The sequence below is a fragment of the Paroedura picta genome, chromosome 1 (assembly GCF_049243985.1).
Source record: "Paroedura picta isolate Pp20150507F chromosome 1, Ppicta_v3.0, whole genome shotgun sequence".
Taxonomy (NCBI): Eukaryota; Metazoa; Chordata; class Lepidosauria; order Squamata; family Gekkonidae; genus Paroedura; species Paroedura picta.
Genome location: NC_135369.1, coordinates 88478273 through 88755382, shown reverse-complemented (window position 1 = coordinate 88755382; position 277110 = coordinate 88478273). Strand labels below are relative to the sequence as shown.

The 277110-nt window shown below is 43.1% G+C and overlaps 1 protein-coding gene and 2 long non-coding RNA genes across 3 annotated transcripts; 2 read left to right on the top strand and 1 right to left on the bottom strand.

Moving 5' to 3' along the window:
* Positions 1-84925: 84925 nt before the first annotated feature.
* LOC143842213 (uncharacterized) lies at positions 84926-174373 on the top strand. The gene is made up of 5 exons (XR_013233022.1): positions 84926-85084; positions 113778-113994; positions 124254-128948; positions 172941-173017; positions 173483-174373. It is a non-coding gene; the product is annotated as an uncharacterized LOC143842213 (long non-coding RNA).
* A 15652-nt stretch (positions 174374-190025) lies between these two features.
* THBS2 (thrombospondin 2) lies at positions 190026-246628 on the bottom strand. The gene is made up of 22 exons (XM_077347072.1): positions 246271-246628; positions 243980-244054; positions 241871-242427; positions 234847-234931; positions 224752-224948; positions 222449-222589; positions 221202-221298; positions 220432-220602; positions 218880-219056; positions 217072-217245; positions 215931-216058; positions 214009-214161; positions 212737-212955; positions 210353-210460; positions 208903-209062; positions 206798-206916; positions 203670-203904; positions 197680-197907; positions 196590-196861; positions 196079-196176; positions 194789-194928; positions 190026-193597 (listed from the first exon to the last, which is right to left on the bottom strand). The coding sequence occupies exons 2-22, from the start codon at positions 244050-244052 to the stop codon at positions 193572-193574; spliced, it is 3558 nt and encodes a 1185-aa protein (XP_077203187.1). The 5' UTR covers positions 244053-244054; positions 246271-246628; the 3' UTR covers positions 190026-193571.
* Positions 244433-265649, top strand: LOC143842219 (uncharacterized). The gene is made up of 5 exons (XR_013233026.1): positions 244433-244752; positions 250454-250570; positions 256672-256739; positions 262387-262487; positions 264958-265649. It is a non-coding gene; the product is annotated as an uncharacterized LOC143842219 (long non-coding RNA).
* Positions 265650-277110: the final 11461 nt, after the last annotated feature.

Sequence of the window (277110 nt, the reverse complement as noted above, 5' to 3'; positions counted from 1 at the left end):
CCTACTACAACAAGTACAACAGCTACCAAACTAGGGGCTACTGTGCCCTTCCAGAACAAAACACTGAGATAAAGAACTGTAAAAATAAACTTTTAAAAGAAACACAACCCTAAGAAGAAAAGGCAAACAATGCTGCCCCTCAGATAAAAGAAGAAAGAAACACTAGGAGAAAGAAACAGTAAATTCCAAAGCACCCTCAAAACCCACCCCACTTCACCCACAGAAACCAAAATAATAGTTTGGAAGAAGTGATTAGGAAAAGAAGGGGAAAAATATCAGAAACCACGGTCAAACCATTGATGCCCTACAAGCTGCCAGAGTAAGCTCAGAATTTAAGATCTTTGCAAAAGGCAAAGGTTGGCTGGGAGCAACTAGCATACTTGCAAAAAGTTCACCTTGCAAATGCAATGCTACGATTGGCTGGGAGCAATAAGCTCAAGCTTGCAACAAGGTCAAATTGCAACAAGGTCAGCTAGCAAAAAGCAATGCTACGATTGGATGGCTGGTAATTACCCGCGTATAAGCTGAGGAGGTCTTTTTAGTGCTAGAAACTGTCCTGGAAAACTCAGCTTATATGCGAGTATATACGGTAAGTAGTCTACTCACATGTGTTATCATTCACACAAGCAATTAAAAAGAGATTATTGTGTGATCAATTGCAATTTTTCTAATCTCTAAGAGTTATGATCACATGAAAATCTCCAGCATCTCAGAATCTCTCTGGGTTCTTTTAATTGGGCAGTCTCTAAGGCTGATGGGCATGGACTGGCAGCTGGCTAGAGTCCAGGTGGGACAGTCATGGGGGAGCACCATTAATGAAGTGATGACACTTCCAGGGAAAACTAGAAGATACATCAGTCCTTTCTAGGAATCTCCAGAATATCTATAGTAAAAACCCAGAGCTTTTGGCAATTCCTAGAGAGCACTGACATCACTTCTGGTTTTTTCCAGAAGTGATTTCACACTGTGGACTAATGGCAAGAAGAGAAGGTTGCTGGCATGAAGCCTGGCAACTCTAGCAATTGCCCTAGTTGTCACACATAGAGCAGCTACTTCAATATCTTATTTCTAAATACGTTTAAGGTCATGCCTTTCTGTCAAAAAAGACAACTTATTGTTAGTAAAATAAATTTTTATAATTTTATTATTTATTATTATATAAAGTATTTACAGAAAAGTAAAAGAGAAAAAAAAGCGACCAGCTGATATGGTTTGCCATCCTCTTTTAACATACATATTCAGTTCCCATCACATATTAATACTAATCTAGAAGTTTTTACCATCTTTTTTAGCGAAATGATTGTTTATACATATGAGAGTGCAATCTGTTATAAGAATATATTCTATTATTATCTTAAGTGATATAAAGTCGGTCCCCTTCATATATTGGCCCTGACCTAAGAATTACTACTGCTGTCTTGTTAATACATATGAAGTATAGTTTGCCGTCCTCTTTTAGCATACATATTAGCATACATATTCAGTTCTCATTACATATTGATCCTGATCTAGAAATTATTACCATCTTTCTTAGCAGAGTAATTGTTGATACATATGAGAGTATAATCTATTATAAGAATATATTCTATTATTGTCTTAGGTAATATAAAATCAGTTCCCTTCATATATTGGCCCTGACCTAAAATTTACTGCTGCTGTCTTTCCCACAGGAAACCAGGAGAATGCTCTACTGTTCATCACATCCTTCAGGTGGTCACAGAAAATGAAATTGTATTTTTTTCCATAGTTTCGCCTGATGATTCCTATATAGAGTATTTCTGGTGGCCCTTCTGTCAGGGCCAAAGAAGTCTCTTGCTTGATTCTTGCTTGCAGTCGCCTTTAAGTAGGCTCTGTATACTTTGTCAATCCGGAACTCTTTCTCTGGTCGCACGGAGATATCTCCTGATAGCTTCCTGCGTGCTATTGCCTTTGAATAGACTCTATTTATTTTATTGATCCAAATCACTTCCTGCTCTAAATAGACTTCCAGGTTTTCGGTGCTTTCCTTCCTTAAATCTGTTTTCCCAAGTTCTTCCAAGGTGCTTTTGATTTTTACGTCCCTAGCTCTCTCCCCCTCCTGTTGATTAACTTCCAGACATTGAATTCTCGTTTGAAGTATTGCTGGCTGAGCTGTGTTCTCATCAGCTGCCTTTTCCAAACCGTCGGCTCTGTCCAAAAGCCCTTTCCTGGTCTTTTGGATTTCCTTTTCCACCTTGTTGACTGCTTTCAGTATCTTTGAGTTCCCTTCGCACAACAAATGGACAAGCTGTGCCTTAGTTAATTTTTCCATAGTTCTAGGCAGTCACAAATTATAAACAGAAAGTATCGTGAGGTCTCGCGGGAGCTCGAGGGATCCAAAATTATCAGTTTGTCGATCTCCGTATAAAGTCAGCGTCCCCCACTGAACTCTCTCCAACAAATCTTTAAAGTCTCTCTTTTCTTTAAGCTCTTTCTTTATTTGATTAATGAGAGTATTCAGCTGGGAGTCTCCCACTCAACGAAAGGATTCACTTGTAAATTGGTTAAGGAGGGGGGGAAGAGCTTGTGAGGAAAAAGAGGAAAAACCAGAAGACTCACAGTCTTTACTGTTGCAGACTTTGGCTCCTGTCAGTCTGGTAAAAGATGATCTGGGAAGAATGTAGAGTCAGCTGGTCGTTTCAGGCTTAGAAAGTTATTTACGACAAGGGCGCCATCATGACCTTGAGCACATGCAGCGGCGATCCGGAGAAGTCAGTCTCCACGGATCTGTAGGACCCTCAGGATGCCGTTCCCAGTTCCTGGGGCGACCGGCGAGCAAGATTTGCGTATCTGCTCAGGTCTGCCAGGTGCGGTTGCTCCTGACCCTCAGCATGGCTTAAGAGCCGGGCAGAAGCCCAGCTAGTACAGCACCATCATCAGTCGTTCTCCAGTAAAATAAATTTTATTCGAAAACAAGAAGGAAGGAAGGAAGGAAGGAAGGAAGGAAGGAAGGAAGGAAGGAAGGAAGGAAGGAAGGAAGGAAGGAAGGAAGGAAGGAAGGAAGGATCAGCCAATAAACTGAACTCTGATCCAAAGATCAGCCTACTGAAAATACTCTCCAGAACAACTATTTTTGTGTGTTTGTTTGTTGTTTATTTATTTGTTTGTTTATTTATTTTTGGACATGAATTATCTAATTGAGACACACCATAAAACAAAATGAACGCTCACTGGGAGTTCCTAATTAGACTTCATTTAGAGTCAACTACTCTCACATCTACTCTCACAATAAAAATGCAATTGCTGTTCTCTTTCCCCACTTTGTTTCCCTGGGGGAAATGTGGTGGCCAGACTGATTTATCTGAAAGTCTGAGAAGTCATCTAATAATCGACTTCACCAGTAGCTTTTGATGGCCTCAAATCCTGCTTGGATTCTTAATGGTCCAAGAGTTTATGAGTTTAGCCTATAAACAAGCATAGTTTTCCCAGCTTCCAACCCAATTCCGAAATCCCTTGAAAAATAAACCCACTGACCACTGCTAGAAAAACCACTGCATTTCTGACTGACCACTAGACAAGAATTTATCCCACTTTAACACTATACCATTTAGTCAAAAAAACCACTGAGCTGGCAAAAGAGAATAATCCAGAGTAACTGAAGATAAACTACTGAGTCCTGTGTACGAGTTTGCATCCAGTTTATGAAGCACAGGGCTGGAATTAAGGTGGCAGGGGTAATATGCCTGGTAGTGTGCCAAAGCACAGCAGTGGATTTCCTTACATTGTGAGTACTACCTTTTCTAAGACAGGCAGCCTATTATCCCCACAATGTGTTCACAACACTGCAAAGAAAGACCAAGAAGTTTCAAGAAGAAGCAGTGAAGAAAAGTCCAGAGTGCTGTGAGAATAAAGAGGAGACTGAAGTGAACATGTTGTTTTTAGATTTATCAGAAGCAGAATCACAGCTCATGCAGTTTCATGAAGGTTTATTTATTTATTTATTTATTTATTTATTTATTTATTTATTTATTTATTTATTTATTTATTTATTTATTTATTTATTTATTTATTTATTTATTTATCATACTTATATACCGCCCTCCCCGGAGGCTCAGGGCGGTTTGATCACACAAGCTCGAAATGGGTCATGAGGTTTGTTCGCAGGCTGGTGCTGACGTGCTTGGAGGTAAACATTATGTTTGCAGCCTAGCACATGGCGGGTATACAGAATGAGGTTGTTGTTAGGTGTGAAGTTGTGTCTGACCCATCACGACCCCATGGACAATGATCCTCCAGTCCTTCCTGTCCTCTACCATTTCCTGGAGTCCATTTAAGTTTGCACCTACTGCTTCAGTTATTCCATCCAGCCACCTCATTCTCTGTCATCTCCTTCTTCTGGGCAGAAATGCATAGGAGAAGGTGGTCCTTCAGGTATCCTGGTCCCAAGCCATGACTTGCTTGGTCACACTATTAAGTCACCATGCCCAATATGTACTTCCTGTTTTGTTGGGATCATCAGTGGAATGAGAAAAAAATTCAACAAATAAGCATATCAGAACAATAGCAAACAAAAAAACAAAATAACGAAGACCACAAAGATAAAGAGAAGCAGAGATTTTCATCCTTTAAAAATTATTTTTTTCACAGCAAATATTAAAGTTTATGAAAATGTGATGGAATACTTATTAATTCAGCAGAGATTGTGGTCTTTGGACACTTTGTGGGTATCTTTCGTAGTATTATGGAATGAAAAGAGTACTGTATGTTCCTCTATTTTTAACTTGCAATGCAGGATAATATAATGTAGCCTTGTGTGCCTGTTTCTTTTTCTTCTTTTTTTACAATGACCCACTTTTAAACACATTTATGCTTTCTGGGAACCTAGTTCTGGCACTGTTTCTTTAATGCTTAGTGTAAATCAGTAACAGAATATTAGCTTCTCAGTGTAGTAGCCTAAATGAATGTCCCTTCTTTAAAAAAATGGGTTACCTAACAGCTAAACATCTATACTTTTTGAAACCTGTTGCTATGTTGGCCACCTTGAGTGTAAAGAGATATTATAGGATAGGATATTAATATCCTATGTTGATATTAATATTTAAAATAAACAAGTAGGATAGAAAGGGACAGCAAAATAGGAAGTTGAAAATGGGCCCAATCTATGCCAACCTAATATTTTAGGTTGTTTTCATCATGAAATATTTAAAAGTTTGCCATTATCTTCAGGACTCAAACCTGCTATTTGGCCTGGTTTACACATGTAGAATATTAGGTAGTAGAGTATGACTGCTTAAACTGATTTTTAATTCATGACATGTTCATTTAAATAGCAAGTTTATAATAAGAAAATGTGTAGTTAAAAAGAATTAGTGGCTCCAAACCACACTTATTGAACCCTTCCACTCTGCCCAGTCAATATTTCCCTCAAGGTATTTTTCTTTAGCAACCATGACCTGACATAAATCAAGACCATTTATGCCAACTTGTATCTATATAATATTATTTTGCATTCTGTTGTTGGTAATTTTCTTCTTTAGGAAGCTGTGTGAGACAAGAGATATTGACAGGCAGTTGGGCTTCATTGGCTCCAAAGAATCACTCTTATGCTTTGTTATGTGGGCATAACCTGGCCACAACTTTTATTACACATAGGAATGTTGGTACCAGCATAGGAAAGAGTTCTGATGGAACGGTCAACCGACCACACCCCTCTCCGCTACCTAGATCCTAGTGGCCTGCAAAGGAGTTCCCCCCTGACTCCCAGCTGGAAGCACAGGCTCCTTTGCCACTAGGATCCCCTTTTTAGGAAGTGTCCCACCCAAGGTACCTCTAGTCCACCTTAGGCTACTTAGTGGAATGAGTCCCTGGCATGCCCCAAAGGGCCAGGCCCACTTCCCAATGCCTCATAGAAGGCCCCAGTCCTGGAAGTCCAGGACACAGGCCAGATATCCTCCAAAAAACCTGACTCCCCCTGTGCCATCCTGCCAGCTGTGACAATAGCAAAACAAGCAAGATACAACATACAATGTTTAACTTTCCAACTGAACCAAAAACATTCTAACAATAACCAGAATTATAAGGTGGGTGGGAGGGAAACTGTCCATCGCTGCAGCCTCTGGTGAAAGAGGCCAGGCCAGCACATGTGGCACTATTTACTGGCCTGCCTCTTTGCCCTGCCCTCTCGTTGGATGCCCATGCATACCACTGCCTTGACATGCCACCGGACATCATCCTCCTGTACCTTACTTTTGGCACCAGCTGCTCCACCCGACAATGAGTGGCCCTCATAATTAATAATTCAATTTTTATTAAGAAAAACATACAAGACAAATAATGAACTGGACTAACATACTTACACAAGGAAAAACAAAGAGAAGGAAATGACTAGATATTTGTAAGTAAGGGTCAGCAAGATTTATGATTACCAATCTGGATGTGTGGTGTACTGGAAAGAAGCAGAGCAATGCAAATGAACCTAGTTTCAAGTGGATAGTCATGTTGGTCTGAAGCAGCAGAACAAATGTTGTTGTTGTTGTTGTTAGTATTAGTATTAGTATTAGTATTAGTATTAGTATTAGTATTAGTATTAGTATTAGTATTAGTATTAGTATTAGTATTAGTATTAGTATTAGTATTAGTATTGCCCACTACTCCTGGAACCAGCTTGTGGCGGGTTAAAAATGTCCAGTAAAATCCCATTAAAATGGGCAGCAAAAATTACAATACAAGCAGAACAACATAGCAGTACACTTCCCCAACCTCCTAAATCTCTAGGGGGAAATAAAGAGGCTCATGATGACATTTGTCTGTTGAGTACACCAGGTGCCCCCCGCAGATCTTCCTCACTACCCAGCCTCAACCTGGTGGAACAGCTCCATTTTGCAGGCTCTGTGGAATGCTGAAAGCTCCTGCAGGGCCCACAGTCAATGAGTCCAGTGGCACCTTTAAGACCAACAAAGTTTTATTCAAGGTATGATCTTACATGTGAACCTGTACTTGTGTTGGGAATCTGGCCGGATCCTTACCAGGGAAGCTAAAGAGGCACTTTGGTGACCTCAGAGGGTTTTTATATCCCTTTTGCAGCCATGTACATGGTGAGAAAGCACATAGGCTGGATGGTATTTCCAGGGAGTAAACAAAAGGTTTGATTGCCCTAGGAATGGCAGTCAGTGATCAAGATGATGTGATTAACAAAAGGGGATATATGGAGGTTAGGTAGTTTGGAGAAGAACCAGGAAACAAGCTGCTATCTAATGTCTAGCTGATTAGAGTGATTAAACTCTTGACTAACTGGCTTAATGTTGGGATAGGAAAGTCTTTTTTTTTGGTGTAAACAAAGGATTTTAGCTTCAGGATTAGATTGAGAAAGGTGTATACTGGCCACTATTTAGCAATTAAATGATCAGGAGGGGGAGAATGTCAGGAAAGGCAGATGACAAAGATGTGGGCATGCCACTTGGTTTCTGTGTAGAAAGCCATATTTCAGGAGCTGAGTCAGTTAGTCCAAACATGGCTACCGTGTAGGTATCAGTGGTGCCTTGTTGCAGGGACATGTAGTGGCAATCCAACAATGTAGGTTCTTGCCTATGGTAAGAATTCTGTGTCATGGTCATGATAGGAGCATGCATGAAGGTATGTTGGATCTACAGAATTACAGGCTGGAGAACTCATTCAAACAGAACTCTTTGGAAATGTATACAAGACATTTTTTGCCATTCTATGAATATCATCACACAAAAACATTTTGCTAGAAATTCTGGCAAAAAGTTTTGATGTATAAAAATTGCATGTCAGTGGTGGAAAAGCTGATGATTTCCAACTCTCAACAGAATATTCAGTCATGCTGAAAATGGTGGCGGCATCACATTTTGGCAGGACTGATGAGGTACATTTATCTGAGTACAGCTTGGATATCTGGCTGCATGGAATCAGGGATGGGTTGCTTGGTTGGTTACAAATGGGCAGAAGCCAGGGGTTACCCCTGGCCTCTTGGGACAGTTGGAGCATTGAGACACACCCTTTGGCTAGGGAGGTGGTGCCTGAATGCCTGCATCCTGCTGTTTGGGGATTCCCCCCCCCATAAGGGGGTTGGGGGGGGGAACCAATATATTGGCATGCCCAGCTTGGGGGCTCTCAGTGGAACTCTCAACAGTGAGTGGCGTGAGTGAGGAGAATCACATAACAGTGAGGAGAATCACATAATGGCTGACAACCACAGGGCCCCTATGGGGCGGCTTTTCCACTCCTTGGATGCAACCCAGCAGGTGGGCTGGGGATGTGGGGTTCATCAGGTGGCAGGTGGGTCATCCAAGGCAGGATCAATCAATCAATCCTCATAGGATGCCAAAGCTCCTGCAGTGTAGTCAATAAAACTGTGGCCTATTTTACCCAAATCATTGTGGTCAGATTGTTTATTATCAATCTGACACCCCCCCCCACCTCCCACATAATGTTGGCCTGTCCTCTTGGAAGGGATCCCATTTTTAAAGACACAGTGAAACAAAACAAGACAGCACATACCCTTTATGGAATCTGCTAAATGAAGATGTCATATTGTTTTATGACAGGGCCTGCCTGTTGTGTTGTGGTCCATGTGAAGAGGATTTTTAATTCAGATGACTGAACATGAAGTGGCCATTCCCTCTTATGGAAGAGTAGTACTCTGACTTTTAAAAAGAACTGTGAATGAACTCAGACCTGGAAATAGCTTTCCAACAAAAAAGAACTTGGAAAAATTCATGTCTACATACCTAAATATATGAATAGATTATATTCATTTTTGGAAATGTATTGAGTGATGAGAAGCTATATGTATAGGGGTAACTATTTTGCAGTAAAACCCCTAACTTTTACAGCACCCCATTGAAGTCTCTTCTTTGTCTCATTCAAAACTTGGCTTATACTACAGGAGGATTATGATGCTGTCGTTCTCTTGGAATGAATGTTAAGATATTCCACTGACAAATTTGTTACGGCCATCTGGTCTCCTCAGCAGGTGCAAAGAGTCTTTTAAAAAGAAGTCTATTCATTGCTCAGTTTTATTATTATTTTTTATAAAACAGCAATGATCTTTGAAATAATAAAGAGACTGACAAGTGGATAAAAGTAAATGTTCTGCTAACTTGTTTTGTATTGTGAAGGATTTTATTTCCCTGCTCTTTGTTCAGATAGCAGTTTAAGGCAGAAGCATTGCCAGAAAATGATAGGCATCCAGAACACCTGGGTAAGTACATGAGTCAGGTGGCTGAATGTATTCATCTATAAACTGAATGCAGAGACTGAGATTCTGTGTTTATACCACAGGATCCTGTAGTCATTACAAGGAGAAGAATAAAGAGACAAGTTCAAAATATGATAAAAGATTTGTCTTTCAAATTTAGTTATTGGTTTAAACTTTAAAATAACATATTATTCTCCATACACTATTTTGAACAGTCAAGGCAATCTTACTAGCTGAGTTTTTTGATGATGCAATCCTAAACAGAGTCATACCCTTCAAAGTCTTTCGGAGTCAGTGGTCCTAGAATGGTATAACTTTGCTTAAGACTGCTCTGTGTCTTATTACCTAATGTGTTTGTGTGTATGTGTACAATGTGTAATCCAGTTGTATGGCTGACTTATGGTATACACAGCAAGGATTTCAAGGAAAATGAGAAGCAAAAGTGGTTTGCCGTTGCTTGCTATCCAAGTACTGACCTGGCTTAGCTTCTGATATCTGACAAGATCAAGCTGTACTATACTGCTTACTCTGCTATATATTAGTGGTCCTTAATTCTTCTTGATGGAGCAGGTACCACATGATTAACCAAAAGTCTGTTCTAACACAGCCATTACCTGGATATTGGCATCTTTAGCATTACTGAAATGTTCCAGAGCTTTGTAGTCAAAGCTTGCAAGAAATAAGTATTAGAAATGCTTGCAGTGAAGTCTGTAACACTGGTAATGTCAACTAAGAATCGACCTGTGTTATCAATGTGCACTCCATAAGGACACCATAATATACTTTTTGAGAAGTGGGAATTGTAATGATAAATAGGAAGTCCCATGTATTTTTTTTAATTGTTACAATCATTAATACTATATTATTCTACTTCCTGATGTGCTGGTTTTCTATGGAGGAGGTTTTAGAAGAAGAAGAAGAAGAAGAAGAAGAAGAAGAAGAAGAAGAAGAAGAAGAAGAAGAGTTGGTTCTTATATTCCATAGATGAAAAAGAAAGGTCCAAAACATTTTCCTCTCACCCATTTTGATAAATTTTAGATGTTTGTAAGCATGGGAGGCCCTATGGCTCGGTAGAAAGAGGACAGATTTGGAAGCATGTTTACCCAGCCTGAATGGTGTGTAATTAATGATCTTACACTCCTTCAGGAATTTGTATAACTGAGCAGGGATTTAAACAGCATGGAGCCATTTTAACCCCTGCTTTCTGCTCCTCATTTTTCAGCTGTTTTTTCACAAAGAGCAAAAAGCAGGGAGTTAAATGGTTTGCTAGGTGCAGTCTGTGGAATTATGTGCTCAGAACCTACCTTAACCATGATCCAGGGGCTGAGAGTACATTACTGCTTCTCGGCATCAGTTTCTGTTGCATAAAAGGAATTAATTCATTGTGGTGTATCTAACAGCTTTATGGATGAGCTCAAATATGTGTACATTTGCATATGTGTACATTTATGCTGTATCAGGGGTATACTTGCAATGTTAAGTCTGTGTTCTTTATAACAATATATAAATAATGAATTGTTAATGTACCAGCTAAAAGGGAAAAATACAAGAGCAGCTCATGGAACACAAAGTTCAACATTCACCGGTCATCTTTTCCAACTATATAAGGCCACTGGCATCTCCAAGATTAGTATCACAGCCTGGAAGCTCTTGTTCCAGTGTCACAGGAAATGCTACTACTTTGTCACTCAGCTTGCCTTTGCATCAGCCTTTCATCTGTTTGGCAGTGGTTTTTTGCAAATAAAGCTTGATATCCTTTCATGATTCACAGAAATAGATTATCTTTGCTGGGACGATGTCAGTTTGGATTAATCTGTCAATATAGACATTCGATACCATTAGCTACCACAGAGTTTAAAATAATGAAAAGTCTTGTAGCACCTTAAAGACTAGCATATCTATTGTAGCAAATGCCTTTTGTGAGCAGAACTCACTCCTTCACATCTGATGAAATGAGCTGTGAGCCAGAAAAGCTTCTGCCTCTATAAACACATTCATCTTTAAGGGGCTGCAACATTCTTTGCTGTTTTTGCTGTAGCAACTAATGTAGTTGTCCCTTTGGAATTTAGAGTGATATTGTTTCTGTTGATTTTTTTTATTATTCCAAAGTTTAAATAGAAAATCTGCCACATAAATAAAAATATAAAACAAATGGGATGCAAAATAAAGTTTGACTCCAGCGGCAACTTGAAGACCCTCCAAGGTTTATTCAAGGACCAATCTACCAATCTACCGTGTGCAAGCACATTTCTTCAGATATGTGGCTACCCACTGAATCTGGGTGGCAAAGTTTAATGGTGTGTCCACATAAGGTTTCCTTAAGGTATCCGCATAGTTCACAGATAAAATTCCAGTCCCTGGGCCAAGAGAAGTGTGCTTGGCCTCAAGCAGGACCAGGACCTGGTGGAAGGAGGTGCTAGCAGAGATCCAGGCCCTTATGGAACTTCCAAAGGGCTTGTAAACTCCATCTGCTGTGACGGAGCCAGTTATCAGTTTATAACTTTTAATTAGACTATTTTTTATGATTTTATGAATTTTATTGTGTGGGGTTTTTATAGGTCAGTTTGTTGTAAGCCATCCCAAGACCACATGGAAGAGGGATGGCCTAGAAGACCAGTAAATCCTTAACACTATTTCGCTCCCTTATATATTTGGGAAACAGCCTCATGGGAGGAGACTGTCCAGGGCTCTGTCCATCCAGGTCCACCCTGATTGGCCCTCCCCCTCCAGATCCCACCCTCCCTCCTTGCCTGCTATAAGCCTTGTGGCTGCAGCCTCCATTGTCGCCCACGAGGAGAGAGGCAGCGGCAGGGCTTTGCGGCCCACAGGTATGCTCCTGCTGGAAGGGAGCGGGGGGGGGGGAGTTTGCAGCCTCCCTGTGGGCTGCAAATCCCTGTCTTCGACGGCCGGCGGAGGGGGGGGTTCCACTCCCTTTAGACCACTTTGCAGGCCAAAGGGAACTGCGGCCACCCTCTCACTTCCTCCTGCCTGCCGCCCCTTTCAAAGCCCATTTTTTAAATGGACTTTGATACTAGTAAATAAATAAGATTGTGTCAGTGGGTTACATTTGTTTATACTGTTTCACATATGAACATCATCATGGTAATCACTAGGGTTTGTAGTCATATGTATTGCTGGCCCTAAAAGTCATCTAATTTACAGGGCATTGGATCAGGTAGCCTATATCATGGGCAGTCGAAGCCTTCTTGGAATGACTCCCAGATTTGTCAACATTGTGATTTGCTGAGAAGTTAATAAAGTCTGCCTGCCTTCTGTTCCAAGAAAAACTGTATTTTCCCCAGCTGATCAATTGGAGTCCAGTGGCACCTTTGAGATTTTCCTAGTCAAGATCTGATTGTCTAATGCCTGCCAAACCATCACATCACCGATGAGTCCCCTCCTTCAGGTGATCTGAAGTATATCACCTTTCTAGCTCCTGTCAGTCTTGCAAGTCCAGCATCATGTGATGGCACAGAGTCTTGAGCCTTGCAAATTCTGATTAAAAGGTTAAAACCTGGGGGGAAAAGACTAACAAAATTTAATTCTGGCCTGCACTGCTCCTCATATCCCTACTTGGATGCACAGATCCTGCCTGGACTGTCACTGCCCTGGACTCTTAACTTGGCAGACTGGCTTGATTTATTTTTATTATTGATTTATTACTACCAGCTAGTGTTTCCTTCATTCTGCTTTTTTGGGGGTAGTAAAATAAAACAGAAATTGGATGAGGATTGATTCTTGAAGAAATCTGATTTTGTATTGCAAAAATTCAAGTATAGATTACCAGATTATTATCATGGATCTACAGTAATTTCTTTATTAAACTTGACATCCTTTCTGCAACAATTTGGGTAATCTCAGTAACAATGGTGAGAATCAGGATTGCTAACTCTGGGTTGGGAAACCATCTACCCAGTGCCTTGCTAGGTTAAAGCTACCCAGAGTTTCTTGTTTTGGGGTCTCCCTCGGCTTGGGTTGAGACACTCTGCTTTGTTCTCCAATAGTTTTGAGAGTTGCCCCTGGACCCCTTAGGCCTTGGGACAGACTCAGGGCTGACTTCCTGACTTTCTATTTTGTAACATGTGAACCATTGACTGAATTAAAGGGAGTTGGCAGGACAGGGTGAGGGGTGATCCCCTGCCCTAGTGGTTAGGAGTGCGGACTTCTAATCTGATGATCCGGATTCAATTCTGCACTCCCCCACATGCAACCAGCTGGGTGACCTTGGCCTCGCCACGGCACTGATAAAGCTGTTTTGACTGAGCAGTGATATCAGGGCTCTCTCAGCCTCACCCACCTCACAGGGTGTCTGTTGTGGGGAGAGGAAAGGGAAGGAGACTGTAACCGCTTTGAGACTCCTTTGGGTAGAGAAAAAGCGATATATAAGAAGCAAATATGCTTGCATGAGACAGAGTAATTGAGAGTTGTCAAAGGACAGTATATGATTAGAAATACATACACTGCAGTCCTAACCAGAATTATACCCTTCTAGGGCCATTGATCAATTGATTTAGAAGGGTATAACTCCATTTAGGATTGAGCTGCTAAGAGAAGGCATGGTGGGGTTTAAAAACCAAAACCAAACTATAATCAACCTTGCATTTGGATATGTTAAATATTTCCTTTGAATTGCTCATTAAAATTTAGTTTCAAGAATCTCTGACAGAAAATTTTAAAGCAAAATATGCCTTTTTAAAATCCATACATTCACATTTGAGTAGGAAATGTCCCAGGTTTCAGTTTTGTTTTGTTTTTTGTACAAGTGACATTTTAATTCTATGCTCCTTTAAAATTTCTGCTTTCTTTGTGAAGAGTTCATCATAAAATCAAGATCCCTACAATGCTCAGTGGTTAGCTTTGAATGTATTGTACAGTACTTCAATACCTTTGAAACTCTAAAACAACTACTGAATGCCGGATGAGTCACTCAGATTTCTAGACCACCTTGTAGTTGTTGCAGCCAGTGTGGCCTGTTCCCTACCACAGCTCCGTAATTATTGCTGAATGCTAAGAGAACAAATCCCTATGTTCTCCCCCTCCCCCCAGTAAAAGCAGCTAAATGTAGTCCTGCTTGCCACAACATGGTGAAAATTGCATTTTCTAAGACAGTTTTACCACAGTGCTGTCAAATACTGTGCTTATTTAGTAATCACAGTACTAAACATGACAACTGTGAAGTCCACTGGGTTTTCCTTTAATGAATTTGGGCTCAATCTGCTGGCTTCCCATCTTCATGCAGTTTTTTCACTCATTCTAAATTCACTCTACATATCTTGTATAAGCGTTTCTACCAACATGCATAGCTACCAGTGCCCACAGCCACTAATCTGTAAATTTGTTAGGAGTTTGGCACTTTGAATGCAAATGAATCCAATTTAGATCTCAGATCAGCCATCAACATGGTGGTCTTCAGAGAGCTGCCAACCATTCTCTCTCCCTCAGACCACCCCCCATTACACCATTGCAGAGCTGGAAAAAGTACAGAGGAAGGCAACTAAGATGATTAGGGGGTAGGAGAACCTTTCCTCATAGGCTGAAGAGTTTGGAACTTTTGAGTTTAGAAAAGAGATTTAATTTTATTTATTTGTTTTTCCACTTGAATGCCACCCTTCCCTAATGGGCTTAGGGTGGCTCATATAATCATATAAAGCCAATACATTCAGCAGGCCTAAAATTATTAGCAATTTCCATGTTATTAGCTTATTCAAGTTCCACAGGGCCTGCAAAATAGCACTATTCCATGAGCCATACAGTTGAGACAGAAAAAACAAATAAAATCACATGGGCCTCCCTCCTTCCCTCTCCAGAACAAAATCCCACCACTGAATACACAGAGAAGTAGTGAGACAGTGGAACATGTTTGCATTGTATTTTTAACTGTATATATTGTATTTTACTGTATTTTAAACATGCTGTATATCATCTCGAGCCTTTTCACAGTGAGGGGCAGTCTATAAATTTAATAATTTAATGATAAATAAAAAGCAAGTATCAAAGTTTCAGATAGGCTGCCTCCTTCTCTTTTGAGAGAAGGGCACATAAAGTGCAACCATATCACTGGTGGTAGATTGTAACTTGTATTTTCAGTGCTTTAAGTAGGGAGGTCAGAATTTTGATGTTATTTCTTGGCCTCAGCCATAGTCTTGGTGAAACAGTTCTGCAATACAGGCTCTGTGGAACTGTTTAAGTTCTCACAGGGCCCTTGTCTCATTTGCCACATACAAATCATCAGTATAATAGTATTGTTAGGAGGATGAAATAACAACCCACAGTCGGCTGTGGTGATTCAGACAGAGGCTAACACTCAGTGATCTGCCCAGGTGGTCACAATCCAGCAGAGAGTAGAACCACAGCAGTACTCCCTCACACAGAGGGTGTTCCACAGAAGGCTTTTGATGAGATGCCTTCCCCACCCAACACTCCCAATTAAGAAATAAGTCTACAGTGATCACATTCCAAGTTAGAGTATCGAGACAGGAGAGTGGAGCTGTAGGCCACAATGGGAACTTTGGCCACAAATGTTCATGAATGATGGTTTGTGACCTCCATTACTGGAAATTAAACTTCTGGAGATGCTGCATGGAAGGGTGGTGGAAGCGGTGGGATGGTGTTAGGGTTGAGCCATGGCTTCTCCTTCCCACAGGAGGGAGAGGCTGAAAACATACCAAGCCACACCTCAGTGTCCAGAGATGGTCAGACATCCCCGCCTTTGCTTGGCTACCCAGCTGCCAGTCATGCTCTGTAGTTCATTGCAACAACTCCTGGGTAGAGCAGGGCGACTGTGTCCATGATGGATCTGGAGAGTGTGCTTGTGGAGCGGGGGGTGACCAGGAGACTTCATAAGCTTGGAGGGACAAGGGTGTTCTGTAGCTGCCACCACACTCCCTGGGCCCAGTGCTCATAGGTAGTTGTGCTCAGCAGGTGTTAGATAGGTGGGTAGATGATGGTGTAGGCGGGCAGGTAGATAGGTGGTTAGATAGGTAGATAGGTGGTTAGGTAGGCAGGTAGGTGGTTAGGTAGGCAGGTAGATAGTTGTGTAGGTAGGTAGGTAGGTAGAAAGTTAGTTAGGTTGGTAACTGGGTAGGTGGGAAGTCAGAGCACCTGACCCAGGAGCCAAGGAGCATGTTAGGAGCTACACCCCATCTAGGCCCTTCTAAGCTTGTGGACTCTCATGGTCATATGTGCAGGTACCACTTGGCCCCTGTGGGGGCTCCTGATGCCCATTTCAGTCATCATCCTTTGTCCATAGTCTCCCTAAAACTATGATATGGGAAGGTAGGTGGGTGGATAACCACCTCACAGGGCAAAAGGGGAGAAGGGCAGACACTGGACAACATCCAGAAACTATGTTCACAATGAAGCGATACAGTCAGGGGGCTCCACAGTGAATTTCACATAGATAGCACCCCAGGAACCAGCTAAATAGTTAACAAACTCAAGCAAATCCAAAGGTTCGTGAACAGGAGGGGGTTTAAGGTTCGTGACACCCCCACGACCCCCCACAAACTCCACAGATTTTCCAGGTTCATACCCACCTCTAACCAGAACCTCTGGATATAGCTCTCTCTATATTTTTAAAAGCTGAAATTGAATGTGCTGTGAAAGGGGGCAGCAGAAAAGGCAGTGCTTTCAGAAGCTCCCCTGCTATTTCAAACACTACTCTACAATGATTAAGAAGTGCAAAGAGTACCAGTTTGGGTTTTTAGAAAATATCTCACATTCACTTTGCAAATGAGACACAAGCAGCTTTATATGAAAAGATAAATAAAATCCATTAGGAACCAGCTGCTAAACTGGATTACAAAGGCAGTTTGCAAGGGGCCAAGGTGCTGAGACAAAATCTTTCTCCACATTCTTGGCAGTTTGTGAAATACGTTTGCTAATCCAGGGTGGCAAATTCCAACATAGATAAATTTGCTGCTGTGGTACATCCTTATTCATTGTGCCGGCTGTAGCTTTTTCATAACCATTGTGGTTGGTTGGCTGTCGGTAGTGGAGCAGCCACAGTCTCAGCTGGTCCTAATTTCCATTCTGCCCAATGCAGATGGAAAGTACAAAGCAAAGAAGCAGCCATTAGCACCCACATGACGCCTGACACAGCTCAGGAATGTTACTGTGGGAATAATTTTGTCATAACTGCCACACCAGAAGAGACTACGGACCTTTCTGTCTGGTATCCTTTCTGTGCTGGTAGCCAACACCCCAGACAAAGGGAGAATACTCTCTGTGCAAAAATATATCTCATGACAGAGAAGGGGGAGTCTCCCTGACTGCAAGTCTTTCTTGGCTGTGTCTTGAAAATTGAGTATTAATAACTATCGTAATTATTTTCTGTCCTGGCTTGACTGGGTGCAGATGTTCTTCTTCCAATAAAAGGCTGAGCCTCCTTTGTACTATAAAGCTCATTTAAGCCACTCCTTTGTGTAATATGCCTTGAAGCTCATAAAATTAACCATTGCATATGTTTGGAATAGTTTACCACTTGCTAGCTCTGCAAGGTATTAACAACTTCCAACTTTTAGGGGGATGCTTGAGAACAATCCAATCTGGACTCACAGGTATCCACAGCATTGGCTCTGCTCTCATCTGCTCCGTTCCATATTACACATGTCTGAGCAACTATAAATGCTTTGGAAGGTGATGCCTATACTGAACTATTTTTTACAGTGCCTATAAGAACAAATTATACTTTTCTATATTAACATGAAACTTCATGATCCTATCATACCTACTGAAAGCCTTGTCAGTTATTATAGAGCAACCCAATTAGGTTTCAGGACCAGTTTAGCCAAGCCTGAGTGAGTGAGTGAGTGAGTTTGTGTTTGTTTGTTTGTTTGTTATATGGGCTTAGACCAGAATACAAAAACATAAAGGATAAAAACAAAATGCTTGTGATACTCAAGCATTTGAAACAGTTTATGGATGTACTGAATTATTTATACTAGACTTTTCCTGCTAGTGGGGACCAAAAGCACATCTCCCCTTCTTCATTTTATCTTCATAATAGAAGAAGAAGAAGAAGAAGAAGAAGAAGAAGAAGAAGAAGAAGAAGAAGAAGAGTTGGTTCTTAGATGCCGCTTTTCTCTACCTGAAGAAGGTTCAAAGCAGCTTACAGTCGCCTTCCCTTTCCTCTCCCCACAACAGACACCTTGTGATGTTGGTGAGGCTGAGAAAGCCCTGATATTACTGCTCGGTTAGAACAGCTTTATCAGTGGCATGGCGAGCCCAAGGTCACCCAGCTGGCTGCATGTGGGGAAGCACAGAATCAAACCCAGATCACCAGATTAGAAGTCCGCACTCCTAACCACTACACCAAACTCCCTATCCAGCTGCCTTGTGAGGGAGATTAGGCTGTCCCTCTACTCTAAAGAGGTAGTTCCTAGCTGGGAACACCTTTAAACTGTCCTGCAGGGCCCCAATTCTGGTTAGGACTGCCACAGCTTAAGGGAAGAATGGAATCTTGCCTCCTTCTGCAGTGTTGGAGGGGGCATACTTTTGCAACCTCGAATTGCCATTTCTGGTTGGGAAAGTGGCAATGGGAGGGAAGGCAGGGGCCCCTATTCCCTTCACACCTTGGTGGTACTGACCAGAATTAGATTCCTATGGCTGCCATGTAGGTAAGAACATTCCAATTTTCCCACTCACCTCTCAACTGGTTTCCATGACTTTCTTTCCACATTTGCCATTTCCTCCCCCATCCCAGAGACTGTTACTATGTTCAGCAATTGAATGCTGTCCTCTATGCCAGTGTGTGTACCAGGTTCTCTGAATTCCCAACTTTCATTTTTTTAAGTAAGTCTCTATCCCCTTTCATTGCAGAGATATAAAGGGGAAAAATATATCCAAAAAGAAAGAGGCTAGAGAAGTAATAATGCTTTATAATACTGAATGTTGGTACCATTTCTGCCCGGAGGGGTAAAATGTAAGTGGCTTCCTGCTTGCAAACGCAGGATGGTATATCTTGTGTTTGTATTCTTTCTCATGGAGAGACCCCTCCTGCGTTTTCCCTCTGCCCCATTATGGCTTTTTGCCTAATGATGAAGCTGCAAGGGAAAACAAGCCAAACTGCTCCCTCTGCTCCTTAGCTTGTCAATCACAGTAAGCCACCATTCACAGCACAGCAGCTCTCTTATGGACTGAAACTTTATTTATTTATTTTTATTCATTTATTTATTAGATTTATATCCCACCACTCCCGTAAGGCTCGTGGTGGGTCACAAACCTCCTTAAAACCCCTAAATTGCGGTCGCGGCTCAGCGCGGCTGCTGTTGATGCTGCGGGGGGGCGCCCAGCGGGGACGCGGCTCTTGGCGGCGTCATCGGGCCACGCCGGAGCGCGGCCGAGGAGGGGTGGGGCGGCCGGCTTTAAGAAGGCCGGAGCCAGCGCGCCTGCCCTCTTTCGTGCCAGCCGCTCGCAGGGACAGACACCCGCCCACCCTCCCTGTGTTTTTTGGGGGGAGGGGTTGTAGAAATTTATTGTCGCAGTGTCACAACTATTATATGGCACACAGTTGGGCCCCCCCTCAAACTTGGCCCCTTTAGAGAGGGTTCAATCTAAATTTTTAAGATCTGCTCTTCAAGTGCCAAAGTGTGTCTCCAATGTTACTTTGAGACTTGAGACAGGTTTCATGAAGATGGAGGCTAGAGTATGGCTGACTGCTTTAAATTACTGGCTTAGACTGTCCTTTTTCCCTCGTGGCCTTGCCCCACTAACAACTGAGGATGGCTATCAATCATCTTGGCAACGAAACATCAGAACTAAAATCACACTCTTGGGGTTCTCTCCTGAGCTCCTACTGAGTATGGGATATGATCAGGCCAAAGAAGTTGTTAAGCAGAGATTGACCGACATAGAACGCCAACAGGACCTAGCGAATAACCCATCTTTCATTATTAGTGAACCCCATAGATATTCATCTTACCCTATGACTTATCTGGCCAAGCTTGAAGTACCTAGTCATAGGAGGGCCTTCACTTTGGCACGCTGTGATGCCTTCCCTTCAGCGGTATTAGAAGGAAAATATAAGAAAATACCCTATACTGAAAGGAAATGCACCTGTGGCTCTGGGCATGTAGAAACCATTGAACATGTTATCTTTCAATGTTGATTCTATAATGAGATTCGAACTAGTCTAATTCTTCCATTGCTAGGCAGATTCCCAGGGCGCTCAGGAGAATTTTACATTTCTCTGCTGCTTGCAGATATAGAAAACAACACAACTTATAGAGTTGCTAAGTTCTGCGCAGCAGCGATCAAGATTCGCAATAGAATGGTCTGTTTTAAATGAATCTGGACAGCTGTGTCTATCTACCTTTTGTATTTTCTACCTTTTGTATTCTCTATATTTTAAGATGTTTTAATTCCTGGTTTTAATGGATGTTTCTTATGCTGGTCTATGACCGTAATAAAACTGTATATATTGTCGCAGTCGGGATATGCCAGGTAGGGAGCCTGTTGGCAAGGAGCCCGTCTGCGTGCGGGACTCCCTGAGGTGGGGGTCTCATTAAAGAGACTGGCAGTGTCCCGGGCGTGGCATACCCGGCTGGGAGGCCAGGGGCCTGGGGGGCCAAGTGGCGGAGGGACACGGAGGCGGATGCTCTTTGGGTTCCTTGCGGCCGCTTCCCTGGATTCCGCGGCAAAACGTGTCCCATCCTCCCGGCTAGGAGCGAGGTGTGGAGCCGGGCGCAAGCTCCCTTACCTACAAAGCAAGCTCCCTTACCTACATATGGCCAACCCTACGTTAGGGTGGTTTGTTAATAAACGGCTGCGGCCAAGTTATACGCCAAAAGCTAGAGTCGTGTCTTCGCTGGTTGAGTCGCCACCTGCTAGTCAATACACTAAAACACATCTAAATACAAAACAACCCCAAACAAACCAATCCAAGCGACAGCAGCACTACAACCCAACAGACATCTTGAGGAGGAATAAATCACTGCCTGATTGCCCTGGAGGGGAGATCCAATCTAACATCGAGGTGCCAGCTTAAACCATCTTCAGCCTGGCAGAAGAGCTCAGTTTTGCAGAAAGCTGGTAAATCCCACAGGGCCTTCCCTCTCAGCCCCAAAATTAATTTTATTTTTTTTAAGACTCTTCTGCATTACTATGCAGTAATGCCACAACTACTGTGTCGCTATGGAGAAATGCCAGAATGATACAGCATCTCCCCTTTTTTTGGGGGGGATTCCTGTTCTTTGGGACTTTATTTCTGTCTGGGTAGATTTCCAAGACACTGAATATGGTCCCTGGAGCCCAAAAGACTTTTGTGTTAATGGTTGGCTTAAAAACAAAGCACTCAGACCCTTTTATGATCAGGAGAAGACTGCCCAATCACCTGTCCCACACCAGAAAACAGGAACGAGGCTGTTTTTGGTTGCCTGAGTTTTGAGAAGGCTGCACATGATCCCTGGAGCCCTAAAATACTTTTTGTGTTAATGGCTGGCTTAAAAACAGAGCACTCAGACCCCTGTATGATAGGGAAAAGGCTGCCTGATCACCGGACCCCCCCCCCCCTTTCCCACCTCATACCCCACCTCCAAAAAACAGAAAAGGGGCTCTGTTTTGCTGGCCTGATACCAAAAAGACCACGGTCACTTTAAAGAAGATTGTGTTTTACCTTTGACAATGTAGGTTTACGATTACACTGCAATGCAGACCATACCATTAAAAAAAAAAAAAAACTCAGAGCAGGAAATGGAGAGAGGAGGGCGGGTATGAGGGCAGGACAAATCTACCAAGACTATTGCATGTTTCCCCCTCCATGCTGGCTGCTCACTGGTTGCTCACCAATGGGATGTGCGATTTAGGGATGTAAATCCAGTTTTGGCAATTCCCAAAATCTCAAGTTAAAAATGCCCAAAACTTGACCCAGCTACTGAACAGCCTCAGGATGCAGGTGACATCATGTGTGTGTGTTGGGCGGGGGGGGGGGGGCTCTAAACCTGCCAGCATTCAAAGGCTGTCCAGGAACAGATTCCTTTTTTAAAAATAGATAAAGCACTGGAAGCTCAGAGAGGGGGGTGAGGCTGCCTTTATGGGACCATGCTAGGGAAACGGTGGGGAAACCTGACATGGAGAAGCCCAGTTGTCCATGCACTGCATCAGTGTCTGGTACAGTAACAAGGAAACCATTCAAGCTTATCCACACGTGGAAACCACCTAAGTCATTATAAAGGTTCTGATGTGTCTTCAGAGCTCAACAAATTTGACGTGGAAGAAGAAGAAAAGAGTTGGGTTTTTGTACCCTACTTATCACTACCCAAAGGAGTCTCAAAGCAGCTTAAAATTGCCTTCCATTCTTCTCCTCAGAACAGTCTTCTCTGCACTGACAATGTTGTTAAAAACAGTTCAAAAGTGGGAAAACTCTACTGTATAATACGCAGTATAGTACCTTTGTGTGTTACAATTTTGCTGAATATACATTCTGTTTGTGGAGAACAAAGATCTAATAGTGTTGACAGAAATTTCTTGTTCATTCACATTGTTGGTATGTGATCTCCTGACAGCATGTGGGAGTTCTTCTGGCCACAGCCAATCCCCAGACATTTGAATTTTTTGTTCTGTGTGGTCAGATGCAGAATAAAGGCATTTTCAGTCTCAAAGTTTTATTCATTTCTTTTTATAATAACCCTTCAGTGAGGAATTGCTGAAACACAGCAACAAATGAGCTACCAGTTCTGGCTTCCTATTTTCACACCGGTTGCAATTATCTGCATTTGCTGAATAATGAGTGACCCATATTGAATGTCAGTTGTAAATGGGACAAGTGCGGAATAGCTGGTGTGACATGTAAAAAAAGGACTGAGGAGACCAGGGTTTAATTGACATGAATCTCACCATGGACTAGTCCCTTTCTCACAGCCTAATCTATTTGTTTACTGGGTTGCCCACATTTAAAACAAAAACAAACCCTGTTGCTTAGAGACACATTGACTGAAAAAATCTCATAAAACTCCTTGAAAGATAGCACTGCTTCTGTCCTTCCAGTAAGGCACTCAACCAAGAGCACAGACCATTTGTTTTGTGAACTTGGTCTGCATTGGTTTGGGAGAATTTAAAAAGATAACTGTCAATTAAAGAAACTAAGAATAACACATAGCTGTGTATTCCAAAGTTAAAGGGAAATAAAAATTCCACACCATCATCTGGATTATGTGGCTCTTATAGTATGTCAACATATAGCCTTGCATAATTTGTTCTGTTTCTGTTATTCTTGAAAAATAGCTATGTTGGTCTGCACAACTATACAAACTCCCTATCCAGATGTTTAACTAAGCTAACCCTAATTCTAATGTGACATGTTACGCTAATATGGGGGGGGCGGTCGCAAACCAACTAACAGAGTACCTGGAAGAAGCTTCGGTCCTAGACCCATCCCAGTCAGGCTTCTGGCCTGGCCATGGGGTAGAGACAGCGCTAGTCGCCATGATGGACGACCTCCGTCGCCAGTTGGACCGAGGCGGGTCAGCACTGGTGATATTACTAGACCTTTCAGCAGCGTTCGACACAGTCGACCATGAGCTTCTAGCTCGCCACCTCATCGATGCCGGAATACAAGAGACAGCCCTCCAATGGTTGATCTCCTTCCTCCGGGATCGTGGACAGAGGGTTGCAATTGGAGACAAAACATCAGACCGTCATCAACTTACTTGTGGAGTCCCACAAGGAGCAGTCCTCTCTCCTATCCTATTCAACATCTTTATGCGCCCTCTCGCACAACTGGTACGGAGATTTGGGCTGGGTTGTCATCAACATGCCGATGACACCCAGCTCTTCCTCCTGATGGATGGCTGCCCTGACTCCCCCCCAGAAGCATTAGCCAGCTGCCTGGAAGCAGTGACGAGATGGCTGAAGCAGAGTCGCCTGAAGCTCAATCCTTCAAAGACGGAGGTCCTGTGGCTGGGTAGGAAGGGCCCATGCAAGGAAGCGCGCCTGCCTGCCCTGGGTGGTGTACAGCTCTCTAAGGCTAACTCCGCCAGGAACCTAGGTGTGATTCTGGATGCTTCCCTTACATTGGAAGCCCAGATCACAAAGGTAGCGCGGCTGGCATTTTACCATCTTCGCCAAGCCAAACTACTAGTGCCCTACCTGCCCCCGGAACAGCTAGCCACAGTGATCCATGCGACGGTCACCTCTAGACTGGACTTCTGTAACTCGCTCTACGCAGGCCTGCCCTTAGCCTTGACCCGGAAACTACAGCTGGTCCAAAACGCAGCGGCCAGGATCCTCACAGCAACACCGTGGAGGTCCCACATCCGGCCCATTCTCCACCAACTGCAGTGGTTGCCAGTTGAATTCCGGATCAGTCTAAAGGTTCTGGTAATTACCTTCAAGGCCATTTGTGGTCAGGGCCCAGTGTACCTGAGGGACCACCTCCCTGCCTATGCCCCCAAAAGAGCTCTGCGCTCCATCGCCACCAACCGGCTAATGGTCCCTGGCCCTAAAGAAGTCTGCCTGGTCTCGACTAGGGCCAGAGCATTCTCTGTCCTGGCCCCCACCTGGTGGAACGAGCTCCCAGAAGAGATCAGGACCCTGACGGAGCTTAAACAGTTCCACAGGGCCTGCAAAAAGGAGCTCTTCCACCAGGCATTTGGCTGAGACCAGGCACAACCAACAGCAAATGAAGGGCCCCCACTCTCCCCCCTTTCCCCCCCTTCCTCCCAGAATTCCATCAAAGCACTCTGGACCTGTTGTGCTATTACACTGTTGCATCGTTGTACTATTTTATTATATTGTTATACTGTTATATTATACTGTTACTAGAAATATAGCCCATTGCAGTCCGAAATGCAATGGGCGCTAGCAGCCCCCAGAAGTGAGAGTGGGTATGGGGGGTGGACTACCTGTGCAGCTGCACAGCCTCAGAGGCCGTGGCTTTGGAGGTCAGGTGGGCAACAGGATTGGCAGCACGTCCACAGCGGCCAGCAAGCCTCTAGTCCTGAGGCCGGCCGAGCAGCTCGTTGGTGGGCAGGCTGCTGGAGAGCGGCTGGAGTCCTGGCTGGAGTCCTGGTGTTTCAGCGGCGGTGAGCGGCTGGCGAGTGGCTGGAGTCCTGGCTGGAGTCCTGGTCTTTCGGCGGCGGCGGCCTAACGCAGCGAGAGGCGCTCCGCGCGACTGCCGGGGGTTCCCCTGGGCAGCGGCCTGACACGGCGAGAGGCGCAAAGCGCCTCTCGCCGCATCATCCTGGGAGCAACTGCCATCCGCGCTGGGGCTGGGAATCAGAGGGACCAATCGGCAGGCACTTTGTGCCTGCCGATTGGTCCCTCCGATTGTCTGTCATGAGGAAGGGTCCAATCCGGACCCTTCCTCATTCCGGACACATCCCGCCCTAGAACGCCATACACTTTTATTTAATCCGTGGCGCCCATGGCGCCACGGGTGGTGTACAGATATTGTTACAACCACTGTTATTAATTATTGTATGATTTTAACGAAGACTGTTTATGTATTGTTATTAGTTCAATGTAAACCTCCCTGAGCCTTCGGGGAGGGCGGTATATAAATCTAAATAAATAAATAAATACATAAATAAATAAATAAATCACTATATTTTACATGTAGAATAATGTCAACAATTCCTTATACATTCTATGGCCTTTCCTAACCATATCACAAATTCTTCCCTACCCATAACAATCCCACTAAAACTTCAGTCTCCCAATTTGGACCAATGATTAAGTTAACCCTAGGGTTAGCTTAAGCATAGGTCTGGAAGGGAGGATTATAGTTATAGTGGGGTTGTTAGGGTTGGGGAAGAATTTGTGACATGGTTAGCAAAGGCCATGGGATGTAAAAGTTTTTTTTTTTTACATAATTGTACATGTAAATACATAGGAATTTATACAATCTCCCCATCCAGACACATGATTAAGCTAACACTAATAAATAAGGACAGGACCTTTCCTGCACCTTCAGTACCAGGCATTGAATGTGTTCACCTTGGATGTGGATCATTCGAGAGTGTGGTCATCTGCTTAGTGTCCTGCATGCCCAGTGTACCTCCAGATGCCCTGCCAGCCCTGCTGGAGATGGTGGTGGCCTTGATGCTAAAATTCCCCAGACTATTAGTACTGGGGCACTTTAATGTCCATGTTGAGCTGCCACCCTCTAGAACTGGGCAGGACCTGGTGTCAACCATGGTGAAACTAGGGCTCTCACAGTTGTTGTTGGCCCCACCTATCAAGCAGGCCACACCCTGGATCTCATTTTTGTTGTAGGTCTGAATGTGGATCTGGTCATGGCAACCGCTGTGCCATAGTCAGACCACTACACCCTGAAGGCTCAGCTAAGGCTACCATCCCCTCCTCAGTTAGGGTCATCCAAATTGTAACTCACCCATGGAGATTTATGGATCCAACTGGATTCCTGAATGCTCTATGGGAACCAATGCCTCCTGGCACTTCTCTTAATGGCCTGGTCAGCGACTGGCATGACAAATTGCTGACTGACATTGATGAGATAGCTCCCTGATGCCCTCTCCACTCCCCTCCCCTCTCAAGCAGCCCCCCTGGTACACTGAGGAGCTTCGCAGCAAGAAATGGGAAACTGAGACGGCTAGAGCAATTTTGGAGGAAAACTCATGACCAAGCCTCGAGAACCAAGCCTATAGAATGCAGATAAACGACTATGAGATGGTGGTAAAGTCAGTAAAACACAATTTTTACTCAGCTACCATCGTGTCTGCAGACTCATGCAGACTTAATTGTCTAGGATAGTTTGATCTCTCACTGCTCTGGTAGAAAGGCAACCAAACAGTAGCCAATTGGATATCAGTTATGAGGCATTTGTGAATCATTTTGCAGACAAAATCTCGACACTCCTCTGTGACTTCTCTCTAACCTTAAATACAGAAGGTGAACTGGAGGCCCCTTGGCTGTCTTTGGAGAAAACACTGAGTAACTTCAGCCAACTCACACTGACTGAAGTGGACCAGATGCTAGCAATACCAAGACCAACCACATACCCACTAGACCCCTGCCCATCGTGGCTTCTAAAAAACAGCTGATATAGGGATAAAGCGCCCCCTCCGGAAGATAATCAACCTATCTCTCACAACAGGAGAATTCCCGGATGGATTGAAAGAGGCAGTAGTACGTCTGCTGCTGAAAAAAACATACTTAGACTTGCGATAACTACTGACCTGTCTTGCACCTAGCGTTTCTGGGGAAGATGATATAAAGGGCTGTTGCAAATCAATTCACAGCATTCCTGAAAGAAACTTCAGTCCTAGACCCATCCCAGTCAGGCTTCTGGCCTGGCCATGGGATAGAGACAGCGCTAGTCACCCTGACGTATGACCTCCATCGCCACTTAGACTGAAGCAGGTCAGCGCTGCTGATATTACTAGACCTCTCAGCAGCGTTCGATACAGTCCATCATAAGCTTCCAGCTCGCCACCTCATTGATACCGGAATACGAGGGACAGCCCTTCAATGGCTGATCTCCTTCCTCTAGGGTCATAGACAGAGGGTTGCAATAGGAGAGAAAACATTGATCCACCAACAACTTACTTGTGGAGTCCCACAAGGAGCAGTCCTCTCTCCTATCCTATTCAACGTCTTCATGCACCCTCTTGCACAACTGGACTGGAAGTTTGGACTGGGTTGTCATCAATACTCAAATGACACCCAGCTCTTCCTCCTGATGAAAACACTGACTCTCCCCCAGAAACAATAGCCAGCTGCCTAGAAGCAATGATGAGATGGCTTTAGCAGAGTCATCTGAAGCTTAATCCTTCAAGGACGGAGGTCTTGTGGCTGGGTAGGAAGGGCCCATGTGAGGAAGCACATCTGCCTACCCTGGATGGTGTGCAGATCTCTATGGCTTACTCTGCCAGGAACTTGGATGTGATTCTGGGTGCTTCCCTAACAATGGAAGACCAGGTCGCAAAGGTAGTGCAGCTGGCATTTTACCATCTCTGCCAAGCCAAGCTGCTAATGCCCTACATAGCCCCGGAACACCTAGCCAAAGTGATCCATGCAATGGTCACCTCTAGACTAGATTTCTGTAATTCACTCTATTTTGGGCGGCCCTTAGCCTTGGTCCAAAACGCAGCAGCCAGGGTCCTCACAGCAATACCATGGAGGGCCCACATCTGGCCCATTCTCCACCAACTACAGTGGTTGCCAGTTGAAGTCCAGATCAGGTTAATTACCTTCTGATTCTGGTTCTGGAAATTACCTTCAAGACCAGGTCAGGGCCCAGTGTACTTGAGGGACCGCCTCCCTGCCTATGCCCCCCAAAGAGCTCTATGCTCTGCTACCACCAACCGGCTAATGATCCCTGGCCCTAAAGAAACCCGCTTGGCCTCAACAAGGGCCAAAGCATTCTCTGTCCTGGACCCCACCTAGTAGAATGAGCTCCTAGAGGAGATCAGGCCCATGATAGAGCTAAAATAGTTCTGCAGGGCCTGCAAAAGGGAGCTGTTCCACTAAGCATTTGGTTTAGACCAGGCTTAACCAACACAACTGCAGGGCTCCTGCTCCCTCCCTCCCAGAAATCCATCAATGCGTTTTGCTCCTGGACCTGTTTGTATTGCTACCACATTCCAAAACTGGGAAAAACTGTCCCCCATATGGCAGAGCTGCCTCATCCAGAGGCAGAAATCCAGGGCAGGTGGGTGTGCCACTGAAAACCATCCCCTGTGGTAATGCAGGAAGCGGCAGGGCAAACTGCCCCATTGCAAATCTCTGGCAGCAGCCCAGTGCTGCAGCGCCAGCACAGTAAACATCCCTCAGAATCATGCAGAGCTGTAAGAGGTCACAGAGAGCCATCCTGCAGCCCCCAGTCTTCTCAAGGGAAAAGAATACACTCTTGACAGGTGCTCACCCAATCTCCTCCTAAAAACGTCTGACAAAGGAGACTTCACTACCCTCCGAGAAGCTTATACCCTGAAAATCTTATTTGTCTCTAAACTGTTCCTAGACTCAAATTTAGCTGTGTTGCTGATGAGAAGAAGCCCCCCCCCAAAAAAAAAAACTAATGAAGGGCAAGTTGGGCAGTGTTTCTTTTGTCTCATGAACTTTCAAGTCTGTTGTCACAGATTTAAGGACTAGGAACTTGTTTGGTTTTTTTAAATGAAAACTGGAATTTTCAGAATTGTGTGCGTAATATCACTTTCCACATTGTGAAGTACATTTGCACAGTAATGGAATGCACCCGGCCTTGTTTGAAATGTGAGTATATGTTTGGGGCGAGTTGTTTTCTTTCTGCAGCTTAACATTTTTTTTTTGTAGTGACAAGGATTGTTGCTGTCAGCTTGGTTCACTGCAGTGCTTGTTTTAAATGCATTTAGCATTGGCTGATGTTTAGTCTGAGTAAACAGTCCCAAGTGTTTACCCTGGAGAGTGGCTTTTGAAGCACCAGCAGTAGCATGAAATGCTCTTTAGATTTCAAGCAAAGCCTGCACATCCAATAAAGTATGTTTGCTTTTCTCTAGTCAATGCAAACAATGAAGGAAACAGTCAAGAAAAATGAAACTAATACTGAAGTTTAATCCAGAATTCAAATGAAGCATTTTAAATGTTTTTTAAAAAATAAACCTTGAGTGAATCTTATTCTCCCCTCCCCCCATTATACACATGGCTATCTTTAAACATCACAGAGCACACAGGTTTGGTGTAGGGTCAGATATTACATACACAGTCACGCATGAATTGATAGTTCTCTTCTATTTCTACATACACATTGATTAATTGGGACCAGAACCATAGTACATGAAAATTCTTAGAATAAGAATCATAGAGTTAGAAGGGACCTCATGGGTCATCTAGTCCAACCCCCCTGCACTATGCAGGACAGCCTCTCTGTCAGATGGCTATCTAGCCTCTGTTTAAAAATTTCCAAAGATGGAGAACCCACCACCTCCTGAGGAAGCCTGTTCCACTGAGAAACCGCTTTGTCAGGAACTTCTTCCAGATGTTTAGATGGAATTTCTTTTGAATTAATTTCATCCCATTCATTCTGGTCCGTTCCTCCGGGGCAAGAGAGAACAATTCTGCTCCATCCTCCATATGGCACCCTTTTAAATACTTGAGAATGGTTATCAGATCCCCTCTCAGTCGTCTCCTTTCTAGGCTAAACAGACCAAGCTCTCCCAACCTTTCTTCATATGTCTTGGCCTCCAAACCCCTCACCATCTTTGTTGCCCTCCTCTGGACACTTTCCAGTTTGTCAACATCCTTCTTCAACTGGGGTGCCCAAAACTGTACTCCAAGTGCGGCCGAACCAGAGCAGAGTAAAACGGTACCATCACCTCCTGTGATCTGGACACGATACTCCATTTGATATAGCCCAAAATCCCATTTGCCTTTTTAGCCACTGAGTCACACTACTGACTCATGTTCAATGTATGGTCTACTAAGACTCCTAGATCCTTTTCGCACATGGTACTGCCAAGACAAGTCTCCCCCATCTTATATTGATGTATTTGGTTTTTTCCTACCTAAATGCAGAACATTTGTCCCTATTGAACATCATTTTATTCAGTTTATCTCACTTCTCGAATTCTGTTCACATACAATTTGTGTACAGTGTACAATTGACTTCTCTATATATGTGCATTGAATAATTCTGATGTTACATTCCAGGCATGTCCATCTGAACATATGATTTAAATCCCACATTTATCAAGGCACTGGTTCCTAGTTTCATTTATAAGGTGATCATGTTGTGGCTCTTTCCTACAAAAAGATGTGTTCATATACATGCAAGCTATATGTTAATTTGCTATAACAAGTGAACAGGGCTATGGAGATGACAGTTTAGCCTTCTCCCCTGTGCCATTTTCCCCATCTAAAACCAATCTCAAGCATGTGCTATTGGGCCTACTGAGGAATATCCTGTATATTCCTGGGAGTACATGGGCTCTCTCTTGGACTGGTTCAAGTAAGAGTGCACCTGTAGCTTCAGATCCTCCAATTCCTTGGGGGAAATTGTACCCTTTTTCCTAATAAGGAATATTCCAACTCTTTAGCTCCCCCTAGAGGGCTCAGGGTTACATAAGGATCCCCAACTCAATCACAACACTGTAATGCAGTGGTCCCCAACTTTTTTATCACCGGGGACCGGTCAATGCTTGACAATTTTATGGAGGCCCGGGGGGGGGGTAGTCTTTTGCCAAGGGACATCGCCACCGCCTGAGCCCCTGCTTCACTTGCTTTCCCGCCAGTGCCCCTGACTTCCTGCCACCCACTGGGGGGCACTGCCAGCAGCAGCTGCACAGTGCCATGCCAAGGGGAGCCCCAGCCATGGTGGCCGCCGGAGAGCACCAAAGGTGAGCTGGCGGCAGAGTGGCAGGGCAGCCCCCGAGGCAGCAGCTAGGGAGGAAGACAAGGAGGAGCCTATCTATGTGACCTGAGCTTCTTAATGCCATTTCTGTGCCATTTGCAAGACTGGTTGTGAGGGGGGGGGGTCTCTTTTGTTTAGTGCACAGATTTGTGGTTCTGTTGGGATTAGAGGTATGCACACCCCTCCAATATTTTTTGGGTTTGGGTATACTGAACCCCCCAACTATCAGTATTTCCCTTTGTTCAGGAAAGCTGGATTTTTGACTTGGGGTCTGCTACCCAGTTAGAATCAGAAGCAGGAAACCAGATCAGGGGACAGTGGGGTCTTTGAATGAACAAGGGATTAAAGGATGATGGGGAAATGGCTAAACTTACTTTTTGCCTCAGTCTTCACTGTGGAAGACAAGTAGTGAGAACCACTGATTTCAGGAGAGTCCAAAGACCTGAGTTGGATTGAAGTGACAGGAAAGGAGGTCCTAAGACTGATGGAAAAATCAAAAAGTGACAAATCACCAAGCAACCAGCAAGCCATATGCCAAGGACATGTGTGTTACCAAAATGGGCAAAGTAACATGATCTCCATCTCCAGTGCCAGTTCTCAAGCCTGGCTCCCTCTCCCTTCTACCTAGAATGGGGCTTTATTTGGGGGGGGGAGCAAACTGCCTGGAGCAACCTAGGCTTATCAAACCTAGGCAGATCAACCTAGGCAGATTAAAAAAAAAAAAAAAAGATTCCCCCACCAGTTGATGCACAAAGCATGCCCTCCCAGGCCCCCAAAAAATATTTTGATTTTTTTCCATTGAGCTTCAAGGCTGGGGGGGTGGCATTAAATGAGTACTATGCATAGTACCTATGAATAGATGCATACGCGTCCCAACAGAGAAGTTTCACTTTTTTTAAGTCCCTTTAAAACAGGGAGAAACGTGATTGGCTGCCTGCTATGAGTGACAGGTGGGGGGAGCATCACGTGTGTAGTGTTTCCCTCTCCTCCATTTCAGGCAGCCATGCAGAGTGCCAGGAACGAACAAAAGTCAATGGAAATTTTTGTCTTTTTGTCTAGGGAGTAAGAGCATTGAGGTAGACGCACCAAGTTTGCAGTTTAGCTATGGGAGCCTCTCATCTAAAGAACTCTGAAGTTTCAAAAGGATTGGAATGGGAGGCATCCAATGCTACAGGCACCCAAAGAGGGTCCCCATCCAACTTCAATTGTTTCCCATGGTGGAAAAAATTAATTCTCTGTTCTTGTCTTTTTTCCTCACCATAGGAACAATGGAAGTTGGATGGGAGCACCCTCTTTGGTTGCCCATAAAATTGCCCCTCTGGTCCAATCTTTTTGAAATTTGGTGGTTCATTTGAGGCAAGGCTGCCTCTACATTAACCCTCCTCCCTGATCACAGACTATATGAAAAGACAAAATTTCCCATCTAATGGCCTCACGGAGTATAATGGAGCGGCCAAATTGCATTCAAATCACCAAATCATTATTTGGATAAGGCTGATTTGGACCATTTAAAGTGCAGGGATGGGTGATTCAGCTCAAATATGGCCAACCCCCCCCCCCAAATCAGCATTGATTTGGGTCCTTTTTGGCAAAATTTCCCACCTCCTGATGGCACCTGTGTTAGCAGACAGATCTTTCCTCCTACTGAAGAGCAGTTTAGAGCTGAAAGAGCCAGAAACACCTCTAGTGATATCACCCCAATACCTTAAGTGCAGGACACTGCTTGGGTCAAAATGAACCAAGATGGATGCCACTCAGAAAGAGGCATGAGAAAGACAATTTTCAAGCCATGAGTCAGAGCTGCTGCCTGGCTACTATGACCCTTGCCCTGGAGAGACCCTTGCCCTAAGTAGAATCTCATCAACATCCAAGTCTTTCCTTTCACCTATTACTCTTGATTAAGCAGTGATTAATCACCTTTCATAAAACCCTCTCTCCTTTTCTCACTGCCTTTCTTAGTTAGCTCTTTTGTGTGTTTATGTTGTGCATTTTAATTTTATCTTATCTTATTTTTAATAAAAACTCTACCAGCTGAACAATTGTCCAGTTCTATTCAAGAGTTCTCGTAGGGACAAATCCAGCATGGTGTAGTAGTTAAAGAATGACTAAAGAGCCAAATTAGATTCCCCATTCCTTCGTATGCAAACATCTGGGTGTCCCTGGACTAATCACAGAGCTGTCCTTGAGCTCTCTTAGCCCCAACTACTTAACAGGATACCTGTTGTGGTGAAAGGAAGGGAATGGTGTTTGTGCGCCACTTCGGGACTCCTTCAGAAAGTGAAAAGTAGGGTCTAAAAAAACAGCTCTTTTTCTTCTGTGTACATAGGTGGAGATCTCACTTACCTGCCTCTCACTTCATCTCTGAGCTAAGTGAACATCTGAGTTTTGGTCACTGGGTTTGGACTGGATGGACCATTGACCTGGTCCAACATGGCTTCTCTTATGATTTTATGACATGTCTAAGAAACAGTAGAATCATAGTAATTGATGAAATTCTGATGTTCAAGAACCATTTCCTAATGGTTTTGTAAACCTCAATAAATCAGTAGAATCAAAGATGTTTTTTATAAACATGTTTCTGCTGTAATCTGATTCTAATTACAGCAATATGTATATAATTTCCTTTGTTTTTTATTATGTGCTTATTAACATATGTATGCATGGCAAAGGAAAACAATTGTTGGTATCATGTGCAGAGGTTTTCAGCTATATACTTTGAAACATGCAGAAAAGCCTTGTGTCCCATGGGTACAGCCCACACACTATATTAGTTCATGCTGAGTCATAATTGTTCCACATCTTCTGAATGTAAACCTTTTCACTACATGCAATGACGAATCAGGTACAAATCAAGCAGGTATTGTTATGTGGGCTGTCACCCCTCCCCTGCAGACTGGCACACCCAAGCCAACCCTTCCTGACATTCCTGAGCAGACCCTGGCACCAGAGAGAAAAAGCCAGGTCAAGCCTTGCAACGCATAATGGGAGAGCAACTAAAATCCACTTCTTGTTCTCAAGCAGGACTTGGAGCTAGACTTCCCCAGCCCACTTGCTTGCAAACAAAAGAGGAGTTTGTCAGCACATCTGACAAGTATAGAGAGACAAAGGCACCCCACCCAAAACACCTCTCCTCCCAGCCAAGCACATTGTCTTGTAAAGGGAACTGGCCACCCTCTTTTCAACTCCAAATTTAATCCAGGATTTGTTCTTTGTCTTTTCCCTTTCTACTATCCCCAGGCACAAGCAATCATCCAGGATTTGCCAGAGATGGGCCATCAACCCTTCTAGATAGGAAATATTTCTTCATATTCCCAGCAGCTAGTTTCTTTGTCTCAGCAACCCGTTTCTTTGTTGGGACCCGGCCATGATTGTTACTGGCGATCAAACTCTTTGTCCAAGCCCTGGACAAGGTAGGATCAGCCCCCTATAACCTCAGGTAACAAATAGGATTGTGAGCGGCGGTCTCCGAACCGGCCATTCCAGGCTGATGCAGCCAGGAGGGAAGGGAGGTGTGGGTGCCGGTGTGTAACTCGGCACACACACACAGGCACAGAGCTCCCCCCCCCCCATCCCACGGTGCTGGAATGGCCAATTCAAATGCCTCTACATACAATCCTAGTCACAAATTTCCTTTAAATATCGGGTTTCCACAGCCACAAAGTGCAGTCAGTCTCTAGGCTACAGAAACGCTGTCCGACACTTGTCTTGGTCCCTCGTCTGTCACACCAAATTGCTTCCCCGGACCTCTGGAACTCTGCTCCACCCAGAATACAGGTAGATATCATTTTCAATCAACCCTTAGTATAGGTTCCATCCCCATGAGCCTTTTCCCAGTGTGCTAGTGGCTAGGAACATATGCTTCAGTGTACATGTACTGTCTTTTGTCTAATTAGTGTGTGTTAATAAAATCTTTCCATGTCTAGATCGTTGTCTGCCTCAGTTCTATTTCATTGACATAATTACCCTCAGTGACGTAATTACCTGGTAAACTGTGCAATAAAAGATCTTGCGTTATACCACATTGCCTCTTGGTAGTTCTACCAGCTAATTCCCCACAACTAAATTTAGACAGGTGTCCTTACAGACACGCATTAGGTGTAACAGTATGACAAAACTAAGTATAGTGATCTTCTAAGGCTTAGAAAAATGTATGGGATGTTTATAAGACAAAATTCTTCAAAACTTCCATTCAAATGTGTCTCCCATAATTTTTGGAGTGTTTCAGGTTGTCAGTGAATATGCAAGATTTGAAGTATGTATGACTAGACAGACTATGAAGAGTGTCTTGAAGGGGTTACTGGAGGAGAAGTGTATTAAGCATCATTAGTCTGATATTTTTCAAATAATCTCTTCCACCATCTTGATTGGCTCATTTGGACTCTTCCTGCTCTTTTCAGCATACTTGATCCCCGTCTGCCTTCAGAACAGACAGAATTAACAAAGAACAGTTGTACTCTCTCACTCTCTCTCCTCCATGTTTTCCTTCATAATAAAACTATTTTATTCTTTTAAGCAGCCTGGTGCTTCAAACCTCTTCGCATATTTAAATCCTGCCAACAGGGTTTGGGCCCAGTGTGAGCTTCAGAATGTGAATTAAAGATAAACAAAGAGAAGAAGAAAAAGAAAATGGCAGTTTTCTGCAACAGTCAGCATACCTATATACTAGACACTGGCATGCCATTAGAGACCCACAACCAAGAGGTGACTAGCAGGCAAAATAAAGAACCTGGGTTTCTGAGAATCTGAATGCAAGAAGCGCTCTGATCAAAGGTTAGATAGAGACATTTTGATAATCATGCAAATGATGGCAGCAAAAGCAGTATGGTCCAAGTTAAGAGGCTTTATGTTAATTCCTCTATGAGTCTGAATAGAAAGGGTGAGTAATAAATATAATTAACTAGGGCCAAAGCCTGTTGTATCCAAGAATACAACAGGCGCTAGAGCTTGGCAGTGAGAAGAGGAAGGGGAAGAGTTGTCCAGTCTGTAAGGGCATGGGGTTGAATGTGTGTGTTGTGTGGGAGGTTGTGGTGGCATGGTGGCAAATAAAGGCATGGGTGTGGAGATATGGGTGTCAAGAACCTGTGGTTTCGAATGTTCGTTGAGTGTGGGAGGGGACTGACCTTTGGGAATTGTGGCATAGTGGTTACAGATGAGCTTTCTTGAGCTATGTCTTCAGATATGTGAAGGGAAAATCAGACTGGAGACTCTTCTTAGAGGGAGATTACATGGCAACCAGTTCCTCCCAATCCTGCGTCAGTTCCCTTCTTGTGTGAATTAGGCCACAGACACCGAAATGTCCCCCTGCCCTAATACACATGGGGTAGTCACAGTACACAGGTGTCCACCTTGTTCCTTCTGTCTCCATTTTTTCACTGTTGATAAAATGTTATGTGCCCACATGCTTCTTCATGGTTGCTCCTGTCATGAACCCCGATTCATGCCATCCAGGGCTCCTTCCATTCCTGCATTCTTCACACCTTCCTGGCCGGCACTGGCCAAGGCCATAAAGCAATAAACCTGTCCTCTGGGATCCTTACTCCCTTCCTTTCCCAGCAGGAGAGGCTCCATGCGAATGTATCAATCTTACTGTAAGTGTCCTTGCGGAGACAACTCAAAGTCTCAACAAAGCGCCAAATGCTTGATAAGATTCCGGGCCATCTGGCGGCTTGGGAACCCACTCTCCCCTGCAATCCTTTCTACTCTCCCGCCGAAATACCTTCACCCCCTCCTTTATTTGGTGAGCCCTATAACTACCCCACCTGTCCCCCTTGTACTTTGTTATTATCAAGATCTTTGCTTAGGAAGATCTTGGCATGCTTTAGCTTTCTGTGGACTTTGCCTAATAAAGCTCTTCTTAGAAATTTGCAACTGACTGTTGGATTTCGGATGCGCTTTCACTTGCGACTCCACAGGCTGGGCTCAGCCTGATTCCTGACAGCTCCTTAGAAGAAGAACGGATTTTTGTACCCTGTTGTTTACCACCCAAAGGAGTCTCAAAGCGGTTTACAAACATCTTTTCCCTTCGTCTGCCCACAATAGACAACCTGTGAGGGATGTGGGGCTGTGAGAGGTCTGAGAGAACTGGGAATGGGCCGCAGTGACCCAGCAGGCCTCAGGTGTCTCAAAGCATTTTCCAATCGTCTTCCCTTCCTCTCTGCATAGCAGACTCCCCATGAGGGAGGTGGGGTAGAGAGCCTCACAGGGAAGCTGGCAACCCTAAGAGGAAGTCTCTCTGTGCACAGCAGTCTTGACCTTAGTAAGGTTTTTTATACTGTTTTTTTTAATTTGCCAGACCAAGGTTGAAAAAGTCAAGTCAGTTGGGAGGAATTGGTTGCCATGTAATCTCCCTCTAGGAAGAGTCTCTCCAGCCATTTACTTGTTCAGTTTCAGGCTGTAGATATTTATTTAGATCTTCCTGCACTTTCCAGACTCACAGGACTGATGTGGTCTGTCTGCACCCCAGAAAACAAACAGTTGCTGGTAAGGGCTGGCCAAAGCCCATAGCCCAGGAGGGACACACCTGCACCACTCCCTCCCAACTGCAGGCAAAAATGGCTCCTTTGAAGGCTGGACTCTGAGGCATTGTACAATTTTGAAGTCCGACCTCCAAACCGCCAGGAATATTTCCAACCTAGGGGTAGCCAACCTCCAGGTGGGGCATGGAGAGCTCCTGGAATTACAGCTCATCTGTAGAGTATAAAGATCAACTCCCCAGGCAGAAAGGGCTGCTTTAGACAGGGTTGTGGTAGAGAAGAAACATTTAAGTTGCATTGTGTCACTAGCGGGTTTCCCTGGAAGTGATATAACGTAATTGCATTGTATGTCACTCTACTTTAGAAATCACCAGAAACTCCAGGGTCAAACTGAAAATTCCTAGAGCAGACTGTTGTTACTTCCTTTCCTGCCCCCTCACCAGAAGATGTAATGCTGTCATGCCAGCAGTAATTTTTGTTAAATATATATTTTTCTTCAACCAACCAATGGAATAGAATTCCACATGAAGGCAGAAAACACGCACTGCCTCCTGCTTGTAAAAGCGTGATGGTAAACGTCATGTTTGGCCCCTGCCTGACAGGAGACCCCTCCCACATTCTCCCGCCACCTCATTGCAGCTTTTTCCTTCCCGGCGAGGTGGTGGAGAAGCCAGAAATGCGCACAACCCCTCCCCCCCCACTTCTCGGGTTATCAATCAACAAAAGCCACCAATCCCCTCTTAACGGTGGTTTTGGGGATTCAAATGTCCCTCCTGAATCCAGAATTTTTTAAAAATAGAAATTTCAGTGTTGCTACAGGGACCCTCGATTTCTTTTAGGAATTATTTTTATAGTGGGCAAAGAGACTGGGACAATAGGCTGGCTGCAATCCTGGCATCCTGGCATTCCTTATTGGGGCAAAAAGTCATGCAGCAACATGGCCATGCTGCCGCGCCCCATTGGGCATCTGGGGGAAGACTGGTGGGGTTGGGGTGTTTGGATCCTTTTTACTTAGCAGTCTTATCTGTGTGTTTTTCTATCACAGAACATGGGCAGTTTTGGCCATTTAGGCTTCCCTTACTGCATTGGCACTGTGGACAGTTGTCATATCCCCAGCTGCAGGGGAGATTTAAAGAGACCCCACAACCCCAATCCCAAGCCAGCCACACCTGACTCACCTAAATGAAGAAGTGTGGACCACTGATGGCCCTGAATGTCCTCCGCCCCACTTGGCACCAGGTCCAGAGTGATGAACTCAGCGCTGCATTCCCTCTCCAGAGTGGCAGGTCACTGTGGCAGGTCATAGCAAGTCAGGAGTGCCACCTCCATGTTTGCAGCTAGGGGCAAGGACTTCTGTGACTGGGCAAATTCCTTGTGTGGAATCGGTCCAGAAGTTCCAGGTGAAAGATCCCACCACTGTAGAAAACCTGTCAGCCTTGGGTATATGTATGCCTGTGATCCAGCTCTTAGCTGGATATGCTCCTTTCTCCATAACCAGACCCAGAGGGTTGCTGTGAGGGAAGAGTTGTTTCACTCCTACTGACTTCTATGTGGGGTTCTCTCCCCCATGCTATTTAACATCTTTAAATGCTCTCTGGCCCAACTGGTGTGGAGTTTTGGGCTGGGCTGTCATCAATATGCGGATGACACCCAGCTATATCTCCTCATGGACAGCCACCCAGCTTCCCGCCGCCCCAGATCTTTTTGCCAGATGCTTGGAAGTAGTGACTAAATGGCTTGAGCAGAGTCACCTGAAACTCAACCCTTCCAAGATGGAGGTCCTGTGGCTGGGAGCTAGGGGGTCAGGCCATGAAGTGTACTTACCCATCCTCACAGGGTTGCAACTTACTACCATACCACAGGAACTTGGGTGTGATCATTGATGCCTTGCTAACCATGAAGGCACAGGTCTTTGCCAAGCTCAGCTACTAGCACCGTACATGTCCCCTGAACACCTGGCCACCTCCAGAACAGATGTCTGTAACTCGCTCTATGCGGGCCTACCTTTGTCCTTTACCTGGAGACCTCAGCTGGTACAAAATGCTGGAACACCATGGAGGGCCCATATCCAGCCATGGCTAAGGCAGCTGAACTGATTACCAGTTACTGTTCGGTTCCGGTTCAAGGTTATTATTGTATGGTTATTCATATGTTATATGTTTCAGGTATTGTTCATATGCTCCATGTAAATCACCCTGAATGAATGAATGAATGAATGAATGAATGAATGAATGAATGAATGAATGAATGAATGAATGAGGTTATGGCCTTAACCTTCAAGGCCCTGTGCGGTCTGGGACCCACATACCTGAGGGACTGCCTATTGCCTTATGCACCCCACAGAGCTTTACATTCCATGGGTGACAATTTACTGGTCATTTCTGGCCTCAGGGAAGCATGCCTGGCCTGGCCAGGGCCAGGGCCTTTCTGGTCCTGGCCCCAACCTGGTGAAATGAGCTCCTGGGTGAGCTGCAGGCCCTGCAGGACGTATAGGTGTTCTGCAGGGCCTGCAATACTGAGCTCTTCCACCGGGTCTGTGGTTGAGGCCAGGGGCAGTGAGGAAGATTGACAGGGGCCCCCTGGTGTTAAATATCATTATTGTTATCTTGACCTTTTCCTTCCCTCCAGAGGTAGGGATGGGGGGGATTTTGAGGTATTCCTCCTTGTATCTGTTACTGTGTTTTTGTGGTTCATTTTAATGAGATTTTTATCAGACGTTGTAACCTGCCATGAGCCGGCCTCAGGAGTGGCATGAAATAATAGTAATAGTAATAGTAATAGTAATAGTAATAGTAATAGTAATAGTAATAGTAATAGTAATAGTAATAGTAATAGTAATATATTTTTGTCATTCCTTTCAATTTGCTTTCTACTCTGCCCCAAAGCAGATGAAATGAAAAGGACCTTGAAAAAATGAAAGCACAGAAATCTCTCTGTGTGGACTCAATACCATCCCCTGAGTAGAGGCCTCTTCCCTTCCTGTCTATAAATAAATAAATAATTCCTGATTCAATTACTGGAATTAAGACTCTGACGCATTCAAAGAAGACAATTTGAAGGATTTTGACAGATTCATGTAACTGTAGACCGAGATGCCAAGTCCAAGTCTGTATGGCTTTAAAAAGTAGTTGACCTAAATAAACAATTACCCAACAGAGCTTCATTTATATTGTTTTTTTTTGGGGGGGTACATAACTACACTGGCTAAGTGTTAAACATCTGCATTAATTAATCCCCCCATGCCTCTGACAATTTAATTGATGGCAATCTAATGAAGTAAGATGAGACGCTTCTATGATCTTTCTCAGGTGGTCTTCTCCCTCAACATTTGGTGCTATAGGGCTTCAGTCCCCTTTCAGCAATTTCATTCTTGTGTGGGTCAAATGCCAATTTGGTTGTAAATGTGATTCTCATGGCAGTTAAAGAAAACCTTGTGGATTGCTGGGTATTCATTTTTTTTGGAAGGTGCTGAATCTTAGAGGCTGTTTCAGTGGCGCTCTGAAAACAGCAAATAACAAAGTGAAAGATGGAATGAAGGGAGTCATTTGGGGAAATTAATCTCCCCTCCAACCCCAGTTCATTTTGGAAGCTGTTATGCACCTGCACTGCTGTGGAATTTCAAGATATTAAGCAAAGACCCCCGTATTTATATATTTTAAAATAAATATTTTCTCAGAAAGCACTTTCTATTTGGACGTATGGATGGCTAGACCTCAAAAAATGAGTTAAGTGTTTTTTCTAAAAACAAACCAAATGTTTTGAATGAGGCTGCTTCTTAGTGAGAACATACTGATCTTTTTGTAGAAATTTCATATAGACATTAAGCATTTTCATAGATTTTATAGGAAAATATTTGAACTGTGGTTTCTTAATATAACAGGATTAAGTATGTAAATAATTGTACACAATTTTAATGTGCAGAATTTTTTAACATACTACCCTCCATTTCTGAATTGATTGTAGTTCTTCAATTCTTTACTCTAATCTTTATTGTAATATTTACCTGAACTAAAAATAACAATGAATGCAAGATACACCCTTCAAAAAGGGGCTACATTCAAAAGGCAAATATCCCTGAATCTAAGATAGCTCCCTCTCTCCTCAATATCTCTGTACCTTCTGTTTCTAGCCCCATGAGCCAGCTTAATGGGGAGCTGTTATCTTTTCTCTGACACTGTAACTTCTGGTGGTTGCCAGAAGATGTAGAGTCAAAGAAAGAATGCTTCCACCCCCACAGCATGTTGACCATCTCTGTAGATGATCCCCTTTTTTCATAAAGACGAAAAGGGGTTTGTTTTTTTTTTAACTTAAGGGGTAAATATGGTACCATGCAGGAGCAGATGCTCTGTGGCAAATGTTCAAGTTATGTAGATATTCATAGGCTCTCTTCACAAATAATGTTCATTTTTGAGACTAGGATTCAGATGATATCTCAAATCCTCCTTTTCCTTGACTAATGCTTTTCCTCATCTCATTGATTCTATACCCTGGCCAAGCAATATGGTAGGCATATCAAATGAAACCATATTGAAGACTAAATGCATAACAAGCCAGCTTTGAACAACAATTTCAGATGCTGGTTTGACAGCATGCTGTTAGTAGAGTGGACTAAAGTTTTAAAGGCGAACATCTGTTTATAGTAATTGCACAAGAAGAATATGTACATTCTATAAGGGCTGTTTTTATTTATGTTCTTTCAAAAACATTTATTTTCCCTTAGAATTTCCCCAGTGGGTAATACTAGCATCATTTCTGTTTTTTAGATGGGGAACAGTGATGATCACATACTTCATGGCACAGGTAGAATTTAAAATCTGTTCCAGATGAAATGTCTTACATTCTCTCCTTGTTCCACAACATGCACTTGTTATAGTCCACTTTTAACCAAAACGGTCAGTAATGACGGCATTTCAGTAACTTGCCAATATAATTAGTTCCAAAGTTAACGGAAGACCAGAACTCAGTATGAAAGCAGTTCAAAATGCCCTATGACAAGGTAAAAACTGTATGAAAAGAACAGTAACATTAGTAGCAAGTTGATTTGAATCCAGAAGCATCTAAAACCAAGCAAGATTTGGGAGGAGATAAGCTTTTATGATTCAAAGCTCCTTCATCAGACTCGAGTAGTAATGGAGATCTCTGAGTCATTCTATATCATTGAGAAGGTGGGAAGGTTGTTGTAAAAATGCTTTGAAAGGATGCTGTTTCCTGCAAATCTGAATGACCTTCAACACCAGCTGGACTGAGGCAATTGGTCAGGAACCTGGACGTGATACTTCCTTAACTATGAAAGCTCATGTAATGAAAGGCATTTTCCACCTTTGCCAAGCCAAGCTATTAGTGCCCTATTTGGCCCCAGAACACCTCACCACAGTGATCCATGCAACAGTAACCTCTAGGCTGGATTACTGTCACTTGCTATATAAGGGCCTTCTCTTATCCCTGCTCTGATAAATTATAGTTTATCCAATATAAAATTCCAGAACGTGTGCTTAAGTCCAAACTAGACCCCAATCCAGGCCTGCCTCCCATGGAGATGCTGGAGACTGAAGATCTGGTGGAGGATTGGGGCCTGCCCAATCTACTAGACAATGAACAGGCTGGCCCAGCCAGGCTACTGCCCAGTCCTACATGCCATTCTATGTAATACCCTGGGACAAGATCCCATCCAGCACCAAAGACTTGCCAGAGCAGCAGTGGCAGTGCTGTCAGACCAACTTCACAGTTGTCAGAAGATCAGCATGCTATCAGTCTTGATGGGGTCCAGCTGCAGATCTTTCCTCAGTTGAGGATTAGGCCCAGCTACAAGCCACCTGGGTGAAGGCGACCCCATCTAGTTTTGGTTTACTTTAGGAGAGTCTTGAGGCAAGGTTCTCTGTGGGTGCAACGTGTGCATTCCCTGCCCATCTACCTGGTTTTTGGTTTGCTACGGCAAAGCTGTGCTTAACTGATTCCTTGTTCCTGACTTCAGCTTTGACTCCTTGACTTAATTCCTGGTTCCTGATTTTGGCTTTGGCTTCTGACTTAATTTATGGTTTCCGGTTTAGCTTGTCTTGACTTTGTCCCCAGCCTCTGACTTCAGCTTACTCTTGGACTCCATTCGTGGATTTTCACTCTGGTCCAGCTCTGTTCCCCACTTATTCAACCACTAGTAATCAAGCCCGCTGCAGGGGAATGCAGCGGGCGCTAGGTCCTAACCTCAAACGTCGGCGGGCTGGTCCGCGGCGGGCTGGTCCGTGGCGGCGGCGGGCTGGTCCGCGGCGGCGAGCTTCTATCGTTGGCAGTGGGCTGACGCGGCAAGAGGCGCTTCGCGCCTCTCGCCGCGTCAGCCCACCAGGCAGTAAACCCCCGGCAGCCGCGCTTCGCGTGACTGCCGGGGGCTCCCTGGGTCGGTGGCCTGACGCGGCGAGAGGCGCTTCGCGCCTCTCACCGCGTCAGGCCGGGAGGAACTACGAGCCGCGCTGCGCGCGGCTCGCAGTTCCTGGAGCTGGGAATCGGAGGGACCAATCGGCAGGCGCTTCGCGCCTGCCGATTGGTCCCTCCGATTGTCTGTCGTGAGGAAGGGTCCAATCCGGACCCTTCCTCATCACGGACACATCCCGCCTCGGCAGGCCTTAGCGAATTATTTAGTCCGTGGCGCCCGTGGCGCCACGGGCGGTTTAAAGATGGTGTGGCTAAAGACACCATCTGGTAAATGACCCAGCCCAGCTTTGACTCCGCTTCCTGCCCCACCTTCCTTGGTGAACTGACTCTCATGGCTTTAGACCTGTGGGATTAGACTTTAGACTTGAAACTTGCCCAGCCAGGTGTGGCCTGGTAGGGCAGCATACTACTACTCCTAGCCAACTAGCCCACAGCAGCTCACAGCAAATTAGACAAGAGGGGAAGGGAATAATGTGAGTTTCAAATGGAGGCCTCCAGGATTTGTTATGAGTAGCATATGAGACCTGAATAGCAATGAGACCTGAAAATTGCAAGAATGTAAATAAACAATTCTGGCTCAATGTGAACTAAGTCCACATTAACTCATTTTTAGGTGGTCCCGTTCCAAGTTCAAACAATATTTTAAATGTAACATAGTCATCATAAAGATATTTTAGTACTTTAGGTTTGCTTGTGAAATGTGTTGTTTCATTGCACCTTGACATGGTAAGAACATAAAAACATGACCCATTACAGAAGAAGGGCTGTTTTCATGCACTGAGCAACTGAACAACTTTTTCACATGTTTATGTCAAATTATTGTGCTAAAACTGTCCCAAGGTGACTTCACCATATCAAAAAAACATAATAATAACATACGCCCAGGCCAAAGGACTGACTCATAAAGATATCTCACTGAAAAGAGATTTCCTGCAAAGTGGTGGATCATTCTATCTTACAGATTTGATACAGGTGGAAAATCCCATCAGTCCAATGGAGGAACTCTGTTGAACCCATTTGTCTGGCTAAGATGCATTTTGAGGACCGGAAACTTTGTTGTTCCAGGAATTTAACTTGTTTGGCAAGCCAAGGAGGCAGAAATGAAAGCAAATCATCATCAGAAATGATAGCTCTTCTTAAAGACATGTCAGCACATAAGAGGAGCACAGTTAATCCTTCAGCAGGAGCTTAACCTGCTGCCCTGCTTTTAGCCGTCAGAAATGTTTCAGGTGGGAGTTTCTCAGTCATTATTCAGACTGACAGGAGCTAATGAATTTGCATTCAGTCCTGCCAGAATAGCTAAACCTCTCTTTCTGTGTGTGCATGATATATGCATATATAAATTAAAACAGGAAACCGGTCTGTTTTATATGTGTAATCCTTAACTTGGTTTGGATCTTATGCCTTCATTCCATATGCACCTCCTTTTGTCCACTGAACAGGCAGCCCAGGGCTGTGGAGCACATTCCCTCCTGTGCTAGGCACTTCTGCTTGCAAAAGGCCAAAGATATTCAAGGACCTGAAAATAGGCTTCGTATGAGAAAAAGTATTTAGGGTTGCCAACCTCTGGTTGGTGGCTGGAGATCTCCTGGAATTATAACTGATCTCCAGATGACAGAGAGCGTCTGGAGAAAATGGCTGATTTCGAAAGTGGGCTCTATAGCATAATACCCTGCCGAGGCCCTTGTACTTCATGCATCTACCACCCCTAGGCTCCACCTCCAAAGTCTCCAGATATTTCTCAAGCCAGAGTTGGCAATCCTAAACACACTCCACAACAGAAGACAACATCCACTATGGGCAAAGAGAAATACATGTGGAATGTGGGTAAAGAATCTAAGGCTCTTCACTGTCTTATACATGCCTCCATATACATAAATGCATACACCTTTCTAGTCCCTACTATCCCAAGTAGGGTTGCCAACCTCCAGATGGGGTTGAGTCTAGGGTTGCCAACTGGGTTGAGTCTAGGGTTGCCAACCTCCAGATGGGGCCTGGAGATCTTCTGGGATTACAATTGATCCCCAGACTACAGAAGTCAGTTACCTTAGTAAAATGACTGCTTTGGAGGGTGGATTCTATGGAATTATAGCTTGCTAAGGTTCCTGCCCTCCCCAAATTCCTCCCTCCCCAGGCTCCTCCCTCATCTCCAGGTTTTTTTCAACCTGGAGCTGGCAACTTTAGCTAGGACCGTGTGTATAGTGTTATCATGCCACTTTCAGCCACAGCTGCTTTTTTTCAGATTTGTTGAAGAGAGTCAAAGAAATTCCTGTTGGAATTAACACACTGCTCAGTATATTCAACATAACATTGCAAAAATTGTGTGTTTTAAAAGCATTTCATGCTTACACTTATGCCTCCTAATAATTATAGTGAAGTTATTGACATGCCATCCATCCCTCTTTGCAAACAAGGCCAATTTATAAGAACAGTCACTGAGAACACAGAACCAAGGTTTTAGATTATAAGTGCCCTGCAGGAATATATAAACAAAGAAAAAAATATTTAACTTATAAAAGAAAAAAAATCCAATATTTGGGAGATGTGTTTGATTCTTGTTTTATGCTATTATTATGGTGGTATTATGCTATTATGTACTTACTAGAATTCAAAGCCCGTTCCTAAGAATTGTTGGGCATTCCTATAAAGAATGCTGTTTGTTTTAGTGAACTAGGTAACCGTGCTGTTTCCTCCTTTTAATCTACAGTGTACCATAAATCTTCCAATATATCGACTACCAAAGTTTTCTGACCTGTGCCAAACACAGTCAAATAAATTATTAACTCCTTTGATGCAAAGTCTTACCCAAATGAAAGCAGATGTTAACACAGGTGACCTGATAGAATGGCACTATTTCCCCATGGCCATAAATAAGGTCCACAGCTATCATGTGGCCTCAACAAAGATGCAGCCTTCCAGCAGTCTTAGATGCTTAACTCTTTCTATGCCATCCTAGTGAACAACTGAAAAATCTACTTAAGGCCTGTATATCAGAAATTAGACAGAAACAATAGCATTCTCAAGTTGACCATTTAAATGATATTATTCATGCACATGCATATTGTGTATGGCATTCTCAGTTTCCAGAACATTATACATGTTTTTCTCATTAGCCTTACATCATCATGCAGAGCACAAGACCCTTAAAAGTGAAACAGTTCTTTTAAGAGAAAGCTTTGTCATGGCTCTGTGGTAGAACATCTGCTTTGCATGAAAATGGTCCCAGGTTCAATCTTGGGCATCTCCAATTTAAATAATCACAGGAGGGCATGTGAAAGACCTGTAAGACTCTGGAGCATGTGAAGGGTGGGCGCTACTCAAACAAGAGCTATTGCATGCTCAATCAATGACTATCCCAGAAAGACGAAAACACTGCAGGAGCTTTAAGAAGCCTATTTGAATGAACAGAGAACTTCAAGAGGAACTAAGAAAGAAAAGGAAAATGTTCAGGAAATGGAGGGAAGGACAGAGTTCTAAAGAAGAGTACCTACAGGTTACTAGGCACTGTAGATCAATCATCATAAAGGCCAAAGCTGAGAGTGAGCTAAGATTGGCCAGGGAAGCCCATTGTAACAAGAAAAGATTTTTCAGTTATGTGAGGAGCAAACGTAAAGTAAAGGAGGCAATAGGCCCACTGTTGGGTGTGGATGGACAAACTCTAACGAAAGATGCAGAGAAAGCAGAAAGGCTTAGTGCCTATTTTACATCTGTTTTTTTTCCCACAGGTCAAAGTGTTTAGGCACATCTAGAGATGGCCATAGCCAAAGGATAGTGTCTGGGTGGCAGGTTAACATGGATAGAGAGGTTGTTGAGAAGCATTTAGCTGCACTGGATGAGTTCAAATCCCCTGGTCCGGATGAAATGCACCCGAGAGTACTCAAAGAACTTTCCAGAGAACTTGCACAGCCCTTGTCCATCATCTTCGGAACCTCTTTAAGGACTGGAGATGTCCCGGAGGACTGGAAAAGAGCAAATGTTATTCCGATCTTCAAAAAAGGGAGGAAGGATGACCCAGGAAACTACAGACCAGTGAGTCTGACCTCTGTTGTGGGGAAGATAATGGAGCAGATATTAAAGGGAGCGATCTGCAAACATCTGGAGGACAATTTGGTGATCCAAGGAAGTCAGCATGGATTTGTCTCCAACAGGTCCTGCCAGACCAACCTAGTTTCCTTTTTTGACCAAGTAACAGGTTTGCTGGATCGGGGAAATTCGGTTTATGTCATTTACTTGGATTTTAGTAAAGCTTTAGACAAGGTTCCCCATGATGTTCTGATGGATAAGTTGAAGGACTGCAATCTGGATTTTCAGATAGCTAGGTGGATAGGGAATTGGTTAGAGAACCGCACTCAAAGAGTTGTTGTCAATGGTGTTTCATCAAACTGGAGAGAGGTGAGTAGCGGAGTACCTCAGGGCTCGGTGCTCGGCCCAGTACTTTTTAACATATTTATTAATGATCTAGATGAGAGGGTGGAGGGACTACTCATCAAGTTTGCAGATGACGCCAAATTGGGAGGACTGGCAAATACTCCGGAAGATAGAGACAGAGTTCAACGAGATCTGAACACAATGGAAAAATGGGCAAATGAGAACAAGATGCAATTTAATAAAGATAAGTGTAAAGTTCTGCATCTGGGTCAGAAAAATGAAAAGCATGCCTACTGGTTGGGGGATACGCTTCTAGGCAACACTGTGTGTTAACGAGACCTTGGGGTACTTGTGGATTGTAAACTAAACATGAGCAGGCAGTGTGATGCAGCGGTAAAAAAGGCAAATGCCATTTTGGGCTGTATCAACAGGGGCATCACATCAAAATCACAAGATGTCATAGTCCCATTGTATACAGCACTGGTCAGACCACACCTGGAGTACTGTGTGCAGTTCTGGAGGCCTCACTTCAAGAAGGACGTAGATAAAATTGAAAGGGTACAGAGGAGAGCGACGAAGATGATCTGGGGCCAAGGGACCAAGCCCTATGAAGATAGGTTGAGGGACTTGGGAATGTTCAGCCTGGAGAAAAGGAGGTTGAGAGGGGACATGATAGCCCTCTTTAAGTATTTGAAAGGTTGTCACTTGGAGGAGGGCAGGATGCTGTTTCTGCTGGCTGCAGAGGAGAGGACACACAGTAATGGGTTTAAACTTCAAGTACAACGATATAGGCCAGATATCAGGAATAAGTTTTTCACAGTCAGAGTAGTTCAGCAGTGGAATAGGCTTCCTAAGGAGGTGGTGAGCTCCCCCTCACTGGAAGTCTTCAAGCAAAGGTTGGATACACACTTTTCTTGGATGCTTTAGGATGCTTAGGGCTAATCCTGCGTTGAGCAGGGGGTTGGACTAGATGGCCTGTATGGCCCCTTCCAACTCTATGATTCTATGATTCTATGATTCTAACTGCTAACAGTCAAGAGTAGACCATGTGTATAGTGATAGACCAATGATCTGAGTTAGTATAATGTGTTGATGAAATATCTGCCCTTCATACGTTAATGAAGGATGAAGGATTTGCCCCTAGTGATTTTGTTCAGGTTGTTAGTTAAAATCTTCATCTGAAGCCCAATTTTTTGTTCCCCTGCCTTAGGAGGGGAGGTGGAAGACAACAAAACAGGGCTTTTCCAGTAGGGATACAACACCTTTTGAAAGCCTGCCCTGTGAGGAATGCTTGTTGCTTACCGTGCTTTTTTATTGGAGCCAAGCCAAAGAGTTCCTTTTTACCAAAGCTTTTAACTAAGGAGTTTTACCTTTTAGTTTGCTTCTGAAGAGAGTATCATTTTGACTGCTTATTGTTTATTTTGCAATGTTGTTATGCCCTGGGATTTTTCAGTGGCTTAATAGCTTTGTTGTCATGTTTAATAGTTGTGGTTTAATGGTTATGTATTCTTGTAAGCAGATCTCTGGAGAGTTAGCATGTACATATATTCTAAATAAATAAACGTGAAGGAGATCTTATCTGTTGGGGAGTGGAGAGATGCAGCTTCCATTACAGCATTTTGTATATTCTGTCCCCTCTCCCACCTCCCTTCTTCTCTTTGTCCAATAAGAGTAGATGCTTGTGCAATGATTTGTAATTGTTTAGTTGTGACTGGAAAAATTAAAGACCCACACTTTAAAAGCCAACATGTTTATTGAGGCATAATCTTTTAAAAAAAGAACAAAAGGTTTAGGCCTTTCCATGTCTAAATGTCTGAGCAATAAGATGTATGTGAAAATTATTTCATCCAAAAGTTAATATAGCAGGTTGAATCCCATAAAAAATATGGTTCAGCCATGAGTAGCTGCTTCTCCAATATTTTTAAAATATACATTATCAGCAGCACTAAAAAAACTTACAGGGCTCCTGGTAATTTTCTGAAACCAGTGGGATCTAGTGAATGTGCACTCAATTTGTCTTACTACAATAATGAAGGCTTTTACTTTAGTCACGAAATAGCTGCGTTTGAAACAATCTGGCAACCTGTTGCAAATCTCAAGCAAAAAAAGGTAACCTTTCTGGTCTATGTATAGCTTTATAAACATAATCACTAAGCTACTGATTACTAAGATATATGTGAAAGGTACTGTGGATCCCAAATACCTTTTCCTGGGAAACAAAAGCTCCCTTCCCTATCTCCCTTATGTAACTGAACAAGGAAACGGCATGTCAGCCAAAAATCATATATAAAAACTTGGAAGCTGGATCTTCAGGAAATTACTTGACCCACACCCTCTAATAAATCCACACATTTCCTTTTACTGATTCCTGGATCTTCTCATCTCTCCAGAAGGCAGCTTTGACTCTCAAAAGCTCATATCCCGAAAATCGTGTGGGTCTCTAAGGTGTTACTTTGAATCTAGCTGCTGACTTCTCCAGTCAAAGTGCGTAGAAAGAGCTGGGCTGGAGCTGCTTTGAACTTGATAGATCCTCCCAAATTTCTGAACACCTCTTCTTGGTTCATTAAACTGCCCTTGAGTTATTATCTTTATTCCCAGAGTACTTAAGGAAGCAGACACCAACATCAGAGTATTAGTGCGGCATCAGCTAGTTCATGCCTATCACGGCTGTTTGGCTAGTAGCCAAGTGAGGCTACTAATACCCTATCTGACCCCAGAGCACCTAGCCACAGTGATCCATGCAACGGTCACCTCCGGACTAGACTTCTGTAACTCGCTGTACATGGGCCTGCCATTATCCTTGACCTGAAAACTTCAGCTGGTCCAAAATGTAGCTGCGAGGGTTCTCACAGGAACACCGTGGAGAGCCCACATCCAGCCAGTGTCTGTTCTGATTGCTGAAATCATGTAAAGATGAATGAAGCTCTGATGTTCGCCATAAATCAATCAATAGAGTGCCTTTTCAGGATCACTAAAGCAGACTAAAACCCATTCATTACATTAAAAACCATCACTAGAGAAAAATGTGGACAATTATTTCTGAGCAAAATGATTCAACGTGAAGCTGCAAACTAACGCCAGTCTTTCTGGATGGTTCAGCTGCTCTAGACTCCTTTCATTCTGGCATTAGGCTGGGCCACGGGACGAAGATGGTGCTGGTTGCTTTAGTTGATTATCTCTGAAGGCAGACAAGGGTCATGCTTCTTTGTTATTCTTATGGGATATATGAGCAGCCTTTGATACTGTGGATCATGCCATCTTGTTGAGGCATTAGGAGATAGAAGAGTTATCAATGGATGTGCTATACATTGATTTAGTTCCTTACCAATCAGATTCAATTTGCTGTTTTAGACCAGTAGTCATCAGTGTGGGACTTCTACTGTGAGGTTCTGTATGGTTCAGTCATATCCCCTATGATATTCAATCACTTAGTAAAGCATTCTAGAATTCCTTCAGGATTTAGGAATACTCTCTTATCAACATGCTGATAACACCCAGCTTTGTATTTCTTTAGCCATATCAGCTGATGATGTACAGAAGTCTGAGGCTGAGCAAGCTGAAGCTGAGTTCTCACAAGACAGAGGTGATACTGGTTGGAAAAGCTGAGAGCTTGAAGAACATTGTAACCCAATAATTGAGAGGAGAAGAGTAGGAAAGAAGAGCTGCTTTTTTGGACCTACCTTCCTCTCCCCACAACAGATACCCTGTGAGGTAGGTAGAGCCGAGATAGCACTGAAAGAACTGTGACTGGTCTAAGGTCATCCAGCTGGCTGCATGTGCGGGAGTGGGGACTCAAACCTGGTTCTCCAGATTAGTGATTGCCACTCTTAACCATTGCACCACTCAATTGACCCTCCCTGACTCAATTAAGAGCACAGAACTGGATTATTGTTGAAGAAGCAAGTTAATGCAGAAAGGGAAAAAAATGATTCATTTAGTCTGGAAGATGGTTCCCTACCTTGAATTGGCCTATCTGGCTGGCCTTGAGGATCCAAGCCATAGAAACACTGAAGTTAGGCTATGCAGGTCTTACATTTTTAAAAAATCTGCACTATATTCCAGTTTTGTAATCCTGCTGCATCAATCACTGGGGGTCTTGTGCTATTGGTTTGCATTTAAAAATATTTTGAAATTTTCCTTTTGTCTCAGCAAGAAAGGTAGAGTATAAATGAAATTGCATCAACTTCCTCCAGCCTTAGAATAGAGTATACCTTACGAACTACCAATTTACCACTATTAAGGGCACACGCATTGTAATTTTGACATCATTATAAACATAAAAAAGGATTGCTTGTCTAAAGAGCTAGGAAAATTAAAATGTTAGAAAAAGTACTAAATTAATTAAAATTAATTCTTAGCTAAAATGTATTTATTGATTTCATTTTTATCCCACCCTCCTGGTAGCCCAGCTCAGAAGGTCCGGACAGTTACAGCGATTCTTAACTACTGATCTAGTACCGTAATAATAAAGACTTACTTACAGTGATTCCTCAGTGGAACAGTCTTCCTTGAGAGGTCATGAGTTCTCCTTCATTGGAAGGATTTAAGTAAGGCTAGATAGCCAACTAAGAGCTTCTTGTGGCGCAGGGTGGTAAGGCAGCAGAAATGTTGTCTGAAAGCTTTGCCCATGAGGCGGGGAGTTCGATCCCAGCAGCCGGCTCAAGGTTGACTCAGCCTTCCATCCTTCCGAGGTCGGTAAAATGAGTACCCAGCTTGCTGGGGGGCAAACGTAATGACTGGGGAAGGCACTGGCAAACCACCCCGTATTGAGTCGGCCATGAAAACGCTAGAGGGCGTCACCCAAAGGGTCAGACATGACTCGGTGCTTGCACAGGGGATACCTTTACCTTTAGATAGCCAACTGACAGAAATGCTGATTTTATGAACTTAGGCAGATTGTGAGTAGGTGGGCAGAAGGGATTGTATCAGTGCTTGTGCCCTTTCTTGTATGCCCAGGGAAATGTCGATTGCCACTTTGGGGTTGGGAGGTAAATTTCTTCCAGATCAGACTGGCCAAGGATTCTAGGAGTTTTTTTTTGGAGGGGCGGACTTCATCTGGGCATGGAATTGGAGTCACTGTGGGTGGGCAGGTAGTTGTGAATTTCCTGCATTATGCAGAGGGTTGGAGTATATTACCCTGGAGGTCCCTTCCAACTCTATGATTCTATGGTAAGGTGACCAGATTTTAACATTGGTAAAGTGGGACACCATTGACCGGGGGAGAGGGGTTCATGATTAAAAATGTGGTCTATATGGAGCAACAAAAAGTTTCATAGAATGCATAGAACACAAAAATAGTATTGTAATATATATATATATATATATATATATATATATATATATATATATATATATATATATATATATATATATATATATATATATATATATATATATATATATATATATATATATATATATATATTTTAAACACTCCACAATGTTTTCCTTTAAAAGAAATGTTTCTAAACTGTTGAATGTCTCTATTCTTCCTGTAGCATCAAGTATTTATTTTTATTTCCTATGTATTAACCACACTGAATCATCAACATATCAAAGGAATGATCAGCATCTGTAAATGAAGCATCTGTAAATTGGAACATGTTTGACAACAGCATTTTTGATTGTCATTTTAAAAAAACCTCCATGAACCATCACATTTAAGGTCAATGGGGTGGAGACAAAGGAATCTGCTTACCCCCAATAAAAATACATAGCAAATTGGAAGGACTGGCAAATACTCCGGAAGATAGAGACAGAGTTCAACGAGATCTGAACACAATGGAAAAATGGGCAAATGAGAACAAGATGCAATTTAATAAAGATAAGTGTAAAGTTCTGCATCTGGGTCAGAAAAATGAAAAGCATGCCTACTGGATGGGGGATACGCTTCTAGGTAGCACTGTGTGTGAACGAGACCTTGGGGTACTTGTGGATTGTAAACTAAACATGAGCAGGCAGTGTGATGCAGCAGTAAAAAAGGCAAATGCCATTTTGGGCTGTATCAACAGAGGCATCACATCAAAATCACAAGATGTCATAGTCCCATTGTATACGGCACTGGTCAGACCACACCTGGAGTACTGTGTGCAGTTCTGGAGGCCTCACTTCAAGAAGGACGTAGATAAAATTGAAAGGGTACAGAGGAGAGCGACGAAGATGATCTGGGGCCAAGGGACCAAGCCCTATGAAGATAGGTTGAGGGACTTGGGAATGTTCAGCCTGGAGAAAAGGAGGTTGAGAGGGGACATGATAGCCCTCTTTAAGTATTTGAAAGGTTGTCACTTGGAGGAGGGCAGGATGCTGTTTCTGCTGGCTGCAGAGGAGAGGACACGCAGTAATGGGTTTAAACTTCAAGTACAACGATATAGGCTAGATATCAGGAAAAAGTTTTTCACAGTCAGAGTAGTTCAGCAGTGGAATAGGCTGCCTAAGGAGGTGGTGAGCGCCCCCCTCACTGGAAGTCTTCAAGCAAAGGTTGGATACACACTTTTCTTGTATGCTTTAGGATGCTTAGGGCTAATCCTGTGTTGAGCAGGGGGTTGGACTAGATGGCCTGTATGGCCCCTTCCAACTCTATGATTCTATGATTCTATGATTCTATACATCAATTAGGCATATGCATTCGGTTCACTCAACCCCCCCCCCCCAGTGGTATTTTTTTTTTGTATTTTTAAGCCAAATATAGATTTTTTAAAAATCTGTTTTGGATAACAGTATAGCTAACCTGAATAAAAGCCGAAACTGGATTACATATGATTTGTCTTTAAAATCCTGTCTAGAAATTCAGGAACTGAAGTAATTAGAATCAGCTAAGAATATTTGGATTTCTGTCTTACCAAGTCATAGAAATCAAATACATCCTCTAATTTCTTGAATGGTTTTATGGCTCAGTTGTGCAAGGACTGTCTCTTGTATGTCTGGGGAAAGAGTGGCCCACAGCAAACGTTATTGCAAACTGCAGGAGTGATGAAAAGTTACAAACAATGAAAAATGACAGTTTAAATGTGGAGGAAGTCTTTAGATGTGGAGTTCCACCAATAAACACGTTGGCAAGATCTAGGCTTTTAAATTATATTTCCATAATCTCAGAGGCAACCAATAAAGTTTTCAGATCCCTCTCACATCACGCTTCACAAGTTTAACACAAAGAAACTGGAGAGAGGAACACCTATGAATAGTAAGAACAAAGACAGTTCCATGACTACCAACAGTAATGTTGGACATGTTTCATGTAAATTATTCTCTTAATTTAACAACTCCCCCTGGAGACCTATGACTTCCCAAATACACAGTCTAGAAGCAATTGTAGTACAAAATTTGAGCTGACAAACAGCTTGTTTTCATTAGTTTTTTTCTAAAGAAGGAAAAAATAACCTCCGTTTTCCTAGAATACATGCCAAGGCCAGGAAAATTCCCCTGAAGGGAAATCAAATACAATGTTTCAATTATTTGAAATAAGGGGAAAGCAATAGAATGACAAAATGGAATTCATTTACTAAGAAAAATGTCATTCTCCTTGAGTATACCTCAGCAAATGGGAGAAAGCAAACCACTCAGACCAAAACACTTTTTGAATACCAAATCATAAATGGGAAAATATATGGCAAGTAGGCATAATTTGGTTTAATTATTAATTTGTCATGTTCCATTTTGTAACAAATTCAGGGACTGACCACAAAGAGACACAATGGCTGTAAGCAAAACCACACACATATGACATCCAAGACTAAAATCCAGAGATGTGATTTTAAAAAGTAAGGCCTTTGCTTACTAAGAAGACGCAGGTATATTTTTTCTTGGAATATTACTAAAATCCTTTCGTCTTAGTATGCCTTTCTTTAAACAAACACTTTTTAAAAAAAATTAAAAAGACTCAGGGCAGATTACAATGTCAGTGAAACAATTTTTTTTAAAATATACATAAATAGAATTTAAACTTAAATACAGTTTAAATGTTTTAAAATTACACAGCCTTTAGTAATGTTCTTATATGGGACCAGGGACCATGAGCAGATTAGCACCTGCAGAAAAAAGAGCCCTACAGGGAGTATAAGGACTTTGAATCTGATTCAGTCCTTGACCTGGAGCCAGTGCTGCTAGGAGAGCACAGGTAATATATGGGCTCTGCACTGTGTCCCAGTAAGAACCCATGCAGCTGCATTCTGGACCAGGTGAGCTTCCAGATCAATTTCAAGGGTACACTTGCATAGAGTGAGTTACAATAATCTAGAATTGATGTGACCATTGTGTAGATCAGGGGTAGTCAACCTGTGATCCTCCAGATGTCCATGGACTACAATTCCCATGAGAATTCATGGGAATTGTAGTCCATGAACATCTGGAGGACCACAGGTTGACTACCCCTGGTGTAGATCACTGTGTCTAGGTCAAGTGTTGATAGATAGGACACTAGTTGCCATGCCTAGTGTAGATGAAAGAAAGCCTGGTGGACAATATTTGTGACCTGGGCCTCCATAGATAGCAAGGCATCAGGTATCATACCCAGACTCTTTATGGTTCCCAACATTGTTAATTAAATTCTATCAAGAGCTGAGAGTTGCAGGAGCCCAACTGGAGCAAACAATTCTAGCCAGAGGACCTGTGTCTTTGCTGGATTTATCTTCAGCTGACTCCACTTGAGCCAATCTGTCACAGGCTCCAGACATCTGTTCAAAGAATACATAGATGAAAACTGTACACAGTATTCCAAAAGAGGCCATATGTGTTGGAATATGCAAGATCTGTAGTATGCATGATTCAACAACATATATGAAGAATATCCTACAGGAGGAGGAGGAGGAAGAAGAAGTTCGTTCTTTTATGCCACTTTTCTCTACCTGAAAGTGTTTCAGAGTGGCTTACATTCACCTTCCCTTTCCTCTCCCCACAACAGACACCCTGTGAGGTAGGTGAAGCTGAGAGAGCCCTGATATTACTGCTCGGTCAGAACAGCTTTATCAGTGCTGTGCCCAAGGTCACTCATGTGGAGGAGTGCGGAATCAAACCCGGATCGCAAGATTAGAAGTCCACGCTCCTAACCACTACACCAAGCTACCTCTCAGGCATCAGAGGAGATGTGTAGTTAGGATATTTAGACTAGGAATTTGTGTGGTATATTCAATAATCTCCTCTATTCTTCTCCTTTGAGCACACTTCCTTCCTTCCTATTTGCCTTCAAATGAAGAACAGACAGCTAAGACTCTCTCTCTCTCCTCTATCTTTTAAAAAGGTGTTTAAATTTTCAATAGAGCTATTCATTCTTTATGCAGGTGTTATTCTGCTCCTTTGCAATTTTAACCTCTGACAACAACATCATCAATCTATACAGAATTATTAGAATATTGGCCATTTAATTTTGATCCCTTTCCTAATAATTCCTAGTATGGAGCTTGCCGTTTTCACTGCTGGTGTACCTGGAACCAGCAGAGGTGTAAACACTGTTGAACAAGTGATTTCATGGAGTGTTCCATATTAGTGTTCAGATAGGGCTCAGATAGGTAATTGGTCCCCCTGAAATGAGAGCAAGCTGGGATGGAATGGGCAACCAGAATAGAAAGAAAATACTCTCATATCAACAATATGTGGACTTGGTCAATTAATTAGAAACTATTTCCTGTGGATTTTGTTCAGGCTAATTGAAGATGCTATTGCACTAAAGAGCTGGTGAGAAACGTAGCCAGAAATGCCTACTTAATTAGGCAAGGAGAACAATCTCATAAACTGATAAGAAATAAAATATTCAATTTTTTCTAGCTCTAAGGCATTCTGAAAGGCAAGTGAACTAGCTCCAACAATTGCTTGGAAAATAGACAACTATTAGTGTTTTCTTAACTGATGTTTGTGTTTTCACTGATCTAGAAAGGTACCTTACTCATGAGGTGACTGTGTCGTGAATGACAAGAATGCCTATTGGAAACCATGAGAGATGCTAGAAGACCCGTTGGAAATAAAGGGCAGCAGGAATGCCAAGTGAATTGCAAAGGCTCCATTGAAATGTTTTATAGTAAGAAAACAGTTGCAAAGAAAGCATGGAATGGATTATCCATTACACTCAGAAAACTACTCTGGAATGGCAGGGCACAGAGTGGAATGACAGCCACTGGGTGAACAACGGAATGGTTGCCAGGGGCGAGGGAGGGGTGGGTGCCGATGATGGCAACACTGGGAGATGCACTAAAACAAACGAGAAACCATGGAGACCCTGGAAGACCCATTGGGAGGGGCTAGGAAGATACAACGACTCAGATTTCCTGTGATGCAGAACTGCTTGGGATGTTGTATTTGAAGATTTCCTGCAGAATGCAGAACCACAAACATTTTAAAAACAACGGTGTAAATTTAAAATGTTGCAATTTAAAACGTTGCAATTTAAAACAGTTTTTATTGGGGAATGCAGAATATGCCTTGGTCTCATTGTGTGTTGAAGTTCTCCATTAGTAAATGAAAACTAAGGGGCTTTCCGCACTCCTTCAAAATCGCACAATGGTTGCCAATTGAAAACGCTACTGATTTGCCGTTATGCACAACGTCATTGACAATCTGCCACACACCTGAAACCGATCCGCAAAAAGCGCTTCCTTGTAGCGCTTTCAGGGAAATCCCCAAAAGTGGATTCACCCTCCGGAAAGCGCTACACTCCTGCAACCAATCTGCAACACTAGCGGGAAAGTTCTGTGCGTTACCATTGTTGCGGTTTCTGCAAAGTCCCTCCCCCTGGCTCTCTCCTCTGATCTTCCGGCGAAGCGATCGCCATTTTTTTTTCTCCAAGTGAGCGGAGATCAACGCACCGGCGACCCTCCTTTTAGCTAGTGAGGCTTCCCCGGCTGCAGTCCCTCTCCATAGCTGTTTACAGTCACTAAGCACAAACAACAGAGAAGCCCGTTTGCTGATGTATTTTCCTTTTATTTTTCACACTGTTTTCGGCCGAAAATCGGGCCCGTGGGGGGGGGGATTTTTTTTTTCACTCGGGGGGAGCATGGCAACGATGAAACGGCAGCTCAAACACACCTGCCAGCTGGGTGGGTCTCTCCGTTGCAACGAATCAATGCATATTCGTTGCAACGGGTGTGTTTTTTTAAAACCTTTCTTAAAGGGAAAGGGGCTGTTTGGGAGCATGCTAACAGCCGCCCATTGGCTGCTTGACGGCCAGGGGCGGGACGAGCTTGGCAATAGCACTTCCTTTCTAGCGATTTTTGCCGAGACCGGAAGCCTGTGGGAAACGATAGAAACGCAACTAGATTCCACTACAAAGGCAGGTATGCATAACGACGAATTCCACTATTTTAAATGGCGATTTTTTGTTCAGCAAACAATTTGCTACAAGGATCCTGGTGCGGAAAGCCCTTAAGGATGGGTATGAACTGGCTCATGAACTAAAGTTCACAGACAGGCTCATTGTTTATGAGCTGAAGTCTGTGGCATGTCAAACAGCATAAACTTTCCAGAAAGTTTAATGCAGTTCATGTAGGTTTGTAGAAGTTCATGATTGTTTCCAGACAATCTTCACTTAATTCAAATGTTTACCAAACGTCAAAGCAACAGGGAGTGCAGAATCCTCCAACCTTGGAAACATCAATAGAGGCCCTCCAAACCTTAGCAGGCACTGCTGACTACCAATAAGAGTTCCCATTCTTCTCCGTGAGAGCAGAATACTATCAAAATGCATGGCAAGCAAGACTCCTAGGGTCACAAATTATTGGTAAAGATTCCTTTTTGTGGAACAACTCATAGCATTAGACCTTGTCTGAAGAAGAATTCGAAACAGAGATCCACTCTGAAAACTCTGTCTTTCACAAGGTTTATCAGAATAAAAGAAAGAAGACATTTTACACAAGTTTCTCTGCACGAACTTCATTTCATGCTGATGTTTAGAGCCAACATAGGTTCTTGTTTTGGTTGTCTCATGAACCAGGCATGCCACAAATTGAAACGATGTACATTTTCCCAGTTCATGCCCATCCCTAATGGAAATAATAAAACACTGGACTGGAACCAATGCTGTAATGATAATTCTTGTCTGTGTTGGCTACAGATAAGAATGAAGGGTTGGAAAGAGGGGAGACAAACACTCCCATGTAAACCACACCTTCAGGAATACTAGGCTCTTAAAAGCTCATCATATTTCAGTTCCTCAGAGAGTTCTTTTTCCTCAATGTCATATCAAAAAGTCTTTTAACAACACTTCCAACAATCTATCAAAAAGCAATTACCCTGGCCAAAGTGGTATTGGGGTTGGAGATAACTGTTTCAGTTTTCTGTTTTCAGTGAGTGAAGCCTTAGTGTTGCTTTTCCTAAAAGCAAATAGGAATAATCTGTGTTAATGGCTCTGTGTCTGGATTGCCCAGCTGTTGCCTCCCTTGCCTGATGGGCTCAGTGGTAGTATCTGAAGAAGTGTGTGTGTGCATGAAAGCTTATACTCAGAAGAGAAGAAGAGAAGAAGAAGAGTTGGTTCTTATATGCCGCTTTTCCCTACCCGAAGGAGGCTCAAAGCGGCTTACAGTCGCCTTCCCATTCCTCTCCCCGCAACAGACACCCTGTGGGGTGGGTGAGGCTGAGAGAGCCCTGATATCACTGCCCGGTCTGAACAGTTTTATCAGTGCCATGGCAAGCCCAAGGTCACCCAGCTGGTTGCATGTGGGGGAGTGCAGAATCGAACCTGGCATGCCAGATTAGAAGTCCTCACTCCTAACCACTACACCAAACTGACTCCCAAAATAGAACTTTGCTGGTCTTAAAGGACTCGGAATTTGTTTTGTCTTCATCCTTTATCAGTCACCTTGATTACATGATGTTATCTAGCTTCAAATTAAGCCATTTCAGCTAATTAGTAGGAATGCAAGCCCTCAGGTGGGACCGGGGATCCTCTGGTTTTACAGCTAATTTCTAGATTAGTAGTAGTAGTAGTAGTAGTAGTAGTAGAAGAAGAAGAAGAAGAAGAAGAAGAAGAAGAAGAGTTGGTTCTTATATGCTGCTTTTTCTACCCGGAGTCTCAAAGCAGCTTACAGTTGTCTTCCCTAAAGGGATCAGTTCCCCTGGAGAAAATGGCTATTTTGGAGGGTGGACACCATAGCATTATATGCCACTGAAATCCCTCTCAGTCCGAATCCCACCCACTCCCAGCTCCACCTGCAAAGACTCCAGGTATTTGACTTGCAGAAGGGCATGTTGGGCTAAGTACGACATGCACACATTTTGGCTGCCTTATAACAAGGCCACAGCTTTATTGGCATATCACAGAATCATAGAATCATAGAGTTGGAAGGGGCCATACAGGCCATCTAGTCCAACTCCCTGCTCAATGCAGGATCAGCCCAAAGCATCCAAGAAAAGTGTGTATCAGCGCCACACCTGCCCGCCCAGCTCCTGGAGCAGCACTGGGAGCGTGTCTCCGCAGTGTCAACAGCAGGCTCCAGGTATGTCTGTGCCGCATTTCCCAACCCAGAACTGGCAAACCTATTAGTATAGCATGTATACTGCTTAATTTACAGGACAGCAATGGATGTGCACTGAAATTATCAGTACGAGAAGCTGCTAGGGTTACATGGCCACTGCTCCAGTCTCTATTTTTGATGATGCCCCACTGCCTATGCAGCAGCAGAGGAACACTTCTATGAATAAGAACACTGTCAGTCTTCAGACAGGTCTGGACCCAGATTTGGGGGGTCCAAGCAGAATGCCTTCCAAAAGCCTCCTACTAATTGCACCACTGCATTGTATGCATACAATTGTAGACATATGGTTTTTAATGTATGTGTTGTTTCTTCTATGTAATAATAAAACAAAATATAGCTGACAAAAACCATTATCAGAAGAACCCAAACTAATACAGTGGCATCTCCATCTCCAAGCCTGATACCCATCAGCACATCTCCCTCTGAACAATCCCAGACATGCAAATCAATGTCACAAAGAGCTTAATCAATAGACCTATTAATGTGCAAAGGCCCTCAGAATTCAAATAGCTTTGCATCAATTTCCTGAATCTAGCCAGAAATGCTGCCTTACACAGGCCGTTCCAGAATGGGATGCTACTGAGAACGGTAGGTGGGATTACTACTCATCACCATGTTACAGAGATCAGGTCATCTGGAGAAAATGGCTAATTTGGACTTTATGGCCATTGAAATCTCTCTGCTCTCTAAAACCTTGCACTCCCATCCCCCAAATCTCAGTTGTTTCCAAACTTGAAGCTGGCAACCTTATAGGTCAGAAGTTCACCCTTGAGCAGAAACCAGGCAAACTTCAGTTGCCCTCTTAGCTGATCTTCTCTTCCTGGTTAGAGTAAATGAAGCCAACATGTCTGGTGACAGTGAGTCTTCTACCAGTTTGTGGCCTTTGTGGGATGCTTTACTGTCCTGATCTGTGATAACTGGCCTTGTCTGCAATTGCTCGGAGACAAATGGAGGGTAAAGGCAGTATATCAGTTAATTAACCTCAGCATCCCAGATTTAAGAAGAGTAAATTTTGATATATTTATTTCCTTCACGATGTTTTCCTATGGAATTAAACCCAAAACAGTGGTAACCATCTATAAACTGTGTTCCGCAGGCTAAGGGGTGTGGGTGTGGGCTCAGTCTGGGATGGGGGGGCAATGGCCCCATGGGCCCAGACTGACAAGCGGAGGGGCCAATTGGAAGGTGCGACGCGTCTTCCGATTGGCCCCTCCGCTTGTCAGTCCAGGGCCAAGGGGCCAATCCGGAGGCGCATGCAGCCAGGGGCCAAGGGGCCAATCCCATTGGGCCCTCACCAGGACAGACCAGAGTTCATAGAATCATGGAAGGGGCCATACAGGCCATCTAGTCCAACCCCCTGCTCAACGCAGGATTAGCCCTAAGCATCCTAAAGCATCCAAGAATACTGTGTATCCAACCTTTGCTTGAAGACTTCCATTGAGGGGGCGCTCACCACCTCCTTAGGCAGCCTATTCCACTGCTGAACTACTCTGACTGTGAAAAACTTTTTCCTGATATTTAGCCTATATCGTTGTACTTGAAGTTTAAACCCATTACTGGGTGTCCTCTCCTCTACAGCCAGCAGAAACAGCATCCTGCCCTCCTCCAAGTGACAACCTTTCAAATACTTAAAGAGGGCTATCATGTCCCCTCTCAACCTCCTTTTCTCCAGGCTGAACATTCCCAAGTCCCTCAACCTATCTTCATAGGGCTTGGTCCCTTGGCCCCAGATCATCTTTGTCGCTCTCCTCTGTACCCTTTCAATTTTATCTACGTCCTTCTTGAAGTGAGGCCTCCAGAACTGCACACAGTACTCCAGGTGTGGTCTGACCAGTGCCGTATACAATGGGACTATGACATCTTGTGATTTTGATGTGATGCCTCTGTTGATACAGCCCAAAATGGCATTTGCCTTTTTTACCGCTGCATCACACTGCCTGCTCATGTTTAGTTTACAATCAGCTCAGACAACTGAGAGCACGTGGAGAGAGCTACTGGGGAGAGTTGCTGCTGACCAGGTGAGGCTATTGTTCTGCCTGGGTGAGGTGATTGCTGGGTAATTGTTGGGAGGCTTAAAAAGGGCTGCTCCTCACCAGAGGCAGAGCTCAGACAACTGAGAGCACGTGGAGAGAGCTACTGGGGAGAGTTGCTGCTGACCAGGTGAGGCTATTGTTCTGCCTGGGTGAGGTGATTGCAAGGTAATTCTTGGGAGGATTAAAAAGGGCTACTCCTCACCAGAGGAGTTCTATCCAGTCAGGTGGTGCAAAGCACTTCCCGACCCGCCCAGCCAGGGGAAATCTGGAGACATTGCTGCCAGTCTGCCCCTGACCACTGCAGGGAGAGGAGGTCAGTAGGGCTGCCAAGGGGGATGAGAACAAAGGCTTGGACAGGCTGCGCCAGCCCTTTTCACCCCAAGGCTGCTTTAATTGTCATGTCCAACTGTAACTTTGCCTTAGAACCCTGACAGAGCTGGCAGGAGGCTGCAGAGTGCGCTCCCTCACCCCCCACTTCAAGCTTGCTGCGACAGGCCCTGACTGAGGGGAGGAAGCGTTTGTTAGAGCAACGCAGGGGAGCCTGAGGGCCTTCCTTTTGAGGGGGGGAGCTTTCTCCTTCTGCCAAACAGTTGGCTGACAGGGAGGCCACAGAAAAGCCCCTTCTCACTTAAAATACTGCTGTGGTCAGCCATGCTGCTGAAGGGAAGAAACAGCCGAGCAACTCTCTGCAGATTTGAGACCAACCACACAGGGTTGTTGTGCAGGTGAAATTGGAAGCTGTTGCAGAGGTCCTTTTGCCTCCTGTTTCATCTGCACAACAACCATGTGCAGTAGGCCTCGTGTGATTCAACTCCACAACAACCTGTGTGGGAGACCTTAAATGTTTCTTCTCCTCAACTGTGTCCAAACTCCATAGGAGCCACTTCTGCCTGGGCAGCTGATCTTTATACTCTGCAGATGATCTGTAATTCCAGGAGCTCTCCAAGCACCTCCTGGAGGTTGGCTATTCCTGGGTTGGAGATATTCCTGGAGGTTTGGAGGAGGGCCTTAAAATCATACAATGCCTCAGAGTCCGGCCTCCAAAGTAGCCATTTTTGCCTGCAGAGCTGATCATTATAATCTAGAGATGAGCAACAATCTAGAGAGGATGGTAGAGGCACACAGACTGTGATTGGGGTGGAGTGGTTGTGGGTGTGTCCCTCCTGGGCTATGGGCTTTGGCCAGCCCTTATCAGCAACTGTTTGTATTTTGGGGTGCAGAGAGACAGACAGACAGACCAATATCAATCCTGCAAGTCTGAAAAGTTTGGGAAGATCTAAATAAATAATATTTACAGCCTGAAACTGTAAATAGTGAACAAGTAAATGGCTGGAGAGACATGGGAACTAAAGTGACTTTTTTTCAAGCTTGGCCTGTTAAATAAAAACTCCTATGAACTCAAAGACATAAGTGGCCCAGAATTTCAAGTGTATTTAGTTTTACAGAATAGTAGACAGTGAGACTTTGGGGGAAACTAGGTGATCCACCTTTATTAGGCAAACAACACCAGCCAAGCAATCAAGTGTATTCTGGGGCCATGTGCATTCCTTTTGAAGGGGTGCATGAGAGGGGGGAGAGCTTTCCCTTCAGCTTAACTGCCTAGAGATGACCTGTACTTCCAGGGGATTCTCAGCCCCCACCTGGAGGCTGGCTTCCTTAAACCTCAGGGGGATAGAATGCTACACAGTCACCCCTCCAAAGTAGCCATTTTTGTCTGCAGAGCTGGTCTGTATAGTCTGGAGATGAGCAGCAATTCCAGCCCCACCTGGAGGTTGGCTGTCCCTGGTCTGAACATATTCCTTGAACTCTAAAAGTGGGGCCTCAAAAGTGTGTATTGCCCCCACAGCCACCTAGCACCCCCTGACCTATTTTAGGTCGAGAAAACATTGCAGAGAGGAGGTAAGGTTGCCAGATTGGTGTAGATTCATCTTCTGCAATTCCACACTACCTAGGTGTGCATAAACCTGACTAAGGTCAAGAAAGGGACCTCCTCTTAGGGTTGCCATCTTCCAAGTGAGTCTCTCTACCCCACCACCCTCACGGAGAGTCTGCTATGGGGAGAGAAAGGGAAGGCGATGGGAAACTGCTTTGAAATACCTGAAGCCTGCTGGGAAAACCCATTCCCAGTTTTCTCAGACCTCTCACAGTCCCACATCTCTCACAGGTTGTCTATTATGGGGAGACAAAGGGAAAAGGTGTTTGTAAACCACTTTGAGACTCCTTTGGGTAGTAAACAGCAGGGTACAAAAATCCAGCTCTTCTTCTTCTAAGGAGCAGCCGTGAAAGAAGCATTTGGCCACATAACATTTTATCAACAGTAAAAAAATGGAGACAGAAGAAGCAGGGTAGACACCTGTATACTGTGACTACCCCATGTGTATTTGGGCAGGGGGACAAGAAGGGAAATGATGTTGAATGCAAAACTGGGAGGAACTGGTTGCCATGTAATTTCCCCCTAAGAAGAGTCTCCAGTCTGATTTCCCCTTCACATATCTGAAGACATGGCTCTGGAAAGCTCATCTGTAACCACTATGCCACAATTCCCAAAGGTCGGTCCTCTACCACGAATATTCCACACCACAGGTTCTTGACACCCATATCTCCACACCCATGCTCTCATTTGTCACCACGCCACCACAACCTTCCACACAACACACACATTCAACCCCATGCCCTTACAGACTGGACAACTCCTCCCCTTCCTCTTCCCACTGCCAAGCTCTAGCGCCTGTTGTATTCCTGGATACAATGGGCTTTGCCTCTACTATAAACTAAGCTTGTTATTCCTGTTTGGTCCTGTTTGGTTCTTGAATCTTCATTATGTTAACTGTTCACCCTCTACCTATATTTATGGACTGTTGACTTCCATTTCATCTTCCATCTGGAGAAGTGTGTCTGCACATGAAAGCTTCTATCATTGTATCTGAAGAAGTGGGCATGCAGAATAAAACTTTGTCTTAAAGGTGCTGCTGGACTCAAACTTTGTTCTGCTGCTTCAGACCAACACGGCTACTCCCCAAAATCTATGGATATTCAGAGTTTAAGGTCCCATTTGAACAATCTTTTATTTTCATCCTGCTTGTTGCTAATACTCTTAAAACCACACACAGAGTATGCTAAAAATGTCCATTGGTATTTTAATCATATTAAACTAGAAAAGGCTCCCCCTTTGGCCATGGAAATGACTTTGTAGCTGGGGGTTGAATTAGTCCACTAGCCTTTGGCGTCGATACTGTAATCTGAGCCCTGCCAGTAACAAGAATGTTTGGATTTTATATTAAAAAGATTTAGTCATGGTTAATTTCCAGGACTTGATTATGCCAAATGGCATAATCTGCAGTGTTGCCAAGAAGCAGTGGTCTCCCCTCTGCCAGCACAAAGGAAACTGTATAGACCACTCCTGGCCCACACACATTTGCTCTTTGGCCTTATAAGATTGGCTGAATGGCTACAGATAAATTGACTGCAATCTTAAAACTCCTCTGCTTCAATTCTTCTCTTCTGGAAAGAGAGAGATGTAGGGAGGGGTAAGGGGGAAACAATGGCATAATGACCAATCTCAACTATATAAAGGTCAAATGGAATGAGAGGCAAGTATTTCTTAAAAGAGACAGAAAAGAATGAGAGCCGACCAAGACCTGGTGAACAGCATGCTGTTTTCAACAAACATGGCACCCTGGTGTTGTGCTTACATATAATGCTCCACCACCTCACACACATACATATGACACCTATTCACAATGAAGGGTTATAGACAAAAGCATGCTGTGATAATATCCCAACATCCTTTCCCCATAATTTCATGGCACAGTGAGAGGAAACATGGCAAATAATTGTCATGTTAGGTGATAACTTTGTATTTATCCCCAACCCTCCCTCACCTACCTCTGGGTGACAGTCATTGGCTGTCAGCCCTAAATGAGAGACAAGGACACAACTGTAAAACAATTCTGCTGACAGCCTAGAATAGCAACTAAGCAGTACAATATAAAGATACAACGGTTTAGGATTGTAGCCGAAGCAGGGTCAGCTCTGGCTACTATTGGATGAGGGTCGTGATGCAGAGGCAGGTGATGGCAAACCACCTCTGAAGTCTCTTGCCTTGAAAACCTGATGGGGACACCATAAGTCATCTGTGACTTGACAGCACTTTCTACCACATAGAGTGAGAGTAGTCCTGCTGGCTGCCCTTTTCACCCACCACTGCTTCAAGCAAAGGCAGAAGAAAAAATTTCAAATGCCAGGGGCTTTTTGCACGCCTTCAAAATAGCACAATGGTTGCCAATTGAAAACGCTACTGATTTGCTGTTTTGCACAACGTCGTCGACAATCTGCCACACACCTGAAACCAATCTGCAAAAAGTGCTTCCTTGTAGCGCTTTCAGGGAAATCCCCAAAAGTGGATTCACCCTCCGGAAAGCGATACACTCCTGCAACCAATCTGCAACACTAGCGAAAAAGACCTGTGCGTTAACATTGTTGCGGTTTCTACAAAGTCCCTCCCCCTGGCTCTCCTCTCTGATCTTCTGGCAAAGCGATCACCATTTTTTTTTCTCCGAGCGAGCGGGGATAAACGCACCAGCGAGCCTCTTTCTGTTTAGAGGCTTCCCTGGCTTCAGTCCTTCCCCTTTAGTCACTAAGCACAAACCACAGAAAAGCCCGTTTGCTGATGTATTTTCCCATTAATTTTTACACATTCATTCAGCCGAAAATCGGCCCCGTGAGAGGGGGGGGATTTTTTTTTTTTCACTCGGAGGCAGCGTGGCAACGATCAAACGACAGCTCAAACACATTAGGCAGCTGGATGGGTCTCTCCGTTGCAACGAATCTACACAGATTCGTTACAATGGGTCTGTTTTTTTTTTTTTTAAAAACCTTTCTTAAAGGGAAAGGGGCTGTTTGGGAGCATGCTAACGGCTGCCCATTGGCTGCTTGACGGCCAGGGGCGGGACGAGCTTGGCAATAGCGCTTCCTTTCTAGCGATTTCTGCCGAGACCGGAAGCCTGTGGGAAACGCTACAAAACGCAACTGGATTCCACTACAAAGGCAGGTATGCATAACGACGAATTCCACTATTTTAAATGGCGATTTTTCATTCAGTGACCAATTTGCTACAAAGATCCCGGTGCGTAAAGCCCCCCAGTGTCCTCTGAACCACTATGGACTAGGAGGATTTCCTCACCCTTTAAATGTAGTGTCATGCCAGTCAAATGCAAGCTGAATATTCCGGCCCCTTCACATGACGTCACCCACATCCAGTGTTTGGCCTTCTGACTGCTCACTACATCCTCCATTTTAAAGTGCTTCTCTGGGAATCCCAAAGAGTGGATTCAACACCCTAAAAAGTGCTAGCAACTGGAGAACAACAAGAAATCAACCAGAAGGAGGAAGGTATGGAGGCTTAAGCATGCTAAAGTCATCTGCAGTATCCTGCCCTTGCTCCTGCTTCCGTCTCCCTTGTTTCCGGGGACAGGAATTTCTTTTTTAAATTGGTGAATGTCCAGGAGCAACTAATAGGTGGACACGCATGTGGGTGATTTCAGAAATAAAATAATACTTCATTCAACAAAGTTTGCCTCTTGAGAGCCAGTTTGGTGTAGTGATTAAGAGTGCGGACTTCTAATCTGGCATGCCAGGTTCGATTCTGCACTCCCCCACATGCAGCCAGCTGGGTGACCTTGGGCTCGCCATGGCACTGATAAAACTGTTCTGACCGGGCAGTGATATCAGGGCTCTCTCAGCCTCACCCACCCCACAGGGTGTCTATTGTGGGGAGAGGAATGGGAAGGCGACTGTAAGCCGCTTTGAGCCTCCTTCGGGTAGGGAAAAGCGGCATATAAGAACCAACTCTTCTTCTTCTTCAAAAGTTTTCCTGCCACTCCAAAAAAATCAGAAACAATATTAATTTACTCATTTATCAAAGGATTCAGCCGCTTCGGCACCCACAGAAGTCAAAGGTGACATAGATTATAATGGGAATGTTGGCATTCCTGGGGGCTAGGGGGTTGAGGTACAGCCTCCAAATGTTCAGGGTAGCTCTGGGAGGCTCTTCCCTGACTCCTCTCCAAATTTTAAAATGATTGGTCCAAGGGGTCCACATCTAGGGGGCTCCTGAAGAGGGTGCCCCCATCCCTCCATTATATCCAATGGTGATTGGATACTCTCTTCGGCCACCCCTGGATGTGGACCCCTTGGACCAATCATTTTAAAATTTGGAGGGGAGTCAGGTAAGAGCCTCCCAGAGCTACTCTTAAGGTTTGGAAGCTGTACCTCAAACCCCCACCCCCTAGGAAAGGCAGGAACACTAAAATTCCCATTATAGTCTATGGCACCACTGACTTCCATGTGTGCTGAAGCTGCAGTGGTCGAATTCAGCTCTTCCTGCACAAGCCTACTCGTGATCCCTTAAGTGTTGGCATTCAAAAGCACTATGTATCTATGATTCTATGTGTAGGCATTATAACAGAGAAGTATGATTCACCAGGCCCAGATGGAATCCCTCCAGAAATGTTTATTCATTTTTCTGAGTGGTGGGCATATCCATTGGCAAAACTATTAACTCTAATTAATGCTACTGGTCATATCCCCGAAGCTTGGCTAAGCTCTATTATCTTGCCCATTTTTAAAATGGGTAACATCAATCTGCCATGTAACTACCGCCCTATTAGTCTACTATCTGTTATAAGCAAGCTGTATGCAAAATACCTAGCCAGCATTCTTTCTAATTGGATCCACGACAATAACATACTAGGACAAGAACAAATAGGATTTAAGAAAGGCAGCACCACACTCTTATCCACTCTAATTAAGAAATACTTAAGTCCCAAGAGAGGTAAATTGTTTACAGCATGTATTGACCTTAAGTCAGACTTTGATTCAATCCCGAGAGAAAAACTGTGGCAGAAATTGGCGGATTTAAACATCGAGGACCACCTGTTATTTTTATTAAAACAACTACATTGTAATAATTTCTGCCAAGTAAAGTACTCAAAAGAGGGGAATCTAACTGATAAAATACCTATTAATATCGGAGTGAAGCAGGGATGCATTCTTGCTCCTCATTTATTTAATCTTTTTCTTAGCAATCTCCCTGCTCTTTTTGGGAGAACCAATGGTCACCCCCCCCCCCTCGGTAGGTAATAGATCTACACCTCTTTTACTATACGCGGATGATACAATCATCCTTTCAAGAAACTGAATAGGCCTAACAAGATATCTTAGAACTTTTATAGATTACTGTACCAAAAACCATCTCACGATTAATTTTGAGAAAACTAAGATCTCTTTGCCAAATGCCAGTAGAAGGTGAGAGGCAATCAAATCGAGCAAGTATACCACTTCAAATATCTTGGTATGAATTTTAGCTATAACAATAAGTGGACCTACCATATAGAGAAGGTTGTCAAATCCTCTAAAGGGCAACTGGCTTTACTGGCAAAATCTTTCCACCAGAAGGGTAATAGGAATTTCTCGGCCGCAATGAAAATCTATGCAGCTAAAATAATCCCCCAACTGCTTTTTGGAAGCCCAATTTGGACCAGTGCATTCAGCAACAAAGTTGAAAAATGTCAATTTACCTTTTTTAGACAATTGTTGGATGTACCAAATTGTGTTGCAAACCATACACTCTTAGCGGAGCTTGGTCAACAGAACCTAGAAACCAGAGCCTGGCTTTGTACATTCAAATACTGGTTAAAAATCCACTTCCATTCTTTTCTACTATCTCTACTTTCTAACACTTTAGGAGATCACTATTTTATTAAGGGCTTTAACGAAGTAATTTTTCATAAATTTCATTGCTTAGGATTAGATCTATCTACTCTAGTTAATTATGATGAGAGCACAGTCCTGAAGATGATCACTAAAAGTCTAGATGACCAGGATATTCAGATAATAGGCACATCAACCCACAGGATCTGTTCACCAGGCCATTGGGACATCCCCTGGTTTTATAAATCAATGCCCCTATAGCTGCAAGTGTTAGATGACTATTCCCTTAAAAGGGCCTTTCTCCTTGCATGCCTAAACATCTTCCCTTCAAACCTATCAAGAGGACGCTTCTTTCAAATCCCTTAAAATGAGAGAAGCTGTCTGCATGGGTGCAATGTACCAGATTCCCTTAGCCACCTATTATTCAACTACCCCAAATTTCAGAGGTCCCATCATTATCTGGGGGGGGGGTATGGGAAAACTGAAGTATCTGTGCAGCAATGAGAAACATCTAGTGAAGATGTTGCTGAGTGTAAAGGAGCCTTCTCAGATAGTGGACCTCGCAAAAATCCTGTCAACTATCTCGAGAGCTAATCTATCTCTGCTGCAGATCGGCTATACGGCATAAGGCCTTATTACTGTTGTCCATGTGTCTATGTCCGGAATTTGTTTCTGTTTTAAATTTTGTTTTAAGTATATCAAATCTTATGCCAATAAAGGTATCTGAATCTGAAAAAAATCTGAAAAAGAGAAGTATGATTTTTTAAAAAGTAGCGGGCATTAAATTGTGTCAGAATATGAATGAAGGGGATTGGTTGCCTGAATTGATTGAAAGTCAGAAGCTTGATGTGTATAAGGCACGTTTCTCTCTTCTGCCTCTTCCAGCAGCAGGTGAAGAGGGTAAAACATGCAAAAAGAAGGTAGACAAATGCAAGACAGCAAAAAGTTGTGGAGGGCTGGGGGGGCACAATATAATGTTGCATTTTGCCATTCTACAGGCATGATGCTATTTTTATTAATGTGCGGAAATGCCCTGGGTTTCCCCCAGAAGGGATACATTGCACACACACACACATGTCAGCACCATTGAGCCTTCCACCCTTGTTCTGTTTCCCCAATGGAAAATGATTTGGGGGGGTGGGGTGCAGCACTTCCTTTCCCCACAGCAAGATTCGACTTGGGCTCCCTTTTATTTGAAAGAAGCCATTCCCCACAGCTGCTTTGGGTCTGCAGGGAATTCAATACAAGCTTAAATGTGTCATCTGGCCCTGAGGCTTGCTGGCTCCAGTGCTATTGACTGCACAGAGCCCCAAGAATGTAGCCTATTGTTCTACAAAAAGAAAAACAAAGTAACGGTTGCCCAAAAACTGGCTCCCCACTTTCTACAATGAAAAGCAAAATCATCTTGCATTATCCAAAATAAATAAATACATCATCAGTCTAGGAATGCTGTGGACACTCAAAATGTTTGTCTTATAAGCCACAACAAATCGGTCTACACCACTAAAAGAAAATATTCTCCCCATCACCTGAATGGAAACTTTCCTTTCATTTATCTTCTAAACTTCTGCCTTGGACCGCAGGTAATTACCATGGGAGAGAAGGGAAAACTACTGTAGCTTTATCATAGTCTTTGACATGACACAACCACAGTATCTGTCTTGATTCCTGGGATTCTTAAGCTTGAAGCAGTAGGTGGGGGGGGGGGGTGAATCAAAGACCAAATCTTTCCTGGAAGAATGGCCACAATACTTTTGACTCCAAGGAAGAATTATTGCTTTATACTGTGTGCTAGATCCAGTTGTGGCTAAAGGGGTGGTATTATTATTATTACTGGGAAATATTCACGGCACTGTAAGATTTATTGCATGATAAAACCTTGCACTATCTGGGAACACTTAACACAACTGACCAAGATATCAGGATAAATGCTGTTTGGTGGCCAGAGAGAGCAAGTACAGTCCAAGACAAGCTATCTGACAACATTTCCACTATCAACAAACTACGGGCTGAAGTAACCAACTGCCAGAAATGGGGGGCAGAGTAGCTGAGGGGGTGATTTGGAATGGAGAAATGGTTTGGAACAAAAAGAATAAACACTTCTATATTTTGCAGTACTGTCCCTTTCCAAAATGTTAATACTGAGGGTGAGGGCTCTTGAGAATGGGTTATGTGAAAGTCATGTGATGTCTGTAAGGACCCATGTGTGTGCAAAAAGTCTCCAAATGTTTTCTTTCCTCATTCTCTTCCCTAATGAACTCAGCAGGTGAGCAATTCTGAGGAAAAGGGGGAAAAGCTGCAGGCCACCAGATCAGTACACCAAAAAGATCTAGAAAGGCATTTACTACTTTCTAAAGAAAGACTGGCACTTTGTTTTCATATACCAGTATTTTTAATTTCTACTATTTTTAGGGCCATCAAAAGCTGGAAATGGCTGAAGCTTCTTTGGGCCTCTGATTCTGCAGGCTCACAGTCCCATACATGCTGCCTATCCAAGGGCCCCAAACAACTGTAAAGTAGTCTAGTTTTTAGGCACTGATCTATATGTCGAGAAGGATGTGGAACATGCAGGTGAGTGTAGATATATATATATAAGGTAGAAGTACTACTTCAGTCTATGTGTGCGAGTTAATTTTCTGCTTTAATGGCTTACGAGTGCAAGGGCTGCTGAAGTTGTAATATTAAACCCTAATCCTTAGGAATGTATAAACCAGCATTTCAGCAAAAGGATTTATTCGAGTGGGAGAATGCTGGATTTGTTAGGTGCAGAAAGATGGAGATGACACCTGTAGAGCTTTAATACTCTGATGATGGTAACTGTAAACCCACATGCAATAAGAAAGTATGCAAACCACCACATCACTGATCTTGCAGCAACTTCTGAGCTCAGCAGGCCACAGTGTTGCAGTGATTTAATTGGTCTGTGGAGTACAATTTCCCCTTGTGTCCCCGGGCAGCTTAGTCATGCTTGAGACCCATCACTATACCAGTTGCTGACAACCACGCTGAGCGTGGGTGTAAATCTTATAATACGTGTACAATACCTGTGAAGCTTTGAAGACGAACAACAGAATACATATGGCTCAGCTTCAGCCTGCTCCATTTATGCCACCATACCAATGGCCATGCCTAAAATACTTTCCACATGGTGGCCACTTTCTATTGCTCCCTGCCCTGACCATTATGGGAACTTGCTATTCACATGTTCTAATTCTCTAAGTGGTTTTCAGGGTGGGCTGAGAAGGATAATAATTTATATAGCAAGCAAGTGCACACCAATGGCGTCCCATTAAGTTCCTCTGGGCAATGGAAGGGCAGTGTCACAAGGTCATTTCCAGTGAAAACACAGTAGTGATGACATAGCCACTCTGTAGTGCTCTAGGGAAAAGATTTGGGGAATTCCTAGAGGACTGTGAGGTGACTGTGTCATCACTTCTGGAACTTCAATAGAAGTGGTATTGCCATGTTCTTGAGGGTGTTTTCCCAAGGGACTGACCCAGCTGACACTCCTGCTCTTTGCAGAAACCAGGCTTGCAATGCTAATTGTTTTCTAGATCCAAACTATCTTTGTTCCTCTCTCTGAACTTGGTCCAATTTGTTTTAACCATCTTAAGGTGTGGGGTGCAGTACTAGACCCAGTATTCTGGATAACATACACAGAACAGTGCAAACATGTTACTCTTCATTACCTGGGATATTAGCCCTATCTTCATGCAGCCTAAAATCACATTAGTCCTTTGCAGTCTAATTACACTGCAGGTTCATTTGCGATTTCTGAAAGTCTGAAATCTCAATATCCTTTTCAAGGCCAGATATTCCCTGTGCTGTACCTGTAGACTACATTCTTTCCACCATGGTCTGCAGAATTTCATTTTATTTTCAATCTAGCCTTTCAGCTCATATCAATTCAGCTTTCCACGGTCATTACTGAGTTCATTTTGAATTTCAGTTCTCTCCTCTAAGGTGTTAGCTACCCCTTCCCATTTTATGTCACCTGCAAATCTGATATAGATTGCCTCCACTCCTTCATCATCCGAGTCATTGATACAAAATGTTGAAGAGTACCAGGCTCAGGATAGAGCCCTGTGGCACTCCACTTCAAACCTTTCTCCAGATTAATGAAGTGCTATTGATGAACACTCAGAGTGCAAGTTTCCTCCAAGTCAGGCTGTCTCCATGTCTAAATTTATTTTAAAAGAGAGTAACAGTTTAGTAATCTGCTTCTAGAGATCCACATGGATAGTCTTTTTGAGAAAGGGTGGAATAAAAGTCAAAATATAAATATATAGTTAAAAGCAAATTGAACTTATTTTTCAAATTGTCTTCCTAATAATTCAGTTGGACATTGCTGGCTTGAATGGGCATGCTCCTGTCTATACAGTGTGTGAATTCCACTCTTTTGATTACTATTTGTGATTATTATGGTTCTCATATTTCCTGTTCATGGATTATATTATACTAGTAAAAAAAGCCCATTGTATACCAAATACAATGGGCGCTAGCAGGCGGGGGCAGAGCGAGGGACTGGCTAGGGCAGGGTGAAAAAAGGTGGCTTACCCGTGAGAGGGCTGTAGCGATGGTGGGTGGCTCCTTGGCAGTGTCTTCTGGCCGGTGGCCATGTTTTTTGCCGGCGGTGTCTTCGTCGAGGCTTGCGGGGGCTCGGCAAGGGAGCCCCCGGCAGTGGCGCAGAGCACGGCTGCCGGGGGCTCCCTTGTGCGGTGGCCTGACGCGGCGAGAGGCGCTTCGCACGGCTCGCAGTTGCTTCCTTGTCAGTAGGGTAGGACTCGGCCGGGCCAGAGGAAGGGGCCAATCGGCACCCTTCCTCATCCCAGACAGAGCCCACCCTAACTCCTCCCACACAGCCCTTACGGCTTTATTTAGTCCGCGGCACCTGCAGCGCCGTGGGCTGTGTTAAGATAGGCCTAATAGCATGTGGTATGGCTAATCTAAGAGCATGAATCTTTTATCAGTATAACAGTATAACTGTCCAAATGAATTCAGTAATATCAAAATATTTGAACATAACTTGCAAAAAGTCACACAAGTTTCAATTATTAACTTGCAATTTTGTTCAACATTACTTTTAAACTTTTGATTTGCAGTACATAAATATGAACTTGTTACCCCAACTTCAAAGAAAGTCCTTATTGTTATCATATCTGGAAGTCATTTTTATCTTGAATGTATTCAGAGTCTCCATCAATACCCATGTTGTAATACATTGATCACTGTAACACTCAGAATATTTTCTTTTTTTCCAATACATTTGTTGCAGTTGTGAAAACAAGAAGATGAATAACCAGAAGATGGGATCAGACCCAGTTCTTTGTTTAAATGTATATTATTTGGCTCAGTGAAGAAACTAAGCATGTGATGTAACATTTAAACTAAGCTACAAAGGAATTGGAAACTCAGATGTGGCCACAGAAACCACTTCTTATAGAAAAGCCCCCCTTAGGGCAAAGCTGATCTCTGATCCACCCTGAAGACATAGATCTCAAGTAGATACTTGATTCTTGATTTGGATCAGAAAAAGGATACCACTGCAGATGGTAATACTACCGACATACAGAACAGTGGTTGTTCAAAGGATAATCTTTCTTGCCTTGTAGTGTGCAGGGCAATAAAAGAGTACTGAGAATGATTGATAGCTGAAGTGAACTGGGTGGTATTTAATCAATTTCCCTGATAATTTACCGGAGATAGGCAAGAGAGATTATTTCCTAGGGAGCAAGCCTCAGAGGATGAAAATTATATCTGAGCAGATGGTTAAAAGGGAGGCCTATGTATCACTTACAACACTGTGTTTAAGCAGGGGTCTAAGAGATCCACAAGCCTTAGGCTGGAGAGTTACTGAATTTCATCATAGGTATTGTTTCTTTATGTGAAGGAGTGGGAAGTTATCTAGTGAATGATTAGATAAATAAAATTCTGCATACCTTTAATCTTCCAACTATATTTCACTCCAGCTTGCCAGTAAGTAAAAAAGGTCATTATCTGATTACTTCAGAAAAGCCTGTTTATTGCAATTATTTTTATACAACCTACCCAAGGAAAATGCTCAAGGTGGCTTAAACATAATAAAAACAAAGCATTAAAAGTTATTAATTAAAATCTAGCATTTAACTTAGCCACAACATAAAAACGTAGACCATAGAAGTTTAAAATAACAGTTTCCAGACTAAAAACTCACTGAAATGGTGTTAAAAGATTAACACCCTAATTAAAAGCTTAGCTGAACAGAAATGTTTTAACCTGGCACTTGAAAGAAAGCAACATCGACACAAGGCAGACCTCATAAGTGAAGTGCCACTATTGAAAAAGCCCTGTCCCAGGCTGCCATTTGCTTCCCTTCTGAAGGTGAAAGCACTGAATCTAGAGTTTGTGAGGCAGATCTTCTGGTGGTATATACAATAAGGAAGGAGACTGTGATAAATAGCATCTGAAGAAGGAGATTCTGAGTGCTGTAGCAACAGCTCTGTGTAGTGAGGGGTTAGAAAAGCCTCAAGAGGCAGAATGAGACAGGGCTACAGGCAAGCTGTTCTGAGCCCTGTGACTGGCCAGCCACAGCTGAGTGGGAGTTAATATGCTGGCTGTGGGCTGGAGAAAGTTTAGTTGAGTCTGAGACTGGTTTGAGAGAAGCCTGACAGATCCTTAACTGAAAAACTCCTCTGAGGAGACACTCTGATGCGGCCTTTTTCGACCTTTTGACTGGGGAGTAACCCCAGAAATATTCTTCAGGCTTTAAATAATCTCTAGAAGTGAAGTCAATTGGCCATGCCTCCCTGTCATGCCCCCGGAAGTCACATGTTTACGGTATGCATGGCATCACTGATGAAATAAAATGCTTGTTAAATAAGAAGTAAGTTTCATTTGTGTGTGTGCAGTATGCTAAACAGCAAACTTTGCCTGAGCAAAACAGTCTTTGTAACCCAAGGAGTCTGTTATATGTTGTATTAATTCTGGAGCTAGCCAGTACAAGATCCAGAATTCACACTTGTTTTCATAAGTCCAAAAATTTCTTCAGTGGCTTGCTCCTACATGCATAAATTATTAATATTACAATATGTTCACTATACACCAAAAATGTAATTTCAATGTCAAAAAATGCAATGTCCTCCAATGAATGTCCCAATACCTTCCAGGGATATGTTAATGGAGCCTCCATATTGTAATTTTTAATCCTGGATGAATGTTCCATTATATGTGGTAGATATGGTGTGGTAGATATGCCAATATACAAAAGGTTGCATGGGGGCATTTTATACAATATATTACATTATTAGATATTTTGAATATCAGAAATCTGAAACCCATTTCTAGAATAATGAAATACATTAATTTCTAATAATAATTTACACACTGCAAGATTGTCACAGCAAAAGTTGCCAAGATGCAAGTTCAGTTCTTCCCTCCCAATCCTTTTCCATTGTATATAAATTTTAAAAGGTCACCACAGAAATCCCAAAAGATCAATACCCCAGAATTGGCTACACTGGGAGGGGGTGAGTTGACCTGCCCATATAAAAAGAAAACCACTCTGATAAATTTTAAAAAATAAAAATAAAATTTTAATGGTGGATAGATCTCAGTGGCTACTAGACTGAGGGGAACCTCCACATTCAGAGGCACTAAACTTCTGAATCCCAAAGCCAAGAAGGAACAACAGGGGAGGGCCTCAGCCTCTATGCCCAGCTGTTAACCATCCAGATGACCAAAGTGGCTGCTGAGTGAGGCAGGATGTTCTTATTTGAAGGACTGTCTCTTTCCTTATGGCCCACGTTGTATCAAGCAAAGCCTGAACCTTTTCCATTGTGTCTTGTGCTTTGCAGCAGTGGTCCCCAACCCGTGGGCCGCAGCCCGGTGCCGGGCCGCGAAGGTCTTGGCGCCGGGCCGCGGCTCCTTCTTCCCTCCCCCCCGAAGCGAGAAGCTCGCCAGGCCATGAGCAAGCTTCTCGCTTCGGGGGGGGAGGGAAGAGAAGCTTGCCGAGCCGCAAGCTAATCGGCCGCTTTAGTGGCCGATTTGCTGGCGGTCCTTGAGGGGCCGGGAGGGGGAGCCACGGCCGCCGCCATGGCGGCGGCGCAAACGCGCTTGCACGGACTGACGCACACGCACGTTTGCGCCCCTGCTGGGCGCAAACGCGCGTGCGTGGCAGTCCGTGCAAGCACGCTTGAGCTGGGGCTGCCGCACGTGCGTGGGCCCCCGGGACGCCCTCTCCCCAGACTCTGGAGCAGCGGTCCGCAGCGGGCACAAGCTTGCGGACCGCTGCTTTGCAGAATGGGCTCCCTGAAGAGGTGAGGGAGCCCCCTCCATAAAGGTCTTCAAGAGGTTTCATACTAGCTGCCAGTTGCACTGGCCAATGTTGTGCATCCCTATTCTCTTCCTTGGGTGTACTGATTGGCAGACTCAGATACTCTGAAGCTAGTTGTGCTTCCAAATGAAATACTGAAACTGAAAAGCATGGATGGTGGTTCCTGGGAGGAGGAGCAGCTGCCAGAGGTCAGCTGGCCAATGAGAGCAACAGTTAACCTGATTAACAGACTGAATCAAAACCTCAAAAATTAGTTGACTGTGAACAACATTCCATAAATAACAAAGTGGGAGTAATGAAATGCTACCTAATAAAGTAACTTTTTCTTTGACTTTTTGAAAACATAATGGCCCTAAATAAATACCGGATGCCTCATGTTAGTCAATAGAGTGCAGGCACGTCTTCATTGGAATACCCACCCAACCACCGCACTAATGACTTGATGAACTGTGATTTATTTGTTAAGAAAATCTGTACACTGTCTCTCCAGAGCTGCTCATGGCAGCTCACAACTAAAACAATAAAACAAAACTAAGCAAGCAATACATTAAAACCAAGTCAATAAAAACAAATTACACCAGTAAAAGAATCAATAAACAAATCAAGCCAATTAAATAAATCATCAACACCAATAAATCATCAACACCAATAAAGACAGCTAATAAAACTGAATCAACATATAAAGAAACTTAAAAACAAATAAAGCAGTCTAAATAATGTTGAGAAAACAGTCCTCAGGCAAGGAGCAGCTAAAAAACAAGCCCCCCCTCCCCCCTTAGTTCAAGGCCTGGGTAAAGGGAAATGTATTGACCTGGCACCTAAAGCAAAGGAAAGTAGGTACCAGGTCCCAAAAATGAGGTGCAGTTTTGTGCTGGTGAGCAATTGGCATCCTGATGTATGCATCTATATTTGTATCAGTTGCATGTTTAGAAGCTGGTTTATGTGCATGGATCTCACTGGCTGGATTGGGGCATATCTTCTCAAATCCTTCTGTGTCCAAGTCAATGGAATTAGAAGGGTGTAACTTTTAGGGCTGCACAGTACATGTTTCAAATGTGAGGAACCACTCCTAGATTTTTTGTGATTGCAGATCAGCATATCTAAGGCTGCAGAAGGAGTGGGGCATGCAGACATGCCCTTTGTTTTTCTCGTAGTTTTGATTCATCAGAGTAAGCAACATATTGAAGAATATTCCTAAGAAAAACAGGATATGCACAGAGGGCTGACTTGTTCACGGGATACTGTTTTACCAGGAAACTTGTTTCCTACATTACTGACTTTTCTTGTGGGAAATAATGTTTGCCTTTCATGAGTCCTAATTGACAAAAAGCCTTCTTATGTGTAAACCATTACTCTTCCATTACAACATTTGTTACTTCCTGTTAGAATAAATTGAGCAAAGACTAAACTGTATGGACAAATTACATAGCCAAATAATTTATGACAGATACTGACAGACAAGTGGAACATTATTCTACACTTCCAAAAAAATCCTTGTCTGTCTGTCTGTCTGTCAGTTTGTTTAACTAAGCAATACAAATAGGCGCTTCTCCTTTCTGCACCTTTTCCTTCCTACTGGAACAGTCCTTCTCTCTGCAAGGACTGCATGAAAGTAGGGAATGCAGAATAATAGCTTGAATTCCCTATTGGAAATCTCATTAAACTTCCCATTGGTTTCATGATATTACTACTAACTCAACTACAATCCATATTATATGGAGGACACTTACTAATATCTTTGTCCTCCTCTCCACCCATACATTCACCCAGAACTGTGAATATAGCCTTCATATGGATAAACTGGATGGACAAAGGAGTAATGTGATCAGGAATACTCTAAAATATAAGCTGGGTGGAGCAGTCCTGGAGAGGCAGCATACAGATGAGAGGCAGTGAATTTGAGAGTTGGGTTTGAATCCTTGCTCTGTCTTGAAAGCTCAATTGATCTTTCTCAGTCTAATCAGGGTTGATGGAGCAAGCATGAAATGGACAGGACAAGAACAATTTTGTAAGCCACTTAGGGTTCCATTGGGAAGGAAAGTGATGTGTGGAATGTTCTGACTTTACAGGGCTTTCAAGGCAAGAGATGAGGGGAGATGGTTTGCCATTGCCTGCCTCTATGTAGCCCTGGACTCCCTTGGTGGTCCCATATCCAAGTACCAAGTACAGTATCTTTTAGTATGTCTGCATGGGATACGTTCTGAACAGTTTCTACATATTTAATTTGTTCTCTCTTAGCTTTCTCCAGTGTTTACAGCAGAATGAGAATAAAATGAATTTCTATCACGGCTTGAACTTGGAGAGTAGCCAGCCACTATGAGCAAAAGGAAGGCAAAAATGTTTTGACTAATAAATACCTACAATGTTTTGTGAAAAGCAAATAAAGCTACATTTTCTTGAACAGAAACTCGGGACACATCCTGGTGATATTTCAGATGAAATAATTTACAGTTATTTGGAACTAAAAATGAGTCGAATTTTTATTTATTTATTTGTTCATTTATTACTTTGATTTATTAAACACCACTCCTAAAGGCTCGTGGCGGTTCACAAAATTCCAGCTTATTTTCAAGCAACTGTGCTAAACATGGAGCCAAATCCTCTGCATATTTACTCAGAAGTAAGCATTACTAAATATAATGGGATTTCTTTTGGATGTGCATAGGACTGCAGCAATAGGGCTGCCTACTTTTTAAAATGGTCCCTGAAGCTGTCCTTTTCTTATCAGTTTGATAAACAAGGAATTACCAGGTGATGTTATTTAACTTCATGCCTATTTCTATCCATTAATCTCTATTAAAGAGACAGGACATCCCCTCCTCCCTTTCCGGTTGGCGAATGTAGGTATGGCTGCCAACTGTCTAGAGAGAAAAAATATGTCCTATCCCTTTACGAGAGGCCTAACTGGATGTTATTTACTCCCATACCATGCAAAGTTTCAGTTGCCCATTTCCAGAAATTGAGCCTCTGTTAATAGGGACAGGATATTTTTCTCCAGGCCTGCTGGCCACACTGTTGGTAGGGCTTACTTCTGGGCAAACATGCTTGGAAGTGTGCTGATCATACCATTGGAGAACCCTGAAAAAAATATACAGAATGACTAATTTTGTTCCACTAAAAGCACTCAGTCATAACATAAATTCTAATGCGTTTGGATAGGTTAAACATGAAAAAGGACAAGATTTCAAAATGTACCAAAGTCTTGCAACACTGCAATATTTAAGGAACAAGTTGTTATAGCCTTCAGGAAAAGATCATTCTAAACATATCTAAATTTAAAACTTAATAAAATAAAGTTGCATTCCATTTAATAAAACTAGGACAACATTATGTAACCAAACAGGCTAAATAGGCACACAGTTTAACTTGTTTTAATCTTTTACAGTTTCGTTGGTGCACAGAATTTAGATACTTATCAATTTGAAAACTGGTTTATTGGTCTTTGAAAACCCTATTAAAACTACACAGTGCCCTCTAGTGTTTTCATGGCGGGAAATTGCTAGTGAAATCCTAATGCACTGCACCCTTTTAAACCCAAAGGAAATAATTCTGTTTAGGATAGCATAGATAATATTCCTTCAAACTGGACCCCATGCAAAACATTGTGAGGACAGATTCCACAGCTGAGGTGCCTGAGCAGAAGAGGTTTCATTGCCACCTATCTTCCTTCAATCAAGTACGCAGAACAGAGTCTCCAGTCTTAATTGATGTGAACAACTGCATGTTAATAAGTGATTGTTCAAGTACTCTTCTCCCAACACATTACAGCAAGCAAAAATAACTATGAGGATTAAGAATGGATAATCTTGAGCCCATGCAACCCATTTGATGTAGTGGTTAGGAGTGCGGACTTCTAATCTGGCATGCCAGGTTAGATTCTGCGCTCCCTCACATGCAGCCAGCGGGTTACCTTGGGCTCGCCACGACACTGATAAAGCTGTTCTGACCGAGCAGTGATATCAGCGCTCTCTCAGCCTCACCCACCCCACAGGGTGTCTGTTGTGGGGAAAGGAATGGGAAGGCGACTGTAAGCCACTTTGAGCCTCCTTCGGGTAGGGAAAAGCGGCATATAAGAACCAACTCTTCTTCTTCTTCTTCTTCTTCTTCTTCTACTGTAGAATTTTACTCTTGTTCAGCTCTGTCACAATGAGATTGTGTGGCAGGTTAGAGTTACTTGTTGAACTACCTTGTTCTTCAAGGTCTTTACCAGTAACATATGACTATGTAATATGAAGGCACATAACTAGAATCACTGGCTCTGGACTGGAAAATTCCCGAAGATTTAGGCACAGAACCAGGAACATGAAACCATGGAAGGGCACAGTTTGGAGCAGGGAGGGTGCTCAGCTTCTGTTTCCATCAGGTGAACTGGTCTGTATAGTCTGGAGATCAGTTGGAATTCTTTAAGAACTCCAGGTATCACGTACAATTTGGACCCTAAACATAACAAGCCAACATGTGATAGAGCAACATTTCATAAATCTACTCTTTATATGCAAGATCTTCCTGTTTAAGAACTCTCAGACTGGCGGGGAGTTTTCTGCCTTTTTTGTTTTTCAACAGAATTGTACACAGCAGGCATTCTACTGGTCAAGCTATGTGTGTTTGCAACTGAGGCTGAATAATCATTTGCTTGTTGGATAAAGGTGAAGGACCAAGAAAATAAACAGAGGCAAGTTGTGCATGCCTCACATCATGTGGCCATAGGTCAGAACTCAGCTGTCTCACATCAGAAGGATTTTTGAATCCCCACTTCTATTCTGGTTTTATCACATTCATTCAGCTTTTGATACAACTGACCAGATTTTGATACCACATCAAATATACCTAATGAATACTCTTTACAAAGAAGGTACATGTATGTTGCTAGATGCTTTATTTGGGGCTAAAAAGTTAAGTATAAAATTAATGAATAAATGAAATGTGTGTGCCCTTTAATCTAGTTAGATATCTTGCTTAAGGTGACCAGATTTTAACATTGGTAAAGTGGGACACCATTGACCGGGGGGGGGATGTCTTGATTAAAAATTTGGTCTATATGGAGCAACAAAATGTTTCATAGAATGCATAGAATGCAAAAATAGTAATATATTTAAATATATATTTAAATTTCAACATAAGTATAATTTGCCAGGTGCCCCCAGATGTCCCTTCAAACGTGGGACAATCTGGTCACCTTAATCTTGCTATCCTGATTTTGAACTTTTGTTATATACTTTTTGATGAATATTTGACTTTATACTTCCCCAAAGGTTTATCTTGGAAACTAATAGCAATTCAATATACAGTACTTGCAGTCATTTTGCATTTCCCTCTGAATCTTCCTTGGAAAAGGTCTTTTCATGCAACCTTTGTCTCTGTTTATCCTTATAAACTTGTTCAACGGCACAGTTTTAAAATGGAAGTGTTAGCCCATGTTCTTGGTTTATAGAACCAATTTTGGTTAACAAAAATTGTATTAATGCTGCTGAAAAGGCATTTTTCATCCAGCAGCTCTGAGGCCCAGTTTCTATATATGATTAGTAGCCTTATATTTAGGGCATTTTATTATATTGCAGTACATGACTACGTTTACTTCATCTTGAACTTTGGTTGCTGAGTAACAAATATACCGCTGACTGGAATGGCCAGATTTATCATTTGTGGGGAAATATCGTTGACTTTAAATAGCAAAACACATTCATGGTGACCATTATTTATGCATTGCACAGCAACTGACCTACAGTGTGGCTGTTGAATTTCCAGGAAGTGTTTACTGGATCACATTCACAAAGTGTTTGCTGGCACCTCATCAGTTAGTGGTTAGAACAGGGTAAGCCCATCACTAGTGAATCATATTTGCTGACATTTGCTTGTGGCAACTGCTCAGTTCCTCCATAGTTCATGCTACCTCAGTTAATCCACCTGTTCATGTTTTTGTTTCACTGTGGGGCCATCCCCATCTGTAAACCGCTCCGCAGTTATTAAATAAAAGAGTAAGGGCAAGTTGGGAGGAGTTAGGACGAGCTCTGTCCAGGATAAAAACTTGGAGGGGCGAATCAGGAGCCACAAAGCGGCTCCTGATTCGCCCCTCCGAGTGTCAATCCTGGACCAAGGAGGCAATGCGGAGGCATGCAAAGCGCGCCTCCCCATTGCCTCCTTGGCCGCCATAGACTACACATCGCTGCGGGGAAAGGAGCAGGGATGCCGCATCGAAGACGTGGCCCAGCCCTGCTCCTTTCCAGCCGCACAACATCCCAACTTGCCGCCGAAGGGCCTGGGACACCGCGCCCCTTCGCCACCGCCCCTCGCCGCTGCTGGCCAGAGCTTCCCTGTCGCCAACGCTGCTTCCCGGCTGCTGCCACTCCCAGACGCGGCTCCCCCAGCGTCACCGTCCTTCCCTGACAAACCTGCCTGCCACCGTGGGCCTGTTGATACCCCACTCTGAGCCGCTCCGCTGCCACTGCCCTGTCTGCCCCGCCACTGGCCGTTAGAAGCATGGGCTGCCGTGGCCTGCGCCGCCGCCCTGCCGCCGCCCTCACCGCAGAACACCGCTGCCCTTGCCACCTCTCGAATGCCACCGCAAGCGCTGCCACTTTAACGGCCCCGCCACCGCCGCAGCTGGCCTGCCACCCCCGCAGCGCACCACGTGCCCGCCCGCCTAAGGACTGCCTGCCAAACTGCATCCCCGCAGCTCCCGGCCGCTGAGGAGCCACCAGCGGCGAAGGCAGGTAGGCCGCTTCCAGCCCTGGCCCCGCTGAGGCCTTCTGCGATCCGGGGGGGGGGGATGAGAAAGCCTTCAAAATAAAATGGGCTTTAGATCTAGTACTGTATAAATGGAGCCAGTCCTACCCTCTTCTCTTTTTTGGCAGACTTCACCGCATGGCATTACAGTGGATCCAAAAATAAACGTAATAAATTCTGATTCAAGATTTGTTTTCCATCAGTTAATGGCAGGTTACCTTAGTCACTCTGTCAACATTTCCTTCTTGCTCTTGGGAAATATAAATGCCAGAAATATATGTGTATGCATGCGTGTGTGTGTATCTATATCTTACACATCTACACAAGCCCCTCCCATTTCTTCAAAATAGTTAGGATGGGAGTCTTTATACTGAGTTGCTACAGTTTCAGATGTATATTTTAAATGGTTTAAAATAAAGCCGAATGTGTTAAGTTTATTGAACACTACAACAAATTGTTGCCTATAGTCCTAGCATGTGATGTGTCACCATATAGAGTGGGGGCAGTTCTGAGGCATGTGCTTGCAGACAGTTGGGAAGTGCCAATTGCTTATTATTCCTGGACTAGTAAATAAGCCCACTGCAGTTGTAATGCAGCGGGCGCTAGCGAGTCTTCGGAGTTGGCGGGGGCTGCGGGGCCGGCGCGGCCGTGACTGGGGTCTTAAGTGAAGGCTGGGAATCGACGGGGCTGGCGCGGGCGTGGGGCGGGGCGGCACAGCTCGGGCGGGTCTCGGGAGTGGGGGGGGCTGCGGGGCTGGCGCAGCCATGGCTGGGTTCTTGAGCAGGGACCGGGAGTCGGTGGAGCCGGCGCGGGCGTGGGGCGGGGCGGCACAGGGCGGCTCGGGCGGGTCTCGAGAGTCGGCGGGCAGTATGTGGGCTTGGCTTGTTGCGGCGCGGCATAGCTCATCGAGGGCCCCCGGCCGTGTCAGCGGCTACCTGGGGCCGTGCAGAGTCTCGTTGTGCAGTGGCGAAGCAGCATCCTGGGCTGGTGGAGGTGAGTGAAGTTATGGCGGCACGTGGGCGGCGGCGGGCGAGGAGGAAGGGAGCGCCTCCCGATTAGTCAGTCCGGTGGGAAGGGACCAACTGACAATCGCAGGGCCCAATCGGCAGGCGCTTTGTGCCTGCCAATTGGGCCCCCCGATTGTCATTCCAGAGGAAGGGGCCTATGGGCACCCTTCCTCATCATGGACAGGGCCCACCTTTGGTGCCCTTAACGAAATATATTATCCGCTCCGCTAGGAGCGGTTAAAGATGTTAACATCTCCCAAGCACAATTATGCCCAGGAAGATAGGGAGGTTTTGGTAATCATGGTGGCTATTAAAATTCCACAATTATGTCTACAGCCACCCATTTTTTATTGTGACTGATCATTAGCTGCTTCTGGGCATATTCTCCCCAGAGAAAGAAACCCCCAAAATTTTGTCTCCCAGAGGATTGTGCTAGGCTATTTTCTTGAATAGCTATGATTTTGGTTTGGTGCACCACCCGGGGTCTGACCTTGAACATGCAGATGCCTTGAGTTGCCTGCTGCCGCCCATTCCTGAGGCAGACCCCTCTCTGGCCCATGGCATCATGATTCTGGACTCCCTGCCTGACTCACCGGTCCATGCAAGAGATGTGGTTGCTCAGTCAGTGCTGGACCCTGTAGGTCCAGCAAGGGGGAAGAGTTTGCACCATACACAAACCAAAGGAATGTACTGTTGCTGCAAAGGTGCTGCCTATTGTGGGGGGCTCGGGTAGTAGTGCCTCTCGGGCTGAGGCGGTGCATCTTGAGTGCACTCAAGGAATGCAAATAGAAAACTTCGGAAGCTGAGCAAAGCTTAAAGCCTTGCTCCAGCCTAAGAAGTCATCGTTCAGTTTAATTGGTTCGTCTTCCAATTGTAAGAGCCAAGTAGAAGAAAGAACAACATTTGAGTCCAGTGGTACCTTTAAAACCAGCAGAGTTGGACTTCTGGCAGTCCTTCAAACCAGATTTCACACTCTTGTTCAGAGCTTCAGAAGAGGGGAGAATAACTTTTCTTCAGGCATAGGTCAGAGGACCTTTGCAAACTTTGGAAGCATTTAGAGGTGCTATAAATGGTCTCTTGAAGCCCTAGAAAGCAGCAGTCCAGAAGATAGGGATTAAATTTTGCCCTGTTCTTTCTACCTTTTCTGAGGGTGCTGGAGACTAAAGAAGCCATTTCCTGACTTCTCTTGGTACACTCAGTATTGGGGGAAGGTCTGGAAAGTTGTTTGCCTTATTTACCAGAATTATCAACAACTGTTTCATTTCAAAGCTGTACTTACAAAAAGGAAGAGGAGCCCTTGCAAAGGATCTTTCTTCCTGGGCCACTGATGGGTTTTCACAGGGGCTTTACGCACCGGGATCTTTGTAGCAAATTGGTCACTGAATGAAAAATCGCCATTTAAAATAGTGGAATTCGTCGTTATGCATACCTGCCTTTGTAGTGGAATCCAGTTGCGTTTTGTAGCGTTTCCCACAGGCTTCCGGTCTCGGCAGAAATCGCTAGAAAGGAAGCGCTATTGCCGAGCTCATCCCACCCCTGGCCGTCAAGCAGCCAATGGGCAGCCGTTAGCATGCTCCCAAACAGCCCCTTTCCCTTTAAGAAAGGTTTAAAAAAAAAAAAAACAGACCCATTGTAACGAATCTGTGTAGATTCGTTGCAATGGAGAGACCCATCCAGCTGCCTGGGGTGTTTGAGCTGTCATTTGATCGTTGCCACGCTGCCTCCGAGTGAAACCCCCCCCCTCTCACGGGCCCGATTTTCGGCTGAATGACTGTGTAAAAAATAAAGTGACTGCTTAGTAGTGTGCTTAGTGACTGAAGTGTGCTTAGTGACTGAAGGGGAGGGACTGAAGCCGGGGAAGCCTCTGTTTGAGCTGTCATTTGATCGTTGCCACGCTGCCTCCGAGTGAAAAAAAAAATCCCCCCCTCCCCCCCCCCTCTCACGGGCCCGATTTTCGGCTGAATGAATGTGTAAAATGTGTGTGCTTAGTGACTGAAGGGGAGGGACTGAAGCCAGGGAAGCCTCTAAACTGAAAGAGGCTCGCTGGTGCGTTATCCCCGCTCGCTCAGAGAAAAAAAATGGCGAACAGTTCGCCGGAAGTTTGGAGGACAGGCTCAGGAGGAGGGACTTTGAAGAAACCGCAACAATGTTAACGCACAGGTCTTTTTCGCTAGTGTTGCAGATTGGTTGCAGGAGTGTATCGCTTTCCGGAGGGTGAATCCACTTTTGGGGATTTCCCTGAAAGCGCTACAAGGAAGTGCTTTTTGCAGATTGGTTTCAGGTGTGTGGCAGATTGTCGACGACATTGTGCAAAACAGCAAATCAGTAGCGTTTTCAATTGGCAACCATTGTGCTATTTTGAAGGCGTGCAAAAAGCCCCACAGTCTTCCTCAGGAGGCTGCTTTTCTTCCTCTTAAGAAAGCATGGGCTGAAAGCATGGAGCTGCTGGAGCTGCTGCAGGGTGGTACAGAAAGCCAGCTCAGGAAACGAATCAGAAAGACTACTACTCTGCTGGTGATGGTGTGCTTAGTGTTTATGACAATGACACCTAGGTCCCAGGCTAACATCACTAAATTCACTATAATACGTTGCTTATGTGCTGTACTTACATATATGCCAGGTCACTGATAATGGCGGCCATGCCAGAATGCATTTGATCGGGGGTGTTGAGGCACTAGTATGTTCATGGGATTTGATTTTATCAGAAGCTATTTATTGTGGGAAAGAAGGGTTGCCACTTGCCAGCCAATGGCACTAATTAAGGTTTTTCACAGCCTTCCTGGAATTGATGATTTTGTGCTGCAGCATGGGAGACTGACTCTTTGGTTAAGGTCAATGAGTAGGGCAGTCTCAGGTTGACTTCCTGGATCCTGTTGGCCAGGAATTAGCAAGCTAGTGTCTTCAAGCCCTATCTCAGCTAAACAGTCCAGGAGAATACTGTGCTGCTTTGGAAAAGTGTATTCATTTTATCTGGGCCAATGTTTTAGGCTGTGCTGATCTACTCCAGGTCTTAGTGTGAATATCCCAGAAAGACGAAAACACTGCAGGAGCTCTAAGAAGCCTATTTGGATGAATAGAGAATTTCAAGAGGAACTAAGAAAGAAAAGGAAAATGTTCAGGAAATGGAGGGAAGGACAGAGCTCTAAAGAAGAGTACCTACAGGTTACTAGGCACTGTAGATCAATCATAAGAAAGGCCAAAGCTCAGAGTGAGCTAAGATTGGCCAGGGAAGCCCATTGTAACAAGAAAAGATTTTTCAGTTATGTGAGGAGCAAACGTAAAGTAAAGGAGGCAATAGGCCCACTGTTGGGTGCGGATGGACAAACTCTAACGGAAGATGCAGAGAAAGCAGAAAGGCTTAGTGCCTATTTTACATCTGTTTTTTCCCACAGGTCAAAGGGTTTAGGCACATCTAGAGATGGCAGTAGCCAAAGGACAGTGTCTGGGTGGCAGGTTAACATGGATAGAGAGGTTGTCGAGAGGCATTTAGCTGCACTGGATGAGTTCAAATCCCCTGGTCCGGATGAAATGCACCCGAGAGTACTCAAAGAACTTTCCAGAGAACTTGCACAGCCCTTGTCCATCATTTTCGGAACCTCTTTAAGGACTGGAGATGTCCCGGAGGACTGGAAGAGAGCAAATGTTATTCCAATCTTCAAAAAAGGGAGGAAGGATGACCCGGGAAACTACAGACCAGTGAGTCTGACCTCTGTTGTGGGGAAGATAATGGGAGCGATCTGCAAACATCTGGAGGACAATTTGGTGATCCAAGGAAGTCAGCATGGATTTGTCTCCAACAGGTCCTGCCAGACCAACCTGGTTTCCTTTTTTGACCAAGTAACAGGTATGCTGGATCGGGGAAATTCGGTTGATGTCATTTACTTGGATTTTAGTAAAGCTTTTGACAAGGTTCCCCATGATGTTCTGATGGATAAATTGAAGGACTGCAATCTGGATTTTCAGATAGTCAGGTGGATAGGGAATTGGTTAGAGAACCGCACTCAAGGAGTTGTTGTCAATGGTGTTTCATCAGACTGGAGAGAGGTGAGTAGCGGGGTACCTCAGGGCTCGATGCTTGGCCCGGTACTTTTTAACATATTTATTAATGATCTAGATGAGGGGGTGGAGGGACTACTCATCAAGTTTGCAGATGACACCAAATTGGGAGGACTGGCAAATACTCTGGAAGATAGAGACAGAGTTCAACGAGATCTGAACACAATGGAAAAATGGGCAAAGGAGAACAAGATGCAATTTAATAAAGATAAGTGTAAAGTTCTGCATCTGGGTCAGAAAAATGAAAAGCATGCCTACAGGATGGGGGATACGCTTCTAGGTAACACTGTGTGTGAACGAGACCTTGGGGTACTTGTGGATTGTAAACTAAACATGAGCAGGCAGCGTGATGCAGCGGTAAAAAAGGCAAATGCCAATTTGGGCTGTATCAACAGAGGCATCACATCAAAATCACAAGATGTCATAGTCCCATTGTATACGGCACTGGTCAGACCACACTTGGAGTACTGTGTGCAGTTCTGGAGGCCTCACTTCAAGAAGGACATAGATAAAATTGAAAGGGTACAGAGGAGAGCGACGAGGATGATTTGGGGCCAAGGGACCAAGCCCTATGAAGATAGGTTGAGGGACTTGGGAATGTTCAGCCTGGAGAAAAGGAGGTTGAGAGAGGACATGATAGCCCTCTTTAAGTATTTGAAAGGTTGTCACTTGGAGGAGGGCAGGATGCTGTTTCTGTTGGCTGCAGAGGAGAGGACACACAGTAATGGGTTTAAACTTCAAGTACAGCGATATAGGCTAGATATCAGGAAAAAAATTTTCACACTCAGAGTAGTTCAGCAGTGGAATAGGCTGCCTAAGGAGGTGGTGAGCTCCCCCTCACTGGAAGTCTTCAAGCAAAGGTTGGATACACACTTTTCTTGGATGCTTTAGGATGCTTTGGGCTGATCCTGCGTTGAGCAGCGGTTGGACTAGATGGCCTGTATGGCCCCTTCCAACTCTATGATTCTGTGATTCTATGATTCTATGATTAATAAGAACACAGGAAAAAGCCAGTGGTCATTACTGCAGCTCCATCCAAAGTACCTGATTTACTAAACTGTATTCCAGTTTAAAATTATGCTGTCTCTTTATTCTAATGCCTAACATTAAGGACACAACAAATATAATGGCTGATAGTTTCAAAAGCAATTTAAAGGTTCAATAATAATATCCTGTCTGGAAATTGGATTGAAAATTGACTAGATTATTTGTCTCATTCAGAAATACATGGAAGGGGAAGCCATTACTCTCTCAGACTTCACACCCAAGAATGGCAATGGGGCAAAAAAATCTGAGGACATTTTTTTCCTTTTCTTTTTAACAGAGAACTTAACACCATTTCCTTTACATTTTTATGAATATATACCCATTGGTCTCTCATCTTCTGAATTCAGGTATTACTACTGTAGCTTATATTAGAGTTGAGGCCAGAAGGGTTTATGTTGACTGCTAACATCAAGGGATGAAAGTCTATTTGTAAATTATCCCCAAGTTATCATTATCAGCATTTTACAAACTGGTGTAATCCGGATTTCTCGTTTTGTGGTGAGCTCTGCCATCTACTGGCTGTTTGCTAGTATCAACAGAATTTGGCCCAATTTATGCTCTCCCCTCGTGGTTAATCTCTGTTAGAATAATCTCAGTACTAGGGTAACTGCATCGATAGTGCAGTTTACACCCTCCTCCTTACTGACTTAAATCCTGGCATGCCAGGACCTTGCATTTTATGGTGTGAGAAAAAAAAAGATTGTTTTCCATCTGAAGGAGATGACCGATGGAGTTTTTTCTTCCTTACTTACTTTTTCCTTTCAGGAATTAATATCTTGTGGCAGGGGAGTGTGTTCAGATACTTTTATGTGTGCCAGAGATCTTAAAATTAAGATAACGCTACAAAATGAAGTCCATTTTAATGCCAAAAAATGAGGGAAAAATAGGCAGGAATGGAAGAGTTTAGTTAGTGCAATAACTACAAAGTGTCTTAGGACTAAAGCTTTTTATATGTTCATTTTGCAGCTTTGCAAATGAAGAAATACTTCATTTAAAGATGAAGTAATTGGGAATATCCAGGCCAGAGCCGGACTTCTCAAAGATGTAGCATCCACTGCCATGTTTTAGCTTATATAACAATTCAACATGGTTAAAACAAATAACAGAAGGGTTTAAAGCTACAGGAAAGATTGTCCATTGAATTATGCATCTATTAGATGCTATTTTAAAAGTAAATAATCTCTATGCATAGATAGATAGTAAGAGTAGGTTACAGAGACCCAGAATTCAAAAATGCTGCTCAGTGCTTATTATAAACCTGTCCCAGTGTTGTTAAAGACCAAAAGCTCTTTTTCAGAAGAGCTTTAAAAATGTCAAATAATTAGATTTAGAACTCTTGCTAAGAGCATTTTATTTTTACACATGGCAGGGTAATATAACCATCCTCACATTAAAATCCACTATAAATAAGTTTATTATATAAAGAATGTATTCAATTAGATTTAATCTGTTGGTCCATTTCCAATTACATAAAGAGAAACAATAAACAACCTTTCCATACAAAGCAACTTGGTTTTTCTGGAATTGAACTTACTTTCTCCCATCCACTGTCTTTCCACATCCCATCCTGGTTGGTGATACTATAGAAGGGAAGATTGTGATATGAATGGCAATGGAAAACCTCATGCATTTGCTGTATGTTTTGTGCTCTCTTCCCCTCCCTCACTCCAAGGCGTAAACTGCATGGAGCTTTTATTCCAATCCCAGATCAATTCAGTCCCTGCCGTCTACACAGAATGCGATTTCCGATTGGATTTTGGGCAATTTAAATTTTCCTTCTGCAGCAAGAAGGATTGATCTGGAGTGACCCTACCTTTATTGTTCGATATCTCAGAGTGCTGTTAATCCTCAATATCCAGATTGGAAAAAAAGCTCCATGGTAGAGAACCTCTGATAAACTACACCTGGTCATCTGACACGCTTGCCTTAAAGGAGAAGCCCCTAATTTCTCTCAACTTCTGTCAGTCCTGGATTTTCCCCCTCCCCTCCAAGAAAAGAAAGAGGCTCCCTGCCTGGCTCCTCCCCCCTCCCCCTTCAAGAAAAGAAAGAAAGAGGCTTGGCTCCCCCCCCACCTTCTGAGCCTCCCTAACCACGTGCAGAAGACTTTCCTGTTTCAATGGGGAGGTGGGGGGGAGAGGAAGACCCGAGTTCAAAGCGATCTGAATTCAACAGGATTAACAATGGAATAAACAAAGTAAGTGCAGACTCTACCCTAGTTTCTATAAATGAAACAAAGTCTTCTGGGCCAGATGAACTACATCTGGGGGTTTTAAAAGAACTTGCAGATGTCATCTCTGAACCTCTGTCCATTATTTTTGACACTTCTTGGAGAACAGGTGAGGTGCCAGATGATTGGAGGCGGGCAAATGTTGTCCCCATCTTCAAGAAAGGAAAAAAGGAGGATCCGAGTAATTATCGACCCGCCAGCTTGACATCTGTAGTTGGCAAAATTTTGGAACAAATAATCAAACACTCGGTTCTTGAGCAGCTTAATTGTATCCTCCCTGTTTTCTGTAAACCACCCTGAGCCCTCGGGGAGGGTGGTATGTAAATATAATAAACAAATAAATAAACAAACAAACAAACAAATAAATAAATAAATAATAAACAAAAATCAGATATTCATCCCAGTGTTCTTGAAATTATTCTAATGGCTTATGGTTGACCAAGCTCATTAATTTAGTCATAAAGGGCAGCAAAGACTAACCACAGACGCTGGTTGATGCTGCGGAGGGCTGGCTGGAGGCAGGCATGACTTCCCCAGCAGCCCTGGTGCGCTGCGTTCTTGTAGCGCGCAGAACACAAACGGAGAGGCGGGACCACGGTGCCCATAAAGGCGCCATGTGTGCACATCCCAGCCTCTTCTCCAGGATGCCAAGGAACAGCTTCCTACCCTCCCATCCTATGTCAATGTTTGATGTGGATGTTCTCTATTAATATTTTGTCACAGTTGCGGGTTCGCATGGGATGGAGCCTGTTGGCAGGGAGTCCGGTATGCGATCAGACTCCCTGGGGTTCGGGACCTCCTTAAGAGGTGGCATATAAATGAGTGCGGCTTACCCTGCTGGGAGGCCAGGGGCTCATTTAGCCAGGTGGCCTGGGGACAGCCAAATGAGGTGGACACCCGTTGGCTCCCCTGCATAGGTCGCTTCCCTTAGGGCAGACTTCAGTAGGCAAGGGGATCTGCTCTCTCGGCTGGGAATGGTGTGGGTCCCCAGGGCACCTCTGGACTCCGTGGGTTGTGGTGCAGTCTGCTGACTGCTAGGTCAGGCTCCCTGTCCCATGCTGTGCCAACCCTCCCGTGGGGAAGTAATAAAAGCTGTGGCCTTGTTTATCCCAACATTGGTGTGTCGTGCCTTATTCCAGCCCAAAATGCCCTCCTGCAAGTCAACAGCTAATTCTGTAAATTTTGTAATCCATAAATCTGTGTGTGGAGCTTGCTGCTGCTTGAAGCCTGATGGTAAATCTTGCTGCAGTTATTGCATGGAAGAAAAATTTGTGCCTTGTTTCAGTAGACCTGCAGGTAAAATACTCAACACATATATATTGGTCTAATGGAAATTTACATTTCTACATGGTCTGCAGTTTATCATGTACTTTTATCCAGATTTTTTAGAACACTTTATAGTTCCACCACATATAAAGAAATGAACCTAATAATCTCATAACACCTGCAACAATTTGTTTGATTAGACATTTTAGTAACAACTTCGGGAGTTAGATGTCATCTATAAAACATCTTATATCAATTTACACATAATGTCTGACGCTTTGTCAACTTTACATTCTTAGAATCATAGAATAATAGAGTTGGAAGGGACATCATGGGTCATCTTGTCCAATCCCCTGAGCTATGCAGGACACTCACAACCCTATTGCTCATCCACTCTAACCTGCCAACCCCTTGAGCCTTCACAGAATCAGCCTCTCCATTCTTACACTATAATTGTTTCCATTCATCTATTGGGATGGTCATACCAAAATTCTGCATCCATTTTATCATACAAGCTTTCACTTGTTCAAACTCCGTTTCCAATTTAAGCAGATATTTATATATTCTGCCCAGAATATATAGTTTATTTTGTAAAATTAGTTTTTAAAATTCTGTTTGTTCTCTCACAATTCCTTAAATCACTTGCAATTCTTTTTTTAATTTGGATGTCCACTGAATATGGGTAAACCAGTATATCCTTTTACCTTCATGGGACAATTGCTGCTAGTTTTTTATCTCCCCTTTGGAGATAAATCAAATCCTGGATATGCAAAATCCATATTTTTATTTCTTCCAGTCCCTTAGGAAATAATTTTTAATTGTGAAACTCTGGGATTAATACTTGCACTTTATTTATCCCATATCTCCAGAAAGCTGTTTCTCCATATGTGATGTAATCCAGGATCTGATTTCTTAATTCCAGGTCATAATAGATGTTGCAAATTCTGGGTCAAACTGTTGTTGTTTTTCACAGTTCAAGCTACGTTTTATTAAAACTGTGATCCAGTCCATTATCCAGGTTAAACCTGCTGCATGATAATATAATTTGAGGTTAGGAAAACATAATCTTCCTCTTATCATCTTGTAAAACTTTAAATGCAATTCTCAGTCTCTTATTCTTCTAAACAAACTTGTTGATGTTACTTTGCCATTTTATTAAGATCTTATCTTTGAATTCAATTGGTAATGTTTGGAAAACGAAATTCGGTCTTGTCAAAATATTCATTTTAACTGTTCCCATTCTTTCAGACAAAGAAAAATTTAGCTTCTACCATAGCTTAAAATCTTTAACAATTTTTGCCAGATTACATAGTAGTTATTTTCAACCATATTCTTTAGATATTTGGTATTTAACCTTATTTGGGTTGACGTAACAGTTTATAATGTTCACAATCTCATTCTTCAATTTTTCTGATTTACCTTGTAATAAGAGTTTTTTAAATTCTTTTTGTTTATTTTATAACCCCATACCCCTCCACAATCATTTAAACATAGATTAAAATGAGTAGCCGTGTTGGTCTGAAGTAGCACAACAAAATCAGAGTCCAGTAGCACCTTTAAGACCAACAAAGATTTATTCAAGGCGTGAGCTTTTGAGAGCAAGCACTCTTCATCAGACTAAGAACTGACCATCATAACAATAGGAATATATGAGCAAAAGTTAATTCTGTTACATTAGTAAACTGTGTCACAGCATCCAAACACAGCCACATGATAACTCCCTGCCAAACCAGCCAATCAGACCCCTCAAACCCATTTGTAGTTCACAAAGACATATCAGAAATAAAACTGTCAAATCCATGGCTCACACCCTAATATTTACTGCCGGCCCCATCTGTCTCCATATCAGTGTGAAACAGTCTTACAAGTAGAAGCTCACATTCCTCACAATTTATTTTAATTGGGAATATGTGACTGTTAGTAATATATAATGTAATTTTGAATTCTACTTTCTGGTCCCACTGAAATAAATGGGTTTAGAAGCATGCCACATTATGCTTAGGATGAGACATCAAGACTCAGGATGAGACTACAATTATGAAGGAAAATCATATGAGTCTGTTGCACTAAGAATAAACAATCTTGTGGCAATCTTGAGATTAGATTCTTAATTCTATGACAAGCTTTTGTGAATTCTTGCACACAGAAAGCTACAGTTATCAGGTATCAGTTCATGCTTTAAAAACTAAATTCCTTGCCTTTTAATGGTATAGCTCTTACGTGGACTGTAATATTTTTCTTCTCCCTTAAAATCAGAATAATATGCAGATATAGTGAAAATAAACTGTTGACAACAAATCGTCTTATTCTGCAGGACTCTAATTACTTTCTCAGTCCACCAGAGGGTGATAGTTCTCCATTATTTTTCTTCTGTGATATAATTTTTTCATGTCATTTACAAATTACACACGTGCTTATTCACTTCCCAAACTCCAGAGCAATTTTATACTTTTAAACATGTTTCCATGTTTTAAGAACCGCCAATTAATGGGCTAAATGTATATTTTAAAGATCCCACTCCATGAGGGAGAAGGAGAAAGATAGTTGTCAGAACCATATCTTAGGTATACAAGAAAGAGTTGTTCTTACCTAATGTATGATAAATCAACTTGTCATGCTATTTTTATATTATTTATTAGTAGTAAAGCCCATTGCATTCTGTAATGCAATGGGTACTAGCTCATGGTTTGGTGTATGTTTAATACCTCACTTGGAAGCTGGCAACTCTAAGAGGGGAGCCTCTCTGAGCACAGTAGTCCTGACCCTAATCAGGTTCTAGTGCATCTAGGAAGTATGGAATTCCAAAATATGAAATCTGGCAACTTTACCTCCTCTCTGCAATGTTTTTGTGACCTGAAATAGGCTGGTGGGTGCTATGTGGCTGGTTGGGTAGCTGTGGACACATGATAACCTTTTGAGGCCCCACTTTCAAACTTCAAGGAATATTTCCTCAAGGGATATTTCCAACTTCCTAGTGGGGCCTGGAGAGCTCCTGGAATTACAGCTGATCTCCAGACTATGAAGGTCAGCTCCCCAGGAAGAAACAGATGCTTTGGAGGGTGAGCAGGACTGTTGTGCAGAAGAAACTTTTATGGCCTCCTATGCAGGTTGTTGTGAAGATGACACACTTGAGGCCCACTGCACAGGGTTGTTATACAGATGAAACAGGAGGTAAGAGAACCTCCGCAACAGCATCCAGTTCATAGAGTTATGGCAAAGAAACATGTATGGTTTGGCTGCACTGCCCTAAAATAGCAAGGCTGGCTACAGCAGTATCTTAATTTAGATGGGGCTTTTTTGTGGCCTCCCTGTCAGCCAGTAGTTAGGCAGAAGGAGAAGCTCTCCCCCCTCAAAAGAAAAGCGCACCTATGCCCTCAGACTCCCCTGTGTTGCTTTCAGAAACATATCCCTCCCCTCTAGATTCTTCCTTCAAAGCCCAGTTAATGCCTGGATGAGACAACTCTCAGCTACTGGGTGGATTAACAGGATAGAAAGTTAATAAATGCCTGGAGTCTTTTCTCAAAGGTTGGAGACAGAGGTTGGCGTCAGTGGTGAGCGTGTCCTAGAGTTGGGCCCTCAGCTGCAGAATCCTTCAGGGAGCTATACTCTCCCCAATGTTATTTAACATCTGCATGCACCTCCCTCACCCAACTGATATGGAATTTCAGGCTGGGTTGTCACCAGTACACTGATGACACCTCGCTATTTCTGTTAATGGTTGGCCATCCATTGACACCATCAGATTATCTGGCCAAATCCCTAGAGACATGGTGGACGGGCTAAAGCAGAGCCAGCTGAAGTTAAGTTCAGCCAAGATCATGGTCCTCTAGTTGGGTAAACTCACAGAGAGATGAAGCTTCCAACCCTTGATGGAGACCAACTAGCACTGGTGCTTTCTGTCAAGAGCTTGGGTATAATACTGGATACCAGGTGCTTTAAAAGGACAGTGAATCCTTTAAAATGCCTTCAGAGTTCACTTGTGTCTTGCAAATGGTGTTTAAAGGGACCATCTCCTTTTAAATACCTTTCCCCCCTTCCACTGAAAACAATTACGGCATCTTCTTTGGGGTAAAATCTTTTTGAAACTTGACGGGCTTTTTAGGAGAAGCATCAGTAGCTATACTGCAAGTTTGCTCCCTCCATGTAAAAAAAAACAGTCTCCCACCCATGAGCCACAGATACCTCTGGTTCAATTTTCCATTATATCTTATGGAGACCATTGATAATAATGGTCCTCATAGGTGTAATAGAGCTGAAAATTTGTGATTCCTGAAAATTTACCAAATCTGAATACCATACCAGTACTGAGATTCAGAAATATAGGGAAATGCCAATGTTTTTCAAGTTCAATATACCAAACCCGAAAAATACCGTTTTGTGGTAAGGTGTGGGTTTGGCATACTCCTAGTATAGACAGATTGGTTGACATTCCCATGTAGTTAGACAATGTGACGCCAGGCCATAGTTCACCAGCTCAGAACGTTTGAAATGACTGCAAGAAAATATTCACAAATGACTGAACCAAAATCAAGCAGTGAAGATTAATCATCTGCATATCAGCTTCAGCAAAACACCAAAGTTCTAATGATTTCCTTTAAGAGATATTATACATTTTTAAATATAAATGTTATAGTTACATGGTAGTCTTTATTTGGCTTTAGAAGCAGATTCCGTGTGTAGACAACAGCTGGAAGAAAGAACAGCTTATATGGCCATATCTCAGTACAGTCACCTTTCTACATGTCAGAAAACATCACCTCAGTTAGCAGAATAGTCCTCTGTTATGGGATGGAGAGAGAAATCCAGTGAATTGCCTCAGAAGAACCACAGCTTAGGCTGGTCTGCAGAGTTCCAAGCTCCCTGGCCTAATCCTTTCAGAGCTTAGCACTTTCTCATGTTGGTCATGCCGAGGAAGCAGAGTGGGGAAATGGCTTGAGGTTGTTACAAAATGTTAGACACATTAATCATATGTCTAAAGAGAAAGGCAGACTGTTATTACACCTGTTAAGATGCTAATGTCTTTTCAAGTCCGTCTTATTTTTATTAGGGAAAATTCAGCAGCTCTGCTCATTATATATTTCAGGCAAGGAACCAAAGGAAAGTTAATTTTGTCTTTTCAAGATATGGTTTTGTAATTATACTTTCACCTATTGTAGAGTAACTCTTCCCCATTATTCAGTCATCTGCATACACCTCATAATCCTGATTTTCTTATGAAAAATGCCTGGAGAATAGGGATCATTTCAAAATTCTCTTCCCTGCTGTTCTACTTCAAAAAATTGTCTGGTAGGAATGCCTAAATCTGTAAATTTTCAGTTATTTGATGTATGTCTTTTTTATTATTCAAGGAGTTATCATCATTCTTCTCTTGTTTACCCCCACCCTCAACCTATATTAAATTTTTCCATTAAATTTCAGATACCAGTTTTGGGTTTATTTTATTATTACTTCGCTCCCATTCTACACCTGTTCTAAAGGAATAAAGGATCTGATGGCACCCACGAAGGTCAACACTAACTTATTCGACAACCTTATAGATATGTTGACACAACACTTCATGCTACAGCTGGCCAAGATTGCCCACTCTATATCTGGAGCCAGAACGAGGGCAGATCAGTGTCTGAGTTCATGGCCAACTCCACCAGGCAGATTGCTACTGCCTGTGTGTGTACACCAACTGGTGTGTCAACACCCACGCCTCCCCCCGCCCCCCACAGTGGCACAGCGCTGGCTGCATCATCCTGGAACTGCCGCTTGGGACGACACAGCACACAACCCTACTAGGTAGTGTTCCAGGTTCAGTGGCTCCACTTTGGCATAAGTCTGGTCCCAGACATCTCCCAGTGCCTCATGGAGGATATCCTCAAGGCATCATCCCAGTTTTTGAAGATGTTCTGGTCTTGGGAAGCCCAGCACTTGAACTTTCTATCCACTTCCATGAGGTTCTGCACAAGTTCCACATCATCAGGCTCAAGGTGAAGGAGAAATACCACCTTGATATGCCTTCTGTGGAGCTCCCAGGGTTCCATGTTGACATGGATGCTGCCCACTCCAACACTGCCAGTCAAAGCCATCCAGCCAATGCTGTCACCAAGTCCAAATGGGAGCTTCAGTCCTTTCTTGGGCTCCTCAACTTCTATGAAACCACCCTGCTGAACATGGCTGCCATTGCCCAGGTGCTCCTTTGCCCACTCAACAAAAAGGCACTGTGGAAGTGGATCTGAGAGCACCAAGCTGTGTTCACCACTGTCAAGGGTCTGCTGTCTTATTCCAATGTCCAGACCCAATTTGATGAGAGACTGCCTGCCATCCTTGCCTGCAGTGCCCCCCTGGGCATAGCCTTGGGGCCATCCTCAGCCACACAATGCCAGACACCAAAGAAGTCCCCGTCACTTTCTACTCCCAACCCCTGTTGTCAGTGGAGTGCATCTACACTCAGATTGATAAGGAGGTACTTGCCCTTGTTGCCAGGGTCAAGAAATTTCATGACTATGTCTATGGGGGGAAGTTTATAATCTATGTAGTTCATAAACTGCTCCTTGGACTGTTCACTCCCAATTGCCAAACTCCTCAGATCTTGTCCCCACCCCCACCCACAGATGCTACAGTGGTCTCTCTTCCTCAATAGATAAGATTACCAACACCTGCATCAGCCCAGTCAGAACATCAGGAACACTGACACCCTCAGCTGCCTTCCTCTACCTGCTGTTGATGCAGAACTGTCATTGGCCCATGGTATCCTGCTAATCGAGTTCCTGTCTCAGACACCACTCCATGCCTTGGACACAGCGACATTCTCTGCCAAGGATCACCCCCTCTCCCATGTCCTCAACTGGGTGTAGAGAGGGTGGCCAGAAGGGCATCAGGACTCTGTCTTCACATCATTAATGTCCCAGAAGAATGAACTCTCAGTCCACAAGTGCTATCTGCTGTGGGAAAACCAAGTCATCATCCCCAGAAAGCTCTGACTCCAAATGCTGGTGGTTTTGAATGAGTCCATTGTGCACATGAAGGCTCTCACCCTCAACTGCACCTGGTGGCCACTCATTGCAGTGACACCTGCCAGGTGAGTAGATCAGAGATGCCCCAAAGTCCAGAGTAGCCCTGAGAGATAACACCGAGGTCAAGCCACCACACCAATTTTATAGGACCATTCCAGGGCCAGTCCTTCCTCATCATGGTGGACTCACACTCCAAGTGGCTGGAGGTACCACAATGTCTTCATCAAGGCTTTCAACAGACTCTTTCCAACCCATAGTCTGCCAGACACTATTGTGTCAGACAATGGGCCCAGTTCACCTCATCAGAATTCTGGGAATTTGTGAATGCTCAGCTGATCTGGCACATCATGTCTGCACCCTTCCACCCCTCAACCAATGACCAAGCTGAACACATGGTCTGGAAAACAAAAGAAGTGCTGACCCAGATCATCCAGGGTGATTGGTCTCAGAGACTAGCAGATTTTCTTCTTTGGCAGCACGTCACTCCCAGCTCAGCAACTGGCCAGAGCTCTGCCAAACTGCTGGTGGTCTGTCAGCTAGCCACAACCCTGGATTGGATCTACTCTGATCTCATATCAAACTGGCCACCACGCTGGGTGGAAGTTACAACATCCTGCTTCTTCACTCTGGAAGACACTGTCTACATCCACAACTATCTAAGCTGTCCTGATTGGGTCTCAGCAGTGGTCACCTGGGCCACAGGCCCCATATTCTATCTGGTGCAATCTCTGGACAGCTGCACCTTGTGTTGGCATGTGGACCAGATGTGACAATACATGCTGACTCTAGCCCAGTGACTGAAATGGCCCCAGACTCTGAAGTCCCAAAGCTTTCAACTCCCGAATCACAATTGCCTTCCCTGAGCATGGGCTCAGAACCAGTGGAGCCAGCCAGAATGCACAAGGCTACCACTCTGACCCCAGCAACCCTGACTTCTGCAGAACCACACCATTCTCAATATATCTGGACCTGGCCCTGCTACCTACAGGACTTTATCTGCCATTCGGTGAAAATGTACTTGAGGGGGGAGGGGTGTTGTATATGTGGGTTAGCGGAACCGCATAACAGGAACTGAGATTCAGATATTGGGGACTCTTAAGTTTATTGGCCAGTGCACAGGATCTGTCCTGCTACTGGATTGTTTAAATAGTCCAACCAGTTTGTACTTGAGGACCTCATACAAGGCCAATCACAAGCGTTGACAAAAACCCTACACTGTATATAGGTTTGGGTGGTGGGCTGTTAAGTTAGTTCAGTTGTGTGAGATCTAATAAAGAGCTGATGTTTGGGCATACAAGGAACTCTGAATCAGCTACTTCTGGATAACTTTTATAAATGTCTACCTTATAAGGTAGAGGAAATTGATTCTGCAAGCTACACAAAACAGCAAATCCACTGGACTCTTTGTGGCCTACCTCAGACCACAGAAGGAGTCACCAATGAATAACATTCCCTTCTTTCCTGCTTCAACAGTGAGGGATGAACATCCTTGTTACTATTTTTAAACTTGTGTTACAGATACATTTCCCCAATGTATTTTAAATAGAATGGCAATTGTTGTGTTTCATTGTATATAATAATTTCAGAGTGATTCATCATCAAGGTATTCAGTATTTCATAATCCACATGGAAAAGCCATCAGTGTCCCTCTGAGATCTTCAGGCCTCTGCTGTTCTAATTCATATAAATTATTCTGGCAGTAGGACATAGCCTAATGGAAAATATCTGTTAGTGGTATTGAACTATACACATATTAGAGAACAGTGGCTCAGTAAAAGTCACATTTAATGCAACTATGGCTATCAGTTGACAAAATTCAGTTTATGATAGCCCCAATACTGCTGCCTAGATTTTAAAATATTTTTAATAAAGCCGGATCTGGAAAACACGGAAGTGAAATCTCTATCCCCAGTCCCAGCTCTTGCACCATAAACAGATTATCAGACTATCCTGTCCAAATCTGCAGCCTGAATGGGTTTACCCATACCCTGGATAGTTGTGTAAGTTGCCTGTATGCAAAAGGCATGCTTAAGAATAACATCTTTTTACACCATACTTTTACTACCTGAAGGAGCCTCAAAGCATTTTACAATTGCCTTCCCTTCGTCTCCCAACAATAAACACCCTGTGAGGTAGGTGGGGCTGAGATGGAGATAGGATTCCAGACCATGAGTCATCCAGGTAGCTGCATGTGGAGGAGTAGGGAATCAAACATAGTTGTCCAGCTAAGAGGCCACCACTTTTAACCACTACAACAAACTGGGAGAGTTGCATTTTGATGTAGACCGGCCATTAATAACTTTTTGTTTAACCCATATATTGGTGTCTTGGATCTTTGCTGAGATAAAAGTGACTATATCAGCTCAACCCTAGTGTAAATACATATTTTATAAATTATGTTACCAGTGGTCTAGAACAGCGGTCCACAACCTTTTTCCGGTTGCGGACTGCTGCCAAGGGGTGAGGAGACCTGCCGCAAATGCACCCCCGGCGGGGGTGCAAACGCGCATGTGCAGCCACTGTCCGCATGCAAATGCACATGTGCAGCCGCTCTCTGCGGCCGATTTGCTTGCGGCCTGGTGATGTCAGGATCAGTGCCTGTTCTCTGCCATGTCTTTATTTTAACCTGAGTTTCTCCATGTTTTATTAACTTGGTTTATTGCTGGGCCCCTATGTAACCCTGGGCCATTATATTAGCTGTCTGCCTGAAATCGAAACCTGTCTGCTGTTCACTTGTTATCATGATTTGCTGTGCTCGCTGTGAACTGTTTGTCTTTTGAACCCAGCCAGCTAGGTCTGCTCAATGTAACAATAATAGTTGTCTTGTCAGTGGGCACCAAGCGGTTCAAGGACGCCCCAGAAGTAACACTCCCTGGCTAATTGCCCAGCTGGGCACCTGGAGTTCTCCCCCCCTGGGAACCTTCAAGTTTTGGGCGGGAGAATTGTCTTGAAAAGGGCTTGCTTTTGTATTGTAAGGCAGATTTGACTTCGCTAGTTATAGTGACTGAAGTAAACTTCCAATAAAGCTTTCTTTTTATAGAAGTGTGTTGTGAGTTCTTCTAGCGCTTGACAGGTGAGCTTATAGCTGGGGGGGGCAGGGAGAGGGAGCCGTGGCCCGCTGCTGAGGCTCTCACGGCCCGGACTGGTGGTTGGGGATCACTGGTCTAGAAGGTTTCCAAACTGTTAATCAGCTACTTAACTTTCTAGAAAACCAGCCCAAATAGGATAACCTGAAAACCAACCCAAACAGGATAATCTTAGTATTTCTTGGGAAAGTTCTGAAATATTTCTAGAAGTGCATTCTACAATTGGTCATCAGACATCAAAAACATGCCCCTGTGAGCTTTTAATCTTTGATCATAATGTATGGATACAAGCAAGACTTTATAAAGGAGGCAAGCATGTATTCCCTGACTCAGTTAGATCAAAAGTCACAAAAAGGAACCATGCAGTCTTATTTATTTATATATATTTATCTTTGATTTATATGGCACCGCTCTCAAAGACTCATGGCAGTTCAGAATAAAATGGTAAAAACACAGAGCCCTTAAAATCCCCCACACATTAAAACACATTAAATATGGCTATTGGTTGGAGTTAACCTCCCATCCCCCCCCCCACCCCTGTCCAGCTAGCCGTCCGGAGCTCTTTCCTTAGCAGCAGGGGACCTGATCTCACCAGCTCTAGGGAATCCCCTGATGGTAATTCTGGGACCTCAACCTGGCCTCAACCATACGCCTGGTGGAAGAGCTCTCTCTTACAGGCCCTGTGGAAAACTGATAACTCCAGCAGGGCCCTTAGCTCTTCCAGGAGCTAATTCCACCAGGCTGGGGCCAGGGCCGAAAAAACCCTGGCCCTGGTTGAGGCCGGGCAAATGTCCCAAGGGCCCAGGACCACCAGCAGATTCATACCTGCAGAGCAGAACCCCGTGGGGGGTATATGCAGACAAGCAGTCCCGCAGATATGCTGGGCCCAAGCCACATATGGCCTTGAAGGTTAAAACCAAAACCTTAAACTTGATCCAGAAACAGACTGGTAACCACTACAGATGGCATAGCATCTGCTGGATATGGACCCTCCAACATGTACCAGTAAGGAACCTCGCAGCCATATTCTGTACCAGCTGTAATTTCCAGGTCAAAGCTAAGGGTAGGCCCACATAGAGTGAGTTACAGTAGTCTAACCTGGAAGTGACTGTTGCATGGATCACTGCAGCCAGGTGTTCAGAGGACAGATAGGGTGCTACTAGCCACGTTTGGTGCAGATGAAAAAACACCGTTCAAGCTACCTTTGTGACTTGAGCCTCCATGGAAAGAGAGGAATCAAAGATCACACCCAAATTCCTGGCAGTTGGTGCAGGTGTCAATTGCACCCTCTCCAGGCATGGGAAGCACGCTTCCTGATCCTGCCCTCGTCTCCCCAGCTGCAGGACCTGTTATGGAGGGATTGAGTTTCAGACGGCTGAGCCATCTGAAGCCACAGACTGCCTGAGCCATCCAGCCACTGCTTCCAAACATCTGGCAAATGTTTCTGGGGAGAGTCCAACCGGCCGTCCAGGGCAGGCTTTCAAAAGGTGTTGTGTCCCTACTGGAAAAGCCCTGTTTTGTTGTCTACCACCTCCCCTCCTAAGGCAGGGGAACAAAAAATGGGGCTTCAGATGAAGATTTTAACTAACAACCTGAACAAAATCACTAGGGGCAAATCCTTCATCCTTCATTAACGTATGAAGGGCAGATATTTCATCAACACATTATACTAACTCAGATAATTGGTCTATCACTATACACATGGTCTACTCTTGACTGTTAGCAGTTAGAATCATAGAATCACAGAATCATAGAGTTGGAAGGGGCCATACAGGCCATCTAGTCCAACCCCCTGCTCAACGCAGGATTAGCCCAAAGCATCCTAAAGCATCCAAGAAAAATGTGTATCCAGCCCATTCCACTGCTGAACTACTCTGACTGTGAAAAAATTTTTCCTGATATCTAGCTTATTTCATTGTACTTGAAGTTTAAACCCATTACTGCGTGTCCTCTCCTCTGCAGCCAACAGAAACAGCATCCTGCCCTCCTCCAAGTGACAACCTTTCAAATACTTAAAGAGGGCTATCATGTCCCCTCTCAACCTCCTTTTCTCCAGGCTGAACATTCTCAAGTCCCTCAACCTATCTTCATAGGGCTTGGTCCCTTGGCCCCAGATCATCCTCGTCGCTCTCCTCTGTACCCTTTCAATTTTATCTACGTCCTTCTTGAAGTGAGGCCTCCAGAACTGCACACAGTACTCCAGGTGTGGTCTGACCAGTGCCGTATACAATGGGACTATGACATCTTGTGATTTTGAAGTGATGCCTCTGTTGATACAGCCCAAAATGGCATTTGCCTTTTTTACCGCTGCATCACGCTGCCTGCTCATGTTTAGTTTACAATCCACAAGTACCCCAAGGTCTCGTTCACACACAGTGTTACCTAGAAGCGTATCCCCCATCCAGTAGGCATGCTTTTCATTTTTCTGACCCAGATGCAGAACTTTACACTTATCTTTATTAAATTGCATCTTGTTCTCATTTGCCCATTTTTCCATTGTGTTCAGATCTCGTTGAACTCTGTCTCTATCTTCCGGAGTATTTGCCAGGCCTCCCAATTTGGTGTCATCTGCAAACTTGATGAGTAGTCCCTCCACCCCCTCATCTAGATCATTAATAAATATGTTAAAAAGTACCGGGCCAAGCACCGAGCCCTGAGGTACCCCGCTACTCACCTCTCTCCAGTCTGATGAAACACCATTGACAACAACTCTTTGAGTGCGGTTCTCTAACCAATTCCCTATCCACCTGACTATCTGAAAATCCAGATTGCAGTCCTTCAATTTATCCATCAGAACATCATGGGGAACCTTGTCAAAAGCTTTACTAAAATCCAAGTAAATGACATCAACCGAATTTCCCCGATCCAGCAAACCTGTTATTTGGTCAAAAAAGGAAACCAAGTTGGTCTGGCAGGACCTGTTGGAGACAAATCCATGCTGACTTCCTTGGATCACCAAATTGTCCTCCAGATGTTTGAAGATCGCTCCCTTTAATATCTGCTCCATTATCTTCCCCACAACAGAGGTCAGACTCACTGGTCTGTAGTTTCCCGGGTCATCCTTCCTCCCTTTTTTGAAGATTGGAATAACATTTGCTCTCTTCCAGTCCTCCGGGACATCTCCAGTCCTTAAAGAGGTTCCGAAAATGATGGACAAGGGCTGTGCAAGTTCTCTGGAAAGTTCTTTGAGTACTCTCGGGTGCATTTCATCCGGACCAGGGGATTTGAACTCATCCAGTGCAGCTAAATGCATCTCGTCAACCTCTCTATCCATGTTAACCTGCCACCCAGACACTGTCCTTTGGCTATGGCCATCTCTAGATGTGCCTAAACACTTTGACCTGTGGGAAAAACAGATAAAAAATAGGCACTATGCCTTTCTGCTTTCTCTGCATCTTCCGTTAGAGTTTGTCCATCCGCACCCAACAGTGGGCCTATTGCCTCCTTTACTTTATGTTTGCTCCTCACATAACTGAAAAATATTTTCTTGTTACAATGGGCTTCCCTGGCCAATCTTAGCTCACTCTCAGCTTTGGCCTTTCTTATGATTGATCTACAGTGCCTAGTAACCTGTAGGTACTCTTTTTTAGAGCTCTGTCCTTCCCTCCATTTCCTGAACATTTTCCTTTTCTTTCTTAGTTCCTCTTGAAGTTCTCTGTTCATCCAAATAGGCTTCTTAGAGCTCCTGCAGTGTTTTCGTCTTTCTGGGATAGTCATTGATTGAGCATGCAATAGCTCCTGTTTGAGTAGCACCCACCCTTCACATGCTCCCTTCCCTTCCAGCATTCTCGTCCATGGTATGACACTCATCATGTCTCTGAGTTTATTAAAGTTTGCCCTACGAAAATCCAATAACCGCATCTGGCTACAAGCTTCCTTGGCTCCCCATCTCAAAAGGAATTCTATGAGGACATGGTCACTTCCCCCTAGGGTCCCCACCTCCTTCACCTCATCCACCAACTCTTGCCTGTTGGTCAGTATTAAGTTGGTCAGGCTTGTACCCAGCTATGCTTCCCAACCATATTCTACATGATTATGCTACTTCTGGGTTTTCTAGAAGCCTGAAGAATGTTTCAGAGGTTTCTCAATGGTAAAAAAGTTGAGAAAAGCTGTTTTACTAGATTTGCATTTGTCCAGATATGGTAAAAGATCAGCTGTCTCACTCTTTAGTAAAATTGTACAATGGATCTTTTGCTATTAAACCCCCATCCCATATTTGGCATTAATCATTATGCATTCATTAATACCAATTTTCCATAAATGTCAATAAATGTTTCCTTTCATAGACTCAGAGACTTAGGTTTCCAAGTGCCTTTTCCACATGCATATATTTTATATTGCACAAATGAACTATTAAAATATTCTGAACTGCAGCTATAGTTTTGGCACTACCTAGCCCTGCCACAAGACAGATAATTCATGAGTTTTGATTTGGTTTCCATATACCTTAACTGAATTCCTAAAGTGCTCAGTGACAGTGCTCAGCTATTTAAATGATAGTGTGCTCTGATGTGCTGCATACCAAAACGTCATCACACTCAGAAGTCAGTCAACATGTCATTTTAATTCATACAGGGGAGGATTGTCTTACTTTTGTTCACTAAGCCCTGTCTGGCATTAGTATTCATTGCCCATCTTGCCTCTTTTGTCACATGTGTTACCTTGACGGAAGAGAAATGGGGATTCCCTCCTACATGCATACATCTTTCAAAAGCTGTTGCTCCTGGGACCATAACTTTCCCAGGGTCTGAAAGAGCAACTGGGGAAAAGGGAGAATGTAGGGGAAATTCTTGATCCTCCTGCGAGCAGGCTGCTGGATCAAGCCCAGTAGCAAAAGTACTGGAGTACTGATTTGGAATGGGAAGGTATGTTTCATCAACATTTTTGCATCAAATGCAACATACCACTTCCTATCAGAAATTGGCTGCATTTCTTCATTATATAATCCACTAGATTTTTTTCTTTATACACGTGTTCAGTAGTTTTCATGTTATATCCAACATGTGATCTAAATGCCATATCTACCTAGGTACTGCTTCTCATGGCCCTTTCTTATAGATACATGCACATTCGTGTTGGATGTGCATGTGTTCATTATAACATGCAAATAAAGCTGATATAATTATTTGATTATTCTTAAATAATCATGATTGTATATGCCCTACCTCCAAGCAGTGTCCCACTGAAGAATATTTTTGAAAATAAGCTTTTCAAAAATTTGTAGCATGGTAAAATAAATGAATAAATAAATTTTTAGCATGCTTGACAGACTATACCCAGAAGGTACTTGTTAATGGTTCAGTATCCTCTAGGACAGTGGTCCCCAACCTTTTTATCACCGGGGATCACTCAACGCCGGGGACCACTCACTGGGGACCACTCAACACCTTTTACTGAGGCCTAGTGGGGGGGTAGTTTACTCCTCTACTCTCAACCACTGCCCTAACGCTCTCTGATCGCTATGGTAATGTTTAAACATCCCTTCAAAATAAGATACAGACACGCCACAACAATGAAGTGTGTTGTAAAGGGCTGGGGGGGATGAAGTAAAGGCTCGGGGGGGGGAGAAGGCGTCCTTCGGGGCCCACCTCCAATTAGTTGAAGGACCACATGTGGTCCGCAGCCCACAGGTTGGGGATCGCTACTCTAGGAGAAGAGTGATCTGTCCTGGGGCCTGTGTTGTTCAACATATTTATAAATGATTTGGATGAGGGATTAGAGGAGGTACTTATTTAATATTAATTAATATCAAAAGAATAATTGTAAATCCAGGTATTCAGGGTGAGCTCAGAATCTATGGACTTCCTGAGTCTTATTGAGCTGGGGGGAGCTTCCAAAACGATAACAAAAGGCAGGTAAGAAGGAGACATTCAGGCAAAGTAAGTAAGTAGGGTTGTGCGCTTTGGCTGCCGAAGCGCCTGTTTTAGCCCGAAGCAGCCAATGCCACACATGCAGGTGCAGAACTCTGTGCTGGGTCATATGCCACCACCGGCACTGCTCCTCCCCCCGTGCCTTGACGGTGGCTGCTTCAGGCTTGTGTGAAATAAGAATAAAAGAATTACTGAAACTGAAGAGAGACGACTCTATATAAGTCTAATTCAGATATTTTATTGCCATATTGGTTTCCCAGTGCTTCTGTATTATTCTATAGATGAAATTCCATTGGCAGATCTAGGTGGATACCTGGCTTTGTGAGCTTCTGTGGCAATAGGTGTGCATACAAATGTCCAATCAGTTTTCCAGTCAAATTCTGAGGACAACTTAGACCTCAACTTCTGCAAAACAAGGCACTGTTAACTCCTAACATGTCCACCCAGGCATTTTTAGCCAAAATGGAGACAAGAATGGGAGCAACCATCTAGGGGACCTTGGAAACATCTTCATTCAGACCATTTCCGCATGGAGGTGGACAATGTGCGGTGTCTCCTGCTTGCAAATATGCGATTGTAAACTGTGTGTTTGGCTGCTTCCTGATAGGAGACCCCTCCTTTCTTATCCCGCCATCTCATCATGGCTTTTCCCTTCCTGGCAAGGTGGCGAAGATGTAAGCATGGACACCCCCCCCCCGGTTGTTAATCAACACAAGACATCAATCCCCTCACAGTGGTGGTTTGGGGGACTTAAACTTCCTCCCCCCTCCCCAAGTCCTGAAATTAATTTTAAAAAAAACACCTCCTCATTGCTACAGGATCATGCCACAGCAATAAAACATTTTTCAAGATTTCTTTTTGGGATTCATTGTATAATGGCCTATATTTATATTTGCATATATTTCTGATAGGCATGCCATGGTAATTGGACCCCAATGATTGTGTGATCACAATAAAGATTAAAAATAAGCAACACAGACATCATGCTAATAGGGAGAGGTCTGCTTCATCACCCACCCACCCACCCCTGTTCCCCCATTCATGCCCTACTGCGAGAAAACAAAAAACATTAATTAGTTTTAGATAGGGTTGCTGCCTGTTCCAGATATTACTGTGCACGACAGTACATTTTATTTCCACTGATACATGGGCATGTCACTTTGCACTTTGCAATGTAGTGATCCAGAAATGGAGAGGAGAGGGTGGGTGTGAGGGCAGACAAAATGCTTGCTAGACTGTCATGCGTTTCTTCTTTCTGACAGGCTTGCCCCTGTTTGCACCTCATTGTGAACTGCGACACGGAAGAGGAAGCAGATTCTCCCACATTCCATCATCACGGGGCAACGGGGATGAAAACTCATACCAACCATTGGAGAGGTACAGGTTGCTGCCAACATCATGAGGAAGCAGCAGTAATACCCACGAACAATAAGAGGCAAATTCCTTGTGCAGAAATGGTCTCAGAGTGGATGCTTAAAGGTAACTAAAGGAAGTTCCTTATATGCACATATAAGCTTTTGAACTTACTCCATATATGTATTTTTGACACTTGTTGTTGTTAGGTGCAAAGATGTGTCCAAACCATCGTGACCCAATGGACAATGATCCTCCAGGCCTTCCTGTCCTCTACCTTTCCCCAGAGTCCATTTAAGTTCACACCGACTGCTTCAGTGACTCTATCCAGCTACCACATTCACTGTCATCCCCTTCTTCTTTTGCCCTCAATCGCTCCGAGAATTAGGCTGTTTCTTCTCATGAGGTGGCCAAAGTATTTTAGTTTCATCTTCAGGATCTGGCCTTCTAAGTAGCAGTCAGGGCTGATCTCCACTAGGACTGACCGGTTTGTTCACCTTGCAGTGCAAGAGACTCACAAGACTCTTCTCCAGCACCAGAGTTCAAAAGCCTCAATTCTTTGATGCTCAGCCTTCCTTATGGTCCAACTTTCACAGCCATACATTGCAACTGGGAAGACCATAGTCTTGACCAGACACACTTTCATTGGCAGGGTGATGTCTCTGCTTTCTAGGACGCTGTCTAGATTTGCCATAGCTTTCCTCCTCAGGATCAAGCGTCTTTTAATTTCTTTGCTGCAGTCCCCATCTGCAGTGATCTTGGAAGCCAGGAAAATCTGTCACTAGCTCAATTTCTTCCCCGTCTATTTGCCAGGAATTGAGAGGGCCGGATGCCATGTTCTTCATTTTCTTCATGTTGAGTTTCAAGCCAACTTTTGCACTCTCCTCCTTCACCCACATCAAGACGCTCTTTAGTTCCTCTTCGCTTTCTGTCATTAGAGTGGTATCATTTTCTTGGATGCTTTAGGATGCTTTGGGCTGATCCTGCGTTGAGCACGGGGTGGGACTAGATGGCCTGTATGGCCCCTTCCAACTCTATGATTCTATGATCTGCATATCTGAGGTTGTTGATATTTCTCCCTGCAATCTTGATCCCAATTTGTGGCTCATCTAACCCTGCCTTTCTCATGATGTGCTCCGCATACAAGTTAAATAGGCAAGGTAACAGTATACAGCCTTGCCGAACTCCTTTCTCAATTTTGAACTAATCAGTGATTCCATGCTTGGTTCTCACTGTTGCTTCTTGACCTGCATATAGGATTCTCAAGAGACAGATAACATGCTTTGGTATTCCCATCTCTTTAATAACTTGCCACAATTTGTTGTTCTTCACACAAAGACTTTAGCATAGTCAATGAAACAGAAGTAAATGTTCTTCTGGAACTCCCTAGCTTTCTCCATGAACCAGCGTATGTTGACAATTTGATCTCTCGTTCCTCTGCATCTTCGAAATCCTACCAGTACTTCTGGAAGTTCTCGGTCCACATATCGCTGCAGCCTAGCTTGTAGGATTTTGTGCATAACTTTGCTAGCATGAGAAATGAGTGCAATGGTACGGCAGTTTGAACATTCTTTGGCATTGCCCTTCTTTGGGATTGGAATGTAAACTGACCTTTTCCAATCCTGTGGCTACTGTTGAGTTTTCCAAATTTGCTGGTATATCGAGTGTAGCACTTTTACTGCATCATCTTTTACGATTTTGAATGGTTCAACTGGAATGCTTTCACCTCCACTAGCTTTATTGTTGCTCAGACTTCCTAAGGCCCATTTGACTTCACATTCCAGGGTGTCTGGGTCCAGGTAAGTGACTACCCCACCGTGGTTATCAGGGATGTTAAGCTCGCTTTTGTATAGTTCTTCTGTATAATTTTGCCACCTTTTTTAAAATCTCTTTTTCTTCTGTTGGGTCCCTACCATTTTGATTCTTTATTATACCCATCTTTTCATGAAACGTTCTCTTCATATCTCCAATTTTCTTTAAGAGATTTCTGGTTCTCCCTATTCTATTTTTTTCTTCTATTTGTTTGCACTGTTCATTTAAGAAGGCATTCTTATCTTTTCTAGCTATTCTCTGGAATTCAGCGTTCAGTTGGGTGTATCTTTCTCTTTCTCCCTTGCCTTTCACTTCCCTTCTCTCCTCAGCTATTTGTAAATCTTCCTCAGATAGCCATTTTGCTTTCTTGCATTTCTTTTTCTTTGGGATGATTTTAGTTGCTACCTCTTGTACAATGTTGCGAACCTCCGTCCATAGTTCTTCAGGCACTCTGTCTATCAGATCTAATTCCTTAAATCTATTTGTCACCTCTACTGTATATTCGTCAGGGATATGATTTTGTTCATATCTGAGTGGCCTAGTGCTTTTCCCTACTTTCTTCAATTTAAGCTTAATTTTAGGCTTAAGTTTTTAACACTAGAAATTCATAAATACTAGAATGCACACAGACATTAAGGATATTAGATGTGGTTCCTGAGAATGCTACTGATTTTCCATTCATTTCTTTGAAGTCCAACCTGGAAATATGGCAGTCCCAGCTAGCAAGGAAAGTTGGCTTCAGGCCAGTAAGAATTGAACTATCCCAAATGCATTTTCTCAGTCAACATTAACTCTATTTTCAGCCTTACTCATTCATGGTAAATTTCTCCCAACATTTTATCTTTGCATGCTGGAATAAATTTACACACTTAGCCATTTTTTCCAGATGATCTATTTTGTATGAATCAAATAAATATGTCTGGGATGCTGGTGTTTTCCAAACATAATCTAGTAATTTATTTCTGCTAGATATTAAAGGCAACACACCTGGTATATATTAGTGATGTTTTGAGTCTAAGTAGGAAAAAAGAATTAAATAAATGTCTTGTTTGTTGAAAGCAAAAATGCCTCTTGAGCAGTACAGGGAGAGGAAAAATGGCAGAGTATTAAAGGAGATATTTCACTAGATTTAAAAAAGATAGTTGAAGATTACTTCAGTTGTGGTGATGAGATTGTTTTTCATTAATGTAAGGACAGTCTGCGGCTAGAAAACACATTTAAGAGTTGGTGTGCATGAAATGGCTGTCATGTAGAATAAGGTGAAGTCTAACTAGTGGTAACTGATTCATGTGCAGAATTATTCATCAGTGAATGCTTGCCATGGGGATTAAGGGATTTTCATCTCATCACTCCAGACATTTGTTTATGGATGTCTTCAGCACTGTGGAAGTGCCCAGATTGTGGCAAATCACTGCATAACTTTGGTTTGCCATGTAAAAACAACCATCACAAGGACACCATTCCATGTATTCCCTAGTCTTAAAAGCCATACAGATGAGTCTGCACTGCTGATTGCACTTCAGGTTTCTTATATGGCCTAGAATAAGCTTTCTCAGCTAGAGTTTTGTGAAACCCTGGGGTTTCCTTGATGATCCTGGAAAACTTTCCCAAATAGATAGGAGTTAATTAATTTTTTATATTTTTATTTTAAAAAATTATCAGTGATATGACCATATATGGTCATGTCGAGCCCCCTCCCAAAACAGCCCATGATGGGCATGGAGGAGGTGAGAAGGAGAGGGGCCCCAGGTGTCATATACACAGGTATGCTTCTCAACCATATTCTGCATGATTGCACTACTTCTGGGGGTTCTTGAAGCCTGAAGAATGTTTCAGGGGGTTCTCAATAAAATGTTGATAAAGCCTGGCCTAAAATCACACTACCAGTCAATTACACCTTTGGAATTAGGCCTGTGTGGGTCAGGGATTAATGGCAGCTTTTAGTAAACGCCTGTCATCTACATTTATCCCTACAAGTGACAAGATGTTCCTTGGCATACTAACATTTGCAAAATATACTGGCCACTTTAGGGTAATGGAACTAGAATGGATCAAATATTTTTGTTATTATTTCATGTTAAGACAGAATGTAGGAGAGAAAGTGCTGATCTTGCAGAGGGTAGAAGCTCACAATCCCATACCTATCAGTTTAATCTAAATCACAGGACTGTTATGATGATAAATTGGAATATGCCTGAAGGAAAGGCAGGATACAAATTTGACAGAAACTAACTAAATAAAGAGGACCAACTCAAGTGCTCTCCCAAAATCCTTATCCAATTGATGTTTCAGTTAACTGATTATTTGTCTTTGCCACAGCTTGTTTGAATGGCCCTTTTCTTTGAGCTAAGGATGTAGAATTACTTAGACAGCAAAGGAGGGGAATTGTGGAAAGGGAGCTGCCAGTTGTATATGATGCAGGCTGACATTCTGCTTGCCTTATGTTTAAATCTCACAAACGGAGGGCCTTGATCGTGGATCCTGAATCCCACATAAGAATTGCTGAGAGAGATGTGAACCAGTGCCTGGAGAGGGTGGAGTTTTAGTGAAATGTGACATCACTACACACTAGAATTTTTTCCAATCTCTACTATCTTTACTGTAGAGATTTGGGCGATTCTTAGAGTAGACTCTGATGTGGAGTTCTAGAGTAACATCATATACTGGTGATGCCCTCGGAATCCTTAATCTTTAATGGCTTTTACCATAGAGATTTACCCTCAATGTCATCCTCCCCTTATTTTCTTCTGCTCTTCAAATAGTGAAGGGGGTGGGATATTACATACTGCCTCTGTGAAATGATGAGCCTAATCCTGTCCCAGCTCAGGATATTTAGTGCACCTTGTGTCCTGTTCATTTACATTGTATTTTCTTTATTTAAATTAGGTTGCATTGATATTTTTATGAACCCTGACCTGGATGGGCCAGGATAGCTCAATCCCAACAGATCTCAAAAAATAAGTAGGGTCAGCCCTGTTACCAAAAATGCACATGTAGAGCAGGAAATGGCTTTGGAGAGGTTGGTAACATAGCAAATGGATCATTTGCCAATGTTTATGAGGTACCTGAACCAATTAGAACTCAAGGCAGACAACAGATAGTTATGGTAAAATAACAAGCAGTCTTTATTTGTAAGAAAATAATAAAAAGAAATAGACAAACATATATCAGGCACACTAACAGTCAATCGGACAGGAATTCAAAGAGGGGAAAGGGTTGCAGTAAGTATATTTACCAGTCCTGGAGAGCAGAGAGGCAGGGGTATGACACAGCCAGCAGCATGAAGGGTTACCATCTGGATCCCAGATCAGAAGCACGTTTTGGCTTAGCCAAGCCAGAGTTTTATATCTTTTTGAGAGGAGGGGGTCATGCTTGGCTCACAATGGGAGCATGATCAGAGCATGGTAGAGGCATGATGGAATTTTTCATGGGTGAAAAGTTGGGAAATGGCCTGGCTGGGTGTGGAGATGGATGTTGATGAGCTCAAAGAAAGGGAACTATCATGTCTCAATAGATCTAACTGTGGGGTGCGGGAGTGATTGAGATAGAGGTGAAGGACAAAGGAGATTGCCGAGAAGCCTCTAGGCAAACTTTACTCAATACAATGGGATGCGGGGGAGAGAGAGGAAGGCAAGATGTGTCTCAGGCTGCAGCCATCATGTAGAATCCATGGCTTGGAACAAGCTAGGAGAGAAGATGGAGTCTGGCCCAACTGGGTCTTTGCAGACTAGCAATGTCTGGCTTCGGCATAAGCCTGGACAGTTGAGGGGTGCCACTGGCTATTGGGGACAGTATGCCAGTCCATTGACATAAGGTCCTGCTAGACATAACAGTTCTAGTTAGTACATGCATGGTAGACCACCCAGAAAGCGCAGTGCTGCTAAATAGAAACAAGCTTTTGCAAACCACCTCTAAATAAATAAATAAATCCAGCCATAAATTGGCTGCAACTTAATAGCACTTTCCATCAATGTTTTTGTAAACCCATTTGGTTCCCCACTTGGAGAGGGGAAATAGGATAAGAAGTAATAATAATAATAGTAGTAGTAGTAGTAGTAGTAGTAGTAGTAGTAGTAGTAGTAGTAGTAGTAGTTGTTGTAGTAGTAGTAGTAGTAGTAGTAGTAGTAGTAGTAGTAGTAGTAGTATACTTTTAAGTTTCTTGTGGAGCCTTTTCAGCTGTGGCTTATCAAGCTTCTTCAAGCATGACCTTTCAGGCTGCACTAGAGCCTCCTTGATCTCAACCAAAATGAAATTTTCCAGGATTCAAAAGGCATTGGCAAAAAAATGGCAACCAGACAAATTTTGAGCTTCCCTTGTGCAACAACTAAATCAAAAATGGCCTGAATTCTTTTGGCTTAGCCATCTAACCTGAAGGCAGTGCTATTCCTTCTTCAGCCAAGTAAAGTTTAGCCTGTGTGCTGAGGGGTGGGGAAAGAGCAGATGGCCAGAATGCAGGAAACACTCTCATTACACATTAGCTAGAGCTGGTAGTGACTAAGTCTCAACAAAACTGGCAGAAGTAGTTGTGACTCATTGTTTTTCATGGAAATTAGTCATAGAATACTATGAATTATGTCATTTGTTTTTAGATATGTTGTGACTCATAAGTGTTTTGTTGACTGCACAAAGTATTGATACATTGTTCCCCTTAATTACATGTGGTGTGCTTTTGTGATAATTGTTCCTGGTTGGATGTAGTTTTGTAAACCTACAGTTGAAAACTGGAATTCATCCAGAATTACAACTTATTTCCAGATATAGAGATCATTTCCATGGGATATAATCACAGCTACAGAGGATGCAGTCTATGGTTTTATATCCTACTGAAGTCCTTCCCCTCCCAAATCCCCAGGTTCCACATTAAAATCTTTGGGAATTCCCCAACTTGAAGTTGGCAGCCCTAGGAGTCCTACAAGGCTGCTTCTCATGGATAATTGTTCCAAGGTCTCCTGTGGCCTTCTTTCAAATGTCACCTAAAGATACCCAGTTTAGGATGAAGAAAGGTTCGAGAATCAGTTGTTACTCTTCTCTTGAACACACATCAACAAAAGAACATGAGTTCTCATTAGTCAAGGTCTGTACAAGAGATGATCATACTGCCCATTAAAAGGACACCTACCTGTGTGTGTGTGTGGGGGGGCAAGTCACCATCTCAAAACTAGGGGGCTTTCCGCACTCCTTCAAAATCGCACAATGGTTGCCAATTGAAAACGCTACTGATTTGCCATTATGCACAACGTCGTTGACAATCTGCCACACACCTGAAACCGATCCGCAAAAAGCACTTCCTTGTAGCACTTTCAGGGAAATCCCCAAAAGTGGATTCACCATCCGGAAAGCGCTACACTCCTGCAACCAATCTGCAACACTAGCGGGAAAGTTCTGTGCGTTACCATTGTTGTGGTTTCTACAAAGTCCCTCCCCCTGGCTCTCTCCTCTGATCTTCCGACAAAGCGATCGCCATTTTTTTTTCTCCGAGCGAGCGGAGATCAACGCACCGGCGAGCCTCCGTTTAGCCAGTGAGGCTTCCCCGGCTGCAGTCTCTCCCCAGAGCTGTTTACAGTCACTAAGCACAAACAACAGAGAAGCCCGTTTGCTGATTTATTTCCCCTTTATTTTTCACACTGTTTTCGGCCGAAAATCGCGCCTGTGAGGGGGGGGGTTTCACTCGGGGGGAGGGTGGCAACGATGAAACGGCGCTCAAACACACCTGCCAGCTGGATGGGTCTCTCCGTTGCAACGAAGCAACGCATATTCGTTGCAACAGGTGTGTGTGTTTTTTTTAAACCCTTTCTTAAAGGGAAAGGGGCTGTTTGGGAGCATGCTAACGGCCTCCCATTGGCTGCTTGACGGCCAGGGGCGGGACGAGCTCGGCAATAGCGCTTCCTTTCTAGCGATTTTTGCCGAGACCGGAAGCCTGTGGGAAACTATGGAAACGCAACTGGATTCCACTACAAAGGCAGGTATGCATAACAACGAATTCCACTATTTCAAATGGCGATTTTTCGTTCAGCAAACAATTTGCTACAAGGATCCCGGTGCAGAAAGCCCCTAGGCTTATGACACTTTATATAGCAGACCCCTTATGGTATCTTCATCTCTGAATTATTCTCCAAGTTCCTTTCAAACTCTGTTAATCAGGCATGAACCAACTGAAAGAAGCGGTCATTGACAGAGACTAATGTTTCCTATAGAATTCCTGAGGGTGGGGCATGACTGAACGGATAACATCAATCATCAAATCAGGCTAGGCTCTTCTGCTGTCTCAAGAATTAGCCTTTTGAGTTCAGGGCCTCTTAAAGCATCTTTTCTACTACCATTTACCTCAGATTCCATCACTGCTTCTGTTCTCTCCCAACCCACTGAGAACGATTAATTAAAAAGCATATTGCTGGCCCCCAACTTTCCTACTCAACCTTCTCATAGTCAGCTAGGTCCCCCTGGCCACTGATTGGGAAACTCCTGGAGATTTCGGGGCAGAGATGGGGAGGACAGGAACCTCAGTGTGGTACAATGCCAAAGAGGCCACCCTCTAAAATATCCATTTTCTCCAGAGGAATTATCTCTGTAGTCTGGGGATGAGCTGAAATTCCTGGGGATCCATCTGGTTGGCATCCCTGTCCCTCTCCATGCTGCTATAAGTTTAGGTTATCCTGCCTTTCCTCTGCCTCTGTATTTTTTCTGGCTTGCTTTCAAGGTCCCAAGTTAAAAGGGAGGAGTTGCACAGGCATTTTGTGGTTCAGGGCCACTGGTTCACTTTCCCCTGGGAAGTAGCTCCAAAAACCCTGAGGTTTTCTCAGGGCCATGACTAAATGAATGATCATAACACATTTATTGGATCACTTTGTACTTGGATGTATATAATTAAATGCTGGCATAGCATTCTGCTGTGCAATCACAGGTCTTCACTGGCAGCAACAACTCAATGCATTTTTCATTATTAGCCTGTCATGGGGAAAACTGAAACGCAAAGCCACAGGGATATACGCTGAGTACAAGTACGCCTCTGAATGTATGCATGTGTGTGAAGGGGGTAGTGGGTGTAGTGAGTGGCAGAAGGGTGGAGCATGCAACAGGGTGTATGTTTGTGTGTCTGTGCATTAAAGCAAGCTTGCCTGTAGCGCTGTAAGATCAAAGCAAGTCAGAATCTGCAACTTAACATAATAGTTATTCAAGCATGGCTATGTTTGTTTTTATAATATTGACAAAATCCACATGTACATTTTAAACTAATTTTAGTAGCTATCTTAAATTAGCTATGCTCAGAATCTGTATTTCTGTAAACATTGAACAAGTAACAGGGGAACAGGAATTTATTGAGAAATGTGACTGTCAATCAAGGCCTAAGCTGAGAGTTTTTCCTCACACTGCAAGAGCTGAGAAATATTTCTATGCACCCCTATGAATTATCCTTATTCCCCTTAAAAGGTGTTGAATAAATATTCCACTCATTTCCCTTGATTCTGATCAAGAGCTTCACTAGCATCTGATGAAATTGGTACTATTCTATCCAAACTCATACTCTGCAAAAAATAATGTGCAGTTGGGGTTTATTAACATTATCATTACTAAATGTTGTTTAATAATAATGTTTTCTGTTCCACATAATATATTTCTGGTAGGGGCTTGGAGAAGGAGAGCATCTCATTGCTTAAGTGCCACTCAGTGCTTAACCCACATTCAGGGTGGCTGTCCCATCCCTGAGTTCCTCCTTATCCGATCAGCTTGCCTGTCTGTCCAGTGGCCAGCCAACTTCCTTCTGTCCCTCACCTCCTCCTTCCCCTGCCCTTCAAGGCTCGGAGGCTGCAGATCCCTGCTATGTGAGAGCTCCCCTACTGGTGAGTTTCCTAACAGCTGCCTGCAGCCTTTCCAGGTCCTGGGGGTAGGAGGAGGCCATCTGAAGAGTTCTTCCACACACACACACCAGTCTAGTGCCCGTGGTATTCCTGAATGCAATGGGCTTGGCCCCTAGTCAACAAATAAAAGAAGACATTGAAAAAATGTTTGGCAGATATATTCCACAGTGTTGTGCCAGATATTGGACAAATCAGGTTATTGAGGAAATCCAGAAAATGAGGATGTCATGAATAACCCTGGGGACAGATGCTGAGGTGGCAAAGCAGAGGAAGGGAGGACTACCCTGACTCAAAGAAAAATATACTGTGCCAGTATAGAGTTGGCAGGAATGCACCCTGCAACCTGTGCCCCTATTGTCGTGACAATCCATGCCAAGGATGAAAAGTTAGGGGATCATTGATTAAACTTTGCAGAAAACCCCAGAATTAGTTTATGGGAACTTTTCTAAATAAAGAAGGGAGAGAAATTAGGAAGCCAAATGTCATATGGATTTTGTTTATAGTTTAATAATAATAATTCACATGTACATTTTATAGTCTGTGCATTAAAACCCAAAGTGGCAGTTCTTGAAATTCTGGCACATATTTTCCCTTAGAAGAACAGAACCTAAATATTTGGTTAGTGGTGTAATGCAGTGGTTAAATTTTTGCTTTAAAAAACCCAATGTATTCTGCAAAAATTGTACTTTACTCCCTTCTTGTTATTGTTGGCTCCAGAAAGAAGAACAAAAACCCAAGCGATCTTTGAATGAAAACAAGGAGTGCTGGTGCCAGACGTTGGATGGGACCTGTCAAACTATGAATCTCTGGAGGGAGCTACAGGAATCTCAGCCCACTTGGCAGCTACTGTTTGTGGCTTCGTCCTGTAGTGTTAAAAAGCAAATCAGAGATGTGAGAAGGAGGCAGCGATTCTTTTCATTGGAACTGAAATGAATTGGCTCCATCAAGTAGCCTTTCCAAGCAGCGAGTTTTTAAACCTTTTCCAGGCACCCTCTCCTTTATTTCATCGCACAGCACCATGAAGTCTGGATTGCCATTTAGCTACTTCTATCAACTCCCAAGAATCCCCTTTTTCAGTTAATATAAGCCTGGAGGCTTACCTGCCTTTTCAGACTTAGAAAGTACAATGGCATGATAATGTCATAGCATCAATATAAGAGGGAGCATTGTCTAATTAGTTGGTGATTTCCAAAAAAACCCAAAACTCTTTAGAAAGCATAACTGGGACCGATTATGCATGGGGTGGGAAGGCTGGGTTGGTGGTGGCAGGGCAGCGGGGCTAATCCCCACTTTTGCATGTTGTTGCTGCCATCCTGGCCATCTCCTGGCCCTGGCCCTAATCAGGACCCCGATGGCTCGCAGTAAGGGAACCCGGATTCTTCCACATTCCCTTTTTTGCTGCAGCTGCCATCAGAGGCCCTACCATGAGTGACATAAAATGCACACATAGCATCAGTATGACTTATTCATTGCCCTTCCCACTTCTTCCATCTGAGGAGTTGATCAGCACATCCATACAACAAAACTTTGAAGTGGGCTGTTCTGCTTCCTTGTTAAGAAGATAATGGAAGACTTTAAAATTCTTGATTCTCAAAAAAAGAGACTATAGATTTTATTTTAAGTGCTGTTTTCCCTATGGCTTGGTTCAGACATAAAGCAAAAGCGTGACCTATTTTAACTACTAGTAATCAAGCCCGCTCCCTCGGGCAGCAGCCTGATGCGGCAAGAGGCGCTTCGCGCCTCTCGCTGCGTCAGGCCGCCAGCAAAGGAGCAACTGCGAGCTGCGCTGCGCGCGGCTCACAGTTGCTGGGGCTGGGAATCAAAGGGACCAATCGGCAGGCGCAAAGCGCCTGCCGATTGCTCCCTCCGATTGTCTGTCCGGAGGAAGGGTCCAATCCAGACCCTTCCTCATCCCAGACACATCCCACCCCAGAACCCCTTACCGAATTATTTAGTCCGCGGCACCGCGGGCGGTGTTGTGATGGTTAGTTTGTGAGATTAGAGCTCAGCTCACCAACAGTCAACTCAAATCCTGGTTTATTTCAACAAGTGCTGGTTTCAGTGTCTTCTCTCTGCAGTTTGGGAAGGTGTCACTGGAGAACAAGGCAGGAGTAAACAAGATATCAACATTCAGACTTTACAAAAACCAGAATTAAGATGACCTGTGGTTAACCAACTAACTTGTGGAAAAATCCAGAAAGGATAATATGCAAACCACAACACCTCAAATTCATAAAATTATGCAAATTCAAAAAGTATACATACAAGTTTTAATAACAATATACAAACCTTACAAAACTATTGACTTGCAGGGAGGGAGTTCCGGGCTAAGGAATATGCTACCATGTAATTGGATAAACAAGGCCACAGCTTTATTATAATGTTAATGGGATGTTGTCAAACCAGGGAGAAGGTAGCCTCCACTTAACAGCAGTCAGCTGACTGCTCCCAGTTCTCCTCCCCCATCATACAGCAGCTCAACAGACCAGCTCATGTTCCCAGCCGGGAATGCGGGTCTCCTGAGCTGCTGCAGTTCCTGTTGGGAGGTGTCCACTGGGACATCTGAGGAGGCGCAAACTCCCAATGGACCCTTTCCAGGCCAGCCAACCCTGTGGCCCATATGCCTTCCCCCAGTTAGGTTCGGCACCTGTCCATAGGTCAGCTGCCTCCTTAAGGAGGCCCCTTGCTTAGGGCATTTGCCATGCAGGGCAATTCCCCTTCAAAACTGGCTCCGGCACCTGCCAACCCACAAGCTGTGATGAAAATTGCACACACAAACCCCCACAACAACCCGAAATATTACCAGCCATGGCCTGACACACAAACAAATGCCTAACCTCTAGGGAGGGAGGGAGGGCGGGAAGCTCCTCCAGCGTCACCCGACAAAAGAGGCTGGACAAAGCATGAGGCTCCACAAGGCACCTGCATGTAGTTGCTTGCTGCCCCCCCCCCAACCCAATTAGGAGGTGCCTGGCTGCACGCGGCAGCCATGTGCACCTCCCAACCTCTCCTACCTGTGTTATGCTTTGATAATTTATATAATATATATTGCATTTGAGAATTAACAGCCTGGAATTAGCCAGGGCTGCCACTGACGTGGCTAATTCCAGGCTACTAATTCTCAAATGCAATATATTATATAAATTATCAAAGCATCATATGATGTGATGAAAATCCAGAAAACAATATACAGTATATCATGATATCACCTACACACAATATCTCAAAAAGTCACAAGTGTACAATGTTACAGAATGTCTCCTCACAATCAGTCACAATGTATGTATATACCTCCCAACTCCCAACAGGACCCAGGAGCTCAGCCTGTTTCGCATCATCTTCTGCAGGGGAATCTATATAGAGGAGCAAACAAAAAAAATGATAATAAAAACTAGTTATAATCAAAGACAACATGGGCCACCAAAGTATTAGAAATATAGTGTAATGGAAATTTATAATTTGATGTTAATTTACAAATACCTGAATTAGGCCTTTATTTAAATGTAAAGTTGATTGCAATTATGGAGAAGAACAAACAAAGGCTTTGCTGGCTGGCTGTGCTGCAAGCAGGAACTTGGACTAAGTCGATAAGGCAGAAAAAAACAAAGATTGGAATGCAAAGTAAAGCTGTAAATCAATTAGACTGCATAATGGAGGGAGATAGCTATATTTACTACTATCCAACCTTATACAAAGGGAATCCTTCACAGGCTATCAATAAAGATGACAAATGTTGTGTGTCTCTAGCTACAAAGATTACAAAAGAGACATATTGGGTATATTTTTTGTAAAAGTAGCAGAATTAATATACAAGTGATGAGACCAAACAAGGCAGTGTTATAAAGCAGTGGTCCCCAACCTTTTTATCACCGGGGACTGGTCAATGCTTGACAGTTTTACTGAGGCCCAGGGGGTAGTCTTTTGCCGAGGGAGGTCGCCGTCACCGCCGCCTGAGCCCCTGCTCCACGTGCTTTCCCACCGGCGCCCCTGACTTCCCACTGCCTGCTGGGGGATGCTGCCAGCAGCAGCTGCGCAATGCCACACCGAGTGGGAGCCTCAGCCATGGCAGCCACTGAAGAGCACCAAAGGTGAGCCGGCGGCAGAGTGGCAGGGCAGCCCCCAAGGCAGCAGCCGGGGAGGAGGATGAGGAGGAGCCGTGGCCCGGTACCGACTGATCCACGGACTGGGGGTTGGGGACCACTGTAGTATAAAAAAGACTCTTTTAATAGAAATATCAGGGTAGGGAATACTGGAAGGTAAAACAAACAAACAAAAAATGCACAGCTTCCTATGAGCACAATCAAGAGCTCTGCACCTAAGCTGTTACATGGTGAAAGTTCAAAATTGGATCTTCCTCTGCCTAAAGCAGACCTCTTCTGAAACAAAGGGAGGTAGGACAAATCTTCTCTTCCGGTCACTGTTGCTTGCCTGTAAACAGACATGCCCTCAATGGAGAAGCAACATTGACATACCAATAAACAAAATTGCATGACCTACTCTGCCTGTCTCTGTTAGCAACAAGTGTCAACAAATAGTCAACCCTTTCTCTGACCGTCAATGGCTGACTCTTGCTAAAAGACAAAGTAACAAACTTAAAGCACTCTCCACCACCACCACCGCATGAGATTTTCTCACTTGGGCAAAGGGTATCCTGACATTCCTCAAGGAGGAAAAAGCATAAGCAAGCAGAAAACAGCTCCAGATAAATCACAGTCTACAAACATAGAAAAATTGGTCTGCTTGCAACTAATAGCCAGGCTAGTGTCACATGGATCTCCAAAACCAGTTTCAAAACATACAGAACAAGAAAATGGAAAATAAAATGGGAGGCAACTATTTAAAATGCTTTCTGGGAAGAGGAACTTCCTTCTGCTTAATTAATAGGAATGTGCAAATCATTATTTTTTTCATTTATTTTAATTGCTATTCATCACTAGGAAGACAAGATTAATCCTGCCTATTTTCTTTGGCAAATGATCGATTTTTGTTTCCTTTGTGACACTTTATGTTGTATGCTATTTTAAAGTCTTGCTAATGCTATTTTATGTCATTTATACATAACTAGGGAATAAAGCCCATTTATAAAAATGGGCAGAGGTTGGGCATAGTGAGAATAGGCTTCGGAGTACGTTGGAAGGAGGCGGCATAGCATCGGGCGGCAGGCGTTTGTGCAAATGGAGTCATCGGGAGGCGAAGGACGTATGCTCGGGTATCCGGGCATGCGTGCAGGAGCGTGGGGGCGTGGTGCTTGGGAGGCGGAAGTGCGTTGGGCTCTGCAACCAGGCATGCGCGTGAGTCCGCGCATGCCCGGGTCATTCTAGGGCCGGTGGAGCAGGCGGGCAGAGCAGGGCGGCTGGGGCCAGCGTCGGCGAAATGGGAAGGAAGGGGCCGGGCTGCGGAGGACCAGGAAAGGTGAGCGTGGTGGCGGCGAGGGTGGATCGGCATAGGAAAGGGGTGGTGGGGAAGGCCGTGGACAGGAGCTGGGAGTTATGTCGCAACTGGTTGTTTGGACTCGTGTCGGGGTGGGAAGGGGTCTGGGTAGTGTGGTGGGGTGATCGGTCGGCGGCAGGGTGGGTAATTGTGCGGTTGGGGGGGGTTCTGGAAATGTCGGAAGCGTTAGCGGGACGGGAAGGGGTCTGGGGAGGGTGGGAGGGTGACCGGATGGTGTGGGCGCGGGTGAGTGTGTGCGCGAAGTGTGGGAAGTGGCGGCGGGGTGCGGGGAGGGTGGGGGGGTTAGCGGGCGGCGTGCAGGTGGGTGAGTGTGCAGACGGTTGTTTTAAGGGTGGAATTGGCGGGGATGCGGGAAGGGGGGCTGGTCTGCGGGCTGGTCGGCGGCTCCTTCGTCGTTGGCGGCGAGGTTCTTTCGGCGGGGGCGGGCTGACACGGCGAGAGGCGCTTTGCGCCTCTCGCCGCGTCAGGCGCTTTGCATCTCTCGCCGCGTCAGGCCGCCAGGCAGGGAACCCCCGGCAGCTGCGCTTCACTCCCTGGGTCGCTTCGCTCCGCTTCGCTCCGCTTCACTCGGCTTCGCTTCGCTCCCTTCGCTCCCTGGGTCGGCGGCCTGACGCGGCGAGAGGCGCTTTGCGCCTCTCGCCGCGTCAGGCCGGGAGGAACTGCGAGCCGCGCTGTGCGCGGCTCGCAGTTGCTGGGGCTGGGAATCTACACTTTCGTGTCTACACTTTCGTGTGAGTATGGAGAAACTATTTAAAAAACAACAACTGAATTTTCAAAAAATTTCAAATTGGGTCACAACTGTCACAATGTTTGATAACATCCCTATTTGTTAACCTTGTCATATGGACTATGAGATCCTTAGATATGGTTGTAACCTTTCTTCTCTTTCTGCACTCCCATTCAATGAGTATAATATCAATTTATCAACTTTTTAAGGGCATTATACACCTATTATTGCTCAAGGGCATTATAGACCTATTATTGGCTTTGTATGTAGAGACTATTCGCATAATTTGGTCTCTGCTCTTTGCTGTTGGGCACACCCAGGACAGGCAGGGTCAAAAGGTCATGCTCTGGTCTCTGTGTAATCATCAGAAAGCTTCTGCTATTAGCTGACCTCCAGGACACTTCCTGTGTAAGGATTAAGCTATACAGTGTTATGCACTCTGACAACAATGGAATGTGCACATTGCTATAAGTTTCTGCAAACTTCTATATCCATTGATGTGTACTGTGAAGTTTTTTTCTGAGCTGTAAAACAAATAAAAGCTAGCCTGCTCAGGAGAGAGAAAACGGAGCACTAAGCAACCTAGCAGAGAGAAGCAAGCCTCCTGTCTGTCCTTACTACATCTGTGTCTCTGGTCCTTTTAAGAAATAGAAACCAGCTGCTTGAGGTTACACAATCATGACAAAAGTTCCTTTCTTCCTGGAATTAACCAGATAACAACTCCATGCAGAATGCAGTCTCACACCCAAAATCAAGAGCTCTTGATCTATCCTTCCTTAAAATGTTAGGAATAGTGTGTTTGATTGTTAGGCCAAAGGAATGATTAGGTTTTATGGCAAGCATGTCCAACTGAGGCCACAGTTGAGTAGAAAAAAACAGGTAATTGGGGTGGGGAAAATTCAGTGTAAGGAAAGAGAAAGGGGTGCTAAATAAAGATTCATGGGCTCATTGCTCACAAGTTAAAGACAAAATCTTAATGGGATCATTCCAGTCAAACCAGACAGCTTTTTAAATTTGCTCTCCCTAATAAAGTTATCTACAGCTAGCAGAGAGTAATTCTCAATATCGCCACAAGTATGTCACATGTACCATGGCAACCTGTGTTGATAACTTTTGGGCTTTGTTGTGGCACCCTGGGCTGCTTCCACATGGAGGTTTTTCTCTGCCTTTGCTTCCCACAGCTCTGACACTTTACTCCTGATGGACATCCACATTGCCATCTTGTGAAATATCTTCCCATTCATTTTTATGAATGAATCCAAGTGCACGCAAACCATATGGCTTTCAATGTGTTGATGTGCAAAATCACTTCTACCTCTATATACATACTGCAAGATTTTTTAATTAGCTATACATGATGCATTTTTATTATAACATATGTGTAGTCTACCCCCCCCCCATTTCATTATTTCCAGTAGTGTTTAGTAAGAATGTACCAACTATTTTTCCCTGTTTCCATTTGTTATTTGCTGTGTTGGAGAACTTTCAACATCCGTTAACTTAAAATTGGTTACTTGGTAGTCTTCCTCTTAATATCATTACTGGCCTCACAGGAATCATCAAAGGTTATGAACTACAGATGCTCTGCTTTCATAGAAAGTATTTGCCAAGATTAGAATGAAACAGACTGAACTACCCGAACAAAATTACATTTCTGCCTTGTACATTATTGCAGCTTTATAATTTTAGCAACTTAATAAATTGGTCCTGCCAAGAGCAGGAGACTGGAAGAGTTACAGAGTCACGGATCAATGTTTGGTACCTTCCTTAGCAACTTGGATGAAATATTTGACTCTGAGGCAACAAATAAGGGTTGACTGGAGAGCCAACTTGGTGTAGTGGTTAGAGTGCTGGACTAGGATCTGGAAGACCCAGGTTCAAATTAATCCCCACTCTGTCATGGGTACATTCTGGGTGACCTTAAGCCAGTCACATACTCTCAGCCTAACATATCATGCAGGGTTTTTGTTAGGATAAAATGGAGAAGCCTGTTTGGATCGTCATTGGGGAGAATTGTGAGATATCAATCAAATTAAGTAAATAAAATAAATAGCTTAGGGGTATATAAACATAAGTCTTACACAAACAAGTGCAACAGAGAGCTAACATTCAGGACTGATTAAGATGAACCATTCTTATAGATCACCCAGTGGGAAGGGGTAAGTGTATCTTATCTCTGCCCACCCACCCTGGGCATTCCTGTGCCACCTCCAATGCCAGTGGTGGTATAACATCTGCATTTAGCCAGATCCAGTTTACACAATCTTCATATATGCACCAGCTATATAGGCATCAGCTAAGCATATGGAGCCTAGATGTGTCAGATTTCAATGCCCACTGGTCATGGAAGAATGGCAGGTGTGCTAAGGTAAGAAATAAGCACTTCTCCGAATCATCTTCCCCACTAGGCAATGAGGGATCATGAACCGTTTGTTTGTTTATATACCGCCCTCCCCGGAGGCTCGGGGCGGTTTACATAAGAACAAAGAACAATACATAAAACTGTCTATAAAAACGTGAATAACGTTACAATAATAATAACAGATAGTTGCAACCATATAACACTGTAACAGTATAAACAATATAAACAATACAACAGTGCAACAATACAAACAGGTCCAGAGCATATTGGTGGATTTCTGGGGGGGCCAGGGGGGCGGGGGGAGCAGGGGCCCTTCAGTCGCTGCTGATTACGTCTGGTCTCAGCCAAATGCCTGGCGGAAGAGCTCCTTTTTGCAGGCCCTGCGGAACTGTTTAAGCTCTGTCAGGGCCCTGATCTCCTCTGGGAGCTCGTTCCACCAGAGAGAATGCTCTGGCCCTGGTCGAAACCAGACAGACTTCTTTAGGGCCAGGGATCCTTAGCAGGTTAGTGGCAGTGGAGTGTAGAGCTCTTTTGGGCCTCGACCGCGTATGGGCCTCGACCGCGTATGGCCTTTAAGGTAATTACCAGATCTTTATTGGTGGGCTATGGCTCTGAGAGCATTATAAAGGTTGACTGTGGAGATGGGTACAGAAGAGAACCAGCTCACCTGATGCTGTTAAGAATAAGCAAGGTGAAATGAGCTCAATTTTTTCTCTTATAATGTAAGCAGATTAAATATAATACTATATATACATCAGGAGAAAATTATACAAGAAGTGGACAATATTGCCACATAAAGAGTCAATTATCTACAGATTACTGTCTCAATCAGTTGTGGAAAACTAACCCTATAGGTGCCAGAGATTTCCAGAGATTACTGATTATTGTTTTGCTTAATAATTGGATGTATTATGATACTAGCAGTAATAAAAATGGCTATTTGGATGGTTGTCTCATCTGTTAATTTCTGTGTAAATTTTTCTCAGTCTACCAGAACAGTTCCCAGATAAACACACTATGCTACAGATAGCAGCAGGGAACTGGCTTCCTACTTGTATAAATACTGTGAACTTCACAGTGAATGTATTTAGCAGGCAAATACAATGTTTTTGACAGCTAGTGATCATGTCATCTCAGATGCCCATTCGCATCTCACTGCCACAGCTGAACATCTTGGTGGCTGTGTCATTACCAGTGCTAGGCATTCATTTCCTTCAGACTTGGGGTCCCTTTCATACCTGCACAGCACATGAAGTGAAATCAGCTCTCCCCTATGGTCCTGGTATGGTTGGGTCGGATAATTAGATGAAGCTGGCAAAGGGAACTATAACTCCCATAAGGCTGTGCAAAAATGTGCACATGTAAGATAATGGCAGTAACACAAAACTGTAAGAGTTCTAAACAAACGACTGACTCCCTCTTTAAATAAATGGATGTGAAGTGGAATGCAATGATCACAAGTCTTGTAGGGGGAAAGTTTGCAATGATCACAAGTCTTGTAGGGGGAAAGTTGACACTCTCATTGGACTGTGTGAGACCATGTATGCTTATTCCACTCCACTATGCAGTTAAAATATTCATAAAGTAATCTTGTCTTGTACAGCTCACAGCTGAACTGCCTGACATGACCAATAAGTAGAATAAGCAGCTCAGAGATCCCTAGCTATATGCTTATATTGCCTTTGACAGGAAACTTCCAGGACCTGTCCCCCTCAACCAAGAAATACTACAACCAAGTTCAGTTCGGGGGGGGGGGGGGGGTGATGGGACTACTAGAAAGAAATGTGCCTGGGATAAACCTCTAGTATTGGCACCTGTTGACCAGTAACCGCTGGCACTGTCCACTTGGAAAATGCCAAAACAGTGAGAGAGAATGCAGAGGGACTCCACAGGTTATTATACCAATCTGCCTTTTATAGAAACTGGGACTTTACATTTGCCCTGTTGCAGGAGGGAAAAAATCCCACATAGAGGAAAGGGACAGGAAATGAAGTACTGCTTTAGAAATTCTAGAACTTCCAAAGGACAACCAGAATCTCTGCTGGTTTTAATCTATACTCTAAGCATCCCTTCTCTGAGACAAGTAAAATAATAAAGGACAAAGGTCATTTGGGCATATGAAGAGTTCCTTCTCATTTCTGAACATGCACTGTCAGTTCTGTATATCTAGGTTTAGGACAGAAGTCTTCTAAATGATCATAGGACAAACAATTCTTTAATTGATTAATATTTTCATGAGGCATATTTTCCAGAATAGCAGGACATATTTCTAAATTTCTAATTCTCGGGAAGACTAGAGACTGCAGATCTCATTTTGCAAAGAGGATTTCCACATATCTTTATTATTTTTAAGCACCTGAGTTCTAGGTGGTATTGCAGAATCCAGGTAGTTCCTGCTGTAGGGGCTATCCATAGAGTATGTCACAAAGCATGTTGCACTTCCAGAGGTCTTTTGAAAAAGGCACTCACCTATCAGCACAATCTGCTGTTTGATCCAGCTATTTCTACTTTGCTATCCTGTTTCCCTGCCTCCTGATATATCATGTGATCTATGGACATCCTTAAAATAAGCAATAGCTGCTGAGAAGGGTAAGTAGTTTTAAGTGCTAACAATCTCATAGGACTAAAACATGTAAAAATGCCAGTTCTGGAGTTTTACAGAAAGCAGTGAAGCAGATACTGTACTAAAGATTTTTATTCCATAGGAACCTGGAACTTCAAGGAATGGTAGAGGACAGGAAGGCCTGGAGGATCATTGTCCATGGGGTCGTGATGGGTCAGACACGACTTCGCACCTAACAACAACAGCACATATATACACATATATATATATACATGTATATACATATACATACATACATACATACATACATACATACATACATACATACACATACACACACACAATAGCTATCAAAATATTTTCATCTTGTCTTTCCTCAAATGAACTCAGGATAGTGGACATACCAGCATGGTGGTTAAGAGCAGCTGGCATTCATATGAAGAACTGAGTTTGATTACCCACTCCTCCACATGAAGCCAGCTGGGTTACCTTGGGGCAGTCACAGTTCTCTTAGAACTCTCTCAGTTTCAGCTACCTCACAGGGTGTCTGTTGTGTGGCAAAAGTGTTTATCAGCCACTTTGAGCCTGCTTTGGGTAGTGAAAAGTGGAGTATAAAAATAGCTCTTCTTCTCCTCCTCACCCTCTCTGACCCTCACAAGTCTGTGAGATAGGCCTTGATGAAAGAGAATTACTAGTCCAGTGTTATCCCTGAATTTCATGGCTCAATGGGTATTTGAACCCATATTTCTTAAGTGTATTTGATAATATTATCCTTGAAGTGTATTATTTCCCTCCCCCCCCCCACACACACATAATCTTAGCATTTAATCCTATTTCCTTTTTACACTGACATCTTACACGAAAAAATGTATAATTTTCATTGTCAACTCATGATGGATATATTCCATGTTTCTTCTATCACATTAGTTAAACCTCAGTGGTTCTTACATTTTAGTTACCGCTAGGTGGCAGAACAACAGCACTCTGAGAATCAATTGTGTAACCATCCCTGGGAACAGACCTTACTTTCTTCAGTTTACAAAAGTGAGGCCTCAAGGCGCTGATTTTTTTTCAGAATTCTTATCTGACTCACTTGGTATAGATAACTTTTCTGTGACAGAATGATTGAATTTCAGTTTCTGACTTCAGAACTTGTCAAGGCCCACATCCTGGCAGATGCCTCTGTCTGGTGACTCCTTGGTCAATGCCCCCTTTCCCAATGGAAGGAATATCCAGCAACAGTGAAGGAAGCAGCACACAAGCAAATTGGGCCCTGCTGTAGTCACGTCTCCCGGTTGACTTAAAGGACCTTGAAACATTGCAGTGTGGACTACAATTTCCCTTTGGAAAGAACCCCTTGGAGGCAGCAAACAAACAACTATTTTGCACTCCTTTCACATCTACTGGCACCAGCTGGGCTACAAGGAATGCAGTTCTGCTCTCTCCAGCATTGCTGCAGGGAGATGGATAGAAATAACCATGATTGAAGGGGGAATGTGGATGTAATACAGTGGTATCAGGGGACATTTTGGGAAGGCTTAGAGACCACCAAAGAATTCCGGGGTTGCTTCTCAGAGGCCCATTATGCACGGGGGGAATAGCGCACATTCGGGGTGGAATGGCGGCGACTAAAATCACCAATAACGCACGGAGCCAGCTGCAACCGGCCGCAGATTCGGTGCATGCCGCCGAAAAAGCCACAGCGAAACACGGAGGAAAGCACAGCTTCCGGGTGACCGGGGCGCAACCAGGAGCAGCGCCAGGGTCACCGCATGCATAATCGGTTACTCTGGGTTTTGCCACCGTTGCATAAGCGGTTTGCTTTGCTTCTTCCCCCCCCCCCCGTGTTTTCCATATGACCCAAAATCGCCGTTTCGGCGGCCGTTCATAATGGGCCAGAGGCAGGCAATGGCAAAGCACATCTGGATGTCTCTTGCCTTGAAAATCATTCAGGGTTGCGATCAGTTGGCTGTGACTTAATAGCCCTTCCTACACATACACAGCACCTGCACACCCACCCAGCTGCCCTGTCTACTCTTAAATTGGGTCCTCCAAGCCTTGCTTAATATATGATGGGGACAGACCTGCATGTAAAGGAACTAGGTTCTCTGTTTTTCATAAAAGGCTGAGGTCAAGCATGGTAGAGAGGAGATGATCATTGCATCTGTTTCTTTAGTTTAAACCTTTTGCGGGAGGTGCTTAGGGGATACTCATACAAAAAAATTTCTTTGAATCTGCAATTTTGAGCCAGCATGGCTACTTTACGCAGGGGCATATTGGCCTCAGAAGAAGGAGTTGGTTCTTATATGCCACTTTTCCCTACCTGAAGGAGGCTCAAAGCGACTTACAGTCACCTTCCCATTCCTCTCCCCACAACAGACACCCTGTGGGGTGGGTAAGGCTGAGAGAGCGCTGATATCACTGCCCGGTCAGAACAGTTTTTTATCAGTGCTGTGGCAAGCCCAAGGTCACCCAGCTGGCTGCATATGGGGGACGGCAGAATCGAACCTGGCATGCCAGATTAGAAGTCCGCACTTATAAGCACTACACCAAACTGGCTCTCTCAGAGGTCATAGATGTATTCACACGTGAAGTATAAATTGCTTCTGAGCAACTTTAACATTTATGTTCATTTCTTTCTTTAAAAAAACAATAACAGGGAGGAGGACCTCAAAATCCAGCAATTAAATATATATTTTTAAAAAACAAAAATTAAAAAGAAACATAGAAAATCAAAAATTTATAGTGGCAGTAAATTTACACATAAATTTCTATAAAAGTTTTCCAGATAGCTAAAAACAATTCAGTATGCAATTGCATTGATAAGTTCCAAGATCCATTGATTTTTTGAAGGTGGACATTTATCTCTCCAGTGTTGTAATATGTGTCTTTTAACTGTAGTAAGGACAGAGAGAGTCCATTTTCATTGACCCTGCCTCCAAGAGACAGGGAGATAGTTGAATAGCACATAAGCACCCTCCAAAATCAATTGATATTCTAATACAAAATAGATGAGTAATAACTCTTCAGAAAAAAAGAATGACCAGAAATGTCCAAATCATATGTGTAAGGGACTACAGTACAATTTAATACATGTGAATTGCTGTGATTTATGTTAATATCAGATTGCTCCTAATATGACATAGAAACAGAGAAGAAATTTGTACTGCTAATATTAACATTATGCATAGACTACAGGTTGGCATTATGGACCTGCTTGAAACTAGAGCCTCCTTCACTTGAATACATGACCTAAGTACAAAATAGGTCTTCCATTATAGTTGTACTACGCTGTATTGGTGTGGGCATACAAATTGTTCTCACCTCCGTTCCCAGCTTGTGTTAAGCAATCATTTGGTGCCAATCTCCCCCCCCCCAAAAAAAAGAACTGCATCTATGGAGGAATTCAGTTCCTCAAACTTGTAATTACACACCATTAAAGGTGCATAATTCAATTTATGTTCAGCTGAGTAGCTGACTGCAAAAATAAATGACAAGGAAAGAAATACAGAAAAGGAGCAAAGATCACATTTTCCTTTTCATTTTGTACCCTATGTCCCTCTATAATCATTTCAATTTATTTTAAGAAACTTGACCAGTTCTCCATTAAACATATTTATGCTATCGGGTAATGTATCCCATATGTTTAGAAATGCTTAGCTTGAAACCTTTGGGTTGTCTCATATTCAGAGTTGTCTTCCTTTTGTGTAAATACAGGGCCATTCCGCATGACTTTAATGTAACAGAAGGCTTGCAAATTGTAAATGCTACTAATTTGCAGTTCCGCAAAACGTCACACACAATCTGCCATACTCCTGAAACAATCCCGCAAAAAGTGATTCGTTGTAGCGCTTAAAGGGAAATTGGGAAAAGTGGATTCACCCTCTGAAAGGTGCTACACTCTTGCAAACAATCTGCAACACTAGTGGAAAAGACCTGTGCGTTCCCATTGTTGCAGTTCCAACAAAGTCCCTACCCCTGGCTCTCTCCTCCACACTTCCGGTGAAGCGATCGCCATTTTTTTTCTCGAAGCGAGCAGAAAGCAACGAACCAACAAGCCATAATTCACCCAGCAAGGCTTCTCTGGCTACAGTCCCTCCACAGAAGTGCTTTAAACCTCCCGTAAGTCCCCAAGCACAAAACAGCCCCGTTTGCAAGTTCCCTTTATTTTCGGCCAAAAATCGTGCCTGTTCGGGGGGGGATTTTTCTTTTCATTCGGGGTAAGCGTGGTAATGATGAATCACCAGCTCATACACCAGCTGCCAGCTAGATGGGTCTCTACGTTAGGACGAATCAAGGCATATTCGTTGCAACGTGTGTGTGTTTTTTTTAACCTGTTCTTAAAGGGAAAGGGGCTTTCCGAGACATGATAACAACCGCCCATTGGCTGTATGTTTGATTGACGGCCAGGGGCGGGACAAAGCACAGAAAAAATCGCTTCCTGTCTAGCGATTTTTGTGAGACCGGAAACCTGTGGGAAACTAATGAAACGCTACTGAATTCCACAAAAAAAGCAGGTATGCATAACGCCGAGATTGCACTTTTAAAAATAGCGTTTCCGCTTTGGGGGACCAATTGGCAACATTGGTCCTTGTGCGGAAAGGCCCACAGTATTTGCCTAGATTAAACATTAGGTTGATTGCCTGATAAAATAGCTTGTCTCCCACTCCCCCCCCCCCAAATACACAAACATACATACATACACTACAAAGATATATAGCGACACCACAGTACTCTGGTGAAGCCCATATAAAACATGTTCTAAGAACCTGAATCCACTAACACAACATCGGATGCTATCAGGGCCACCACTCTGAAAGGGAAAACTCACGGGAGATTTTACCAGGAGACCAAATGTCCCTTTGTAACTTAAAACTACTCAAATCTAATCTACCACAAAGGCTGTAAAATTTTATCTGCTCCATAAACTAATGATGGTCCCTAATATCTACCATAGGACCCTCTTGTGGCGCAGAGTGGTAAGGCAGCAGAAATGTTGTCTGAAAGCTCTGCCCATGAGGCTGGGAGTTCAATCCCAGCAGCCGGCTCAAGGTTGACTCAGACTTCCATCCTTCCGAGGTCGGTAAAATGAGTACCCAGCTTGCAGGGGGGTAAACGGTAATGACTGGGGAGGCACTGGCAAACCACCCCGTATTGAGTCTGCCATGAAAACGCTGGAGTGTGTCACCCCAAAGGTCAGACATGACCCAGTGCTTTACCTTTAATATCTACCATATGCTATCCAGATGTCCAATGTCATAAAGCACTCATCAGTCAGCTACAACTCAGCATCCAAATACTCTCTCTCTCTCTCTCTCTCTCTCTCTCTCTCTCTCTCTCTCTCTCTCTCTCTCTCTCTCTCTCTCATTTCATTGTATAGGCTGCCCCTCACCACATAAGCTTGGGGCATCTTACACAGTAAGTTAAAAAACAATACAAGGGCGATCGGGAATCACCCCTGGCGCATTTGCCGCTGCGGGGAAGCCCTCGCCAAAAGGGAATGTGCTGGGACTACATGTCCCACGATTCCCTGAGGGCTGGGGGGCTGGGGAAGGCCTGGGTGGGAGGGGGCCATTGCTTCTCCTTCCAGGCTCCCCTCGGGCGCCCAGGGAAGAGGTGCGAATCTCTTTCCCTCTTCCCTGCTGGCAAGGTTGGAGCTGCCATGAGGGAGCTCTGCCTCGGCCTTGAGAGCGGCCTAGTAAAATTAAAACTCAGCAGTTTGTTCCGATCGTGGAGGTGAGGCCCCCGCGATCGGCTTTAAAAAAACTACCTGAGGGAAGCGAGGGCAGGGAAGACGGAGGATGGCTCCGCTGAGAAACGCTGCAGCCCGGGTGGGGCCTGTTGAGCCAGCAGGCTCATTGAGGATGGGTTGGGCGGTGATTTCGGCGCAGCAGCCAGCACAAGGCCACAAGGGGCGGAGATCTAGACGCGCCAGTTATCAGGTCGGGCCGGGCTTGTTCCTCAGGCTTTTGAGGGGCTGGAAAATCCTGAACTTCACAGGAGGAGAGTGGTCGCGGCAGCGACGGCCCCCTCAGGGTTCGGACCCGTCTCTGGGCAGGAGGGTCAGCCGGCTCAGCCCCCATACAGCACCAGGGGGGCCAGAAGAAGGGAACGGGAGCAGCTGCGGGTGGCTAGTCTGGCTCCTCCTGCTTCTGAGGCCTCTGACAGTGGAAGCAGGAGCCAGGAGGCAGTGGTCCAAAACAGAGGGGAGACAGGACAATGGGGTGGGAGCTTGATGCCCCAGTGTGCTTCTACATTAGGCATGCCAATTAGTAGTGGGCAAGGGCAGTTGTCAGACCCACCCCTGGCAGGCTCTGCACAGGCAGGCCAAGCAGGGTGGATTGAGGGGAGGCCGATGGCAAGTCAGCCAGGCAGCCAAAATGGGGGATGGAGTCAAGGTTGGGGGGCACCCCCATCATCAGCATACTGCTCCCCCAGGGCTGAATTTTGGAATTGGCAGGATGGGGGCAATCGAGGGGGTTGGCTTCACCCTGGTCAGTTTGCCAGGCAGCAGGTGGTTTGGCCACAAACGGGGCAGCTCCCGGGGCAGCAGGCAGTGTGGCCTCAATCGGGACAGCTCCTTGGTCAGCAGGCGCCATGGCCACAAACAGGTCAACCAAGTAATTACGGAGTCCAGGCCTCCTGGGCGAATTTAGGAGTTGGGACTCGGGGTTTAGCCACGCCCCAGTAGGATTACACACAGGCTGTCAGTTGGAACCCCAGCTTGACTGTCTTCCCATCAGGCTCGGGTCTTGGGGCTTCGCAAATTGGGGAGAGCAGTAGATTGCCATCATCCACAGTTGGTCAGGGGAGTGGGATGGCTTCCAGCAGGTCAGGTGTGTCAGAGACACCTCCAAGTCAATCAGGGATGGCAGAGGAGGCCGGCATGGCCATGGGCCAGATTCCCTCTGGTCAACCCGGTCCAGCTTTGGATATGGGTCAGATCCCTCCAACCCAGCTGAGTCCTGCTATCTCCAAGGGTCAAACCTCATCAGAACAGCCAGGCTCAGTTGCACCAGTGGGCTAGGTTCCAGCAGTACAATCTGAGGCTGCCACTGCCAGTGGCCCAGTCCCTGTGAATCCAGGAGAGCAGGTTAAGGGCAAGAAGAGGAGAAAGGATGGTCGGAGCAAGCGCTCATGTGCACGGTGTTCGGACAGCTCCTCCAGTGAGTCTTCTTCGTCTGAGGATGATACTGGGATGGCAAGCCAGGCAGATGTGGCGTATTGGCTTAAGGGAGCTATGGTCCCAGGCCTTCCTGCAGGGTTGGCCTGCTTCAGAGAAGCAACTAAGCGGTATTATAGTGAGGGTGCAGGGGCAGGAAAGCCTACTCAACTGCCAATTGGGTTCCCGGCAGGGGATGACCCCCCCGGCCACTCATTTATCCACTAGACTGAGAACTAAGGCCTTGACTGGTTATTTTGTGGATGTATTCGATTTTGTCAGGCCTGAGGACGAAGCCCCCAGGACGGGTTCCAAGAGGAGGAGGGGCTGCAAGGACTGCAATGCAGTGGAGCAGAACTTCACTAATTGGATCAGGGGCTATGGGGAATACATGTTCCTGGTGGCAGGTGCATTCCCAGAGAGGGGGTGGCACCTGATCAGGCACTTTAATAACATGATGGAGGCCAAGGTATTGTCAGGAGATACAGCCGCCATCGCTTACGACACCAAGGCCAGGGAGAAGGCTTCTAATAATGAGCAGGCTAGATGGGATCTGAAAGAACAAGATGTCGGTGCTGTTTTGATCACAGTTGTGAGGCGTGCGGGGGTGGCCACAACAGGTTGGATTGCAATCGGCCTGGGACAAGCCGGCCCTTTTGATCTAGCCGGCCCACCTCAAAAAAGGGGAGTGGTTTGGCTAATTCTGGAGCATCTGGGAGTCAAAAAGCCGAGTGAAGTCCCGCTGGAGCTCACCACATTAGCCGAGTGAAGTCCCGCTGGAGCTCACCACATTAGCGTTTACCCCATTTAAAGTTTCTTCTTTATTGAAGTTGTTGAGGAGTTATCCAAATAAAGAGGCTGCGGACTACCTGGCTGCTGGATTTTTGGTGGGTTTCCGTATACCGTATGAAGGGCAAAGGCAGTCTACGACTAGCCCAAATTTAAAATCAGCAATACAAATGCCTAAGGTAGTGACGAAGAAAATAAAAAAAGGAATGCGCAGTGGGTCGCATGGCCTCCGATCCAGAATCTTAGAGTTTCCCCTTTGGGAGTGGTACCTAAAAAAGCACCTGAACAGTATAGACTCATTCATCATCTTTCCTGTCCTAAGGGTTCGTCCGTGAATGATGGGATTGCCCCAGAGCTTAGCTCGGTTAAATATGCATCCTTAGATCACACAATATCTTTAGTAAGGGACTGTCGTCCAGGTGCTTTGATGGCCAAGTGCGATGTACAATCAGCTTTTCGACTGTTGCCAGTGCACCCAGGGGATTTTTGTTTATTGGGATGTTATTTTTGGGGCCAATGATATGTGGGCAAGGCTATGCCAATGGGTTGCTCCATTGCCTCTTTCGCTTTTGAATCTTTCAGCACCTTTTTGGAATGGGAGGCCAAGAACAGAACAGTGAGTCCACATATCACGCACTATTTAGATGATTTTTTGGTGGTTGGCCCAGCGGGTTCATGGACAAATTTGCGGTTTTCCAATCGTTGCCAATGGAGCTGGGGGTTCCATTGGCATCGGAAAAAACCGAGGGGCCGGCAACCCAATTGAGTTATTTGGGCATTCTATTAGATTCTGAGGCTGGTTTATCAAAATTACCAGAAGACAAGGTTTTGGCTTTGAGGGGACTGCTGGGGCAAATGTTGGAATGCCGAAAATGCACGTTGAGGGAGATGCAGAGTCTTCTGGGTCATTTGAATTTTGCCTGCAAGGCAGTTTCCCTGGGGTGTGCCTTTTGCACAAGGTTAGCGCGGGCCACAGCTGGGGTCATGTCACCTCATCATCATATCAGATTGTCTCAGCCATTAAAGGAGGACCTACAGGTATGGAGGGAGTACATAGAAGGATTCAATGGGGTTTCTATGTGGCAGACGCCACTATCCCCAGAGTCATCTCTACAGGTCCATTTAGATGCGTTGGGCAGCCTGGGTTTTGGGGTGTTTTACCAGAACCGATGGTGTGCCGAGAGGTGGCCGCCTTCCTGGGCTGAATCCGGCATCCTTCGGGACCTTGCCTTCCTTGAACTCTTTCCAGTGGTAGTAGCCGTAATCATATGACAAAAATTATCCTTTAACAGCAGGGTGTTGTTTTGGTGCCATAGTACGCATCATTAATAGCCAGTCCAGCAAGTCATTACGGGTAATCCGTTTAGTGCGTAGGTTGGTGAGAGCCTGCTTGGGGAGCAACATCACGTTTTGGCCGAGACATGTCCCGGGCTCATCTAACGATATCGCAGATGCTCTGTCTTACTTTCAGGAGCAGAGATTTCACCAGCTGGCACCAGCGGCATGCCAGTTTCCGGACCTGTTCCCGGAAAAATTGTGGACCCTTGGCTCGGACCCATCCTAGAGGCCGTGAACAATTCCTTGGCTCCGGCAACCCATCAGGCATACTCATCCGCAATTCAGGGTTATGCGGACTTCATCGGAACTGTACAGGGCTTGAGAGCTTGGCCCCCCACTGAGGAATCGGTTTTAAGATATCTGATCCAGCTAAGGTCCCAAGGGTTGTCACCTCGAACAATGGGTGTCCACATGGCAGGATTGTCTTTTTTGTGCAGGGTGGTGGGGAATGCGGACCTGACTTCATCGTTCTTAGTCCACAAGGCCATCGCAGGTTGGAAGCGGCTTTGCCCTGCACTAGCTGATGCCAGGCGGCCTATTTCCTTGACCACCCTACAAGGCCTATTACAGCAGCTTCCCACAGTGTGCTCTAGTGCTTACGAAGCAGTCTTATTTGAGGCTGCATTTATGTTGGCCTTTTTGGGGGCATTCCGATGCGGTGAATTGTTAGCAGAAACTCGGTCAAGCCCAGGGATTGGAGCATTGGCAAAGGAGGATGTGCAGATTACTGATGAGGGTTTGCACATCCTTCTTCACTGACCAAAGACAGATCAATTGCGGCGGGGTGCACTTGTGGTCCTACGTGCAGCCCATGGGGACGGCCCCTGCCCAGTCTGTGCCACAAAAGCCTTGTTGGAGGTGAGGCCAGCCCTATCAGGTCCGCTACTTATCCACTTGAGTGGGTTGTGTCTGTCACGATACCAATTTGGTTCAGTCTTGAAGAGTGCACTAAGAAGCTTAGGCTTGCCAGCTGAGCAGTTTGGTATTCACTCTTTCCGAATTGGTACAGCAACCGAAGCGGCAGCCTCTGGGCTCCCATCAGACGAAGTACGGGCAATAGGGAGGTGGCGTTCCTCTGCTTTCAAATGCTACATCCGCCTGGGTTTGTTACTATAACTATGTTACGTACTATTAAATTGCAGATCTGTGCTCAGGAGTGCCAAAAGTGCTGGTCATCGGACACAGTATTGTCCACTGGGCGGCTCGCTATGTTTTGCGGTCGGGTTGGACCAGCAACCTTGGACTTGGAGATCGGTATCGAATTGCCTGGGCTGGCTGGCGTGGTATGCGTTGGGCTTCATTCCTGGATGATTTCACCATGGCCGTGCGGCGTACCGGTGAGCCAGATATTTTAGTGATTGAACTGGGAGAAAATGACATCACCAGCATGAAAGCCGTCGGTCTAGTGGAGTCCATAAAGTTAGACCTGTTATATTACGCACCCTGACATTTGCCACAGGTTATGGCCTCTGTACAGAGCAGATGGGGTCCATCTGTCAGAATGGGGGATGGACTGCTGGTTGTATGATTTGCGTCATGCATTGTTGGAGGCTGCAGTCGGTGGAAGCGTTGGCGGGAGCTGGTGTATGGGGGTACCCATCCCATGCTCTGTGGTGGGATTTGGGCATGGGGGAGGAACCATATGTGAGCAGGCCCAGCCTGCGTGCGGGCCTGCTTTAGAAAGGGGGCCTCCATAAGAGGCTGTGGGCAGGCGGTGCCGGGCGGCCATCCCTCATGGAGGAGGAGCCTTCCGGCGAAAATCCGCATTCCGGGTGGCTCGGGAACTCGGCAGAGGTTCACGCCTCAGCGAGTTCTCAAGGTGGGGTCACCTCCCTGGCATCCAACATGTCATTGGGAGCTTGGGGGTACCGGCAGGATGCTGAAGGGCCCCGGGCATACCTGTTGGAGTAATACGTGGCTACCTTGTGGCTGGACAGCCACAAGAAGGCTGGTTCCTTCACCCCCTGCTTTCCAACGCTTGGTTTATGTTCAATAAAAGTTGTGGCCTATTTAAACGCCAAAGAGCAGTTGTCTTCATTTTCCTTGGTGGCAACAGGTATTCACCTGCAAGGCAATATATTTTAAGTTTTAAAATACATTAGATATATCTATTAAAAGTTGTTTCTGCTCTCCCTACATGCCTGGAAAAGATTATTACAGTTTGTCAACCAGGCACATAATGAAGGATGGGGGGGGGGCTGGCAGGGGCCCCGATTTGATGGTGATGGTGGCCCCTGGCCCCTGGTCTCACCCAAATGTCTGGTGGAAGAGTACCATCTTGCAAGCACTATGGAAATTAGAAATTAGGCTCGCACTTTAGCCAGTAACTCATTCCACCAGGCTGGAGCCAGGGCTGAAAAGGTCAAGGCCAAGCACATCTCTGTGGGACTGGGGATCATCAGCAAGTTGGTATTTGCTGGAAGGAGAACTCTCCAAAGGACATATTCAAAGAAGCAGTTCCTCAGGTATACAGGTCCCAGACTGTGTAAGGCCTTAAAAGTTAGAACAACGGGTCCTTCATAGGACCCACACAACCACATTCTGGACCAACTGCAGCTTCTGGATCAGGGCTAAGGGAAGGCTCCCAGAGAGGGAGTTACAATAGTCTAGGCTGGAGGTGATCTTTGCATGGATCACTGTGGCAAGGTGTTCTTAACCAGGGGATGAAAGCCCAAATGCAGAAAGCAGAGTGGCAACTCGTACCATCCAATCCAAGTTCCAACTGAGGCTCAAATGAGGCATGTCTCTTCAAGCAGAAATGGTCAGTCTTCATGGTCGGGAAGTGAGTCATATTAGAGTCATTAGGTAAGGTAGTCAGATGACCCCAGTGTTATAGTTTTGATGTCCATGACTCTAACCCACATTATCACCTACTTAGAAGGTTCTGAGAATTAACCTGCAGTTTTTATGTGTTAGACAAAAATAGGGTTCCCTTGTGAAATTTGAAGAATTTCACTAAGCTCAGGAAGAATGGAACCATATGGGTTTAATTCTTGATTTAGAACTCTAGAGAAGACTGATGTTTTCTTAAACTTGCATCCTACTACAAAAGATTTCATCCAGATTATGCAGCTATTGCCAGAGCTTCATAATTTATTGTCTGAAAAAGAAATGGTTCAGTAAGATGACACTAGCATACCTAACCTAAATCCCAAAATATTTAATGTTGGATGCAAAAACTGAGGCTGTCTTGTCTTGGGATGAAAAGGGCCTGAAATGCATTAAGCAAAGTACTAAGAAAAGATGAGTTAAAATGTTGAGGTTTTTAGCTCGCTTAAACTAAATGAAATGAATTCTAAAAGGAGAAACAATTGACCTAAACTCCATCATGTACAGAAGAAATTGTTAGAATAAGATGTACTAGGATGAGGATAGAAGAAAAAGGGAAATAGACAGAAAGGGTCTGTATTAACTTTTTTTTTAAGTTTTAAACTGGGAGGATTGCCAGATCAAAAATTTTTAAAATAAGGAAATATATGGACTTAAAAGAGTACTGCATAATGCTCCAGAACAGTGGCTCTCAACCTTCCTAATGCCATGACCCTTTAATACAATCCCTCATGTTGTAGTGACCCCAATGATAAAATTATGCAAGTGTTCTTTCACAGAAATTAAACTGAAACTGACCAATGGTGTGAAGATCCATTGTTCATGATTGTATATAAATTGTTTCCCCCCCCCAAGGTTTCTCAGTTCAGCTCTGCCTCTTGTCCCACCATGCCGATCTCACTCTTTTTTTACTGCTCCAGACAGATGAATGCTCTATCTTGATCTACCCCACAAGGCTGTTGTGTGGATGCCCCCCAGGACAAGCTGCTCGCTCTGCCGCAACCCCTATGAAAGGGTTGTTCGACCCCCAAAGGGGTCCTGACCCCCAGGTTGAGAACCACTGCTCTGGAAGCTCTGGGGAGGCTCTGTGAAGACTCAAGGGGGTGGCAGGTTACAAGTGGATGAGCGATTGGGATGTTAGTGTCCTGAATAGTGCAGGGGGTTGGATTAGATGACCCATGAGGTCCCTTCCAACTCTATTATTCTATGATTCTATGAAAAGTCACAGGTGGCTAACACTGCTCTTACAGTTGCATTCTTCTGGGACATGCTATGTAAATATGAGTCAAACATGTCAGATCTATGCATGTATGGCACTAGGTATAACAGTATGCTATACTCATATGTTGCCTGACTTGCTATCCCACTCAGATTCCACAGCCTCAGAGTTTAGCCAACACATGGTCACTGTGGGACCAAGAACAGTGAATTGAGAACTCTGAAAGGTGCCTGCCTGCCTGCCTGCCTATCTGTCTGTCTGTCTGTCTGTCTGGCGTTTGTCTAACACTTCTATGCCACCCCTTCCTGAAGGCTTGGGGTGGCTTTTAACATTGTTATATACAACACTTAAAACATATTAGTTATAAAACATATACATTATTAAATTATTAAAATTTACGTTAAAACCGCAGAAGCAGCCATCCTCTGTCTTGGGGAGGGGGGGGAGTGGTTACTATAGATATTTAGCATCCAATATGATTCCTATATGATTTCTGATTAGGGAGGCCAGTTTTGTTGTTGATTTATTCAGCCATAGGCCTGGTGGAAAGGCTCTGTCTTACAGGCCCTGGAATTGTTTTGGGTCCTGCAGGGCCCCAGTTTCTTCTGGAACAGTGTTCCACCAGTCCGGTGCCAGGCCTGAAAAGACCCTGGCTCTGGTGGAGGACAGTTTCACTTCTCTGGGGCTGGGGATCCTGAGTGGATTATGTGAGCTCGAGCATAAGCATAAAGTTTGCAGGTACGAAGATCCCAGGCTATTTATGGCTTATTTTGGCCTAAGGGTGTTTTTGGTGTCTATTACTGACTGATCTCAGCTTTCCTTTGTCACATAAGCTTTGCAGCTTTGAGACGTTCCAGTTTCACCCAGTGAATTGATGATGGTCATGGCGGTTGTTATTTGGTCAATAGCAGATGGATGAAAACTCCATACTCTTCCTTTCACATGCAGTTCTGATGTTAAGTGATGCCTTAATTATTATGAGGATAAATTATTGCAATGTGTTCTGCCCCTGATTACTTGTGAAGATTATTTGGAAGCTCCTATTGTTTGGAATACAATGGCCTACTTGCTGGGATCATATTACAGACATGCTCTATGTAGAATGAGTGTTGGTTCCCAATTGTCTTCTGAATACAATTCAGTGTGCTGGCTTTAACTGCAGTGTCTAACCAAACTTAGGCTCCACCTAATTCTTCAGATTCAGCTGAGAGCACCCTCTGTATAGAGCAGGGTAGAGAAGCATTTTTACCTCCTTCTGTAAACCCATCTAAGCCAGATTATCTAACTGAGATATGAAATGGTTCACATTGCCATTCTAAGCAGAAATACACCTTCTAAACTCAGTAACTTCAATAGACTTAGACACTCCTAATCAGACTTGTTCACTGTAATGGGGGAAGGAAGGTAAGGTTAAGCCGGAAAGAAGAGACGGTTCGTAAATGTGGTTGAACTACATTCTTTCTGTTTTTTAACATACTTTTCTCAAACCTTTGGATCAGACAGGCTATATTTTTCCCCCTTAGTTATTCATTTAGTTTTCTGTTTTTTTGGACAAAATTGGCTCCTCGACTGATTACTGGGATTTTAAAAAACTGACATTAATATTTATTTCAAGTGTTCCTTGGAGAATGGATTCTCAGCTGCAGCTGGATCCAGAGTCACAGGATAGAGTCTGGCTGTTTCTTGCTCTCTCTCTATGGCCCCATCAGAAGCTGAGGGAATGGGGTTCTCAAGTCAAGTCAAATCTAAGTACAACATATTAAAAAATAAACAACAAATACAAAAAGTATATTTTACAACCCCCCTAGCACATAGCTCAACATACTCAACATACAACATGCTTGATGCTCCTGCATCAGCAGCTGTTTTAGTAAGTACAATATTGCTTGAATAAACTTCATGGGTTTTAAAGGTGCCACTGGAATCAAACTTTGTTCTGCTGCTTCAGACCAACATGGCTACCCACCTAAATCTATCTTACTAAGAGTCTGAGCTATAATCAAAGTCCTTGGTTTCACAGTTCAGATCTGCTTTCAGAAGCTATACCAGATTTTTTGGGGACATAATGACAGTTATACTTTTCTGTGTGGAATAGTGGTCCCATCCCACATGGCCACATTTGTTCCACTATATATTTCTGGTAAGGCCTTTGAGGAGGAGCGTGTCTCATGCCTTAAGTGCCACTCAGTGTTACACAAAAAAAATGGACGATTCCAAATTAGTAACAAGAGAAAAAAAGAATCTATCCAGTGGCTTAATAAAGCTTGAAAAGATAATCGACAATTAAGTGCCACTCAGGGCAGCTGTCCCTGAGTGCCTTTTTCTCCAATTGGCTTGGCTGTCTGTCCAGTGAACAACCAATTGCCCCCCCCTCCACTTCCCTCTGAGGCTCAGAGTATGCAGATCCCTGCTGCATGAGAGCTGCTCCTGCCAGTGACTTCCCTAACAGCTGCCTGCAGCCTTCCCAGGTCCTGGGGGGAGGGGGAGTCCATCTGCAGAGTTCCTCCGCTCCACCCCCCTAATCTAGCGCCCATTGTATTCCTGAATGCAATGGGCTTCAACCCTAGTAGTTAATAACACAAGAACAGAGGTGTGCAAAAGGAATCTGCATTAAAAGAGGAAAATATAAGAAACAACTAAGAAGGCATGAGTTTCAGTGGAGATTTAAAAGAAAGCTATTTGAGACTTATTATTTTCCCTGTCAAATTTAACTTGGCCATTCAGAATTGCCAGGTCAAAGAGGATCAGTTCAAGAGCTAAAATTAACATGACATTTTTCATTTATATGCAGAACCAACAGTAAATCTGTGTAAATGGTAAAAGCAAATATAAAGGATTTGCTGTATATGAGGTGTGTGTTCTTATGAAATTCTCAAAATATAAAACCAAGAGTTCATCCAAGATTGATTTGTGGATATATAAATATCTTGAATAATTGTCATATTTTTGGTCTGGCAACAAAAGGTGCTACTGAGGTAGCTTAATGTATAATAAAAATATGAGTTGGTCTACAGCTGTAGAAACAAATGTACTTTTGACAGCATGAATATTACTATCACTTTCTAACTTGAATTTATTATTGTAATGGTTTCATTTTTCATTCAATGAAATTAAGAGTCCCTCTGCAAATTGTGAGCTTTAAATAAGAAGCATGTTAAGCTCAAGGCTTCATTGCCTTCAACTCCTGAAATCATCTACCCTAAAGAAAGACCACCCATGTTGTTTTTCAGGATTTTTTTTTTAAATAAATCCTGGTTTATGGTTATGTAAAAAATCATTCAAGTTCCAATTGGGAGGACATACTTGACATTATAATGTAAGGAACAAAGATAATTATGAGATGGTCACTCTAGTAACAAGAAGGACAATATCCAGGCACCAGTGCCTGATTTTCATACATTAATAAATTATCTGGAAGTAAGACCCAAATGATGCCTTGGGCAAAAGCATTCTTGGGCTGTAACAATAAAGGCATCACATCAAAATCACAAGATGTCCTAGTCCTGTTGTATACCACATTGATTAGACTGCACCTGGACTACTGTATGAATTCTGGAGGCCTCTCTTCCAAAAGGATGTAGACAAAATTGAGAGGGTACAAAGGGGAACAATGAGAATGATTTAGGGCCTGGGGACCAAGCCCTGTGAGGAAAGACTAAGAGACTTGGGAATGTTCAGCCTGGAGAAGAGGAGGTTGAGAGGGGACATGATTGCTCTCTTTAAGTATTTGAAAGGTTGTCACTTAGAGCAGTGGTCCCCAACCTTTTTATCACCGGGGACCACTCATCGGGGACCACTCAATGCCTTTTACTGAGGCCTGGTGTGTGTGGGGGGGTAGTTTACTCCTCTACTCTCAACCACTGCCCTAGCGCTCTCTGATCGCTATGGTAATGTTTAAACATCCCTTCAAAATAAGATACAGACATGCCACAACAATGAAGTGTGTTGTAAAGGGCTGGGGGGGATGAAGTAAAGGGCCGGGGGGGGGGAGAAGGTGTCCTTCGGGGCCCACCTCCAATTAGTCGAAGGACCACATGTGGTCCGCAGCCCACAGGTTGGGGATCGCTAACTTAGAGGAAGCTGGGGAAAGGTTGCTGTTGGCAGCAGAGAATAGGGCCTGCAGTAATGGCTTTAAACTATACCAACTAGATATTGGGGGTGGGGAGTGGGGGTGGGATTTCACAGTCAGAGTAGTTCTGCAGTGGGATCGACTGCCTAAGGAGGTGGCAAGCTCCCTCTCAGTGGCAGTTTCAAACAGATACTTACCATGGATGCTTTAGGCCAGGCTTTCTCAACTAGGGTTTCATGAAATCTTGGGGTTTCTTTTTATTATAATAATATTTTTTATTGTTTTTGAGTAGAATAAGGGAAATACAGAAAGAAAGGGGAAGGAAAATATATATCATAATTGTGCTTATCTTATTTGAGTGGAACATCATGGAGGGCCCATATTGAGCCGGTGCTTCGACATCTGCACTGGCTACCAGTTTGTTTCTGGATCAAGTTAAAGATTTTTTCATAATTAGAGCTTATTCTCAATTTATATTTCTTCCAAACTTTTATCAGTGAGTTCCTCCATAGATTGGAATCTGTTTTTTTTAATTAAACATTTTATTATGTTTATGAACATCTACAAGTAACAACAGAGCCTCTTGTGGTGCAGAGTGGTAAGGCAGCCATCTGAAAGCTTTGCCCATGAGGTTGGGAGTTCAATCCCAGCAGCCGGCTCAAGGTTGACTCAGCCTTCCATCCTTCCAAGGTCGGTAAAATGAGCACCCAGCTTGCTGGGGGGTAAACGGTCATGACTGGGGAAGGCACTGGCAAACCACCCCATACTGAGTCTGCCATGAAAACGCTAGAGGGCGTCACCCCAAGGGTCAGACATGACTCGGTGCTTGCACAGGGGATACCTTTACCTTTACCTTTTAGACCTCTAAAGGGGATTTTAGAGAGGGGGGAAGAGGCAGGCACGGCCGCTGGCATGCCAGCAACGCAAACGGGCACGCGCGGAGCCGCCGTGCATGTGTGTTTGCGCCCCCTGCTGGCGAAAACGTGCACGTGCGGCTGTTCTGCGCATGCGTGTTAGCGCCACCTAGTGGCGAAAACGTGCATGTGCTGCAACTGCGCGTGCGCATTTACGTGCAGCTGCTGTGGCTGGGCCGCCCGCTCTCTCCCACCCTCGGAGGCGGTCCCCAACTACAAGAAGGTTGGGGACCGCTGTGCCAAGGCATATGGCAGGGATCATGCCATGCATAACGCTGTTTTTGATGTAGAACATATCTACTAGTGTATTCCCTTAAATGGAAATGATAATGGACATGACATCCGTTGTCCTGCCTTAGGGACAGCAGAACTCTGAAGCCCAGGACTGAGCCTCGGAGCACTGCTGATGGCAGCTGGTGGCAGTGCTCTGCTTCCCAGCCCAGCCCCACCCTCCGCAAAGTCTGTCAGGTTCTGGAACTTTTTTCATTTTCACTGTTAAGATTGCATCATTAACTTCTTGCATTGATACTCTTTGATTTAGTGTACAATGGTGTTCTGCAATGAACTTTTTAATGGGGATGCTTCTTAAATATTCCAAATCTAGATTCAGATGGTCTCTTTCTTCTGTGTAATATGGCTTTTTAAAGAAGGCCATAAGACAAGTTTGAATATCTTTCTCAGTTTGGCACATTAGATCATTGTGCTTCAAGTGAATAATAGAGTTCTTTAGAGATTTTTTTTGCCTGCCATTTTCCTGGTTTATCCACATTTTCTATTTCAAAAAGTCTAGTTTTTTCTACATTTCCTCCATTTCTAATAGATCGCTATTAAGTCTTAGGTTCTTTGTGTCGATATTTGTCTTGACTGAGATTTTTTATGTTGGTCTTCCAATTTTTGAAGTTGAATAGCAATCTCCTTTAGTTCTTTATTTTTTAAATATTTGATGTTGGAATTATACCAGATTAGTGACACTCTCATAAAAGATTTACTGGCTTCGCAAATTGTTGATATCTTAATATTTGGGGCATTGTTGATTTGGCAGAATTCTTAAAGATCTGGTTAAAGTTTTTCAAGATTCTGTTTATCGTCTAATATGTTTTCCATCTTCTTAACCCTGTTCTATGGTAGTTAAGTTCCATTTCTAAAGGGTTATGATCTGCAAATGTGTTAGGTAAGATTTCCATCATGGTCATTTTAGGCATCAAACATATTGAAACCCAGCACTGATCGATTCTTGAGTAAGATTTGTCCTGTTCTGGAAAAAAAGCATACTTGCAAATTTTGGAGTTGAATTCTCTCCACGTGTCTAGCTGATGCCATTTGCTGTAAATAAGAGAAAGTTGACTTTGGTAACTTCACTCCTGCTTTTTTGTGGGACTTATCCCACATTGGATCTGGAACTGTGTTTAAATCTCCAATCATATACAATTCTGTATCAATGAGTTCAGCATGTTACTGAAAAAAATTCATCATAGAATCATTCCTTTGGGGCATAAATATTTATTATGATCAGTTTTTCCCCCGTCAGATAATTACAGATCAGCCATCAATATCTTCATAGAATCATAGAATAATAGAGTTGGAAGGAACCTCGTGGGTTATCTAGTCCAAACCCCTTGAACTGACATTTCTACAGTAAGGTTTCGATTTGTCAGAAAAACCACAACTCTTCTTTTGTTAACATTAGCAGATGCCACAAAAAGCCTTTTTGTAGTTTAAAACTTTTTTTCATAATTTTGCTTAATATGAGTTTCTTGAAGACAAGATATCTGCTTATATTTTTTAAAGTTGGTTGAATATTTTTGAATTTTTCGCTGGTGCATTCAGACCATTAACATTAACTGAGAAGATCTTCAGTCTCTCCATATTATTTAACCTGTACTCAATGAGCTTAGGCTGGTTTAGGCTGATCCTGTTGTGGTAGTTTATCTGGAAGTTGTTTTGGATCTTGTTCTGGTGTTTCCTTGGAAAGTTCTTGTAACTCTTGGGCTTATTCAAGGGTTTTGACTGTTGTTTTCCTCCTGGTAACAGAACTTCAAGTGCAAATAGAATTTTCCAATAGTATCTAATATCTTTCTGTAAGTGTTTCTGCCATAAAAAGTGGAATTGTGCTCTTTTGTGCAGTGTCACTTGATAAGTCTTGAAATGTTTTAGCTTCTTGCCTGTTGATCTTGAGTGGCTCTGAACAGTTCTCCTCCAATATAGAATCTCTTACCAATTTGCTGTCAAAACTTATTAGGATGTCTCTTAGTTGATTTTTGCAAACAGCAGCTTTGGAATAGTTTCTGTAAGCCAACTCAATGTTAATTTCTTCTTCCGAAAAGTGTTCTTTAAATAGGTCTGTGGCCTCTTGTCAATTGTCTTGCTTTCCAAAATCTTCAGGGATTCCGCTCAGTCTTAGATTCCTTGACTTGAATTGGGTTTTGAAAACTTCAAATTTTTCTTCTGCAGTAGTTTTTCAGTCTTTTAATGTATGTCACATTCTGCTTGTTGGTCTTTAGTGTGATCTTCTTCAATTATCTTGGAGTTACATCCCATAATGTTTTTAGACAATTGTGTCTGAAAGTACTTTTTTTTTTGGTATCTATAACTTACTCTTGCAATTTGTTTACCTAACCCTTCAATGAGGATTCAAAACTCTTTAGTATGTTTGTCTATACCCCACATTATCTGTGATACATCAATTTGTTCATCATCTTATTTATTTATTTATTATATTTATATACCACCCTCCCCAAAGGCTCAGGGCAGTTTACATCTTCCAGTGCCTCTTCTCGTAACTTCTTGGTAGTCATTCTTTTTTTATATTTAATGTTCTTCTCTTTTAATGTTCTTCTCTTTTCTCCAATAAGACAACAAATCCATTAAACTTGTCTTCATAGGTGATTTTGCAAAATGCCTGCATTTTACCAACATTAATCTAGCAGCATGCTATGTTCTCCACTTATCATTGAAATCATATTCACAATTCCAGTTAGAACAGCTTTTCAGCAATCAAAAGACATCAATTCTATTCATCATGAACTGATTTTATAATATATGGCAGATTAAAAAACAAACACCTGGTGGAGTAACGGATGCAGCACAGTAGGTAAACTGCTTTTATAAACACACATATAACTACAATCCTATACTGACCAGATAAGGAGAATTGCACTGTTTGGAGGGGGTGGGGTCAAAGTATTTGTGGGGCTGAGGCTCATGAGTATTTTTAAACTGGAATAATGTTCATTAATTGTATTTATCTGTCTTCTATCATTGAACTCAAAACAACTTACACCATATTTCTAGATCTCTCATCCAGGCACTGATTAGACTCAAATCTGCTTATTTCCCAAAAGATTGCTGTATCATATATCCTCCAATAAAACCCTGGCACAGAGGTTATTTGTTTTCCCATTGCTCAAAATGTATTTCCATGGACCTCTCCTAAGTTATTAGGCTGGTTTGCTATATAATTTACACTACTGAAGGTCAGTTTACACAAGAAGAACTGTGCCAGTATAACAACACATTTTGCCTCTTCCCATGGCCCAATGAAATGTTGGCTGATTCCTCTGTAACACCAGAAAGATAGGTAGCCAGCTTCCACCCTGGCTTCTTGACTCTTGATTGGTCCAGCGGTCTAGTGCTTGGGATGAGCTGTCAGCATGTTCCTCAACTGAGTGCAACTGCAGCCAGCTTGGAACTCCCTCCAGCTCCTTGCACTGGCAAGGGATATATTCTTTTATATTATTTCCTGTCATTCTGCTAAATTAAGACTATGGTGTTTGTTACTTTGACCTTTTAAAATACTCTTTTTCAAAAGGTTCTGACAGGTTCTGTGTTTTGCTTTTTTCAATTTTTCATTGATAATGGAAGGGCACTGTCAGTAAAATAATCAAATCCTATTTTCAAACATAGCGAGTCCATGCTACTCTATGTCTTTCAGCTTTGACTTTACTGTGTGTTGATGGATTTAACAAGTTCTATTTGTCATTACCATGGTATTTTTGCGGATTACCTTTTTCACTTTAATTATGTATCATTCTGAATCCAAATCTCTGAATTTTCCCCCTTATCTGAGCAAAAGTAGATAGCTTTTTTTTCCTGCATCCCTGCTTCTAATACAAACAGCTAACGGATCCCATAACTTTGGAACAGGCTGCATTTGTTTGTCACTTGAAAATATGTAGACATGGAGGGGGGAGAGGATTCAAATCTGTATTCAATCAACAGCATATGTTGCAGAAAATCATCTAGTGTTATCCTCATCCGCTAAAATGCAGGCAGTTCAGATCTCAGTTCTGTTTGACAATCATACTGTAGTTTTGCTCAGTAATCATACTTAATGTGTTAGATTTTCTAAGCATAGAAAATACCAAGAGTTGCTTTGGGTAAACACCTGAAAGCCAAGATATTTTTATAAAACTAAAGCAAGGGAAATACTATTTAACAGACACCTACAGATCAGTAGCTTAATTTTTTAAAGACCTGTAGCACCTTCTCAAATAGTAGTTGGGAAGCAAGAAGAAAAAGGAAACAAGCCATTTTTTCAGCAGCCAAATGTTTCTCTTTCCATCTAGACCTGGCCTAAAAGTGCTTAACTTTTTTTCCTGGATTGTGCCCATGGGCACTAACTTTGTCCAGTACAAATGCTCATGTGGAGCTATTAAATGATCAGTAGGAACAGATTAATCCCCAATAAAACACTGGAAATAAGCTGTTGATTGTTTGTAGAAGAAAAGCTGTGTTAGTCTGTAAGACTACTAGTGCTATGGCACCACTATTCCGCCTGAAACCCAGTCATCAATTTGGGATGCTCCTCATCAAAGGAAGATGAGCCACCCAGGAGAACAGTTGACACAAGATTCATGAAGAATTCATGAAGAATGCCTTGCTGAGTCACCCTGGAAATACAACACAGATTTAACTTGAGATCAGAATAATCAATTTTATCTAAAAAACACTGTTTCCCACAGGAGAAAGAGCAGGAAGGACCTGTTTTGTCCTGGAACAGCATGAAAGGCTTGTAGATCTGTGCTCTCTCCATAGTCCCAGTACTTTGCCTGCATTCTTAGGCTTGTGCCTACTGACACCAGAAGTCCCCAGCTTCCAAGATGGAAAGTATTTGCACAACCTTCCTCCATGTTCTTCAGCATCAATGGAACACTATGGCCTATTAGGTTTTCCTGGGTGTTAATTTGATACCCTATTTTACTTTGACTTTCCTTTCTGGGAGCGGGGTTAAAGACCACCAATCCTGTTTTTTTCCCCCAACACTCTAAATCTGAGGCACAGTTTGGTCTCAATTGTTTCCTTTACTTGGTATGTGTGTGTGGTGGGTGGGTGGCACTGGATGCGACTCCAGCCCTCTCACTGGTCTGAGTATTTTGGGTGGCTGCCAATAGCCAAATCAATTTACTGGCTTTCAGATTTCTTTTCCTGATGTGTGCCCTGTGCATTAGATTGAACTGGTACGAAAGCCACCAGAACTTCCTAATAGAAAATGCCCCAAATAAACTCAAAGACAGGACACACATCAGGATTCAGACTTGGAGAAAAGTTCAAATACACATGGAGTTTAAGCCATTTTAATGCACACTTTACCATATAGCCCTTGCCCCCAGTAGTATTGTGAAACTGTGGATAAGTGCAGCAACAAAGGGTGGAGGGAAGAGTGGAAGATTAAAGCCCAATGAGTGGCTGACACTGTCATCTCTATCAACTCACAGTTCCAGACCTTTACAGACGGGTTTCTCCTGAGGGAGGACATCTGTGCCACCTAGGTCATTTTCATTGGGCTGTACTTCTGGAAGCCCTTATCATGAGGCAAGGACATCAGCAGCTGGGGCAAGAATGGAGAACTGTGATGCTTAGGCAATAGAAGGTGGCAGTCCTTCTAAAGTTGTCACACATCCCTGATCCCTAGGAGTATTCATGAGAAAAAAGAGGGATATAAGATTGCCAGGTGCGAGTGGTATTTCCCAAACCGGAGCTGGCATCTGCTACACTTGTGTGTATTCACCAGACACTCTTAAAAAAAATAAAGCAGCATATGGAGATTGCTATGTATCAGAAGCAACTTGCTTAGATCTTCAGTCCCTATCCTCATACAATCAAAAGCCTAATATTATATTATATAGTAACAATAAATATCGGTGATTATTATCATCTCCTGCCAATTGTTGCTGTATAATCAAACAGGCATTTTGGTTATTTTCTCAGCAAAGAACCATTGTAGTTGAAATTATGGACAATGCAAACTTTATAAACTTCTGTTCTTTCTTTCCAATGATCATAAACCCCAATTCCTTCAACATTCCCAGACATCTAGTCAGGTTACACCATGTTTGAATTGCAACTTAATAGTAATAGTTTCACTAAAGAATTGTGTGTGTAAACAGTCTGGCTTGTTAGAGTTTCTGAACACAACAGGCAAGCAACCTCTCACAAAGCATTTAAAAAGTCTAAGGAGCCGTTATTTTCAAAGTTACCAAATTATGTGCTGTGACATCCTCCAGACATCTCACTATTTGCAGTATTTAAAACTCACATATACACAAACACATACAAACAGTTCTGTTCACAAAAACCCATACCAAACCTTATAATTTTATTGCTAAATTGTAGTCAGCATCAAATAATTTTAATCAGCCTATAAAATGCAATTGCGTTTGTCTTTGATTTTACTAGCCACCATTTAAGATTTTAAAGTCAAAATGACCATCATAATTTTCTCTGTGGACATCAATATGCATTTATATGGGAATAAAGAGAGTTTTACCCAACCAGCTGAATGGTAATCTGTGGATTAGTTAGTTGAGGCATAGCACAGGGAAGAATTTGCTGTTCTGGGCTAGAACAAGTTGTGTATATAAGAATTTGTTCCAACAATTGTTCTTTTCTTCATCTACTTCTAAGCATAGGGCACAGCAGCTAGTACTCCATGTTTGCCTTTGTGGAACTGAAAATAAATTTACAGTGCAAACCTAAGGAGAATTACACTCTTCTACCCATTACAGTTATTGAACTTTGGGTCAAATTAAACATTACTATTTTATAAGAATTAGGTCTGGATTCCCTGGACACAGTTCATGTTCCCATAGCTTTACAGCAGCTGCAATAAATGGCTTCTGGAAGGAAAAAAAACAGAGCCCTAATGGGCTCAGAATGACATGATGGGGAGGAAAAGCTTCTACTTCCTACTACCCCCAAGCCATTTTCCTATGTGAAAGCTATGCAGGGGAAGTTATTCCCCTGATTTTGTTGCTCCCCATGCACAGATGTACCATGGGGAGCAGCAAAATCATGGGAGGGCGATGACTTTCCCATTGCAGTTCTCACATAAGAAAATGGCTGGAGCATTTCCTCCCCATTTGGCGTTGTTCTGAGCCTGGCTGGACTATGTTTGTTTTAAGAGCCATTTCCTGCAGCTGCTGTGTGGCTGTGGAGAAACACAATGCTTTAAAAAGAGTAACATGTAGTTTGGCCCTTAGAAAGATGCAACTCTACTTAGTTTGGTAAAGACAGAAATATATTGGTATGCAATCTACACAATGTAGTAGCTATCATAAACAAAAACAGTATAGCAAGTGGGTAATCTGAATAAACTCCTTCTCCAACCCCCATTTGTAATTAAGATAAGATACAAGACAAAGGAATGGATAGGCAGAGAAAGAGAGGCCAATTCTGCACAGGTGGAAAAGGCCAAGAAGGCGCTCATATGCAAGTGGGGCTAATCACTGCTTCCACATGATGAAACTTTCAGGCAGACCCCCTCTGTGTTCCCTTATCCCACTGAAGGGGCCTTCCAGGCCTGACTCTTCCCCACCCTACAGTGGCCCAAAAGGGGCAGAAAATGCTCTAGTCAGCTTCACAGTGCTGCACTGCAGGGCGGACCTGGGCATATTTTTTTCATTTTGCAAGAAGGCGGGAGTGCATTCCATGCAATGCTACCTTCCTGCAAAATAAACTCCCCTGTGCCCCCCCACACCTTCATGGCAGAACCTATCTGCTGCCTCTGTGTTTCCTGGAGGAACATATTTCACTGGTGGCAGCTCACTGAGATCGCTGCCATGTGGAATCAGCCAGAGAAGCTGTTGGGGAAAGGAAAATAAACTGGAGAGGGAATGGCTTTGTCACCTCTCTCATGTGGCCAGCATGCTCAGGAAAAAGAACACCTGGCCAGGGCCATTTGGCAATCCTGCTTTTATGTTATGTTAAACAAATACATCTTCTCTCACAATGAGTTCATGCCAATATATATGCCAAAACAATGCTTAGCACATTGACCTATAATGCCAATTACAAAATTGTGGCTCAGTAATTAGATTCAGGGTCAAGAACTAGATTTTTTAACAGTACCCATCTGATTCTACTATTTAATATGGGTCACATTGTCTAAAATAGAAAAATATCATAACTTCATAAGATGTGTTAATATTTTGAGACAAATAAATCTAATACAGAATTGGAAAAAATATATAAACAAGAATGTCTTCTCATCTTTTATCTGTGAATCTCTTATTGCACACAAAGCTAAGAAAAAAGCTAAGAATGTCTCTATCTATAGTTTGAGGTCTAAAGTAGCTAATAAACTCAATCCAACCTGTCACAATTTCATTCCTGTATCTAACAGCTAAAGTCTGGCCCCATGCAGTTAAGACAATCCATACAATAGGGCCAACCACAACTACAAATTAGTGTTCTGCAGGGGTACTTCCAGATTTTTCTTACAAAGAAGTGTTTTTCTTATTTAAAAACCTCTAATTTTAGAGTTGTAAGTGGTTTCTGAGGATGAGTAGATGTTGCAGAAATGAGACAGTCTTACCATAAGGTAACCTGATTGTCCCACTTTTGGAGGGACATCTGGGGGTACCTGGCAAATTGAATTAAGATTGAAATTAAAAAATATATATTACTATACTTTTTTGCGTTCTATGCATTCTACGAAACTTTTTGTTGCTCCATATAGACCAAATTTTTAATCAAGAACCCCCCCGGTCAATGGTGTCCCATTTTACCAATGTTAAAATCTGGTCACCTTATCTTACCAGCATGTTAAGTTGTACATAAAGTGGTAAGGTAAAGGTAAAGGTATCCCCTGTGCAAGCACCGCGTCATGCCTGACCCTTGGAGTGACGCCCTCTAGCGTTTTCATAGCAGACTCAATATGGGGTGGTTTGCCAGTGCCTTCCCAAGTCATTAGCGTTTACCCCCCAGCAAGCTGGGTACTCATTTCACCGACCTCGGAAGGATGGAAGTCTGAGTCAACCTTGAGCCGGCTGCTGGGATTGAACTCCCAGCCTCATGGGCAGAGCTTCAGACTGCATTTCCGCTGCCTTACACAAGAGGCTCATACATACAGTGGTAGCAACAAGCAAAAGGAGGAGCTGATCCATCAACCACAAAAGAAGAGCCCTTTTGTTGCTTCTTCTGGAGGAGCTTGACAGAGATGAGGAGAGGGACAGAAGAGGGAGTTTTGTACAGTTTTGGTCACTGGTTATTTATGAATAAATAGCATCAGTTCTAAAATAGATCCTTCATGGACCTTCCACAGTGAAAACTGTCTCACCCTCTGTTTCCTCTTTTTTATTAACTCATCATGCAGTAGTACTTCCTGTTAAAGATACAAGGCTCATTCTCTTATGCATTTAACAATTATTTCTTTCTCAATACCAGTTCACCCAGAACAGACATCTAGCTAAACAGTGGATAGTTCCCCATGTTCTTCCTTTAGAAAAGGGGGTCTCTTTATAGAAGGTTTCTATACCCTGCTTTTCACTGCTCAAAGGAATTTTAAAGCAGCTTACAGTCACTTTCCCTTCCTCTCCCCATAATAGACAACTTGAGAGGTAAGTGTGGCTGAGAGAGCTCTGATGAACTGCTCTATGATAATAACTCTATCAGGACTATGACTGGCCCAAGGTCAGCCAGCTGGCTGTATGTGTAGGAGCAGAGAATCAAACCTTGGTCTCCAGATTAGAAGCTACCACTCTTAACCACTATATCAAGTTTGCTTGGCATTTGCTAATTTTGAATCTTCTGGCAGAGAGACTGATGCTAATGGCAAATTACATATTTTTGTTAGAAGGGACAGACCAATGGGAAGAAATTAATCCAAAGGAAATTCCGTTTAAACATCTGGAATAATTTCCTGACAGTTTCTCAGTGGAACAGGCTTTCTCAGGAGATGGTGGGTTCTCTATCTTTGAAATTTTTTAAACAGAGGCTGAATAGCCATCTGACAGGGAGGCTGATTCTGTGAAGGTTCATGGGGGTGGCAGGTTACAGTGGGTGAGCAATTGGGATGTGAGTGTCCTGCGTAGTGTCCAGGAGACCCCTTCCAACTCTATAATTCTATGATTCTATGATCAGCAATTTCATTTTTGAGTTCTTGTGCATGTATACAGTCCAGACCTAGTACTCAAGCGGTTTTAGTTGATTTGCCACTTGAAGGCTCTGCCTTGGTTTTGCATCTCCTGTGTCATTTGCACTAGCTTGCACAGGGATGTAAAATACACATGTACTATGGGGAGATCAATTAAAATGTTAAGAAATCTAATAGAGAACAAGCACACATAGCATTTTGAAGTCACAACAGAATGAACAGACATCAAAATAAAATTATTTAAACTCAGTCCTCTAATCCTAACATTCTATGTATCCTACAAGATGGTCGGAATAAATGTTCTTGGAGCTAGCTTGCTGGGTGGTTGCACAGCCTGGGTTGCCACACACGACTCTGTATAGAGCCCTGTAGTGGTGGCTGTGCAGCTTCACTAAACCTGCCATTCCTGCTGCTGTAACCAGGGAGCATGCTGGGCACGTTGCCTCTGTGCATCATCTATTGACAGTAGAATTAATTCTTTCAAAGCTCATATTGGATTGGGGAGGGGTCCATTTGAAATGTTTATACTGGACATAGAAAAGGGAGCTTATCTGATTTGTATGAGCAACCAGAGCTGTGTTTGGCTTCGTTCATTCACACACTATCCCACCAAAGGGCCCTGGCAAATAGAGACTCAGTAATGCTCCAAATTGTATTTATGGTCCATTACTAGATTTTGAAAGTTTATTCCTGAGAACTCCTTAAAAGTTTGTTTATATATTACAATATGCCAGAAAAGAGTAGATGGGAGAATGACTATCCCACTTACAGCTAATATTTTGTTATATGATAGGCCTCAGTCTCGATGACCTGATAAGAACAGCCATCAGATTAGTCATTAAATTAATTAATGACACTCAGAACTTTATAGAACTAACAGATTAGGATATGCAATCATTTGTATATTACTTCCTCTGACTGAGAATGTTAAACTGAATGGGACACCAGCTGCCATAATCTTTCTTGATGCAGAGAAAGCCTTCGATAGACTAGAGAGAGAAAAAACAATTCTTGGCTGAAAACTTTTAGATTCTGCATTGTTTCCCAACACTGAATTCTATGTAAATTGTGGACATGTTTGCATTAACCCATTCTCCGGCCCATTCTCCAGCCCATTCTCCACCAACTGCAATGGTTGCCAGTTGAATTCCGGATCAGACTAAAGGTTCTGGTAATTACCTTCAAGGCCATACGCAGTCAGGGCCCAGTGTACCTGAGGGATCGCCTCCCTGCCTATGTCCCCAAAAGAGCTCTGCACTCCACCGCCACCAACCAGCTAAGGATCCCTGGCCCTAAAGAAGTCCACCTGGTCTCGACCAGGGCCAGAGCATTCTCTGTTCTGGCCCCCACCTGGTGGAACGAGCTCCGAGAGGAGATCAGGGCTCTGACGGAGCTTAAACAGTTCCGCAGGGCCTGCAAAAAGGAGCTCTTCCATCAGGCATTTGGTTGAGACCAGACATAATCAACAGCGATTGAAGGGCCCCTGCTCCCTCCCTGACCCCTGACCCCCCCCTCAGACTTCCAACAATGCTCTGGACGTGTTTGCATTGTTGCACTGTTATATTGTTACTAGTAATCAAGCCCACTGCGACTAATGCAGTGGATGCTAGGGCAGGCAGCCCCCGGCAGTCGCGCAGAGCCTCGGGGATGCCTCGGCCGGCAGCGTGACGCGGCGAGAGGCTGCCGGGGGCTCCCTTTGCCGGCAGCCTAACACGTCGGAGGCGCTTCGCGCCTTCACGCATCAGGGCACTGGCAAGGAAGCAACAGCGAGCCACGCAGAGCGCGGCTCGCCGTTGCTTCCTTGTTGGAAGGGTGGGAATTGGCCCAGCCGATGGTCTGTCCAGAGGAAGGGGCCAATCAGGCCCCTTCCTCATCATGGACAAAGCCCACCCTAACTCCTCCCCCAAAGCGCTTAGCGCTTTATTTAGTCCGCGGCGCCCACGCCGCAGACGTGTTAAAGATACGGTTACAACTATTAGTATCATTATTGTAAGGTATTCACTTGTTCATAGACTGTTTTATGTATTGTTCTTTGTTCCTATGTAAACCGCCCTGAGCCTTCAGGGAGGGCGGTATATAAATATAATAAATAAATAAATAAATAAACAAACAAATTCATTTATTTGTAATTACATTAGAATATGTGGCTGAAAGTATTCAGTTTTTCAGGATATATAAAGGTAAGGTGACCAGATTTTAACATTGGTAATGCGAGACACCATTGACCGGGGGATTCTTGATTAAAAATGTGGTCAGTTTGGAGCAACAAAAAGTTTCATAGAACGCAAAAATAGTATTGTAATATATATATTTTTTAATTTCCACGTATGTACAACTTGCCAGCTACCCCCAGATGTCCCTCCAAAAGTGGGACAATCTGGTCACCTTATATAAATGGTATTAAAATAATTTGTCTAATTCAAATTGGATTTTTATGCAGATCACATGATTTTTCCAACCAACATGAAGAAATCACATTAGGCGCTTTGAAGAATTCTATTGGAATATGGTGTACTTGCAGAATATAAATTGAATCTGAAATGCTCTTTTATCATTTGAAAGTTCAGGAATTATCACAAATCTTATATTGTGGTCAGTGAAATATAGGAGGTAAATACATTAAAATACGTAAAAATGATAATGATAATGAAGATATAGTTAAGGCAATTATTTACCTGTAATCCTTATCCATTGTTCCTCTTAATATTTGTGAAACAGCCTGGGGGGGTAGGACAAGTCCGGGGTGTCCGAGTTGGAATAGGGCCAATCAGTGATTGGCCCTGCCACCACAGCTTCCACACTCGTTCTCTGGACACTAGCCACTTTGCTCTCAGACACCTGAGAGAAAGACACAGAAAGCCCTGCCAAACCACAAATGACCCCTGATTACCTGCTATGGCTCCTGCTGCGTGGCAGAGAGACAGACAGAGACAAACTGCAAACGAGGCCCACACTGCAAACGAGGCCCAAACTGCAAATGAGTCTTGCTTCCCTGCTACAAATGAGCCCTGATTACCTTCTATGGCTCCTGCTGTGAGAGAGAGATCTGCGCCTGCCATTTTCCCCTGGGCCCTAGCACCCATTGTCGCAATGTCGCACCCAGGTCGCAATGGGCTTTCTTACTAGCACAGATATAAAAAGAAGGTGCAACTATGAACTTCTCTAAAGCTTCTCTACTAATTTTAGGGAAGATTAACTATATAAAAACTCTTGAAATTAAGACTGATATAAGGATTTATGACATGAAGTACATGAATTTTAAAAATCCTAATTGGTAGCATTATTATTACCTATGTAATTATCCACATTACCTCTCTAATTAACAGATCCTCCATTTTCCTTTCAAAAATCAAATAACAATTTCATTCCAGTTTTGTCAAACATTCATCACATGACCATAATTTAAATGAGTATATACAACAAACAATTGGCTATTTCTTAGCATTTGTTAATATACATCATGTCTTGTTTACTGTTGTTGGGACTAATAAAATTTAATTTATTCCAATTGTTTATAACATTAATATTTGTGACCCAGAAACTCATTTATGTGCATTTCCTCATTCACAGAGCCAGTTTGGAGTAGTGGTTAGGAGCACAAACGTCTAATCTGGCAAACTGGGTTTGATTCTGTGCTCCCCCACATGCAGCCAGCTGGGTGACCTTGGGCTCGCCACAGCACTGATAAAGCTGTTCTGACTGAGCAGTGATATCAGTGCTCTCTCAGCCTCACCCACTCCACAGGGTGTCTGTTGTGGGGAGAGGAATGGGAAGGCAAATGTAAGATGCTTTGAGACTCCTTCGGGTAGAGATAAGTGGCATACAAGAACCAATTCTTCTTCTTCTTCACTTGATAATCAGACAAGCATTTGTGTTCAATGGGCTTCCCTGCATGGCCCAAGAATAACACCTAAGTCTTTGCAAATAAGGAAGTTCCCTGTGTGCTGCAGAATGACAGTCATAAAAACAAATATAAAAAACCCAGCTTGATTAGAGCTAAATTCCAGTAGATGGACCTTACTTAATCATAGTTTCTAGTTTCTGCAAGACAGGAAGAAATTAAAGAAGGGCAAAAGCATTTCAATTTGATGCCTGGAAAGTCTGGTCAGCCCATGTTCCTGAAACTGAACAAACCCAGCTTTCCCAAATATTTGTAAAATTCACATTAATCTTTATTAAAACCTTCTATGACTCGTCACTTTTCCAGCCAGCCAATTTTAATTTACCAAACTAGGCTGCTTTAAAAAAATCTGTCAGGGAACATGCTTTCCTTTAAGTCTGCAAAGTCCAGTCATACCATTGAATAATCCCCTGTCAAAATGAAGTCCAAAACCCTTCAGAACCATAAAGATAATAGTCTGTTGACAAGTCATTGTAAGTTATGAGAAAATCATATATGGTAACAGCAAAACCACCCACATAGTTCCAAATATGTAACAAATTTTACTGGGTATTGAACATCCTTTATAGCCCTCATGCAATACAAAAGCAAAATAAGAAACAGGCCCCCATTCTGAAGAGCTTCCTAAGGACCTGCCCAAATGTTTTTGTTTAAAATAGAGTTCACCCTTCCTTCAATACAATACAATCAAGCATCAACTTTATATCTTGTTCCATGTAAGAAACTGGTATGTATTCTGGAGGCAGGAGATGATGGTGTGTCAGGGGAGATGTGCAGCATATGTTTAAAGTCACTGAAAAAACTATTAGAGTGTCTCCTTGAATTGTTCACATCAGCTACAACAATAAGTTCACAAAAATTCTCTTTATACAGACCAATTCCTTCACCTGCTCCAACTCAGCTCCCAGTAAGCTTTTTAACTAGACTATGGTTTCCAAATTCCAGTGGGCCCTGGAGCTCTCCTACACAAAATCTCCTGCACAAAACACTCCATGGGGCTGACTCTGTATATGTGGTGGTCTTCCCCCCCCCCTCACTTCCTGGCTAAGTGCCTCTGAGACAGCATGGCAGGTGACAGCATAGCATCTTCTTTGAAAAGTGCACCAGCCTTTTTAGCCTCACAGTCAGTGTGGACTTGATCCAGGTGGGCAGGCAGGTAGTTCTGCTTGGATCCCTTCTACAGTGGGGTGCAGGGAAGATTGGGAGGGAGAGGACACAAAATAGTTTCCTCTAGCAACTTGATGGTGGGAGGTACTAAGAAGTAAAAAATGGGATTTTCTCTGAAGTGAGGAAGGCTTTTGACTAGGAAAGATCAGGCATTTTTTGTTTAATTCTGTACTATTATCATGTAATGTCACATGTATAGGTCTTCTTGTTGTAGTGGTTAAGAGCACGGCTTCTAATCTGGCGAGCTGGGTTTGATTCTCTGCTTCTCCACATGCAGCCAACTGGGTGACGATGAGCTTGTTACAGTCCTGATAGTTCTGTTCTCACAGAGCCATCCTGTCAGAGCTCTCTCAGCCTCACATACCTCACTGACTCCTGGTAGAGAAAAGCAGGGAATAAAAAACAAGTCTTCTTCCTACATGCATACACAAAACGTGTAGTGCACACATGTGCAATCTGGAACCAGCTTTTATTTTATAAGCTGTTCTTGCTAAGAGGTTAAAAAAAAAACCCTCTGTTGCCCAGCAACTACTGTTTGTAGTCTTTGAACAGGGATTTACCAGGAACAGCAGCACTTCCTGGGGCTCATTCAATCTCAGCTGAGATGTTACCCCAGGAAAACCACAACATCTGGAAAGACCTTTAGAATAATCAGTCAAGCATGTTGATTTTGTTCGCATTAAACAAAGGGACCTTTTTACCTCAAGCCAGTTTTGTCCTCATGGGAAGTAACAATACAGGCAGGATATGATGTCATCATTTTCTCATGTTTGTAAATTCAGAAGCAGTTGAAGAAGTACAAAGTCTTCAAAGGTGAACTGAAATGCTTTGCAATCTGAAATGTTTTGGAAATTCTCCTCATCCAGGTTTTTTGATCCCTGGATTCTGAAGGTCTGATTTCGAATTACCTGCTCTTGTTTCTACAGAGTTAGAATGCCTTAGGTAGAACAAAAAATGGGCTAAATTGTGAACAATTAAGGATACTCAATACCTTAATTGGCATTGAGAATTAAGTGGCCTTGGTACAGGGCCCTGTGGAGGTTTCTGGCAGTTGGTAAGAAATGAAGCAGTAAATCCAAATGCTCCACATTTAGATGCTTTTCAATCTGAGTCGCATGGGTACTGTACCCAAGCAAGGGTTTGCTCTCTCTGGCATTGGAAGACATAGAAGATGAGATCACCATTTCCCAGGCTGACATCAATTATGTGTCTTGGAAAAACATTAGAGAGTGGCATAAAGCATGAAATAACAATGAGGAAATCCTTGGAGGGCACTGGAATAATATAATTCTATTAGTTTTACATTTATGGTGCTTTACCATGGAGGGCCTTAATGCAGTCACAAGAACTAAAGGGGGGGACCCAGTTCAGTGCATCCAAACAAATACCACAATCAGCAAAGCTGTGTGGAGGTTAAATACCAAAATGGCTCACACAATACATCCTTTATATAATAAACATGACTCCCAAACTCCCAGTGTAATGTTGCCCAAATGAAACTGGCACTATAACTCTTCTCATTGTTGCTGTAAAATTGTTGTTACTCACTCTTCACCACAACACCAGGCTGGTTCTCTTCCCATTTCCTCTGACTGTTCTCTTTGAATAGAATGGAACGTGTGCAGTAGTGTTCCATTTGTTACGATGTTCTGAGAAGAAAGAGTACAGGGATTCCTGCCATATCGAAGTGCTCTGATAGAGATTGCATTGCTGAAGGGCCATTTTGGATTGGACTGCAGTCTCATCTATTCTGGATGTTTAAAGAACAGTTTGAAATCTAAATTCAAGTTCAATTATATCAACAGTTCTGGAGTGAAGTCTATGGAACATACAAACTTTGTGGATTGGACTCTCTGAAATGAAAGCTTAATAGATTCTGTGGTACTACTTTCAGAGTCAATGGCCAATGCTTCAATGATCTGCTTTCAGCACATTGCATTAGAAATGTATCCATCCCAAATATTGACAACACAGCATGTTTATCAATTGCATTCATTATTTACATTCTATTTTGCCTTGGGTGAGAACAAAATAGCTTTTGTCATCTTAACAGGAGTTGTTTTAGATCACTCACATTGATTCTACACCCTCAAAAAACAGCACAATGACTGCCTTAATGTTCCATGGAATTACAAGCAGTTTACACTGAAATCTCAATAGTTGGGTATATATCTGAATGCACTCCCTGGTTACTGCACATTTTGTAAATGTTGTTAAAAGCTCTATCTACTCCAACCAATATTTTGCCTTCCTTCCTGCCCTTCGCCCCCCCCCACCCCCACTTCTGTACTTTTTTAACCTTTTGAACATAATTGCACTACAATGCTAATCTGCATTAGCATAAACACCAGCTTTCTGGAAATGCGTCAGAAAGGTGACTCCATACATCCCTGCCTCCCCCATCTTCCCCTCCAGCATCTAAATGTACCTTATGATGCGCTTCATAAATTTTGTGCAGGAAAACATTTTTGTAATGGCAGCAGACATGCTTTGCCTTCCTGCATGTATGGTGACTGAGTGCACATCAATGCATGACCTCCCCCCCTTGTTTGGGTGGTTTGAGTGCCATGGGAATTGAGGGCTGGGGTGTGTGCATTTTTAAATTTTTCTTTATTTTGATTGTGTTACAGCGCAACTCATTATCCCTGCCACACTCACTTTCCTACCCTGCTCACCTGCCTCAAGTGGTGGGCTGCAGTCAAAGAGCCACACTGAGGGAAAAGGCACACCACTGAACTCTGCCAACCTTTTGCTGCCCTTGCCTGAGCCTCAGCCACCCACTTACCCTTTACCACAGCAGCAGCAGCAGCAGCATTGGGGGCGGCATCCAGAAGATGCAAGAACAAGCACATTCCATTGCCTGGCCACACTCACCCAGATGGGAAGGTATTTGCAGTTCCCACATTTGAGCCCCCCCCCCAATCCCTGGCAACCCTCCTTAAAGCATTAGGTTGTGATTCCATTACTGTGCATGCTCAGATCAAAAAAAGGGGGGAGGCAGGACAGGAAGCGGGCCCACCCACTCTCCCAACAGAAGTGCAGAATACATGGTGCAAATGGACTCCTGGCAGATGGCAACCCTCCTCCCCACACACACACAAATGCAGAATACTGGGTGCAAATTCGTGGTCTGCATTCAGAATTCAATGTGGTGAGAACATGCCAGCAAATCACAGGTATGGAAACAGTCTCAAAGAATTTATTTCTGTCATGGCCAAGACATTTTGAAACACGTGATGCTTTTAAAAATCTAACTAATGCTAATATTTAACATGATGTATAGTTTAGGGATGATGGGATATTGCAAGTGGAAAAATTGCCACTTTCCAGAATTCTTGCTTGGTTGCAAAGCATGGCTAGTCTGAAACGCCTCTTAGGTCTGATCCTCAAACAAGTTTGTTGCTCAAATCAAAACATGTGGTCTTCATCAAGAAAGGACATGTTCATTTCATGCAGTGACAGGCAGGACTTGTAAAGTTTTATTTGTTTTTTTTAGAAAAAAACTCTGTGTTCCACTCTCTCAATAAAACAAATTCCTGAAGCAGCTGACATCGACAATAAAAATGATAGACAATACTATAAAGAATAACAACAAAAAAGCTACAAATTATATATCCTATTAAAAGCATAATGAAAGAACTGAAAACCTGAGAATATCAAATGAGAAGAGGCAATTGCAAAGTGGGGGTAGAAAACTAATATCTGAGAAGCCACTTTGAGATTCCTCCTGGTAGAGGAAAGCAGCATATAAAAACCAACTCTTCTTCTTCTTTTTCTTCTTAAAAAAAACAAAGCCAATTTAATATTCAAGTATTAAAATGACCACAAGAGCCTCTTGTGGCGCAGAGTGGTAAGGCAGCAGACATTCAGTCTGAAAGCTCTGCCCGTGAAGCTGGGAGTTCAATCCCAGCAGCCGGCTCAAGGTTGATTCAGCCTTCCCTCCTTCCGAGGTCGGTAAAATGAGTACCCAGCTTGCTGGGGGGTAAAAGGTAATGACTGGGGAAGGCACTGGCAAACCACCCCGTATTGAATCTGCCATGAAAACGCTAGAGAGCATCACTCCAAGGGTCAGACATGACTCAGTCTGAGTCAGCTTGCACAGGGGATACCTTTACCTTTATTGAAATGACCAAAGATTGCTGTTGTTCAGATGGCCTGGAAAACGGCTCAGTTCTTTAAGATGGCAAGCTAAACAGCATTAAAACTGAATTTCTTTCAGTTAATATAATGGTGGCTAACCTACATGTATGAACAAAACAAACATAACTGAAAAAATAGCTGTGATATGTGATACTCTTCATCTGTAACAAAAGTTTCAAAATTCTCACTTAGCTACTTTTGGGGGCCAGATATTGCTTTCATTTAAACAATGAATGCCAGTTTCCAAACTGCCAATGTTGTCATCTGCCCCCTTATAAAATTAAATGTAATATGCTGTAGAATCTACCAGATTTAGACTGTATGCTTTCTTGCCTATTACTTCAAAATGGAATTGTGTTTCTCTTACATAACATGCTTTCCTTTTCATTTTTTCTCCTTAGAATCATTACTGAGGTTTTCTTCACACACGTGTCTATCCATCTGTCCAGCCACATCCTAAGGGACCCACAGGGAGAGAGTGAGTGAGAAAAAGAAAATCTGTTTTATGTCTGTGCAAGTTGTTCCACGTCTTCTCTTCACTATCCCACAGTGAAACTAAAAACCTATTAATTTAAGTGCTCTAGTATGTATTCCAATCCATGCTCAGTAGGGAAGTCCCCTCCCTCAACTCTGACCACATGCAAGCAAGGCTGTTGAAGCTAAAACAGCCAGTTTTTTTGGCAGATAACCCCTTTCTCTGAGGTTCTACATAGTTTTGGGATCCTTTGTGGTAAACTCAGCATTCTTGACAGGGATATTTGGTAGAAGTTTCATAGCTGAAAGGTGACAAAATGAATAAAATTAAATCTGTTCACAAAGATGTTTAAGCATTAGCTGTGAAATGATCCATTTTATGTTTCATTTTCCTACCTTGGAGAAAAATTTTCCAGTAAAAGCTGAAGTTATCTTTAGAAACTGATTCTTTCCTTTCTCTATTTTTCAGGCAGTTATGTGTATAGCTGAAGCCCAACTCTTTTTTACACAGAAAAAAAAATGCATGTTGAAAAGGGCAATTGCATTTAGCAAGGTAGTAAAGAAAGGGAGCAGATCATAGGATCCTCACATAAAAAGAAAAGAATCCCCCTGTCAGATGGGAACCAAGAGCTGTCAGACAAGACCACCTGAATGGGCATTCAAATCTTGTCTAAGGAGCCACCCCACTAACTGTCAAGATCTCATATTGACTGATAGTGTGCTAGACATTTCTTTTTTATTATTTTCATTCCAAAAAAGATTATTATTTTACTCTATATACCTGTTGTCTGCCGTGAGTTCTTAAGGGTGTAATCATCTCATAAACATTGGCTAACAATCCATTTTGCTACGTTATAACCTCTCGCTAAGCAAATTCCCCACAACTGAATATACCCGTGTCACAGGGCAGGTGCATAAATATGTTTCTGGTAACAACCCAAAGGTAAATCTTTGCTGATGGAAGGGATTTCTATCAGTAGAACAGGAATTCCTCACCTCCCTCCTCCCACTGCAGGATAAAATGATTCCTAAAACACTACCCTTTGCAGACAAGGGAAAAGCATAAGGGGGATTAAAAGTCTGGAGCAGGAGGGAAAATTGATAAAAAATTGTCTGTCTTTTGTGTGACTTGTGCTACAAAGTAACTTCTGACTTATATTAACCCTTTGAATTAATGACCTTCAAAATGTCCTAGCATTAACAGCCTTGCTCAGGTCTTCCAAACTAAAGGTCATGACTACCTGTTTTGAGTCTATACATCTCGTGACTTCCTGTTTTCAAACTTTTTCTAGCATTATTTTTTTCAGTTTGTCTGGTGATCTTGTGTTTCATCATTACTAGATATTTTTCATAGGATCTCAGGCAGGGGTGGGCAAACTGTGGCCCTCCAGATACCCATGGACTACAATTCCCATGAGCCCCTGCCAGCATTCGCTGGAAGGATATCAATGGAATTGTAGTCCATGGACATCTGGAGGGCCACAGTTTGCCCACCCCTGATCTAAGACATAGCATTTTCATCTTCTAGACACTGGCCAGAGTCAAGCTTGCTTAGGTTTAAAAGGGGATTCTATTGCATGTCATATAACCATACCCAACTATGGGACTCAGTGTTAGAGTCTCAGGTGGAGTATAGTCCCCTACAAGATGCATCATCACTGATGCTTAAAGTGCCACTGTAAAATCCTCAGTTTTGCTGTGAAGGTTATGGCAACTTTCACAGTTACTGTTTTCTGAAAGCTCTTCACAATTAGAGACTGTTAAATGTGTCCCTTTTGATTTGTTTTTGGTGCCCATGGAGAAAATTGGCCTTACAAAAACCTGGTCTCCAGCACAGAGAGTGAAAGCTGCTCAACTAACTGGATCACCATCCAGCATAGCCCTTTTTCTGCACCCCCGAATCTTGCTCTGTCTCTGAATAGCTGCTACCACAAAAGGCTGTACTACAGAAATTCGACCTGTGTGGTCTGATCTCAGGGCCAAACTGAAAGTGGCAGCAAGCTCATAGCTAAAGACTGCAAGGGCTTGATCCTGATTAGACCTGTGATGTGGAGCTCTTTCCTCCCCATCCCAAGAACCAAAATAAACATGGGGGGAAAGCCTGTAATTTTGGTGTCATATTCTTGAAAAACAGCCATTTTTCAATCCAGCTGGAGTTCCCCATATGAAATAATAGACCAAATCCTTTTTGTAAATCTGAAAAGAAAAAAAAATCTGAATTCGAAAACAATATTGAGGACTTGAATAAACTGGAATACTAATATGGATAACCTTTGGCCGGATGTATGGAGGCCGTGGTAGACTGGCTCAGGCTGAGCGGGCTGAAAAATCCAGCTAAGTGTGCCAAGGAAAGAGAAGCCATGCAACTCCCAGCACCTGACAGGGTCAATTTAACACCTTCAACCACTGTCAAATTCCAAAAGTATGCCTTAACCACTGAAGAAACAGCCGGAAAATATCCTCCAAAGAGAAGTATGGAATGTCATGGATATAGAATCTGTTTAGAGAGAATTCTCACTAAAGAGCAAAATTGAGATTTGCTTATTCCTAGTTTGGTCTGGGAATGCCACATCAGCCTTTTAACTAATGGACTATTAGCAGCCTTTCTTCACATCCTCTTCATTTTGGCTTGTCTTTTTTCTAACTTTAGGATCACTACTAAGGGTTCCACAGCTGATTTCCCACACAGCACTGATTTCCCACACAGCACACAGCTGTAAACACAAGCAGACAATATGGGCTAGTGTGGTACTTAGTCCCCACCCCTTAATTGTTCTGGGGGTTGTTCACTATAGCTTGTATTTGTATTATTCTGCACAAAGCCACCTAGTGAATCCCTTGGAAAAATTGAAGGCCTTTCTGCACAAGGACCAATGTTGCCAGTTGGTTCCAGACAGCGGAAACACTATTTTTAAAAGTGCAATCTCAGCGTTATGCATACCTGCCTTTGTGGTGGAATCCAGTAGCGTTTCATTCGTTTCCCACAGGTTTCCGGTCTCGCAAAAATTGCTAGAAAGGAAGTGATTTTTTCTGTGCTTTGTCCTGCCGCTGGCCATCAATCAAACGAACAGCCAATGGGCGGTTGTAATCATGCTCCCAAAAAGCCCCTTTCCCTTTAAGAACAAGTTTTTTAAAAAAAGAAAAAGAAAAACACACGTTGCAACGAATATGCCTTGATTCCTCCTAATGTAGAGACCCATCTAGCTGGCGTGTGAGCTGGTGAGTCATCATTACCATGCTCCCCCGAGTGAAAAGAAAAATCCCCCCCCCGAATGGGCGCGATTTTCGGCCGAAAATAAAGAGAACTTGCAAACCGGGCTGTGTTGTGCTTGGGGACTGAGGGGAGCTTTAAGGCACTTCTGTGGAGGGACTGTAGCCGGAGAAGCCTCGCTGGGTGAATGAAGGCTCGCTGATTCGTTGCTTTCTGCTCGCTCCGAGAAAAAAAAATTGTCGATCGCTTCGCCGGAAGTTCGGAGGAGAGAGCCAAGGGGAGGGACTTTGTTGGAACCGCAACAATGGGAACGCACAAGTCTTTTTTGCTAGTGTTGCAGATTGTTTGCAAGAGTGTAGTGCTTTTCAGAGGGTGAATCCACTTTTCCCGATTTCCCTTTAAGTGCTACAACAAATCGCTTTTTACGGGACTGTTTCAGGCGTGTGGCAGATTGTGTGTGACGTCTTGCGGAACTGCAAATTAGTAGCGTTTACAATTTGCAAGCCTTCTGCTACATTAAAGTCGTGCGGAATGGCCCTGAGTTTGAATACATGTATCTTACCACTTAAGACATAATTTCTTCTGGACCACACAAATTCATTCAATATTGATCAGTTTTCAGATGTCTGCACTCTGCCTGCCTTGGATAACTTGTAAAATGTTCCACATAAGATTCCAACTGACTCTAATGTGTGTTTGACATATGGAAGATTTTGCTAGATCAGATCTATGATATCCAGTATTGGAAATTTTTATTTTATAATCATGCAGCAGAATTTTTTTTTTCTTCATGGCTTGGCAAGGTATTTCAGACTTCAGGAATAAGTACTCCCCCAAAATAAAAATTAAAAAAGCTCAGACAGAAGGAAAAGCACAGATGTTATTTTTTTTAAATACTATTGGCAAATTTAAAGTGCTCCCTAATCTTCATTTTATCAGAATTTATAAGCAGCAGCCAAGTAAGTGGATTTGGAAGTGCATGTGGGATGCATAAAGGGAACTGAAGGCATGCATATGAATCCACATGATATTTCTGAGAATGCCATCTGGAATACTAGAAGCCTTCCCATTTCTCTGATATGTAGAACTGGCCGTGGAAAGAAAGGAATTATATCCTGCTGTGAAGCACCTCCTTGGCTGCCTTTCTTAGATGCCTTTCTGCTGCTGTACATTCCTCTTCCCTGGCTTCTCCAGCCTCAGATATGGGTACAGAGGAGGTTAAAGTGCCTACACATTCCTGCACCCTGTCCTGCATGCATGTACTCCCCTCAGCCTCACAGCAGCCACTCCCTTTTATATCATGCTTCTCTCTTCTCCCGTGTCTGCTTGACTAACCTCATCAAGGCACTGCCACATTCCCTCCAGTGCTGCCAGCTTTGCATGCCACCTCCCAGTATGGTGTTCCTCAACTGACTTGGGGTATCGTTTCCCCATTCCCTGTCTCTACATTAGCTCCATGAGTCACTTCCCTGGGTACCAATCTCCTGCTGTCTCCATGCCTGCCCAGTTTGCCCTGCTGGGGCTGATCATCTTCCCCATTACCCTTGTCAGCCTGCTAAGACTGTTTCTCGCCCTGCTTTTCCACCAACTCTTTGGGGGTCTCCTCACCGTTGCCTAGGGGTGCAATTCATCCTTGGCAAGTACAAGGCCTGCTGAGTCCAAACACACATATCCCTATGGTGGAAATTGGTTTTTGATTGGTGACATCCTCAGAAAGCTGGGACATGCAAACTGCATTGGCATGTCAGTGTACTGGGCAACGCTGGACTGGAAAGTTGAAAGGGAAAAGAAAGAAGTACTATCTGAGAGTCTGAGCATTGTGCTTCTTTATTTGCACCGTCCATTAGAGGGGTTCATTATCTGTCACTAGGGTTAATGGGTTGTTAGCTACAGAGATCGCCCACTTGATAGCCAGGGCTTCCTTTTCAACTCAGAATGTCTTTGAAAATAATTATGTCTCTGTCATCCATTCTCATTTTAAAACGCTCTTGTGAAACTTCACCTCTTGTTTTTTTCCTAATAAAGTGTACCTGATGTCCCTTGGGACTTTTCTTGGTCTGGCAAATCTGGAATTTATTCTATAAATGTGGTATCTGTATCTTCCAGAGTCTGCTAAGACTTTTAATATTTCTTTCTCTAATATATTTAACAAAAAATTCAGGAATGGTTCTGAATCTCAAACAAAATTCTTTCTTTTTCAACTCTAATAAAGCCAAGCTGCCCAATTCTCTTTCCAACTCTCTGCCTATGTCTTCAATCTGATTTCCACTTTATCATTGATTTGCTTTACCTCTCCAGTTGTTTGGTTTTAAAAGCTTTCCAACTTTTTAGTCTTCTCTGTCATTTCCTATTTCACTTTTATAAGTATTATTATCTCAGTTTTTGCAAGTCTTTCTTCCATTCTTTTTCCAAAAGCCTCCATCTTATTACCCATCTGCTCTAATAGTTTCTGTAACAACTGTACCTGCTTTTTCAGGTGGTAAATCTATAGATTCACTCCTTCGTTTTCTAGTCACAGTCAAAGAAAGAAAGAAAGAAAGAAAGAAAGAAAGAAAGAAAGAAAGAAAGAAAGAAAGAAAGAAAGAAAGAAAGAAAGAAAGAAAGAAAGAATCCAGTTCGGTAACCATAATATTGACATGTCACTTTTTGAATGTTTAGCTTATCTTTTGTTATTAAAAATTCTCATGTTAGATGATCTTTTAGGTGATGCACAAAAAACAATCCCACACCTGTCCAATCTGGTCTCTTCAACTAACAACTTATCTAAAAGCACTTTTATCAGAAATTGAAAAAATTAAGGAAAGTAACTGTTCCTTTTTCAATTTTTTAAAAAAATTTCTTGTTTCTTCTCTTTAATAAGCATTTTGCAACAAGTTCTCTACTTTTAAATAATAAATTCCTTTTTGTTTTTATAGTTGCACAAAAAAAGAGTGATCTCATTGTAAGGAGTATTTTTCTTTGCCATATAGGAAATTTCTATTTGTTCTGAGAATTAATCCAGCCTCCTGGATGCTCATACTACAGGCTAATATTTTTTAAAAAGCTCCATTTCTGCAATTTACCTATGGGAGCTGCTGTTTAGAGGAGGATTGGGTTATTTCCTGTTCTCTCTTAGATCCAGAGAGATTACATTAGCTAGAATTCCCTTTCCAGTCATGTTGTCAGCCTTAGTGTTCCTCCATTGTTTTTGAGGCATCACCCCACCATAAATCCTCACCAGAAGTCCCCTCAGGGAACTTTTCATGGTTCTTTTATGGTTCTTCCAAACATGACCACAAGGCTAAGTACATACAAGTTAAAACAACAATACAAAGAGATTTTAAAAACTACAGAGCAATGCAAATTATTTATGCCCTTCAGCAAGCCAGGCAGGAAGGAAGGACTTGAAGTACTTATAAAGAAGTCCCATTTAAATAGAGTGTGGACAGGTATCAAGTTGGAGTCTTCTTGACAGAACCCAGTGCACCATCGCCTGATACAGGAACAGCAGAAACTTATCAACAGGAAAAATGGATTGCTAAAGCAAATTCTGTGAATATATATTGAGTATGATTAATACATTACTCACATGGAATAAATACAGTATAAAAACTGCAATGACTGGGAAATAATATTCACATTGAACTATTATTCCAAGATAAAAATGACTTGGTAATAATCTTTATATCAGTCTATCCTATTGTATGGTATGTATAGTTAAACTAGGTTTTAATTGTTTTAATGATGTGTGTTTGTTTAGTTTTAATGACTTTAAGATGTATTTTTATTATATGTGTTTCACTGTACCATCTTGCTACCTAGCCCTCATGAGGGCAGAAACAGGGACTATATTTTTTCTAAATAAATCAACATGCTTCTTTGTGAGCAAATTCAACCTTTGTTTGCATTCTCCATATTAGCTAAATTATTATCAACTAAGATCCTACAAACAGCTACTGAATGGAGTCTCCACTGTGGCGTCTACTGATGAAGCAGTGAGATAACTAATATGTACATTCCTTTTGAAATGCTTTGAGATTTGGAGAGCATTTGAAAACAGAGCCAGTTTCTAGTAAGTACTTCCTCAATACACCACTGTAAAAGCTAAATACAATGCAGACTTTTTGTGGCCTTCATTATAAATCGAGAAGACGGCATTCTTATAGATCAGGGGTCACCAATAGGAACGGGCACAAACTGGCTCACAAACTAAAGTTAGTGATGAATTTTGGCAGGTTCGTGGTTTGCGAACTCAAGTTCATGGCAGGTCAACAGTTTCAAGCAACTGCTTTCAAGCAGTTTGTGGAAGGTTATGAATGGATGCATTCCCAGATAGACTATCACTGCTCAATCTAAATGTTTACCAAAGTTCAAAGTAAGGGGGGGGGGACTTGAAGGAAACACAGAGGGCCTTGCAACTCTGATGCATCTAGCTTGCACAGGATCAATTCTATACTCTCCTGAACCTGTACCTGTCATTTTCCCAGAAAACACTTTCCTTCAGCCCTTACTTTGGGGTTTGCCCTGAGTATACTGGGCTTTGCCTCTAGTTGGAAAATATGTGGCAGGCTTGCTCCTTCCTTTAGAACTTCCCGGTTTCTGTCAAACTGCAGTTTCTTCTGCTTCTATCTATATTCTTAATATTATCCTGTGTGCACGTGGCCCATTCTACACACATTAGATCAGTGTTTCCCAACTGGGGTCCTTGGGAAGATTGGAAGGGGCCCTGGTATTTTCCCTGCTGCCTTAGGCTTGGGAACTGGCCATTTCCCTTGTTCCCCTCACGCATGACTGGTTTAGTCTGCTGATGTTTTTCCTGACTGGGTAGAAGTGGAGCCTACATACTTATTCCCAACTTAAATTGCCTCCATCCTCCTGCAACAGCTTCTTCTGCCTGTGCTCTAGCTACATCTCTTTTAAGCAATGGCAATTTGCAAAGCTTGGTGTAGTGGTTAAGATTTTGATGCCCTGCACCTCCATATGCTGGGTGACCTTGGGCTAGTCCTGTTAAGAACTGTTCTCACAGACCACTTTCTCTCAGAGCTCTCTCAGCCTCACCTACCTCACAGGGTGTCTGTTGTGGGGAGAGGAAGGGAACGTGAGGATAAGCCACTCTGAGACTGCTTTCGGCAGTGAAAAGCAGGGTGTTAAAACATCTCTTGTGCTACTGGGAAACAGTGTCTCCCCCCTCCACATGTCCCCATGGCTCCATGGTGATTTTGTGCCCCCTCTACAGTATCCGCATCTTCTATGCCATTGGTCTCAAATTTGCTTTGTTGTGCTGATCTTCGAAAGACTCCATCAAGGCTAAGGTGGTATCCATGTGAAAAGGGAAAGTCTACATCTTCTCAGTCCCACCCACATCAGCATTATTTTCCCTGCTGCAATTGCCTGTGATGCCTATCCTCAAAGCGTTCCTCCCTTCTCAGATTGCAAATTGCAAACCTCACATGACTTACTCACGAGTAACCATTCCCAGGGCAGGGGCTTTTTTTTTCTGGATCCCAGAGAGCCAACAGTATTTCTGGGTCTTCTGCAGGCCCCCACCTCCAGAAGGCTGGCAGAGGCTGCCCCAGCTTCCCCCCCCCCCATGTCCTCCCAGTTGAAAGAGGCCAGGGCAACGGAATGCTCTGAGGCTGGCTCCTCTTCCACTCAGCAAACCTCTGAAATCAACAGGAAGATGAAGGTAGAGAGCTTCCTTATTAAGGTAACCCTTCCTGGCTGAGGGCTACCTCCTGATTGGGTTTAATCTACCTGGGTGGACCATTCCTGAATGAGGGCCAATCAGATAGTAGGTGACTTTGGGTCAGTTTGGGTTTTCTAAGGTTTATTGATGATCCCTTTGCGGATATTCCCGTGTCCTCCATGGTAAATTTCAGAAACACTGACACTCTGGGCCTCAGGCCCATAGGAATCAATAAAAGCTCTCTTTAGAAGAGCAGCAGTCTTCTATGCTCCTACTTGTATTTTTTCTCCTATTCTTTCCTCTCACAAGTGCAGTCCAGCCACCTACCATCTGGGCCTCAGACGTGGTGGTCTTGTTTTAGAACTAGCAGCGGCAGCTTCCTTCTCCCATCTGTACTTCAAAAGCACACAGTATTTCAAAAGCAAACCCACAGGAACTAATCTGATTGCGGCATATAACGAAAAGCAGCATGTATTCCCAGTTAGCAGTAAATGTGCCCACCAAGGAACATTCCTGAACAATTCTAGGAAAGCAGGCAGGTCTTTAATAGGAGAACCTGTCAGCCATTTGTGCCAATAGTTTTAGAAGAGTAAGCAGCATATGCATACCTTCCACACATGAATTACATAAGCATGCACAAATACATGCCACACTGCATATCCCAGCTTGGCCTCAGTTTACAAAAAAGCAATTCCCTTTGTACAGAATGGAGCTTCAGCTACCAACACAGAAGTTCATGGCAATACTATTATGTCCTACAGACTCAATAGGCTTTTGGTATGTGTATAATAGGGATGAATGCCATAATTAGCTGGTCACAATCTGAAAACACAGGAGTAGCTGCAGCATTTACACATGTATTAGGTAATTTGTAACATTTCATTAGAGCCTCTTGTGGCGCAGAGTGGAAAGGCAGCAGAAATGCAGTCTGAAAATTCTGCCCATGAGGCTGGGAGTTTGATCCCAGCAGCCAGCTCAGGGTTGACTCAGCCTTCCATCCTTGCGAGGTCGGTAAAATGAGTACCCAGCTTGCTGGGGGGTAAACGGTAATGACTGGGGAAGGCACTGGCAAACCACCCCGTATTGAGTCTGCCATGAAAACGCTGGAGGGCGTCACCCCAAGGGTCCAACATGACTCGGTGCTTGCACAGGGGATACCTTTACCTTTTTAACATTTCATTAGGCTGAGATACAGGCTGGTGATAACAGTTTCTGGAAGTAGTTTAAAGATGGACAAACTCCCTTCAGCACATAAACAGATTTGGGAATGATAAGGAGAGTGACTTTTCCTCAATTGATATCAACCTATGTGTCAATTATGGTCTTCACAGCTGTTCCTACACTCAGTTCCTTGTCGCCCTGTGAACAATTCTGCTGTAGTCTGTTCCTAACACCAAAAGAAAAACGTGGAGGAATCACAGTGTAGATTAAGAGAAATATAATGCCTTAGCAAACACTGTGAATATTGAGTATGATAATTGCATTACTTCCAATCAACTATGTAGGAATGAAGACAATTAAAAAGTTACAACTAGAAAATAACATTCACATGGGAATATGTTTCAAAGATGGCAATGACTAATAATGCAATGACTAAAGAATGACAAGAATCCTAACGTAGTCCTGATACAATCTCATTTGGGAGGCATATTCTCCAGTATACAAATAATGATGATCTAAAAGTGTTGCTCTGATCTCTTATGAATATATTAACTAGAATAAGGGAGCGCAAGGGAGGTTTGCCTGGCCTTGATCTGGGCCGGGGCCTTTTCAGTCCTCGTTCCAACCTGGTGGAATGAGCTCCCAGGAAAGCTGAGAGCCCTGATGGAGCTTTCACAGTTCTGCAGGGCCTGCAAGATGGAGCTCTTCCATCAGGTCTTTAGTTGAGGTCAGGGCAGGTTATGATTCGGGCCCCTCCCCAAGCGAACATGATCATCCACTGCTTCCTATTAGCCCTCTGAGGTTATTAAATACCCTCTGTTGAGTGGGGTTGTGGGAGAGTATTTTATTTTGCCGGCTGCTTGTGTGTATCTGTTGTGGGGAGAGGAAGTGTAGACAATTATAAGCCAGTTTGAAACTCCTTCTAGCAGTAAAAAGCAGAGTATAAACAGTGAGCTCCTCTTCATCCTGTCTCTTTTCTGTATGACTTACAGGATAAAGCTCATATCTGAGAGTGAAAGCATGATGACAATCTGCCCCTCTCTATTGGTTTTGTAATGTAAACTTTCACACACTGAGTTGAAAACAGATGTAGTGAAAAATTCTCCTGTCACAAAACTCTCATAACATTAGCGTCTAAGAATGTATTACAGAGAAGAGTTGTCCATTGGCCAAGGAAGGGGGGGAAGGTGCTTCAAGCTGGCTTTCTTCTTTTATAATTGTATCTTCATGCTCCCCAAAGTTTTAACAAGGAATACTTGAAGCTTGATTTGGAGGAGTCTCCAGTGATCTTTAAAACAATTAAAATGAAGCAAGCTAGTATGCTTCAGTCTCAACATATGTATTTGGGACCAATACTTGCTTTATATCCAAAATTACATGAGCCAAACATTTTTTGCATTTAAACCATTTGGCAAGCCCTTCCAATAGTAATAAGTTTTGCATGCCAAGAAACATGAGTTTGTATATAGTGTATTAATTTAACACAATGTTTCTTTGCAGAGTTGCATTGTTAAGTTCCTATCAGAATGATCTTTGAAGAGATCCTGGTTTGTAGGTCCTTTCAAAAGGAACAATAAAAAATACAGGGCAGGAAAACATCCTAATAACATCATCATAAGAAATTGTTCCAGCTTCTTCAGGTTCAGAGTCTTTGGTGCTAGGCTAGGTAACAAAAGGTTATAAAAATAGCCACTTGTCTAAGAAAATATTAGTCACATCATTTAGGCATAACAGTGAATTGCCTGTTTGGGAATAAGAAGTGGGAATTCTGCTGGAAGATGTCGAAAATATGACCTGTTACATCATTCTAAGGGTATATATAGGTTAGGTCAAGGATTCCCAGCCAGGGGTTCATGGGAGCTCTGGAGGAGCCCACAGTCTTTCCCTTCCTGCCTTAATGGACTCAGCCACAAGCTAGGGAACCAGCTGCTTCCATTGCTCTCCCCCTTTCAAGTGTGAGTTCTCTTGTGGTTTCTGTGCCTGGAAGGGGGTGGAGTCTGCACATCTACTCCCTTACTCCTGTGTCTCCCCCCTCAGTTCTCCTCGACCCTGCCTCTTAATGCAGGCGGTGATGTCACTTCTGGTGAGATGTTATTTCTGGAGAGCATGACAGAGAGGCTTGGCCAGCTGAAAGTATTTCTGGAGCTCCTCTAAACCTGAAGCATTATTTCAGTGGCTCTTCCACTATCAAAAGGTCAGGGTCCTGAAGGCCAAGTTATGATTATTTATTAGTCAGGAGATTGAATTTAGAAACTCTGTCAGAAGAGCTGCTAGGTCAGGATAGCCACAACTTTAAAATAGAGAAGAAAATTAGGTATTTAGGAGTGGTAATTTCTGGCAAAAATAATACATTGTTTGACAATAATTATAGGAAAACTTAGTGTGATATAAAATGAGATTTGGATAAATGGAGGAATTTACCACTGTCTCTGTTAGGTAGAATTGCAGCTATCAAAATGAATATTTTACCCAGATTGTTATTTTTATTTCAGGTAATCCCTATAATATCATCTGAGAAACCATTTAGAGATTGGCAAAAGGAATTATCAAATTTTATTTGGCAGGGAAGGAAACCACGGATAAAGTTAATAAATTTGTTTGATAGTAAAGAAAGAGGGGGATTGAAGTTACCAAATTTAGAACTGTATTATCATGCTGCAAGCTTTGTTTGGATCAAGGACTGGTTAACATTAAGAAAGAATTATATTTTAAAGTTGGAAGGTCATGACAACATTTGGTTGGCATGCATAACTCTGGTTTGAGAAAGCAGGAATACATCAAACATTTAAAAATTATTGTATAAGGCGGGCACTGTTTAGAACTTGGTCTAAATATAAGAACCAATCATGGCCAAAAATTCAATACTGGGTGTCACCACATGAGGCATTATATGGTAGGGAAAAATGGCACTCAGAGGAGTATCTAAAATATAAAGATCTGTTAGATTACTCTGAACAGCAAATAAAATTTAAACAGAAGGAAGATATAACAGTAGCAAATGGTACCTGCAATTGGTTTCTATATAGACAGTTATATGACAAATTTAAAACTGATAGACAGATTTATCAGTTTGAAAATTTAAAAAATGAGGCTGATCTGTGTATATATGAACAAGAAGAGAAATTAATTGCAAAGATCTACAATATGTTACTAAAAAAAGACACTGAGAAGGAAGTGATAAAAGAATCAATGATTCGCTGGGCACAAAATATAGGGCACACTATTAAGCTTCAGCAATGGGAGATGGTATGGAAAAGAGATATAAAATTTACATTAGCAACTAATAAAATGGAAGATTATTACAAAATGCTGTATAGATGTTATTTGGCTTCAGTATTACTGTCCAAATTATACAAAAATGGCTTAACAAAATGTTGGAAATGTAAATTGGTTGATGCTACTTTTTACCATCTTTGGTGGACATGTACAGAGGCAAAAATATTTTGGGTACAGATCCATCAATATATTCGGAAAATAACAACGCTTGACTTGAAACTTAAACCAGAATTATATTTATTAAATATTTTGGATCCTGAAATAGTAAAAGCAAGGAGAATACTATTACTTTACATGATTTCAGCAGCAAGAATAATTTATGCTCAATACTGGAAAAATGAAAAAATACCAAGTGTAAATGAATGGTTGGATAAGGTTAAGGAGTAGGCAGAATTAGATACGTTAACAATATTAATAAGAGTCCAAATGCTAGATAGTTTTATAACAAATTGGGAGCCATTTGTAAATTATCTTAAAAGTAATAAGGTAAATGAGAGTATTATTATTGGTTATGTTGAATAAATTAGTTAAGACAAGGATGAAGTATATTCTAAAGTAAATATTTATTAGTTGTAAATATGTATTTCATCATATTATTATTTTAACTAAGGATATATATTATAATTATGAATGGTTAATGAATGATTTAATTGTGAAATTTTGATTTCCAATAATATTTTTTGTGCATGTGGTATATGAAAACTAAAGAACCTGATTTGTAGATGGTCGGAGGTCTTTTCTAAATGTTTTTTTTTTGTTGTTGTTATTGTATGTTTTTGGTTTTGGGGGGAGGTGTCTTTATTATTATTTGTTATCGGGGTTAAGTGGTGTTGGTGTATCAGAAGATGTTGTGGTGTTAAGTGGTGTTGAGCATCAGAAGAGCTGCTAGGTCCCCAGCACTCCAAACCCAGAGACTCATGGGGCAGGCTGTGGTGGTGTCAGATCAAATAAGAGCTCCAATTGTAGTCTATACACATACGGCTAGAAATTGTACCCAATGGTTTCTGTAAATGCACTGAAGAAGCCACTAAGTGTGTGGCCCAGCTGATAGCATTGTTAGTTCAATTTGCCACCATAAGATTGAGCCTCAAAACAAAGTCTAAAAGGCAAAATCTAAGACCTGACCAGACCATCCTATTTGTAAGGGGGAAGAGGAGAAGCCCATATGCAAGTAGGAGTGTATGTATAAGGCAATGATGTTGTATATGCCTCAAAGGCAATGTCTTGATGGGTGTTCTGGAGTTAAACAATGATCTAGGAGAAGTTTAATGGTTTTACTGAAAGTTTAACTATAGGTACTAATGGTTCTTGACAACTCTCTGAGTACCAGATGGGAAAGCTATCAAGTTTGGGAAAAGTGTTAAGTACTGCTTAGTTAGAGTGGATGGATGAGGGAATTTGGTAAGATTGGTTGCAAGTTCTTGGGTGACCTATTGTCCTCAATAATGCATCTCCCTGGTATGGGGAAGTGGTCATTAGTGGGTCAGTCATTCTTTCTCACATGTTCTAAACTATATGTCCAGACTTCTCACTAGAGGTTTGTTTCCTGTTGGGCCAGTCACTGTTGTGCGCTTATGATCTGGCTGACAACTATTTCTGTATCATTTTCAGCCAGGCTGCATTTAATATTTGAAATATTGATCTATAAATGAGAGGAGGGGTCTGACTGCTAACAGATCTACCCATGTCTGTATACACTACCTTCTAGGAGTCATGTATATATACTTGTGGTGATCAATCAAGTATCAGTTATGAAATAGGCTGTACTGCTGAGTTTTGTCAGAATCAGGTCCATAGCAGAATCAGAAAAAAAGATTCCAGAAAGAGCAGCTCAGTGGCAACCCAGGTAACTTGTAATAGGCAATCTCATTAACCAGTCTCTTTGCTGTTAGGAAGCTTCCAGGAAGACAAATGAGCCTCAGCAGCATTCATATTATTTTCATTTGGGCCTCATCTCTGCTTAATGGATCAGGGAGAAAGGGTGATTCTTGACATGATGCACAAAGCGTGCTGTATGCTGCTGTTTTTTTGCTGCCTGTGTTGGCATCTAGTGCTTGGCCAAAAAGGGAGAGTTTTCAGCCATTATTTATATTATTAATATGGAATTAATATTAAGTTATAATGACATAGTTGGGAATATTTCTCAGCAGTTCCATTAAAATTATGGCGTTTAAAATATTGCATTATGAAATCAACCCAAAAAGAGTCTGGAAAAAAAGAGAGCATTTCCAGATTAATCAGCAGTGTAAAGGTATATATATATATATACACACACACATATATACACATATACCCATGCGCAGGGTAAGTGGGGAGGGAACAAGCCACCAAGCCACTTGCCAGGCAGGCAATCTCTAGATGCCAAAGGCAATCTGCTGACTGCCTCTGCCTGATCAGCTTGCCTCAAGCTTCCCAATGCACGTGGTGTTAGGGATGCAAGCCACAAAGCCGGAGAGCCAGGAGAGCTGCCAGCCAGGCAGCCTCCCACTGGCTGCCACAGATGCTCAACCACAGGGCTGAGCCCCCCGGCCTTTCTGGATAGTCCAGAACCTCCCGCTCTGAACATGTGGGGTAGGTGGGGTTGGGGCTTATAAGCCCCAAGGCTGGAGAGCAGGAGAGCTGAAAGAGCTGGGAGAGCCACTCATCAGGCAGCCAAGATAGCTACCAGAGACCCTTTGCTGGCTGGAACCTCATGCCACCGTGAACAAGCAAATTGTCCTGGTGGTGATTAGGGAAAAGGGGGTGAGGTTCCTTGCACATAGTACCTTTTAAAGCACCCACGCCTGCACCTCCCCGACCTGCCCCAGGCACAATGCAGCATCAAAGCGCCTTCCCTCCATGCCACCAAGCTTGTCCCTCCAGCGCCTCCTCCTCTTCCCGGCTCCTCCGCTGCATCAACAGGTGACTGGAGGTAAGGTCTCAGATACATTTATAAGAACACAACAGTGGCAGTACAGTTCACAATTACCACCAGCAAAAATTCCATTAAAATGAGCAGGAGTTTCACAAGAGATTTCCATAATTTATGCTGCACTCTCATCAAACATTGCTATAAAATGGAATCAGATTACTGTTGTTTTTTTTAACCGCATATAAAAGGCCATAAAAGGCTTAAGAACTGAGAAGGGGGAACAATAAAATCAACAATCTGGAATAATTATAACAGGTTACTATTGCACAGAACTTATAGAAGTCAGAAGCATCTGCTAAAACTAAGCTGGAAAGACAAGAACAAGGAAAAACAGAACAGCAAAGTCAACTAAAAGCTGGAGAGAAGGAAACGCGTGTGGCATCAGCTGCGTTCCTTTCCTGACAATTTTGGTTATTTAACAGGATCACAGAAGGGATGTTTGGCTTCAGGAGAGGCTCTTCTTGGGTTTCTTGTCAATTAAAAAAATTAAACTATAGAAAAGTAAAGAGAACACTTTCAATAAAACTTTTTATGGTTTATTGTCTATCATTAAATGTATAAAAAAGAGAATTTGAATAAATGAGGGACATTAAATGATAAAACTTCTGTCTGTGCAGACAAATAAATAGTTATTTACAGTCTTTGGCAAAACAAAAGGTAAGAAATTGTGCTCTCTCTCTCTCAAACACACACTCACACACATGCTTGCTAAAAAGGGAAATCATAAATAATTTACATAGTATAGGCAAGTATAGTACAGTCTAAATATTAACATCTTAGTCCCAACATTGGTCTTGTCTTTTTATTCAAAGGAAACAGAGCCATTACAGAAATGAAACCCCCTCCAGTTCATTTCTATGGAACTTTGGGTTACATTTTTAAAATAATAAATTGCAAAAACACCTTTAACAAATAAAAAAACATATCTCATACTTCTAAAATGTTAATATGGTAAAATGAAGAATGTGCAATAAAGTCAGAAAATGTTGATTTCTTATAGGTATATTGCATCAAAATCTATTTAAGTTTGTTGGGAAACAGCTGAACTGAATAGGTTCACTGCATCCCTGGACAAGGCAAGAGATTGTCACTGTGATGCTGTGGGAATAGCAACCCTCATGCATTCCTGGAGCCTCCATCCACATAGGCTGCCTCATTCACTTCAGTTGTACAATAAGCACAACTATGGGCAAGCATGCATTTATATGAGAGCACGTTGCCCATATGCACACATACTCCAGCTTTGTCATCCTGCAAGAGGTTTCCATGTGCATAGCCTTAGCTGGGTGGGGAATCTTGCTTATGGTTTCAGGACCCAATACATCAGCTAGGGTTGTCTATGCACAGTAAAGTGAAAAAACAAAGCAGATCTGGATTCTACCCTTGCAGCTAGATGGGTCCTTTTGCTAAACAGTTAGTTCCAGCATTCTCTTTTTAACACAGGTGCACATGTACAAGCCCACCTTATGTACATTTTGTGGGATCAGGACCTATGTGTTTTGCAATATACAGTATGCACACGTTTACTGGACAAAACTCAAGGTGATTGCTCTTCTGGTGTAAATCTCATCCATGAATAAAACTACATCAACTCATAAGCAAAGCTCATTCATCTTTAAAAAGAGTTAAATATTTGCATATTATTGTGTACTTGAATAACTGTTGTATCTGGATAGAATAAAGGATGACTTATCTTCAGAATAGTTTTCCTTAATATTCCTATATACAGCAGACATACATAAAACTTTTTGTAAAAAAAAATGGGGGCCTTGGTATATATTACAGTTCTACTTATAGGGTCTCAATTGGTTACAACTTGGACAATTAAGGAAATCTTAAAATTATTATAACATATAATCGCACACATAACCAAATACATTCATACCTACAGGTTGTACCATTAACTGCATTCTATAGCTATGAGGAGTTTCATTGCTAATGTGCTCTCTGGTATGCTTCACAAATAAATAACTGGCAAACATACCTGCAAATTATAATAATAAATAGCATTGATACCCTTATAATTGGAACCGTAATATGTGACCAGATTTCGGTAATGGTAGCATTGTCACCTTCTCAAAAACCCAAAGCAAGGTATCGAAGTGCTGGTTGCAGCAGTATTGGGAAAGCAAGTCACATGGCCACAAGCTGATTTCTCTGAACATTCCATGCACACAAACAGTTCTTTAAAAATGGCATAGTCATAGAAATGCTTTTACTGCTAAAGCAAATGAAGTTCTTAGCAAAGCTTTTCTTCCCAAAGAAACTACTGAGAAGGGTTTCACATTCCATGAGAGGTGAGTTTGCCACTTGTCTGGTAGAAGAGCAACTTTAAGTAAGGTATAACCTTCTAAACCTTCATTCTTCTTAGCCGGGTGTAATTTTGGGCCAAACTAAATGTTAGCTGCAGGGAGCAACTGCTTTCATAAAAAGAAGAATCCAATAGGTCTTGGAACCATGAGGGGAAGAAAGGCTCCTATCTCCTCCCACCCTTTCTGGTCGTTTTCATATTCTGAATGGAGGATTATTTCCACTTTTTGTTGCTCCATGTGGAGTATCTGTGCATGTGGAGCAGCAAAATTAGGGAAACAACTCCTCCCCCTCAGGGCATGGTTTCTGCATAGGAAAATGGCTTCAGTGGGGAGGCAAAAGCCCTTCTTCCCTCTACACTACTATTCCAAGCCTGTTTGGGCATTCTTTTATTGAGAAGCCATTGCCTGCAGCTACTATGCAGCTGCAAAGAACATGAGTTGGGTCCAGGGAACCCAGATCCAGCTCTTTAAAACAGTAATGTTTCATTTGGTCCTTTGCTTAAGATTGCACTGAATAAATGTATAATGTTTCAGGAATTTAATACACACAATGGCCAAGCTCTACATACTCTTCCATACAACCATTAGTGTTAAATAACATGGCATCAAATGAAATACTGGTTGCAGAGTTGCCAAGTTCTGCGCAGCAGCGATCAAAATTCATAATAGAATGGTCTGTTTTAAGTGAACTGGACAGCTGTGTTTATCTACCTTATTCTATTTTCTATTGTTAACTTTTAAGATGTTTTAATTCCTGGTTTTAATGGATATTTTTGTATCATCTTATGCTGGTCTATGACCATAATAAAACATACTACTACTGGTTGTGGATCTGAGATGTAAGTGGGAATGTAAATTAAAATTGGAAAAGTGTAAATTGGACAAGTGGAACCCATTTTTAATGAGTGATTCATGAACCATTTTTGTTGACTCCAATACACCCCCATTAAAGTCAATAGAACACTGCAGAGAATGTTGATTATGAGATGGTGGAAGGATTTTGTGCAGTACAGGATTTTGATGAAGCCAAGTGGAACAATTTCATGTGTACAGACACACAAAAAAGATTTTCATGGTAAGGTTATTTTATGACAAACCCCCACCCCTTGCCTTGCAGAACTGGTGAATGAGCACTGAAGTCTTAAAAGTCATTTCTATGGAGTAGACAGGTGGATGTATTCAATGAAATCCACGTTACTGGATGAACAGTTTTTAAATAACATCCTCAAGTGTATGCCTCCACAAAAATAATTGAAAATTCATTCCCATAGACTAGAATTAACATCAGACTAAAGATTCCTTTGGGATGTCCAGCTGTACTATTTAAGTTCAAGAACCAAAGCCGTGTAATAGCCCTTGCAAGAGCAAAACAACATCAAAAGTTGTATTATTGGTTTTTACAAGAGGGAGCTCTATTCTAAACTCTCCAAACACATGATACATCTAAAAAAATCATAACATTTTAAGGACACTAAGCCACCTTCTTGATTGGTCCTGCCATGTTTCCCAATGGCTTGTTAATTAACAAGGGTACATAGAGTTTGGCCCTTCCTAATTTTGTTGAAATTGATCTCCAAAACTTTATGTTACCAAGGCCCAGCCCTGATCTGAGATAGTAATGCGGACTTAAGAAGATGTTTTTTCTCCTTGACTTGATGTAAGACCCCCCTTTTATCCCATATTTATATAAATACATCAAGTATTCATGCATTTTAAATACATTAAGTGCTTTAAATGTAAACGCCATTTTAAAACAATGACCCATGTTTCTGCCCTGTTTCCATTCTACACATCAATCTTCTCTTGGTTCACTGGTGGATTCAATGCTCACATTTAGGCCCTGCCAGTCCAAGCTCTTCAAAGGCACTTTTTGATAGGATTGGAGGAATCTCTCCTGGTGGCATGGAAGGAGAAAGTCAGTTGGGAGTGAGCCAAAGGAGACATGAAAGGAGAGTGAGGGGGTTGAAGTACCAGGATGTACAGAGGTGTCTAGGTTGACTAGCATCTACAGTACTTTGCTGATTATGCAACACCCTTAGTCCAGACATCTGCAACAGAGCAAAACAATTGGTTAGTATGACTGTATATATTTGGAGAATAGTACGGTAAACACGTTACGCAAAAAAGGTCCGGAATATTTATTCATTATCTCCATTGATGAGATTCAGACTACCAAAAAACAGGTAGCAGGACATAGCCAGAGTAAGTCATGAAAATCACCATAAAACTGCTATGCACCAAAGAACTAGTATCACATTTGCATCTTGTTCTTCCATCAAGAAGTTCTGAGCAGCCAATGGGAAGTCCTCATTTTATCTTTAGAGTATCCTACATCAGCTGGAGGTTGATAAATGAGATACTGCAGCCTGTTAATTCACCTTCAAACACTAAACCAGGGGTCCTCAACACTTTTCTGATGATCAATACCTTTTCTGATGCCCACCAAATAATTTTAGGAAATGAGACTTTATGCCCAGCAGGGCTTCTGACTGCCTGAATAGAAGAAAAGGCATCCTATTAATCAGAGCTTCTCCCTGAAATGTTGAGTTGCTATTGAAGTTATATGTAACTTCTCTTCCTGACATTTTGGAGTTAGCTCTGTCTTGAACGGCAACCATTTTGTGGTTAACACGACCTGCTATGGCAGCCATTTTTTGTGGTTGCACCCATTACCCCGTGTCAGAATTCCAAAGATGCCCACAGGCTGGAAACGTTTGGGGACCTTTAAATGATTTGGAAATGTTCACGGCAATTAAGAGGACTGCTAGTAGTATTAGGGATAATGTAAACTTCTCTGCAGGCTGTTTCACACATGCAAATTCATTGCTCATTGATTAAGATCAAGCAATGGCTTACAAGTGTGAATGACTCAAAATAGAGATGAAAAAATTATGGTGCAGCATAATTTTTTTTTAATTATATTTTACTGAGCTATCCCATTGGTGCAGTTTCCCCCCTTTTTTTGTACACAAGTGTGAATGAGACATATTAGATCCAATAACACAGACAGAACATTGAGATCCCTCAATGGCTTATCACTGTACTTTTCCATGACCTCAGTTCATAAAAACAGCTGGGATCACTCAATTATACAGCATCAATTAGAAGAATTTTTTAACTAACCTGTTTCCATACCCATTGCAATCTTCCTCAGTGGGTTATATATACTTTTCCAAATTCTCTTTGAAGCTGAACCATTCAAGGAACATACACACAATTAATCTTATGTATCAGCTTACCTCTACATTCATACTTGAGGTCAGAGAAATATACCATCTCTTGTGAAAAGACAAAAAGACCTAACCGCCCTCCAGCATAGGTCTTGTCGTAGATTGGTCCAGAATCTGCCATGATCTGCTTCCCTTCGTATACTAATACCCTGTGAAGGAAAGATACAGTGTAGTCAAACATAGTGTTTTTTTTAGTGCAAGCCTAATCCAGTAGGGCAAAATGTCATTGAGAAAGAACATAATATAATTGATGCTGATGCATCTTGTGCATGTATAAGCAATCACATATTAGATTAGAGATCTAGAGATATAATTTAGACTTGACTGATGTCCTGTTACACCACTAAAAAGTATTAAATATCTAGATAAGTTTGCCTTTTCACATTTGAAGGTACAAGAGGGTCATATACACAAGTTGCAGAATTCATTACATAGCCTCAGTGCACATTGTGTGATTTCTGACAACAGATGCTATCACGTGCTTCAGCTGAAAGGAATAAGTATACCATTGCAGATGAGTATGTTTTCTGGGTGCTGCTAGATAGGGCAGCACATTAAATGAAACAACTATGTTCAGGAAGTTAGGTAGTCAGGGATATTTTTATGAAGTACAGAGCTAAGATACAACCAAAGAAGTGGAGCAGTGCATCCCCAGCTGGGTTTCTTCTGCATCCATTTTAGGCAAACAAAAGGTTAGGTGGGGTATGCAAAATATGCAAAGTATCACTGAATGAGGACAAAGTATCATGTGTAACACTGACCAATTATGTACGGGGCGGGAAGTCCGGGCTGGCGACAGCAGGGCTGTGGGGCAAATCCCTGATTGTGCACAATGTCGATGCCATCCTGGCCCAACCCTGCCCCAACTCAGGCCCTTACTGCAGGAGCACGGATTCTCCACTTTTCCTGCGGTGTCTCAATTGCCATTGGAAGCCAGGCCGGGCCAGCCCCACGCATAATGGAAGTCCTCCCTCAACCTCCAGGGCCCGTTTTTAAGCTTTCCTCTGGTATTTCTGTCCCCTCTCCACTCTGAAGTTTGAGTTATTTCAGAAAAAGTAATCCCTTTCCAAGAGTTTGAGGTATTATTTTTTATTTAATGTTGGATTTGTTTCTCTGGAGCATTCAAAGGAAATTGAACACATCTGAAGGGGAACACACGCTGTTCAGGTTGGTCTCAAATCAACCAGCAAGAAGCGGACAGACTGCCATGACCCAAGTGACAGCACTGGAATTTGCTTACAAACCTCATTTTATGATCAGCTGGAAAAGAAATACCAGCTATTAAAAACAATGTCTTACTTTATTAATCCCGTCTTAGGTCTGTGGACCAAGTGCCACCTGTAGGCAGTGTAATCTTTCCAGCCAATATTCTTAGGGTCATGCCACAGGGTGCGCACCTGAGATAGGGTTAAAAAGACTTTAAATTAAAAAGAGAAATATCAAGTATAAAAAACATTTAAATATATACCGATGGGGTTTGAACTGGCAGTAGTTGACCTATTCAAGTGGGCTGTTGTCTTAGTCTGAAGCAGCAGAATAAAGTCTGAGTCTGTTGTTTTAGCTTCTTTCTCATCATTACCGGCAGGAATTTGATCCTGGATCTTCTGTGGCTATATCTAATGCTATATCCACTGCAGCAATCAAAGTCTGAATTATAAGACATATGCACTGTAGGCTGCTTAGATCAAATATCATAAACTGTGCCCTGATTGCTTTAAATTAGATTTTATTATAATCACTAGTTCAGGAAGACTGGGGGAGGACAGCTAACACTGGCAGCTCATAGTTAGACTTCATTTTTATCTCATACCTGTCCAGGTGTATTTCCAGTATGCCAAAGGGCATTTCTCAGATGTTCTCCAACCCCAGTTGTAGAGTTTACTACTTTAAGTGAAACTCCAGAGTAACCATAAGCTCTGGTGGGCTTGTCCTCCCAATAAGTCTGAGTGACTTGTTTCCACATCAGGACGTAGAAGCGACTACTGGACTGATAGCCAAAGACAAATCCAGCATAATCATCATCCCGATCTGTGTTAACGTAGAATGTACCACTGAAGTCAACAGAACTGAACTCATCATAACCTGGAGCAAGATGAAAAATGGCACAAGTCTCAGGAGTTGTAGTGAGTTTGACATTCTGGTGAGTTCTCCACCAGAAAGTCACTTCAGTGATAAAATGTCCTTACTTTGTCCCCCTCCCAAATGGTTATTACTTTCTATCATTACACTTAATACCTTTGTTATTTCTCAGGATGAATAAAATGCTATGTACCTCTCACTTGGCTGTTACTTGACATTATGCATTATCTGTCCCTTCCCTTATTGAATGAATTAAATATGTTCAGGAAATAGATATTCACCTGTGCTTACACAGAATTTTGAGTGAAGTGCTTTCACATTTATAGCTCAGCTCTATGAAAAATAAGTCATTGTGGTTTTTAAAATGAAACAGAAGCAATCTCAGGATATTTACTTCAAAGTCTGTAAACTATGAACAGATTGTCTACCCGAGCAACATTATAGAACCTTGAATGTTTTGTAAAAAAAATATTACCTGCATGTGGGTATTTTCAAACCTGGTGTTTCTTTTTGTCAAACATAATGAAAGAGATTTTCCTAGACTCTTCCAGTTTATGTTACAAATTGAATTCTTTGTCCCCCACAATTTCCTTCTGTTTGGAACACCAGCATATCAGGGAATATTCTTCATCCAGATTAGCATTCTATACAATTTGCTGTTTCCTCACATCCAGGAAATTACTCCATAGTGATACAGTCCATGACAAGCTTCACTATGTGGTTAACATGAATGCATCAACTGGCTGAAATACTTACACTTCTTCTGTATAGCATTTGGTCTGTACACCCTGCTGATGATTTCAGATTATTCAAATACTCACCTACAGCTATGCCAGGATCTGAGTTGGCGGTCTGTACCAGTTCTTTGCCCTGGTGACGAATTACCCAGTTTGGATCAATCTGAGCTGTTCCCTTAGGATCCAGGGGCACCATCTGGAACTTTCTGAAATCAGTCTCACTAATGGCATCATTTTCTGGACATACGTCATGAATATCAGGGACTCTGTCATTGTCAAAATCATCTTTGCAGATATCACCTCTGCCATCGCCTACAATACAAGTTAAAATAATCACAAACATAGTATTGTTAAAAATTATCCTCACAGCTCTCCTTCTCTGTAGAAGGAAGCATTAGTCTCCATAAAGAATTATACAGAAGTGTATATCATGCAATTATACAGCCAGGTACAGACTGGAATCTAGTTAGAGCTGATAAACAAATACTGTGAATTCAACATAGGGATGCTAGGCCCACATCTATGCTCCTTGGGAGCTGGCTGGGGGCTGGGCCTGGGAGAGGAAAGCATTGCTTTGAGGAAGAACTGGAATTCATGTAACTGCCTTCCTTCCACATTGCTATAAGAATCCCACAAATTCTATGGTAAATTCCATAGATATCTGGTCACTTGAAAGTGATGTTTTAACACTAGTAGCAATATATTGCCCTCCACTTTCCTTCTCCAGGAATGCCCAAACTCGAATGAAAATGCCACAGATATCTGAGTATCATGAGGTAGCAGCTACTTCTATTCTGGGTCTTTACATGGAAGTGACTTCCAAATATCAGGAGTGATGCATTTCCATCCACTTTCTGACCATTACTCACTGGAGCAAGAGTAATCAGAGGACAACAGGAGCAGGAGATCTCCCTCTGTGGGTTACTATCAACCCTAATTCAACAGTCATACTACCCTCTGACAAAACTAGAATTAAATTATGCTGGTGAAAAAATAGTTTCCTTTCCAGAGAAGGAAATGTGTATTACAGTCATCTTGCCAACCCTTAAAGGAGTAATGGCAGTGTACCCCCAAGAGAAAGAGACAGGCTAGTCAATTAAAAAGCCCTTCATAGTTTCATTAATAAATAGCTACAATGTACAGAACGAGAGTCAGATTAAAAATCAGTTTTGATTCAGAGCATGGGGAGGCTCTTGTACAGTGCAACCATACAAAAGCACAAAAAACAGCATGCATCAGGCCCTGTCGCCATCTTCCCGCATACACAAGCAATTGTGGTGATTAAGAAAAGCATAGGCCAGAGGAAAGCATAGGTCAGCAATAGAACATTACAACAGCATGTAGAGAAGACTTTTCCAGTATGGAATTATTTTCACAGCAAGAACCACATTCATCTGGAATGTGGAATTAAAGATGCATTATATACTGAATTATAACACCTACACTGCAGATGCACTTCATTATTATTTACTTGTGATCTGAATGCAGGACACTGTCATTTTATTTGTCTCATGGTGACTGCTGCATGTCTCATGACCACTAATGCACTGGAGCCGAATATGAAGATAAATCTCTGAAAAGCAATATCTGTAACATCTCAGCTGCATATGAGCAAAAAATAAAAGTTTCTGAGAAAAACAACCGATAATCCTAACTGTCATCTCCTAATAAGGCTGGGTAACTAGGCCTAAGTGCTATGGAACTTAGTATTAAGAGGAGCTTTGGAATTTTTAAATTACAAATTCTATCTCTGTGTCATCAGATGCCTTCAGCAACATTCTTTCATAAACTGCTTAAGACTGGCCATGTATTTTTGTCAGTATAGTAAGAAGGAATTACAGTAAATCATCCAAAAATAGCTTTTGGCTTCACATTCTTTTTATGGGGAAAATTGTTTACCTTGCAGGAAAATAGCAGTAATAAACCATGGGGTGAAAATAACCACTCTTCCGAACCTTGGAATGTGGTTATAATCTCCATTGATTAATATGTTATCTGTGGCACAGCTCCCAGTGAACAGAGGCTGCAACTGACAAATCCTGGTTAAATAAAGGTTCTGTGTTGCAGGTAATGGTGCAAATGATTAAAACACTGCCATTCTTAATGTCCTATTTGAAAGTGGCTCTGGCTGAAGACTGCTTAGGCTGAAGAACTGTAGCTCTTAAGTAGGAAACTGCTGCAGCAAGCTGGCAAGGGAAAGAGCGGCCCTGTTGCCCCAGGCCACGCCATCACTTGATGGCCTTTATGTACATATTCATACAAAATCTTTATTGGTGTAACAAAATGAGTAAAGCAACAATAAACACAGTCACAGTGTAAAACCAAGTTTGCCAAACAGTACGATTACAAATAATGATGGGTGGTTACAAACAGTCATAGCATCCAGGCATTCCAAGTTAAATGGCATTAGCAAGCCATTTTGCAGACAAAGTGTCATTACTTTGCCACAACCTTCCCTCCAGAACTGATACAGTAAGGGAACTGCAGGGCCATTGGCCACTTTGGTAAGAATTGTTTGATGGCTTCAGACAGCTCTCCTTAACCAAAGTGGACAAGTTGCTGGGTGCCGTGAGGGCAACCACATGCTCCCCTGACCCCGGTCCCTCCTGGCTCCTCAAGGGGGGTGACCAGTGGGCCCCCTCATGGATATTGTCAACCTCTCCATGCCATCAGGAGAGTTTCCAGAAAGGCTGGGGGAGGCAGCGGTTGGCCACCTGCTGAAAAAAACACTGCTGGATCAACAGGACCCAAACAACTACCGCCCCCTCCCGCATCTTGTGTTTCTGGGGGAAATTGTAGAGAGAGACCCTGCAGACCAGCTCCTGGAATACTTGGAGAAAACTTCAGTGCTTGATCCATTCCAGTCTGGCTTCTGACCTAGCCATGGGGTGGAGACCATCCTGGTCACCCTTATAGATGATCTCTGGCACCAGCTGGATAGAGGCGAGTCAGCACAATTCATGCAGCTCAATCTGTCCACTGCCTTGCCAGGGCCAGAATATGGGGAACACCCTTGCAATGGCTGATCTCCTTTCTCCTGAACAAAACACAGAGGATCTCCGTGGGAGAGGAACAATCGTGCAGTTACCAACTGTCATGAGGAGTCCCACAAGGGGCGGTTCTCTCTCCCACTTTATTCAATATCTATATGTGCCTTTTGGTCCAGCTGGTCTGGAGGTATGGGCTGGGTTGCCATCAATATGCTGTTGACACCTAGCTTTATCTTCTAATAGTTGGCCAGCCTGACTGCCCCCCCTCCCCCAATACATTTACCAGCTATTTGGAAGCAGTGGTGGTCTGGCTCAAGCAAAGTCACCTGAAACTCAACCCCTCCAAGGCAGAGGTCCTGTGGCTGAGAAGGAAGGGTTCAGATCAGGAACTGCACCTCCCCAGCCTGGACAGGGTACAGCTGGAGATCGCATCTCTAGTCAGGAATTTCAGGGTGACCTTTGATGCTGTCCTTTCCATGGAAGCTCATGTCACAAAGGTAGCCAAGTTGGCATTTTCCACCTACACCAAGTAAGCCTAGTAGTGCCCTACCGGGTCTCAGAACACCTAACCACTGTGATCCATATGATGGTCACTTCCAGACTGCACTTCTGTAACTTGCTCTACACTGGCCTGCTCTTATCCTTGACCTGGAAGTTGCAGCTGCAAGGGTCCTTACTGGAACATCATGGAGGGCCCATATTCAGCCTGTGCTGTGGCAGCTACGTTGGTTGCCAGTGGTGTTCTGGATTAAGTTTAAGGTTTTGGTCTGGGTCTAGTGTACCAGAGGGCTCACCTATGCCCCTAGCAGGGCATTATGCTCTGCAAATCTAAACAGGTTAGTGGTCCCCAGCCCAAGAGAGGTATGCCTGGACTTGACCAGGGCCAGGGCCTTTTCAGTCCTGTCCCTGACCTGATGGAATGAGCTCTGGGAAGAGCTGAGAGCCCTGACAGAGCTCTCACAGTTCCACGGGCCTGCAAGATAGAGCTCTTCCACCAGGCATTTAGTTGAGGCTGGGTGGCAGAACATCAATTGGGCTCCCCCTTCAAACCACCCTACCTATGGTTGGAGATGGCATTTCCAGCCAATGTATGGCAGGGAGGGTAGTGGCGTTGGTTGGGGCTGCTTGTTCTTATCTGTTTTGGTTTTAAATTGTATTTTTCATTGTTGTGAACTGCCCCGAGTTGGCTGGCCATATAAGTCTAGTAATAATTGAATTAAATTAGATTAAATTAAATTAATTAACAACTAAAATCAATCACAAGCATCTTAACAGGAACCTTCTCATTCAATACTATCCCAATACAGTATTTCCCATCCACCTTGCATAGAGAAACGTATGTTGTATATGCAGATGACAAAATGTGTTGAATGCTGTTAGTGTAATAGGAATGTTAAGTATTGTTCAATGTCAGAGAATAGAACTGAAATTTCATACTCGTGATTTCTACTTTCTCATTCTGCAAGCTTACTGTATTTTCATAGGAATAACCCAATGCTTTCTACTTTGCTAGAAGAGTGTGAGTTTGTGGGGAGGGCTAGCTAAATAAGTATTTTCCAACTGATTACCGCCCTTCTTCCCAGTTAGGCAACAATAAATAGGTGTGGGAACCAACTTGGCTACTGAAGTGTAGGACCATACTATAGCATAGCAACATGGTTGCTATATACAGTCAATGCATAGCTAAGAACTAAAAAGATAAGGAGATTACCATAATATCCATTTCCATATAAGTGTATAATTCCTACATACCCTATTAGCAAGAATCTCCATTAATATCTCTTATCAAAAGCTGTCTATATGTTTCAGAGGCATGTTTCCGTACCTCATGATTTAATTTTAAGGACAGACTTTGCTATGTATGAACTCAAAGAGTCAAAAATCAAAGAGAAGACAGTGAAACACCTCAAATGTTTCCTGCAGTTCATTTCTGTGAGAAAATGGCTCCACATTCCATTCACTGATTGGAAGGCAGCCAAGCTGAAATACAAATTCTGACCAGCTGCATGCTCCAGAATGTATTTCTCCCAACACTTAAGGGGAAAAGTGAATGTTCCCAGTTATATTCCTTTTGCCAACATCAAAGCAGTAGTTTCTTTGTCCAAATAAGACTTTAATTATCCAGGACATATGTTGTCAAGGCTCCTTCTGGTGCTGACTGCAGACAAGGCTGACTTTCCTTCAAGACACAACAAAAGTAATTCTCCTACCCACCATCTTTTCAATCTCTGTGGAGGCCTGCTATCTCAAAGTTGGTTCTTCACACCTGTTCTATTTTTGACAGTCCTCCCTGTCCTAAATTTAATTTGTATTTTGTTGTTTTTATCCTATCCTTTTTTCAAGGAACTTAGGTGATGTATAAAGTCACCATATATATTTTTAGAAATTCATGATCTATATTTTTTGGGGGGTGCCTAGTGTTTGAAGAGAAAAAAGAGAGTTCAGTGCTCCTGCCACTTCCTCCAGGAAGATAGATTCAAGTAGGTAGTCATCTTAGAGGTGTCATTGTACTCAAATTAGAGTCTCTTAGGCAGATATGGGTTTATTTGGGTATTAAATTTAGTGCCTTGTTGTGGCTGGATACGAACTTGGGAATTTCAGCAAAAAATGCATTCGTACAAATATCTGATTTAACAGCTAAGTAGGTGCTGAAGTCACATATTACATCCCCTCACTAGCAACTTCACCAATCCCAAACTATGGTTCCTTTCAGAAGTGATTAGGTCTATTTTCCTGTACATATGACTGGCTTCCTAACATTGAAATTCCAACTCTCAGTGATATTGCTCACCTGAGCAAAACTTTCTGAATGTGGTATTCTGCAAATGGGTAAGATCAACATTTGACAAAATTTGTGGGTTTTCTATCTGTGGCTCCAACTTGGTTGAACAGCCTGACTGAGGAGGAAGGCTACCACACTTCTGTCATTCTGCAGATATGTAAAAATGAACTGTTCATGGGGGCATTATTATAACAGGAATGAGGTAGTAGTAAAATAAATTGCTCATGGGAGTGCTTTCACATATGGGCTGCAACAGAATATAAAAAGGAAGAATAGGCTTGGCTGTTGTGAAGTATTCTTACCATCTGAATCCATTTGGTCAGGATTGAATGTCAAGCGGCAGTTGTCTCGGTCATCTGGGATCCCATCATTGTCATCATCAGGATCACAAGCATCCCCTTTACCATCCTTGTCATGATCGGCCTGATTGGCATTGGAAATGTAAGGGCAGTTATCTTTGTTGTTCTGGTGACCATCTTCATCTATGTCCTCATTGTTGTCACACTGGTCACCAACCAAGTCATTATCTATATCAGTCTAAAGGGGAAAAAACAACTAGAATTGGAATCTTGGTCATGGCACATCCCAAGTAATAATTATACACCAGCCAATAGTTGCACTGTTTGGTGAAGGGAATTCTTAAAATCAGAAATAGTACATTAAATGGCTTCCAAATTACATTTTGCAGCTTAGCTGTTGCTTCAGTTTTCTGGTGTAGTGGTTAAGAGTCGCAAACCTCATCTACCTCACAAGGTGCTTTTTGTGGGGAGAGGAAGGCAAGGCAATTATAAGCCACTTTGAGACTCCTTCAGGCAGTGAAAAGCAGGGTATAAAAACCAACTTTTCTCCTTCATCTCTGCTTCAATAAACCCATGGCTCCCAATTCATAAAAGCCTATTGTATTTCTACATGAGTCACTGCAGTGAATTTGTGATTCCAATAAGTAAGAATGCCCAGATTAGCACTGCATGCTGAATCTGATGGCATTATACTTTGTCAGATACCAACTTTGTTCTGCAGCTTCAAACTAACACATCTACCCATCTGAATCTATCCGTATAAGCCTGTTTCATTTTTCCTCCAGTTTTAATGTGTAAACTGAGAGATGTTTAGGAAACAGATTTACTAAGATCTTTGCTTCCTGTATGCAACAGAGGTTGGTTAAGGCCAAAAACCAGATTACTTGCTTTTGTTTACTTTGTGGATAAGGATGATAGTTTAACATTTTTAATTAATAAAATTCCCTTCAACAAAATATTAAAATTCCAAAAGACATATGACTAGCTCAGACCTATTCTTCTGGCACGGAGCCCTTATTGCATGTGCTGTGTGGATATTTGACAAAATAGGCATTATAACTATATACAGAAGAATTGCTGCAATTGTTTTCACATAGCCAATGGCAATGCAGAAATCCTTTTGACCTTCAATGTTCCTGATTTTAGCCTCAGGCCCCTTGGTAAGATTTTACAGATGAACCGAAGAAAAGCTGGACTTCTTCAAAGAAACTAGTCTTGCCCAAGCAACATTCTTTAGATATGAGTGGCTGCTTTTGACCTCAGCAACATTCCCTTTTTATAAGTTCTGAGAAGCTGGCAGCAATAACTTTGTACAATTAGACATTCCAAACCATTCACCCAAATCAAAGGCAAGCATTTAGTACTGGAGCTTTGCAAATGAAGACTGACTTTTTTGTAGAATTATGCATTCAGCTCACCGCAGACCCAGCACTTTCATATTCATATCTGCCTTTAATATAACTGTGCATTTGGTTCTGAGCAGAAAAATCTTCATCCCATGTAAACTGGGCTGTTTTCCTTTCAGAACAGAATGCTGAGTATGTAGGGCACAGCACTAATGCAAGACTGGGAAAGCCCATTTCTGTCTAGGACTTATGCTACTAATTTGAAATTGCCTATGGGCCAAGAAACAACAACTAAACCCCACACATACATACTCTCACACACACTCAGGCACACATATGACTTGTTCCAGCAAGAAGCAGAAGAATCATAGAATCATAGAGTTAGAAGGGGCCATACAGGCCATCTAGTCCAACCCCCTGCTCAACACAGGATCAGCCCAAAGCATCCTAAACCATCCAAGAACAGTGTGCATCCAACCTTTGCTTGAAGACTGCCAGTGAGGGGGAGCTCACCATCTCCTTAGGCAGCCTATTCCATTGCTGAACTACTCTGTGAAGAAGAAGAAGAAGAAGAAGAAGAAAACCACTTCTTTCTCTACCCAAAGGAGTCTCAATCTTCTTACAATCACCTTCCCTTTCCTCTCCCCACAACAGGCACCCTGTGAGGTAGGTGAGTCTGAGAGGGCGCTAATATCACTGCTCAGTCCGAACAGCTTTATCAGTGCTGTGACAAGCCCAAGGTCACCGAGCTGCCTGCATATGAAGGAGGAGTGGGGAATCAAACCTGGCTTGCCAAATGAGAAGTCTGTGCTCCTAACCACTATACCAAGCTGTCTCTCCATGAAATCATGTGTTCCTCCACATTGACACATCCAGTGAGAAAGTTTTTTACAGCAATTTTGTGAAAATCCATGCTATGGTGAGATTGCCAGAAAGGTTTTATTTTCTAGGGAACTATAAAAGATGCTTCTCTTTTGCCCTGTCAAGGCCAGTCCTCCTACCATTAGACAGGATGAGAAGGTCTCTCTATGGAAATATGCATCAGTAGAGTACTATTCATTATTAGTCAGTTATTTCATTTGTCACAGTATTTTACCAGCACAGGGGTGTCATTTAGATTTTCTGCCTCAGTCAGTAAATTGTTTAGGTCCTGCCATGATAGTGATCAAGTTAGGAGGCACCACACTGGTGCATGAAACTTGTATTATGAGCAGAAGTGGGCAATGAAAGTTTTGTTCATTTGCTTTTTTAGCAAGAGTATATGTTTTGCTATTGTACTTGCAAAACAGCAAAAGCCCTTATTTCCTCTTCAGAAATCAGAGTTGAAACAGGGAGTAGAAGAAACTCTTGCCAAAAGAAGGTCAATACTCCTGCTGGCCTTGTGCCATATCATACATGTATAAACACTAGAAATGTTTCACTTGATGTCTCCTTTGGTAGGTATTGTGCTTTCCTGCAGGATAAGACAGAATCTCTGTCTAGGCTGTTTCACAGTTGTAAGCTACCATGTGGAAGTTACTGAATGATTAACATACACGTGGAAACCCAACATCAGACTGAAAGTAAACTTAGTAGGAGTTGTTATTTTCTCTCATTTTCCTACATCTTGAAATAATTTATCCCCCAATAAGTAGAGACATGCAGATGAGGGGGAACACCAAGCATCTCTTAGATCTTCATTCCATTGTTGAGACACCCAAAAGCATACCTCAGAGAGGGAGCTGTGTAGTAGTTTATCACATATCTACAAGGTATGTTGAATCCTTTCGTTCAGTCCCCATTTACCTGATCAGGATTGTGCACCAGTGGACAGTTATCACAATGATCACCAACTCCATCCCTATCTGTATCGGTCTGGTCTGTGTTGTAGACATATGGGCAATTATCTCGTTCATTGAAAACATCTGCCAGGATGAAAAAGCAATACCAATAAAACCATATGCTTAGATCCCACTTTTGCAGTGCAACATTTATGAGTTTTCAAGAAAGTAGCCAAGAGGCATCAATGTTTTGCCTCTTTTTGACCATTTACACACTGGGAACTTCACTGTCCCAGCCCCCATGCAGGAGCATATATCGAGGGCGGATGAGGCACACCGGACCAAATGCTCCCCCATATGGGTGCAGGAAGAGGTGGGGAAACCTGTGATGACTAAAACTCCAGCTTGCAGCACGGCATGAAACCTCCTGTGCGTAAATGGCCTTTGAGACATTTTAGAGAGTCAGCTGACAGGCACAGCTGACTTTTTAACTGTTTTCTGAACCAAATCCAAGGTTTCACTGTTAATTTCTTCCCAGTACTAAAAACTGGGATTAAGCCACCAGGATATGAAGCAGCAACGTTCTTTCAATGGATATTGATGCTTCTTATTCCAAACTGTGCCCCAAACCACAAATGCTGAAGTATTTTTAAAAAACACCAAAGAAGTTTGGACTGGTCGATTTTTTCAGGACCTTCTGTTCAGGACCTACTGTTGCCTGTTGAATAGCCCTACATTTTACTATATTGTTTACTGACATCACCCCTCCCTCTATAGCCAGAGGTGTTATTCAGGACTGTCGTTACTCTGGCACCCCAAAAGAAATTTTCTTTCCACCCACAGAGGTTTTTGGCAAATTGGTTTGGCAAAGAAATTTTATTTGGCTGGAACATCAACTAGGCATACTTTAGGCAGATCATTACCCAAGATTGTGGCTATTGCTCAACCATAATTGTATTTTCATTCTTTTTAAGATTACTCAAATATATTAAATGAATATTATTGTCTTTAAAAAAAAAACCTCTCCCAATCCTAAAGTTGCAATCCTAAGAATGTTTTCCTGGCTATAAATCCTGCTGAATAAAATGGAGTTTATTTCTGAATAAAGAATCACAGGAGAGGGGACATTTACAGAAAATACTTCTTTTCTGTATATCACCCAACTTGACAGGATAAGTTGCCGAACCAGTTATAGCAGAGTCCATGTCTGCAGCTTTTATAACCTTATGTAAAATGTAAATTGCTACTCTTAAACATTGCCTTTTCAGAGGATTCTGCCTGCAGGTTTTTTTTAATGAGTTTTAATTGGACTGAGCTTTTTATATTTTCCACTGAGATGTTTTTATTTCTTTAATGATGTTTTGTATTTTGAGATGTGCTTCTCTATTTGTTAGACACCTTAGGTTTACATAGAAAAGCAGGATGTAGATTCTTAAGTAAATTAAAATGAATCTAAACAAAATGTTAGAATTATTGTAAAACCAGAAATAGTCTTCAGAAATTTGGTTTAATAAAAAAATACTGGGCACAGCAAAGCTTCATGAAATCATTTCAAGTCTCATTGATTTCACTGGAAATGATTTAAGCATATATTTAACTCTTCCATTGAAATGAATGGGATTTTAAAATGCACAGCTGTGGCTGGATCATGAGAGTTTCTTGCAATGATTTAATACACATGGCTGAAATTTCCATATATAACTATGAACAGCAGGATTTGGTGAGAAGTTCCTCACTTTCTGTAAGACATTGCTTGGAATGGGATGCACATTCTAATGTGAACTTAAATGTGAATCTCCACTTACATTCTTTTACTACTAGTTGCACAATCAACAGGTTGCATAGATCAGGGCTGACCAATGTATGTGAAAGCAATTTCATCTGTTGCATCATGAATAAGTATTATAATATTGTTGTGTTCGCTCAGTGGCCAGCTCAATGCTAAGCGAATCTTCAGGCTGTGCAATGTATAATCTTTTTCAAACTCATGCCTGAGAGTGTTAGGCTGTAATATCATACTATTGGGAAGTGGGAGTAGTTTTTCCAAATGGAAAAAAAATCAAAATTTATTCTGAACCTGTTGCTGCAATGCTGAATAAATACAAGATATAGGAGAATGATTCAATATACCATCGCCATCAATATCCACTGCACATGCATCTCCCTCTCCATTATTATTGGTGTCAATCTGAGCAGGATTATGCACATAAGGGCAGTTATCACAACGGTCACCAACTTCATCCTTGTCGTAATCAAATTGCCGGGGATTGAAAAGAAGAGGACAATTGTCCTAAAAAGAGAAACAAGATTAAATAAATGTTATTAAAGGTATACAAATAGAGTTTTAAAACTATTATATTATAATAAGTATTTTCTCCTTCTATACATGAAATACATTTCAGAATCATTTCAAATGGGTTGGTCTGAAGTAGCACAATAAAATCAGAGTCCAGTGGCACCTTTAAGACCAACAAAGATTTATTCAGGGCGTGAGCTTTTGAATGCAAGCACTGACAAAAGGTCTGACGAAGGGTGCTTGCACTTGAAAGCTCACACCCTGAATAAATCTTTGTTGATCTTAAAGGTGCTACTGGACTCTGATTTTATTTCAGAATTATGTTTCCATTGGGATTCCCAAATGGACCTCATGCTGATGCTAATAATAATACTCAGTGAGGTATGTTCAACACATTCTGGTGGATTAATATAAGAGATCATCTTAACCTCTTCAGAAATAAGCTTTTCCTCAGACAAACGCAACACATGCCTAAAACCGACCCCTGGATTGTTCTGCTCTTTTCACTTGATGAATTCCTGTACATCCTACATGGACATACATAAGAAAAAGCCAATGCAATTGAAATCAGGAACCAGTACCTGCATAAAGGTGGGATTTGTATCACCCATTCAGCTATACACACATTGAACAAAACTCAACACATGCATTTTAAAAAATCAAGCATACACCGTAAACAAATTGGACATGTGTTTACTGTAATTTGCAAACAGGGCTTTTGAGAAACTGTATCAATAATAATAATAATATATTGCCCCCTGTAAAAGAAGTGGAATAATCTGACCTATCCAGCTAAAAAAAATAATAAAATATTTTCCATGTACCATATCTTTTCCCCCCTGAGAAACAGATACAGAGGATATATGTGGCTCAGGTCTGTAACACTCAGTTTAATTTTTCCTCATTCGCCTGATTTTTAAAAATTCCCTATCTCCAGATGCTTTAAATTTTGACAGATATAAAGAGGTGAATTTTGGCTGCCTTTTCTTCCCATCTGGAACTAAAGCACATGAGAGAGGGGACCTTTTCAGTTGGGAAATGTCTGCACAGCAGAACAAGCTTTTCCCCTTTTCTTTTTGTAACTTCTCCTGTGCTAATATTAGGCTAGAGACTGCTTTTCAGTACTGTATGATACATGGATCCACTATAGCCCAGAGCAACATGTCATCTGATCCTTAAAGAAATCAGAACATGCGTCGATATAGTGGCAATTTCAAAATGCTGTCCATATACGTGAGGTTTTTTTCTGAACAGAAGAGGTCTTACTGAAGGAGAAGAGCTTACCTTATCATCCTCCACCCCGTCATTATCATCATCTTCATCACAGGCATCACCTTTTCTATCTTTATCAAAGTCTTCTTGCCCAGAATTAGGCAGAAGAGGACAGTTATCCTGTACACACAAAACAACATTATTTCATTATATGTGCCTCACAAGGGAATCTGGAAGTTCAGAATCAGATTCTGAAGCCAGAATATTCAAATGCATATGTAATCCATTTTCATCCAGTTTTGGTAGGTAATGGAAGGCAATCTTTGGTTGGACAAGATAATACTGTTAACACTGGCATACTATGTCATGATGATTACCACCTGACAATTTTGTTAGATTGTTCAAAAAAGCATTTAAGCTCTATTAAATCCACACATGTATTACAAAAATAACAGGCTGGGATTGTGGGAAGAACCTCTTCTAAATGGATTCAATATGTCAAGTTCTTCATGAATGCAGATCTTGCATATTGCTTCTGGAGTCCAATGAAGTATGTCCTGATGACAGGAACAACAGAGGGGGGGGGGGGGAAAGAAATATGAACTGTAAAGGCTGAGTTGGCCATATGAACTAACTAGCAAGCAGACATCAGCCAATGCTGAAACGCTTCAGTGTTTGAATTTTGCACTTCACAAAAGTCTAGTACTACCTTCCTGTTCATAAGCAGAAATATTTATTCCTAGTTCCTTCCTATTGCATTATTAAGTCACATCCTATTTTGTCCCTGAAGTTTATGGTTCAGAATTTAATTTATGGTTCAGAAATTTTCTACATAATGAACAATGAGGAATAAAACATTTTAAAATGAGGAATATCTTTTCTATGAAAAATAATTAGGTTACATCATGTGGAGAACTCTGGGCTTTGGCATGAGAAGGAGCCATTTTTAGAATAACAAGCTGTGGAAATTATGAAACTTTATAAAACAGAGTATCTACTCAATGTAACAGATATGATCTACAATAAATTTAATTTTAGCATTACTTTGTAATTATTAAGCACAGTTCATTAATCTTCCTTTTTACATTGTTCTTGCCATTGGCATGTCTAATTCATGCAAAGCTTCGATATTTAATCAGAGCAAACCATGAATTGTATGTATGTGACTCCAAAGGAAATAAATTTTGTTCTACATGTAGAAACTTGCTTTAACATTTTCAGTCTGGATACTGAAAATGATCAAACAGCTGATGGGACACCTCAAATATATGGAAAATGAGAATGATTAACAACTGCACTGGTTCCAGATCTGAGACCGGATCAGGTCTAAAGTTTTGGTATATGGTTTGGGATCCTCATATCTTCAGGACTGTCTCTCCCAGTGTACTAAGGTTACACCCCCCAAAGTGTGCTAAGATCTAGCAACTGAAATTTTCTCAGAGTCTCTGGTCCCAAAATTGGTTAAATTGGCCACAAACAAGGCAAGTGCATTCTCGCCCCTGGCCCTGGCCTGTTGGAATGCTGTGCCAGATGATATCAAGGCCCTGTGGGACCTTAACCACTTCTGTAGGGCCTGCAAGACAGAGCTGTTCTGCCAGGCCTATGGTAAAGGCCAGAGTTAACATTAAGAAGTTGCTGGCCTCCCTACCCAAGTGTCCACCCACAGGCAACATCTTAAGCATTCCATATTTTACTTTGATTTTATATTTTATTGTTAACCGCCGTGAGACCTTTTGGCGAATGACGGTATATAAATCCAATTATAAATAAATAAATAAATATGGCACCCCAGGCAGAAATCCATTTTAATAATTTATAAGAGGCAGCTATGGGATTTTCCAATTGGACTTGCTGAATTTTAAATCTGATTTTAAATTTTAAATCTGCATCATATTTAATTACTTTATATGCAATTTTACTGTAAGTTGCCCTGGGTCCTTTTCAAAAATGGCAGGGTAAAAATCAAATAATAAATAAATAAAGCATGCAGTTTTCTTGCACCTGGAAATATATGGAAGGAACATAAAGTTAATTCACATTAGCATAGGTAGCTGTGTTAGTTTGTTGTATTTTTATAATCCCAATTAGGCAACAATATTAGTTTATGGGAGCAAAACGAGACAAGAGATTCATTAGAAAAAACAGTAGTCCCTACCAAATGCAGTACTAACAATTACCTCACGTTTACACGTTTATTCAGCTCTGCTTAACAGTCCTCAAGAGGGTTTTAGCAATAATATAGGGCAAGAGTATATTCCTGCCTGTGTTTCAATGTGTTTTAAGAGTTTGTCACCAGACAATAAGTGAGTATCTGAACCAGTGATATATTTTGTTCACAGTTCTATCAGTAGAAATTAACACATGTCTCACCCACACGGGCAGTCAGCAACTGACTCCTTTAGCTACCATTCCTTCAGACATTAATGATTATTCCATGATCTCTTCTTCTTACTTACTTTGATGCAATGATAGGTAGCATTGGCAGCACAGACCAGGTTATTATTAGGCCATCCATCAAGGTCAGAATCTTCACCACAGATAAATCCATCACCTGCATAGCCTGTCAGACATTCACATTTGTAAACAGGATCACTGAAATGTCCCAAGTAGATACACTCTGCAGATCTATGGCAGTTGTGCGTCTTATCTTTGCAAGGGTTTGCAGGCTCACAAACCTGAAAAGGTAATTCACAAAGTTTCAAATTATGCTTCAGTAAGAATTAAAGGAATTAAAAAAAAAACAGTACCCAAACTAAATTATGCTAAGTAAACTGCAGGGCAGGACCCCATATAAACTGTAGCGAAGGCAGCTCTGATGCAGCAAACTCTTTTTCTTCCTTTCAGTGGATATACTTGAAACAGAAGCAACATTTCCCTTGAAATGTGATTAAGCATTACTATGGCTTGATTTTGCAAGCTTCTGTACAGCTGCCATTTGGAAATCAAAACTCATTCTACAAATTGGGTTGGAGAATAGTATATGTGAAAAACCATCATGCAGAAGATGTTTGAACACTTAGAGCAAGTAAGTGGAGACACAAACATAAGCAAAGAATTGTGTCTGGACAAAAACTGAGCATCCAAAAGAGACAACCCCACCAGAAGCCTGAGACACATCCTGTTCATATTGCCTATCATAGTGACAGGACAGTTGAGCTGCCAAGCACAGAGCAGATCATTCCGTATGGGCAGTGAGCTGCTCGAAGCTGAGGTTTGTCCTATAGCACAGTCTTATTGGGACTTTCTTTGGCAAAAGAATAAGCTTCTAAGCAACACATAAGACTTTCAGGACAATCTCTAGTTGCTACCCTCCAGATGAGTCCTGGCATTCTCCCAGAATTGCAATGGATTTCCAGACTACAGAAAACAGTTCCCTGGGAGAAAGCGGTAACTTCAGAGGGACTTTATGGAATCACATCCCTGCTGAGCATTCACACACACACACCTCCAAACTTTGCCTTTCCAAGGTTCTACCTCCAAATGTCTGGGAATTTCCCAAGCCAGAGTTGGCAACCCTGAAGCAATCCTAAACAGTTACTACCCTTCTAAGCTCATTGACTGTAATTTGCTTAGATTGGTGTAATTGTGCTTATAGCACAGAAGACAGAAACTGAAAGGTCATTTTATTCCCATCATGGCACTCTCTTCCTATACCATACTCATTATACCGGATGCATCATATTTTCCATTTTGTTATGGGCCACTGGCCTTCTTTCAACAACACTTACTTGCTTTTCCTTCTTGGCAGCCTCGAGGCCCACCCCATAAGGCTGAGTTCCTTTGTAGCGTGGAGGGCATGGCAAGCAATGGAATCCTGGATTCGTGTTTATGCAACGGTTGTTCTGGTTTAATTTAAAGCAAACGTCTGGCACTACCACACACTGCCCAAGAAAACAAGCAGAAAGATTTACTGAGTTATCTCAGTAGGAAACCTCCAACAACAAGGACAGTGGGCGGGGTCCAAGATATATTTCCACAGAAACTGTGTTGGCAGAGTCTAAATATGCATAGAAGCTGTGCACACACTGATTAAGAACAAAATAGATTTATTGAAAAAGAGAACAAACTGTATTGGAAATAGGAGAGATAGAATCTTATTTGTCTGCTCTAGCCAGAGAGTGGACAAGAACTAACTGTTCTCACAACAACAGGAAAAACCCAAATGAGGCAAGGGGCTAGAGGCAAGAAGAAAATTGTTTAAAATACAAGGAGGTCCTTAACCTTGCTATTCTAGCTAGCTGTCCTTTTTACTACCCAGCAGGATTTTCCAGTCACTTATCTTTAAATAGGACAGGGTCCTATTAAATAAAAGAGCAAGGCCACCTGGGGAGGAGTTAGGGCGGGCCCTGTCCAGGATAAAAACTCAGAGGGCCCAATCAGGAGCCGCGAAGCTCCTGATCAGGAGCCGCAAAGCTCCTGGAGGTTTGGAGGTGGGACTTCAAAATCGTACAATGCCTCAGAGTCCAGCCTTCAAATGAGCCATTTTTGCCTGCAGTTGGTAGGGAGTGGTGCAGGAGTGTCCCTCCTGGCCTATGGGTTATGGCCAGCCCTTATCAGCAACTGTTTGTATTCTGGGGCACAGACAGGCAGACCAGTATCAGTCCTGTGAGTCTGGAAAGTGCAGGAAGATCTAAATAAATATTTACAGCCTGAAACTAAATAGAGAACAAGTAAATGTCTGGAGACACATCATAACTGAAATAGTAACTGGCAAATAACCTTGGCCTGGCAAATAAAAAAACAGTATTAAAAACCTTACTAAGGTCAAGACTGCTGTGCACAGACAGTCTTCCTCTTAGGGTTGCCAGATTCCCTGAGAGGCTCCTTACCCCACCTCCCTCATGGGGAGTCTGCTATGGGGAGAGAAGGGGAAGACGATTGGAAAATGCTTTGAGACACCTGAGGCCTGCTGGGTCATTGCGGCCCATTCCCAGTTCTCTCAGATCTCTCACAACCCTACATACCTCACAGGTTGACTATTGTGGAGAGACAAATGGAAAAGGTGTTTGTAAACCGCTTTGAGACTCCTTTGGGTAGTAAGCAATAGGGTACAAAAATCCGTTCTTCTAAGGAGCAACCATGAAAGAAGCATGTGGGCACATAACATTTTACCAACAGTGAAAATATGGGAGACAGAAGGAACAGGGTGGACACCTGTGTACTGTGACTACCCTATGTGTATTAGGGCAGAGGGGCATTTCGGTGAATGTGGCCTAATTCACACAAGAAAGGAAATGACGCAGAACTGGGGGGAATTGGTTGCCATGTAGTCTTCCCCTAAGAAGAGTCTCCAGTCTGATTTTCCCTTCACATATCTGAAGACATGGCTCTGGAAAGCTCATCTGTAACCACTATGCCACAATTTCCAAAGGTCAGTCCTCTCCTACAATCAACGAACATTCCACACCACAGGTTCTTGACACCCATATCTCCACACCCATGGCCTCATTTGCTACCATGCCACCACAACCTCCCACACAACACACATGACAACCCCATGCCCTTACAGACTGGACAACTCCTCCCCTTCCTCTTCCCACTGCCAAGCTCTAGCGCCCGTTGTATTCTTGGAGACAACGGGCTTTGCCCCTAGTTTGTATATAATGCACCATAAATCTTGAATATTCCAGCAAACTGAAACCTCATGTACCTCATCCAGGTCCTCACAGAAAGTTCCATTTCCAAGGTAGCCAGCAGGACATGGGCCACAGGACCAAGAACCATCTGGGTAACTGTTGCATTCTGCTCCAGGAAAGCAAGGATTTGACAAACATCCATCTGCCAAAAGTGTACAAAACAGCATCAATATTGTCCACAGTAAGCTAATTGTTTTGAAGGGAGGTATAAAAAAGAAAAAAATGTATCACTTTAAAAGTGCTAAAACAACAATTGGCTGTACTCATTAACATCCCCCCCTTTTTTTGTAGGCTGTCATACAGTTGGCTGTACTGATAATTACTATGAGTATACTTGCTATGAAATATACATGTAACATGGTCAGGTAAGAAGGCACAGCAATGATGGCTTATGGCAGTGGTCCCCAACCTTTTTTATCATTAGGGACCGGTGAATGTTTGACAATTTTACTGAGGCCCGGGGCGGTAGTCTTCTGCCGAGGGACGTCACCACTGCCGCTTGAGCCCCTGCTCCACTTGCTTTCCTGCCAGTGCCCCTGACTTCCCGCCGCCCGCTGGGGGGCGCTGCCAGCAACAGCTGCGCAGTGCCATGCCGAGGGGGAGCCCCAGCCATGGCAGCCGCTGGAGAGCACCAAAGGTGAGCCAGTGGCAGAGTGGAAGGGCAGCCCCTGAGGCAGCAGCCAGGAAGGAGGACAAGAAGGAGCCGAGGCCCAGTATCGACTGATCCACGAACCGAGACCGGTCTCCAGACCAGGGGTTGGGGACCACTGGCCTATGGAACTCTTTTCTATTGAACTATATTACTGGTCCATATAATGTAGTGCTGCCTACTGGCATAGATGGAATATAGAAGAGAGTAAAGCACCAGGCTTCTTAAAAGAATAAAATAGTTTTAAGAAGAGAAACAAACTTTGTATAGAAATAGATGTAACTAAAGAGTCTGTTGTTCTGCATTCTGTCTGTTTGTTCTGTCTGTTGTGAAGGCAAGCAGGGAGGAAGTCTGTTCAAAGGAATAGGAAGTTTCCAAAAGAGCCAATCAGGATACTCGAGCAGAATATTTGAAGAATATCAGAAAGAGCTCATATGGACATGTATTTCTATAAATGAAGAGGTGTGAAAAGATTAGCAAACTATCTAGTACCTTCCAATACACACCTATTGGGCAGTCCTGTTTGTTGCACATATCATACTGTATGACATCTCCCACACATGCCTTTCCACCATGCTGAGGTTTTGGACTGTTGCAGAGGCGAGACCTTTCTCGAATCCCTCCTTCACATGTAACTGTACAAGCAGACCATGGCGACCAAGGGCCCCATCGACCATTGACTGAAATAAGGCAGAAAACACAAGAAATTAGAAAATACAGATAACAAGCAAGTACCAGTATGCACTGGTTTAATTGGTTGATCTAAAGATGTAATTGCATGTGTTTACTGCATCAAAAATCTTTTTCTTGACATTAAGGAGCCAGAAATCTTTGCACGGACTCAACAGAATGGGAAGCTGATTTAGGCCAGTATTCATAGTCCATTTATGCAGAGTAATAATATTCAGTGGGTGATTTAGAATGACTGAATTGTGAATTGTGCCTTTTGTCATTCTCTAGAACAGGAAAATAACATAATCCAAGTTGATAATCCAGGTGGATAGTAGTTCTGCTATCCTACAGCAGCAGAATAAAACAAAAACCTGGTGGCACCCTATTCTCAAACAAGCCTTTATGAATCAGAGCTCCATACATCTCACAAAAGTTTGTGGGGATAAAAGCTGGTAACCTTGTCAGTGCCACCAGACTCTATCATCTTCCAAAGTACTGAAAACTGGACCGACTTTCCAGAAGGAAATGGTAATTTTAAAGTAGAAAGCAGATTTTCTATGAAATCAACTTCAAGCAAATCTTACTAGACAAAATAGAAATATGGTCAGTTTATTGCTAAAGTTATGTTGTGTAAAAAATACCAAAACACCACAGCCTCTTGAATTTGAAACAAAGTACCAATACAAAATCTGAATGCTGTCATTTTCATAGAAAATATTTCCTTCCTCACTTCTTTCAACTTGAAATCTTTTGGAAATGTTTTGGGGACAGTTTTGGTTCCTCTTTAATTACTTCAGTTAACTAAATAAATGTGATGGATGGGACACAGCAAAGAAGAGCATTCTGCTCTTCATGTAGAGGTCTCTTTTATGCTCATATTGCTAAACCCAAACCATGAAAGTAATCTCTGAAACAAAGACTGCTGTAGAGGAACAAGGAAGATATAATTAGCCCAGAAATCCAAATGTGTCTGTAACATATTTCTGTAGTCTGTTTATAGCTTTCATGATCAACAAATATTCTGAAAGGAAACTCTTTGAAATGTGATAAAGCCCCTGCAAGGTGGCTCAAGGCATACTTTCAGTGCTTGCAACTTCTTTTACTGCAGTCCCATGTAAAAACTGAAATTTCACAGGCTACTTTCAAACTTCTTTTACCATTTGGTCTATGTTTTTGTTTTTGTTTTTAACTTCTAGTTGTCAGTTGGAGGGCTTGATGGATTGCATTGGCTCCAGGAACCTCCAGTTGCTGACTGAGAGGGGACAGGATAAGTGGAAAATTGCTTACTCTGATGAATAGAAGAAGAAGAAGAGTTGGTTCTTATATGCCGCTTTTCCCTACCCGAAGGAGGCTCAAAGCGGCTTACAGTCGCCTTCCCTTTCCTCTCCCCACAACAGACACCCTGTGGGGTGGGTGAGGCTGAGAGAGCCCTGATATCACTGCCCGGTCAGAACAGTTTTATCAGTGCTGTGGTGAGCCCAAGGTCACCCAGCTGGTTGCATGTGGGGGAGTGCAGAATTGAACCTGGCATGCCAGATTAGAAGTCCGCACTCCTAACCACTACACCAAACTGGCTCTCAATACAAACATCCAAGGAGTTTCCCTATCAGACGACAAAGCACTTGTAATCTAGACAACTTACTTGGACATGGGACTCCTTCACATGTGTTTGTTTCCCGGCCACTGCCTTTACAGGTTTTCCCACCCATTTGTGGGATCGGGGAGTTGCAGAGTCGTATGCGAGTTATATTGCCTATTCCACAGCTCACAGAACAGGAAGACCAAGGAGACCAGTGGCTCCAACCACCATCCTGACGTACTGGAAGGGGGGGGGAATAGTCACAGGTCAAGGGCCAGCTCTCACATTCTCAAAAATTCCAACTGAAATCCCCTTTAGAGGTCTACTAAGTACCAAAAGAAAAATATGCATTTGCAATGTTAAATTCTATTCAATAATCAATGATTAAGGACAGTTTTCACAAATGTCTTTGACTATGGCAGCCACAGTTAGCTATCGGCACATCCTGGCTTGGAGAGTCAGAGGAAAACGAAGAGTAGGTTTTTATACCCCACTTTTCTCTACCTTAAGGAGTCTCAAAGCAGCTTATAATCATATTCATTTCTTCCTTCCACAACGGACACACTGTGAGGTAGGTTCGGCTGAGAGAGTTCCAAGAGAATTGTGATTGGCCCAGGGTCATCCAAAGGTTTTATGTGGAGGAGTGGGGAATCATACCGAGCTCTCCAGATTAGAATCCACCACTCTTAACCACTATACCACACTGACTCTAAGACAGACTTGGGGGACCTGGATTCTAATTTTCACTCAGCCATGAAGCTATTGTTAACATTGGATCAATTATTCTCTCTAAGCCTAGCCTCCCTCCATGGTGGTTGTGAGAATAAAATGGAACAAGGGAGGCCCATGCATACTACACTGAGTTCTCATTTCTTTTGAGCTTTTTTTGTGATAGGGGGAGAATAAGTAGGATAAAAATGCTATAAGTTCTGTTCACAGTTTATTGTGCTGGATTGCAGTTTTGTGCCAGCCCATTAAAAAAAAAATAATAATACAGTAGACTTTTATTAGCCTCGACCATTGTTATCTAATGCAGTCTGACCAATGAAGTGGGAAATTGGCTCACCCTCCCAATTGAAGATTTTTACCGGAAGTTAGCCTGTCCCATCCTCCCTCCCTGGGGTCCTTCATATTATTTATTTATTTATTTATTTATTTATTTATTTATTTATTTATGTTTCAACTTCTATACCACACACACCCAGAGAACTTGCTCGCGGAGGTTTACAAAAAAGAAGAGCCATATAACCAATAAAACATATGGTAAAAACCCCTTAAAAATACTTAGTTGTCTGGGTCTCTTTCTAACTAGAATGGAACTGAGCTTTCCCCCCATTCCATATTGTTTGGGTGGTGTTAATTACGATTAGATCTGGTCTTTCCTATTTTCTCCAGGGAAACTGATATCTGTAGACTGAAGATCAATTGTAATTCTGGGAAATCCCCAGGCCCAACTAGGAGATTGGTAGCCCTAGAAGTTAATAAGTTACCTCAGTGTTCTCCAATTGGGATACAATAATTTCATGCGTAAAACTGAATCCCCAAATTTTACTTTGTTTTTAACAAGAAGCAAAGAATGAGCTACAATGAAAATGGGGGAAATTATAGCACTCACTGCGATTGTCACATTTGCCAAGGGAACAGATTCTGGTTTGAATGGAGGGACCTCGGCAAGTGTTGCTGGTGACATCACATGACCTTCCTCGCTGCTGGGTTCCAGAACCACAAGTGGCAGAGCATTCTGTCCACTCAGACCATGGAGACCAACCCTCTTCACTGTCATCAGCTACAGATCAAAAGGGGAAATAAAGACACTGCTTTGTTAGGTACTTATAAGTGAGGCCTGATAAAATACAGATCCAGACAGAGATCCAGACAGAGATCTACTGGGTCTTCAGCTCCCAATATGGTTTCTACATGATGTGTGATTTTCACATAGGGGCACTTGCAGACAATCCGCCTTGTAAAAACTGAGGAGGAAGTTTCTGGTGTGAAGACTGTATCACCCCATATCACAGGTTCGAATCAGGCCTGAAGCTAGTGTTAATCTGCTCATAAAACACTCCAAAGGCTGTTTTCCTTCTACTGCTTCCTCTTTTTCCTTCTTACCTCATTACCATACCCTGTACTTTGAGAACCTTTCAAACACTGAAGAGAACAATAAGTGGGGTAATATTTTCCAAAGTCACTGAAAGGGGTTAATATATTAACAACAGCCATACAGATAGCTGGTAATGTAACACCATCAAAGGAAGTCTAATGAGTACAAGCAGCATCCCGAGGCTGCCCTTTTAGGTACTGCATTGGGTAGGAATGTACCCAACTAGGTAGGAATATACGAGTTAGCAACTCTCCACCTTACAGATTTATAATGTACATACTTACGGTAAGAGCAAACTGGACAACACTCGCCATCAATAAATAATGGGCTGACACAGTGCACTGCTGGGCATGTAATTTTATGGCATATTGTCTTAGATTCCTACATTCAAAGGAAATGAAAAGGCTATTGTTTAGTAATTAGACCAACTGAACACCTCACTTTGTGTGTGTGTGTGTGAGAGAGAGAGACAACTTGACCCATAAATGTATACATCAGCGAAACTCTCCCCCTAACCCTGTACATTGCACAAATTCTGTTTGACCACATAAGATTCACATTCAGCGCTGGGATGAACTACCATCTCTAACTCTGCTCTGGGTGCCAATGCCCAGATGGCCAGCTCCTACCAAACTAGCACTGGCCAGTTGAGTCATGCCTGCTCTGAGGGGAGACATCTGTGTGACAGAGGGGTTGTAATCCAAGTCACTAGTGGAGGGGCTTCCAGACCAGTAGGGGATAGCAAACGATCTCTCCTCTTCCATAGCTATACCATTAAGGTTATGCCACTAAGATGGAAATCACTTGAACAGCACTGTTGAGTTCAACATCTCTGAATGTTGGAGGCAAAAACTCCGAGCAGAAGCCTCTATACAGAAGAGATATTCATACAGAAGTTGGCTATCTGGATCTCCTTATCATCCCAGTGTTAGATAATTGGACTGGTACAGAAAAAAACAAACAATGGAAGGTCTTTTGAATCAGATTGCCCTGAAAGTTTTACAAAAGCCATCGTGATCACTGCTTCATCATATGCAAGTTCTCATCTATGGAACACCAAAACATCCAGCCAGGGAGCAGGGGCATCTGGTCAATTGCCCATCAGAAAACAGAACTGAGTGTCATCCTCATATCAGTGGCACCCAAGCCCATAGCTCCTGATCAGCTTGGTGAGAGGGCGCATAAAGATGTCAAATAATTAGGGAGAGAACAGCTCCCTCTAGACCTTCACACTGAATTTGGCAGAGGTGCAATTGGTTCTCTCTGACTGCAACCCTTTGACCATAGAGAAAGGAGGTAACTCACTGATGGGCTATCCTCCATAAATCCTCATCAATGAGGTGACAATCAAGTAGCTCGTGGTCTACCACATCAAACACTGCCATAAGATCTAATAATATGAGCAGCACTGACCCACCACAGTCCAGCTGTCTCCAGAAATCATCCATCAGGGCAACCAGATCTGTCTCCACTCCATGACCAGGAAAAAACCCAGAATGATCTGGGTCAAGGACCAAAGTTAAAATCTCACCTGGCAGGTACACTTTGTGCAGCTGTCCACAACCCACTGTGCATTATTTGCAAATTCACGTCCATCTTGCCAGCAAGCTGTTTGGTTCTTGAGTGTTTTGTTGGGGCCAAGTAATTCCCACATGATTTCATTGTCCTTAGACTGTATAATGAAAGGGGTGGGGGAAAACACATCAGTAGAGGCAAGCTGACCTTTACATAATATGCAAGCCAACACATGTGAAATTACCCAATGACTATAAAGTTAAAATACTCAGAAAGGATATTTGTTTTACCTTAATAAGTGCTTTAGTCAAAAGAAGCAAACTACTCAGTGACAGTTCCTCCAGACCCAAATTTTCAGCTAATTTTATTATTAGTGCTTGGCAAAATTACACAGATCTCAATGCATTCTACCAAAAATAAATTGTTCTTCTAACATCAGCCATCTTCCTCAGAATGGAAGATGATCTCACTCTTAAGACACACATTAGAGTACTTCAGATTTTTTTGAAATGTGTCAACTTGAACCATATCACACAGAAAAACAGGCATAATCCCAAACCAAGTAATAACAAGATACATTCATTTACTCCTAAGTGACATAGTTTAGTTTAGTTTATTTGTTACAGCACTATGGCCAGCACATACATTTTCTAAAACAGACACACAAACATTTACTGGAATACAGTAAAGAGAGTAAAAGAATTTTCAAATGTTAAATTACAAAATACAAATTTGAACCTAAATAGCATATCAAGATGTATATGCATAGTATAATGATCAATATATGTATGTATTGCTACAAAGAGAGAGATTACGGAATCACTGTGGCATTGTATTACAAGGAATGTGTACTAGCATGAAAACCAAGATTTGACATTCAGAATCAGGCTCCTTCAATTTCAGAATTTGGAAATTAGAAAATACAGAATTTCTGAAAACCCATTAAAGTCGATAGGAATTGCCATTTTTCCGCTTCAAAAAACCCACAGAAAAGCAAAACCCTTAAAAAAAAGTTTTCCCTCTGTCCTCTGACACTTTCCCAGTACCTATGCCAGCCCCAAAGAGTTGAAAAGATGTGGCAAATGCACACCACATCCTTGCCACGTAGCAATGCCAACTTTAGGAAATTACTGCAATCAGGACTTAAAACCATGGTAAAACACAACCAATCAAGGAAAGATACTCTTCATTCCTGTTTGTTTGTGGAATATGTCCGTTTCATTTGTCAAGAAGCCAGACCATGCTGCCTGAGAATCAGGTTTTACTTCCCTTTTCTTGCAAGCAGCCTAGCCTTGCTTTCTATAGGAGTCAATGGGGCTCTGAATAATAGGAATTATTCCAAATATATATCCAGAACTATAAAACTTGGGCTCACAATTATTCTTAAATATTTGGAATATAGCATTACTTGGTGCTTCTGAATATGTCCAAATCTGAATTTCAGAGCCCTGGTTATTACACACAATGTACAAATAGTCTGGTAATTAACTACTGAGGGTGTTTGCATTGATCCGTAATTCCATTTAGTCTTAGCAAATAATACTGTTTTGGCAAGCTGGCTGTTCCCATCCTTCTGCTAACTGCTATGATATAGTTATTCCAGCCTTGCAAGAAGTGTATCTATACCACATGTTTGCAGTGGAGACACAGGTTGTACCAGTGCCACAGGTACTCGGTTTTATCATAACCCTCCATGCTGGAGTTTTCCCATTACCATAGCTTTACCATAGCCCTTGGACTGCTCCATTGTATCCCACCCCAACCTAGGCTAGTTTCAAACATCTCAGGGGGGGGTGGGCATCTTCTGTCCATCCTTTTTTGCCAAGAGGGCATGGATTCATAAATTTGGCTGTCTCCCATTATAATGTATTGTCCTTACAGCAAGGCTATTCCTGGACTCTTTTGTTGCATTACTTACCTTAGCTAATGAGAATTAATGGCTGTGGGGTTTCTGGAAAGTCAGGAGAAGCCACAGTAACACGATGGCAGCTCAAAACCCTTTTGCAGCTGAGGCATAATCTCCAAATGGTATACTAACAACTGAAAATAGGCATGAAAAATCTATTGCTTTATAGCTTAGTCAAGCTGTGGATGACATCATAAGTAATATATCATCCCACCACTCTTTGCCCTTTACAGACAATTTCACAAAGGGCTTCAGGTCAGTCCTGAAATGTAGATGGGTCTCGTTAGTAGTAGTGACCAGTTTATAACCAAACAAAAGCTTAGGATTATGCTCTCAGGTCATGATTCTGGTTTTTACAAATCTTCTGAAACTAGTCCTGCAAAAAAATGTCTGAACATTTGAGGGATACCTACCACTTTTTGTAGATTTTCTGTTAAGCCATTGACAACAATACGCAGTCCCGTGAGTTCAGTAAACATAGATCCAAGTTCCTCACAAGAGCGATCACAGAACTCTGCCTTCTTCTCTGTCTTTTCCCCAACATATTCAGTCATGATGGAAGGATTGAGATGAAGGATTTCTGTGCTCTCATTGATGGTATTCACTTCAGCTGACAAAAAAAAATGCAAAGGAAGATCAGTGCAAAGTGCAAAGGAAGAGAGGCAACAGTTTTTGTCTGACAATAACTTTGGTCTCAAAAACTGCCCAGAGCTGTAAAGAATGGGCAGTATAAAAATCCAAAAATCCAAATAAATAAACATATTGGCATCATAGTTGTGCTTTATTCAACTGTCTTTTTTGGAACATGTTGCATATAAAATAATACCCAAGAATATAAATAAAAGGATTGGATGCACCTTCTTCCCATTATAGTAATTTCTTTTCACAGTTTATATCCCAGCTCAAAAACAGCCTTAATTGAAGCAATAGAAAACAGTCCTTTATGAAGACAGTACAACAACAAGATATGCAATGCTATTAACAAGAAGGTATCATTTACAGTTCTAAATTTAGACACTGTATTTACTGTGAAAGAAAGGGTTTAAACAACTTTCTTGTGTCCGAATTTAAATTTATATTGAAAACAAGACATTTGGTTTGATCCATCTCTATTTCTTCTATAAGCTACATTTGTAACAGGAAAACAAAGAGAGAGAAAGAGAGAGAGAGAGAGAGAGAGAGGGAGAGAGAGAATTATACCTCTTCAAGGAAAGACAGTTATCCTGAATTAAATAAATCCCCTATATACTCATGTATAAGCCTAGTTTTTCAGCACCTTTTTTTACACTGAAATAGCTCTCCTTGGCTTATACACAGATATATACGGTAATTGCCTGGGATTTACTGTTTCTTTCTCCTGTTTCTTTCTTCATTTATCTGAGGGGCAGCATTGTTTGCCTTTTCTTCTTAGAGTTGTGTTTCTTTTAAAAGTTGATTTTTACAGTTCTTTCTTTCAGTGTTCAGTTTTACAGTTCTTTATTTCAGTGTTTTGTTCTAAGTTGTCCATTCTCCCAGGTTGGTAGCTGTGGTACTTGTTGTAGTAGGTTGCCAACTTCAGGTACTGTTGTTCTGCTCTGGATTGCTGGCTTGGGGGGCACTGTTTGGTTCTCCTGCCAGAGATGTTCTCACAGAGCACTTCTGCCAGAGCTCTCTCAGGGTGACTGGCATCAAGAGAGGAAGTGAAGGCAATTGTAAGCCACTTTGAGACTCCTTTGGTTAGTGAAAAGCAGGGTACAAAAACCAGCAGCTATTCATCCTCTTGACTGTTCTGTATTCGTTGTGAGGGGGGAGGCTGGATGGGAGCGGCTGTGATGATGGAGCATTTCCCACCCTCGGCTTATTTGCGAGTCAATACATTTGCCCAGATGTTATGGTAAAATTAGGTGCCTCGGCTTATATGCGAGTATATATAAGTCACCAATTGTGAGTCATTCTGGCAGGGACTCAAAAAAAAAAAGCTGTGAACTCTCAGGGCAATTCCACAATTCCCCAGAGAAGGGAGAGGGAGTTGGGTTCTGGAGCCGGAGCTAGTGCTACCTCGGCTCCCCACATGTCCTTGGCACGTGGCTTGTTGGTTGCTTTCCTCCCGCTTGTGCTAAATAGTTGGGGGAATCTAGTTTATGCAATAACCCCACTAACGCTGTAAAATGGAGGATGTAGCTTCTGGGTTGCTGGATGAGGACAACGTTGTGCAAAGCGCCAAAAATATGGCACTTGCAAAAGGTAAGGATTTCATTATATTTCCTTTGTGCAAAAAATCCCTCAGTTATTGGAGATAATTCTGAGATAATTAGGGCTGAACTGGAAAAGGGATGTTTTGTGGGAAAGAACACCCATGAAGAGGTTGGGGGTATTAATACTGAAAACATAGCAAAGGGTACATCAGCAATCAAAAAAGCAAAATGCAAAAATAGTTATTTGACTCCCTCTCTCCACAGTTTTCTACTTTGGTCTCACAACCATCCTGTGAGGTGGGTTAGGTTGAGAGTGTGGCTAGCCCAAGATCAGTCCTAATCTAACACTCTCATTAACAAAACAAATGTAGTGCCACTGGACTCTAAATTTGTTTTGCTGCTTCAGACCCACTCAGCTACCCACTTGAATCTACTCTTATTAACATACCACATTGACTCTCATAATTTATTGAAGTAGTTTAAAATAATGCATAGCCTTGTGAGATTTGCCTCATCAGTTACTGATGTGAAGACTGGTTCTTGCTTTCTTCCCAAAAAAGTGTTTGCTTATTCAGAATGAGGGTGTTGCCTTCAGACTTAGTTGGCTCGCTTCATTCTCTGTAATTTTGTCTCTTAGCCAGATCTGATGGGCTAAATAGCATTGTGACATCATCTCATTCACGACGAGATCTCCAACTGGCTGAAATCAGACACAGAAGGAGAAAAAATGGCACAAATGAAGCAGCAGAGGGGGAAAACAATGAAAACAATGGCCAGCAAATGCTGAGAAAAAGAAAGAATTTTTCCCCCTTGCAGGGACCATTTCAGCTCTCTTCCAAAGCACTGTCCTCCTATTTTAAGAATTGGATTTCAGAACATTTGAGTCAAATAAAAAAATGTTTTTTTAAAAGTGCTGCTCCTATAATCTCTTGAAACAATCAGAACCCAATTTCACCCTCCTCACTGGTTCCTTCTAGGGATGCCAGCCTCCAAGTGGGGCCTGGGGATCCTCTGGAATTACAGCTCATCTCCAGACTACAGAGAAAATGGAAGCTTTGGAGGGTGGGCTGTATGAGAGCCAGTTTAGTGTAGTGGTTAGGAGTGCGGACTTCTAATCTGGCAAGCCGGGTTCGATTCTGCGCTCCCCCACATGCAGCCAGCTGGGTGACCTTGGGCTCGCCACGGCACTGATAAAATTGTTCTGACCGGGCAGTGATGTCAGCGCTCTCTCAGCCTCACCCACCCCACAGGGTGTCTGTTGTGGGGAGAGGAATGTGAAGGCGACTGTAAGCCGCTTTGAGCCTCCTTCAGGTAGGGAAAAGCGGCATATAAGAACCAACTCTTCTTCTTCTTCTACGGATGGTCCTCTGCAGACAGCAGTAGAGGTCTTGCAGTTTCCTGACCATTCATTAGCAGAGTGTTTTTATTTAAAGACCAAGTACAGAACATAAAACCCTAATAGAACCTTGCGCATCCTTTATACACCTACAAAAAATAGTTATTGTTTTGTCTTGGCATAAAGCAGGTACTAAAACATTTTTTTAATGGGAGCATTATACAGCACATTCCAAAGAGAGATCAAGCCCCATTAAACATAGTGGAATTTTCCAACTAAATACACATACAGTCAGACTCCACTCATAGAAGTGGGAATACCTGCAGGTTTTAAATTTTGAAAATGTTTTTCTACTCCATACTTTGCTTTGCACAACATCTAATACTGGCAAGAGCACATTTGTCCAGGAGACTGTCTGATGCTCATTGTACATTGTACAAAAATTTATCTTACAAGGAGGTAAAAAAACTATTAAAGCAGCCAGATAAAATAGTTATTCAAACTTTGACTTATTTACAGAAAATTATATGACTATTCAACCTTTTAATTTTGAGAACTATCACAATAGGAAGAATCACATAGCAGATTTGTGAACTAGAGAGTTACCCATAAATTGCCAAGATGATGATGTCACATCACCAGTGATGTAGCCTGGCCTACCCTCTCTCCTAGTAAGCCCCCCTGCTGGCCAGCTGATCAGCAGTGGGGACAAGGCCAGGGGGCAGGGATGAAGCTTGGCAGCAGACAGTCCCTGACTCTACCAGGACCATTTCTGCATTGAGGCAGCCAAGGCACACTGCCTCCTGTTTATAGATCCATGCCCACTTACCACACAGTTTCTGTCCTGACAAGAGTCTCCTCTCACTTTATCCCACAGTCTAGTCCTGGGTTTTTGCTTCCTGACGTCAGATGGTTAAGCAGAAGTCAGAACAAGCTGCTTCCCCCTCCCACCCATTTTGGCTTGTTAATCACTATGATGTGGAGTCAGCCACTAATCACTTCTCAGTATCATATTCTTGCATCCTATCAGCCCCTCCAACCCCCTAAATACAGAAAGATACTTTTTAACACAAAAAAAAATCAAGATCTGCGTAGCAACACAGAGCCACAACATCATACAATGATGTAACGTTGGCCAAGCATTATTTTCATATCTCCCCCCCCCCTTTGCAAGGGAGTTCAATTTGTGAGCAGCACAGAGAGGCAAAGGAGAAAGCAACTGCTTTTCCTAGGCTCTATGGAGCAGCACAGGGGGATGAAGGAAAAAGGGGTGGGGAAGATGGCAGAAAATGGCATGGGCTTTGCTGGTACGAACAGCACAGAGGGGTGAGGGAAAGAGCGACAGGACTCCCCACCACTTTTCCCCAGCTCTGCAGCATAGCTCCGAATGGAGCAGTACACTGGTGCAAAGGAAAAAGCAGCAAGGCAAACCACTTCTCTGCCTCGGCTCCCTCCCACATACTTCCAGCCATATATATATATATATATATATATATATATATATATATATATATATATATATATATATATATATATATATATATATATATATATATGTGTGTGTGTGTGTGTGTGTGTGTATATATATATATATGTGTGTGTGTGTGTGTGTATATATATATATGTGTGTGTGTGTGTGTGTGTGTATATATATGTGTGTGTGTGTGTGTGTGTGTATATATATATATGTATATATATATATATATATATATATATATGTGTATATATATATATATATATATATATATATATATATATATGTGTGTGTGTGTGTGTGTGTGTGTGTATGTGTATGTGTGTGTGTGTGTGTATATATGTGTGTGTGTATATATGTATATATATGGAAGTGACTCTTGGGGGGTAGTTGGGAGGGTGGAGAAAGGGACAGCCTGAGCTTTTCCTTCCTGACATCCCAGCTGCGACTTGCTACTTGTTGTCTCCCATAATAAGAAAGGGACTGTGGATTTATCTGCATTCCCTTAATGCAGGAAAACGGACAGGCAGAGACATGCCAGCCATGGGAGGGAGGTGATGTCATCAGAAAGAATGAATAAACCCAGTGAACAAAGAAAGTGTGAGTTGAGAAAAATGACTTGTGCAGAAATGGTCCAGGGGGCTGGCAATCCTACTCCCTGGTGGCCTGTTGAACATCAGTGGGGAGTGGGGGGCCTGGCCACAAGATGTCCCATTGTAGGGTAACTGTCCTTCCAATTCATGGGTCGGGCCCCAGTGATGTTATTGGACAGGGCTTGGTGATATCAGATTGAATAGCAATACTAACAGTAGCCTTGGAAGGTGGACTCTGTACCATTATACCCTGCTGAAGTCCTTCTTTCCCTAAACCATCCTTCCCTCCCCCCCCCCCCCTCCTGACACCACCTCAAATTTTAAGGAATTTCCCAACCCAGAGTTGTCAACCCCACTATTCACGATCATATGGCCTTAAAAAGTTCTATTTATGATTCTCACAACATTTAAGAGTAAAATTATGTGCTAGAAGTAAGATGTATTTAGGTAGTGCCAGATTATTGCCTCCAATCTCCAATTTCCATGCATAGAAGATATTAAAACCTCTTTCTCTGAGGCTGTAAAACTGAATCCCAAAACCTGAGCCTCAGGGGCAAAGTTTACGACCTGGCAACTCTATAATGAATTGGTGTAAAATAAGGAGCAATTCCAGGGCAGCAGATGAAATTTTAATGCCGTGTAAGCAGAGAGTAAATGACAACAAAAACAGGCATTAGATCTGTAAATAATCAGAAGTACAAAAATCAAACATGAACTGTTTGGTGGGTAAGTGACAGTTTCTGTCAATAAAGCACATCAATCTAACCATGGTGACAGCTATTGTAAACAACATCCCAAAATCCATAATGAATGATTTCCAGCACTCAGAAATTTAAATAACTTTACTATCTTGGCTTCCAGACAGGAAACTCTAAAAATGAAAGACAGCACATCAGAGCAATGCATCAAAGACTGCCATTTCTTTGAGTATCATTTTGACATAATGAAATGAAGTATTCTTGCACTGGAGGAACATAAAAAACTTGCGTCCTGAAACTTCACATGTAATAGTTTTGCAGTCATCAGCTTCAAATTTTGACATCAATCTCACTTACGGCCCAACTTGAGCACTTTATGAATCTTATTAAGACTGAGAGCACTGCAAGGGGTACAGGCATCCAAACTATGCATGTTGGAAATGCTCAGGCCACAATTCTTCCTGGCACTTGATATCCAGAGTTTGCTGGGAGGCCTGCACTTGTTCTGCGGATGCTCAATTTTAGTATTGTCTCCTTTGAAAACTTTCCGTATTGGAAGGAATCAGTGCTATCAGGACTAAGAATGTGATTAGTAAGGATTCCAAGGGACCTTCGGATACCCCAGAATTATAGCTTATCTCCGGGCAACAGAATGATTAGTTCTCCTGGAGAATATGGCTGCTTAGAACATACTCTGCTGAGATACCCTGCTGAATATGGCAACACACCCTGTTGATATCTTTCCCCACTCCATGTGGGGCCTAGAGATCTCCTGGAATTACAACTGGTATCAGGATGCAGAGATCAAGTCTCCTGAAGAACATGGCTGCTTTGGAAGATGAGCTATATTATACCCCACTGAAGTCCCCCTCCTCCAAAAACCCCAACCTCTCCACCCTCCACCTATAAATCTCCAGGAATTTCCTTATCTAATATAGATTTTGGAATGTATCATTTTAATGTACAGTCTCAGTAACTGATACTTCTAATCTTGCTATTCCACATACACTTTTGATTCAAGAATTAAACCATTTGTAACCGGTGAAACCATACCCCTGGATTATTATGATAGAAAAAAGACCCTGAATTATAACCTGTAAAAACCAGACCTTGAATTGTTACCTATGGTACCAGACCCTTGGACGGGTACCTCTGACAACAGACCTCATCATGGGACAAGACTAGCAGTTTTGTGCTGCTTCAATCAAGACTATGGACTTTGGACATTTGCTCTGGCTCAGATTAAAAGGAAAGTAAGGCCAGTCAGAGTAGATTGGCATAACTAGCTGACCCTTCTCATGAACTCAGCATCCCTACATCCATGGGAAACAAGCACACATTGTCGGCACCTTCAAAGAACATCCACCCTCCTGTTCCCGCCCCCCTCCCATTATTCAATGTAGTGCTAACATCAAAGTATTATACATGGCAAGAAACCTTGCAAAAAGGCTGCCCAAAAAGAAACCATTTTCACTGTCTAAAACCCATGGTGGTATTTTTATTATGCATGACAGCCCCTCTTGATAGTGTTGGCTGCATTTTTTCAGCACAGGATCTGAAACTAGCTTTGCAACTACTTTTCATGTGTGATAGCACTGAGAACGGTCTTTTTTGATGCATAAATGTTAGTGTGTTTTTGGTGTCCTTCCCTTTCTCGTAGTCCCACATCCACCAATAAGAGCTTGAGTGCCTGCTGCTGATTCTCTGCCTCCGTCAGCAATCACATGAGCATGCCATTTGCCCTGCTGAACCAACTGTATTGCTATGTAAATTAGTAGGATTACTCTGTGGTATGCATGCAATTTCCTCCAAAGCCTTCTGTGAATGCTCCTGAAACTACAAAGCTCTACCTCTGATCAGTGAACATGGGGTGGGGGTGGGGGGGAGGCCTTGTTTGAAAGTTTATCAGGCTGGTGAAGCAGAAGGGTCTGAAATGCCAGTTCCGTCTTGCAGGAGAATGAGGAAGCAGAGCTGCTTCAAGCTATGGGCTGAGCCTCCCATTTTGAGCTTGCCAGTGATTGCAAAATGCCTTCATGGGGGAAGAGATGGTATGGTGGTGGCTTTACGTTTGCAAGGGAGCCTGCAGTATGATGTGGTCCATCCTGCCAAATTTATACAAGGAGCAGTATACCTCAGAGGGGGAAAGGTGGAATTTTTGGCATTCAAACATCTGTGTGTCCTCATGGAAAAGTCTCCATGTCAATGAACTACAATTCCCATAAGGTCCTGCCAGCAGCATGTGCCAGAATGGAAGTCAAGTGACTTTGCAGCACAACAGAGGAAGTTCCGCCTCCCACAGTTACAGTCAGAATGCATAATCGCTTTTAAAAAAAGCAGAATCAGAGCATATGCATAAATGAGAATGTTTTTAAAATGTTTTTTAAAAGGATAATTTAAAAGGGTCAGCAAATTGACTGCGGAGGAAACCAGTGCATGCATAATAGACCCTGGTGTATGGCAGATCTCAGAAGTGCTTTCTTACCTCTGAAATCTCCATCCCATCTATCCAACATAACACCAGCCTGCCCAAAGCTTTATTGCTCTATGTATTCACCTAGATATTAGAATATCAAACTAGGTCCAAAGTTTCCCAGATCATCCTCTTTGATGACTTTGATCTTGGCCATCAATCAACCTTTTGGTTATCATATCAAAAGGGAACCTGTTCTCCAAAAGCCTACATGACTTTTCCACCATGTATCTGACTTAGGAAAGACTATGTAAACCTTTCCTTTGAGCCCCCAGTGTGCTCGCACTCCCCTCTGGCAATGCCCAACTCAGATGCTGGTTCGTTCATGTTGCCCCAGTTCCCTCCTTCAATGTAACCAACTCCATGGTACACGCTCCAAGCCTAGATTGGTAGTCTGAACTTTGCTGTCCTCTTCTACAACGTAACCATTTCCTATCTCATTTTCCTCTGCCACAGTGCAGTGTGATTGCTTAGTGTTTCAAAAAGTATTTGCTGTCTGCCTTGGATTCCTATAGATCTTAATCATCTTGTAAACTGTACAAGACAGATCCTTGCTGGTTATCCTCCTTTTGCAAGCCAATTCCCTATTTTTCTCAGAGTTTTTGGTATAACATGTTATGGTTCAGGCATATCCATAGTAGTAGATATTTGACACCTAGCAAAGTACAAAAACCATCATTACTTTACTTTGGCTGTATCCAGACATATTGACAAATTGAGAATATTAAACACATGTTTGTCAGTGTTGGGCTGTGCTAACATATTTCCCTTGCTCCTCCCAAGAGTTGCTAGCTTCCCCTGCCTACTGGTTGGGGAAGAGGGGTAGGTTTGCCAGATCAGAGTTGTGAAACTCCTGGAGATTTTGGGATGGAGCCTAGGGAGGGTAGGGAACACAGTAACGTACAATCAGGGCAGGTTTGTCCATGTAGCACACAATTCTTCCCCCCCCCATGGATCCGGGCCATAGCGCCTCTCTTCCCCCCTTTCCCCTCTTTAAGGACACTCTACTAGGGCCCCGCAAATCCTTTAATTGGTTCCAGTGTTACAGGCCCTGCAAATCCTTAAACCACTCCTGGTTCAATGCCCTACAATCTACAAAGCACCCATTTTCTCCAAGGGAAATGACATCTGCATTCTGGTAATGAGCTGTAATTTCAGGGGATCCCCAGCCCCACTTGGAGGTTTGCATTCCTATTCCTCCCACCTTCCCTCCTACAAAGGTTGACTGAAAACATTCCAGCTTAATCAAGCTCTAACATAGGCTTTTTGGCAAACTAGAATTTGTTTACTCTCTACAAGCTGAGATTTTGAATTACTATCATCATTAGGCTTTACAACCAGTAACAACATTTTCTTATTCTTTGAACCTATCACACTTCCGAGTATCAGCTGTGGAAAAAACCAGCCTGCATAAGACCTAACAATAGGGTTGCCAGGACTTACCAGGAGTAAGAGGGAGGTCCAGGTGATATTGCGAAGTTTATGACAACATCATCACATGGCAGCATTGGGGTGACGCACTGCTATTTGAAGGGAAACTCTATGGTAAAGTTGATTTGTACCAAAGTGTTTTTGCTCAAATGCCAGAGCACTGCCCAGGCTTTGCTGACAAGGTGATGTCAGTTCTGGTGCATGCAGGAAGTGACTTTCTGCATTACTAGTGATGACGCCTAGGCCTCCCTCTCTCTCCTAGCTGATTGGTGGCAGGGGGCGGGGCCTGACAGTGGCAAACCTAATTAACAGTAGTTTAAAAAATTCCTTACCAGACTGGCCCTTCCGGCATCCTTTGTTGTATAAAAAGTCCTCTATTGAAGTTTCAAAAACCAGGCGAATATTTTGTAAGAGACCCTGAAAATTAGAAAAAGAAATAATTGTACAATACAAAGACAGGCTAATAACAGGTGTGCATGTGGGGGACAATCCTATATCTTTCCCACTTTGACCAAAGTTAATCTTGCAGTAATTCAAACAATTATGTATATGATATTTCCCTAATACACATTTTTCAGCATTCAAGACAATATTCAAGCAGCTTCTTTCTTTCTGGTGCCATATCAAGAATTCTAAACTCTACTGTAGTGGCAGGGTTCATTTACAGCAGGGGGTCAACCTGTGGTCCTCCAGATGTTCACGGACTACAATTCCTATGAGCCCCTGCCAGCATATTAGTTTTATATTGCTCATGTTCTTCCCAACCAGTACAGGATTATCATTTGACACAGATGGCAAGTATTCTCCCCTAGATTCAGCCACAGGATTACAGTTCCCAGGATTCGAGGGGCGGGGATAGCTAATATGTAGTTGCAACCCTGAACAATATTGCATCCTTATAAATCCATCAAAGTCAATGGACTTAGAACGGTGTAACTGCACTTAAGATTGTACTATACATGGCTACAACACTGAAAATTAGCTATATTATTCTTATTTTATTTATTTTATTACATTCCTATACTACCATCCCTTGCAGCTCAGGGCAGTTTATAGTGAAGACTCGCAGTTCGCAAGCACTGTAGTAAAGTATAGGATTACATTGCAATATTAACTATGAACTTTATGTCTTACATTCTATAATTTTTATTGGTATCTATATTTTGCAAACTGCCATGAGACAATTGGGCCAAGAGTGGCAGTCTATATAGCAATAAATAAAATAAAATAAAAATAAAAAATAGGAAATGATAACATTTCAATGTGTCAAAAGTTGAACATTATAACTTGTAATTGCATAACATTTGGCTGTCAACTGTGCAGTAACAATGTTATTTTCTGTTGGTCACAGCTGGGATAGGGGAGGCTTCTGGGGGCTCTGGTCAGTGTGCTGATTCACTGGACACAACCAAAAGCTTGGTGGAAGAGCTCCATTTTGCAGGCCCTGCAAAATTGTTTTATCTCTGGCAGGGCCCTGATCTCTTCCAGGAGCTCATTCCACCAAGTGGGCCAGGGTGGAGAAAGCCCTGGCTCTGATCAAGGCCAGATGAGACTCCGTGGGGTCAGGGATAACCAGTAAAGGCAGATAGGCAGTGCCTCAGGTATGTAGGACCCAGACCATGTATGGCCTTGAAGGTGATTTCCAAAACCTTAAGCCTGATTCGGAATTCAACCGGCAGCCAATGCAGTTGTTAGAGCATGGGTCAAATATGGGCCATCCAGAGAACTCCTGTGAGGACTCCAGCTGTAGTGTTCTGCAGGCATAAGAGTAGGCCTGTGTCGAGCAACTTGCAGAAATCTATTCTAGAGTTGACTGTCACATGGATCACTGTTGCTAGGTGTTCTGGGGCCAGGTAGGACACTAGTAGTTTAGCTTGGCATATGTGGAAGAACGCCAGCCATGCTACTCTCATAATCTGTTCCTCCATGGAAAGGGATGTGCTGAAGATCATGCCCAGGTTCCTGACTGGGGCCCATTAATGCACGGCCGCCAAAACAGCGATTTTGGGTCACACGGAAAATGCGGAGGGGGAAGATGCGAAGCAAACCGGTTATGCACGGGATGGGGCGCGGCGGCAGCAAAACCCGGAGCAGCAGGTGTCGAGGCGTCAATGCGGAGCCAAGAGGAAGTGGGGCGTCCGAGGGCTGCCAGCTTCTCTGGGGACGTGGGGGACGGTTCCGGTGCCCCTCGCGAGAGTCTGGCCCGGACACCACGGGGCGTGGTAGGAAGGGGCGGTGACAGGGCCCGGCTGGTCACTTGCGACCATGCTGTGCACCTGGCGAGAGCGGCGTGACAGGGCTCGCTGGCAGTGTCGGGCAGTGGAGCTATTTCTGCTCCACTGCCTCTCCATGGGCCACGCATGCCGCTTGATGACCAGCCAGCTGGTCAATTGCTTCGACGTCTTCAGGAGGCGTCGGAGTATCTAGAAGCGGCCGGGTACTCCCAGACGCCCCGGCAATGCCGGGGAAAGTTTGCCCGGCTCCGGGAGACCTTTTTCGCTGTCCTCCGTGCCATCCAGGCAGACACACCGGGACCGACTCCACCTCACGGGGATCTCCTGGATCTAATGCGGGCGGAGGCAGAAGCGCCCACATGGATGCTGCATCAGCAGGAGGGTGTGTTTGGCGAAATACGGCAGCTGCGCAATCCCGGGCCGCTGGCCTGGGTATGCGGCAGCGCCTTGCCATCATGGCCCTCTAGGGACCCCAGCTCCAGCCATCGCCCTCACAGACGTCCTGTCTTCCCCCCTTGCAGGGGATCCCTCAACGGACCTCGCCTCCATTCTCGTTTGTGGTTGGGGTGTGTGTTTGGGAATGAGTGGGAGGTGGGTGGCTGGCCTCTCTGCCGTCCTTAGCCGTGGCGATCCCCTCGCCCCCCTCCACTGTGAGCTCTCCGGCCACCTTTCTGTCCGTGTTCCCTTGGGTTCCCCCCAGCCTGCGCCGCCGTTTGTTCTGGCAGCTGCTTGAGCGGTCGCGCCACCTCCGACCCTCCGGCCTCCCCGATTATGCATGCGGTCCACTCGGCACTGCCTCTGTTTGCACTCTGGTCGCCCAGGAAGCTGCGCTTTCTTCCACGTTCCACTAACGCGGCTTTTTCAGCAGCGTGCACCGAATCTGCGGCCAGTTGCAGCCAACTCCATGCGTTATCACTGATTTTAGTCACCACCATTCCACCCCGAATGCACGCTAAACCCCCCGTGCATAATGGGTCTGGGTGTCCCACTAATAGCTGCACCCCATCCAGGCAGAACAATCACACTAACTCACTGGGGCCCTTTCTACCAAACCACAGGACCTCTGTCTTTGAAGGATTGAGTTTCAGACAGCTCTGCTTGAGCCATCCCATCACTGCTGCCCGACATCCCGCTAATGAGTCTGGGGATGAACCAAGATGACCATCCATCAGGGGAAAGAGCTGGTTGTCATCTGAGTATTGATGACATCCCGGTCCAAGCCTCCATAGCAGCTGGGTAAGAGGGAGCATGAAGATATTGAATAGAAAACCACCCCTTGTGGAACCCCGCATAGGAGTTGAGAGCTACCTTCTGTCTGTGACCCCAAAGAAAAGATAACAGCCATTGACGGGCTGTCCCTCGTATCCCATCGTTGGCATGGTAGCTAGCTAGTAGCTCATGGTCAGCTGTTTCAAATACTGCTGTGAGGTCAAGCAACATGAGCAGAGCCGACCCGCCTTGGTCATCCATCAGGGCAACTAGTGCTGTTTCAACCCCATGGCCAGTCTGGAAGCCCAACTGGGCTGTCTAGGGCCGAAGCTTCATTCAGGAATGTTGACAGTTGGTCTGAGGCAGCCTTTTCTATTCTCAGATGACTAAGTGGACAGAAGGGAATTAAAATGATTTTTTCAGTGTCATATGTCAGAACACAAAGATGTAAAAGAGCAAACCAAATAATGAAGGTACTGGAGAACTTTTCCTACAAAAATGGAAAGCAGTATGATGTGGGCAAAGTTACACCTTTCGGCATCTACTGATTTCAGTGAGAAGGAAGAATTGTTTTTTACACCCCATTTTTTTACTTTCCAAAGGAATCTCAAAGCCGCTTACAATTGCCTACCCTTCCTCTCCCCACAATAGATACCATACGAGGTAGGTGGGGCTGAGAGCTCCGAGAGAACTGTGACTGGCCCAAGGTTGCCCAGCTGGCTGCATATAGAGGAGTATGGAGGGAATCAAACCCAGTTCTCTAGATCAAAAGCCACTGCTGGATCTCAAAGATTAGAAGCCACCACCAAGCTGGCTCTCAAAGGGTGTAACTTTCTTTAGTACTGCATGGTAAAATGACTCAGTTACATCCTTCTATGATCATTCTAAGCAAATGGGCTTAGAAGGATATGTATCTTCTTAGGATCCAAAGGATCCTGAAGGTGAAGCTCAAATACTTTGGCCACCTCATGAGAAGGAAGAACTCCCTGGAGAAGAGCCTAATGCTGGGAGCGATCGAGGGCAAAAGAAGAAGGGGACGACAGAGAATGAGGTGGCTGGATGGAGTCACTGAAGCAGTAGGTGCAAACTTAAATGGACTCCAGGGAATGGTAGAGGACAGGAAGGCCTGGAGGATCATTGTCCATGGGGTCGCGATGGGTCGGACATGACTTCGCACCTAACAACAGCACTGGAGGGAAGCAGTTGATATAGGTTTTCAAATTGACTTATGACACTGAGAAAACAGGTAGAAATAATTTTCCTTCATGTCTCATAACCCTAGGGCATGAGATCACCCTATGAAACTGCAATTTTCTCCAGGAGAACTGGTCTCTGTAGTTTGTAATTCCAGGAGAACCCTGGCCCTCACCTGTAAGTTGGCAACCCTGCTGGCATGACATGGGAGAAGGGAGAGAAGGCAATGCTTCGGGGGGGAGAGGGGGGAGAGAAAGTAGATATCAAGGGGACAGAAAAGGGAGAAACTGGAACCAGCAGAAGCAGAAGAGATTTCCTTCCTCCACTTACACCTTAGTATGAACCATGAGATAATATAGACAAATACTCTTGGCTTCCCTAACCCAACAGACGAAAAATTAAAAGTGGCCTCATGCTATTAAACCAAGTGATATCCTAGCCTTCACAGATACATTATGTGCATCATCATACTCATCATATTATGTCAGTAGACCCATACCTTATTTAATTAAGTTATATCAAGGACAAAATTTTCATTATGTAGATGAAATTTGCCAAGTATCAGGGCAGCCTATATATTGTCAGTGTATCTCTGTTCAGGCCTTGTTTAAGGATTTGTGGAGCCCATAGCACCAGAGCCAGTATAAGGATTAGTGGGAACTTAGAGATCACAACTGGCACTGTTACTTGTGCTACACAAGTAACTGCAGGGGGGTCCTTCCTCCCAGGGATAGTTGGAATTTTGGAAGCAACTGACAGTTTCACTTTGCTGAAAAAAATGTCTCAAAGCTAGGTGGAATGTGCAAGCACAATGTCCAATATCTAAGGAGACTTTCAGACATGTGGCTTGTGGTCTGCACACATGTTCAGTGAGTGGTGTGCATGCTCAATTTCTAACAGAGAATGTGTATTACCCTTTTTTCATCCTTGCAGTTCACATGCCACAAAAGTATGAAGACCCCTAACAATCATAGAGGGAAGACCCCCCAACCATACAGCACTGTGGAAGCCCCTGGAACCACATGGCCCATCGTATGTTCCATCCATGCTACATGGATAAACTGCTTCTACCTCTGTGCACTGGCTGTACAAGACACATTCACACACACGTAGTGGGAGTCCTTGACGACAGAGTCTGGGACACCCGCATGTATTTTCTCAGCTATATTGTGCTACATTTTCCTACATAGATGAGGAGCAGTTCTTTGCTTACACAGAAGTAATTAAAGGGATGCACCTGGAAGCACTGCTAGGAAGAGATAAATTCATGTTTTGCCCTAGTGCATTGCATGGAGTCAGATATCTCCCTCCGTGTTGTCTCTTTGAGCATGTTCTCTTTGTCCCACAGAGAAAGCAAGTAATAGCACTCAGGAACAGTTGGAGGGCACAAAACCACCTTTCTCCACAACATTTTCTTAGCCAGATGGAAGCCCCTCCTCCCATTACCCCACTGTGCCCTAATTGTGACTTGCATTCTCGGATGTAGAATAAAATGCAGCCTTGAGAAATGAGCTTGCCTCTATATAGGTTCATTCTATCACCCAAGCCCAAGTCATGGTCACATGAGTGTGTGACACTGAATTTTCTACTCAGGTGTGCAAAATACACACATACTCCATTCACAGCCTGTTATATTCCTTTAAAAATACCTGTAATGCCACCATCAGGAAAAGAAAAGACTGATCTACCAATTCTTTGTATTGAACCACATTTAAAAAACAAAACAATAAAGCAATTTAGAAAAAGTGTAACCAACCCTGCAATCCTAAGGAAAGTTACAGTATTCTAAGCCATGACTTCAATGGACTTTGAGTAGTGCAATTCTATTTAAGATTGGACTGTCATGCACTCTGTATAGGCATCTCTGTCACACTCAGTGAGGCATGACAACACTTGGGAGACAGCTAGGAGTATCACATTTGACCGTGCCTAGATACTTTTGGTGTTCAAGTAAATACACTCAAGTACTAAAATGGCAGCAAGAAAGGACAAGGAGGACAATTCCAGGAAGAAATGGTACTGCTGTTTCTCATCTTTGTTTGAGATTGTTAAGACAGCTGTAAGAAGACAACAGTCAAAGAAGTCAAGGTAATACCTGTTGACTACCACCTCAATTGATCATGTGAACACCCCTCCCCCGATGAAAACAGCCTTAATGTCCTCTCTGTCCCTGTACTTCATTGCACTACAGTACAACTATCAATTACCAGGGAACAATTATATAACCACCTCCAAAGGAATCTCAAAGTCACTTATAATTGCCTACCCTTCCTAAGACATTAAGACCAGAACTATGGTTCACCTGACACTAAGGCCACAACTTAAGGTGACCAGATTGTCCCACTTTTGGAGGAACATCTGGGGGTTCCTGGCAAATTGTACTTATGTTGAAATTTAAATATATATATATATATATATATATATATATATATATTACAATACTATTTTTGCATTCTATGCATTCTATGAAACTTTTTGTTGCTCCATATAGACCAAATTTTTAATCAAGAACCCCCCCCCCCCCCCAGTCAATCGTGTCCTGCTTTACCAATGTTAAAATCTGGTCACCTTACCACAACCCCATGACTGCAATCTTAAACACACATGTTAGGATTAAATTCTCATGAACTCAGCCTTCACATACATCCATGTAAACATTATTAGGATTATGTTGACAGTCCTATGTCATTTTATGATGTATTTCTTTTGAGTTACCTACCCGGAAATGGTTCTCCCTGAGAGATCCTTTTATCACATACATTCTACTGTTCTCTGCTTGCAGATGTTCATAAAAAGGCTCCTCCAGGTTTACGCTGTCAATAAGGTCACAGCCCACATAGAGACTGTAGCTTTCTCCTGTTACTTGCACTGTGATATTCTTCCAGTATGAATCAGCTAGGTCCACATCTTCCAAAGGAAACACCTTCAGGAAGCCATCTACCCAGTAGGAAAGTTCCAGGGTATTGTCTCGGCCATTAGAAATAATCTCAAACTGTCGCTGATAGGTACCAGATCCTTCCAGGCCAATAAGGGTGCCCTTGGACTTCCTATCCTGCTTCAAGGTGGCTGTGAGGATGAAGCCCTCATTTTGCTGGATCAGTTTAATGATTTGTTCTGCTTTCTCCGCATTAACGGGAGGTATGTGATCAAACCGGATGAAACGGTATGCTGGGCTACTGGTAATGTTCCCACGAAATAGTTTTGCTCCAATTGTCTTCCTGTTTATGTTGCTGATTTGCAGTAAGTCAAAAGTCATCTCATCCTCTCTGTCCCCATCTGCAGAAACCATCAAAAAGGAGCAACAAGATTAGCAGAGTAATGTACAGTAGCGATCCCCAACCTGTGGGCCACAGATCACACGTGGTCCGTCGACTAACTGGAGGTGGGCCGCGAAGGATGCCTTCTTCCCCCCCCCCGGCCCTTTACTTCATCCACGATCCGGCAGGCGTACATGGGACTATCTCGTTGCAGAGAAACAAGCTCAGGGTTCCCATTGATTTGTCATTGTCATGAGTTAAAATTTCCATGAAAATAAAATGTTCCTTATGTTCATTGTTGTGGCGTGTCTGTATCTTACTTTGAAGGGATGTTTAAACATTACCATAACAATCAGAGAGTGTTCGGGCAGTCGTTGAGAGTAGAGGAGTAAACTACCCCCCCCCCCACTGGGCCTCAGTAAAATTGTCAAGCGTTGAGTGGTCCTCGGTGATAAAAAGGTTGGGGACCACTGACGTACAGCATCCATCAATCCAATTACTTTCTCTTAGTAGTGTAGTTTTTAGCATTGCCAACTATAATTATTCTGCAAAGCCACAGAGGGATTTATGGCTGTAATAACTTTTACCTTCACAACAACCAGAGGAGCCAAGTCACTCATATTCCATTTTCTCAGATGGGAGGCTGAGAGTTCAGTTTTTCCTAGACCACCCTAGAAGATTCACATCTAAATAGAAATCTGAATTCAACTCAAGAAGAAGAAAAGACCCCACTTTTCACTACCTAAAGGAGACTCAAAGCAACTTATAGTCACCTAACCTTCCTCTCTCCACAACATATTCAAGTAGGTAGCCGTGTTGGGCTGAAGTAGCACAACAAAAATAGAGTCCAATAGCACCTTTAAGACCAACAAAGGTTTATTCAAATGCATACACTCTTACTCAGACTAAATGAACAACTATCATAACTGTAGATATATAAAGCAAAAGCAATTTGTGACAAATTAATAAACTGGGTCATAATATCATATTATAGCAGTTCACCTAACCAAACTATCTCCTCCAATGACACAGACTAGACCTTCAGGCAAAGGTCTTCCCTAGGTCAATTGCCTGAGATCCTATAACTGGAGAAAACAGAGGTGCAGTCTGGGATACTTAACATTCACTCTTATGAACTCTGTCACTGTGTGATGACTCCACCAACTGGATTGGTGGTAGAATGGAGAACAGCAGCACGTATGAAGCTTTGTTACTATATCTGCTACTCCCTCTAGATGGACATATGGGTAACTGCAGCTTCTATTTAGCATAAAGCATCACACTACATCACACCCAACTACTGAAGGAATAAGTGAAACTAAACAAAGTTTCAGTCTGGAGTCTTTGGGTCCTGTGAATCACCAATGAGAACCCGATACGGGGGGGGGGGCATTATTGAAGTCTGGTGAGTTTGGTCTTGATCACAGTTTGGAGAGCACAGAAATCCCCCCTATGCCAGCTGTTCTGGGTGTTCTTAAGGACAAACAAGATACAAGTATTTTTTTAATCCATCCTAAGAAAACATTCTTTCAACAGAAACTCCATATGGCATTGCATTGTTCACAACCTACCTTGAGCCTCTGGCAACATCCACAACGTTAGCAAAACCATTAGCCACAACAGCCAGCTCCTGTGCACCATCATGCCTATGAACAAACCAAGATGTATTCATTATTGGGTCTCTGTCCATTTTCAAAGATCAACACATTCCCCTAAAGACTTATAACGAAAACCTCTATATTAGAAGGCAATTCTGCTCTTACACAGTAGCAGCTCTATTATTCTTGGACTCAAAGGAGGGCATTCTTCCCATTTTATTTTTTTAATCTTGCTGTTTATTCCATAGTTTTGCCTCTACTTCTACATCTACAGCCATCATGTGTTTATTTTTGTCTAAACTGATTTTGGTGGTGGTCAAGAGAACTTTCTTTGGAAATGCAGAAGCAAATAAAGAGGACTTAAGCATAATATCTTTCCTAATAAATTCAAGGAAATATATGCTGCATATGTGAAGTTGTCTTTGAAATCTTCCATGAGACGTCTAGGCATTCAAATTTGGGTCTGCTAGTTATTGCATCTCTTAAATCCACTTTTGGCTAGCTATATGGTCACATTCTTGAAAGATAATGGCATTTCCAGCCAGGGTTTCACATGTAATTTAATCTACATTTTATGCTACAAAATCTCTCTCTCTCTCTCTCTCTCACACACACACACACACACACACACAATGCTATAAAAATAGCAGTCTGCTTCTCTTTTTTTTTTACATTAGCATGAAGTGATCCTGTATCTCTGTCTGGATCTGGATTGAAAGCATACTTACAAGGAAATTTACTTCTGAGTAAGTATGCAGAGGAATGGATTGCACATCTGGCATGTGCACATGAGGGTGTGTGAGTGGAATGGACCCAGCAGAGGAAGCCTAACACATTTGTACATTTGGGGCGGGTGGGATAAATTCTATTTGTTTTAATAATCTAAAATTGCATGATCCAACCAAAGTTAGTGTTTTAAGGTAACAGCAAAATCAAGACAGCTTGAATAAGGTTATTTCCATATGACCGATCAAGTATGTTACATGGTTTAACTAAGTGACTTTCCCCAGATTCAGGGAATGAATGGACCTAAAGGTATGATCCTAGCTTGTGAAAGCACTGCATGTGTAGACTCTTGCTATGCAATGGGTAACCCAATAAAAGGTAGACTCCCAGACTGCTTGTGCAGAGCCTTTGTATATTGTGGCTCTGTGCAGACTTGATATTAATGCATGGAAGTCCAAGCCAAGATAGCTAGCAAGCCCTGATCTGTTCTCCACATCCTCGGCACACCAGGATAGGGCCAGTTAGAGATGTATGCTTTTATTTGTTCCTTTGGTAGACAAACGGCTAGGAGAAGACAAAGTTAGGAACAGTTTTGTCCTAGGGACTTCATTGGAACAGGTAGGCACGTGCTTAATGCTCATCACCCCCTAAAGGAGCTAAAAATGTTTTGTTTGCTACTTTGGAAGCAGTGTTACCCTAGTAAGTCATTAGGAAAGAGGCTGGCACATGAAAGGTACCCCACCTGAACACAGAGAAAACGTTGGCAGAAGGGAATGGCATTTACCCAGGTGCCTTTGAAGGGAGCGGGCAGGCTTGCACACCTTGGTCGCATGGAGTTTGCCCCTCAAACTCCGGTGCCTATTAAAGACCAGCAACAACCTCCTCATTAAGATTAGTATAATGCCCTACAGACCCTGCGCCAAAGGCTGCTTCCTCCGATGCTGTAGTACATGGCCAGTTCCCCTGGCCGCCCGTGTGAGGATGGAAGCCAGATGCAGCTGCCAGATGCAGACTGGGAAACTCCTGGACATTTGGGGATGGAGCCTGGGAAGCTCAGGAACCTTAGTGGACTACAACACCCTCCAAAGCATCCGTTTTCGCCAGGGGAACTGATCTCCATAGTCTGGTGATGAGCCATGATGCCGGAGATCCCCAGATCCTACCTGGAGGCTGGCATCCCTAACTTTAGGAACACGGATTCATTCTGCTCTTGCGCGGCTCTCCTCCGTTTGCAGCGCTTGTCTGGGCAGGAGAACGGCTCCCTACTAGCCAAAGAAGCATCGATTCTCTTTTTAGCCCTTGCAGGAAACTACACCAGCAAGTAGTTGACTACTGGGAGTAATTGGGGTGGGGGGGGGAGATGTTGAGAGAAAAACTTGAGTGTCTTTTTTCTTGGGAGCAAGACTCTTTGGATACCGCGAGAGATCCTGCGGAGGGAAGACACGTCTCGGAATTGCGCTGCGCGCCTCTCCAGCTCCGCCGCTGCCCCCCCCCCAGCCCCCCCCCCAGCCCCCTAGGGCCGCGATCCCGGCTCTTACCTGGCCCGCAAGGTCTCTCCGGGGATGCTCTGCGCCCAGCTGCTCCCAAATCCACGCCCAGCGAACGAGAGGGGCGAAGCAGCCAAGCTCTTTCCAAGGGCAGTCCTGGGGGGCGGGCCGGGGGGGAGCGGGTACGTGTGCGGAAAGCCCCGCTTCGCCTCCGGCGGGGAGTCCTTTCAGTGGCTTCGCAGGGACTCGCGCGCCGGCTTTATATAGGCTCCTTTGCCGTGCCAGCGCCGTCAATCAGCCAGCGGAGGGAACGCTCGACGGCGATGACATAATTCCCAGCTGGCGAGGTTGCTCCCGTCTACCTGGAAAGCGACCCTCGAGCCAGCCGCAATCCAAACCGGAGCACCCCCTCCCCCCACTGCCAGTTGCTTGTTCGGGGGAGGGGAGGGGTCAGCCGGAGCCATAGGAGCACGCCAGGGACTCTAGACCCCCCCCCCTTAACAGCCCAATCCTAAACCTTCCAAGGAATTTACTGGCGTCGAATTTAGAACCCCCTAGATGTTAGCCTACAAGAACTCGGGGGGGGGGGGGAGCTACTTGAAAAGAACAAAAACGTGAGAAACAAAAAGCTGGTCAGATGCCTGTGCAAGCACACACTCTTCCAGGGGTCTGTGCCAGATGAATGGTTAAAATCCTCTTCTACCAGTTGGCAGGATAAATTCAGACGAGCAAGCCCTATATGAGTGAGAAGATTAACTACAAAACAATGGACAATGCAAAATAAACTTGGAGGAGGATTCCAAGTAGAAATGCTTAGGACAGCATTGCAAAGTTTGAGGTATAGAACAGAATCATAGATTCATAGAGTTGGTCCAACACTCTGCACAATGCAGGAAACTCACAACTATGTGCCCATCCATAGTGACCTCAGTTCTATGCCCAGATGATCCCCCCCACCCACCCACAAGCCAGAATCCCTAGCCAGGCTGAAATTCACCTTCCAACCCCAATGTGGAAATTGGCATTTCCCTGGGCATGCAAGAAAGGGCCACAAAACCAAGCACTGGCACATCCCTTCCTGCCCACACAATCTGCCTAGGTTCTCTAACTGTCAAGAACTTCTTCCAGATGTTTAGCCAAAACCTATTTTGAATTAATTTCAACGCATTGATTCTGGTCCAACCATCTGAGGCAACAGAAAACAACTTAGCTCTTCCTCAATGTGACAGCCCTTCAATCGCTTAAAGATGGGCATCATATCACCTCTTAGTTGCTTTCTCTCCATGTTGAACGGATCAAGTTCCCTCAACCTTTCCTCATATGACTTGGTCTTCAAACACCTCATCATCTTCTTTGGATATACTGCCCTGGATATACTTCAGTTTGCCTACATCCTTCTTCAACTGTGGTTCCCAAAACTGAATAAAGTACTCCAAGTGAGAAGAGCAGAGTAAAGCAGTACCATCAACTTGCATGATCTGGACATTTCTTATTTTGATATAGCTCAAAATCCCATTTGCCTTTTTAGACACTGAGTCACACTACTGACTCATTTTCAATGTATGGTCTACTAAGAACCCCAGATCCTTTTCACATGTATTACTGTCAAGACAGGTCTCCTCCATCCTATAATGATGCATTTGATTTTTCCTACTTAAATCGAATTTTCCTACCAGTTGAATTGCAGATCAGGCAGTCGGGACCCAGTGTATCTGAGGAACCAGCTTTCTGCCTATGCCCCTCAAGGAGCCTTGCACTCTGCCATCACCAACCAGCTAGTGGTCCCTGGCCCAAAAGAAGCCCACTTGACCTCAACCAGGGGGCTCTGTCCTGGCCCCAACTTGGTAGAATGAACTCCTGGAAGAGATCAGGGCCCTGAAGGAATTAAACAGAGAGCCAGTTTGGTGTAGTGGTTAGGAGTGCAGACTTCTAATCTGGCATGCCAGGTTCGATTCTGCGCTCCCCCACATGCAACCAGCTGGGTGACCTTGGGCTCGCCATGGCACTGATAAAACTGTTCTGACCGAGCAGTGATATCAGGGCTCTCTCAGCCTCACCTACCCCACAGGGGGTCTGTTGTGGGGAGAGGAATGGGAAGGCGACTGTAAGCCACTTTGAGCCTCCTTCGGGTAGGAAAAAGCGGCATATAAGAACCAACTCTTCTTCTTCTTCTTCTTCTTCTTCTTCTTCTTCTTCTTCTTCTTCTTCTTCTTCTTCTTCTTCTTCTTCTTCTTCTTCTTCTTCCTCCACCGGGCATTTGGTTGAAACAACAACACCCACTGGGATACTGAACCTCCATCCTAGGAGTCCATGTACCAAACCTAAACTATAGATCTGTTGATTACTATCTTGTTAAACTGTAATCTTTGTTATTGTTATTATTGTTGCCATTGTTGCATTTTAGTTTATTGACCAAACAGAGTTCAATGTATAGTTCTCTATGTTCTATGTGAACAGCCCTGAGTCTCAGGGGATCAATCAATCAATCAATGCAGAACTTTTGAAACTCATTTTAGCTCAGTTTACCATCCTGTCAAGATCATCTTGTATCCTGATTCTGTCTTTGGTTGTGTTTGCTAACCCTCCCCAGTTTAGTATCATCTGCAGATTTAATAAGCACCTCCTCTATTCCTTCATCCAAATTGTTTATGAATATGTTGAACAGCAAAGGGCCCAGGACAGATCCCTGAGGCAATCCACTTGTCACTCCTCTTCAAGAGGATGATAAGCCATTAACCAGCAGCACCTTTACCATCAACAAAATGTTCTTCTGACTATGGGCTTTTTGTGCAGGCAGACACCTTTACACTTTGGCAGGGGCTCAAAGATTCCCAGGACAGTGAGTACCTCCTCACATCTATTAGGAAAGAGGGACAGGAGGCAAGCTGGAAGAGGCAAATGCCCAATGGAAAGGTGTCAGTTTCTCCAACACCCATAGTTTGTGGAACTCAACAGACCAGTGCAATGTTCCTGAACTGACAGCAAGAAGGACAGGTCACATTGTCTGTAGAGGATTATGAGGCATAAGTGAAAACTGGATTGGGCATTTTTCCCATTGTTAGTACAGCTGCAGGTCAAGTGTAGCCACAAGGGGGCTTCTGCATGTGAGGCTTCTCCCCAGGTTTTCTGCCCTCACCTCAAACCCAGCTGGTTGCATGTGGGGGAGTGCAGAATCAAACCCGGCTTGCCAGATTAGAGGTCTGCACTCCTAACCACTAAACTTCTAATCTGGCGAGCCGGGTTTGATTCTGCACTTCCCCACATGCAACCAGCTGGGTGACCTTGGGCTCGTCACAGCACTGAGAAAGCTGTTCTGACTGAGCAGTGATATCAGGGCTCTCTCAGCCTCACCCACCTCACAGGGTGTCTGTTGTGGGGAGAAGAAAGGGAAGGTCACTGTAAACTGCTTTGAGACGCCTTTGGGTAGAGAAAAGCGGCATATAAGAACCAACTACTCCTCCTCCTCCTCCTCCTCCTCCTCCTCCTCTTCCTCTTCTTCTTCTTCTTCTTCTTCTTCTTCTTCTTCTTCTTCTTCTTCTTCTTCTTCTTCTAAGCAGTGGCCACTCCTCTTCCCAAAGCCTCCATAGCTATTGGGTTTTTAAAATTGGCACTAGAATAACCCTATATCAATATACTGTTACTTCAGATGTAGAAGATTTTCTGCAGTCCCAGTTTTCATTTAAAAAGTAAATAATAAAATGAAATAGTTTGCCCCCCTCCCTTCTGAAGATTCACATTTGCTCTTATATCTCCATGGATACTTGAGAAACCTGCTACACCTATTGTCACAATGGTATATTGACACAATTATGGTGCTGATAGATAATAGCCTCCCCCCACCCCATTCCTGACAGGGTCAGGAAAAATGACTGCCATGTGGGCCAGAAAATTTGGATTTTTCCACCCAGCCAGCAACACAAGCCTGAGAAAGACTGAAGAATAGCCAGGGGAACCTCTGGTAGTGCACAAATACATCATGATGCTATGAGGAAATGTGTGTGTGTGTGTGTGTGTGTGTGTGTGGTAGGAAACACTCCCCAAAGCAGTGAACTCAGGGTAACTAACCCCTGAGGAAGCCATAAGCTTCTGTTCCGACCTGATTATACACTCTGTCTTAGAGCTCCTTGGGAGGGAAGATATAAGCAAGTCCTTTTAGGCTTGCTTTTTCAAAACACTTCAGCAAAAACTTTATCTATTGACTGAAGCTCCTCTCCCTTTTCTTGCTTTTGTAAAGGAGCATGAAAAACAAGGACAGCGTCGTCCACATTGGCATTTTGACCTACTACTTCAAGGAAGGAGCTGCGGAATTTCAATCATTTGTCATCAGTTTGTTACAGTATATACTCTGAAGGTATTTATCTCAACTTGTGTCCACCATGAAATGGCCATGGATTTATCATTTACCTTTGCATGCCCCTGTGTAGTAAGTTGCAATTGGGATTGCTCCCATAATGGGTAAGTGGTAAAAACAGGGACTTGTTCTGGAAGAAGAATGCATACAGACTACTCTTCCCATTAATGGTGAACATTTCAAAACAATAAGATCCCTGTGACTGGAGCAGTGGAGACGTGCACAGTGCTAGGTTGCGTGAAGTCCATAAACATCTGTGAGATTCGTTCAGCCTTAGAAGATGATTTGTATCTTTTGCAACAATCTGTTGTTGTGTTGTTGTTTTGGCAATAATAGTTTAATTAATGAAAAGCCTGAGCAGCCATTATTGGGGGAAGCCCAGAGCAGGAGTTATATGTTCCAAATCAGCATTCTGAATCCATAAATGCTTTCCCCCAGAAAGCTCTTAACCATTTTGCCAGATTAGTCAAAGCCACCATCCTGGCATGTGATGTGCAAAAACTTCATGCTGGTAGTTAGGTGTAAATTTGCACCTATAGAACAATCATATCATCAAACATAATAAAGACAAAAAGGACTACACCCAGATAAATCACAGCCTATCTGATTGGCCGTTGAGGCCCGGAGAACCAATCAGGTAGAGGATGCCCTGCCCTCGACAACCTCTGCTTCCTCCTTGGCCCACTGTGGCATCACTTACCCCAAGGAGGGCCTTCCCCCCCAAAGGGCCATTCAGAGAAGCTAGCATGCCATCAATCACCACCATGGAGCCTCTGACGGGCCCCCACTGGGAGTGGGTCCTCCACCACTGGTGGCCAATCAGAGGCTCTTCTGCCCTCCATGGGGGGTGGGGAGTACCACCACCCTCTGCTGCAGCCCAGCACCCACCTTTCTGCCTGCTGTCCCCAGGTACCAAGCACTGCTGTGAGCTGCCACAGTTGATTGGGGAATCAGCTGCCAGTTCCCAGCCCTGTGCAAGCCAAGGAGTAGCCTCCTGCTCTTCTCCTCAGTCTCCACTATGGCCCAGGAGTGACTCTGCCACAAGCTCCCCAGCAGCCCTCCTGCCCACCTTCTCTGCAGCCTGAGTGGTGCTGGGAGCCGGCTTCAGACCCTACCCATGTGCTCAGAGCTCCCAACCTCCCACCCCAAGGGCTGGTGGTGGGAGGACCACTGCCACCATGTCCCAGCCTCCCACAGCAAGATCTGGTGGCGCGGGTGATGGGTTCCCCTGGTTACCTACCTCCCCTCTCCCCATCTCCCAACCTGCATTTAAAGCCGGCAACAGTAGCCACCCCTCCCATGCTCACCAAGGGGGTCCGGGGAGATTGGGGTGGAGGGTACAGTGGTGAGGCTCACTTTAAAAGTGCCCTAGGAGTGAGCTTCACTGCAGCACCCTCCATCCACTTCTCCCCACACCCCCACTGTGAGTGCCGAAGCTGGGGCAGGAGATGGGCACTGCTGCCTCCTAGCCTAGTAATCAATAAAATGAGCCATATGGATGTTTATGGAAGAAGGCAGCCTCAAATCCCCTGGTCCCAAGTGGTTTAAGGCTTTAAATGTAAGCACCACCACTTGGAAGTGTGCCAGGTAACACAGAGGCAGCTATAACAGATCTCAAATGCAAAATGGCATTCTTTAAAGCAGTATGTGTAGCACTTTGGAGAACTTAGACTGAAGTCCCAAATTGGAATTAGACCTTTCTAGGACTTAGAAGGGTGTCCTAGAAAGGTGTACACTGCTTAAAGTTTTTGTGACAAGTCTAACACAGGAAGTCTTTCTGAATGTCATCAGAGCACATTTCTTTCCTTGCTGAGATGCACAGCCAGCCCACATATATCAGCAAAGTAAGGGGCTCCCACGCAAGCATTTCAGTAGACAGCAGTCCCAGCAACCTTGTTTGTAGAAAGAAAAATACTGGGCCAATGAGAACGACTCATGAGTTTTTTGGCTTGTCCTTTATTAAAGAGCTATTTATACTAAGTTTTGCTGCAAATTAGGATTGGTCAAGTATTTATTTTTATACAGGAGAACTGACTAGGGAAAGAGAGATGTGTACAGCAGTGCGTGGTTCAGGCACATCAGTATCGCATTGCTGACTGTTCCAATTGCCAGACTTAAAAAGCAGTGGGAAGTCATGCCTGACGTGGATTTCTTCTCCAGCTTCCAGCAACGCTGTCTCCTTGGCAGCCCTGCTAGTGTGTGGAATACACCTGGCCCTCATTAGCTGGTCTGAAGCAAGGCTTGAGGCCAGAGAGCTGCAGCAGCCTGCCTCCCCAGCTCCAGTGTCAGGATATAGACACAGCGAGGGAATTGGATGGGGGGGGGGTTATATTTTTCACTTTTAGGGATGCTGGCGTGTTAAAGGAGGCTGTAGAGCAAAATGATTCCAGAGGGGGAAGGGAAGAGAGAAAATGCACAAAAGTGAACACTTCAGCAGGGTCCAACTGCGAGACAGCAGCCAGGGAAAATCTTTTTGGTGCAGAACAGTATGCCATACTGGCAGCCTTTGGAGCTTCAGGCAGGAAATTCTTCATCTTGCTTTGCTCCTCCTCTAAACTGGAAGATTGATTCTATGAACTAAACTTACCCTTAAACAGTAGCTGAATTCAAGATTCCTTCTGCCATTTCCTAGTTCAAGTCTGCTGCTCCTGTAAACTCCGATTCACACAAACAGCAGATGACATGGCAACACTATGGGCCATTCCGCACTCGTTCTAAATTGCACAATGGTTGCAAATTGAAATCGCTACTGATTTGCTGTTATGCACAACGTCACTGACAATGTGCAACACTCCTGAAACCGATCCGCAAAAAGCGCTTCATTGTAGCACTTTCAGGGAAATCCCCAAAAGTGGATTCACCCTCTGTAAAGCGCTACACTCTTGCAACCAATCTGCAACACTAGCGGGAAAGTTCTGTGCGTTACCATTGTTGCGGTTTCTGCAAAGTCCCTCCCCCTGGCTCTCTCCTCTGATCTTCTGGCAAAGCGATCGCCATTTTTTTTTCTTGGAGCGAGTGGAGATCAACGCACCGGCGAGCCTTCGTTTACCCAGCGAGGCTTCCCCGGCTGCAGTCCCTCCCCAGAGCTGTTTAAAGTCACCAAGCACCACACAGCCCCATTTGCTGGTTTATTTTCCCTTTATTTTTCACTCTATTTTCTGCCAAAAATTGCGTCCGTGTGTGGGGGGGTATTTTTTTCCACTCGGGGGGAGCATGGCAACGATGAAATGGCAGCTCAAACACCACCCGCTAGCTAGATGGGTTTCTCCGTTGCAACGAATCAATACAGATTCGTTGCAACGTGTGTGTGTGTTTTTTTAAAACCTTCCTTAAAGGGAAAGGGGCTTTTTGGGAGCATGATAACGGCCGCCCATTGGCTGCTCGTTTGATTGACGGCCAGGGGCGGGACAAAGCTCGGCAATATCGCTTCCTGGCTAGCGATTTTTGCCAAGACCGGAAACCTGTGGGAAACTATAGAAACGCAACTGGATTCCACTACAAAGGCAGGTATGCATAACGACGAATTCCACTATTTAAAATGACGTTTTTTCATTCCACAACCAATTTGCTACATAGATCCTGGTGCGGAATGGCCCTATGTCTGGAGTATGCCATTTCACACTGTGGATCACTTGGTTGAAGGATCCCCCTTGAAGGAGGGGAGGAGGAAATCCCTAGACTTTGATTATAAGGGGGAGAAAGCTACACTCACCTGGTCCTTATTTAGATTTCTGTGTCCTAGGAGCAGAGGGATGTTTCATTATGCCACAGTCTTAAGTGGAAAAAATACAACAGCACAGCAGTTACTGTGTAAGCATGTACTGATAAGCCATGACAAAAATGAAGAGTCTTTTTTTCTCCAAACAATCGTATTTCAAACCATGCCCTTTGTAAGATGGCCACTTCCTTTGAGACCAGGAGCCAAAATGTCAGCTTGGTCCCCATATTGACTCACGCAACATACTCAAACCAGATTCAGCTCTGTTGCTTCAGGACATGCAGAGAAGCAATACAATGCACTAGAAGCTGTATCTCATTGCCAGCCAAATCTTGGAGCTAGTCAAGAGCCTTGGCAGCCATTTTTGAGCACTGACCTGCTTGATTTTTCTAAGTGGAATTCTGAGGAAGGCCAAAAATTTGCTTGAACTAATGTTTTTTTAATGAAGTGTTAAAATGTGTGTATTTTTCTAGCTGGTGTTGTTCAGAATGAAGTATTTTTGTATTATTATGGGTGAAAAGTTGTTTGAGGTTATATGGCTGACTACAGGCAAGAGAAGGTTTGCCACCCAATGACATCATCATTGAGCAGAGTTTGCAAGTCATTATTGATGTGTTGAAATAGTTTGAGCTCAGAGCTGCATGTGACCCTCAGTGATGTTCTGCTATTCATAGAATCATAGAGTTGAAAGGGTCCATACAGGCCATCTAGTCCAACCCCCTGCTCAACACAGGATGAGCCCAGAGCATCCTAAAGCATCCAAGAAAAGTGTGCATCCAACCTTTGCTTGAAGACTGCCAGTGAGGGGGAGCTCACCACCTCCTTAGGCAGCCTATTCCACTGCTGAACTACTCTGAAACATTTTTTCCTGATATCTAGCCTATATCGTTGTACTTGTAGTTTAAACCCAAGCGGAGTCTCAAGAGTCTAATTTGGGGCTGTTCAGTGCAGAAATGTGTGCATTTAGGTTTTTTACCAAATCCACCATTTTGAGTCATTTGGGGTCTTCCCTTTCCTCATTGTTGTCTCCCTTCTTGTCTTGTGTAGTAGCATTATAACATTACAACCCAGGCTTGTGTGTGTGTGTGTGTGTGTATGTGTACACACACTCTCTCTCTCTCTCTCTCTCTCTCTCTCTTTGGTGGGAAGAGGTGCAGAATGGTGGGATTAAGGAGTATAATAAAAACAAAGATGCAAGTAGGTACCATTTTGCAAAAAAAAAAAACCCACTGTTTTTGAAAAGGGGAAGGGAGCAGAACACAATGGGGGGCTGCCTTTGTTGGACTTAGTGCAGAGAGCATGTCATAAATATTAGCCTGGGAAATGAGGAGATAAAAGCCCAAATTTGCAATGGCTAGAGTTAACTTGCAGCCTCCAAAGTGAGTCTAAAAGAAGGTATGCTCCTAATGCAGAAACTGTCAGGGTTGCAAAAACGCTAACGAATATTCTCTGTCATCACAGATTGTCAAGGAAAGTCTTTGCTCAGCTACCTTCTCTAGAATTTAGCTGTGGCTGAACATGGAGACCCATAAATATTCTGAGAGTACCCCCATCTTAAAGCCACAGCTCAGCATGAGTATCACTAAAGGTTTTTACAAAACTGTCCTATGTATCTTAATTTGGGACTTCTGTAAATGTTTTCTACAACTAATTCCAACTCTGGTCCATTCTGCATGAGTTAAAAGTAGCAGAAGGCTTACAAATGGTAAACGCGACTAATTTGCCGTTCCACATGACGTCGCACACAATCTGCAACACTCCTGCAACACTAGCGCGAAAATCGCTTCATTATAGTGATTTCCAGGGAATCCAGAAAAGTGGATTCACCCTCAGAAAACCGCAACACTCCTGCCAACAACCTGCAACACTTGCGAAAAAGACATGTGCGTTCTCAATGTTGCGGTTGCAACAAAGTCCCTCCCCCTGGCTCTCTCCGAACTTCCGGCGAAGCGATCGCTATTTTTTTCCCCTTGGAGCGAGCGGGGAAAGCAACAAACCAGCGAGGCTTGATTCACCCAGCGAGGCTTCTCTAGCTACAGTCCCTCCACAGAAGTGATTTAAGGCTCCCCTAAGTCCCCAAGCACAACACAGTCCCCTGTTTGCCAGTTCCCTTTAATTTTGGGCAAAAATCACACCCGTGCGGGGGGGGTTAACTCGGGGGAGCGTGGTAATGATGACTCAACAGCTCTCATGCCAGCTAGATGGGTCTCTACGTTAGGAAGAATCAAGGCATATTCGTTGAAACATGTGTTTTGTTTTTTTTAACCTGCGCTTAATGGGAAAGGGGCTTTTCGGGAGCATGATAACAACCGCCCATTGACTATTTGTTTGATTGACGGCCAGGGGCAGGAACAAGCACAGAAAAAAATTGCTTCCTTTCTAGCGATTCCTGCGAGACTGGAAACCTGTGGGGAACGAATGAAACGCTACTGGATTCCACTACAAATGAAGGTATGTGGAACACCGTGATTCCACTATTTAAAATACCGTTATTGCTTTGTGAAAGCAATTGGCAACATTGGTCCTTGTGCGGAATGGGCCTCTCTGTTGACTGGATCTCATTGATTCTCTATTTTATTTATACTCAGAAGAAGACCTTGGGGAACAGCACCCAGTTAATTTGGTTCTATCTCAAACTCAGCTTCCCCTGGGGTCTTCCATCAGACATCCAGAGTCACAGGTCTTCTCCACTGAGTCCTATTTTGTGTAATTTCTCTAGTTTGTAGGTTCTTCCCTAAACTTCAAACAGGACTTGTATGTTAGTTATTGCAAGTACCATTCATTCTTAGCTTTTGTAACTGATTTTGCATGCCACCCTATTCATACCCTCACTGGCTTCAGATCAAATAAAAAAAATATCAGGAGACAAAAAGATTTTTTAAGTCCTTCTATTATGCCTGTGTATTTTTTGCCAAGGAAATTAAGTTTATGATGTGGGACATGCCACCTTTCCCTTTTGTTGATAATATAATGCCTGTCTGTTTACTGTTTTCCACCATGATTGTTGGTCTCAGATAAACCAATGACATTCTTCACTAATGACATCACCTCTCCCATGCACACTTTCCTTTCACACAAGAGCCAATATGCTAAGAAGAGAGGGACTGTGTATGTTTGGGGGGAAGGCTCCAAAATGTGCCACAAGGTTATAATCTGTACATTCCATCTGGTAAGGAGAAGAAAGTAAAAGTGAAGTAGAAGCTGAAGTGGAGACAGAAGCAGGCAACACTGCTTTCTTTTTAACTCAGTCTCTGCAGAGTTTTGCACTGTGACATTCCCACGGAGCTTTTTGTGTGTGAGAGAGAATGGTGTTTCAGTGTTTTAATTTAGGTAGAAAACAAGGAAAACTCAGTCTTGAGTTTCTCAAAATTATTGGTCAGACTGCCATGGGACCCTGTAGAAAGACCTTGCATAAAATATGAGCAAGAACGACTCCAGGAGCATGCCTTGGTTGAACCACACAGATTCTGATGAGAATGATGGAGCAAAGTTTGTTGACCAAGGAAAATGTTCATGATAATACTTCAGCATTCAAGTGAATTGTTTTGCTTCTGTTTTTTCAGTTAAACTTTTTGACTGAATGATGAGCCAAAATATTATTTTTAACAGGCAGTTGGTGTGTAAACTTCAGCCTCTTGGAAAATACAAAATGGCACATAATTTCCCACCAGAAATTTAAATTGCAATTTGTTCTCCCATATTCCTTATGTTACCTGAGTCCCAGTGCTATAAAGCAGGAACCCCCCAAAAGGTATACTAAATTGTTCTCCAGATTATGCTAGCCACTACTGTTTAAAGGTTAGCACTTAGAAGATATATCTACATTTATCTGAGAAAGAATTCAAATCCTTCACAGAGGGATTTATATACTGTTTGAAATTCCCACAGCCAGCCTGCAGGTGCAATACTGTATGATGCAGGTAAATGGTGATTGGCCAGGAGCCCTAGGGATACCTGATGGGTGAGTTGAAGTGTGATATAACTGAAGTAGGCTGTCTGGAGTATGACTCACTGTCAGGTGAAGCATGTCTCAAAGATGGACAATACCTAGGCTGGTTGGAGTCTACTGGGATCAGCTCTCACCTTTGTCTACTCAGTCGCTCAGATGGATTAACTGATAAGGATCCTTAGAGCAAGGGAGATGCTGTGGCACTGAACAATAGACAGCCTGGGGCGAGGAGACAGGGAGTGAAGTGAAGAAAAGAAAGTCTGGTTAGTTCTGGGGAAGCCACTCTCTTCCCTGGACAGTCTGGACAGGCCTGGGTGGGGCAATAGTCCTATCATTCTCCCCAAAATGGCCCAATTAGGCTTAAGTCTGTTGGACTGGCTTTTAGGAAATGGAAGAGAAGGGAATTTTTCCATCTTGTTCTAGCAATCTCAGACAAGATGAAGTCCAGCCTGAACTCCTTGACCAAGAAATGAATCCAATTACTTTCCATAGCAAGCAACTGTCAGCCTGATCTTGGTGCGTACCAGCCTGCACAGTGCCAGGCATACAGAGGTGCCTCCTTGAAGACTGCCTTCTATTATGGGGGTTCCTGCCAGGGTAACACCTGATGCTGCAAAGGATGCACCCAGTGTGGCAGAAGACCTACCTGGCAAGGCCATATGCTGAATAGGAAAGGAGATTACCCAGGGTGGTGAACCACAGCAAAAAGCTGACGGAGCTTAAACAGTTCCACAGGGCCTGCAAAAAGGAGCTCTTCCGCCAGGCATTTGGTTGAGACCAGACACAACCAACAGCAACTGAAGGGCCCCTGCTCCCTCCCCCTCCCTCTCAGAGTTCCACCAGAATACTCTGGACCTGTTTGCACTGTTGCACTGTTCATTGTTTATATTGTTTATACAGTTATATTGTTATATGGTTACAACTATTAGTTATTAATATTATTGTACGGTTATTCATATGTTATAGACTGTTTCATGTACTGTTCTTATGTTCTTATGTTCCATGTAAACCGCCCTGATCCTCCAGGGAGGGCAGTATATAAATATAATAAATAAAAAATAAAAAGCAAACCAAAGCAAACCAAAAACACCACCCAGTCAATCTGTACAGCACTGGCTTAGAAGGTAGCCCTTTGAAGGAGCCTATTGCTATATCCAACAGGTTCCTAAAATGTCCATAAGTTACTTTGCCTGCCCCCCAACCCAAATATGCTCCCCCGGAATAATTATTCCTGAGTTCAGAGCCCAGGCTCGACAGAAATCTGTCTTTCCATTTGGACATGGAAGTTTCATCTGAGGCTAAGTGAGCGCATGCAGAAATGCACAGAAGCTTATCTTCCCATATGAGGTTTGCCAAATCTGGCACAGATTACTTATCCACCCTCCAAATGTACAAAATAAATCCTGCTTATGCATGTGGTAGTCAGAATGTCATCCAAAAGAACTGTTTTTAGAGGGGGGGAAAGAGTAGTTTACTGATAGTTCAACTATTTGGCATGCAAAACTCATTGTCATGGAATAATGTATGAATCCCAGAAGAAAGGTTTCTAGGTTGATTTGTGGAGTCAATGGGAGATTTCAGTCCATTAGTCTGCTTGGAACACCACTTTTCTCAGAAATCTAGCCTCAAGGTTGCATCCAGATTCTAGATCACAATAGCTTGCATAAGGCTGCAATCAGAGTCAACCCCCCCCCCCCACACACACACACGCACGCACAGACACAGAGTTTTTTAAATCTTCCATAACACAAAGTCCCAGAAGAATGTTCTTGATTCTGTCTGGCACTTGCTGTGACGTTTTGTGTACTTGTGGTTGCGCAAAGGTCTTAGAGGAGATTTTGTCTTGTCTGCCCTTCTGAACTGCATCATCAAGAGGTAGTCAGCTCCTGGGCAATAACTATAGTAGTTCTTTCATGTTTTCCTGCCTCCAGCAGATGAATGCCTTCTTTCAGACACTCCTTTAAGCCAGAATTGACCAACACTTTTTACAGTTGAAACACAGACCTAGGAAAAATTATGAGGTTATTGTGCTACTTTACATCAGATGCTCCCCCCATAATTGGACAGCGGCAACCCTTTAATTTTTGTAGAACACAAAACAAAAAATTTAAGAATCAAAACCCGGTTTTTACAATATTCTTTCATTTATTTATTCCATTTATATACCACCCTTCCTGCAAGCTTTGTAGGGCATTAAGCAGCAAAACAATACAAGTTAAAAAAATTAAATAGCATTTATATGCTTACATGATTTCTTCACAGCTCGAAAGGAGTGGTATTTCCAGTGGTTTTGCATTTGTGTGGTTGGCATTCCACATGTCTTCTAGCAAGATTGCCACCTTTTGGGCACATATTCATATTTTACTGCTTTTCTGGGATTGTGTGGGTGTATGAGCTACTTTTTGGCTCCTTCACAGTTAGTAGCACTGATCATCCTGGTAGTTGCTCAGAACATACTGGATCAAATCATCAAAAACCACAAGTACCCATATAACAGAAAGGTTCAAAGTTTGAATATTAACCTTTAAGGCCATTCGTGGTCTAGGCACAGCATATCTGAGGGACACCTTAGCTTACTCTGCCCCCTGAAGAGAATGTCACTCTTTTAATTCCAACAGGCTGGTGATCCCTGGCTCTAGAGAGGTATGTTTGGCTTCATCCATGGCCTTTTCTGTCCTGGCCCCTCCTGGAAGAACTGAGAGCTCTGTCCATACTGGTTCAGTTCCATGGGGCCTGCAAGATGGAGTTCTTCCATCAAGTTTTTGGTTGAGGCATATGAGCTTCTTGTGGCACAGGGTGGTAAGGCAGCCGACATGCTGTCTGAAGCTCTGGCCATGAGGCTGGGAGTTCAATTGCAGCAGTCGGTTCAATGTTGACACAGCCTTCCATCCTTCTGAGGTTGGTAAAATGAGTACCCAGCTTGCTGGGGGGAGGGGGGTAAAACGGTAATGACTGAGGAAGGGAATGGCAAACCACCCCGTATTGAGTCTGCCATGAAAATGCTGGAGGGCGTCACCCCAAGGGTCAGACATGACTTGGTGCTTGCACAGGGGATACCTTTACCTTTTTAATGAGGACATAACATCTACCAGACCCCTGCATAGATACGCCCTCTGAATGCGATAAGCAATTAGCTGGCAGAATGTCAGAAGCACCAAATAGATACTTGCTGGTTTGACTGGTTTATGTTTTTATACTGATTTTTATTGTTTGATTGTTATATCAAGGATAAGCAAACTTTGTATGGTTTTAAATGCTGTAAACCACCCCAAGCCAGCCAAATTGGGAGGGGCAGTTGTAGAAATCAAATGATAAATAAAAGAAATAAATAAGCGGCCACACCTCTCTCACACACACATACGTACAGTGTCACCAAAGACTCCTGGTGGAACCCAGGATGGTGACTACCGGCACAACTATTCACTCCCTCCATAGTGACACCCAGACCACTGCACCCAGTCACGGCCCCCACCACACACTAAATAAACTCCAGCTAGGGCATCCCATAGTTCAACAGGCAGGGACTCTGTCTCAGAAGGCTCTGCCTCAGAAGTCTCTGACAGGTACACTTAGAGCACACAGCATTGCACTTCAGCGGTGTCTCTTTTTCACAAGCCTGGACACTGCCTAGAAAATTCTGGCTCACAGGCCCGATGCTAGCTGTGTATGCATATGGGGTTGTCTCAAGCCAGGCCACCTGACACCCTGCCCATCTCATGCAAAAGGGCATAGTCCCAGAGAAGTATATGCAGGAGAGCTGCATAGGACAGTGTGGACATAGATGCCGGCAGCCCTGCATGGGACTGTTGGCATACTCCTTTGCCAGGGTGCCCCATCTTCCAGATGGAGAACAGGATTTCACTGTGCTTAGGGTGCCTGGAAGCTGCCCCACTGTGCTCTGTGGTTTAGCTGGCCAGGCAACCGTGAGACCTGTTGCTTTGCCCTGTGCCAAGGAAGAAATTGCAGTAGCAGAGCACTTCCTCATGGGGTCAGTAAGTGTCATCTGGATGGGTAGAGCATGCACCTCAGGGGGATTTCCCTGGCAGATGGAGCCCCCCCCCCCATAGAATTTCATTTGAATCCCTTCTGACTCCAGGGTCTCTGGCTGGGTTAAAACATTAACTATTTTCTCTTCATTGCATTCAACAGTTCTGCAGGAAGGAGGACACAGAAACCATTATAGAACACCCGCACCCTCAGACCACCCACCAGCCTGTTCCCCCCACAAACTGCACACAGCACCTAACAGAGTAAGTACAGAAAGAGGGAAGTCGATGCAGACCAATATTTGGGCTCAGCCTTCAGGGTACCAGTGGACCTCTGGTGTGGTTTTCAGCTGAACAGAACAGAAGTCCTTTGGCCCCAGAAAGACCAACAACAGCAATCCCAGGATGACCATTCCCGAGTCTGAGTCCACCTTCTCAGACATGGGAAGAGGCAGCTCTAAGGAAAGTCACAGATGGGTGGCAGGGAGGGGTGTGGAGTCCATCTCATCCATTCACAGGCACACATGGATAGAGTTCTATGATGTCCCAGACTTTACTGAACAGCAAATCATGAAGAGATACAATTGCTTGTAGTCACAGCTAGTCATTTAAAAAAATCCTTTTAACCAACTTTTACATCCCTTTGAAGTTCCCGTAGATGTTTCAATGAGCAGGCCTTCCTAAAATGCCTTGACTTTTGCTTTGGGCAAATTGTTTTGGGGAATTCTGATTTTCATATCCTGTTTTCATCCTGATCTTATGGACACAGTTTAAGGATGACTGGTCTACATTTATGGCACCTTTGCAATTTCCTGAGAGCCACAGATCACATATAAAGTATTGCCTGGACCAATCCCTACCTAGGAACTGGAGATAACAGTAGTCTATCTCTAGTTGTTCATACCTATTAATATTCGTGGTACATATGAATGGCAATATTTTTTCTTTCTGATCTTTGAAATGGCGCTCATGTCATAAGAACTTCAGAAAGATCCAATTTTTAAGAAACTCTAAAGCAGCATTAAAAATGTTCCCAAGCCTGGACCAGCCATTCTAAAAGAAGAGTGAACAGAATGTCAGGGGGGGGGAAGCTGTCAAGAGAAAGAGGCAAGCAAGGCAGAAAGAATAAGTACCTGTTTAGAAAATAGAAATTTTATTGCCAGATTTTCTTCTGCCTCGTACTATTCATGGAAGGTAATTATCTGGCTCATGGAAAAAGCAGCATCATTTTTTGGATGGGCCTGATATTCCTCTGCAGTCTATTTGGTATGCAGCATAATCCCAACAAATGCCTCTCAACTCTTTGGAGCAGTATCATGAAATATATCAAGCTCAAATATTTCATGTGTGTTGACTAGGGAACCCTCTTTTCCTTGTTATCTTGGAATAATACTACTTGGATTGCTGGATTGTAGTTATTGTTACACAGAATATTCTGACCGATATTCTTCCACAGAGACTAGTTTGCAATATTGTCTTATTTCAGAAGCCTTTTGAAGCACTCACAACATTTGAAATGGGGGAAGGGGATCTTCTGTTAAATCTGTTAACTGTATCTGGTGAGATGCATTGCAATAATTATGTCCACTCTCTAAAAACAATTAAATGATTATATATTATACTGAGTTGGACCATTGGTCCATCTAGCTCAGTATCTGACTGGCCATGGCTTCCTAAAGCCTCAGGCAGAGGATTTATCCTTTTGTTCATAGCTGCTTGAGTGTTGGAGATGTCATAACAGACACCACCATTTAAAAGAGCAAAATCACACCTGCAATTGGAACTCTAGCTGTGGTGTTTGGTCTTAAAAAGCAACTGGGGAAACTCTGGATTGGGGTTGCTATGCTGGGAAATGAAGGGTTAACTCTTCCTCTCCCACTCCATTTCCTGATCAAAATGTTATCCCAGGATAATTCTGGGAGAGAAGCAAGACAGCTGGTGTTGAAAGCACTGGGGAGGAGGGATTTCCAGTCAGAGAAATGGTATGGGGGGAATTCATCCACTCTTCCCCTGGCTTCAATCCAAACCCATAGTCGCTTTTGAGTACCAAACAACACATCTGGCATTCCAGTCATGGAATTTCAGTATCACATATGGTTTGGCCTTGGGTGAGGAACTCAAAAGCCAAGAGAAAAGTCTTTTTCATCTATTTTATTTATTTTCTTTTATTCCAGTAAGGTAAAGCCACTGTCTAAGCAATGCTGGAGATTCTAGAAGAACAATATATAGAGCTCTAATACGATTCTTTGCATATTATTCATTTCTTTCAAATAAAATGCATACACTTTCAGGAAAGATGGAAACTATTCTTTGTGGTTGAAATTAATCTAAATACAGGCAAATTGAAAAAAAGGTCAGGGATTCAGGACATGTCATAGCTAGTCAACACTGCCTGCATGGGTTAAGCAATTCCCTGATAGAAAGTCAGACACAGCAAAAAAGAAAAGAAAAGAAAAGAAAGTATAAATGCCATTTAAGGTAAGCAATAAAAAGAAGGGGTGAGCCTGAAATAAATGTTTTTGGCTTGCTAAAAAAAATTTGACTCACCAAAATAGGCAGTTTTTATTCACAGTAGATTTTGGAGAAAATGCTCTCGAAACCACACTTTCCCAATTAGAGGTTTATTGTGTAAAAAAAGGGGAACATTCCAATGACTGGAAAAAAGTGTGCAGTCTTTTGGAGTGGTAAATCATGATTTCCATCCCTTCCTTCACTGTACTCTTCTCTTCCACAGCACCTGATTATGTGTTGGGCAGCCCAGGCTCTACATAAAAACCATCGACTGGTTCCCTGAAGTCAGAAAAGGCTGCCTACCTAGTGGATGTAAAATAAAGATTTGATATTCTCCATTTTTAAAAAATGCTATACGATTTAGCAGTGAACTATTGTGTCAGCTATAAGAACCCCCCCCACACACACACACACACACACAAACACTCCTTAGAGGAAAGTCACAGAAACAGCTGTTCTGCCAGTGACATACACATACAACAGCCTCTTCCAGCACCACTGATGGGGAAGAAGCAGCTGCCAGCCATTTCTCTGGAACTTCTGCGCCTTTAATAGTTGCAACACAAGATGTATTTGGCAACTTCATCTATTCCTGCTGACTTCTGGAAATAAGTGAAGGAGATTTAGGCAATGGAATTAAATGAGATTTGCTTCTATTGTTTTTACTAACTGCTTATTTTAGCTTAGTTCAGTTCCAGAGTACTCTGGACTAGATTGTCTAGGCTAGCCTGATATCAGATCCCAGAAGCAGAGTTGCCCCTAGATGAACCCACATGAAGCTTCTTTATACTGAATCAGAACATCAGTCCATCTAGGTTGTCATTGTTTTCTCAGACTGACTCTCAGGGTCTCAGGCAGAGGTTTTTCACATCACCTGTTATTTGACCCTTTTATCTGGAGATGCTGGAGGTTGAACCTGGGACCTTCTGCATGCAAAGCAGATGTTCTACCACTGAGCCATGGCCCCTCCCTTCCCTGGTTAGTATTTGGATACGAGAACACCAAGGAAGAGCAGGATTGCTACAGGGAGCCAGACAACAGCAAATAACCTCTGAATGTTTCCTGCCTTGAAAACCCTGTGGGATTGCCAAAATTTGGCTATGACTTGAAAGCAATTTCAGCCACCGTAACACGTAGAAAACACTGCCCATTATTTCCATGAAGTTCTTAGGTACTGCAATCAGGACATCTAGATTGCCAAAATGCCTACTAATTTTATAAACCATGTCCTCATGGATATTTTCATATCTGACACATTGAGATGTTGCAATCCTAACATTGTTTTATTGGGCATGTTACAGACTTGTATAGACTTTTCCAGGAAATATGATGTCCTAGACTAGTTGATCTACCAAATTTCAGCATATTAATGATTGTGAAAGAATCCTGACAACTTTGATGGTGATTGAAGAGTTTTTCCTTGGGCTTGATTCAAAACTGGGCTTCCCTGGGCCCCAATTAGAAGATATCTTGATTTTTTTTCAAACCAAATTCCAAAAACTGAAAACTCCAGTATGCTCTTGATAGAATCATCATGTAGTCAACAGCATGGTCAAATGCCCCTGTTTCCCATGACCCCCTCTAAGGGCTAAAGTGGAGGAAAAAGGGCGGGGGCCTGTCTGTGATAAATATTCAGAGGGCCCAATCAGGAGCTGCAAAGCGGCTCCTGATTGGGCCCTCTGAGTGTCACTCCAGGGCCAAGCGGCACAACTCCCCATTGGCTGCTTGGCCCGGCCTTGCCTGGGCCAGCCGGGGAGTCACCGCACAGAGGAAGAAGCCTTCCCACGGTAAATCCTCCGGCTGGCTTCTCCTCACCCTCGTGAAAGGAGCAGGGATGCCACGTCGAAGAGGCCCTGCTCCTTTCTGACCCCCACGCTGCTGCCTTCGGCAGGGAGCGGGGGGCATGGTAAACGAGCAGGGCCGCCACGTCTTTGATGTGGTGGACTTGCTCCTTTCCCGCCCAGCAGCCGCTGCCCAGGCCCGTGCAGCCTGTGCGGAGCCTCCCACCGCAGCATACCACACCACGGGAAACCTTCACCCCGTGAAGGCTTCGCTGGTTACGGGGCCTACCGGCCAGGCCCACACAAGCCACCCAGAGCCTCCCACCGCAGCACCGCAGGCCCCGGGAAGCCTTTGCCCTGCCAAGGCTTCGCTGGGGACGGGGCCTACCACCCAGGCCCGCACAGGTCACGCGGAGCCTCCACCCGCGACACGCCAGGCCCTGGGAAGCCTTTGCCCCATGAAGGCTTCGCCAGGGAGGGGCCCTAGCGCCCATTTTATTTGGAAATAAAATGGGCTTTCCCCTAGTTATTTTATAAAATGTACATAATCAGTTTTGGGCTTGTTTCAGATCTGTTTACAGCAACAGGTCTGAAAATCAACCATTTTTGGACTTTTTTAGAACAAGTGGGAAAAACTACAAGCATTTGCAGGGACCATGTTAGTTTTGCTCCCCATTTACTTCCTCTTCCCCTTTCCAGTTTCTCCCCTTTTCCTACTTCCTTCTCTCCTTCCTACCCACCAGCCACCCCACTGTTACCAATCCCCTGCCTTCAGTTTTCTCTCCTTCATGCCCCTGCCATCCTCTCCATGGGAAAACTGTGGTTCTAACCACTGGACTGGGCCCACACTCAGAATTTGGCCCAGCCTAGCGCTCATCTGGTTTTGGGCCTAATTTCTGCTTCTGGATGATGTTGGCACTGGTCTGGGGCAATCCCAGACCTGTAGCAATTCAGAACTTCAGTCAGCCCAGAGCAAGGGGATGCAGATAAATCCATGTTCATTTTTTTTTGCTGCCGGCCTAATTGGGGCATATGTTGGGGTAACCCATCTAGAACGGGAAAAATTAGACCATCATGGCCCGGCTTGTCCTCCCCCCCCCCCCCCCGCAGTACTGTATTCCTAAAAAATAAAAATAAATTCCCTAGGTGGCTCCACCATGCTGTTCAGTGTGGCAGAGCTGCCTGAGGCATTACTTTTTATGTTTAGGAGTGTGGCACTGCTTCATGACACAGCACACATTCTTCAAATTTTTTAAAGAAGCTCACACCACCATGCACCTCACACCTCCCTCACTGCCCTAGTTGCCTCATGTGGGAGCATGACTCTGAGGAAGACAGAGTGCAGTAGGCCGAATGCTCCCCCATGTGGGAGCAAGAAGACTCATGGTGAACTGCCTTGAGCCAGAAATCAGGTGGCAGTGTGGTATGTTTTCTGTGCAGTAAGTGTCCTTGAGAATTAAGCATATTGATGTGTACCAAATGTCAGGTTTGTGAGAGATGTGAAAGTAAACTGATAATTTTGATAATTAATTGAGGGAATCAAGCTGGCAGATAAATCAATCAATTCAGAAATCATATGTATGATACATCAGTTGCAATTTAACATGTTACTGCAATATCTCAGTTACTCAGAGCAGTGCTGATCTGACTGTGTGGTGATCTGACTGTGTGGTTCATGATCAGTTCAGCCCCCCATCACAGATTTTCTGAGGGGTTAAACAATAGGCAGAGCTCAAGTTCCATGACTGGAGCACCAAAATATCATTTGACCCTTAACAACCATAGCTGACTTGAGGAGATAATAGTTTATCCTTTCCCCATTTGAAAAAGAAAAGATCCTCACAAAAGCATTCAGTCAACACAATGCAGCTGTGGCACATCCAGCAACAGCAGTTCTTCCTAGCAATGTAGGATCAACAAATACTTCTGTAGTGCTGCAAAATCTGTTTTTAGTGAGTTTTCATCACCTTTTCCATCATGCAAAAGAGACCTTGGTCAGCACAAACTATGGGAGCATCACCTTGAGCTGTGCCATTGAGCTGACATTGCAGACCTTGTGTTCAGACTTCCATGCTTATTTCACAACAGCTGATCTGATTGGGCTATGATGCAGACTTACTATTACAGCTTTCCACCTCTTATGTATTAAAAATATATCTTTCATTTCTCCTAAGGGAAGAGATACTAATATGTATATTATTGTCAAACATATACCGCTCTTGCTCACAAGTAAGAAATACCCTTTTAATGAGAGATTTTACTCAGAAGGTTTTGCTTCGTTTCCATATTTCAAACCTTGAAGGGCTCTGATGTTTTCCAGGCATTCATGAATCTACTCATAGACAGCTGCCTCCCAATGGTGTGTTTAAATCCCAGTTTATGTACACCTGCAGTGGAAATGGTAGAAGCATAGTTTGAATCAGATTTTTATCTGTGCAAGGGGAATTTTAATTCTTCAGTTTTCAGAATGTCTGTAATTACAAATGTTAAATAAAATTTGGAGCATATTCCCACATGAAAAGTGTCCGTGGTAAAGCTAAGATTATAGCATCAACTAGCTTCCCAAAGCATTCCTTTTTGGAAAAAAAAATAGATCTACAAAAGAATTATTAATGTAATGTCATGTGTTACACTTCAGGATTCCAAGAACTTCTTTAAAGAGTTGAGACTTTGTAGCTGTAGACCTTTAGCCACATTAAATGTGTGCTAAAAGCCAATGGGGCTAGCGAGCTCTTGTTCTTCTTCACAGGAATGGATAGGCAGTGTCAGGATATTATTCTTTTTTTCAAATTTTTATTTTATATGAGATAGAGAATACAGAAAAAACAGTTGTTAATTTTTACAAACATTTTAAGAATTCATCCCAGTGTGTCTGGATTCTTCAGTCAGTCTTTGATTTACCATGTTTGTTAACTCAGCCAGTTCTCTATGTTTCTCACACCCTGAGTCCATCTGTGGCTCTTGCTGTTGTTTCCATCCAGAAGCTATGGTGAGTCTTGCCACTGTTGTCACATGGAAGAAGAATTCTACTCCTTCTCTAAGGAGACCTGCTGGAAAAACACTCAACAACAATATGTTCTTTGACACAAATGGAAATTTACATTTAAATAAAATTTGCAGTTTACTTTTATCCAGAACTTTTATCCAGAATTTTTGTTTATAATTCTGATTTATAATTCCACCACATTTTAAAAAAGGATCCAACTGTCTCATGACATTTCCAACATTTAGGGGCTTTTTGCACGGCTTCAAAATTGCACAATGGTTGCCAATTGGAAACGCTATTGATTTGCCATAACGCACGACGTCGTAGACAATCTGCAACACTCCTGAAACCGATCAGCAAAAAGCGCTTCGTTGTAGCGCTTTCAGGGGAATCCCAAAAAGTGGATTCACCCTCCGGAAAGCGCTACACTCTTGCAAACAATCTGCAACACTAGCGATAAAGACCTGTGCGTTAACATTGTTGCGGTTTCTTCAAAGTCCCTCCTCCTGAGCCTGTCCTCCAAACTTCCGGCGAAGCGATCGCCATTTTTTTTTCTCCGAGCGAGCGGGGATAAACGCACCAGCGAGCCTCTTTCTGTTTAGAGGCTTCCCTGGCTTCAGTCCTTCACCTTTAGTCACTAAGCACAAACCACATAAAAGCCCGTTTGCTGAAATAAAGTCCCTTTATTTTTTACACATTAATTCAGCCGAAAATCGGGCCCGTGAGAGGGGGGGGGATTTTTTTTTTATCACTCGAGGCAGCGTGGCAACGATCATACGATCAAACAACAGCTCACATTAGGCAGCTGGATGGGTCTCTCCGTTACAACGAATCTACACAGATTCGTTACAATGGGTCTGTTTTTTTTTTTTTTTTAAACCCTTTCTTAAAGGGAAAGGGGCTGTTTGGGAGCATGCTAACGGCTGCCCATTGGCTGCTTGACGGCCAGGGGCGGGACGAGCTTGGCAATAGCGCTTCCTTTTCTGCCGAGACCGGAAGCTGTGGGAAACGCTACAAAACGCAACTGGATTCCACTACAAAGGCAGGTATGCATAACGACGAATTCCACTATTTTAAATGGCGATTTTTCGTTCAGTGACCAATTTGCAACAAAGATCCCCGTGCGAAATGGCCCTTACCATTGGTTTAATTAGACATTTTGCTTATGGCTTTAGGTGTTTGATTTCATCTGAAAAACATTTTATACTATTTTTTTTTGTAGGGCATGGCATTTAGTTAGCTTTACAGTTTTACACCATAGGTGTTCCCAATCTTCCATCATGATTGGTTCACTAAAGTTCTGCATCCATTTCACCATACACTTATTGACTTCTTCAGCCTCAGTTTCATACACAAGAAGAAGCTTTTAAATTCTGCCCAACAAATGTGGCTTATCTTGCATGATAATTTTTCAAATTCAGTTGGTTCTCTTTGCCTTGGAAGTCTTTCAATTTTCCTAACACCCTTGATGATCATTGCATATAAATGAACCAATCCACTGTTTCCCTTCTTGTTGGAGTTTTAACAGTTTTCATTTTCCTTCCTTCATCAACCAGATCTTGAATACTTATTTATTCAACAATTCTGTCTTTGGACTTTCTTTTGATGAAAACTTTCAGTGGTGAAATGTTTGGGCTTATTCTTTCTTTATACTTTGTCCAAATCTTTTAAAATCTACTTCTCCATATTTGTTTTCTTGACCTTGGTTCATGTTTTTGTTTTTGTGGCCACATTAATCTATACCAATTTCTAATCTAATCTAGTCTGTAACCCAAGTCAAAACTGCTGCATGGAAATATAATTTGATATTAGGAACACCCATTCCTCCTTGTTTTTTATCAGTTTGTAATATCTTAAAAGCAATTTGTGGTATTTTGTTGTTCCATATAAATTTATTAATGTGGCTTTGCAATTTAGCCTTGTGTGGATTCACTTCATAGCCTGTGTAAATTTCAGTTTCTTTAACTTTTTGATCTTGGCCATATAATATAATTTTGGTCTTTTAAAAATCTATTTTATACCCAGAAACAGCACCAAACTCACACAGGCAATTCATAAGCTTCAGCAAAGACAATTCAGGTTGTTTCATCAGAAGAACTACATCATCAACAAGACTTCTAATTTTATATTCTTCTATTCAAACTGCAGTGCAAAAATATTGGGGTCTGCCCTTATTTTATTGGCTAAGATCTCTAACACCAAATTAAATAGCAACAAAGATAATGGACAACCATACAGTTTGTGAGGTAATATAGCATTTCCTGCATTCTACCCTCACCCTTGGTGATAGCACTTTACTCATTTTTCATGATGGGCATGTTTAGTTTTTACATATGGACTTATTCCAACATATCATCCAAGACACAAACTTTCCTAGTTAAAGTATCTGATTTTCCATAAGAAAGTGATATTACACTCTTTACTTTTGAACGGCAGAATAGCTGCAAAACCCAGGGGTTGTCGCTAACTTGTTCCATTTCATGAGTTAACATGATAATCTTACCCAAAAGACTTATTGTAAAGACTGAATAACTAACCAGGTAAGGCTTTTCTGATTCTGAAGTCTTCTGGGCATAAAATTAGAAGCAGCCAAGGCTCATACCTGATCTTTCCCCCAAAGATGTAATTATAACTTTACCTCTACAGACATCGGTGTTTTATTGCCATTTGGTCAGACGGTCACCTGATTTTTTCAGGTATTTTATTAATGACATAAACAGTTTAATTGATTGTGCACTAAAACATTTCTAGGATTCCAAGTTGCCATAGTCTACCATCAATAATCACTGACCTTCATTTGTAAAATAGGAAGGGGGGCTACTGAATGGGGTGACCATTCCAGGGGAGTTCATCCAACCACAGTAGGTCTGTTTTTGGAATTCTTTTATAAATTGCCTTTGATTTTGAAGTACTTTCAGAAATCACATCGTGATCTTGTTCTTTACTTTTAAAGTATAGATCATTGCTGTGAAAATTTCCAAGTAAAACACACCTGCTCTGTTTCATGTGCCAACTCTTTGAAACTATTGGCAGATCCTATCAATTCCCACGAGTGATATCAAGACTAGCAATAAATTTTCATCCTGGCAAGGTGGCGGTTGGTGAACACCTATCATTTAAAATTATTGTGAATGTTCTGATTGACAACGTTCTGAAGAAATAATCATCTGAATTAAAAACATTATTGGCAAAATTTGTTTGATGGCATGACAAATCGAAGAACAGTGAAATGGGCCAAATCTTTATATACTTAAATCCAGTGTCTGGAGATGTAAGAAAACAAAGACGACCATTCCACAAACCTGAAAAAGACCCCAAGGTTTGCAGAAAAATGGGATATAAAAAAATACATTGAAGGGTTTCAAAAACACAATAAAAGGGTATATAGCTTTAGGTAATGGACTATTTCAGTGGCTACTGCTTGTTGTTGTTAGTTGCGAAGTTGTGTCCGACCCATCGCGACCCCATGGACAATGATCCTCCAGGCCTTCCTGTCCTCTACCATTTCTCAAAGTCCATTTAGGTTTGCACCGACTGCTTCAGTGACTCCATCCAGCCACCTCATTCTCTGTCGTCCCCTTCTTCTTTGGCCCTCAATCGCTCCCAGCATTAGGCTCTTCTCCAGGGAGTCCTTCCTTCTCATGAGGTGGCCAAAGTATTTGAGTTTCATCTTCAGGATCTGGCCTTCTAAGAAGGCCTAGTGGCCTAGTGCTTTTCCCTACTTTCTTCAATTTTATCCTACATTTTGCAACTGATGATCTAAACCACAATCAGCTCCTGGTCTTGTTTTTACTGACTGCATAGAACTTCTCCATCTTTGGCTGCAGAGCACATAGTCAATCTGATTTCTGTGTTGACCGTCTGGTGATGTCCATGTGTAGAGTCATCTCTTGGTTTGTTGGAAAAGAGTATTTGCTATGATCATTGTATTCTATTGACAAAATTCTACCAGCCTGTGCCCACTACACTAGCTTCCACAGGATAGCCACTGTTGAAGATGAACAAGGAGCTGGGGCATGATGAGTCACACAAGTAAGGGGGCTTCAAGTCATTCAGTGGTTGCTGTTAGGGAATTATTCTTCCCTCAGAGGCCAAAATAGCTCTGGAAAGGACCGTTTGCATCTCCTACTACCTTTTACTAACTGAACCAAGCTTTAAATATTGTGGCTGCCTAGCAGTAGCCATGATCTGGATGAGGGGTAGGGGGAATCCTCATTAAATTTGCAGATGGCACCAAATTGGGAGGAGGAAGAGTGAACACCTCAAAAGACAGAGAAAGAGGTCAGCCAGATCTCCATATATATACTGGAAAGCAGACATTTCTGGGTAGCAATGTTTATAAGTGAGATCTTGGTGTACTTGTGGATTGTAAACTGAATATGAGCAGACAGTGCGATGTGGTGGTAAAAAAGAAGCAAATAGGGCTATATCCTCAGAAACATCACATCAAAAGCACAAGATGTCATAGTCTTTCTATATACTACATTGGTTATACCGCACCTGGAGTACTGTCTGCTGTTCTGGAGGTCTCACTTCAAAAAGCATGTGGACAAAATAGAGAGGGTATAGAGGAGAATGACGAGGATGATCTGGGACCTGAGGAATGCTCACTGAGGAGAAGAGGAGGTTGAGAGAGGACATGATTGCTCACTTTAGAAGAAGAAGGACAGTACTGGCTAGATATTGGGGGGGATTTCACTGTCAGAGGGGAAAGGGGATTTTCTGAGATGAAAGGTAGACAGAAGCTGTCTGAGGAAAAGGAGTATCATATGGTGAGAGCAGCGTAATCTGTATGACACCTAAAACACAGTTGTAACTTTAGATCTGAATCAGCACCACAGAAAGCTAGCCAAACTGCAGGGAAGTTTGAAACTTGCAGAAGGCTTGTTGTTCCATCTTTAGCTTTTGTTGCCTAAATTTGGGGTTTATATATCCTGTGAGGTAAGTTAGTCTGAAAAGGAATGACTGGCCCAAGGTCATCCAATAAGTTCCACAATAGGCTGAAGATCTGAACCACCAACATCAACCACCATTTCAAGCTACCATCATCACCAGGGAAAGATTTCTTATAAATTAGCTTGAAAAGCTGTTTTGGAGTTGATGTTCTGCTGCTGGTGAAAGCATGTTGGGTACTTTGAGTAAAGATTTGACTACAGGGAGATTTCCACTGGGAATATAACTAATATTACGTACTCAATCAGGAAGTTAACCAAGGAGAAAGTCTTCAAAGGTCAGAGCTTCTGAAATGAAAGGATACTTTTTGGGGTGGGTGGAGATCCCATGAATGGCTTCCTTAGGATCTGGAAACTGACAAAGTATATTGCAGCATCTGTTGCTCAGTGAATAAAACGTGTGCTCCTCTTCCAAATATCTCAAGTGGCAAAGGATGCACTTGAAGCTTTTGTTCCAACTCAAAGAAAGCACAGGAAAGGTTTCATAGCCATAAAAAAATCTAACCTCCACCATGCAGCTTTCCTAGTTATACTGCTGTTAAAGCTGGGGTAACGGTGTAGCAGCTGTTCAGAAGGCAAACATAAGCAAATGAAAGAAGCCAGAAAAGCACTGCTGAGCCTTTTATCCTTCCTAAGTTAACCTTGCCTGCCAGGGCATTATGGTATGTGGACATCTTGAGAGAGAAGCCAACCTGAGCCAGCTCTTGAAGTTTCCTTTCCAACCATATTATACAGCTGAAGTTATCACTGAATTCTCTGAACTAAAAGTAGACTACTCTTATCATTGTGAATGAGATGCTTGAGATCATGGGTCATAATTACTGAGAGATTGAAGTAGCAGCTGATTACAGTGCAATTGTGTATGAGGCCACACCACAAAGAAATATGTTTCATTTAGTTTCTGTATAGCTAGAGGAGATACGTTTGTCAGGGATTTATTGTTTACAGTTATGAGGCTTAGCACCACTATTAATGCTACTTTTTTCCTATTTTGAAAGATGTACTTGGTCACTTTAGTCTTTCACTTGACAGATGCTATGGCAGTGCTATGATGGAACATAAAATATTGTTGGATGTCTTCTGGGAGAACAGTTTTGAAAGTGATAGCTAACCTGGTTTCCTTTGTGTTTCCTTACTATATCCCTCATGACAATAGAAGAAGAGAGCCAGTTTGGTGTAGTGGTTAGGAGTGCGGACTTCTAATCTGGCATGCCAGGTTCGATTCTGCACTCCCCGCATAGAACCAGCTGGGTGACCTTGGGCTTGCCACGGCACTGATAAAACTATTCTGACCGGGCAGTGATATCAGGTCTCCCTCAGCCTCACCCACCCCACAGGGTGTCTGTTGTGGGGAGAGGAATGGGAAGGCGACTGTAAGCCACTTTGAGCCTCCTTCGGGTAGGGAAAAGCAGCATATAAGAACCAACTCTTCTTCTTCTTCTAAATCTTCCAGCAGTGAAAAAGATTTCATCTACCTCCCATAACTTGATTATTTTCATGGAATTTTCAAATCACATTGAACTGTTTTTGTCCATAGAACGGCTCCAAATAGTTCTGTGAGGAATTTAAATTGGCCTCCTTTGATACATTTTATATTTTATGTTAATCATTATATAGCAATCCGAACATATTGTTCTCACACATGTCTAGCCTAATTAGTATGATTCATTTTTGTTTGTTTTTCATGGAATAACTGTAAGCTTCTGTTGTTTTGGTGACCAAACAATGCTTTCAAGACAATGCTTGGGGATTCCCAATTTGTTTGTTTGTAAACATAAATGCAGCCGTGGGATACCAGAATAGGATCAGGGCAGCAGAACTGGGAAGGAAGAGTTAATCCTATTTCTTTATTTAAAAAAAACAAAAAACAATATATATATATACATACTGCCTCTTCAGAGACACACTTGAAGCTGGTGAATATAATAATAATAAGAATAGTAGTAGTAGTAGTAGTAGTAGTAGTAGTAGTAGTAGTAGTAGTAGTAGTAGTAGTAGTAGTAGTAGTAGTAGTAGTAATCATCGTCATCGTCATCATCGTGGTAGCAGCAGCAATTTTATTTTTATTTTTATAATCAACCCTTCCCTGGGAGGCTAAAGTGTTAAATAGTATAATAAAGCCATGATACCATGAGCACATAATCAAACCATACAAACACTCAGCAGGCTAAAATCACATTTAGAAAATAGTCCTCAAGATAGAAGCAGACCCTAAAAACTGCTAAGCAAGACGAAACTCTTCTGGTTAAAATAAGTGGTTTGTCCTGGTGCCTACAAGAAAATAAGGGGTTACTAGGCAAGCCTCAAGGAGCAGGACATTCCAGTGTTGATGTGTCACCATTGAAAAAGCCCTGTCTTTCGTTACCAAAAAGCTGACCGCTGCAGACATTTGAATGGGATCTTAACTGACTGGCTGGACAGAAGGTCTTTCCCTCCTGCACCATTTTCATGATGCAGATTGTTCCCCCTACCAAGTCACTATTTCTTCTTAAGAGGAGAATAAACAGGTATCCATATGAGACCTTTCCATTTTTCCCCATGAAAAGTAGGAGTTGGGGAGATTTTTTCTGGAAAAGTACAGAAACTTACAAGTAATGTAATGTGGGAGTAAAAGGCATGGGAAAGTGATATGAGATGGGACATTTAAATTTAAAATA

Coding starts and splice junctions, on each gene's coding strand:
- THBS2 (XM_077347072.1), bottom strand. CDS start 244,052: ATGATGGTGCACAGGAGCTGGCTGTTGTGGCTAATGGTTTTGCTAACG. Junction 216,059..217,071: donor CAAACAGGACTGCCCAATAG/GTGTGTATTGGA, acceptor CACTTTTGGCAG/ATGGATGTTTGTCAAATCCT. Junction 212,956..214,008: donor CTGCCAAGAAGGAAAAGCAA/GTAAGTGTTGTT, acceptor TTACCTTTTCAG/GTTTGTGAGCCTGCAAACCC.